Genomic DNA, 243,793 nt, shown 5'->3' with positions numbered 1-243,793 from the left:
TCAGCTCGAGTCACTGTTGGTGTGGAGTCTGCATGTTTCCTGCCAAGTCCGAAAGACATGCTGGTTAGGTACATTGGGATAGATTAGGTACGCAAACAAGTACCAGAATGTGGTAACTAGGGGACTTTCACAGTAACTTAATTATGATACTAATAAATAAACTTTAAAAGATAGTTATATTGTGTGCAGTAACGAGGGATTTGCCCTGAGAATGCTCAACTTTAACACTAGACTCCTTGAATTTTCATGGCATCAAGTCAAACATGGGAAAGGAAACCTCATTCTGATTAACACCTACCATAACCCTACAGCTAATAAATCAATACTTCACCATGTTAAACAAAGAACAATACAGCACAGGAACTGGTCCTTCAGCCCTCCAAGCCTGTGCCGCTCATGTGCCCAACTAGACCATTCGTTTGTATCCCTCTATTCCCGGTCTGTTCATGTGGCTAAGTCTTAAACAATCCCAGCATATCCGCCTCCACCACCCTGCTTGGCAGTGCATTCCAGGCCCCCACCACCCTGTGTAAAATACATCCCTCTGATATCTGAGGGAAACCTTGCCCCCCTCACCTTGAACCTGTGACCCCTTGTGTTTGTCACCTCCGACCTGGGAAAAAGTTCCCACTGTTCACCCTATCCATACCCCTCATAATTTTATACACCTCTATTAGGTCACCCCCCATTCTCCGTCTTTCCAGGGAGAACAACCCCAGTGTACCCAATCTCTCCTCATAGCTAAGACCCTCCATACCAGGCAACATCCTGGTAAACCTTCTCTGTACTCTCTCCAAAGCATCCACGTCCTCCTGTTAGCGTGGCAACCATAACTGGACGCAGTATTCCAAATGTGGCCTAACCAATGTTCTATGTAGCTGCAACAACATATGCCAACTTTTGTACTCCATGCCCCATTCAATAAAGGCAAGCATGCCATATGCCTTCTTCACCACCCTCTCCACCTGTGCTGCCACCTTTAAGGATCTGTGCACTTGCACCCCCAGGTCCCTCTGTGTGTCTATACTCCTGGATGGTTCTGCCATTTATTGTATAGCTCCCCCCTACATTAGATCTACTGAAATGCATCACTTCGCATTTATCTGGATTAAATTCCACCTGCCATTTCTCTGCCCAATTTTCCAGCCTATCTATATCCTGCTGTATTCTCTGACAATGTTCATCACCATCTGCAAGTCCAGCAATCTTTGTATCATTCGCAAACTTTCTGATCACACCAGCTACATCTTCTTCCAAATCATTTATATATATCACAAACAGCAGAGGTCCCAGTACAGAGCCCTGCGGAACACCACTAGTCACAGACCTCCAACCAGAAAAAGACCCTTCCACTGCTACCCTCTGCCTTCTATGGCCAAGCCCGTTCTCCACCCATCTATCTAGCTCCCCTTTCATCCCATGCAATTTAACCTTTTGCACCAGCCTGCCATGAGGGACCTTGTCAAACGCTTTTGTGAGGCATGACCTCCCTCGTACAAAACCATGCTGTCTATCGCGAATGAGTTTATTTTGTTCTAAATGCGCATATATCCTATCTCTAAGGATCTTCTCCAACAATTTCCCTACCATGGACGTCAAGCTCACCGCTCTATAATTACCCGGGTTATCCCTGCTACCCTTGTTAAATAACGGGACAACATTTGCTATCCTCCAATCCTCTGGGACCTCATCTGTGTCCAGTGAAGAGACAAGGTTTCTGTTAGAGGCCCGGCAATGTCATCTCTTGTCTCCCTGAGCAGTCTAAGATAGATACCATCAGGCGCTGGGGATTTGTCTGTCTTAATGTTTCCTAAAAAACCTAACATTTCCTCCCTTGTAATTGAGATTTTTTCTAATGGGTCAACACATCTCTCAGAGACTACCAGTCAACATGTCCCTCTCCTTTGTGAATACTGATGCAAAGTATTCATTTAGGATCTCACCTACTCCTTTGGGTTCTAAGCATAATTCCCCTCCTTTGTCCCTGAGAGGTCCGATCCTTTCTCTGACAACCCTCTTGATCCTAACTTGTGAATAAAATGCCTTAGGATTCTCCGTAATCCTGCCTGCCAAGGAGATTGTGACCCCTTTTTGCCCTAATTCCCTGTTTGAGATCTTTTCTACTTTCTTTGTATTCCTCCAGTACTCCATCTGTTTTTAGCTGCCTGGACCTTAGGTATGCCTCTTTTTTCCCCTCTCTGATTAGGCCCACAATTTCCCTGGTTATCCATGGATCTTAAATTTTGCCTTTCCTATCCTTCCTTCTTACAGGCACATGCCTGTCCTGCAGCCCCATCAACTGCTCCTTAAAAGACTCCCACATGCCAGATGTGGATTTACCTCGAACAGCCTCTCCCAATCAACAAGCACCAAATCCTGCCTTATCCGGCTATAGTTAGCCTTCTCCCAATTCAGCACTGTACCCATAGGACAACACTCATCTTTTCCCATTAGTATCCTAAAGTTTACAGAATTGTGGTTACTGTTTGCCACATTCCCCTACTGAAACTTTGATGACCTGACCGAGCTCATTCATAAGAACATAAGAAATAGGAGCAGGAGTAGGCCAACTAGCCCTTCGAGCCTGCCCCGCCATTCAATAAGATCATGGCTGATCTGTCGTGGCTCAGTTCCACATTCCCGCCCTCTCCCCATAACCCTTAATCCCCTCTCTTATCAAAAACCCATCAACCCGCGTCTTAAAAATATTTAGCGAGGCAGCCTCCACCACTTCAACGGGCAGAGAATTCCAGAGATTCACCACCCTTTGAGTGAAGAAGTTCCTCCTCAACTCTGTTCTAAACCGCCCCCCCCTTTATCTTGAGGCTGTGCCCCCTAGTCCTACTGTCCTTTCTGAGCGGGAAGAGCCTCTCCACCTCTATCCTATCCATCCCATTCATCATCTTATACGTCTCAATGAGATCTCCCCTCATTCTTCTAAACTCTAACGAGTACAAGCCTAATCTATTCAGCCTCTCCTCATAGCTCAACCTCCTCAACTCCGGAATCAGCCTAGTAAACCTCCCCAGTACTAGGTCTAGTATAACCCCGTCTCTAGTTGGGCTATCAACATATTGTTCCAAAGAACCTTCCTGTATGCATTTCATAAATTCCTCCCTGTCCAGACCCCCAGCCCCAAGCGATTTCCAGTCTATACCAGGAAAATTAAAGTCTCCCACTACAACTACCCTATTTTTTCTGCACCTATCCAGAATCTCCTTACATATCTGTTCAACTTCCTGTGGGCTGTTGGGAGGGCCAGTAGTATACCCCCAGCATAGAGACTGCACCCTTCCTGTTTCTGAGCTCCAACCACAGTGACTCGTTACATGACCCTTCTAAATTGTTCACCCTCTGCACCGCTGCAATAGGCTCCGTAACTAATATTGCTACACCCCCACCTCTTCTAGCCCCTCTCTGTCACGCCTAAAACACTTGTACCCTGAAATATTCAGCTGCCAGTCCTGTCCTCCTTTTAACCAAGTCTCCGTCACTGCAACCACATCCAAGTTCCGCACAAGCATTAAGGCTCTAAGTTTGTCTGTCTTGCCTGTTACGCTCCTTGTATTGAAGCAGGTGCACTTCAGACCTCCAGGCCTGCTGAGGTCTTCCTCCCCTGGAATGCTCTTCCTTTTAGATAACCTTGTCCTGGCCCCAAGCTCATCCCTAGCCTCTATGCTTATTGACCTATTGTTTTGATCCCCACCCCCCTACCACATTAGTTTAAACCCACCCGAACCACACTAGCAAAACTCCCAGCCAGGATATTCATACCCTTCCAGATTAGGTGTAACCCATCCTTCTTGTACAGGTGCCATCCTCTCTTGAAGACTTCCCAGTGATCCACGAATTTGAAACCCTCCCTCCGGCACCAGTCCTTTAGCCACGCATTCAATTGTACAATCTCCCTGTTCCAAGCCTCACTAGCACTAAACACTGGGAGCAATCTAGAGATTGCTACCCTAAAGGCCCTGCTTTTTAGCCAACTACCCAACTCCCTGAATTGCTCTCACAGGACCTACCTGCTCTTTCTGCCCACGTTATTTGCACCAATGTGAACAAGGACATCTGTCTAGTTATCCACCCCTTTTAATATGCTTCCTACCAGCTCAGAGACATCCAGGACCCCGGCACCAGGGAGGCAGACTACCATCCTGAAGTCTCATTCGCGCCCACAGAACCGCCCGTCTGTGCCTCTAACTATTGCATCCCCCACTACTATTGCTCTCCTAGTCCCCCTCTTTTCCTTCCAAGCCACAGAGCCAGACTCCATGTCAGCGACCTGGTCATCGTGGCTTACCCCTGGAGGGTCATCCCCTCCCACAGTATCCAAAATGGTATACTTATTTTGGAAGGGGACAACCACAAGGAATCCCTTCACTGACTGCTCTCTCCCTTCCCCACTCTTGTCCGTCACCTAGCCCTTACTGTTAAGGGGGATAGCCACCTCGGTACTCTCTGGTACGTGACCTTTACCCTTCCTAACCGTGACCCACGTGGCTTCCTCCTATGGCCTCAGTATGACTACCTGCCTGTAACTTCTCTCTATTAATTCCTCATTCTCCCTGACTAGACCAAGATCATCGAGCCGCAGCTCCAGTTCCCTAACGTGGTCCCTCAGAAGCTGCAGTTCGAAGCACCTGGTGCAGATATGGGCTTCTGGGAGGTTAGGCGACTCCACGAACTCCCACATCCGACACTGAAAGCAACAAACCGGCCTCTTACTCATACTTACCCCTTTCTTTAAATTTCCGGAAGAATGAAGAACAGAACCTACCCTGCTTCTGCTTGTTTATGCCGAAGCCCATTGAGCCAAGACCCTTCAGCCTTCAGTCTGCTCCCTCTCACTCCGCTGCCCACTGTATAGAGTGGCCTTCCTTTTATACCTTGCGCGCTAAAGAAACCCTTCCCAGCTCACCCCAGGGCCCACTTCCACTTCTCAAATTAAAGTAACTTGAGAAAAAAAACCTGCGAAAAACTAAAAAGATAGCAACTCGCTTACCTTCTCGCTCCAAACACAAATCGATCCTCCTCTCACCTTGCTCCGAGAACAATGAATGCCACTTAAAGGAAACACTGAGGGAAGCAAGGGCACAGAACATACTCTCGATAGGGCACTTCAATGACCATCCAACCAAGAATGGCTCTGTGGCACCACTACTGATTAGCTGGCTGAGTCCTGAAGGACATTGATGCTCGACTGAGTCTGTTACAGGTGATGACAGAACCAAGAAGAAAAAGGATAGGCAGCACAGTGGCAAGCATTGCTGCCTTATAGCACCAAAGACCCGCATTCAATTCCGGCCTCGGGTGATTATGTGTGGAATTTGCAGGTCCTCTGTGTGTCTGCTCCAGTTTCCTTCTGCACATTTTGGATTGTGAATTAGATGGATTGGCCATGGTAAATAGCCCCTTAGTGTCAGGGGCACTAGCAGAGTAAATACATGGGGCTACAGGGATGAGACCTGAGTGGGATTGTTGTCAGTGCAGGCAAAGGGTGAAATGACCTACTTCTGTAGGGATTCTATGAAAACCTACTTGATCTTGTCCCCACCAATCTACTGATGCATCTTTCCATGACAGTAAGAAATCTCACAACACCAGGTTAAAGTCCAATAGTTTATTTGGTGGCACAACCTTTTGGAGTCTCGCTCCTTCTTCAGGTGAGTGAGGAGTTGTGTTCATAAACAGGGCAAATATAGACAAACTCAATTTTGCAAGATAACAGTTGGAATGCGAGTCTTTACAGGTAATCAAGTCTTAAAGGTACAGACAATGTGAGTGGAGAGAGGTTAAACACAGATTAAAGAGGTGTGTATTGTCTGTGTATTGGTTCGAACAAGATCACTTCACTGCACAGGACCTTCAACTGACACTATACACTAGATACATCAATGACATTTTCTTCCTTTGGACTCATAGCGAACAATCACTGAAACAACTATATGATGACATCAATATGTTCCATCCCACCATCAGACTCACCATAGAGTATTCTCTGGAATCAGTGGCATTCTTGGACACACGCATCTCCATCAAGGATGGTCACCTCAGCACTTCACTGTATCGCAAACCCACGGCTAACCTCATAATGCTCCACTCCTCCAGCTTCCACCCCAAACACCTTAAAGCAGCCATCCCCTATGGGCAAGTCCTCTGTATACACAGGATCTGCTCAGATGAGGAGGATTGCAACAAAAGCCTCCAGATGCTGAAAGATGCCCTCATAAGAGCAGGATATGGCACTTGACTCATTGATCAACACGCCACAATGAAAAACTGCACTGACTTCCTCAGAACGCAAACACAGGACACAGCGGACAGAGTACCCTTCATTGTTCAGTATGTCCCCAGAGTGGAGAAGCTACAACATCTTTTCCGGAAACTTCAACATGTCAAAGACAAACATCTCACCAAGGCTATCCCCACTTCTTGCCTTCAAACAACCGCACAACCTCAAACAGACCATTTCCTGTAGCAAACTACCCAGCCTTCAGGAGAAGGGGGACCACGGCACCACACAACCCTACCACAGTAACCTCTGCAAGAGGTGCCGGATCATCGACATGGAAGCCATCATCTCACATGAGAACACCATCCACCAGGTACACGATACATATTCGTGACTCGGCCAACGTTGTCTACCTGATACGCTGCAAGAAAGGACGTCCCGAGGCATGGTACATTGGGGCGATCATGCAGACATTACAAAAATGAATGAATGAACACCGCTCAACAATCGCCAAACACGAATGTCCTCTTCCTGTTGGGAAATGCTTCAGCAGTCACGGGCATTCAACATCTGATCTTTGGGTTAACGTTCTCCAAAGAGGCCTTCACGACACACAACAAAATGCAGAATTACTGAGCAGAAACTGATAGCCAAGTTCCGCACACGATGACAGCCTCAACTGAGCTCTTGGATACATGTCACGCTATCTGTAACACCCATGACTTGGCTGGGCTTACAAAATCTTTAACTGTCCTGGCTGGAGACGATACACACCTCTTTAACCTGTGCTTAACCCTCTCTCCACTCACATTGTCTATACCTTTAAGACTTGATTACCTGTAAAGACTCGCATTCCAACCATTAACTTGTAAATTGAGTTTGTCTAAATATGCCCTGTTTGTGAACACAACTCCTCACTCACCTGAAAGAGTAACACTCTGAAAGCTTGTGCTACCAAATAAACCTGTTGGACTTTAACCTGGTGTTGAGACTGCTTACTGTGCTTACCCGAATTCAATGCTGGCATCTCCACTTCTTTCCATGACAACAGGAGTGACTCACCCACAGTCCTTGGTCAGTCTTGTATGGTGGTTATTCCAGCTGTCAAAGGTCATTAGGGTTCGGTCATCTATTTCAGACATTGCTGCAGGAGTTCCCTCAAGGTAGTGTGTCCCAGGTTCAACCAGCAGCTGTTTCATCAATGACCCCTCCTCCATCACAAGGTCAGAAGTGGGGATATTAACTGATGTACGCACAATGTTCATGACTCCTGAGACACTGAAGCATCTGTATGCATATGCAGCAAGACCAGGAAACATGCACACTTGGGCTGATATGTGGAAAACATCATGTGCCAGGCAACGACCATCTACAAGAAAGAATCTAACCATACAGCTTTGATATGCAATGGCATTATCATCGCTGAATTTGCATTAACACTCTGCGGGTAGGATTGCCATAGATCAGGAACTGAACTGGACTAGTCATGTAAATACTGTGGCTACAGAATAGTCATGATATGGCACTGCCAGCATTGGACTGGGGTAAACACAGCAAGAAGTCTTACAGCACCAGACTGAAGTCCAACAGGTTTGTTTGGTAGCACAAGCCACTAGCTTTCGGAGCACTGCTCTTCATCGAGTGGGATTTCATTTCTCAAGCAAGACATGTAAAGACACAAACTCAATTTACAAGATAATGGTTGGAATGCGGATCTTAACAGGTAGCCAAGTCTTAAAAGGTACAAACAATGTGAGTAGACAATGTACAGGCCAGAGGATGGGGATTCTGTGGTGCAATTCACCTAACTTTAAAAAGCCTGCCCAACATCTACAGGACACATGTTAGGAATGTGATGGCATACTCTCCACTTGTTGGATGAATGCAGCTTCAACAACACAATAAGTTCAACACCACCTAAGACAAAGCTGCCCATTTGATTCCACATCCACCACCAATGCACAGTAGCAACAGTGTGCACCATCTACTAGATGCACTGCAGGAATTCACCAAGATTCCTTAGGCAGTATCTTCCAACCCAGGACCATTACCAAGTAGGACAAGAACAGCAGACACCACCACCCGCAAGTTCTCCTTCATGCCACTCTCCACCTTGGCCTGGAAATATATCACCATTCCTTCATTATTGCTGGGTAAAAATCCTGGAGCTCCCTGCCTTAACGCCACATGGATGGCAGCAGCTCAAGGCAGCTCACCATCGCCATCTTAAGGACATTTAGGGATAGACAATATACACCAGCTCAGCCCTCAATGCCCACATGTAAATGAATAAAAAAAGCTTGTTTACTTATTAGTGTCACAAGTAGACTTGTGACACTTTTAAAACTGCAACGAAGTTACTGTGAAAATCCCCTAGTCGCCACATTCTGGCACCTGTTCAGATGCACTAAGGGGGAATTTGGCATTGCCAATGCACCTAACCAGCACATCTTTCAGACTTTGGGAGGAAACCCACGCAGATATGGGGAGAACTTGCAGACTCTACACAGACAACGACCCAAGCTAGGAATCAAACCCAAGTCCCTAGCACTAACTGCTTCACAGTGCTAACCACTGTACCACCATGTCATATGGTATAGAACAGACTTTGCTGCTGGTTCAAAAGGAATTGAGCTATAGTTTTAAGTGCTGAACACCCCAAGGTACAATGCGAATTGCAGGTTTTCTTTCCTTAACTTTTGGTCGAACTCCTATGCCTGAATCCCAAATTATGAGGAAAGAGGAGCTAGAGTTCAACGAAGGTAGCTGTAGGAGGGTAAGACAACAGTTAAATATCTAAAAAAAAGCAAAAGGTAATTACGCAAAATTTATGTCTGCCATTACAGAAAAGATGTGTAAAAAGAAACTGAGCACTTTTGTATTGTCTGAACTCTGACAATAAACCACAAAGAAAATAGATTTTCCATTGGAGTTGCATGGGAACAGAAATACCACTATCAGACACATCAGGCAGAAATTGTATGGGAACCACTTCCATACCGGTCATCTCCAGGTATTTCTGATTGTTCTTAAATGAAGGGGGAAGGCATGGTGAAGCAAAGAGCTGCCATATAACTTTCCCACACAGATATAAATATACATAACATATGAGGACAAATTTAGATTTGTACCACAGCAATACTTCCTTCCTAGGGTCCAAAGTTGCTACATTAAGGATCTGTAACAAAAACAATATATGCAGAGGATATTTTAAAAATGCTATAAAAGCCCATTTATTTGATGAGCAAATGCCTTGACTTAGATAAGTGACAAAAAAGTAAAATCGGTCTTTTTTCTCTGTCACCTAATTAGGAATTTGGAAATTAATGAATTAACACAAAAGTTGAAGTACTCATTAAAATTAATAGTTTTATTCAGGGGTCAGGGTACTAACTGGGAACACATTTCTTTTTCACTTTGTGGATGGGCATCATGTGCCTTGGGTGATCAATATAAGGAGCGTCTCCAACGTAAACTAAAGATTTCATGTAAATGGGAGACACTGCAGGGCCCAATCATATATTCCAGAAGTTAGCTACTGCCACAAGTAGGGAGGGGTCAAAGAGTAAGAAGACGTAGGAAGTACAGGATCTTTGTTGTATACACTATTCTGAAACAGTCAGAGTAGCAGTGACTGGAAATCCTGAAGGTGTGCATCTCAGACAATGGCAAGGGACTAGTGGGCAAGGGACTGTACAGGATGGAACAGCAAAGAGTAGAAAGATAGTACAACATTCCATTGTTGGGGGGACAGGCAATTCTGTAAGTTTGAATGTCCTACATGGTGTGCTGCCTCCCTGGTGCCAGTTTAAGGAGTGCAGCACATTCTGCAGAGTGGAGCAAGCCAGAAGTTGTGGTACACATTGGCACCAAAATAAAAAAGGCAGGCACTAAACATCCTTCAGTTCAGATTATCATGAACTAGGAAATTTAAAAAGAAACCTCAAAAGGTAACCTCAGCGCTAAGAGCTAAACCAGAATCAAGCTGGCGAAAATAGGGAGGATCACTACATAGCTGCCATATTTCAAGTTCTTGGGTCATTTGGACCAGTTCTTGGACAGAAGAGGCACCTACACAAAAGACATGGGTTGCAGTTCAGCAGCACTGGGACCAATGTCTTCATAGGGAGGTTCACTACTGTGGTTGGGGATGGTTTAAACAAACTGGCAGGGAATTGGACACAAGCAGAAAAGAATAAGATGCATTAAATTAATACATTGGACAGTACTAAAGAAAGCAGTGCCATAGCATCAGATGAAGGACTACAAGGAGATCACAAACATGCAACAACCAAGGAGTGGTGAGGGATTTTACTCAAATATTAAATTGTGATCATGTTAAAAGGATACGGACAGCTTCATTGACAAGTATGCTCTTAACCCAACTAGAAAGGTGGCACTGCTGGATCTGATCCTGGGAAATGAGGTGACACAAGTATCTGTGGAACGTTCGGGTTAGTGATCATCACATTAGAAGATTTAATAATGGAGCAGAGCACACCAAATACTGAACTTGGAATGATACCAATTTCAATGTGATGAGGATGGAGACTGACAAGAGAAACTAACAGAGCAGCATGGTGGCACAGTGGTTGGCATTGTTGCCGCACAGCGTCAGGAAGCCATGTTCAATTCTAGCCTTGGGTGACAGCGTGGAGTTTGTACTTTCACCGCATGTCTGCATGGGTTTCCTCCAGGTGCTCTGGTTTCCTCCTACAGTCCAAAGATATGCAGGTTAAGTAGATTGCCCATGATAAATTGCCTCTTTGTGTCAAGATGTATAGATTAGATAGTAAGTGTGTGGTGTTACGGGGATAGATGGCCTGGCTAAGGTACGTAGGAGTGCTGGAGCAGACTTGATATGCATGGAAGGGATTTTAGCATTGTATCATTAAACCTTTTGCCATCTATCTGGGTCCTCCAGCCTATCTCTGAATTTCTCTTGTTCTTTCTCTCCTCCCCTACAAACGCACTTTCACTTGTTCAAAATTTACTACCTTCTCAACTTTTCGCACTTCTGATCTGATGAAAGTCACAGACCTGAAACAATACTGCTGCACTCCCCACAAATGCTGTCAAATCTGCTAAGTGCTAACACTATTTTCCATCATTTTATTTCTCTTGGTTTTCTTCTTTTAAAATGCTGTTCATCTTTTCATATTAAGTTGGGATCGACAACAAACTTGACTTTCATTCTTTCTACACCCCTAGCCTGGAATGTTTCCAGCATTTACTGGTTGTATTTATAACCAAGATATTCATCACAAATGTGACACTTCACATAACAAAAGAGGAATGGGAACATATGCACTGTAAAATAAAGCTTTTGTTCTGCGAATATATTTCAAGAAAAGATCTGTTATTCTGGTCAAAGTCAATTACTCTTAAAGAATGCACAAAAATAAAATCACATTATGAAAATATTTTTATTTGCATATTACACAATTCAAGCTTTTTAATACAAATTTAAGTCTGCTTATTCTTGAGACATCTGCTGGTATAGATACATACAGGAAAACAAGCTATAATACATAACTAGGCAATTAGTGTTACATTAAGGTGCATTAGCATTTATTGGATACGGAGGATTAGATAATCACAACTTTTATGCAACAAGGTCAGCCTTACAGCATTATGGCTAGACAAAGCAAGTAGTGCAATACCATTTATTGCAACACATGATCAAAAGTATACAACCTTTTACAATTGCATCAGATGAGAAATAGAAATGGCAAGCACAAAAGGAAATTGTTCAACCCTTAATATGCTGAAAACATCGAGTGTAGAAATCCATATGTAGGTTATGCATTAATCATAAAACTTTTGAATACCTAAATTCATATGAGTTATAAAAATTCAGTCGACTTCAGGTTGATCAAATGCCAATATGGCCATACCAGTTCTTATAGCAAGAAATTAGAATGCTTTAAGAGATGTATCCATCCCAGTTATCACTAAGTTAAAAAAGCCAGTTACTGCAACCATTTTATGCAACCTGCGTGAAGATATCTAATACCTGTAACTCTTTGGATATGGACTCTTGTTTTGCTCAGAGGTTTCTTTTGCATCCATCTAGTGCTGTTAAATTAGCCAGAATGAAGAGTTGACAACAAGGTGCACCCCATCCCCACAAAATAAAGTTGCAACAGAAAGGATGGTATTTGAATCGGAATTATATCTGTAACAGGAAAATGATACAATAAAAGGTTTCCTGGATAAAGCTCATAATATGGCAGGCAAGATTTGCAGCTTTATTCACACTCTCCCCTTTAAGGGATATGCACCTTGACAATTGAAACTTGATCATATAGGCATACAAACATTCTGGTGAAAGGGTTTCACAAGTAATTACATTTTAAACTGCAAATAAAATGTAATTCTTGGAGTATTTTCATAATCGGACAATTGATGCCTACGTTACATCCACAGTAATTTTATCAGTATGTTTTGAAACATCACACCAAAATATCAATGAGTAACTAAAAAAGGACAGACTTTTAAAGTATAAACGCGTTAATTATGAACTTCCCATGGTCTAAAAATGAAAGCAGCTTAGTTTGGAAAAGAGCGTCTTCAACACCTTGCATGAGTAATGCTTATATGCTACACTACTCCTATTGAAACAATATTTAGTTAAATTAGATTTGGTGCATAGCATCATTAGTTGCTTTATGAACAAAGTATCCTGGATTAAAAAGCTGAGCAAGCATCAAGTTCCAGTTCTGAAAAATAATAAGGTCCATTCCATTTTATTTTCCTGAAAAAAATTTCTAACAAGCATGTGATGTTGCAGGTGTAAGACACCAAAGCAGACAGGAGAACTTGTTAGTATTTAATTTCCATCACTGTTTGAGTTATGAAGCAATGAATTCAGATGCTTTTTAATGAAAAGGCTCAAAATAATTAGCCTTTCATTTATTGATTGCTCTAAGCATAAGTTGTATCATTAAACTGTAGAAGACATTTCTTAATGAATTCATACATAGTCCTTTGAAAAAAGTATTTTCAAAACAAAATCTGTCTCCCAAAAATTGTGGAAAATATTAAAATAGGATATCCAAATGGTAGTAGAATCACGCAGACTGTTGCAGATCAGACTTCACAGGCAAGCAGATTGACTTAAGGTGCCATTCTGATCCTGTATTTCTATTCATAAACAATGTATTTGATTTCACCAAATCTTTCCTGTATTTATGGAGATTGAGAACTTCTATAGACATTTGAAAGTACAAAAATAGTTAGCTTATGCTATGGATTGCAATTTAAAACAAATGCTTCAAAATGCAGACTATTAAAAGGGACATTCCAAAGTATCTCCGAGCAACCATGCCCTTAGCTGCAAGGTCCATCAGAAGTCTATTAGCGCATATCTAATTGCACTAAATAATTGTAAATATTTCATCTAAATGAATAAAAGAAATTCAAGTCTGAATGCATTAAGCCTTATTTTGCAAAATAATTTCCAACATTATTATAAGCACGGATACAAGTCTACATTTAAGTACAGTTTGATTGCCTATGCCCTCCCACATATATATGCTAAGAATAACCATAGAAAATACTTTATTTTACACAAACAGATTAAATTCTATAACTAAACTGGAATGCTTATTTGCACCTCTGTGGTGCATCAATACAATCAGATCACCCAGAATTTAGTCCCTATAGATTATAAATGCAGCATCAAAAGTCCTGGGCCTTTCATGTAGGAATCCTACATGCAGCACTTGCAGATTTAGGACCAGCAGGTTATATAAGGCATTACTTCTGCTAAATTTCTAAATACTAGATCATTAATATTAATAATTGTGATAAGGAAGACTGACAAATATAAGCCATAATTGGTTTGCTTAAACAACCAATACCCCAGTTTTCAAAAAAAATGGAAGCAGGCAGCTACATTGAACACTTGGCCACAACTCTTTTTAAAGGGAAAAAACATTTGCATTTTTCAAAACTTAAATAGGAAGGATCTCTAGATTTTGATAAATTTGGATCATCGTCCAGATGGCAGATGGCTAGAAACAGCGTATGACCCATAAAATTGTACTTCTTTACGAATTTCTCGTAAATGTCAGAAAGTTAATCTCTGCACCAGTGGTCGTATTTTCTGTATCAGACATGAGCAAAAAAAAACTATGGTTGTAAATTGCTAAATGGGTTCTTCCACTTGTCCACTGCAATTTGGAAGAACCAAAGAAACCATGTCTTTTGTCAGGGTTACTACAGCTATTCCTCTGATTAAAGGTAGAAAGCCCATGCAAGTTCAACCCAATATGTTTCCCCTAACAGAGGGGAACATTATCTGCTGGTATGGCACTAGTTCTTGGAAGAATGTGAGCGGTTGCAATCCCACCCCATTCTATCTACCCAATTACATTTATATTATACACCCATCTCAAAGGATTGAGCTCCTATAAAGATACACTATTAGCGGTCTTTTTTGTGCTAATGGTGCTAAGGGAGAAATTTGGAAATAGAACAGCATCAAGTACATTTTTGTGGAAACTTTTAGATACAAGTAGCACTATTATCATCAGAAATTTTTATAGCAGACTGCCATTTCAGTTTTCTTTCGTGAAATCAGCAATTTTGATTAATATGTCAGTTATATTTCATTATAAAAATTGAGATATTCCTGTTCTTCATATGTTTTCCTTTCTCCGTGCTCCATAAACCCAAAATATATGTTTTAATTTGATTAAAACTGGATCAGTAAAACCCTTTGCCATGGAATTGTCAGGCAAGAGCTCAGGTAGTCACTGTACACATATGAAGTCATGCAAAACAAAATTAAAGCCATTTTAGGGTGAAAAAGCAAATCCAGTTAGGATAATGATCAATGGATGCCTCATTTTTAGTATATTTTACAAGGTGCTCAAATTATTTCAGTAGTCATTGGAAAACACTTAAATTATGGAGCCAATGCCTACATGAAAATTTAATTACATCTCCTTTACAGAATGAATACATTTGGAAATGTCAAAACAATGGGAAAGAGCAACCTTGTGTGTTGCAGGACCAACGTACATATAAGCTTCCAACAGGAGCAATTGCAATGTATGTGCAAAAAGTTTTGCAATTATAATGGTCTGGAGATGCAATGAACAATGAGTACAATGGGCGGCATGGTGGTTAGCACTGCTGCCTCACAGCACCAGGGACCCAGGTTCAATTACAGCCTGGGGCACTGTGTGGAGTTTGCACATTTGCCTCGTGTCTGTGTGGGTATCCTCGGGACGCTCCAGTTTCTTCCCACAGTCCAAAGATGTGCAGGTTAGGTTGACTGGCCATGCAAAATTGACCCTATTGTCAGGATGATTAGCAGGGTAAATAAGTGGGGTTACAGGAATATGGCTTGGGTGGGATTGCGGTGAATGCAGACTCAATAGGCCGAATAGCCTCCTTCTGCATTATGGGGCTTTTATACTTGAGTTGCACTTCAGTATTTTTAATTTATAACATCCATACTTTTATTTTAGTATGCCTTCAGTTTAGATGAAAGTCAAAAGTTCCACATTTGAGAGTTATCCTGTCTAGTTAAGTAAGACTTGACTTTTTCTCTATTTTTGGCACTTCCAATATTTGACAGAACATTTCAAATCATACAAACAACTGGGATACAACTATTACTAAACTTATTTGAGCCCAAGCCCTGGCTATTCCTACAAACTGGTTCACTGAGTTGGCAGTCATAAAATATATCCAGAAATGTGCAAATTTTAAGCCAAGTATCAAGCTAAAGTGACTTTAAAAAACATTTAAAAGTAGTTTGAAGGTCTGAACTCTACAACTTGCAAAAGAAAAATGTTAAAGCCCTCCTCTCTCAAAAAGTGAATCTATTCTAAGTCCATTTTATGATTATTTTGTCTGATCGGATTGCAAGATTGAAAGTCTTTGATAAGTGCCTTCTCTTTATTATCCAGCAATTCTATTTTACATTGCATTTAGCTCTGCAGAGTGTCAAGCACTAACGCAGATATATAAAATAGGAAACTAATGCAAGAACTATAACACTTCATTGGAAGCAGGATTTAATTAATGACATTCTTTTCTAGAAATATCACTGACTGCATAGATAATAGGTTCAGATATTTTACTGTGCTCTGAAAATAGCGACTTATGGAAGATAATAATCAATAAAAAAAAGACAATCGTGTCAATTTTCTTAAAACTACTGAGCACAATTCTGACCATGGTGTGCCCTAAACAGGTCTCAACTGCTCAATCACCACCTGTAATTAGACACATTTAGCATGACTGTGTGTCACGTTCTAGAAAAGGAGTCTTGCTCCTCCCTTCAAAATTGTCAAAACTACTACATTAAAACCCTGTCCTGGAAAAAAAATTGGAAATGTCTGTAATGCAAATTAACATATGCACAGTGATGTCACAATAAGTTCCACATTGCAACAATTTTTACGTTTGATAATATATTTAGTGTTCCAGTTTTGAGTTTTAATTTTTCTTAATGTTCTGTATTTTGTTTTTTCTTCTATTAAGATATACAATTCACAGCTACTCCTTTACCCTGCATTAATGGAGATGAATACTGCAATCATGATTTCTGGACACCATAGAGGTAGCAGAACAACACCCGATTCATGTTAAATTAAAGGCAAAATACTGTAAGAGTTGGAATCTGAAACAAAAGCAGAAAAGGCTGGAAGATCTCAGCAGGTCTGATTGCATCTGTGGACAGAGAATGGAACCAATGTTTCAAAACACTGGCTCTATTCTCTCTCCACAGATGCTGTCAGACCTACTGAGATTTTCCAGCCCTTTTCTGTTTTTGACCAGATTTATTTTGTCTGTTGAAAATTAATCAAAATTTTACTGATCTAACTTAATCAAAGACTCAAGGCAACAGAAGGTTAGTGAATATGGTTGTATAAGCTTCAATTATCTTTCTTTGGGCTACTTAAAATGGCTTCTGATCCTAAAGAACAGTTAAAACAAAAGGCATCAAAAATTTTGGCACCAATATTACATATTGTATTTAGTTGTTTTAGGAGTAGGGAAGTAGTATTTTCAAAAGATGTGGTCTAATATTTATTATGACTGATATCACTGAAGTATGGTGCCATTACCAGAGTGCTAGTATGACAGAATGAGACAGCATGAAGCTGTTTAACTAACAGAAGACTCTGAGGTTTTCAAAGCATATGTATTTTATTTTTCTCAGACTGCTGGACAGCCAATGACTGTTAGGGTGGTCAACAGCTGAACTATTGAAGACATTCTCAATAGATGCTGCACCTTGGTAAAAAGTGAAACAATTTTAGGAACAATAAAATGAACTGACTCTTCAATTAACTTGCCCAACAGAATCATACTTGTATGTATCATGTTATTGTCAATATTAGGTAGCCAAGAATCTACCCTCCAGTACCTATGCATACATAGGTTATAACTTAAAACACAACAGCATAAACAGGTTGTGTTACTGGGTAGTGATCTCAACATTATTTTCACGACTGTAAATGTACACGTTAGAACACAATGGTGTTTCATTTAAAAGATACTTCACAACTGACTCCACATCATTAATAATCTACAAGCACAGACCAAATAATTCACAAAGTATGGCAAAATCAAAATTTGTTCAGTTTGGTACTATGGTTCCAAATATTAATTAAGGGATAAATAAACAAGTGCGACCCCTTTAGATTTTTCACTGGCCAACAGTACAATGCTGAGGGCTTCAGTAGAATCTAACCACCCTGCCTACTGCATTACTCTGAATAATATTTGATCAGCATTATTGAGTTATAACAGTTCTGGTTAAAATTGCTACTGAATTGCTTTGGTTTTCCATGTACCTTGCTCTGAAGATGCAGATATTGTATAAACAGAACTAAATTAGAGACACCATAAGGGAAAGCATATTGACATGCAAACGTGTACCAATAAGAAGGTTAAAATGTTTCAACCCTTCTTAAAAAGATATAGGATCAACATTTCATGGCCTACTCAATGAGTGAGACAGTTACTTAAGTTCAATTTCCAATGTTTTGTAGTGGAAGTAGAGACTGAGGACCAAAATTAAATCAAAGTAACTGAATAGATTTGACTGGTGCAAGTCTAATGTCAGGTTACTAAAGTGGAATTGTAGATGTATTATTGCGTAGATAAACATTTAATGAGTTTATACATATGGAAATCTGATATGACACCAGGCCATAAGCCATCAGCATAACATAGAAATATTGCAACGAAGAGCTAACAAAGCCATTTTGATCTTGCATTGAAATTACAAGACGATATTTGAGAACCAATGTGTAGCAATCTTACCACACAATGACCACCAATGGAAGCAGGCTAAGCTTTTCTCTGCAATTTGGATTACATTTAAGTTGCCAATATGGTGCTTTACAGCCAAAGAAAATCTTTAGTTTCTATGCTAGCCAGGTGCCCTGGTTTGGCAACAAGGTATTTTGCGAAGCCACTGTTGTAATTCTGTAAACAAGTTAGTCTCACCATTCATTTTAGGTTACAATTCATTTTAGGTACAAGATATTACAACTAGCTCCATCCTGCACTACAGTTTTCATTTATTATTTAGAAATACTGTTAAAATTAATTGATACTTTGTGTAAACATAAGTGGATCTTACGCATTTTCAAAAGAAATTTGAATCATTGTGCAAAATACTCTAGTAAACGATAATTTGGTGTTAATCATGATCATAAACAAAAGGTCATGACTCTTTAACCTTGTTGCTACTTCGTGTCGCAATTCATGAGGACACCTTCTGAACAGCAGTCATGGTTCAATCCTTTTAGTTAGATTCTGTGCAAACTGATCAGATGCAAGTGCAAGATTTCGGCTTTGCTCCAGGCAGTCACTAGAACGGTTCATCTGACAAAACTTCACAAATCATCATCACCGATTCCCTCAAAGGCATAGTTACCATGGAAGTCATTAGCACTGATATCATTGGAGGAATTAGATGTGCCGATTCCTCGGATGCTAACGGAAGAGAGCTTACTCTGCAAGATGACAATAGATGGTAAGCATATGAACGCAGTGAATAAACTGATTTAGTTAACAAACATCAGTTAAAAATATTCAATACTATTAAAATATTTTATGCCTGCAGAAGCTAATATTGAAATGTTGGCAAATTGAATGAACCAAATGGTTAATTATTAGAGGAACGAGTGTGTAATGGATTCACACAGCATTTTGTCATCTTTGTAATAGAGAACTTGAATATTGCTGAAAGGAGAAGCATGTTGAAGTTATTCATCTTGCACTATTCAGGTCAGACTTAAGAATGCCAAATTTCAAACGATCACAACAATTTATACCATGAGGAAAGGGATACTGATTGGCTGAAGAGTGTTGCCATGAAGAAAGCAATGGGGAACTTTAGGCTCATACCCACGCTGGCTCTTTGAAAGACTATCCAATTTAATTACACGTCTCAGCTTTGTCCATAAATCCGCAAACTGATCCTTGGGTATTTGTACATGTTCAATTGCCTTTTTAAAGTTCCTAAGGAATTGGATTCTATGACTCTTTAAGATAGTACATTAAGGCTGATCTAACTTAATCTTAAAAATATTCAATAATCCTGCTTCACAGCTCTCTGGGAAGATAATTCTAAAGATTAACAACCCCCAGAGAAAACAAATTCTCATCTCCATTTTAAATAGAAGAGTCCTCATTTTTAAACTGTGTCCCCTAATTCTGAGTCTCTGTCCCATAACCCACCTTGTCAAATTCCCTCAGAAGGTTGCTTCTCATTCTTCTAAACTCCAATGGATACAGGCTCAACCTTTCCTCATAAGATAACCTCTTCATCCCATTGTTTCTAATGCAATTATATTCTTAAATAAAGAGACCAAAACTGTACACTTTGTACAGTTCTCACCTACATACTGTGCAAAACTTTCTTAATTTTATATCCCATTCCCCTTGCAATAAATGGCAACATTCCATTTGCCTTCCTCATCACTTGCAATAATTGCATAATGTTTTGTGATTCATATACCAGGACCATCCAGATCCCTCAACAACTGAGGTCTGCAATGTCTCTCCATTTAAGTAACATATTGCTTTTCTATTCTTCCTGCCAAATTGGACAAGTTCAAATTTTTTCCATATTATACACCATTTGCCAAATTTTACTCACTCACCTAAACTTACTTTCATGCACCGTAACAAGATTTTAACAAACCTTTGTGAAAAAAATCATATTTCTCTTTCATCAAATACATCAAATCTGTGACCTCCAGTAACCAACTCACTCACCAGATCGAACAGTTTCACCCTGCTTGTTCTATCAAAACTGCTGAATTTTGAATCTGTTAAGGTTCCATACCTTTCTTTATTCTGAGAAAAACCCTAGCTTCTTAAATCACTTCATCCCAGCAAATCATATCTGTATCCTTCTGTGGCTTGATATCCTTTCAGAACAATGGTGCCCAGAATTGTATATATTTTCTTCTTATATAGTTACTGAAGATCAAGGATGGGTTGCTTTCACTGCAGTTTAACGGGTTCAGAAGTGGCTGTTAAGTTCAATATATAATCTGCAGGCTGCCAAATGTGGAGCAACAGTACTTGAAGGGTTAAGTCGATGAGTTGTTTGGAGATTTGTGTGCTCCATCCAATACTTCAACTTCTCTGCATATTCACAAAGTCTCTCTATTTAATTAGTGCCTCCCCAAATAAGCCTCCTCCATTTTGGTCAGTCACAAACCAGGGTCTCAGAAGTTTTTGAACTCCTTCACAGACACTCAGGATATCCCTAAAGCATTTCTGCTGTTCTCCTGGGAGTCCCCTGCCACAACCAAGTCCAGAGTACAGCAGTTGCTTCAGGAGTCAGGTATTCATAAACAGCTGGTTTTAAAGTGATCAAACTTGTTTGGGAGAGGATGCTGCTGTTGCACTACTTCTCTTGCTACCAGATTTGGAGGATCTTCCACAAGCATGGCTGGTAGTATTTCCCCAGTGCTTTGGGATGCCTGCTGTAGGTCATCCAAGTCTCTGAAGTATCGAAGAGTTTTGGGGGATCACTGCTGCCTTGTAAACCATGACCTGTGTTTCAGTTGAGATTCTAGATTGTACATAATACTTCAGCTGAGGTTTAACTGGTGTTTTGTCAAGGTTTAGCATAACTCCTGTATTTAATATCCCTATTTACAAAGCCAAGCTACATATGCTTGCTTAACCAGTTTTCCTTATCACCTTGAAAGAGTTCCGTACTCCAAAAGGTCAAAATGACCCCGGATCCCACAAAATTGTACAGTTTAAATTATGCTGCCTTTCAGTGTTGTTCTTCCAAAAGTGAAGAACTTCACACATCCACATTAGATGGCATCTGCCAGTTACTATCTTGCCTACTATTTACTACATTGCCAAGTTTTGCATCACCCATAAACTTTGAAAGTATACTTTTAATTCCTCAGCCTAGGCTGATTATAAATATGAAAGCAATGGTCCTATTACTGACCCTATATGGGACCCCATTTCATATTTCCTCCAATCAGCAACATTCATTCCCCATTACATTCTGGTCCTATCACTTTGACAATTACACAGTAAGTAGTCTCGACATCAAGTTGAAGTCCAACAGGTTTATTTGGTAGCATGAGCTTTTGGAGCTTTGACCCTTTATCAGGTGAGTGATATATTTTAACAATTATGTATGCAAGTTAATTTAATTCACAAAGACAAAACATGATAATTAAATTGTTTTGCAAGTCTATAGACAACATTTATACAGTACCTCTGCTACTCTAAATAACAATCAGATCTGTCAGGCATGATTTGCCTTTAATAAATCCATTTTATCAGTTCCTTAACTTGTGCTTCTCCAAGCAAGAATACATTTTGCCCTTGACAATGGTCTCTAGTAGTTTTCCCAACACTGATGGGTATTAATGCGGAAAAATTATCCATTAACTTGCTTCTGATTTTTCACCTTCAGTGATATTCTCAATAGATGTAATGTGGAAGAGTACGGAATGATTCTGTTGAGAACCTACTCAACCAGGTGAGGAGGAAAATCTACAGTTTGAAACTTAACAGAAATAAATGTGGTCCATCACACCCGCACCTCAATAGATTTGCTCTTTTGATACTCACCACCTGCATTATAGTCAAGTTACATACAGAATAAATGCATGTTAATAATAATTCATAACAATCTATGCACTTTTCCAGAATGCAGCAACTACACAGGTGATTACTTAGATCTGAGAAAATTGTTTAGGTATCAGATCATGATTTAACCAAAACAACAAAAAAGTTAACAGTGTAAACTCCTAATTATAAATTAGTTTGAATAGTTTTACTCACTGACAGCTTTACAATAGGTTCTCTGTTTGAATCAGGAGAATCCTAGAGAAACATAAAATTGTTAAGGCCATGAGAATTTGAAGTATTGCATCTATTCATTTATTTTTGAACAAAGTGCAGCAATACTGAGTTCACAATTTACTTCATGGAAATAAGAAATGTCCAGGCAAAGTTATTTCTGACATACAATTACATCTTTATCAATTACACTCCACCCTCACCCTTACAGCACAAATTGTCCTTTTTTTTGTCTTCAGCTCTGATGAAGAGTCATCAAGACTCGAAACACGAGCGCCATACTCTCTCCACAAACGCTGCCAGACTTGCTGAGTTTTTTTTAGCATTTTCTGTTTTTAATTTACAATCTATATTCACTTGAATGTAGGGACTGAGTGTATTATAACTAAACTTGTGGACAATACAAGGATAGGTAGAAAAGCAAGCTGTGAGGAAGGTACAAAGTCTACAAATGGATATAGGAAATCAGTGAGTTGGCAAAAAATTGGCAAATGTGGGAAAACTAGTTCTCCACCTTGACATGAATTAAAAAAATCAGAATATCATTTATAGAGTCATAGAGGTTTACAGCATGGAAACAGGCCTTCAGCCCAACTTGTCCATGCCGCCCTTTTTTTTAAAAAAAACCCCTAAGCTAATTTCAATTGCTCGAATTTGGCCCATATCCCTCTATACCCATCATACCCATGTAACTATCCAAATGCTTTTCAAAAGATAAAATTGTACCTGCCTCTACCACTACCTCTGACAGCTTGTTCCAGACACTCACCAACCTGTGAAAAAAATGCCCCTCTGGACACTTTTGTATCTCTCCCCTCTCATTTTAAACTTATGCCCTCTAGACTCACCTACCTTTGGGAAAAGATACTGACTATCTACCTTGCTTATGCCCCTCATTATTTTATAGGCCTCTATAAGGTCACCCCCTCAGCCTCCTACACTCCAGAGAAAAAAGTCCCAGTCTATTCAGCCTCTCCTTATAACTCAATCCATCAAGTCGCGGTAGCATTCTAGTAAATTTTTTCTGCACTCTTTCTAGTTTAGTAATATCCTTTCTATAATAGGGTAACCAGAACTGTACACAGTATTCCAAGTGTGGCCTTACCAATGTCTTGTACAACCTCAACAAGATGTCCCAACTCCTGTATTCAAAGTTCTGACCAATAAAACCAAGCATGCCAAATGCCTTCTTCGCCACTATGTCCACCTGCGATTCCAGTTTCAAGGAACTATGAACATGTATCCCTAGATCTTTGTTCCGTAATTCTTGCCAACACCCTAACATTAATTAAGTCCTGCCTTGGTTCAATCTACCAAAATGCATCATCTCGCAATTGTCTAAATTAAATTCCACTGCCATTCATCAGCCCAATTGAGCAAGATCCCATTGCAATTGGAGATAACTTTCTTCACTATCCACTATGCCACCAATCTTGGTGTCATCTGCAAACTTACTAACAATGCCCCATATATTCTCATCCAAATCATTAATATAAATGACAAATAGCAGAGGGCCCAGCACTGATCCCTGAGACACACTGCTCGTCACAGGCCTCCCGTTTGAAAAACAACTCTCTACAACCACCCGCTAGTGTCTGTCAAGAAGCCAATTTTGTATCCATTTTGATACCTCACCCTGGATCCCGAGAGATTTAACTTTATGCAACAATCTACCATGCGGTACCTTGTCAGAAGTCTTGCTAAAGTCCATGTAGACAACATCAGCTGCACTGCCCACATCTATCTTCTTGGTTACCACATCAAAAAAACTCAAGTAAATTTGTCAGACGTGATTTTCCACTCTCAAAGCCATGGTGACTGTTCCTAATCAGTCCTTGCATCTCTAAATGCCTGTAGATCCTGTCTCTCAAAATACCTTCCAACAATTTACTCACCACAGATGTGAGGCTCACTGGCCTGTATTTCCCAGGCTTTTCTCTGCAGCTCTTTTTAAACAAAGGCACAACATTTGCCATTCTCCAATCTTCAGGCATCTCACTCGTGACAATCAATGATTCAAATATCTCAGCTAGGGGACCCGCAATATCCTCCCTAGCCTCCCACAATGTCCTGGGATATACTTCATCAGGTCCTGGGGATTTATCTACCTTGATGCACTTTAAGACTTCCAGCATCTCCTTCTCTGTAATATGTACACTCCTCAAGACATCACTATTTATTTCCCCAAGTTCCCTAACATTCATGCTTTTCTCAACAGTAAATACTGATGAGAACTATTCATTTAGGATCTCACCCACCTCTTGTGGATCTGCACACAGACCCATTTAAATGGAGAGAGACTGCAGAATGATGTGGTACAGTGAGATGTGAATGTCCTTGTATGCAAATCACAAAAAGTTAGCATGCAAGTCCAGCAAGTTATTAGGAATGTTGGGCATTATTGTAAGGGGGGGTGGAGTCTAAAAGTAGGGAAGTCATGTTACAGCTGCACAGGGGGCATTGATGAAACCCTGTCATTGAATATAACCAAGGTAGAGTTAGACAGACTCTTGATTCGCGAAAGAGTCAAAATGTTAAGGCAGGAAAGTGGAATTCAAGTCACAATCTTACCAAATGGTGGAACAAACTAGAGTGGCCAAATGACCTATATCTGCCCCTATTTCTTCTGCCCCTCAATGACATCAGCCAAAATCACAACACAATTTTCATATAGATGCTGACAATATCTTAATTCTTCCATACTAAATTAATAAACTGGTTATTTTTATATTCAATACTGTAGGAGCAGAAGCTTCTCTATGTAAGGAAGACAGAAGCTATTAGCTTTGGCCCCAGCTGCAAAATATATCCCTGAGTCATTGATACCTTCTTTCTCCCTAGCAATGGTTCATATATCGATTGCTCGCAAGCTCTATGTTGTCTTTGACCTCAAGATGTGCTTCTGGCTACATACTTGCCATCATTAAGGCTATCCATTTTTAGTTCTAATATTGGCTGTCCCATTTCAACTCAACTGCTGCCAAAATCCTCATTCATGCCTTCGTTACTTCTAGATTTGACTAAAGCCATCTCTTCATAAAGGATTTCTTAATGAAGCTTTGACAAAGGGTCATTGTCAGCTCTTTACACTCCTTACAGATGCTGCCACACCTGCTGGGATTTTCTAGTCGGGAAGGAGTTGCCCTGGGAGTCCTTAACATCGACCCCACAAAGTCAGGTTAAACATGGGCAAGGAAATCTCTTACTGGTTACCACGTCCTGTCCTCCTTTGGCTGTTGAACAACATTTGGACGAAGCACTGAGGTGGCAAGGGCGCAAAATGTACTCTGGGTGGAGGATTTCAATGTCCACCACCAAGAGTGGCTTGGCAGCAGCACTGATTGAGTTGGTTGGGTCCTAAAGGATATAACTGCTAGACTGGGTCTGCAGCAGGGGTGAAGGAACCAAGAGGAAATAACAAACTTGGCCTCATCCTTACCAATCTGCCGGCTGCAGACGCATCTGTCCATGCTAGTATCTGTAAGATGATCACCATATTGTCCTCACGGAGACGAAGTCCCATCTTCACATTGAGAATAACCTCCATCGTGTTACGCGGCATTATCACCGTGCTAAATGGGACAGACTTCGAACTGATTGAGCAACTCAAGACTGGACATCCATGAGGCACTATGGACCATCAACAGCAGTGGAATTGTACTCCAGCACAATCTGCAATCTCATGGCCTGGCATATCCCCCACTCAACCACTACCATCAAGCCTGGGGATCAACCCCGGTTCAATGGAGAGTGCAGGAGGGCATGCCAGAAGCAACATCAGGCATACCTAAAAATGTCAACCTGGTGAAAGTACTAAATAGGACTACTTGCATGCCAAATGGCAAAACAACAGCAAGTAATAGACAGAGCTAAGCGGTCTCACAACCGACGGATCAGATCTAAGCTCTGCAGTCCTTCCACATCCTGTCGTGAATGGTGGTGGTCAATTAAACTCATTGGATGAGGAGACTCCACAAATATCCCCATCTTAAATGAGGGAGGAGCCCAGCACATATGTGCAAAAGGTAAGGCGGAGGTATTTGCAACAATCTTCAGCCAGAAGTACCAAGTGGATGATCCATCTCAGCCTCCTCCAGTGGTCTCCAGCATCTCAGACGCCAGTCTCCAGCCAATGTGATATCAAGAAACGGTTGGAGGCACTGAATACTGCAAAGGCAATGGGCCCTGATAATATTCCTGTAATAGTACTGAAGGCTTGTGCTCCAGAACATGCCGTTCGCCTAGCTAAGCTCTTCCAGTATAATTACAACATTGGCATCTACCCAACAATGTGGGCAATTGCCCAGGTATGTCCTGTCCTTAAAAAAGGACAAATCCAACCTAGCCAATTACCGCCCAGACTACTTTTGATTGTCAATAAAGTAATGGAGGGGGGTCATCAACAATGCTATCAAGCAGCACCTGCTCAGCAACGCCCAGTTTGCGTTTTGCCAGGGTCACTCAGCTCCTGACCTCATTACAGCCTTGGTTCAAACATGGACAATAGAGTTGAATTCAAGAGGTGAGGTGAGTGTGACAGCCCTTGACATCAAGGCCACATTTGACCGAGTGTGGCATCGAGGAGCCCTAGCAAAACTGGAATCAATGAGTATCAGGGGACAAACTCTCCGCTGGTTGGAGTCATACCTGGTACATAGGAAGATGGTCGTGGAGGGGCAGTCATCTCAGCTCCAGGACAGGATAGTGTCCTAGACCCAACAATCTTCAGCTGCTTCATCAATGACCTTCCCTTCCCATAAGGTCAGAAGTGGGGATGTTCGCTGTTGATTGCGCAATGTTCAGCACCTTTCGTGACTCCTCAGATACTGAAGCAGTGTATTTTTAAATGCAACAAGATCTGGACAATATCCATGCTTGGGCTGACAAGTGGCAAGTAACATTCACACCACACAAATGCCAGGCAATGACCATCACCAATAAGAGACACTCTAACCACCTCCCCATGACATTCAATGGTGGAACCCATCGTGGAATCCCCCACTGTTAACATCCTTGGGATTAACATCAACCAGAAACTCAACTGAACTCACCACATAAACACAATGCTACAAGAGTAGGTCAGAGGCTAGGAATACTGCGGCAAAGCCTATCCACCATCTACAAGACACAAGTCAGGAATACTCCCCACTTGCCTGGATGGATGCAGTTCCAACATTATTCAAGAAGCTTGACATCATCCAGGACAAAGCAGCCTGCTTCATTGGCGCCACATCTATAAACATTCAATCCCTCCACCACCGACGCATAGTAGCAGCAGTGTGTACTACAAGATACACTGCAGCAATTCACCAAAAATCCTTAGACAGCATCTTCCAAACCCACGACCACTTCCACCTAGAAGGACAAGGGCAGCAGATAAATAGAAACATCACTACCTGCAAATCCCCTCCAAGCCATTCACCATCCTGACTTGGAAATATTCAATGTTCCTTCATAGTCACTGGATCAAAATCCTGGCATTCCCTCCCCAGCAGCATTGTGGGTCAACCCACAGAACGTGGACTGCAGCGATTCAATAAGTAAGAAGTCTCACAACACCAGATTAAAGTCCAACAGGTTTATTTGGAAGCAAAAGCCACTAGCTCTCAGAGCACTGCTCCAGCACCAGTCCAACGTTGACATCTCCACATCGCGATTCAATAAGGCAGCCTACCAGCACCTTCTCAAGGGCAATTAGGAATGGGCAATAAATGCTGGCCAGCCAGAACACCCATGTCCCACAAATGAAAAAAGAAATGTGGGACCTTGTCATATGCCTTGCTAAAACCCATGTAGACAATATCCACTGCATTGTTATCACTTCCTTGTCATTCCTCAAAGAATTCAATCAAACTTAAAAATTTATGCTGACCATCTCTGACTATTCCATTCAGTTGGTCCTCTCAGGATTGATTCTAATTTGCCCACCACTGAAGCAAGACTACCTAGCCAATAATTGTTCGTCATTTTCTTTTAAACAAATGGAACCCATGTTTGTAATTCTCTAGTTCTCTGGTATCACCTCTGTATCTAACAAGGATTGGAAAATCATCCTTACAGCATCTGCTATCCCCTCCCTAACCACCTTTAGCAATCTCAGAAACAATCCATCTGGCCCTGACAACTCATCAACTTTCAAGGATTCCAACCCTTTGAGTGCTTTCACTCTGATTTATCTGTCCAATATCTCACAATATTCCTCCTGGACTACATCTGCATCAGCATTCCTTTGTAAACATGAAGACAAAATATTTATTTAGAACCCTTCCCACATCCTCTGCATCTACACACGTTACCATCTTCATCTCTGACAGGTCCAACTTTTTCCTCAAGTAACTGTTTACCATTAATATATTGGTAAAATATCTTTGGGTTTTCTTTTAACTTACTTGCTAATCTTTTTTCCATGTCCTCTCATGCCGTCTGATTTTGTCATTTCCTTTTTTGTCTCCGCACTTCTTACATTTGTGTAGACTATTTGCAGTGTTTAGTTCTTTGTGCCTATTGTATGCTTTCTTTTTGTGTTTGATGTTCCTCTGAACAACCGGGGCAAGATAGGGGATAGATTTGGCAGTACCATTCTTATTGTTGAAGGGGACATGTCTACTTTGGAGATGTAGGATCTCACTTTTTAGTGCTTTCTGCTGATGTAATCTCTAGCAGTGCTGTCTAGTCCACCTCAGACAAGTCCCTTCTCATTCCTGCAAAATTTTCCTACTCCTAGTTCAGAATTTTTACTCCTGCTTTATATCTGTCCTTTTCATGATAATGCTAAATCAAACATTGTGATCACTATCCCTGATATGGCTGCCAACTATCACTTCACATGCTTACCCTCCTCCGTTCCCAAGACTAGGTGTAGAATTTCATCTCATTGGGATTGCCACTAATTGGTCGAAACAATATTTCCTGGACCTTTTGCATGAATTTTCTCCCTCAGCGGTCCTTATATTGGTTGAATCTCAGTTGATATTGAGATAGTTAACGTTTCCTATTGTTATTGCCCTCTTGTTCTTAAATGCAGAAATTTGTCGACGTATTTGTTTTTCTAACTCTCTTTCACTATTTGAGGGTGTGAGCATATTAATAGTTGTGAGACTGCCCCCTTTTTATTTCTAAGCTCAACCCACAAAGCCTCGTTTGTTGACTCATTTAGTAAATCATTGCTTTCTCACAGCTGGGATTGATTCTTCAATGGTTAGTGCCACTCCCTCCTTTTTTATTTCCAACTTGATCATGTGATAGACCAGGAATATTGAGCAAGCTGCCAGAAATCTCTCTTGTAAAGAAAAAGAACACTCTTAGCGCAACAGTGGTGGTCTGGCAGTAGCAGCTTGCTGGGATCTGATTGAAGTTTTTTTCAAGTTTGGAAATTGGGTTACATCTGCTGCAGGGCTCACACTGGCCTGAACAGCATTCCCGAGTACCTGCATCTAGTGTCTTCACTAGCTGCTGGATGTTGCCACCCATATCCACATAGGCCACCCCAAGAGCATGGCAGTGCACCTGGCTGAGGTTGAAGCCCTCCATGGGAGTGCGATGGAGATAACCTGGAGGCAGTGACTGGGTTGAGTGAGCAGAGGTTAACAGGAGGTCAGGTGCCTACTAGAGGGCTACAGAATAAAGTGTGATGATCATGTTGCTCAGCCAGCTTTTGAAGGACAAGGATATCATCAGCCTGGTGAATTGGTAGCTCACCATGCACTGTACAGTGTTTTACAAAAATTCAGGTAGTTGTGAAAGCATTGTAACTAAATTCTGGCTTGCTTGGTAATACATTCAAAGTAATAATTGAATTCAAAGAAATCACCTGGATTAAGTATAAAATCGAGGTCATGGCCAATAATACTATCCGGAAGATTTCCACATTTTAACAACTGCTCCAAGATGAAAACACGTTCTTACAACACGCTAAACAATGTTACCTTTCTTCTAACTCGCTCTTACATGGTCTCCTGCTTCTCCCCACTGTAATCTTGATGTCATTCAAAAATTCTGCTGCTGTGTCCTTACTCGTACAAAATCCTATTCATCACATCCACCCTCATCCTCTTTGATCTACATTGGCTCCCAGTTAAGCAAAGCCTCAACATTAAAATTCTCACCCGTGTTTTCAAACCCCTCTATGGATTCATCCTCTCCGTCTTCCAGCCTCCTTGATATTTGTCCTCCTCTAATTCAGACTTGAGCAACCTTGATTTTAATTGCTCCATCACTAGTGGCTGTGCCTTCAGCTGTCAAAGTCCTAAAGCTCTGTAATTCCTTTCCTAAACCTCCACCTCATTTCACTTCGTGATGCTGCTTAAAAACTACCTCCTTTATCAACCTTTTGGCCATTTGCCCTAATATCTCCTTATGCGGCTCAGTGTCAAACTTTGCTTCATAATGCTCCTGGGAAGCGCCTTGATCATTTTAGTACATTTGACACAATATGAAAATAGAGTTATTAATCACCTGGGATGTAAGATGATTTAAACACAAATATTTTATAGCATTAAGAACTATGATTTACAGATAACTGGTAAATCTTGATAGTTTCATAGTAACAGCTGGCAATGCTGCATTTCAGAACGTATTTGGGAGGATGGGAAAAAGATAAGGAGCACTTGAGATTTAAAACAAAAATATTAGCAATTGGGAAAAATGTTATATTTAATTTTCAAATTAAAGGTTGGACTTAACAGAGCTGTTTTTGATTAATACAACACAGGAAGAGGCGCTGTATGTACACAACATGGGACAAGAGTTACACTATCACAACACTATTACTTGTGCTATTGGCTTTTTGCATTGCAAGTCAATGTGCTCCAAAATTTGTAGGTCCCAGGACAAACCATGTACCATTTTATCCTTCAGTGGACGTGATAACCAAGCCACTGTTTTTACCCATCTTACTCAAGAAGAAACAAAGTGGCAAGGTAAAATGTTCTAACCAGAAGTGGAGGGGATTTCACAGCTTGCTGGCTGTCTGACCGACGTAATGCACCATTCATACGTTTCTTCAGCATCTACAGGTTAAAGAAGAATAATTAGAAATGCAATTGCATGTTCATCCTGATGGAACACTCTCCACTTGTCTTGATAGGTGGAGCCAAAGGCAGAGTAAACTCAACATTCAAGCAAGTCACTGATTTGACAGGCACCCCAAGGAAACAGAAAATAGTTTATGGATGTTTTTCAGGCTGGAGGAAGCTTTATAGCGGAGCTCCCCAGAGGCCAGGGTTAGATTCTCTGCTCTTCCTGATATAGATTAATGAGATGGACCTTGGTGCATAGCAGGTTTGTTCAACTTGCAGGCTGAGGGTATATGCAGAGTATAATTCTAAATGGGGTGTGGTAGCAGTGGGACTTGCGTGTATATGAAAGTGTTATGACAGGCTGAAAGAGCATTCTAGACTTTATTAATAATGGCAGAGCCCAAAAAAGGGCCATAAAGTACAAAAACTAGCATGGTATAGAATAATGATTCAACTCAACTGGAGCAGTGTGTCCAGTTCTAGGTGCTAGACTTTAGGAAGAATCGAGAGAAGGTTCATGAGAATGGTTCCAGAAATGAGGAACTTCAGTTACGTAAATACATTGGAGATGTTGGGACGTTTTCCTTGGAGACGAAAAGGTTGAGAGATTTGGCAGCTGTATTCAAAATCATGAGGGGATCTGGACAGAGTATAAGAAAAAATTGATTGTGTTAGTGGAAGAATTGAGGATGAGGACACAAATTTGAAGTGACTGGGAAAAGAAGCCACGGTGACATGAGAAAAACTTCTTCACACTATGTGCGGTTGAGGTAGTTTCAATCGAGGCATTCAAGACAAAGGCGGATTCCATATGAAAAAGAATGTACAGAGCCATGGGGAGAAACGCTAGGTGAACTGCTCCTTCGGAGAGTCAATACATACACTATGGGCCAAATAGCCTCCTTTTTGTGCTTATAACTATTCTGTGATCTACCATGTTAGAACATAACTAGGAACAGGAGTAGGCCATTTGGCCCTCGAGCCTGCTCCGCCATTCAACAAGATCATGGCTGATCTTTTTGTGGACTCCGGTCCACATACCCACCCGCACACCATAACCCTTCATTCCTTTACTGTTCAAAAATGTATCTATCCTCGCCTTAAAAACATTTTCAATTAGGTCTTTAAACCATCTACTCCCTCTACCACTGGTGTATCTACCTATAGGATGCACTAATTGACCTGTATGGTTTCTTTAGCACCACTTCCCAAACATGCAACCTCTATCATTGAAGAACAAGTGCTTCAGGTGCATGGAAATACCATTGTCTCCAAGTTGCATGTAATTCCTTCATCATTGCTGGGTCAAATCTAAAACTCTTAAGAGTACCTTTATCATACAAACTGTTGTGGCTCAAGAAGTACTGCCACCACTTTCTCAAGGGAAACCAGGGCTGTGTAATAAGTTTCCAATAATATCCATATCCCAAGAAGGAATCATGAACTTCATATACACACACTTCACTTGAACTTTGATGCATTGGCACTGTAACACCTGTTGTTTGAAGTATTATGCCATATGCTACTAGGATCAATTTTTTCTGACAATGCTCATGTCAAGTGCCTTGGGAAATCCTTGCTGAATTAAAAACACTAAATGCAAGTTGCTGGTGCCAGTGTAGATTAATATTCACAATATTCAAACTATTATGCAGACAAAAAATAAATGTTTGTTGTTTTCCATCAATGTGTGGATCATAATATCCTACAGCTGGAGTGTGAGATAAATTCTTGTTCTAAATTCACACAAGCCTCCGATCTAACAAATTTAAAAATAAAAATTAAATTCACCTTCTTTATGTTGCCACCTGATTTCTTCACCATGAGCTCATCCACCATTGCTTGCAGAGAAATACTCATCATTATTGCCTAATTTGGGAAAAAAGTGTCAGAATATATCTCAGCCTTTCAGCAACATATTAAATTTCCATCACAATGAAAACTTGGCATATTTTACATATGACATTTGTTGGTTAAGACAATCATACATTGGAGTATTAAGTGCTGTGCCATGAACTTCAATTTAATGGCCACCACTTTGGATTGCTGAGCTGAACCATAAACCTGATGATGTACAGTAGATTGCAGATAGTACCTGGCAGGGACTGAATGCAAGAAAATTCTAGTGAACAATTGGCTCTGAATGTTTCTGCACAAAGTGGCAGATCCAAGTCAGCATCAGTAGAGGCCTACATAAAGTTCATTTATCTTTAAAGGTGGTGCTGGACGTAAGAAAAATTGTCTTTTAAAAAAGCCATGTTCTGGGGAAACCCCCTCTCAAGTGCAAACAAGACATTAATATTAGGTTTTTCAGATAGTGAAAAAGGGAGTGCAATCCAAGGCAATTAACGTAGACATGGTCCACGGACTCCACAAAACCATAAAAAAAAACAGGTTTCTTGGGTGCTCGTGAACTGGTGCAATTTTTGGTCGCATGGGACTGCTGCACGTGCCACCCTCTGCCCCAGGTCTCCAGCGCAGTGGGAGATAATCCCTCCGTACAGGGATCTCCACCGCTGGATGGCAACAAGGCACGCCAATGCATGTCTGGGCAATAGGCAAGCACATGGTAGTGGAAGGTGTGCAGCGCAGAGCTATACTGGAAACCCTCCATGCAATAGCAAAGGGCACAGAGGGCATTTCCATGAGAGAGCTCACATTGTGGGGCTCCAGCCCCTGGGGAACAGGTCTGAACTAGGGGCCAATGTGAAATTCCATCCATACAGGGGTACACTCAAACTGGATTCCACTGCAGAGTTGCACCTCCGAGACGTGTGACATCGGGTCCCAGCACGACCATTCTGAGGTCACGGATGGCATTCGTTGGACACTGAATGCCCACCGCTGCACATTAAGCCAATTTGTGGGGTGTCAACGTAAAGGTATTGCTGCAGGGTCTGAAGGCAGAAGGTCGCCATCTGGGTACAAAGCCACAGCAATGCCTGACTGCTCTCCCCATGGGGGAGACTCAGAACCTCAACAGCAACCCAGAACAGTCTTTTGCCCCAGAAGAACAGCACAAGTGTTTTCTGGATGTTTGTGACAAAAATCGGGGGGGGGGGGGTGCGGTGGTGGTGGTGGTGTGTGTGTGCGTGTGTGTGTGTGTCAAAGTGACCAGCCAGTATCACAGCATGGAGACAATCAGCTGATTTATGACAAGAACTCGAATCCTTAATACAGCACTTGGAGGAGTCCTGTCCAGCGATTCAGGTCAGCGCGTGACTGTGGCTTCCAGTCACTGGCCAGAATTCCTCAGCCGAGCAATGATGAATAAAGCTGGGTAAAGAAAGAGGCTAGTCCTGCTCCAGGTGAAAGGGTTAAGCTCCTCTGGGAAGGGATCCATCAGCCATAGACCGACCAGGAGTCCAGAACAGTGATCCTGGCAGAGGATGTAGAGTACATGGTCTGGCACTTGCACATCCTCCACAGGTCAGCCGGGTCTGTAAACATGAGGACCATGTCATCGGCAGGACAATTCCAATGCCCTACCTGCACAGAGTCAATCCCGATAACCTCTGCAACAGGCGCAGGAACAGTCCTGCGCAAATAGAATACAGTTGTCCAAACAAGGAACAGCTCTGCCAAACTCCCCTCCCAAAGCGAATGGGTGTTGTCAGGGACCCACTAGCCTTAACAAGACACTCTGTGGCAGCATAGAGTAATTGGATCTGGGTGACAAAGTGCATCCTGAACCTGAATGCCTGCACAATTCTGAGCAGATACCTGTGATCAGCCTGTTGAATGCGATCTGCTGGTCAAGAGACAGGAAGATGCTCAACAGACCACCCCTCTGGGAATGGTGGATTTTGCCAGGTGAAAGGATTATTGCTAAAGGACTTAATGGCAAAACATTCCACCAGGGTTACTCAGCTCCTGACCTCTCTGGTTCAAACATGAACAAAACAGCTAACTGCACTTGGGAGCTTTTGATCAAGTATGACATCAAGGAGCTCTGGCATAAAAGGAAAGTGGTTGTGGTTGTAGGAAATTCCAGGACATCACTGCAGGAAGCCCCAACCAAGTTCAGTTGCTTCATTAATACCCTTCCTGCTATCATAAGATCAAAAGTGGGGATATTCGTTGAAGATTGCATAACATTCATTATCATCCAAGTGCCCTCAGATAGTGAAGCAGCCCATATCCAAATGCAGCAAGACTTGGATGACATACAATCTTTGCTGGCAAATGGCAAGTAACATTCATGCCAGGCAATGACCATCTCCAACAAGAGAAGAGCTAACCATCAGCCCTAACATTCAACGGGCTTACCATCGCTGAATCCCCATTATCAACATTTTAGGGATTACCACTGACCAGAAGCCTAACTGGATATCCATATGAAGACCCTAGCTGCAAGTACAGTCAGAAACCAGCAATCTTGCGGTAAGTAACTCACCTTCTGACTCCCCAAAGCCAGTCCATTATCTAAAGGGCACAAGTCAGAGGTGTGATAGAATACACTCCACTTGCCTGGATGAGTGCAGCTCCAATAACATTGAAGAAGCTTGACAATATCTAGGACAAAGCAGTCTGCGTGACGGGCACCCGATCCACCCTCCCTCAACTACTGACATAGCGACAACAGCGAGTAGTATCATGCACTGCAAACTCAACAAAGCTCCTTAGACACTACCTGCCAAACCCACATGCACTACCATCTCAAAGGATAACACATGGCAGCACCAACATCTGGAAGTTTCCCTCCAAGTCACTCATCATCCTGACTTGGAAAAATATTGCTGTTCCTGGGTCAAAATCCCAGGATTTCTTCTAAAAGCACTGTGGATGTAAGTACGACACGTGAACTGCAATAGTTCAGGAAAGAAGCTCACCACCACTTTCTCAGGGCAATTAGGGATGGGCAATAAATGCTGGCCTAGCCCATATCCCAAGAAGGATTTTTAAAAAAAATCAAAGTGACAAAGCACGCAGCACATTTATTTTTATTTCTAGGTAAACACAAGTAAAACATTCAAATTGTTCTGAATCAAATATGTGCCTCACCTGAGGGCTGGAAATGGTCACCCACTGGAGTCGGTCTTTGCTCATCAAATACTCAAAAGCCAATTCCAATTTAGTCTCCGTCTTTCCTGGGCTATTTGCTGTGCCATTCATTAGTGGAACTTGCTAGCATTTAAAAGTAAAAACAGTCTAAAACAGATCTTGTTTGGTTCAACATTTTAACATCTAAACATGCAGCAATTTGGTTCATGGTAATTGTAACATGGTTGCTTTTAACATAAGCAATTCTTCATGTCAGTGCTTGCTTTGTGAACTGAAAGTTGCTACACACTATCACAAATTCAGAATAATCAGTTCTTCTGACTAAATTTAGTGCATGGGTTTAAATAGTAGAAATATGGCCAATAACATTAAGGTTCATCAAAGTATCCAAAGAGAAGTCTGCATTAAAAGGAGATGGCTACTTATTCTGGGAGAAAAGACATGGGTGAATACTTTCAACCAACAGTGCAGTAAGTATCGACAAAATCAACTATAAAACTTTAAACTGTCACAGATGTTAAAGTTAGTAAGTTTACAGCAAAGTACAATGCCTTCAAACTCAATTGGAGGAATGAAGGGTAGCCTAAAAAGGACTTCCAAGGTAAATTTTAAGGGGGATTGATCATCAGGAAGAACTCACTGTCATTTATTATTCAATTATCCAAGAACCAGCAAAATATACCACAGTACCTAAAATGCATTGAAAGCAGGCTTCAGATGCATGGACTCTCTTAGCACAACATTTTTAAGCATGGGAATTATGCTTCAAGAAAGTGATAAGTGTCTCTAGAAACCTGGAAACAAACATTTTCAAATGTATTCACCATACAAGTACAATGGTTCCAATACAGCTGCTGAATGGAACAACATTTTACACCAATAGGATAATGCTGTGTATCTATTGTAAATGGAGGAATGCACTCAATTTTGGATTGTTTGGTTGTGCAGCTCACCATGCTCTTACTAAAGGAGGATCCTGCTGTCAGATGCCCAATAGAGAGACTAGAAACTTTAACGTATCAATAATTAATTAGTAACCATCTTTCTTGACAGTGGGGAAAGGAGGCGAAAACAAAAAAAATAGCAAAATGTATCTTGATGGTTAAGATGACATAGCTAAGATCAGAAACAAGTTTGTGGTAGATCTAGTAATCTGATGCAGGCTGGAAGTTCGGGGGATTGTTTTCATTATGTCTCACATAATGTCACCCCTAGTTGTGCAAAGTGAAGTGGTTGCTTCCTTAACATCGCAATTGTATAGATGAGTGGCTCGGTAGACAATTTCAGGACATTACTAAGAATCAACTATATAATGGAGTCAGAAAGGAAGGATATGAGTAGCAGCTTTCTTCCCTGAAGAACTTCAGTAAACCAGTTAAGCTTTTAATCCAGCAGTTTTGATGAAAACTTTTCCTACTGCTTGCAGATTACTAAATTTGTCATAGGATTTGAACTCCTCACTTATGGTACTGTACCATGACTCTTAGATTAGAATGTTGTGCAGAAATGTCACTGGAAGTTGGGATAATCAATATTATTGATTTTAATTGAGGGATAAATGTTGGCCAAGACTCCAAAAACATTCCCTGCACTTTTTTGAATTGTGCATTAGGACCTTTTAGTCCACCGGAGTAGGCTAATAAGAGTCCAAAAGTAACATTTCAGCTCAAGGGTTGCACTTCTAAAAATGCAAGACTACCCCGGTACTGTATCTAAATATTAGTCTTCCAGGAAATGTAGTCAAGGCTTCAGAGTTGGCCTTGAGTGCTCAATTTTCTGACAAGAGACAAGTGTACTACTATTGAGTCAAAGCTGTCACAAGATTATTTTAAGAATATCAGCAGCATTAACAAAACTACAGAACTTTTTGCAAGTTTTTCCATAACAATGGAATAGCAAAGTGTTTAAAAACCTTCCTGTAATACTTACTGATGAAGTAACGCGCCAGCATCTCATGCGTGTGACCTTGAAACTACCTTCTTTGATTTGGTCGTTGGGCAACTTGACATGAAAATTCAGTTCATTGTTACCAGCGCTGACAATTACATGACAACCTTTCTCTGGAAAATCAGTGATGCAAGGATCAAACTTGATGTATCCGTAATACTTCAGCGTTTGAGCCAGGCTGATAAACTGCATAGAAACACAACAATTTACTTCTTCATAGTTGGGTCTTTTAAAAAGGGTGACAACATCCTTTGTTAATACGGAAGAGAAAATTATGCACATTTAAAAAAAACATACAAACACATAAGTATCTTGCTTCCTTCAATCAGGAAAGCAGGATACATCAAAACATGGTGACACATTCATTTTTACATATTGAAAAAAAAAGAAATTTGCATGATGTCCTTCATGGCAGCAGGATTTCCCAAAGCATTCTACAGCAATGAAGTAGTTTTGAACTGTAGCTACTGTACTAATACAGGTAAAAAAGATCATTTGTGTACAACAAAGTCCCACAAACAGCAAAGAAATAAATGATCAGGTCATGTTTTAAAGTACTGATCGAGAGATGAAACCATTCAAAAAGGGGGACAAGTAAGAAAAGGCCAATGAAATGTTATTCCTCACCTCAAGGGGGTTTCAATACAATGATGGAAGTTATGCAATTGTCATATAAATCTCTGGTTACATTGCCTCTGGAGTATTGCATTCAATTCAAATCATTACACTCTGGAAGGATTTATTGGTCTTGGAGGGGATGCAGCACTAATTCACCAGGATGATACCGAGACTAAATGGATTAAATTTTGAAGACAGGTTGCAGAGAGTGGTCTATTAAGAACATAAGAAATAGGAGCAGGAGTAGGCCATCTGGCCCTTCGAGCCTGCTCCGCCATTCAATAAGATCATGGTTGATCTGTCGTGGCTCAGTTCCACATTCCCGCCCTCTCCCCATAACCCTTAATCCCCTCTCTTATCAAAAACCCATACCTTGAATACAGAAGGTTACAGAAAGGTCTAATAAAGATCGTCAAAATACTAAAACATTTGAAAGGTTAACTACAGAGCACATCTTTCCCCTGCTGAGAGTCCAGAGAAAGAGTGTAATCTTAAAGGTAGAGTAAGGGAATATTGTAGGAACATTGGATTTTGGAGCAAGAACAGGCCGTTTGACGCTTCAAACCTGCTTCACCATTCGACTATGGCTGATTTGATTGTGGTCTCAACTGCGCTTTACTATTTCCCCCCCTAACTCTCGACCTCCAAGTTTATCAAAAATCTAACCCATCCTTGACTAAGTTCAATAACCCAGCTTCCAAGAGGACTCCACAAACCAATAAACCCCAGAGAAACAAAATTCTCATCCTGTCTCTGTCTCTCCCACAAGAGGATCCACCTATTCTGGTATCCAACCTATCAAGTCCCTCTGCGTTTCAATATTCTATACATATAGGCCCTACATGTTCAACTTTTCTTCAATCATATTTTATTTCAAGTAAAGAGACCACAGCATTCCAGAATTGGTCTCACCAAGGCCCTGTATAGTTGCCATAAAAGTTCCCAACTTTATATCCCATCTTCCTTTAATGAACACCAATGTTCAATTGCTAATCGCTTCCTCTACTTGGAGCCTAACTTTGTAATTCATGTATCAGGACACCCAGAGCTCCTGTACCATGAAATTCTGTGTTTCTCTTCATTTAAATAGCATACAGCTTTATCTGGTCTTCCCATCCATGTGGACAATTCCACATTTTCCCATCTACACCATCTGCCAATTTTTTGCTCACTCAACTATATCCTTTGCAGGTTCTCTATCTCCTCGACAACATATTTTCCTATCTTTCTTCATGTCCAACCTATCTTGGTGTCATCAGCAAATTTAGCTATCATCATCTATGTAATTTAGAATGTAAACCACTGTGGTCCTAATCCCTGTAGCACTCCACTAATTGCTTTTTACTAACCTGAAAATAATCCATTTATTCCTATTTTCTGCTTCCTGTTAGCTAACCAATCCTTTGTCCAAGCCAATACGTTAACTGCTGTGCCATGTGCTTGTTTTAAAAAAAATTTCATGGGATATAGTCATTGCTAGCAAGTCCAGCATTTGTTGCCCATCCTCATTGCCCTTCAATGGAGGGCTTATCAGGTCATTTCAGAGAGCAGTTAAGAGTCAACCATGTTGCTATGGGACAGGAGTCAAATGTAGGCCAGGTCAGGTAAGGATGGTAGACTTTCCTGCCTAAAGGGCATTTGTGAACCAGGGTTTTTATGACAATCGACAATGATTTCATGATCAGCATTACTGAGATTAGCTTTTCCTTTCAGATTTATTAATTGAATTTAAATTCCACCAGCTGCCATGGTGGGATTTGAACCCATGCCCCTTGAACAATAACCTGGACTTCTGTATAGTAACTTCTGATATGGCATCTTACTAAATTTTTTTTTAGAAATCCCAAGTACACCACAATTACATGTTCTCCCTTTTCCACCTTGCCTGTTACTTCGTTGAAAAACTCTACAAAAACTCTCAAAGCTACGTTGACTCTGCCTGATCCCATAATGGTTTTTTTAAGTATCCTGCTATAACCTCCATTAATAAAGGATTTTAGCAAATTTTCTGTGATAGATGTTTGGCTATCTGGTCTAACTGCTTTCTATTTCTTCCCTTTCTTGATTAAGCGTTAAATTTATTTTCCAATCCACTAAAACACTTATTGAAGGAATTTTGGGAGATTGTAACCAAAATGTTTACTTTATCTGCAGCTGCTTCTTTTAAAGGCCCTTGGATGCAAGCAGTCTGGTACGTGGGGCGCATCAGTACTTAGGCTGAAATTTTCTAGCCCCACTGCAGCAGAATCTCCTGCGGTGGATGTGGCAAGCTGTTCAAAATTTCCACAGATGTTGGTGAGACTGGAAGTTCCCCCTGGCAGGAAGGACTGTAAAATTCCAGTCTTAGGTCAAATAATTTTCCTAGCAAAGTTTCTGTGGTAATAGTGACTGTTACAAGCTCCTCCAACCCTTTCACCTCTTCATTTTCAAGTCTCTTTAGGAAATTTTCTAAGTTTTCCAGTGAAAATGGACACAAAGCACCTGCTCAATATTTCCACCATGTCCTTGGCTTCCATTATCAATTCCCCAGATCAATTCTCTACGGAACATTAGCTTTAGTTACTTTTTTCCTATTTGATTTGACATTATGAGCTACTTTCTTTCATACTTTACTTTCGGCATAATCATTTATTTTAGCCATTCTTTGCTGTTTCTTAAAATTAGAAGAACTTTCTGCCCTATCACCAATCTTTGCAGATTTGTACAGTGTTCCTTTCAATTTGATACAGTTCTTAACTTCCTTATTTAGCCACAGATCACAAATGCTGCATCTTTCTCAAAAAATCTCTTTCTCGCTGGAATAAATCTTTGCTTAAGATTTCCTGTTTTCTTAAAAAGTCTGACACTGCATCTGCTGTCCCACCTTTTAACCTAATATCCCAGTTCACTTTGGTGAGCTCTGCTTTTATACCCTCTGGTTACCCTTTATTTGGATTTAAAACACTACTCTTAGACCATCATTCTTTCCTTCAAACTGAACGTGAAATTCAATGTTATAATAGTTGTCACTTAGATGCTCCTTTATCAGGAGGTTACTGATTAATCCCATCTTATTGCATATTATCAGATCTAGAATAGCCTGCTCCCGAGCTGATGCCAGAATGTAACAGCTTTAAAAAACATCCTGAATACACTTATTCAGAGTGACATATGAAAGTGTTCTACAGCCTATTTTCACTTATCTTTAAATCTGTACTATTACAATGAGCCCATTATTCTCTCACCATTATATCTCTATGATTGTATTTTCTATGAATTAAGGAGAGAATACGGTTACCTTATAACTTTGAGCTTCTAGCCTTTGTACTTCTAAAATACATGCATTTATGTACGAACATAAAACTAGGAGAGAAAAGGGAATAGTAAAGCATCTTACAGAGATCAATAAAAGAAAAATCAGGCCAAGGAAAGAGACACCAAGGGATACAAACACAATAAACTCGCAGGTAACGGCGGCAATATTAAGTACTTACTCTGTCTCATTATGTACAGGGGAGTATGTACATGGTGGACGTGACATTAGAAGAGATCAAAAGAGATAAAAAAATTAAGATAGAAAGGGGTGAGGTATTTGCAATAATCAAGCTTGAGAGGATAAAATGCTTGCTCCAGATGGATTGCATCTAGATATATTATAAGACATTGTGAAATGATAGCAGAGGCACTATAAATATATATTTATTCGAAATGGGGTTAGTACCAAGTAGATAACTAATATAAATCCTATATTTAAAAAAGATGGGGCAAATCAAGAGATCTATAAACCAATTAGTTCAACGTAATGGTAGGAAAGATCATGAAACTTTAAATCAAAGGCATAATAGAAACTAAATGCAATAAAAAACCCTGGAAACTAAAAATATATGTCAAAGACTCAAAAAAGGCAGTAATCAACCTTCTTGAATTCTCTGTATAAGTGAGAACAGTTGGAGAAGGGTAATGCAGTGGATATATTAGGTCTCGACTTCAAAGGCTTTTGATAAGGTACTGCATTAACAGACTCCCGAACAAGGTCAGAACATATGGAGAGGGGGAGCAAATACGGACAGGGAACAACAAGCAGGATGGTAACAAGCTGGCTATGAAACAGAAAATTGGAGATAAAGATAGTTATTCAGATTGGCAAAAGTGATGTTCCACATAAATCAGTGATTGGACCACTGCTATTCACTATTTGCATATAGAATCAAAAAAAATCGCTACAGTGCAGAAGAGGCCATACAGTCCAATGAATTAACTTCAATATTCAAGTGCAAGGTCATACGTTATAGTAGGAATAAATGATGCAATATACTTATTGGAAAATGGTATAAAATCGAGCCAAGGCACAGAGGCCTCCAAAGATAGTGATACACAAATCACTAAATGCAGTGACATATAATAAAGCTATATTAAAGAAAGCACGAGATTGAATTAAAATTCAGAGGTTGTGTTAACCTTGTAGAAAACATTGGCTAGATGACAGTGAATACTATGCAGTTCAAATTGCCACATGATATAAATGGCATTGGACAAGGTGTCACAGAAAATGACTAGAATTATGCAAAAACTGGAAAAGTTACACATCTCAACAAAGATTCAACAAGCCAAGTCTCTATGTAAAGAAAAGACTGAGGGGAGATATGATAGAGTGCTTTTGAAGATTACAAAATAATTTCATAGAGGTAGATTAAAAAAAACTCCACGGACAAGACTATAGCCCAGGGTCATGGGTGTAAAATAGTTGCAAATAAATTTTGCTTTTAAATAGTCTAGCTCATCAAGATTGTGACCCCATAATTATGGAATCACTGCAGAGGAAACAATCTTTCCATTTTATGAATCAGACAGGAATAACTATTAATTTTGGAAACTGAACTTTTAAAGAGGTCTGGGTGAAGGAAAGTAAACCGGGTTTGAGAAAATAACAAACAACTCTGTGATAATTACAATTCAAAGGATGGTCAATGTATACTTACGGGTGTGTTAGAGATATGAAAGGAACAAACAGCAAGTGGCCCTCTCTTAGCTTCATAATGCATCCACTGAATCTGGTAAGATTGCAATTGTCTCTATCATTAGAAAAATATTCATTTGGGTCCCAAATCAATGGATATTTTGATGGCAAAGTTAATTAGCTTAAATTTCTATGTGGATCATTCCAGATGTGCCAAGTTGCCATGGGGAAAATTACAGGGAGTTTCTTTTTGGTTCTTGGCACAGAAACATAGGGTATGATCTTACCAGCCTACTGCACTGAGCAACCGGCGTTAGCAGTGTGTGCAAAGCTGAAAATCCCACAAACTGTTTTGGCACTAAAACCCATACCTGGCCATGTTTTGTTGGCAGGATCCTCTTCGTGTTAGGAAAAGGCACAAAGCCGATCTGAGTTTTGTCACTTACGTAACATTAACAGGGCCAGCATGGTTGTTCCCAGCCTGCTAAAATCTTCCCCCTTCAAGGGAAGGATGGGGACCAGGCCATTTGGCCACACCAGCATTGCCCCCCCCACCCCGGGTGGTCAGGGCATGGCTAAGCAGTGCCCATCAGACCCACCTAGCAGTGCCAAGGGGTGGGCTTACACTGCCACTGGTGAATGGGTGGGATCAATATCAGTGGGGTAGAGGAATTGTTGGTGATCTTGCAGTGCACTGAGAGATCAGGGCACCTGCATAATGGTGCCCAGCACTCTGCAGCTAGCTTCCCTGGTGTGCATAAGCTCCACCCCTCCCCACAGTGCTAACCTCCCAACTGTCATAAAAATTGACTATGCAGAAACATTGTGCAGGATAGCCTGCCCAAACAAATCTGCCTGAAATACTCCCATTTTTCAGTCTTCTATGACACTTAAGAATTTTTTGGGGGAAGATTGTGCCCATAAAGTTAACTTCAGCGCAACTGAGGGAATCAGACAGAGAATTTATCACAAGTTGTAAAGCATTTGGAATTGGGAACAGAGGGCTGCCAGAAACTATGCGTGTTTTTCGGAGTTGGTCACTAAAGAAAAAGACAGTAAGGACCATGGTTGAGGAAGGGGGGCGGGAGTTAACAATCGTGAGGTGTTGGAAGGAGAGTTGGAGGGCTCCCTAGCTGAATGCTAGTGAAAGGACACCAAGAAATCTCATACCTCGGAGGGCAGTGGCAACACTGAGGAGAATCACAGTGAATTCCTGAGAACTGTGGCATGCTTTGGTTTGGTCCCACGAGGCGTGAAGGAACCCCAAGGTCCTGTAAAACGTAGGGGACACAGAGGTGGAAATAAAAGTAGAACAAGGAGTTCTGTTGAGATTTTTAGGTTTGAAAATGTGTTTTTGAAATAGTGTTAAATTAACAGCATTTGCTTTGTTCAATCCTTGTACATTCAAGCATTAGAACAAGCAGCAGGAGTAGGCCATTGAGCCCCTCAAGATTGCTCTGTCATTTAATATCATGGACGATGGGATATAAACTCAAATCTGCATCCTGCCAACTAGTAACCTATCAAGAATCTATCCATCTCTGCCATATATTCAAAGATTCGGCATCCACCACTCTTTCAGAAACAAAGTTGCAAAGACTCATGAGCCTCCAAGTAAGAATGTTATCTCATTTCTGTTTTAAATGGGCGACCCCCTTATTTTGAAGCAGCAAACTTTAGTTCCAAACTCTCAAGAGGAAACATTTTCTTCACATCTACCCTGTCAAGATCCGTCAGGCTCTGATGAAGACTTGAAAGGATGGCTCTATTCTCTCTCCACAGATGCGATCAGACCTGTTGAGACTTTCTAGCATTGTGTTTTTGCTTCCCTCACGATCTTGCATGTTTCAATCAAGTTGAGAGAGAAATCAGGACAGCAAAAAGGGGACACAAGATTGTTTTGGCAGATAAGGCAAAGGAGAATCCAATGAGCTTCTACAAATACATGAAGGGCAAAAGAGTAACAAGGGAAAGAGTAGGGCCTCTTAAGGATCAATAAGGTCATCAATGTGCAGATCCACAAAAGATGGGTGAGATCTTAAATGAATATTTCTCATCAGTATTTACTGTTGAGAAGAGCATGGATGTTAGGGAACTTGGGGAAATAAATAGTGATGTCTTAAGAAGTATACATATTAAAGAGGATGGTGGTGCTGGAAGTCTTAAAGCACATCAAGTAGATAATCTCAGGACCTGATGAAACCTCAAGACATTGTGGGAGGCTAAGGAGGAAATTGCGGGCTCGCTAGCCCAGATATTTGAATTGATTGTCACAGGTGAGGTGCCTGAAGATTGGAGTGTGGCAAATGTTGTGCTTTTGTTCAAAAAAGGCTGCAGGGAAAAGCCTGGGAACTACAGGCTAGTGAGCCTCACATCTGTGGTGGGTAAATTGTTGGAAGGTATTTTGACAGGATCTACAGGCATTTAGAGATGCAAGGACTGATTAGGGACAGTCAGCATGGCTTTGAGAGTGAAAAATCATGTCTCACAAATTTGATAGAGATTTTTGAAAGGGTAACCAAGAAAGTCAATGAGGGCAGTACAGTTGATGTTGTCTACGTGAACTTTAGCAAAGCCTTTGACAAGGTACTGTATGGTAGGTTGTTGCACAAGGTTAAATCTCATGGCGACCAGGGTGAGGTATCTAAGTGGATACAAAATTGGTTTCTTGACAGAAGCCAAAGGGTGGTTGTAGAGTGTTGATTTTCAAACTGGAGACCTATGACCAGCGGTGTGCCTCAGGGATCAGTGCTGAGTCCACTGTTACTTGTCATTTATATTAATGATTTGGATGAGAATATAAGCACGATTAGTAAGTTTGCAGATGACACTAAGTTTGGTGGCATTCTAGACAGTGAAGAAAGTTATCTCCAATTTCAGCGGGATCTTGATCAATTGGGCCAGTGGGCTGACAAATAGCAGACGGAGTTTAATTTAGACAAATGCAAGGTGATGCATTTTGGTAGATTGAACCAAGGCAGGACTTACTCAGTTAAGGGTGTTGAGGAGAGTTACAGAACAAAGAGATCTAGGGATATATGTTCATAGCTCTTTGAAAGTGGAGTCACAGGTGGACAGAGTGGCGAAGGCAGCATTCGGCACGTTTAGTATCATTGGTTAGAACATTGAATACAGGAGTTGGGACGTCTTGTTGAAGTTGTACAAGACATTGGTAAGGCCATACTTGGAATACTGTGTGCAATTCTGATCATCCTATTATAGAAAGGTTATTATTAAACTAGAAAGAGTGCTGAAAAGATTTACTAGGATGCTACTGGGACTTGATGGACTGAGTTATAAAGGAGAGGCTGGATTGACTGGGACTTTTTTCTCTGTTGCGTAGGAGGCTGAGGGGTGATCTTAGAGGTCTATAAATAATGAGGGACACAGATCAACTAGATAGTCAACATCTTCTCCCAAAGGTAGGGGAGTCTAAAACTAGAGGGCATAGGTTTAAGGCGAGAGAGGAGAGATGCAAAAGGGCAATTATTTCATACAGAGGGTGGAGAGTGTTTGGAACAAGCTGCCAGAGGTAGTAGTAGAGGTGGGTATAATTTTCTTTTAAGAAGCATTTAGGTAGTTATATGGGAATGAAGGGTATAGAGGGATATGGACGAAATGTGGACAATTGGGATTAGCTTAAGGGTTTTAAAAAAGAAAGGGTGGCATGGACAAGTTGGGCCGAAGGGTCTGTTTCCATGCTGTAAACCTCTGACTCTATAAGTTGCATCTTATTCTTCTGAATTCCAGTGGAAAAGTAAAGTGTTTTGTTTCAGTTAGTAATTGGGAATTTGAGGCTTTTTAAAAGTTATTGATCTCTGTGACTGTAATAGTACCTAATATATTGAATCAGTTTATGATTTTAACTTAAAGTCAGGTCACCTTTCAAGAGATTACAAAGCTTTGGAAATCTGCGTTCAAAATTTACCTCTAAACCAGTGGTTCCCAATCACTGCGTCGCAGCACACTGTTGTGCCATGGTGATCCCCAGTCACAAACACAGATTAAAAAGGATTAAAAATTAATGCAATTAAACTAAAACTAGTCTTCACCTTCAGATCTGTTTGGCATCTCCAAGACCCAACAAATCTTGGGCCTTGAGCACACACATAGCTGGCAAAGGATTGCACATGCATGGTTCAGATTTTTTAATGTTGGTCAGGCCCATGCATGTGACCAATGGGATTTATAGCTGAAGACAAAGGTCCCACGCAGCCACACAATAAGTGGAAACTGGAGGCAAAAACGCTGGAGCAGGAAAAAAAATAAAAATCCCAGGAAAGGAGGAAGACAAAATATAGATGATTTATTTCAGCATTGTATAGAGGTGGGCCATAACATTTAAAAGATTGGGAACCACTGTTCTAAACCCTAGTATCTTTGCAAACTTACGCTTATCTGCTCAAAGGTTAATATATATTTATCTTATAAGCTGGGGTGCGTAAAACAGAAGACAGTCTCTGGTCATAGCTCTGTCAAGTTGGAAGAATAGCTCCCTTTAATTCATTGAGATATAGATGATTCAGACAGGATACAGGGGGACATAAAGGGGGTCAGGGAGTTGCACTACTGTTTGAGAATATCATAGGACACCTCAGAGGGCTCATACAGCGAGGCAATATGGGTAGAGCTCAGGAATAGGAAAGGTGTAGTTACAATGTTGGGGGCTTACTATAGGCCATCCAACTGCCAGCGGGAGACATATGTAGGTAGATTTAGCAAGATAAAAGCAACAGGGTTGTTGTGGTGGGAAATTTTAACTTCCCCTATATTGACTGGGACTCACTTAGTGCTAGCGGCGTGGATGGTGCAGAGTTATCAACAGCATCCAGGAGGGTTTCTTGAAAAGTATGTAGATAGTCCAATTAGGAAAGGGGCCATACTGGACCTAGTATTGCCGAATGAGCCCAGCCAGGTGGTCGATGTTTCAGTAGGGGAGCAGTTTGGGAACAATGACCACAATTCAGTAAGCTTTAAAGGTACTGATGGATAAAGGTAAGTGTAGTCCTCAAGTTAAGGTGCTAAATTGGGGGAATGCTAATTATAACAATATTAGGCAGGAACTCAAAAATGTAGACTGGGGGGCAGATGTTTGAGGGCAAATCGACATCAGGCATGTGGGAGGCTTTCAAGTGTAAATTGATAGGGATTTAGGACTGGCACATTCCTGTAAAGATGAAGGATGAGTATGGCAAGTTTTGGGAACCTTGGATAACAAGAGATATTGTGAGTCTAGTCAAAGAGAAAAAGGAAGCATTTGTAAAGCTAGGAAAATGGGGAACACACAAATCAAGTGTGGTATACAAGGAAAGTAGAAAGAAACTTAAGCAAGGGGTAAGGAAGGCTAAAAGAGGTCACAGAAAAAGCACTGGCCAGCAAGATTAAGGAAAATCCCAAGACTTCTTATGCATATAAAAGAGCAAGAGGGTAGCCAGGGAGAGGGTTGGCCCACTCAAAGACAAGGGATGGAATCTATGTGTGGAGCCAGAGGAAATGGGCGAGGTATTAAATGAGTACTTTGCATCAGTATTCACCAAAGAGAAGGACTTGGTGGATGATGAGTCTGGGAAAGGATGTGTAGATAGTTTGAGTCACATTGAGATCAAAAAGGTGATGGTATTGGAGTTCTTGACAAACATTAAGGTAGACAAGTCCCCAGGGCCTGGTGGGATATACCACAGAATATTGAGAAAGGTAAGGGAGGAAATTGCTGGGGCTTTGAGAGAAATCTTTGCTCATTGGCTACAGGGGAGGTCCCAGAGGATTGGAGAATACCCAATATTGTTCCTTTGTTTAAGGAGAGTAGCAAGAATAATCCAGGTAATTACAGGCAGGTGAGCCTTACATCAGTGGTAGGGAATTATTGGAGAAAATTCTTCGAGACAGGATTTATTCTCACTTGGAAATAATTTGACATATTAGTGAGAGGCAACATGGTTTTGTGAAGGGGAAGTTGTGTCTCAAACTTGATCGCGTTTTTCGAGGAAGTAACAAAGATGATTGATAAGCGTAGGGCAGTGGATGTTGTCTACGTGGATTTCAGTAAGGCCTTTGACAAGTTCCCTCATGGTAGACTGGTACAGAAGGTGAAGTCGCATGGGGTCAGAGGTGAGCTGGCAAGGTGGATACAAAACTGGCTTGGTCAAAGATGACAGAGGATAGCAGTGGAAGGGCGCATTTCTGAATGGAGGGCTGTGACAAATGGCCAGAGATCAGCGCTAGGACTTTTATATAAATGATTTGAAGGAAAATGTAACTGGTTTGATTATTAAGTTTGCAGATGACACAGGTTGGTGGATTTGTGGATAGCGATGAGGATCATCAGAGGATACAGCATTATACAGATCAGTTGGGGACTTGGACGAAGGGGTGGCAGATGGAGTTTAATCTGGATAAATGTAAGTTAATGCATTTTGGAAGGTCTAATACAGATAGGAAATATACAGTAAATGGCAGAACCCTTAGGAATATCAATAGGCAAAGGGATCTAGGTTACAGGTACACAGGTCACTGAAAGTGGTAACGCAGGTGGAAAAAGTAGTCATGAAGACATACAGCATGCGTGTCTACACCAGCCGGGACACTGAGTTTAAAAATTGGTAAGTCATGTTGCAGCTTTATAGAAACTTAGTTAGACCGCACATGGAATGTAATGTTCAATTCTGGTCGCCACACTACCAGAAGGATGTTGAGGCTTGGAGAGAGTAGAGAAAAGGTTTACCAGGATGTTGCCTGGTATGGAGGGCATTAGCAATGAGGAGAGGTTGGAGAACTTGCTTTGTTCTCACTGCAACAACAGAGGTAGAGGGGCGACCTGAAAGAAGTCTACAAGATTGAGGGGCATGAACAGAGTGATTAGTTAGAAGCTTTTTCCAAGGGTGGAAGAATTACTAGGGGACGCAGGTTTAAGGTGCGAGGGACAAGGTTTAAATGAGGTAATACAAAACAGATTTTTTTTTTAAAGAGTAGTGGGTGCCTGGAACTCATTGTTGGGGGAGGTAGTGGGAGCAGATCTGGTACTGACTTTTAAGGGGCATCTTAACAAATACATGAATAGAATGGGAATAGAGGGATATGGTCCTCAGAAGGATAGGGGGTTTTAGTTAGGTTGGGCAGCATGGTCGGTGTAAACTTGGAGGGCTGAAGGGCCTGTTCCCGTGCTGTAATTTTTTTTGTTCTTGTAAGCATTCAAGGCAGGCCAGCATTTGCTACCTTCTCTCAATTACCCATAGAAAATGCTTGTAGGCCATTTTCTTAAACTGCTACAGGCATAGATACACCCACCCACCTGCAACAGTTTGATACCACTGAACAACATGCTAAGTGTTATGGTCAGTGGGAGAGAATTAAACAAACTCCCAATTATCTTCCTGTCTTTCTTTAATTAGTATTTTTTTTGGAGACCTGTTTTTAAGCCCCCTTCTGTGCGCTTTAAATTGATTAAAAGATCCAGCAGCAAACATTTGCAGGTTAAAATGAAGTTTATTTATTCACACACTTGCCCCCAAAAATCTAAATGCTACATCATTCACACACTACACCCTCAAGAATGATACCATTAAAGAAGCAGTATTAAAGAACAAGTATTAAACCAAAAAAAAGTTAATAGTTCACTTTGTTTAACTCATCATAGTAAAGACTTTGGCTCTGGTGACAAAAGAATCTTTTCTACGAGTTGACAGCTCAAGCCAAATATCCAGATTGTTACAAGATCCTGCTCTAAGAGTTGGCTGCTCAGCAGGTCAAGAAGTTAGGCATTTGTGCCTTTTGTGTCAAGAGATCCAGTCTCCTTACAGATGAACTCAAGAGTCTTGGAATCTGGCTGAGACCTAAAAACCTTTATAGACTCCTGGTTTTCAAAAGGAAAGGATGACATCACCTTTTCTACACCTTTTTTTTGCAGACCGTGCTGGCGCAAGTCTTTTAATAAAACCTCAAGCTAGTTTTGGGCATTTAACCAATGCAGTTGTCATCCAACCAGAATGGTTTGGAAGTCCAAAGCCACCACTTCACAATAGGAAAGAGATGGCCGTCTTTCACATTTAACTGATGGATAACTGTTGTCATCAGCTTTCTTCTGTTAAGTTGCAAAACTGGAGACAAGAGTAAGCTTTGAACAACGGCAGGTTAGATTTCCATAGAGAAGTGCTGTTTGGATATGTCCACTCCAGGGGAAGTGCACCCTGCTCCTTGTTAAGTCAATGAGAACTTGCCAGAAGATTGAAAAAGTCTGTTGAATAAGCAAAGATTACTTACCTCTTGACAGCTACCTTGTGAACGCTTATTTTGAAATATAAAAGATAGTTCCAGAAGTTTCAAAGCTGGTTCATGTTCCTGTGGATTTTGTGAATTGGGAATGCATTTTCTGGATATGACACAAGGCTATTTCAGAGCTCAGTTATGAGTCACTATGGATCTGGATTCATGTACAGGCCAGACCAAGTAAGGATGGTAAATCTCCTTCTCTGAAGAACATTAGTAAACCAGATATTTTTGTTTTTACAATCCAGTAGTTTCATGACCATTATTAGGCTGATACTGGAGTTGAGGGGGTTGAGCTATGAGGAGAGACTGAATAAACTAGGCTTGTACTCTACCGAGTACAGTTTAGAAGAATGAGGGGAGATCTCATTGAGACATACAAGATGAAGAATGGGATGGATAGGATAGAGGTGGAGAGACTAAAGGGGGGGGCGGTGTAGAATGGAGTTGAGGAGGAACTTCTTCACTCAAAGGGTGGTGAATCTCTGGAATTCTCTGCCCGTTGAAGTGGTGGAGGCTGCCTCGCTAAATATTTTTAAGACGCGGGTTGATGGGTTTTTGATAAGCGAGGGGATTAAGGGTTATGGGGAGAGGGCGGGAATGTGGAACTGAGCCACGACAGATCAGCCATGATCTTATTGAATGGCGGGGCAGGCTCGAAGGGCTAGATGGCCTACTCCTGCTCCTATTTCTTATGTTCTTATTTTAAAAAATGAATTTAAATTTTACAAGCTGCCATGATTGGATTTGAACTCAGGCTGCATTAAGTGCAGTCCTTCCTGGTGGGAAACATTGTGGCTGGGATCGCTTAATTATTGGAGAGGCCTTGTCTCATTCTTACAGCAGCAGCACAAACCTCCCCAAGATTTAAGATTAAGATACTGTGGGATACTGGAATCTAAAACAAAAACAGAAAGTTGGAGAAATTCAGCAGATTTGACAGCACGTGTGGAGAGAGAACAGAGCCAACACTGAACCCGGGTGATTCTTCTTCAGGGCCTTTGAAGGGTCATCCAGACTTGAAGCGTTGGCTCTATTCTGATAGAGATGCTGCCAGACGTTGAGATTTTCCAGCCTTTTTGATTTCTCTTACCTCCCCAGTTAAGTTAGAGGGCAGAGGGGCTGGTGTGGGATTCCTGGTTGCCAGCATTGTGGTATCAATTAGGCTCATTAATGAGTCAACTGACACCAACTATCCAAACATCAGAATTAGTGAGCTTATGGAAAAAAAATGGAGGCTGCAAGGGAGGGAGGGAAAAGAGAGAAGAGGCATCCACTGAAACTGTACCCTATATCCTTTGGTGGGTATATCACTGGTGGCATGAGATATTGCAGACTTCTGACTGGCCAACAGTACACAAGAACATACATAAGAACATAATTTCTTTATTTGTGGTTTCATGCTTCAATTATATAAGAATCTTTCTCAGAGGTTTCTTCAGTAGTCTTGGAAGGTCAAAATGGGAGTTCCACGGCTGGAAAGATTTGGGGAAACCCTGCACACAGCTTGAAAGTGTGTTGGAGGCAGATTCAATCATGGCTTTCAAAAATGGAAATTGATAATTATCTGAAACGATTTGCAGGGCTACAAAGAAAAGGCAGAGGGGGGTGGCAACAAGTGAGTTTCTCTTGCAAAGAGCTGGAATGGCCTCCTTCTGTGCTATAAACATTCTATAATTGTCTGTTGCCTACCTCCCATCAATTACCAATCATGGTTGCAACGTTACCCTTAACAGTTCCAGTTTTGCTAATCTCTTGTTCAAAAGATCAAAAAGGCTTTTCAAATCTCCATTCAGATAACATCCACAGACTATTAGCAATTTTTGTGACCTCATTAAAAAATTAAATTAGATAGACATATGACTTTCCTTCTATAAATCAGTGCCAACACTGACCAGTTTCAACTGCTCAGCCACGCATTCTATTATAGATTCCAGTAACTTCCCCACAATAGGAAATATTCTCTGATCTTAGTAAAAGGGGTTTAAAGGGATTTAGTCGGGGGGGCTACAGGACAAGAAAATTAACGAATAAATGGACTGAATTTGTAGTAAAGGTTTAGTGACACGATTTCAAGCAAAACGAGGCGCAGAAAGGCTTGAGAAGAGATTGGTTCAGTGGGGCTAAGGCAACTAAGAACCTTGCCCACTAATGCACTGAATTTAAAGTCATCATCAAATTGCTTCAAAGCAAAGTGCCAGTACAGATAAACAAGTACAGGCATTATTAGGCAGCTGCATCAGTGATTTAGGATGAAAGCTGCCCAATGTATAGCAATGATTGCCATCATGTACTTGACAAGCATAAAAGCTTTTTTGCAACAAACATCAGTATTTGTTTCAATATTACAGTACTTTACTCAACAGCAATGAGACCGTTTACAAGAGATGTCAAGACCAGTTCAACGTTAAACGAATGATTAAGCGCCATAATCACAAATTTTATCTTTGACCACCTCCCTCCACAACCTGTGCTCACCTATATAATGATGAAGCTCTGCATTCGAAAAGCAATTGTCACAATGGCATAGGGAGATACACATGCAACACTGAGACTGTGATCTTGAATTGAAGAGAGCTTGTATTTTTGGCATCAGGCTTTCCTATCATTGTCTCCAGATTATATGCCAGAATGTCTAACTCACCTCTTTTTTGGAACCTTTTTCTTGAAGTGATTTCAGCTGCCGGTGTTGCTCCTTATTTACAAGGATCCACCCGCGTTCAATATCTGTTACTGTCTGCGATAAAAGGGAGAACTGGTTTTTACAAGCTTTGTTTAAATGCACTATCAGGATAACAATTATATTGTGAGTGTGCCCCAAACACGAGTTTTCACTGATGGAAGAACAAGGCAGATAGTGGTTTTGAAATTTCTAGTGACATGTTTACTTGAGCCCATTTATTTCACTTCAACCTCACCCAGAAATAACAGGAATTCACATCTGTGCTTTGAACATGCCAATCTCTTAAAAGGAAAGATTAGCAACATACTCCACATATACTTAAGACATCTTTTCTAATGCAGTCATGGGTTGGGACCCCCAGTGGAGTTGTAATGGCAAAATTTTGGGACTTCAAGGTCAGATACAAAATGGAGGCCATGGAACCATCTAATGAAAATCCTACAAAGGGCCACTTTGATTGAACGCCGTAACCAAATGTCTGGCTGGTTATTGCATGAACTGCAGGAGCCAGCTTTCATTTTGGTGTTTAGAATTCCATAGATTCATAGATGTTTACAGGACAGAAGGAGGTTAATCAGTCCATCATGTCCATGCTGTTAAATCAAGATCTGAATACACTGATCCCATCTTCCAGTGCTGGCTCATAGCCTTGGGGATTATAACAAACCAACTGACTACCTAAATACTTAAAAGTTATACAAGTTTTGGACTCCCACCACTCTTGGGTGAAAAGTTCCTCCTCAACCCTCTTTGCCTTCTATCTCAAACCTTAAATCTATGTTTACCTGGTTATTGACCCTTCTACTAATTAAAGAAGTGCCTTCCTTTCATCCTGCCTCAATTGCACGCATCTGAAGTCCCCTCTCACCCTTCAGTGCTCCAAGGAAAACACAGTAAATAGTCTCACAACACCGGGTTAAAGTCCAGCAGGTTTATTTGGTAGCACAAACTTTCGGAGCGCTGCCCCTTCATCAGGTGAGTGCCTGTTGGACTTTACTGTGCCCACCCCAGTACAATGCCACCATATCCATGCCAAGGAAAACAGCCAATTTGCTCATAGCTCAGATCCTCTTGCACAGGCAGCAGTCTGGTAAATCTCATTGGCACTCTCTCCAGTGCAACCGTATAATATGGTAATCAGAACTTCATGCAGCACGCCAGCTGTGACCTAACCAGCATTTTATATATCTTAGCATGACCACCCTGCTCTTTTATTCTATGCCTTGGCTGATAAAGGCAAATCACCAATTTACCTACTTTGCAACTTTCGGGGATCTGTGGATATGTAGTTCAAGATTCCCATGATCTTTGTACTTCCCAGGGTGCTACCATTCATAGTATAATCTTTTGCCTTGTTAGCCCCTGCCAATGCATTACCTTACTTCTCTAGGTTGAATTCCATTTGCCAATGCTTCGTCCACCCGACCAGTCCACTGATAGCCTCCTGCAGTCTCTAACTTTCTTTCTCACTATTTATCACCCTACCAATTACTGTGTCGTACATAAACTTACTGACCACATCCCCTACATTTAAGTCCAAATCATTAATGTACACCACAAATAGTAAGGGCCACAGCTTGGAACCATATGGAACCGCACTGAAAACTAGCTTCCAGTTAGACAAACATTCCTCTACCATCACCCTTATTTTCTTGACTAGTCTGCCATGAGGGACCTTATCAAAAGCCTTGCTAAATTCCACATAGGCTCAAATGCATTACCCTCATCAACACTCCTGGTTACCCCATCAAAAAAAAAGATTAAATTTGTCAACACAACTTTCTTTCAACAAATCCATGCTGACCATCCCCAGTGTATCCAAGTGCAGATATATTCTCCGAATTCTTTCTACTAACTTGCTCGCTACTGAAGTTAGACTGACTGGCCTATAATGTCCTGGACTATCCCCATCTCCTTTTTAAAAAAAGGAACGTTAGCAATCCTTTAGTTCTTTGGCATCTTACTTATGGCCGGAGAGAATTTGAAAATTGCCAGTGCCCGGTATCTCCTTCCTTGCCTATCTCAAGAGCTTGGGATGTATCTCATTCAGATTTAGCCACTATTATGCCTGCTAAACCAGCTAACACTTCCTTACTCCCTATGTTAATTTCTTAATAATTCACAGTCCTCCACCCTGATGTCTACATCTGGGTTGTTCTTTTCCATTATGAAGATCAACACAAAGTATCAACTGAGGAATGTACCCATTTCTTCGTGTTCACACAAAATTACTTGTATGGTTCAAACTGGCCCTAGTTATTCTCTTGCTCATTATTAAAAATCTCCACCGGCCAAATGTTTTTCATGCACTCTCTTAGCTTTCCTAATTCCCCTTTTAAGACCACCCCGGGCACTTTTTGTATTCCTCTGTAAGGACTTTGTTGTATTGAGCCCCACTCAGGCCAAATTGTATCTTATCTGGGGAAAGGCTAATTTTGCTATGAACTTTTATTCCTGGTTCACCTTCTTTTCCGTAACTATCCTAAATTTAATTGAATTATGGACATTGTCTCCAAAATGCTCATCTCTGATACATCTTCCACCTGCCTGGGCTCATTTCTGAATATCAGGACCAGAATTCCCCTCTTTCTGGTTGCGCTTTCTGCATACTGGCTAAAAAAGGTTGTTTTGGATGCATTTTAAGAATTTTACTCCCTATCTTGCACACTAAAACTATCCCAGTTAATATCTGGGTAGTTAAATATCCTATTACTACTGCCTTATTATTCCTATACATTTCTGAAACTTGACATGTTTGATCCTCTATCACACCCTGTCTGGGGGCATGAGTACAGTGTGTTTGCCCCTTACGTTTATTACTTCTACCCATACAGCCTCATTTGATGATCCTTCCAGGATATCATCCCTTCATACTGCTATAAATTATTCCTTGATCAATATGGTGACCCCCCCCATCCCCTCTTCTCTATCTCGTCAGAATACCCTATAACCAGGAATGTTGAGCTGCTATCCTGCCTATCCTTCAGCCAAGTCTCAAATCATAGGTATGATATACCCTCACATGCCTGTGTCCTCAGCTCATCTGTCTTATTCCTCAGGGCCCTTGCATTAAAATATATTCTATTTAGCCTTGCTAGATTCACTCAAGCCTGTGTTTCCTCTCTTTCGGACTCACTGATATTTTAACTTCTAATTCCGTCTCAGCTTCTCTCCCCTCTTAACTACTTGTTAGAATCCTAGTTTGATCCAGTGCTATTCACTATGCTGCCTTCGGAAGGGATGTGGTGAATGGCAGGGTAAGGGAGCAGGAGACAGTTGGTGACGCTTCAAACTTTTAGCATAGCTTGCAGCATGAATTTTAATGCAGGTTAACTGGGCCATACTATTTAATTTATTGTGCACTTGAAGCAGGATAGCGCGTGTGTGCTCCTTTGCCAAAGACATCCACACCACGGTTCAATTAGTACACAGAACTTACTGTGCCACAGAAGTAGAAATGAGTTAACTGCTGCCTCTTTATATTAGTCTTTGTAAGTGGCAGGCAAATTGTGATTGTGTGAAGATGCAACATGATTGCAGCTAGGCTGCTGACTATTTTAAGGATAGAACAATTTGATCCAAGTTAGTACAATTAGGAGAGGCAGGAGCCGTGTAGCAGAGCATCTCATTCTTTACAGCAGCACACTACATCACAAGCTGCCTTTACAGGACTTGTGGCAAATCTCATACAATCAACTTAACAGCATGAAAGTTGCACATACCCCATAGCCTGCCCTCATGTCAATTTAAAAGCATTAAAATGTGATCACAGTAGGGGAAAAGGTTTGGAAAGCACTAATATAATGTAATTTGGGTCAAAACATGGTAGATTCTGAACAATAAAAACAACATTTACTATGTCAGGACATCCCAAGGCACTTCACAACTGATGAAGTACCTTTGAAATGTAGCCCCTACAGGATTGTAGGCAAACACAGCAGCCTATCTGGGCACAGCAAAATCCCAAACAGCGTGATAAATCAGGTAACAATTTTTGATGACTATATATTAAAAAAGGAAAGTGTTAGCTTTTCTGCCAATATTTTTTAAAGCTCTGATGCAAAGCAGCCATTTAAACCTTCCATGTCTTGAACTAGCAATGGAGTATTTTACAGTGGCCTGAGTCCTCACACATCATCTTCAAGATGGCTGGATAGAAACATTAATATTATTGCAATATTTTGTTTGCAGTAATTTAAAGAGGGAAAGCATATAATGCAAGATATGGGCTCATGCAACACTAGAGCACCTTGGGCTACTCTGCAGACCAGACTTTTACTAAATTTGAAAAATGAAATTTGCTTATAATTTGTCACCAGATAAATGGCCAGAGACAAACTCTATTCAAAAGTGTCTAGTTTAAGAAAATATATCATCTTTCTTTCTGCTAAAAAGGCAATAAAATACGGGATGTGGTTCAAATGTAGGATCAAATCAAAACCATCAACTTTAGCAGGAAGCCTTATAGGAAGAATAACAGCATATTGGAACATCAAGGGAAGGCTGGGGAAAGGGAAAAACACATTCTGCATCATTTAGGGTCATTTGTTTTGACATTCTGCTAATTGAAATTCAAAAGACAATGAAGGTCAGGTTACACTAAAAGGTTTTACCAAATTATAAATAAAAATAGAATATGCTGGATAAACTCAGCAGCTCTGGCAGCCATCTGTGGAGAGACAAAAAGTTAACGTTCGAGTCCATATGACTCTTCAACAACTACCTAATCATAGTCCTCGAGTTGCAAATATTTAGTAACCAAGATTCCTCTTACCTGGGCATACAATAGGTTCAATCCAACCCGATTTTCCATAACATCATTGTCATAAGCGGTGTCCCAGTAGCTGTAAACAAAAAACTTCATCAGGACAAGGTGGTTATCTGCAGAGGTGGGCATAAGCACAATGTGCTGAATGATTCTATAATAATCAGGCAATAATCTAAGTCATAAAATGCTAAATATTCTGGATGCTGTAATTCTGAATTAAAAATAGAAAATGCGGGAAAATTCTTGGGTCCGTCAGGAAAAGGAAACATTTCAAGTGACCTATCAGTAGCAGTTCTGATGAAAGATTACAAATCTGAAATGTTAACTCTGTTTCTTCCTCCAGATGTTGCCAAACTGCATATTTCCAGCCTTTTTTGTGAACATTTTAAAACCTTATGTATTAAAGTCACTATGTCCCAGGTGACCCTATGCTGCTCTCCCTTTTTGAGGGGGAGAGCTGACTGGTGATGATTTAACGTGAGGATCACCGCACCGCTGGCAAGAGGCACAGCTGCCAAGGAGCACCTTCAAGAATAACCTCAGCCGGTACAGGAATTAAACTCACACTGTTGGTGTCACTCTGCATCACTGATCAGCTGTCTAGCCAACGGAGCTAACCGACAAAATCATCCTACAGCCGAGGAAATGAACACACTTCCAATGAAAAAAAACTTCAAAGGTACTGAAATAGAAGGAAAGCCATGAAGAAGTTGACTTCCTCATGAACAAGTCCTCTTGCTGGAGGAAATAATTTTGTTGATTCCCATCACTAAAACTCTTCTTCCTTCCTTCCGGGTGTTAGCGATGGAAAGGTGGTAGGACTGGAGGGTCTTAATGACATTACTGTTACTAGAGAGGCGGTGCTCGACAGACTGGAGGGGCTGATTGTGGACAAGTCCCCAGGACCGGATGGAATGCATCCGAGGGTTCTGAAAGAAATGGCGGAGGTGATAGTGGATGCCTTGGTGGTTATTTTCCAGACGTCGCTGGATTCCGGGGAAGTGCCAGATGATTGGAAAAGGGCTAATGTTACGCCGTTGTTTAAGAAGGGTGCCAGGCAAAAGGCGGGGAATTATAGGCCGGTTAGTTTAACGTCTGTGGTAGGTAAAATGTTAGAATCTGTCATTAAGGAGGAAATTGCGAGGCATCTTGAAGGGAATTGCTTGATAGAGCAGACGCAGCACGGTTTCGTTAAAGGGAAGTCGTGTCTGACAAATTTACTGGAGTTCTATGAGGATGTGTCTAGGGCGGTGGATAGAGGAGAGCCGGTGGATGTGGTCTTTCTAGATTTTCAGAAGGCATTTGACAAAGTACCTCACAAGAGGTTATTGCAGAAGGTCAAGGGACATGGAATTGGGGGTAGGGTGTTAGCGTGGATAGAGGACTGGTTGTCAAATAGGAGGCAGAGAGTGGGGGTCAACGGATGCTATTCGGATTGGCGGATGGTGACTAGTGGAGTGCCCCAAGGGTCGGTGCTGGGGCCTCAGCTTTTTACCATTTATATAGATGATCTGGAGGAGGGAACCGAGTGTAAGGTGTCGAAACTTGCTGATGACACCAAGATTGGGGGAACGGCAAATTGTGCGGAGGGTGTGGAGAGTCTGCAGAAGGATCTAGATAGGCTGGGCGAATGGGCCAGGAAATGACAAATGGAATTTAACGTTGGCAAGTGTGAGGTGGTCCACTTTGGTAGGAAGAATGATAGGAAGGACTATTACTTACGGGGCGAAAAACTGCAGCAGGCGACGGTGCAGAGGGACCTCGGGGTCCTTGTGCATGAGTCGCAAAAACCCAGCTTGCAGGTGCAGCAGGTGGTCAGGAAGGCGAATGGGATGCTGGCCTTCATAGTGAGGGGGATTGAATATAAAAGTAGGGAGGTCTTGCTGCAGCTGTATAGGGCGTTGGTGAGGCCGCAGCTGGAGTACTGTGTGCAGTTTTGGGCGCCGCACCTGCGCAAAGATATTTTGGCCTTGGAGGGAGTGCAGAGGAGGTTTACTAGGCTGATACCGGAGTTGAGGGGATTGAGCTATGAGGAGAGGCTGAATAAACTGGGCTTGTACTTGTTAGAGTTTAGAAGAATGAGGGGAGATCTCATTGAGACGTATAAGATGATGAATGGGATGGATAGGATAGAGGTGGAGAGACTCTTCCCGCTCAAAAAAGACAGTAGGACTAGGGGGCACAGCCTCAAGATAAAAGGGGGGCGGTTTAGAACGGAGTTGAGGAGGAACTTCTTCACTCAAAGGGTGGTGAATCTCTGGAATTCTCTGCCCGTTGAAGTGGTGGAGGCTGCCTCGCTAAATATTTTTAAGACGCGGGTTGATGGGTTTTTGATAAGAGAGGGGATTAAGGGTTATGGGGAGAGGGCGGGAAAGTGGAACTGAGCAGCGACAGATCAGCTATGATCTTATTGAACGGCGGAGCAGGCTTGAAGGGCTAGACGGCCTACTCCTGCTCCTATTTCTTATGTTCTTATGTTCTAGTATGAACCTTTCAAGCTTCACTATGGCTCGGCATAGAAGCAATAAAGTAGCCCAGAACCTATCAATAAGGGTCATTGCAGTAAAAAAAAAGGCAGTCATTCAACTCCAAGTCCATGACAACTCCCTTTAGAGCAATCCAACCAGTCTGTATCCTTATTTCTCTCTAGTGCTTAACTAATTTCCTTTTGAAATCAGCAATTTTCCTCATTTACACTATCACAGGCAGCAAGTTCCAGGTTATTACCACTTGCTGCATAAATAAGGTCCTTCATATTTCCTGCAATGCTTGCCTAAAATCTTAAGTGTTCACTAGCAGATGTTATTTGCTGAGCGTGCCAGAGGAAAACCTGCTTTGCTGATCGTAATCCTTTCTTTTTTGGAGGAAAAGCACAACGCACAGAACTCCAGTAATTGTCAGTATTTTAAAAATTATGAGAAACACACAAGTTATATTGTTTATCAATTTTACAGCACATTATCCCCCTCCAAAAAAACCCCACTTGGTCAAAAATGCACAAGTAAACTATCTTGACAGCAACTCCCTTAAAGGTTTGTAAACTACAAAATCCAATATTAGCCAAAGCAAAGAACTGTTGTCACTTTAATAAAGTTATGTCAAATACTTACACTCAGATGTGTAAATCCAAAATAAGGTTCAGAAAAAAAACTGCTTTCTGAAAAACCAAAACTTTTCTGGCTAGAAGCTCAACTTTGTCCCCACACAGATCTGGTCTCAGGTCATTTCGCCGCACAACACAGCTAAAGACACTTCCTTAAATTTCATCCCTCCCGCCCCTTTCATCTCAAATATCATTGTCTTCAGACATCTCTTCTCAATTTCTCCAGCTATAAAATGGTTTGCACTTATTTTGTCTCTATACCTTCTTGTTTAATTACAAAGCCTCTATTGTAAAGGTTTGTTTTCACTTCTAAACACCCTTTGAAATTTAACAGCTGAAAAGCCAAGCAATTGGATATTTTATATCCAATCGGTTTACTTGTAAATGCACATAAAAAAATCCATCACCACAAGTCCTTTCACCATCAGGTAACGGGAATAGCTGGTCTTCATCTACCTTATCTAAACCCATCATAGTCTTGCACAACTCTAAATTGTCTTGAATTTGCTTTCTCCAAAAGTCTTTTCCAGCTTTTCTAACCTGATGCTGTAGCCAAAATCCCTCACTCGAACTATTCTGGTCAACCTCAATCCTCTCAAAGACATTCACATCTTTGCTGAAATGTGACCACCAGAAGTGGACACAATATTTCAGCTCAACCATCGCCCTTGAACTTCTCTTCCCCTTCCCATGCAATGGCAGAGAGTTCAACACCTGTCCCTTTACCTCTTCTTTCTGCACCTTCCAAGGCCCCAGATACTCCTTTTTAAATAGAGCACCATTTCCCTGACACCTCCTTCAAATTTTGCCTACAGTATTCATTGCTCCCAGTGCAGTGCAATCTGCTCTACAATGGGGAGACTAAACACGGACTGGATGACTGCTTTGAGGAACACCGTCAGTCCTCAAGCATGACACTGACCTCCATCACTTGCAATTACTTTTGCCCACATGTCCACCGTAGGCTTGCTACAACGTCCCAGTGAAGCCCAATGCTTACTGGAGGAAAGCACCTCATCTTCCAACTGGGCACATTACAGCCTTCTGAACTCACCAAGCTCAACAACTTCAGACTATGAACTCACTTCTCTATCGTGACCCTCTAAATTTTTAAAATATACTTTGTCTCTCCCCCTTCAGATTTTCAGCATCTGCAGTATTTTGCTTTTATTTCTAAAGGTTCCATGGCTATTGCACTCAATACGTCATTATGAAACCCAAAATGTCAAAGGTTTTTAACTCTCAACTACTGAGAAAATTAGCATCCTTTTGATCTGCATAGTTAATTTCCCAGCCCAGACTTTGAGCTCTGAATTGACCTCTTATTAGCAAACTGGGTATTCACTAATTAAACCAACAAACACAATAACTGCCTTTAAAAATTATATTTTGCTAGGTCGGTCAGCACTTATTGCCCATCCCTAGTTGCCCTTGAGAAGGTAGTGATGAGCTGCTTTCTTGAACCGCTGTGATCCCTAGGATGTACAGACAACCACAGTGCGATTAGGGAGAGAGGTCCAGGATTTTTTGACCCAATGAAAGTGAAGGAACAGCATAATATATTTATAAGTCAGGATGGTGAGTGACTTGTGCTAGGTTTAACTCCAACCAAAGACTTTTCTGCCTGGATTTCTATCGATTACAGTTTTCCAAAGGCCCCTTGCTGTCCCACATGGTCAAAAGTTTCCTTGACCTCAAGGGCAGTTATTCTTACCTCACCTCTGGAATTCAGCTCTTTTGTCTATGTTTGAATCAAGGCTGCAATTAGGCCAGGAGCTGAGTGACCCTGGCAGAACCCAAACTTGAGTGTCATTGAGCAGGTTATTGCTAAGCAAGTGCCGTTTGATTGCACTATCGATGACCCCGCTTGACTACGCTATGACCTCTTCCATCACTTTATTTCTGATCAATTGCAGACTGATGAGATGGTAACTGGCCAGGTTAGATTTGCCCTGCCTTTTCTGTACGAGACATACCTGGGTAACTTTCCACATTGCAGGGTCAATGCCAGTGTTGTAGCTGTACTGGAATTGGTTGGCGAGGACATGGCAAGTTCTGGAACACAAATCTTCAGAACTATCGCTGGAACGTTGCTAAGGCCCTTAGCCTTTGCAGTATCCAGTGCCTTCCGCCATTTCTTGAAATCAAATGGAATGACTTAGATTGGCTGACGACTGACGTGTGATGCCGGAGATCCAGGAGGTGGAGGTAGATCATCCACTCATCACTTCCGGAGGCCATGGGAATCCGGGGAAAAGTCTTTGCTGGTTGGAGTTATACCCAGCACAAATCCCTAGTTGCAAATGCTTCAGCCTCATCTTTTGTATAGATATGCTTGGCTCCCCCATCATCGAGGATAGGGATATTTATGGAACCTCCTCTATTCTTTAATTGCCTGCCATACACATGACTGGCTGTGGCAGGATTGCCGAGCTTAGCTCTATCACATGCTACTTCTGCTATCTAACATGCAAGTTGTCCTGAATTGTAACTTCACATCTCATTTTTAGGCATGCATCATGTTGCTCCTGGCATGCCTTCTTGCACTCTTCTTTGACCCCTCCAAGTTTGTAGTAATGATAGAGCAGAGGATATGCTGGGCTATGAGGTTACACATTGTGATGGAGTACAATTCTGCTATTGCTGATGGACCACAGTGCCGCATGGATGCTTTGCTAGAGCTGTTCTAAATCCATTCCATTTAGCATGGTGGCAGTAATACCATTCCTTAATTGTTGCTGTGTCAAAGTCCTGGAACTCCTTCCCTAACAGCGTTGTGGGTGTACCTACACCATATGGACTATAGTTCAGAGGAAGCTCATCAGTTTTTCAAGGACAATAATAAATGCTGGCCAAGTCAGCAATGCCCACATTCCATGAATAAATTTTCATAGACGCATCATTTTCATGAGTGATGGCTTATGATGCTATCAAAGAATCCAAAAGTATGAATTCACATTAAACGTCTCAAACACCTTTTCTAAAATGTAATATCAGCAACCTCATGTTGTATGTACTCAGTAAGCACCATACATCAACCAGGTAAGGGTTACACAGCATTCTTCACCTGATGTGGTATATTTTTACAGTCATTTTTTAAACAGGTAATTAAATGTACAGACAATCACTGCTCTCATGGTTTATCTAAATGAAAACCACTGCAATTATATTCCAAATTCAAAACAGAACAAAACACCTGCAACAGAAAGCAGTAATTTACCAAAGAATTTAAAATACTGAAATCTTCTTTTATTACCTCTTTCGCAGCACAATTCTGTATTCTGTGTTTTTCAAGCTTGTGACTGAAATATAGGGCAGCTCAAACTCCTGCAGCTTTCGTACAACTGAGGAATAACAAGACATTTCATAAAATAGACGTACTGCTCAGATTTCTATAAATAGAAAAATTAAATACTAACGGTGTTTCAGCTCTGTTCAGTTTCTAATTCATTTCTTTCATGTTGTATTCGACTACTACTTCCTATTGCCTCAAGCATCGCTTAATTTTGGCTCTATCATTAGGGACGAGCAACAACTGCTGGCACAGGCAGCAACATCCAGATCCCATGAACGAATATTTAAAAAAACAGCTAGATTGCCAAGAAGTGACTGAGAAAACATTAAAAGATGTGGGCAATGGTCGGTTGGAGGGGTATAGCGGACAGGATGGAAGGAGAGATGGGGGTCGGGGTGTGCACAGTGAGGAGGGAAACTGAAAATAAGGATTGTATTATTCAAGGTGCATTTGCAGTTCAACTTTACAAGCAAGTTATTTCTGTCCAGTGCTCATGCTGAATTAGATTCAGCCCATTCACCACCTGCAGCTTAAACATTCAGCTCACTTTGCAGCCTTCATGTTACACTTGATAATTTAGTCATAAAACATTTTTATACATCAAGTGTAAACACCACCAGCTGAACTCATTTCTATTATGCTTTATGCTGCAAGAATGGTTAGTGTGGAAAATTAGGTAGATGCTCTTAATTCAAATTACAGAAGTCATTTCAAATGTGAAGACAGACAAATAAAAATGCTTTTAAAAACAACTTGGGAAGGGTAATTGGATACTTCCTTGCCTTCAAAATACACTTCATAGCATGGGACACCATTTGTAATCTCTGTAACTGGAGGGAGCTTTGATCCACGTGAATTTAACAACATTCACCCATTACATTTGAGAATGTTTCCCTTTCCTGAAGGATTGTTGACACTCCCACATCTGAAAATTCATGGGTTATTTTATGCTGAGTGTCTGCGCTTAAAATAAATGACTTCTCAAAATCATTTCAGGGAGGACCTTTACAACTGGCAGGAAAAGGATACCTTCTGCAGTCTTAACTGGAATTGCATCCAAGAAGTGGTAACGCTTGTTACATTTAGTAGAACTGCTGCCTTTTGCGTCAGTACCAAAATAATTTTCCTGCCAGATGAATTTAAAAACAAAGCTTTCCTGTCTCTTTTTTCTGATTATGGTGGGTCTTTGTCCCTACTGTCAAGTGTTAATTTTCTGAACTCTCTTCTCGGGCCCTCGAGGCTGTTGCAACAAAAATCAAGAGAACATACAAACTTCCTCCTCAGCCTTCAAAATGCACCCACTAAATGCATAAGTAATCTGGGGTGGCAACACTTTCCAAGAATAAACTATCTTTTGCTTAGTAAATTCACAAGATGGATGATTATTAATAGCAAGAATGATTTTTACATTAAAATTACTAAGCGTTGGAAATACTCAGCTCTGGCAGAATCTATGGAGACAGAAAAAGGTTGAATCCAATGTGACTTTTCTTCTTTCCAAACACTGTTTTTAGTTCTGATCTGCTTGTATGACGACAGCACCAGGGAGAAGAGGAGATAGAAATTAAAAAAAAGTTAAGAAATTAGAGACAGGGGCTCATGACCCACACTAGTAGGTTGTTGCTCCAATTCACTTTCAACTTTGACCATTTCACTTGGTGAATCAGGACCAACTAAAGATTTTCAAAGTTTACGCTTATACCTTACTTTATTTCAAAACTTACTTGAAGAGAGCAATGTGTGAATACAAATGAGGCAGTAATTCATAGACTTACAAGAACAACTATCGTCACTTCCTTCTCGGATAAGAAAGAGGCTGAAATATCCAACCAGCTCATCAGGAAGGTCCAGTTTTGCCGCAACTGCCTTTAACAAAGAAGAAAATTGTCATTATTTCTAGAAACATTTCTAAAAGCAAGATTCAGAAATATCTTAGAGAACCGCCCCGTCAGCAGACGGAATCAAATCATTTTTGTACTTGTGAAAAGCTACAAGTTCAGCTTGTGAACAGGGACCAACGGGGAAGTTTGCAGAGAGGGAAAAGGAGGGAAGAAGGTGAATGTGTGTCAATCAGCACTTCTTAATTCAATATCGGTTAGTTGCTTCTTTGTTTCTATGCAGGAGTGTGATCGTCGGCACTCCAGTTTGGGACAGACAAATCAACAAATTTTAAAGGTATAGGCAGTGGAGGATAACCAATAAAATTTAAAGTTGGCAGAATAGGAGCTTGTTGATATGCCTTTTTACAGGCCACATTCTACCAGGACTGGCATGAATGTCTTGACTACATCGACTAATCTTAAATTTTCACAGTCATGCATCTTGCTTTTTGACTAATAAATATGCCCTACATTTCCTTAAATTTGCAACTGGTTTAATGTTAACATTTTTCTTTTAAAATGAGTTTGGTCTTCAGGCACGATTCCAAAGTTTGGTTCCTTACCTTTGCCTTTCGTGGCCCTATGGCCAAGTAAATTAAGCTGACAGCGCCACCTACAGATGGCATTGTGACTATGTCCTACTTTTACAATTACAATAACTAATACGTATAGATTATCTCTGTTCAGATGCAAAAGGAATCAGGGAAAAGGAGACAAAAAGGAGCATTAGGCAAGAAGCTGAATAACACTAGTTGCTTAAAATATGAAAAAGTAACCTCAAGGGAGCATTAAGGAAGATTAAGTGGATTGTTCAAAGCATTCAGGTAAATCTCTCTTTCCAATGTCTAATTTTCCTCATTCACCCTCCATTAAGGTGTGTTCAACGAAGCAAGTCACGAACTTTCTATTCCTTTAAGGCTTTCCATTTGTTCTTCTGACCCGAGATTCCAATCTGAAATCGTGCACATTTTGTGTCTCTTCAATCAGCAGAAAATTTTACAACCCCCCCACCCCCTCCCTAGTCCTCTGCCTTTTCTTGTTCCCCATAACAAGGAATGAAACCTACTAATTTGTGGGCTAGCAGCAGACGTGGGCTAGCAGCAGACAAAATGCTCTACCATGAAGTGCTCTGAAAAATCCATACTGCTTTCTGAATGTTATTCATTAAAGGGAATTGTACCACATGATTGACTCCACTAAAAATGGCTGGCTTCTAAAGTGGCCTGGTAACTTTATAATACGCAACTTAAATACAAGCACTGATCTAACAATGACATTAAATTAAAATTTAGTAATCCTAGATCTGATGATTCTGTAACATCATTCTCAGCAACATCTGGGACTGCTGCTCAAGGCAGAAGAACTGAACCACAGATAATAGAACAGATGGCCCTGTTACAGTGTGGCTGCGTAAAGTTATACTGATAGCACCATCTGTAACCTCTTTGGAATGTTGCAGTCTACCATAATTGCTCTCGTGGAATCTTATCTTTGATCCAGCATCCTCAATTTTTCCATTACTACCTGCCTGAATGGCACATTCCGTTGGACAGACTCGCCACTTTCTCAAGGGCAATTAGGGATGAATAAGAAATGATAGCTTAACCAGTGACACGCACATGCCAGGAATAAAAACATACCATACCATTGGGATGTTGTCCATATGATTTCAAAGTTTGTTAAATCTTATGACAAGTCAATCAGTACTAATCCATGTTGAACATTAGGCTAAAAACTTCAATTTGCACTCCAACAGTTGCTTGGCAGCCACTGATCAAGAAAGCCAAGAGATTGGCTGGCAAAGGTGATAAGGAAACCAACTTAATGTTACAATCTTGGCAGAGATCAGGAACACGTTTAATTTTTTTAAAATCAGAAAGCCAAAAAATTCACAAGAAGAATGAAACCACAAGATTCACTGTTTAAAACTAAAGAATTTTACTAAACAAAAATCAAAGAACATGAATATTAACAACTACACTCCATCTTAAGTTTTTTTTAATTGCCCTCGAGAAGGCTGCCTTCTTGAACTGCTGCAGTCCATATGGTGTAGTTAAATCCACAGTGCTGTTAGGAATGGAGTTCCAGGATTTTGACCCAGCAGCAGTGAAGGAACAGTAATATACTTCAAAGTCAATGACGTGTGACTCTGAAGGGAATGTCAGGGGCTGGCATTCCCAAGTATCTGCTGCCCATGTCCTTCTAGATGGTAAAAAGTCTGACAACACCAGGTTTTAGTCCAACCTATTTATTTGATAATATTCTCACAAGCTTTCGAGGGGTTACCCTCTTCGTCAGGTGAATGGAGACTGTGTTTACGCCAGTCCAACGCCGGCATACCCACTTCTAGATGGTAGCAGTTGTAAGTTTGAAAGATGCTGCCTCAAGAACCTCGGTGAGTTGTAGCTATATCTTGTAGATGGTTTAGTCGGTGGTGGAGAAAGTGAATGTTTGTGGATGGGATGCCAATTAAGCAGGCTGCTTTATCCTGGATAGAAGCTTCATGAATGCTGCACTCATCATTCATTGCAGGATTTCTAGCCTTTGATCTGCTCTTGTAGTCACAGTATTTCTATGGCTAGTCTTTTCACTTTCTGGTTAATGGTAACCCCCAGGAAATTGATATCCTAGGGCGGGGAGCAGGGGATTATGTTGCATCAGAGATACGAGTATAATGAATCCAGATATTTGTAGATTAAACTGATTTTCCGAACTCAACTTCTACACATTTGATTTATACCACCAATCAGTTCAAGTCAGGTACTTAACAGAAATTGAAACATTAACCAATTTGTCTGAGCACTCTTCCATAAATTTGTATACGGGCTGAGACTTCTTGGGCCTTTTGCTCACAAGATTGTCCGTTCAAATCTTCGTGAACTGTCCCACGAGTTGTAGACACACTCATCATTAGCATCTTAAAAATAGCCACCTTGGTCAGAAGTCTTCTCACCCTTGTATTCTTTAATTCTGGAGTGTTGCATCTTGCTCTTCAGGTTGACTATCCTGAAGTTCAATTCACTGAGGAGCTTTTCAGTTAACAAGAAGTTAAAAACTTTTGTATCAAGCGCATGGAATTTCGAATGAACACTGCTTTTCTAAACTAAAATTGTGCTGGAGGCCAGAGACATATCCACTATCTACTCACCCCTATAATTAACTTGTTGGCCCTTTGCTATTCTCTTGTTTATCTCTAGGGCAACTTGGTCATTATCAGTTATTGGAAGCCAGGTATTTTAAAAGATCTCCTAGAAAAACCTAGTTCTTAAAAAGGAACCTTCACCCCAACATAAAATATAGACCTTCCCCAACCAAAAGTACAAGGGCCATCACATTATTTAGCCTCGTGCTCACCAATACAATCATACTGGCACAGATTAAAGTTACAGATCATGGCCTCATCTGAAGACATCGCCATAAATAAAACTGTCAAACTGACCTAGTGCGCTTCATACACTAACAGCTCTAATAGACTATGATACCATTTTGACTCTGGTGCTGCACACCAGAATTAACTAGTCCCACAACCAAGATTTACTATGCAACTATCAAACTAGCACATGCTTAACAATGTGGTAAGTTGCTAGGGTATGTCCTATTCAGCAAAAACAGAATACATTCTGGCCAATTATAAGAACATAAGAACATAAGAAATAGGAGCAGCAGTAGGCCATCTAGCCCTTCGAGCCTGCCCCGCCATTCAATAAGATCATGGCTGATCTGTTGTGGCTCAGTTCCACTTTCCCGCCCTCTCCCCATAACCCTTAATCCCCTCTCTTATCAAGAACCCATCAACCCGCTTCTTAAAAATATTTAGCGAGGCAGCCTCCGCCACTTCAACGGGCAGAGAATTCCAGAGGTTCACCACCCTTTGAGTGAAGAAGTTCCTCCTCAACTCCGTTCTAAACCGCCTCCCCTTTATCTTGAGGCTGTGCCCCCTAGTCCTACTGTCTTTTTTGAGCGGGAAGAGTCTCTCCACCTCTATCCTATCCATCCCATTCATCATCTTATACGTCTCAATGAGATCTCCCCTCATTCTTCTAAACTCTAACGAGTACAAGCCTAGTTTATTCAGCCTCTCCTCATAGCTCAATCCCCTCAACTCCAGTATCAGCCTAGTAAACCTCCTCTGCACTCCCTCCAGGGCCAAAATATCCTTGCGCAGGTGCGGCGCCCAAAACTGCACACAGTACTCCAGCTGCGGCCTCACCAATGCCCTATACAGCTGCAGCAAGACCTCCCTACTTTTATATTCAATCCCCCTCGCTATGAAGGCCAGCATCCCATTCGCCTTCCTGACCACCTGCTGCACCTGCAAGCTGGGTTTTTGCGACTCATGCACAAGGACCCCAAGGTCCCTGCACCGTCGCCTGCTGCAGTTTTTCGCCACGTAAGTAATAGTCCTTCCTACCATTCTTCCTACCAAAGTGGACCACCTCACACTTGCCAACATTAAATTCCATTTGCCATTTCCTGGCCCATTCGCCCAGCCTATCTAGATCCTTCTGCAGACTCTCCACACCCTCCGCACAATTTGCCTTTCCCCCAATCTTGGTGTCATCAGCAAATTTCGACACCCTGCACTCAGTTCCCTCCTCCAGATTATCACCCTATCAATTGCCCCTTAATCATCAGCAAGTGATGGAAAAAGGCATCAATGGTACCATCACTCAAAAGATGAAGTAGGTAGTGGAGGTGAAAACTTAGCATTTAATCAGTTGAATAGTTGTACTTCTTTCAGGGTGATGCACAGTTGAAACAAGTCTGAATGAATGGACCATGATAGGGTCCATGGACTCCCTCCTTTTACATTTACCTTGTGTTCACAGCTTTTTACTACTCACTATAGAATTTTGGTGACCTGGCATGCACTTAGAAATTTCTAATAAAAAATTACAATGGGATATTTTATAAAGTACTTCCAATGATTTAGAACTCAATTTCCCTATGCTTGGTGTCTTACAGGTTTAGAAAACTCAACTTTATTCTCCTTCTATCATAAACTGCATTAAGGAGGGAGTCTGACAAGTAACGAAATCTGAAAATACTATTGGAACCAAAAGTACAAGTTCTATATTTGATCCTATTCATTATTATTAGAAGCAAATTTTGCACAACTAAGCACAGCTTGGTTTTCAAAGTTAATTTGCAGTTTAAAGATGCTCATTTTTCGCACAAGTGAAAGAACGATAGTATTTTAGTAATTCCGCTACCACATTAGCATTTTAATAAGTTAACACTTATCACAGCAAGATTATTCCAGTGTTGTAAATAAACTTGAATTATAACAGATTTTCAATATTCAGCTGTGTTGGAAGCCACAGAAATGCTTCACATCAGTTCCAAATTTGTAGAACTGAAGCACATAAATAACAAGCTACTTAAAACTGCCAATGTGCCCAGTGAGCACAACTGGATGTTTCTTTACCTGTGTAAAAATGTTCAGTCTCTTTGCTATCAATTTGGATATGTGACAAGATCCAAGTTTATTTGCTAAGATGACCTTTGCAATTTCATAATATCATTTGTAGTTTTTGTTTACCTCAAGTACGTCTTCGGTCTGGTCTGAGCTGAAAATATTGACTTTTACTTTCTGTCCATTGGACAAGTAGACATCAAGCTGCACCTCTTGTGTTGGAATCTGCTGTGTTTCCTAAAGTTTCCAAAATGTAATACAAACATAAAAACTGCTTTAATTCCTAAATATAAATTAAGTGGTGTTAGTATTAATGACCAAGTCAGCCATCTCTATACAAGACAAATTAGTAATGCAATCAAACCAGTGTACAGTTCATTATACATTCTTCCTACACTATTCCTAACCAAACATTTGTGGAACAATAAAGTTTTAAATTTTATATGCTGACTTCAGAGACCAATCCATTCTATAATGGATTATGCTTCATTTGGAGTGCCTGAAGACAAAAACATTTGTGTGGAAAATTTCTGATTTGGCCCTGGAGGGAGTGCAGAGGAGGTTTACTAGGCTGATACCGGAGTTGAGGGGGTTGAGCTATGAGGAGAGGCTGAATAAACTAGGCTTGTACTCGTTAGAGTTTAGAAGAATGAGGGGAGATCTCATTGAGACGTATAAGATGATGAATGGGATGGATAGGATAGAGGTGGAAAGACTCTTCCCGCTCAAAAAAGACAGTAGGACTAGGGGGCACAGCCTCAAGATAAAGGGGGGGCGGTTCAGAACGGAGTTGAGGAGGAACTTCTTCACTCAAAGGGTGGTGAATCTCTGGAATTCTCTGCCCGTTGAAGTGGTGGAGGCTGCCTCGCTAAATATTTTTAAGAAGCGGGTTGATGGGTTTTTGATAAGAGAGGGGATTAAGGGTTATGGGGAGAGGGCGGGAAAGTGGAACTGAGCCACGACAGATCAGCCATGATCTTATTGAATGGCGGGGCAGGCTCGAAGGGCCAGATGGCCTACTCCTGCTCCTATTTCTTATGTTCTTATGTTCTTATTGGTGAAAACAATGAGAGTTTTACGATTTTGCTTTTTGTAAGGCCACACATTCAATACAGGCAGTATTATTTTGCAAATTAGTAAATAGGTAGAATGCAAGTTTTAGAATAGTATCTGGAATTCCAGATAAAGAGGGACAAAATTTAAGAAACAATTGGATACTGCAATGGGGTGATTTGCCATTCTGACTGGCCTTTAATCTGTATTTATCTTCTGAAATACAGCAATTATTTTGTATGAAGGCCAACATGATTGACTAATTAAACTCTGTCGATATCCCCTGAGCACAGAATGTTTGTCAAAAAGGTAAAACTCTGCTCTGTTTAACGAACTGTAATAGCCTTAAAAGCCCTTTGCATAAGAATGTAGTTTAACACCTCCTCCCAGGCGTAACACCCTTTTGATACTAATTCCAGTTTCAAAAAAGCGTGTCTTGGGCTTCAAATGTTATCTCTGTTTCTCTCTCCATGGATGCTGCCAGATTTGAGTTTTCCAGCATTTTGTTTTCATTCCTTTAATACTTTAGTTGACTACTAGCCTTGATTACATTGTTACACCAAGAATTAAGTCTGAATTCACAGCTAGAGACAAGTGCTACCAATTCAGGTTAGGTCACATTAGTCAGAAAATGAAATGAAAATTACTTCAAGCATCACAATAATTAAGATCATCTCTTTATAGTACTGTGATGCTAGTTCAACTCATTAGATTCCCAACTAGTGAACATTAAATAAAGAGATGGGACTGCACACAATCTTTTGATAAATTCTTGGTGATTATGAATGTCAACATACCTGTTGCGCTTTTCTCAGAAAGCTGTTGAATGCCTCACTGCCGCCCAGCAAGCAATCTTGACGTACTATGATAAACACAAGAATTAGTTTTAGCAAAACAATTTTTCCTCAAGTGGAATACAGGAAAGTCAGTCCCAAATAATAGATCTACATGTACAGGTTCTCAAGTCTTGAAACTATATGACTAGTTTAGCTGGAGGCAAGCAAATAAGGAATAAAAATAAATGCCACAATCATTCAATAAGGAATGTGGAAGCTGCAAAAGGGAACATATCTGATGCAGCAAAACAAAATCATTGGTTAGAAACAAGGCTGAAAATAGAGGCATACTCAAACATAAAACAAAAGCCAAGACTCTCTAATGACAGATTGACCAGTGCAGGAATATGGCCATGATTCAAGTTGCAGCAGATTTTAATCGCACTCCAACAGGATATTCAATTTTAAATCTTCTCAAGCAATCTGCAGTGCTCTTGCTACTCTTGCGCATCTTTTTGTTGGAAGCCCAAGGGAAGCAAAAGCCATTGAAATATCAAAAGCCTTTCAGTTGAGGGAGAAAGGGGCTGAGAAAGAGGAAGGAATGAGCAAAGAACTGACAATTTATAGAATCTTTACGCAAAGCATAATGTTAAATGTTACTTTTAAACCTTGTTCAAACAACTGATCAATGATTGCCCTGGCAAAAGCAAATATCAAGTAGTCATTCCACTACTCCCGTTTCTAACTCATATTCACTAATATGGTATGGTTTAAAGTGACACAGATACTACGTTTCATCTGCCTTTACAGCTTACTCATGCATAATGATGTTTAGAAGACGTTCTGCAGAGCATCAGACTACAGGTATAAGTGAATGAGATTAAGCATCATGTTAAGAAAACAGCAACAGCAAATACATAAAATTTATTACCTACCAATTAAAATGGTACACTTTTTATTTAGGGGGTGGAAAATAAGAAGTCAAATAGGTCAAACAGGAACTTGTGTCAAAATACTATTTTCAAAACATAGGTCAAAAGGAGAGGAAGGAAAGGGACCTTCCCCATCGTGCTTTTCAGAGGAAGAAATATTAACTGTATCCCTAACCCAGAATGGAACTGAACTATTTTTCAGAATCCATCATAATTTACATTCCTTTAGAACTATGTTAATTACTCAAGCATCTGCAGTGCAGAAATCCAAATATCAGAGCACAGAGCTAATTTTGATTTGAATTTCAGAATAACAAGGAATTAACACGTTCTTACCACTCTGAATGTACTTCTCTAATTGTTCCCTACGTTGTTCTACCTCTGCAGCCGTTAAAGTGAAAATCTTTTTAGGAGGAAAATGCGGAAGTACATTGGTCCCATATTCCTTTCTTAACTGAAAGAGAATGCAGGATCATACATAAGATGCAGAACAGAAGTTTTTAGAAACATTTCTGCGCAGACTTGTATCTAGCTAATAACACTAAAACATACTGGTTCTGACCATCTCACCATCAGCAATGCCTTCTCATCACTGTCCCTTTTCCAATCTTTTACCAACACAGTCACGGATTAACAACTCATTCATATAGCATCTTTAATGTAATAAAAGATCGCAACAGATTTCACAAGTGCCTGGTGGTTAGCACTATTACCTCAGTGCCATGGACCGGGTTTAATTGTGACTTCTCCCCATGTCTGCTCCAGTTCTCTCCCCACTTTCTCCACCCACACCCAACTCCAAACATGTTTAGTCAGGTTGATTGGCCATGGTATATTGTCCCTTAGTGTCAGGGATTAGCCGACTAAATATATGGGGTTACGGGGATGAGATTGTCATCAGTGCAGGCCTGATGGGTCAATTGGCCTTCTGTGCCGTAGGGATTCTACGATATAACGAAATTAGATATGGAGTCACGCAGCAATATTTGAGCAAATGGAAAAGCCTTCATCACAAGGATAAGTTTTGAGTATCTTGAGGGAAGAACAAACAAAGTTACTGCACAGGAACAGGCCTTTCGACTCCCCAGGCTTGAACCAAAACCCCCTAACCTTCCGGGGATCACATTCCTCTTTTCCCATCCGATTCATGTATTTGTCAAGATGCCCCTTAGAAGTCACTATCGTATCAGCTTCCACTACCTCCTCCGGCAATGAGCTCCAGGCACCCAGTACTCCGTGAAAAAGAGGTAGCGAGTTCCACAGTTTAGGCCTGAAGCCAATCGTGCAGCTCTTACGCACAGGCATAAAAAGAACATGCAAAAGAAACAAATACTGGAAATACTCAAGTCAGGCAGCATCAAATATTCAAGTCAGGCTGTTTCCAGACAAAGGAATTTTAAACTGGTCTTTACCAGAAAAAAAAATTCCAATGTAATTGGAAGCTGATTATTACAGGTTACATACAGTAGAATGGAATGATTATTTACTGTCCACTAGGTTGGCTATTCTCACCAGGAAGTGATTTCATGGAAAATAGTACCTTCCATTTACTTAGATCATTATACCTTGCAGTTGCAAAAACTATTTACCTGCTCATGCAATCCATAGAGTTGACTGTATCGGACCCGACAGTGTAACACTCCATTCACATGAATATTGTAGGCCTGTAATAGTAAGAGTTAAGACCATAATTACAATGAGCAAGAATGATCTGCACTTAATTTCAAACAATATTGTTGCTTTCACATATTGCCAATATACCCCTTTCCTAAAACACTGGAATTATACCAGAGCATATGTTTTCACAAATAAGCTGTTATTAAATTATAACATTTTATGTCTAATATGCAGGAGCCCAATATAGTGTTATTTGGACATAAATTTGCATGTTCTTCTAACACTGCCACCACTTTGTTTCAAACTGCGACATGGTCATTGTGGTCAAAGCATATGGCAAGAACAGTAATCTTGCTTCCCCTCAGAATTCCATATTTTTAAAAGAAAGAAGAATGTTTACCACCAGAGGCAATGTCATTACCATTAATAAGTATACTCAATCTAACTCAGTTAATGTATATGGCAAGACTATAATATCTTGCCTCCTTTCTCTCCCTACTTAATCTTGTCAGCTTGGATCAGGAATGTTTCAACTTGTTGAGGCTCTGAATTTGACTTGATTGGATTGAATTGGAATAAAAACTAAACATTCACTCTTGCCCAGTCACAGCACCTAATTGTTTATAGTCTTTTGCAACAGCTTACAGCAGGGGTTGCTAAATGGGGTCTGCAGAATCCTGGTGCTCTGAGAGGGGAAGGTGCCTGAGGAAATTCTGGCAGTCACAAAACTAAAGGGCAGTAATTTTAGAAAAAAAACTGAACAAGAACCACACCTGTAAATTGAAGCAGCAATAATTTGAGGAAGAGCAATGGCTACAAATCAATATATTAAAAACAATCAAATCGAACACTGAGCCAACTCTTTGCACATTACCTTCTAATCATAGGATTCACGGGAGAGGTACTTTGGCAGAGGATTCACTTGGGGGGGGGGGGGGGTGGTGGTGGTGGTGGTGGTGGTGGTGGTACCTAAAGCAAAAATTGTTGACATAAGAATGTATGGAGGTTTCCAGATGCTCTTGGGAGATGATGAGATGTTCCATCGCTGGAAAAGTTTGGGAAACCCTATCTTACAGCACTGGTCTTTCAAATTTATACTTCAGCTTCCCAAGATCTCTCTGAAATAGAACATTCTAAAAGGTTGCACATAAAGGAATTATATTGAGACATCAATATGTGCATAATACATAAAACGCCATATGGTTTTTCAGCATATCACACATGATGTTACCAGAGGATTCTGAATGTTGTTATACCCTTCTACTAGCAAGAGTAAAGATCAGGAAAAGGAAAAACAGCCTCTCTCCTTGTTGGCCCAAGTGTTATGTTCAGCTAAGTTGCAGGTTGAGGGGAAATCAGCAGAGTGGAACGAAAAAAGATAGACTAACATTTTGTGATTCTGACCTTTATTGATTGCACACAATTTATTTAAACTCGTGTGATATACAGGTTCTGAAGGACTGACAAATGTACCATGAGACTAAACATGCAGAGCCCAGGAAGAAATATGATTAGGGATAGATGGTTAGCTGCTAATGCATTTTCTATAAAATTTATATAGTAAAAGGCCTATTTTGTTCTTAGACTGACATATCAGAAAGAGATAAAAGGGTAACAGCTAATTTGTTAACATTTAGCATCAATTAGATGACAAATACCATACAAAGATATTTACTATGGTGGAAGTACATTTTGTACTCGCTTTACCAAAAAATTCATCCCAAGCAGTACAATAGATTTTTGTTTACTGATAACAGGATGCATCAATAAAAACATTTCTGAAATATAAAAACCACAGTAAAAGTTAGCAGGTCAGATAGCATTTTACAATACCAGCTGATAGTACCATTATATTGCTACTAGGCAAGTCAGATCCCAGAGTGGAACCTGGTGTGATGGATCCAAACCGTGGTTTCACAGATCATGGTCACAGGAGAATGCGATTAGCACACATGCACAGCTATGTGCACCAAACGCCTGTAAAAAGGAGTCACTAACTTTCAGCTGCCTCCTCTGATCTTCTGACTTCCCTCAAGCCCACTCTGTTCCTTGCAGCTTTCTCTCGATAATTCAGAGTCAATTGCTTTGCTTCTTACAATTTAAGGAATTAGACTCTCTTTTTAGGGCCTCTTTGTCCCACTCCCTGGTTCAGGACTACCTTCTGTTTTGGGACCTGTTCCCTGTCCTGCTCACTGGGACAGTTTCTCCAGAACATCTGACCTTTTAAAGCTTTTCACTGTTTTACTTCTGCACACCATTTGCTGGCCTAAATTGCTGCACACCTCTCCTCCACTCTCAGCTAAGGTCCACAGGGAAAAATAGTTTTCAACCATTGTTTTAAAACATTTTTCTTTGTTTACTTGCTTCTCATCTCATTTCATAACTGCACATCATATTGTACAAAGATTTAACCAAAACAATGCCAATAAATTTAAGACTAGCAGAATTTGTACATCAAAGAATTCTCATAAGTGACCCCTTGCATTTTTTTTTCTCCCAGTATCAGTCTATAACTCAATATTTCATTTAAAAACACAGTTCAATCATCTTCCTCATTAGCTGTAGGCGTAATTCCATCTTCATGCTCATTTTCCAAACTCAAAACATAGTAAGTTCATTGAGAAAATATCAACATGGCATCTTTGTACATTATCAAATCATTTCTCCGGTAATCAAAACTGCTTAGCCATTTCACGGGCATTGAGATGTTTTTTCTAATATGTATATTTCCATGTTGTGTATATATTCTCTGTGTAAGGAAAGCTGCATTTGGGCATGTCCAGGTTAATCAAAGGAGAGGTTTTGAAGCCAAATTGTCTGTAGAATCTCAAGGGAAGAAAGAGTAAAGGTTATTACTTCTTTATATTTGTACTGAGGCCTTATGGTGGGTTTTAGTTAACAAGTAAACTGAGTGGATTTGAAATTTACATTTACAGTCAAGTACTGAAAGCATATGTAGCTATTACACTGGTTAAAAGATGACAAAGAATATTTGCATCTTACAGGAGGTCTGATTTATTGTCATATTAGTATAGTGAAAAGTATTGTTTCTTGCACACTATACAAAGCATACCATACATAGAGAAAGAAAGGAGCGCGTGACAAACGTAGTATTATAATCATAGCAAGGGTGTAGAGAAAGATCAATTTAATCTGAAAGAGGTCCGTTCAGAAGTCTGATGAGAGCAAGAAAGCAGCTGTTTTTGAGTCAATTGGTATGTGATCTCAGACTTTTTGTATCTTTTTCCCTATAAGAGAAGGTGGAAGAGAGTGAGTATGTGCAGGATGTGGGGCCCTTAATTATGCTGGCTGCTTTTCCAAGGCAGCAGGAAGTGTATAGAGTGTCAATGGGTGGGAGGCTGGTTTGCGTGGTCTTGGATAGAGCAAGAGCCATACCAAACTGTGATACTGCCAGAAAGAATGCTTTCTATGGTGCATCTGTAAAAGTTGGAGAGAGTTGTAGCAGACATGCCAAATTTCCTTGGTCTTGAGAACATAGGGATGTTGGTGGGCTTAACTATTGTGTAGGCATGAAGGGACCAGAATAAGTAAACAGGGCAGGTCTTTTAAATTTTATTGATCCAAAGTAAGGTAACATAGGAACGTGAAAAGGTTTTAATATTTGGAGAACCCAAGTTTAAAGGGAGTTGTGAAGACTATGGAGAACAAAGATTGGGGCGGGGGGTGGTGGTGGTGGTGGTGGTTGAACATCCATGGAACTGATTTCCAGCTGGAGGGAGATCTAATTGAAGGATAACTCCTTTGTTTTGGATGTGAAAGATTTTTAACAGAAGAAAGCAAATCAGAGATAGGCCAGGGTGCTGTGAAGCAGTTTGTTTACATCTGCTTCTAGAAAACCACATTCGTGTTTTGGCTTGGGAAGTTGTAAGCAGTTTCTCAAATTGTGGATTTTTTTGCAACAACTTTTAAAGAAGAATTTCATCATGTAATTTTACAAAAAGATTTTTGCAAGGGTCTTTACTATGCATCTTTTAGAACATAGAACACTACAGCACAAACAGGCCCTTCGGCCCACAAGTTGCGCCGATCACATCTATACCTACCACGCCATAGAACTATCTGTAACTCTCAATGCCATTAGATCCCATATACTCATCCAGAAGTCTTTTAAAAGACCCCAGCGAGTTCGCCTCCATCACCACCAACGGCAGCCGATTCCACTCACTCACCACCCTCTGAAAAACTTACCCCTCATCTCCTCTGTACTTGCTTCCCTGCACCTTAAACCTGTGTCGTCTCGTAGCGACCATTTCAGCCCTGGGAAATAGCTGAGAATCCACCCTATCTATTCCTCTCAACATCTTATAAACCTCTATCAGGTCGCCTCTCAACCTTCGTCTCTCCAGGGAGAAGAGACCTAGCTTCCTCAACCTATCTTCATAAGGCATGCCTCCCAATCCAGGCAACATCCTTGTAAATCTCCTCTGCACCCTCTCAATAGCTTCCACGTCCTTCCTGTAGTGAGGCGACCAGAACTGCACACAGTACTCCAAGTGGGGTCTGTCAAGGGTCTTATAAAGTTGCAACATTACCTCCTGACTCCTAAACTCAATCCCTCGATTAACAAAGGCCAGTACACCATACACCTTCTTGACCACATCCTCCACCTGCGAGGCCGAATTAAGAGTCCTATGGACCCGGACCCCAAGATCCTTCTGCTCTTCAACACAGCTAAGACTCCTACCCTTGATATTGTACTCCTGCATCCTGTTGGTCCTGCTAAAATGGACCACTACACATTTATCTGCGTTGAAGTCCATCTGCCACTTCTCCGCCCAGTCTTGCATCCTATCTATGTCATGCTGCAACTTCTGACATCCCTCCAGACTATCCACAACACCACCAAACTTTGTATCGTTGGCGAACTTACTAACCCACCCCTCCACTTCCTCATCCAGGTCATTTATGAAAAATGACAAACAGCAAGGGTCCTAGAACAGATCCCTGGGGCACTCCACTGGTGACCGACCTCCATGCAGAGAAAGACCCATCCACAACCACTCTCTGCCCTCTGCAGGCAAGCCAGTTCTGGATCCACAAGGCCAAAGCCCCTTGGATCCCATGCCCTCTCACCTTCTCAAGAAGTCTTGCATGGGGGACCTTATCAAACACCTTGCTGAAGTCCATGTAAACCATGTCCACCACTCTTCCTTTGTCAATGTGTTCAGTCACATTTTCAAAGAACTCAACTAGGCTCGTAAGGCACGACCTGCCCTTGACAAAGCCGTGCTGACTATTCCTGATCATTCTAAACTTCTCCAAATGCTCATAAATCTTGTCCCTCAGAATCCTCTCCATCAACTTTGAGGTCAGACTCACCGGTCGGTAATTTCCCGGCCTATCGCTGTTCCCTTTCTTGAAAATAGGAACCACATCCGCAATCCTCCAGCACCTCTCCCGTCTCCATCGACGATGCAAAGATCATCGCCAGGGGCTCGACAATCACTTCCCTCACCTCCCACAGTAACCTGGGGTACATCCCATCCGGTCCCGGCGACTTGTCTGTCTTGATAGAATTTAAAAGTTTCAACACATCCTCTTTCTTAATATCCACATACTCAATCTTTTCAGTCTGCCGCAAACCTGTAGTACAACCTTCCAGATCACTTTCCACTGTGAATACCGAGGCAAAGTACTCATTAAGCACCTCAGCCATTTCTTCCGGATCCACACAGACTTTTCCCCCTTCACCTTTTATAGGTCCTATCCCTTCTCTTCTCATCCTTTTACTCTTCACATATTTGTAGAACGCCTTGGGATTCTCCTTAATCTTACCCGCCAAGGCCATCTCATGTCCCCTTCTGGCTCTCCTAATTTCCTTTCTAAGCTCCTTTCTACAAGCCTTATACTCCTCTAGAACCTTAACATCTCTTAGCTCTCTCAACCTTTTATACGCCTTTCTTTTCTTCCTGAACAGGTTCACCACAACCTTCGTGCACCATGGCTCCCGCGACCTACCAAAACCTCCTCGTCCCATGGGAACGTTGTAGTGCAGAGCTCCAGTCAAACATTCCTTGAAAATCTGCCACCTTCCTTCAGTACTTTTCCCCAAGAAAACCTCCTTCCAGTTTACTCGTCCAATTGTCTGCCTGATGTCATCAGATTTCCCCTTACTCCAGACAAACATATTCCTAGCTTGCCTGATCCTATCTCTTTCCAATGCTATCGTGAAGGAGATAGAATTATGATCACCATCCCCAAGATGCTCTCCCACCGAGAGATCTGTCACCTGTCCTGGTTCATTAGCCAGCACCAGGTCAAGTACAGCCTCTCCTCTCGTCAGCTTAGCCACGTGCTGTGTCAGGAAACCCTCCTGAACACACCTAACAAACTCCTCCCCATCCAAACCCCTTACCCTAGGGATATTCCAGTCGACGTTTGGGAAATTAAAGTCTCCCGTCACGACAACTTTGTTATTACTACATCTCTCCAGGATCTGTTTCCCTATCTGCACCTCAACTTCCCTGTCACTATTGGGCGGCCTATAGAAAACACCCCGCAAAGTTATCGACCCTTTGCTGTTCCTAACTTCCGCCCACAGAGACTCCATAGACAGTCCCTCAATGGCATCCACCTTCTCTGCAGCCATGACACTGTCCCTGATCAACAGTGCCACTCCGCCACCTCTTTTGCCCCCCTCCCTGTCCTTCCTGAAGCATCTGAATCCCGGTACCTGAAGTACCCAGTCCCGTGTCCGAGACATCCAAGTCTCTGTAATGGCCACCACATCACATTCCCAAGCATCAATCCATGCCCTAAGCTAATCTACTTTGTTCACTACACTCCTGGCGTTAAAATAGACACACCTCAGACCCTCGGTCTGGGCACTTCCCTTCTCCATTACTCATCTAACTTCCCTCATACTGTCTACAGTCCTTCTCTACCTGGGAGTTAACGTCCTCACTCTCAGTCTCATCTCTATTCCCTCCCCCCAACCTTTCTAGTTTAAAGCCCCCCCAGTAACCCTAGCTAATCTTCCCGCCAAGATATTGGTCCCCCTGGGATTCAAGTGCCACCCGTCTTTACTGAACAGGTCACACCTGCCCCTAAAGAGGTCCCAATGATCCAGGAACCGGAATCCCTGCCCCCTGCTCCAGTCCCTCAGCAACCCTCCACCTCATTCTATTCCTGCTCTCACTCTCCCGCAGCGCAAGCAGCAACCCTGAGATTACTACCTTCGTGGTCCTCTTTCTCAGCTGTCTACCTAATTCCCTATAATCCCTTTTCACACCTTTTATATTGTATGAAGTTTTTTTTTCCACTAAACATTTTAATTCGCCAAAAGTTGCCACTGGATTTCTACGCATTTGAGTTCAGTAGCTATCCACCCTCGTTTCTACAATAATCAGTCCGAAATCTGGCTTGCTGAGCATCAACATCAGCTGCAGTCGTAACATTACATTCACAAGAAAGATACCACTGCTTGATTTGATCTTTGAAGTTGAACAAACTTAGTCTTGTCGTTTCTCCCAATTCCATTTCAAATAGGTATTTTTCAATTTGTTTCGAGCAACATCAATCACTTCATCCTTTGAATTTTATGGTCCATTCTAATCCTTCAACTACTCACGAATCATACCGTTCCTCTGATTTAAAACAGATTTTTGACAACTGTCCATTTGCCTGGATTCCAGCTCCTGCATCTTGCACGTAGCACCAGCAAGCACCATTAAATCAAAATTTAGTCATTCACCCTTTCAGATCATTTTGCAGTTTGTCCTTTTTGCTGATACTTAATTTCCAATTCAGTTGTTTCTATACTATCCATTATGGAGGTTGATGCATTAGTAATTTTACTTGGGTCAGTTCTTTGGTCAACTAGATCACAATTCAGCAAAGAGCTTTTATTCACAGGGCTATTTTGAAATGGTGACACTCCACACCACGCATATGCAGTTTAATTTTCTCCAGATTGCAACGAGTTTTAAGAACTTCATCGCTCTTTCACGAAGTTCTAAGAGTTCACTAGCTGGTTTTTAATTCTGCACTCGATTCCAATTCACCAGCAATTTCTTTTCTTATTCAAGGCATTTTTCATGATCCTTGGAGACTTCTCATGCTTCAAGTTCATCAAGTTTTAACATAAGATTGGCCTTTGTTAAATTTGCTTCTATCCTCAAGGCATTTCAAGCTCTCCACAAGTGTTCTACTTTTTGGTGACCGATGTTCAATTATTCTCACCAATTATAACTTTTCATTAGCAAATTCCTCATTCATGTGTAAAAATTTGTTCTCTGCATTGATCAATAGGCATTTAACTTTCAGTAATTTTTACAAGTTTAAGATCAGCATGATCAACTGCTGCTGCGACATCATATTACATTTTCCACTCACCAAATAATTCTCAGAACAAAATATACTCCTTCAATAGGTGATCCCACCATAATTACTTTGTTGGAAAAGGGAACATCTCCCCCAGACATAAAACATCCAGTACCTCCAGTGGCCTGACTCTCCTTAACAGTAGCCAAGGAATATTCTTCTGGACTACGAACCACACCCACCTCCAACATATAATCAACAATCTTTCGCCATATTTTTAGCTCCCCTATGACTTCTCCATGAGCTGTGAATCACACTAGGTCCAAACGGCAACCAGCCCACTCCTCCAGCAAACTGAAACCAGCAAATCTTCTTAAGCACTCAGCTCCATTACACCACAGCTTGTTTTGATCTATCCTCAAGCTGACTGCCAATCTAATTAACCCTCTTTTACAATTTCTCCAGCTAAGTTAGCCCACCTGCTGCATCTCCACTATTTCAGAATATTTAACAAATGTGGGTAACTTTCTGAAAATGTTATTTCCTTTATGGTTTTCTGGAAATCCCTGAAGTTTAACATTTTAATTTCCTTACTTTCACAACAACAATCTTTCCAGAGCTGAACATTACCTCATGAGCAACAGAGCCATCAAGCCAGTTCTATTATTCAGCGAGATCATTGCTGATCTGATTTTAGCATTAATTCCACTCTTCTAGCTCTCCCCATACCCTGACTCCCTTGTCAATCAAAAATCTGTCTAACTCAGCCTTGAATATATTCAATTGCTCAGCTGCCACTACTTTCTGGAAGAGTATTCAGAAGACTGAAGAATCGCAAAAGAAATTCCTCCGTCTCCATTTTCACCCATTTTAAAACCATACCCCCACCTTTCAGATTCTCTGCAAGAGGAAACATCTCCCAGCATTGGTCCAGCCAAGCCCCTTAAGAATCTTATATATTTCAATAAGATCATCTCTCATTCTTTTAACCTCCAATGGATAAAGGCCCTACTTTCCTCACAACACAACTCTTCATTCCTGCAATCAGCCTGTAAACCTTCTCTGAACATCTTCAATTAGGCAATTAGTGATGGACAATAAATGCTGGCCTACCTGTGAAGTATATCCCTCCCTTAAAACAAGAGAACGAAACACTACATAGTACTCCATATGAGGTCTCATCAGTACTTTGTCACAGCTGTAATAAGCCTTCCCAACCCTTACACTCCATCCTCCTTGCAATAAAAGGCAACATTTCACTTGTCAAATTACTTGCTATATATGCTAATATTTAATTCATGTACAAAGATAGATCCCTCTCTGCTGCCACATTCTGCATTTGCTCCATTTAAATATTCTGCTTTTCTATTTTTCCTGCCAAAGTGAACATCTCATTTTCTCACATTATATGCCATCTGCCAATTTTTAACCCACTTATTAACCTATATCCTTTTGCAAACTTTGTATCCTCTTCACAACTTGTTTTTCTACCAATGTATCATACAATTTGGCTACAATACAGTTATCCAAGTCATTAATGTAGATTGTAGATAGTCTAGGCCCCCACACTGATCTTTGTAGCACTCCACTAGCTTTAGGTTGCCAACCTGAAAATTACACATTTATCCTGACTTAGTTAATAGGAAATAAATCCTTTACCTCTGCTAATATTTCACCCCCAACACCATGAACTCTTGTCATCTTGCAGTGGCCTTTCATGAAGCGTCTTATGGAATGCATTTTTGAAATTCAAATTTTTTTTTATCCACCCTACTTGTTATACCTTGAAAGAACCCTCATACACATGCCTTAAGTGATTTCCCTTTCACAAAACCATGTTGACTCTGCCTGATCATATTTTGATTTTTCTCAATGTTCAGCTCTAATCGTCTATAGTGGATTCTAGCAATCTCCCAATTACAGATATTATTCTAACTGGCCTATCGGTTCCATCTTTCTATTTCTGTCCTTTCTTGAATGGAGATGCACTATTTGAGGTTTTCCAATCTACTTCGATGTTTTGAGAAGAGGAAATTAGGGAATATTACAGCCAATACATCCACTTCCCTTAAGACAGTAGGATACACGGCATCAGGTCCAGGGGGCTTGGTCATCCTTTAATTCCATTATTTTAGCCAATACTTAGTGATGGTTTTAAGTTCTTCCCTCCCTCGTCTCAATTTTTAAACATCTATTCTTAGCATTTTTTTGGTCTTTCACTATGGCGAGATACAAAATAGCTGTTCAAAGTTTCTACCATTTCCTCATTTAACTTCCCCAATCTGATCCTCTTTGTAGCAGTATACATCTTTTCTTTCAATTTGATTTGGTTAGTTATGGATGGTGCATCCTTTGCTTTCTTTCTCAATATAATATATCTTTGTTGATACTCTCAGGCTTTCCAGTATGCCCAAAGGAGATCATCAATACTAAGAAAAATGCATACTTGACACTAATAGCAGCTTTTATTAAATTGGTGATGGGAAGAAGTAGAAAAAAAACAGATGAGACAGATGGGGAGTTTCAATAACACTACTGTAATCTGCTTGTGGTAACCCTGAACTTGGGATGTCGGACTTGTACAACCTAGAAAAGGCCCTTCAACCTATCCCAGCAATTGCCCCCATATCCTTATGATATTTCAAGGGCTCAAATACATTTTAAAGGTTGCAAGGTTTCCAGCCTCCACTACCTTGCCAGACAGTGCATTCTAAATTCCCACTATCTTCTGAAACTTCTTTCCTCAAATTCCCTCTGAATTTCCTGACCCTCACTTGAAATCTATGCCCTCTCATGATTGACCCCTCAACGAAAGGGCATCAGCTGTTTCCTATTCACCCTGTCCAAACCCCTCAATCATGCCCCCCATTCAGCCTTTTCTGCTCTCAAAAAAATCCAAGCCTATCCAGTTTCTACTTTAACTCAAGTGTTCCAACCCAGGCAACATCCTGGTGCATTTCCTCTGTAACCCTACCAGTGCCATCACATCCTTCCGATAGTGAAGCTACCAGAACTGTACAGTATTCCAGCAGTGGCCTAACCAGCATTCTGTACAGCTCCAACGTAACGTCCCTGCTCTTATACTCTTGTCATTACTAATAAAAGCAAATGTTCCTTATGCTTTAACTACACTTTCCAGTTATTCTGCCACCTTCAGGGAGGTAAGTAAATACCCCAAGATCCATCTGTCCCTCTGAACTTTCTAGCATTCTGCATTCATTAAATACTCCCTTGTCTTGAAATGCATCACCTCACACTTACCAGGATTAAATACCATCTGCCACTGCCCATCTATCCCTTCCAGTAATCTCTGACCTTCTTCACCACTAACCACCCTATCAGTCTTGACGTTATCTGCAAACTTACCATTTCCCCCCAACAAACAATAATGAACCTAGCACGGAACCTTGTCATATACCATTGGACACCAGCCTCAAGTCACACAAACAACCCTCTATCACCAGCTTTTGTGTCCTGTTACTAAGCGAGTTTCAGATCCAGCTCGCCAAGTTTCCCTGAATTCCACGTGCTTCAATCCTCTCAGTCTTCCATGTGGGACCTTGTCAAAGGCTTTGCTAAAATGCATATAAATGACATCAACTGCACTTCCCTCATGCACACACTTCAATCACTTTTTCTAAAACTTCAATCAAATTTGTTAGGTATGACCTCCTTTTAACAAAAAAAACCACGCAGGCTGTCCCATTCCTTTCCAACGGTAGATTAATTCTTTCTTTCAGAATTTTCTCACTGACATGAGACTTGCCAGTCTGTAATTTCCTGGTTCATCTCTGCCACCTTTCTTGAAAAGTGGAATCATATTAGTTGTCCTCCTGTCCTCTGACACTTCTCCCGTGGCTAGAAGGATTAAAAATTTGTGTCAGAGCCCCAGCAATTTTTTGCCTCACCTCTGACAGCAGCCTGGGATGCAATTCATCCAGGGCAGGGGATCTGTCCATTCTTAAGCCCGTCAGAGCCTCCAATACAAACTCACTTCTTTATTTTCTCAGAAGGCTAAGGAAATTTGGCATGCCCACCATGACTCTCACCAATTTTTACACATGCACCATAGCAAACATCCATTCCAAATGTATCACACTTTGGTGTGGCTCCTGCTCTGACCAAGGCTACAAGAAACTACAGAGTTGTGAACATAGCCCAGTCCATCACACAAACCAACCTATCCATTGACTTGGTCTACACTTCCCACTGTCTTTGGAAAACAGCCAGCATAATCAAGAACCTCACACACACTCTTCCACCTTCGGAAAAAGATACAGAAGTCTGAAAACAGCTAACAACCAACTCAAGAACAGCTTCTTTCCTGCTGCTATCTGACTTTCGAACGGTCCCATCACGTATCAACCTGATCTTTCTCTTCACCCTACCTGTAAGTGTAACACTATATTCTGCACCCCATCCTTTCCTTCGCCCCTAGGTACTCCAAGAACAGTATACTTTGTCTGTACAGCACACAAGAAGCAATACTCTCACTGTATCCCAATACGTGACAACAATAAATCAAATCAAATGTCCCTTGCAGGTCCTGTGCTCTTTGCTGCCGGAAGGTGAGCAATGGCCTCGAACCTCATGCTCTCTTATTTGCTGCCCCAGTCAAATGTGTCCCTTGCAGGTCTGCTTTCCACTGCCCAAAGGTGTGACAGTTTCGATCCTCACGCCCTCACATCATTGTTTTTATCATGCTTACCAGGCCAATGTGCAAGGTGCCAGTGTTACGTGACCAAATGAAATATTTCTCCATTTACACTAATTCCTACTGTTGTCTGTGAAATACTCAATGCAGACAGTTTGACCAGTTTATCACTCAAAACACATTTACCCAGGTGTTCTTATTTTATCAGACATACAGGTTAAAGAATTTTTACAAGATAAATGAAGTTAAATTTCCCCAAATTAGGCTAATCGCCTGAGAAATATACTACCAGTTCTGATGAAATTGATTGGGCTGTTGAATTCAATTCACTGAGCTTGCATTGACAGATGAACTCAGGGTTTTCTTGATACAAAGGTGCATTTCTGTTGCCTCAGTCAGTCATGTCTTTGCTGGGCTATGTCTTAAGATGACTGTTTTCATCCCTGTCTTTGAGCCCTTCTGGAATACTCTCTGGGATTTCAACTAATGGGGTGACAGAGCAGGGGGTCACAGCACCCACTGAAGTCAGGCCAAGTCATCTCTTTTGTACGCATCTCCTTTCAGACATGGTTAATAATAGGGAGCCTGGCTGAAACTGGGGAACACAAAATCAATGTATTTTTCTATTCTTCTGGCTGAATATCGCAATGGGTTTTGGGCAATGACGACTCTTCCACTGTTAAGTTTGAGCATTTCTATTCAATATGAAAGAGGTCTGGATTCTGGTTTGGGTCATAATGACTCCCCCATTGTTAAGGTCAAGCACCTCTGTTTGATATGCAAGACAACTCTGGTGTGGTTCTCATTCGCTTTTGACCTGTAATAAGCTTGCCTGCATTCTATCAAGCTTTGCTTGCAGAAGCAGTTTAGCATTATGTGTGTCCAATTTTACATTGGGCCTAATTGCTCAGGCCGTTGTCCATTTGATCACAACACAAATTCAGTTCCTAAGCAACCCAGTATGCAATTCTTTGCCAATTTAAAATGAACGGCTGATATCTGGCAAGGTATATCCAAGCTTTAAAAGACTAAAGACGTGTAATGGAAAGAGGTTTAGCAAGTATGAATGAGCATTTGTTGATGGATTTTGAACAGTGCAACAAAAAATTCACTCCAGAAATTTTACACCCTTGTCCAGTCAAAATGAAAAACTTGTATAACAAACTGTCATACTGACTGATGCAGAGATATAACATTAACTTATGGTCAGATTAGGCTGTGCATTCATAGAATCATACAATCCCTATGATGCAGGAAGAGGACATTTGGCACATCAAGTCTGCATTAGTCTCTGACGTCGATAGTAGTCATGATGTGGGTATGCCGGCGTTGGACTGGCGTAAACACAGTAAAAAGTCTGACAACACCAGGTTTTAGTCCAACCTATTTATTTGATAATATTCTCACAAGCTTTCGAGGGGTTACCCTCTTCGTCAGGTGAATGGAGAGTTCTGGCCTCAGACAGAGCATATATGCTCTGTCTGAGGCCAGAACTCTCCATTCACCTGACGAAGAGGGTAACCCCTCGAAAGCTTGTGAGAATATTATCAAATAAATAGGTTGGACTAAAACCTGGTGTTGTCAGACTTTTTACTTAGTCTCTGACATCAGGTCCTTTCTCCCACTGTAGCCCTATGACCAGGGTGGTGAAAGGATATCCAATCATAACTTAAGAAAATTAGATAAATACTGAGGCAATTTTGACAATGTTATTAGGCAAACTTGATTGGACAGCTTTGTCAAAAGAGCTGGAACAAGCATGATAGACCAAACAGAAAAATAATGTATTATTCTATGATTTCAGCCTTGGGAGATTGTGTGGCATTTGCACATTCTCCTAGTGTCTGTGTGGGTTTCCTCTGGGTGTTCTAGTTTGCTCCCACAGTCCGAAGATATGCAGGTTGGATAGTTTGGCCATGCTAAATTGGGCCTTAGCATCCCAGGATGTGTGGGTTAGGGCCCAAGTAGGATGCTTTTCCGAGGAGCTGGCACAAATCCAATGGGCCAAATGGCCTCTTGCATGTAGGGATTCTGATTAAAAATGTTTTAAACTCACTGGGCCTGATTATAATAAAAGCTGCTTCCTGATTAAAGTATTTACACCATTAAGCAGCAACTTTCAGATCCAGGGAACTTAAGAAGTTCCACATAGCTGATTGCAAACAGCAGGAAAAAGAAACAGGAAGGTGAACAAGGCCAAGCTGTTAAAATAAAAGGATATAGAGGTGCAGAACTGATCAGAAGAGCTAAAAATATACTGAGTATACTTTTTATTATTGCTTACTATCAGACGGACGTGTCATGATGTCAAAAGAGTTATGTCTCACTACAGGAATAATGGACCTCAAAATTGCAATGAACTTTTAAACTTTGGAATACAAAATCCATGAGGGGGCCAGGAGATGTTCTTTTAAAGCATCACTGTGCATTTTAGCAATATGCTATCTAGCAATTATATCAAAACAATTCAATTGTGGCCCAAATTATTCAACAGTTAAGCACATCACTTGTGCTACTAGGCCATAAAGATCCAGAAGTTTCACAATGAATTCTGGTCTGTGCTAATTTCTCTCTCAGTCATGCCAGGAAATGTTCAAACCGGTCTTAGTGCTTAAATGATATTTCAACTTTTTAAAACTGTAAAATTAAAGTGAACCAAACTGTCATTTTTAAATATTATAATATAACAAATGGATAAACTAATACCTGAAAAACATTCAACATCTCACTTGCCTGGGCCGATTATGTTTAAATGCTGCATTTAGGTTTTGACTTACAAATTCTAACTAATGTTAAACAGATAAGACTGATTCTGTATCTACATCCAACTCTACTTTTTCAATGCATTCAAACTAATTTGGTCAAGTTGTTGCATTATTTCAATCAGTAAAACACAGCATCGTTTCATCCCCATGTGGGAATTCCACATCTTAGTAGAAGCCAAATTACCAGCATGTATGCCCTGTCCTGGAGTACTCAGCCCACCCACACTGCCTACATCTGTGATTTATATCTTATCTTGGCCTGAGGAAGTATAAACTGCAGCACTGACATGAATCTTTATGTGCATTGTACCACTTCTAAGCTTTGAGCTTACAATGCAAATATCCATAGTACTGCAGGTGAGTTGTAATCCAGTCTAATCAGCAAGTGTAGTGCCACATTTCTCCATCAGATTAGTGTGTAATTGATTCCAAGAAGAGTCCTAGCAGTGCTGTTACAAATATTTGGCTTGCATTTTAGATTTTAAATTGATGGAATAGAACTGATATTAAATATACTATTTCTCCTTGCCATTCCATTGAAAAATGCTTTCATAATTGTCCCTTTCTCAGCAAAAATAACATTTATCATCTTCTTTTAAGGAACTGCATTGCCAAAGATTCCTGTTTTATTACATCATTAAATCTGTTCATGCTACAAGAATTTTCCACATTAAGGCAAATATTGGATGGATAAGTGTTAAATCAGGTTCTTAGGGTTTTGTCAGCTTGATTCTTTAAGTAATAACACTGTTTTAGATAAGTGATTATTCTCGTTACAACTTTTTCTTAAAAAGGATTGAAATTGTGCCATTGTGCTGCCCTGTAGTTTGCGCTGCTGCCTCAGCTCCAGGAACTTGGGTTCAATTCCAGCCTTGGATGACTATGTGGAATCTACACATTTTCCTCATGTTTGTGTGGGTTTCCTTCGGGTGCTCTGGTTTCCTCCCACAGTCCAGAGATGTGCAGATCAAGTGGACTGTCCACGCTAAGTTGTCCCAAGATGTGTAGGTTAGACAGATTACAGGGGTTACAAGGAGAGGGCCCAACTAAGGTAGTCTGTAGGATACTCTTCTGCACTGCTGGGATTTTATGATCTGGTCCAGAAGCAGGCACTATTATAAAGAGTTCCACTACACACTCCTTAATAAAACATGTAAACTTTCATTTAATCAATACTTTGCTTTGTGTCATTCTTTGAACTAATAGTTCAATATTTTAAAATTACAAGAGAAAAACAATATTTCATTCTTCTACAAAAAGATCCTCCCTCTAACTATTCAAATGAAATGCAATTATTTAAGATACTCTTGGCCATCTTAGTGTAGTGACATTTCAAAATTTGCTGACGAAACTAACCATAGAATCCATACAGTGCAGAAGGAGGCCATTCAGTGCATTGAGTCTGCAATGACTCTCTGAAAGAGCATTTCATCCAGGCCCACGTATTTACCTTGGCTAACCCACCTAACCTGCGCATCTTTGGACACCATGGTAGCTAACAGAAAGTAAGAATCCACCAATAGCTTTAAAGTAAGGAAAACGGCAACCTCTAAATATTCTAAAATCTTTTAGGCTATTCTAATAGCCTAAAAGACATTGTTCCACAACAGCTAGTAGACTCTTAATACATTTGGTTGTGAATGAGTAATAAATGATGCCCTATCAGGATTCCATGTTCCAAGAACAAATAATGCCCAACTTCAAATTCAAAATAAAATGGTTAACTTGTCAACGTTTAGACAACACAAAATTGCAACTACTAATGCTGATTTTCACCTGCTTTGGGAAATATTTATGTTTGTGAATGAAGTCAATTCACACAAGTGTAATATAGTGAAATACGATTTGCACCAAAGTAGCAAGTATAGGACAGCTGGTAAGATTGTTTGCAAGATCATAGCCACATTTCAAGCCGTAGGATTTTTTTGAGCTGTAGTGTAATAAAAAAAAAGAATGATTATTACTTCCATCAACTACCACAGCCAGCAGTCAGAAATAATACTGGGCGGCGTGGTGGTATAGTGGTTAGCACTGCTGCCTCTCAGCGTCAGGGAACTAGATTCAATTCCAAGCTTGGGTCAATGTCTGTGTGGAGTTTGTACGTTTTCCCCATGTCTAAGTGGGTTTCCTCCTGGTACTCCAGTTTCCTCCCACAGACTGAAAAGCTGGTTAGATGCATTGGCCCAAAAGGCTGGAATGTGGCAACTAAGGGAATTTCACAGTAACTTCATTGTGGTGTTAAGCCTTACTTGTGGCTAATAAATAAACTTAACTTACTTAATAATTCATAACAGATCAATTTAGGGCATCACTCAAATAGTAGGGCACAAACCTTGGCCCAGTGATTGCAAGCTCACTTAATAAAGTCCCACTCCAAAGATTTGAGAAATATTCTAGATTAACACAGCAACAGTGAGAAGACAAGGAATAGGAACAGCAGACCATTCAGTCCCTTGGGCTACTCTGCCAATTTGATCACAGCAGATTTGCTGTCTTAAATCTACCTCGCTGTGTGCTCCATATAGGCATTTATACTTGAAACCTGAAAAATCTCAGCCATACATAGATTTACGTAGTGCCTTTAACATAACATGTCACAAAGTGTTTCACAGTCAAAATATTAAACAGAAAATAACAGTCACACAAGACAACAATGCAAATGACAAAAAGCATGGTTATGGAGTCGAGGAGCAAAACAAGGTAGAAAGACAGATGTGTTGGGAGGGAATTCCAGAGCTTAAGGCCAAGATAACTGAAGGCATAGCTACCAATGTTGAATAATTAAAATCAGAGATCCTCAAGAGGCCAGAGTTAGGTGAGCGCACATATTTTGGAGGGTTGTGGCGTTGGCAGGAATTAGAGATAAAGAGGGCCATTAAGAGAGTTGCAGACAAGGGTGATCATTTTAAAATTAAGACACTGCTTGACTTGGAGCCAACATAAGTCAGTGAATACAGGGGCAAATAGCTGAAAATGTCTTGGTACAAACAAGAACAGGGCAGAAAGATTTTGGTTGAACTCAATTTATAAGGGATAGAACGTGGGAGACTGTGAAAGTGTTTATGGAACATACTGAGATGGGGAATCCATAATTCTCTGGAGCAGACAATTCCAAAGATTCACAATCATCATCTCAGTCCTTAATGATAGATTGAGTCCATGCATAGATTTCCCAGGCAGGGAAAACAACCTCAGTTATTACACTGTCAAGTCCCTTCAGAATCTGAAAAACTGAAATGGGAGAACCTGTCAAAAGGAAGTCATGCAATGTTGGTCTGAGGAATCGGATGATCTCTTACAGGACTGCTTGGAGTCAGTAGATTGGTCAGTCTTTAAAAACTGTGAACAGCCTGAACAAATACGCCACTACAGTAACTGACTTCATTAGTAAGTCTGTAGAAAACTGTGTGCCGAAGAAGCAAATCTGTGTGTTTCCCAAACGGAACCTAGGGATGAACAGGAATATCCACTGCCTGTTGAATTCCAGGTCTGAGGCGTTCAAGTTAGACAACTCTAACCTACACAAGAAAGCCAGATATGATCTACGGAGATTCAAAGATGCCAAAACACAGTACTGGACTGTCCAGTACTGATCAGTTTGGCTTCCACAAAGGTTGTGGGACTGCTGACATGATTTTTGCTGCGCGCCAACTTCAGAAGTGTCAGGAGCAGAATCGCGAGCTCTACACAACCTCTGTTGACCTTGCGAAAGCCTTCGATATTGTAAGCCGACAAGGCCCATGGAGGATCATGTCAAAGTTCGGCTGCCCCCCCAAATTCATTCAGATGGTACGCCAGTTCCACGACGGCCAGAGTACTGGATGGTGGAGAATCCTCTGAGGCATTCCCAGTCACCAATGGCAAATAGTGGTGTGTGCTCGCACCCACACTGTTCAGCATGATGATTACTGCCACGCTGAAAGATGCCTTCCAGGACAGTGTTGCTGTAATCAGCCTCAAGTACAGAGTGGATGGGAAGCTTTTCAACCCGAGAAGACTTCAAGCTACTACCAAAGTGAAGGAGACTGTTATGAGAAATTTCCTCTTTGCTGATCTCTGCACGTATGATGGCTCAGAGCCAGAGATGCAAGTCAGTATGGACAAATTTTCCACGGGTTGTGACAAATTTGGACTCACCATCAACATTAAAAAGACCGAAGTCATGCACCAGCCTGCTCCTCATGCACCTACACAGAACCCATAATCACAATCAAAGGGCAGAAACTTCAGGCAGTGGACTAGTACACTTATCTTGGCAGCACCCTCTCCCAAGCAGTGACTACTGATGCAGAAGTTAACTGCAGAGTAGCAAAGGCAAGTTCTGCTTTTGGTAGACTGTGCTGCACTGTATGGGAATGTCGGAGAATCAGCCCAGCAACAAAACCGAAGGTCTACAAGCGCTGTGGTACTCACTACCCTCCTGTATGCCTATGAAACATGGACTGTGTATCAAAGGCATGCAAGACAACTCAATCATTTCCACCTGACTTGTCTTTGCAGAATATTACGCATCCGATGGCAAGACAAAGTGCCAGACGCTGAAGTTCTCTCTAGAGCAAGTCTACCATCAGTCCACACACTGCTGATGAGAGCGCAGACCTGACGGGCAGGTCATGTCATCCGTATAACAGACGAGCACATGTGCAAGCAGCTCCTTTTTGGGGAACACTCTGCTGGAAAATGCTCGCATGGAAGGCAGAAGAAATGTTTCAAAGACACACTCAAGGCCTCCCTGAAGTCGCTTGACATTGACATGACCACCTGAGAAACACTGGCACAAAACCGCACTACCAGGTACTGCCTCATCCACAAAGGCTGTCAAGCTCACGAAGCAAGGTGTATTACTGAAGCACAACTTAAGCGCGAGTTGCGCAAGTCCACAGCCACCAGCGCAACAACTAGCGTCTACACAAGTCTGTCCAATATGTGCCAGGACATTCCGTGCCCAAATTGGCTTGATCAGTCATCTTCGGACACACTGCAACCGGCCTCAAAATGACTAATGGTGTCGAGGTCCTCATCGACAATGATGGATGAACAACCAACCAAGCGAATCCCAGGCTAACCACACAGACCCCCATCGACTACCAAGGTCTGCAAGACATAACAGATTACAAGCCGAAGGCAGGTAAAATCACCAACTCCAATGCGCCTCTCCTTGATGAGCTCAATGCATTCTACGCCTGTTTTGAGCAAGAGGCTAATGAGAGCATGCCCTCCATCCCAGAAGCCTTGGGTGAACCTGTATCTAAGGTCACCATTGCCAGTATCAGAGCAGCCTTCTCAAAATCCAATCTATGAAGAGCAAATGGCCCTGTTAGTGTACCCGGATGAACACAGGTTGCGGAGATATTAGCAGACATCTTCAACCTCCCTTTACAGTGATCCGAGGTCCCTATCTGCTTCAAGAAGGCAACCATCATCCCTGTGCCAAAGAAAAGCCAGGCTGCATGCCTTAATGACTATCATCTGGTTGTTCTGACATTCATCATTATGAAATGCTTTGAAAGGTTTGTCATGGCACAAATCAATTCCTGCCTACCAGGTTGCCTGGATCCATGACAAGGGAATTAAGGGTTATGGAGAGAAAGCGGGAAAGTGGCACTGATCCACTTCAGATCAGCCATGATCTTATTGAATGGCGGGGCAGGCTTGAAGGGCTAGATGGCCTACTCCTGCTCCTATTTCTTATGCTCTTAGTTCACCTATTGCCGCAACAGGTCCACAGCAGATGCCATCTCCCTGGCCCTACATTCAGCCCTGTAACACCTGTATAACAAAGACACTTATGTGTCAGACACCAATTCATAGACTACAGCTCAGCCTTTAATACCATTATTCCTACAAGACTCATCTCCAAATTTTGTGGCCTGGGGCTCATATGTCAACCGACTCAAAAATAGCTTCTTCCTTGCTGCCATCAATGGACCTATCATGCATTAAGTTACTTTCTCTACACTCTAGCTCTGACTGTAACACTACATTCTGACCCTTTCCTTTCCTTCCCCATGTACAGTATGCTTTTTCTGTAATAGCATGCAAGAAACAATACTTTTTATTCTATACTAATATGCGACAACAATAAATCAAATTCTTTGCACTCAGATAAGATGTTAGATCAAGGTTCTGGCTCAGATGGGTACAACATCCAAATGAACTTGCCAATATTCATCCCTCAACCAACATCACCAGAACAGATATCAAAACAGAAAATGCTGGAAAAGCTCAACAGATACAGCAGCACATAAGAGTTAAGGTTTCAAGTCTGTATGACTCTTCTGCAGAGGTAATTACAAAACTGATTAGCTGGCTAGTACCTCTAACTGTTGGTGGGATTGGCTGCATGACTGACAACAATCGACAAGTTGACTTCATTGACTGCAAAGTGCTCTGGAATGTCCTGAGGCCATGAAAAGCACTTTATAAGTGCAAGTTATTTATTTTAATGATCAAATGGGGAGGCCTAGCAAAGTCCCTTCAAACTAGATTTGCTTCCATACAGCTTTGCAGTATTGAAGCCTCTAAAATATACTGCTAGTCCCACATCAGTCTATACCATGAGTATGAGGGTTAAATTGGATCAGAGTAAACCGTATTGAGAGGAGACAGATCAGCTTGGTTTTAAGCTTAGCTTCATCATGTTTGCGTCCTGCCTGCTTCCTTTGAAAGCTACGTGCTTACGATCACAGCATCCAACTGCACCTTTAACACAAGGGGTTGTAGGTGCTGATTCTTTGCTTAAAGCACTCTGAACATCAATTCCGAACTAGTACTTTGCAGCAGTCACAGATTAATCTGAAACTTTGCTTCCCAATTAACGTTGTACAGTCCTCTACATATCTTGCACACTTCTGACGATCCCCTCTTTTTAATAACTACTCGGATACACAAGATCAGCCTGTTGAGCTTTCTTACAACTGTTTCCTTCGGATTTCCAGCAACCGTCGCAAGCCAAAGCCCTCACTGACTAATGCAATGTCTAGATTGCCTCAAATGAATTTGACAGCATTTGCAACTTGCATTTTCTAAAGAACTTTCAACTTCGAGGTACACTGGGTCCAGTAAACACAGGAGCTGTTTAACAAAAAAACTTAGCCAAGAAAGGGGAGGGAGTTGGGCGAGTTAACCGCTGCTGTTTGCATTAGTTTTGTTATCTCTCCCGCCCCCGTCACCTCCCAATCTTCCGACGTGTTGGCAACTGTGAGCTTAAAGGAGGCATTTCGAACATTGCTCAATGGGAGATTATTCGGACACGATGTGCAAAACGTCTCGTTAAATTCACACTTGCTTGACACGGGGAGGGAAAGAGGAGGATATAGAGCGAAACTATTGCAATCGGCCACCGCCCCCCAACTGCCAGCCTGCGGTGGGAAGAAGGGATCCCGTTCTGGTGGGAAAAAAAACCTCCCCCACCCTCACGACCCCCTCCCCACAAACCACTGACTCTCAGGGCGAGAAAGTGACGGCGGCGTTCACTCACCACATAGGTGGATCCGTTGTCGGCACTCAGTACCTCAGTCTCGGGGATGGAGAAATGCATGGTGTTCGCCTCCCTCCGGCTCTTCTCTCTCTCTCCCGCTCCTCCTTCTCTGAACCCTGGAAACTTCCAGCAACGGCGGCGGTGCTCGAGCAGGACAATCACCAACTGCCGTCCGCCATCTTGTCCGCGCCAGCGAGCCGCTCTGGATGGAGGTGGGGGCGGGCGGGTGGGTGGGTGGGTGGGGGGCGGGGACAATCACTGACCCACCCTCGGGGGGGGGCGGGGGCGGGGACGGTCGCTAACCCCGCCTCCTCCCGCTGACACTACCATCGGCCCCGGCACCTTCACCGAACGACATGGAAGCTTAACAACAACAACGACACCCTTCTCACCCTCCCCCCCTGCTTCAGACAGTGATCCAGCCTACCTGAGTGCGATCAGACCAAGTTTGGGCCTTGTTAAGTCTGGGGTGGGGGGGGGGAAAGCTGGGTAAGGGGTGTGTTGGGACGGTGGACGGATCCTTCCCACCCTCCACTTTTCCCAGCTTTGGAAATGTACTTGTTTCGAAATTCGCCCTCTCAAGCCTAATAAACACCGGGCCCGAGTGAAGTGGCTTTGCCCAAGTTTGTTGGTTGTTTCACGGTTTCAGGGCCGGGACTGTGATGATGACCTCCACCGCGTGCTCCCCCCTCCCCCAGCGGCGACACCTGGATATTTGTCCTGAGTGAGACTCAGGCAGCACAGGGCAGACAGAGCCAGGCTGGGCCTTAAACAAACACACTGCCTGCCCCCAGGTGAGAGTCACTGCATATCGCAGAAATAATGTAGATATCCCTCACCACATACACACACATTGAATATACAGAAGGCTGAGAAAACTGAGACAGTTTTGAACTGTCAGATTTTATGGGGGATAGACAGGAAATTTGTGCGGTTTGGGGCCTCGACCAGATAAGCCATGGTTTTGTGTTGAATACAGTAAGAAGTATGATAACACCAGGTTTAAGTCCAACCGATTTATTTGATAGTAAACTCGCAAGCTTTCGGGGTTTGCCCCTTTGTCAGGCGAATGGAGAGTTCTGGCCTCAGACAGAACATAGAATAGCACAGACAGTTTACAGATTACTGATTAGAATGTGAGTCTTTACACCTGACCTGCTATTCAAGTCTTAAAGTGGGCAACAATGTGAGTGGAAGGACACATGAGGACGGTCTCAACAGGGATCTTGGGTTCATGTCGTACTATCTGTAACCCCCATGACTTGCCTGGGTTTGCTAAATCTCACTTACTGTATGTCTGGAGACGATACACATTTCTTTAACCTGGGGTTTAATGCTCCTTTCACTCACATTGTTGGCCACTTCCCCGAAAGCTTGCGAGTTTACCATCAAATAAATCGGTTGGACTTAAACCTGATGTTGTCAGACTTCTTACTGTATTTACCCCAATCCAACGCCGGCATCTCCACATTTGTGTTGAATGACAGTAGGTTCGAGGGGCCAAATTGCTTACTCGTTGTTGAATTTTTCGCTTTAAGGCTTGATACCAAACACGTTCTTGCTCACAATCTCCTCCTTCAACACATTCCTAAAGAAAACCCACTTCCCCAACAGACTGCAATGACACATTTAGAGACCACCCCCCCTCACACACACAGACGTGCAGAAATCCTAATCCACCCATTACATAGCCATTCATCCTCTTCCTCCATACCTCACATAAATACAGAGTCCCCTCTAATTCTCCCCAATTTCCCCTCCCCACAAAGACAGACTTTCCCTTGTCCTCACCACCTTACACAAACAGCACCTCTCTGGTGATTAGTGGTGGCTCTCAAGGATCCAAGCTGGGGGCTCAACAATTCACTTACTTTATAACAACTTAGCCGATGAAATAGAAAGCCATTTCCAAATTTGCTGATGACACAATAACAGGTGATACGGTAACGTAAACGGAAGTGTAATATTACAAAGAGATATCGCACTGTGTATCGTGCAAATTAAGGCTTTCACTAAGGAGGGGAAAGTGGGGGAGAATTAAAGGGGACTCTATGAGGGATAGAGGAAGAAGATGAATGGCTATGTAATGGGTGGATTAGGATTTCTGCACGTCTGTGTGTATGTGGGGGGCTTGGTCTCTAAATGTGTCATTGTGGTCTGTGTGGGGAAGTGGGTTTTCTGTAGGAATGTGTTGAAGGAGGGGAATGAGCAAGAATGTGTGTGGTATCAGGCCTTAAAGCAAAAAATTTGAGCACGAGTAAGCAATTTGGCCCCTCGAACCTACTGTCATTCAACACAAAACCATGGCTTATCTGGTTGAGGCCCCAAACCGCACAAATTTTTTGTCTACCTCTGATTACCTTAAAAATTACAGCAATGGGTGAAGTTAGCTGTTTCACGCTACTACTGAGCAGTAGCAAAACAAGTATTATTCGCCACTATTGGAATACTGCCTTCAAGCCAAAAGACATTTTGCCTATCACACAATTGTGTAACGTAGTATATGAATTTCAGTGTCAGTGCGATGCTACGTATATAGGCTGTATGTCGGAGAGACTGGCAAATCATATCAAATGGCATGGCTCTTCCACTGTTTGCAATGGACACGATACAGACTGTATCCAATCAGCTTGCAAAACTCAAAATACAGTGTCCAACATTAGATATGATTCTGCAGTTGGACACCATTTGCTAAATAATCCTCAGTGTGCTAAGAATTACAATGACAATCAATTAAAAACCTTCAGCTGGGCTTGCAGTGTGGCACATTTACGTGTACTGGAAGACAGAAAAAAGGTGCACACATGGCCCCTGTTTCAGCTAAACAAAATAAATGACAGCCATTCGCTGTCCCATTCCTCCAGGCAATGCCTTGACCAGAGTGAAGCCACCTTGTTTAAATTTCAGACAAAACTGGGCAGTTAACTGTCAATCACTATCAACTGGTGCATTCTTCAAAGCAGTGTCTCTACTAATCAGAGTCCACTTGTCAATCAATCAGCGCTCTTTTCTCGTACAGTATAAATTTGTTGTACTCCTGACAGTGATATTTTTGCAAATTGTCCTGATGAGTTCAAGATGAAAAGCTCTGGCAAAAGACAATCTTTCATCTTATTCCCTCCTTCCACATAGTCAATAATGAATTTCATCCTAAAAGATAAAAAAAAATGAAGTTCGTGCTTTATTCTGCTTAGTGCAGACATGGCTGACATTTATTTAGGCTAATTTCTCAGTGAGCTACAAACCATGCGAAGTCCAAACTACAAACCAGAGCCTTCCTAAGCTCCACCCATTTTCATGACAATATAACCTGTTCCAGGCGATGCTAAAATCGACCTTTAAGCTAATTATCTGTTATTTATAATTTCTCTCGCTAAATAAGCCCACCTACTGTTTTAGAGCTCTCTACTCTGACGTACTCTTATTAAACAAACATAGGTAGCCTTTGAACTACTCTCTATAAGAGTTCTGACCATCATTAAAGGCAGCAGTTTAATTATTTTTCCTTTACATCAACAACCTTCCTAGGATTAAAACGTGCTTCTTAAATATTAATATGAACTAGCTGTTCGCAACAATGTGTAGTCAGGTTGAGACAAACACCATTGCATTTTTTTTCAGAGAAAAGTAGTTAACTATTTCAAACAAAGATGCAGCGCTATGTTGAAGTACAGTGGGATTAGTTTGGAATTGGAAAACATCGGACTGAAATGACTTATTTCCTGTAAATGTATTTGATTCTACTGTCCTTCTTTGCATTTGGTTTCTCCTGAAATTCACTTGGTTTAGGATTGTGTCATTGTGAATTGCAAAACTCAACACAAATGAGAAAGGCAATCGTTTGCCAGTCATCAGCTCGCAGCGAATAAGCCACTTATCATTTTATTTTGCAACAGCAATACAAAACCGATAATACTGCAGGCGCTCGCAATTTAGGATAAAAACAGAACATGCTGGAAATACGGGGCAGGTCTGACAGCACTGTCAAGAGTTAACATTTCAGGTTGACGACCACTCATGCTGAAATGTTATTTTTTCCCCCTCAACACAAAAACTGTTAGACCAGCACTTCCAATATTTCCTGTTTTTACGCTTGGATTCTAAAACGCTCGCAACAAACACAGCTTGACCAGCACCAACAATGCATAAATAATGTTCTTTTATACATTTTGGGCTCAATCATTTTTTCTTAAGCTTTGCAGCTTTCTAGACTAAGTCCCCAAAAGTGAAGAATTACTGACGGAAAACAATGAGGCAGGTTCTGTGATACAGCAGTTTTTGTTTTGCCCTTGATGTAATCTGTAGATTGCTGAATGCTTTCCCACTAAGTCTGTTTAAGGACGCTGGGGTGCACATTGGTGCATGCGTCCATCTTCTCGTTACAATGAGATTGGGGGAGGGGTGGTTGTGCGCAGGCGTAGTCGCGGGCAGTGTGTGGAATGTCTGAAGGAGATGGAGCGAGTCCCGGACAGCCCGGGGTTCCGGGCGGCAGCACGAGCACTTCTTTTGCTCCGGGTAAGGTTCCAATCACACTCCCTCCGCTACTCCAACACCAAGGCAGCATTACAATTTGAGAACCGGCCTTACGTTTTCACCAAACAACAAGTCCTATTTGCGCGGCCTCATGTAATTGAATCACCGGAAGTTGATGCAATTCCCGCGACGGGGAGCATGGTGTTTCACCCATGTCTCATCCTGGTTTTTGCAAAATCAAGACTTCTCTTTCAGTGCAGGGAAAGAGCCGCTCATGGCATTTCCCAATATGTTATGCATGACTTGTTGTTCATCTTTGTAGTCTAATTTAATAGATTCCAGCATTAGAAACTGGGGTTTCTTGGGGCATGTAACTTTAATTTGTATTTTAAAAGCCACCAGTTTATTTTCCTTTATTGTCTTTGGTAAATAGGGCAAATAGTGTATCTTAATCCTTGAGGATTCATTTGAGGGGCATAATCAGAAGAAGACCTCAGCCTGTCAGATAACACGTGGGAAAAAACGTTAACATTTCAGATATGATCACCTGGGAAAACCGGGAGATATAACAGCTGAAAAAAAGTTCACACAAAAGTTAAATGCCCTATAAGGAGATTATAGGCAGAGGACAGAAACCGGTTAACTGACATAAGAACAGCTTCTTCCCTGTTGCCAAGAGATTTTTGAATGGAACTACCATATATTAAGTTGATCTTTCTCTACACTGTAGCTATGATTGTAACACTTTAATCTGCACCCTCTCCCCTATGTACTTTATGAATGGTATATTGTGTCTGTATAGTGTGCAAGAAACAATACTTTGATTTATTATTGTCACATAAAAGTACCCAGTGAAAAGTATTGTTTCTTGCATGCTATATAGACAAGGCATACTGTTCAAAGAGAAGGAATTGAGACTGTGCAGAATGCAGTGTCACAGTCATAGCTAGGGTGTAGAAAAAGATCAACTTAGTGTGAGGTAGGTCCATTCAGAAGTCTGATGGCAGCAGGGAAGAAGCTGTTCTTCAGTTGGTTGGTTGGTATGTGACCTCAGACTTTTGTATCTTTTTCCTGACAGAAGAACATGCAAGAGAGTATGTCTGGGATGCATGGTATCCTTAATTATGCTAGCTGCTTTTCCGAGGCAGCAGGAAGTGTAGGCAGAGTCAATGGATGGGAGGCTGCTCGGAGTGATGGACTGACAATCCTTCGTAGTTTCTTGTGGTCTTGGGCAGAGCAGGAGCTGTATCAAGCCATGATACAACCGGAAAGAATGCTTTCTATGGTGTACCTGTGAAAATTGGCGAGAGACGTAGTGGACATTTCAAATTTCCTTTAGTCTTCTGAGAAAGTAGAGATGGTGGTGGTATTTCTTAACTATGGTGTTCGCATGGGAGGACTGGAACAGGTTGTTGGTGATCTGGACATCTAAAAGCTTGAAGCTGTCAATGATTTCTACTTTGTTCCTACTACATTTGCTGAAGTCAATGACAATCTCCTTTGTTTTGTTGACATTGAGGGAGAGATTGTTATTGCATTAGTTCACCAGATTCTAGAACATAACATAGAACGCTACAGCACAAACAGGCCCTTCGGCCCACTAGTTGTGCCGATCACTTCTATACCTACCAAGCCATAGACCTATCTATAACCCCCAATGCCATTAGATCCCATATACTCATCCAGAAGTCTTTTAAAAGACCCCAGCGAGTTCGCCTCCACCACCACCGACGGCAGCCGATTCCATTCACTCACCACCCTGTGAGTGAAAAACTTACCCCTAACATCTCCTCTATACTTGCTTCCCTGCACCTTAAATCTGTGTCCTCTCGTAGCAACCATTTCAGCCCTGGGAAATAGCCTCTGAGAATCCACCCTATCTATTCCTGTCAACATCTTATAAACCTCTATCAGGTTGCCTCTCAACCTTCGTCTCTCCAGGGAGAAGAGTCCCAGCTCCCTCAACCTATCTTCATAAGGCATGCCTCCCAATCCCGGCAACATCCTTGTAAATCTCCTCTGCACCCTTTCAGTAGCTTCCACGTCCTTCCTATAGTGAGGCAGCCAGAACTGCGCACAGTACTCCAAGTGAGGTCTGACAAGGGTCCTATAAAGTTGCAGCATTACCTCCCGACTCCTAAACTCAATCCCTCGATTAATGAAGGCCAGTACACCATACGCCTTCTTGACCACATCCTCCACCTGCGAGGCCAATTTAAGAGTCCTATGGACCCGGACCCCAAGGTCCTTCTGCTCTTCAACGCAGATAAGACTCCTACCCTTGATATTGTATTCCGTCATCCCATTGGTCCTGCCAAAATGGACCACTACACATTTATCTGCGTTGAAGTCCATCTGCCACTTCTCCGCCCAGTCTTGCATCCTATCTATGTCCTGCTGCAACTTCTGACATCCCTCCAGACCAGCCACAACACCACCAACCTTCATATCGTCTGCGAACTTACTAACCCATCCCTCCACTTCCTCATCCAGGTCATTTATGAAAATGACAAACAGCAAGGGTCCTAGAACTGATCCCTGGGGCACTCCACTGGTGACCGACCTCCATGCAGAAAAAGACCCATCCACAACCACTCTCTGCCTTCTGCAGGCAAGCCAGTTCTGGATCCACAAGGCCAAAGCCCCCTGGATCCCATGCCCTCTCACCTCCTGAAGAAGTCTTGCATGGGGGACCTTATCTAATGCCTTGCTGAAGTCCATGTAAACCACATCTACCGCTCTTCCTTCGTCAATGTGTTCAGTCACATTCTCAAAGAACTCAACTAGGCTCGTAAGGCACGATCTGCCCTTGGCAAAACCATGTTGTCTATTTCTGATCATTCTAAACTTCTCCAAATGCTCATAAATCTTGTCCCTCAGAAGCCTCTCCATCAACTTACCAACCACTGAGGTCAGACTCACTGGTCGGTAATTTCCCGGGCTATCTCTGTTCCCTTTCTTGAAAATAGGAACCACTTCTTGAAAATAGGAACCACCTATTCTTCTCCATTTCATTCCTGTACCCCAGCACATCTAACAAACCAAAGTTATTATATCGTAAGAGAGAATTGAGACATGGTTAAGGCCCAGAGGATGATGAATCATTAAAACTCGTTGAAGAGAAATATGGAAAAACTGACAAAATACAGCAGCCTCTAATAGCAGTGATGGCTATTGAGGGAAAATGGCAGATCACCCTGCTTGTCGGATATACTTGGGGTGGGGGACTCCATTCCAGTACCATTTAATCCATCACTTTATTGTGGATGAATAAAATCCACATGCATGTGGATAGCATGTTATATCAATAAAGTAATTGTTAGAACTAAGTTTTATGTTAAAGGTCTTGAATTCTTGTTCATAGTTTTATTTCTTAACAGGAAATTTTCAGTCAGACCAGGTTTATTGTATTAATAAATGCGGCACAGTGGTTAGCACTGTTGCCTCACAGCACCAGGGACTTGGGTTCGATTCCTGGTTTGGGTTACTGTCTGTGTGGAGCTTGCATGTTCTCCCCGTGTCTCCATGGGTTTCCTCGGGGTGCTCTGGTTTCCTCCCACAGTCCAAAAGACATGCTGGTTAGGTACATTGGCCACTCTAAATTCTCCCTCCGTGCACCCAAATAGGCGCTGGAGTGTGGAGACTAGGGGATTTTCATAGTAACTTCTCTGCAGTTTTAATGTAAACCTACTTGTGATACTAATAAACTTTTTAAACATTGTAGAATATGTTTCAGCGTTTTCGTGACTTGTTGCTATCTTGTAATACCGGCATGGACCAGTTGGAATGACTGGTACTATATACCCTATGCAATCCTGCTTGCGTCGTTACAAACCTTCAGATTAAGTATTTTATCTACTTGGAATTAAAGATCCATGAAATGCATCTAACATTGGCTTTGGTTTCTCGTTGAATTTGTACACACTCACACTACAGTAAAAATGGCCTTTGTTATTATTTTGTATACAAAAAGTGTGTTTTGCTGCATAGTAATTAACCTTTTTGTTGCTTTGTGTTTATTTTAGATGGTGAGGGTCAGAAGATCATCCACCAAAAGGTAAGTGCTAACTTTGCTTTCACAGTTCACTTAATATTCACTTGTAGCAAGATTAAGACTAGCTGCATTTACTAGCTCTGCCAAAGAAGGGTCACCCTGACTCAAAACGTTGGCTATATTCTCTCTCCACAGATGCTGTCAGACCTGAGTTTCTCCAGCATTTTCTGTTTCTTTCTCAGATTCCAGCTTCCATAGTACTTTGCCTTTATCCATTTACAGAATCACAGAATGCTACGGTACAGAAGAGGCCCTTCGGCCCATCGAGTCTGCACTGATGCATGAATTGCCCTGACTTGCCCATCTAATAGCACTTGGCCATAGCCTTGAATGTTAAGGCGTGCCAAGTATTCATCCAGGTACTTTTTAAAGGATGTGAGGCATCCCACCTCCACCACTCTCCCAGGCAATGCATTCCGGATCGTCACCATTCTGTGAGTAAAAGGGTGGTAACAGTCCGACTTGCTTCTAAAGAAGGATGGAAAAAATCTCAATTTGGAGACTTTTTCTAACTTGACAGAAAAACACACAATTTGTGGCTATTACTGTGGAAAATATCATGGCAGGATACTTGCACCAACTATCGTTATGACAATATTGTTTAAAGATGAAAGTCAGTTTCAGTCCTGTAAGATATTGTTACAGGCCCTTAGCTTGCAGGTGAATTATTGGTTGTCTTGAGTGAAGGGTTGAAGAAGCCATCAGCTGCTATGGCTTTTCTGGTTGAATTTGTAGGTGTTTGCTTTTTCAGGTAGACTAAGCAGGTTTTTGGCAGAGGAAAGTATCTTATTTCTCTCCAGTTCTGCAGTTATCGCACTTACAGATTGTCTGGACCTTCTTAGTAGAATGGAAGTTGATTTCTAAATACCTTCCTCTCTGCCTTCCCTTGGCCAGGGTTTGATGTTGTCTTTGAGTTCTCCCTGGAGGTTTTGCATTCTGCCTTTCAGTATGGTTTCTTATAGCGCCATTCATACAGTTGGAAAACACAAACAATGCTGCTATGTTAATTTTTCAAGGAATTCTTGTTAAAGCAGGCAAAGAAGTTAATTGCATTGTGCTCCTTTGAAGTCCCTTTCTGCCACCTGTTCCCTCAGAAGTCAAAGGTTTTTCACATCTTTTAGAAGTTTTAGTGGACATCCGTGGAGGAGTCTTTGCATTTTAATGACTTTTCATAGCCAGCTCTAATGACATGAGCCTGACGAGGTTTGAACAGGGAAAGATGCCATGTTGCCTTCCATACTTCTGTTCTGAAAAAGACTTTTAAGCTCATTGTAAATGTTTGCAAATAGAAGTGTACCTTTAAAACAGTTGTCCTTAAAATCTATAGTATCGTAATTGTACATTCATGACAATAAAGTCACTGATTAAATACTACACATTCAAGATTGTACTTTCAGATTTTCTTTTTCCATCAGCACATAGAAAATTGTGACGCTGTTTCTTATCCTAAATAAGGAAAGATTATGACAGTTAAAGGAAATAATTCCCTTAATTGCTGTAAACTAGATATTTTTTCATTGCCCACTGTTTAATTATTTAAAATGATTGCAGATATTTTTTCAAGAATGATGATTGATTCGTGTTATACCTTGTGAACTCCATGTGATTGTTTGCTATTTTGAAAATCCTCCTTTTGAAGATAGATGTTAAAGTATTACAATTATGGGTCTGTTTCAGTCTCAAGTACTTTTGTGACTAGACTATGGTGGCAATGTATATACTGAACACATAAAGAGACAAAAGGGTAAATTGTTTAATCTGGTTTTTGGACTTAACAGGCTTTAGAGCGTGGAATAATTTACAAAGAAATTGGCTAATGTCAAGGGACTAGGTGTGGGTTTGGATGAGTAAGGTAAAGTAGGCCACCCAATCTGTTGGTATCATTAGATAAGCAGGAAGTCTTTAATTTGTGTTTGAGTGGTCATTTGATAGGTGACTTTCATAAATTTATACAGTAAGACAGGAAAATTGAAGGAAGTAGAGTCATAGAGCTGTACAGCACAGATACAAGCCCTTTGGCCCACGCTGTCTATGTCAGCCATCCATACTAATCCCATTGACCAACACTTAGCACAAAGCCTACTATGCCTCAGCAATTTAAGTGCTCATCCAGATGTTTCTTAAATGTTGCAAGAGTACCAGCCTCCACCACCCTCTCAGTCAGCGTGTTCCATATTTCCACCACTCTCTTGATGAAGTAACTTCATTAAAAAAAGTAACCGGGTCTTCTATTGGAACTGTTTTCCCAGTTTGAAATTTTCTAAAATAGCATTACAAAAATAGAAGTAATTTCATCTGGGGCTATATTACAGTATTACTAATTGCAATGATAAAAATACTTTTAATGCAAAACGGTTTTATCAGTCTTAAAAATATAACTGTTGCTTTTAGAAGAGTAATTTTAAAGTAATTGTTGTAGTGACCTGCCATGTTATGGTCAGAAAAAACCTGGTCACATTGTACCCAAGTTAGTCTCCAGCCTGCAGTTAATTGATAATGGGATGCTGGCCTTCATAGCGAGGGGGATTGAATATAAAAGTAGGGAGGTCTTGCTGCAGCTGTATAGGGCGTTGGTGAGGCCGCAGCTGGAGTACTGTGTGCAGTTTTGGGCGCCGCACCTGCGCAAGGATATTTTGGCCTTGGAGGGAGTGCAGAGGAGGTTTACTAGGCTGATACCGGAGTTGAGGGGGTTGAGCTATGAGGAGAGGCTGAATAAACTAGGCTTGTACTCGTTAGAGTTTAGAAGAATGAGGGGAGATCTCATTGAGACATATAAGATGATGAATGGGATGGATAGGATAGAGGTGGAGAGACTCTTCCCGCTCAGAAAGGACAGTAGGACTAGGGGGCACAGCCTCAAGATAAAGGGGGGGCGGTTTAGAACAGAGTTGAGGAGGAACTTCTTCACTCAAAGGGTGGTGAATCTCTGGAATTCTCTGCCTGTTGAAGTGGTGGAGGCTGCCTCGCTAAATATTTTTAAGACGCGGGTTGATGGGTTTTTGATAAGAGAGGGGATTAAGGGTTATGGGGAGAGGGCGGGAAAGTGGAACTGAGCCACGACAGATCAGCCATGATCTTATTGAATGGCGGGGCAGGCTCGAAGGGCTAGATGGCCTACTCCTGCTCCTATTTCTTATGTTCTTATGTTCTTATAACTGAATGTGATAATCAAATCCCAGTAATAAGTGCAAGGAGTTCTCAAATTATTTTGTAATTAGTAGTATCAAGATCATTTGATCAGTTGCCTCCGTTCCACTAGCCGCTTGAGCAAAACTCTCCTAAAATATTATAAGATATAGGAGCAGAATTAGGCCATTTGGCCCATTGAGTCTGCTCCCCCATTCAATCATGGTTGCTATGATTCCCATCCCTATTCTCCTGCCTTCTCCTTTGAGGGCCCCTTGATTCCTTATTGATCAAGAACCTATCTATCTCTGTCTTTAAAGACACTCAATGACCTGGCCCCCACAGCCCTCTGTGGCAATGAGTTCCACAGATTCAGCACCTTCTGGCTGAAGAAATTTCTCCTTATCTCAATCTTAAAGGAGCATCCCTCACTCTGAGGTTGTGTCCTTGAATTCTAGTCCTTCCCATCCCATTGTTCTAGCCTGAAACTTACATCTTCTTCAAATTTATTTACTGTCTCCTCTCATGCACCTCTGAGCACATCTAGTCCATTAGACTCACCTTTTTCTCTTGACCCTGTTGCCACTAAATAACTAACTACCCAACTTTCCTGCCGGGTCCCATATTAGCTGATCTTTCTAATGGCTCTCTCCCTTCAGATGTTGTTTCTCTCTTTTTATTCTTTTAAATCTTCCTCCTCAAAAAAATACCCTTGACCCCATTGTCCTTTTAAAAGCTAACACCCCATCTTGAACCTTACTTCCCTCTCCAGAATCTCTAAATGTGTTGTCACCCCCTGAATCCATCCCAATCTTTCCCAAACTTCATGTTTGAACCCCTCAGATCAGGTTTAAACTCCTGCCACAGTACCAAGATGACTCTTACCAAAGTTATAAATTACATCATATGAGACTATGACAAACCATCCTTCCTTTTTCATTGTTTGCAACTTTTGACATAGTTGACCAAATTGACCACTTGCAATGACTTGCCACTCCCACACCATTATCACCGTTGGCCCCCAAGGATCTATCCTTGACAAATTCCTGTTTCTCATTTACATGCTGCACTATGGCAGCATTCATTTGGAAGCACAGTGTTAGTTGTAACATATACACTGACTGTACCCAACTCTTTCTTATCACTGTCCCTTTTGATTCTATCAGTTTACTTGCTTTCTGATGAGTCAAAGCAAACTTCATTTTGTTAACCTACTATCAGTCTTCTTCCTGGAAAACTTAAAAACACAGACCTTGCCCCACTCATGGACTGTCATTTTCACAGTTAACTTACAAGATGATATCTCTCTATCATACTCAATCCTACACACTCTCAGCTTCTGGCTCTGCTCTTGTGTATCTCCACCTATCTTCAGTTGACAGTTTTGGAGCCATCAGCTGGCAACCTGACCATCTGGACCTAATTCCTAAACCTTCAAGCTCACTCTGTTTTTCATTACCCAATTTTTAGTTGCTGTTTCTAATTTTTGCCTCCCTGGCTAGGCATCCATTTTCTCTTATTTTCATAAAGCCTTCTTTGGCCAAATCCATGATCTCTACAAACTAATAACACAGAGGAAATTTGCCAGGATGTTGCCTGGGATGGAGCATTTGAGCTACAAGGAGAGACTGGATAGGCTTGGCTTGCTTTCTTTAAAGAGAGAAAGCTGAGAAGGAAAATGATGAGGTGCATAAGATTGAGGGGTATGGATAGGGTGAGTAAGGCAGCTGTTCCCCTTAGTTGAGGGGTCAATCATGAAGGGCATAGGTTTAGGGTAAGGGGCAGAAGATTCAGAGGGGATTTGAGAAAAAACATTTTCGCTCAGTGGGCGGTGGGAATCTGGGATGCACTGCCTGGAAAGGTAGTAGTGCCTGGAAACCTTAAAATATTTGGATGAACACTTGAAATATCATAACATTCAAGGATATGGGATTAGCCTTTAGTGGTAGTTATTGTCAGTGCAGATTTGATGGGCCTTTTCTGCACTGTTTGACTCTTGAGATAAGGGCAGAAGGCATATATATTTGCCATTACTCCAAGTCATACAGCATTTTGACATGGAAATATGTTGTCGTTTTGGTCAAAGACCTGGAACTCCCTGATCTAACAGGAGTGACCTCATATCATGAATTGGAGCAGGTAAAGAAGGCAGCTTAGCACTGCATTCTCAGGTCAATCAAGGTTGGACGACAAACGTTGGCCCTACCGTCAATACCCATATCCCTTGAACAAATAAAAAAAGTTAAAGCCGTCAGAGAGTTTTTATCAGGTTAAAAGCACAGTATAAATTCATGTACTTGTTAGCGATGGAAAATCCATTGCAGTGTTTGTGATATATTTATCCCTGGTTGAATGTCATATTCTTGGTGCTATTGACATATGTTCTGCTCGTATTGTCTGTAGTAGAGTTGGTTTTAAATGTCACAAATAGCAATTTCTCCTTTCAAAGTGGAAATACTGCATATGGGTAGATGAATGTTCTCTTTGTGGGAAGCATTATGGCAAAAGTACATTTCCCTTCTTCCTTCAAAACACTTGTGTTTAATCAGCTTCTTCTCAGTCGCTCTTTGTTCACTAATCAGCAATCTACTGTAAAGTGTTAGTACTGTGTGTTATGCAGTTTCTTGCATGATTTAACTAAATTAATATTATCCATATTAACATCTTTGAACTTGTTCCTGTACTTAGTAAAACATAGCAAGTCATGTAGAAGTTGAACGCTGCAACTTAGTAGGATTTTTACAGTGGGTTGGTAGAAGCAGTCAGGGGAGAATTTTTGGTCCTCTGCTGGGAGATTTGCAAGTGAGGGGGTCCATGTCCTGCTGCCCTCCCAACCACCCTCAACCTGTTCACAGTTTTATAGGTGAGGGTGGTTGGGAGGGCAGCAGGATATGCCCTCCTGCTGAGACCTAAGGCGGTCTGCCCGCTCTATTCCCAAATGAGGTGATTTAAATGCCATACAAATGCCAGGCAATGACCATCATCAACAATCAAAAAACGTAACCATCGTCTCCTTGATATTCAGTGATGTTCCCATTACTTAATCCCCTAACAGCAACATCCTTGGGGTTACCATTGACTAGACAACTGCACTGGACCAGCCATACACATATTGTGGCTACGCCAGCAGGCCAGAGGCTGTGAATGCTGCAGAGTAACTGACTCCCCAAAGCCAGTCCACCATCTACACGGCACAAGTTAGGAATGTGAGGGAATACTCTGCACTTGTCTGGATGAGTGCAGGTCCAAGAACACTTAAGCTCCCTTAAAAAGCAAACAAAAGGCAACACTTAAGTTCAACATCATCCAGGACAGAGCAGCCCTCTTGATCGGCACCCCATCCACCAACCTAAACGTCTACAAGATGCACCACAGAAACTCACCAAAGCTCCTTCAACAATACCTTCCAAACCTGTGACCTCTATTATCGAGCAGGACAAGGGCAGCAGATACATAGCAGCACCACTACCTGCAAGTTTCACTCCAAGCTACATGCCGTCCTGACTTGGAACTATATTAGCGTTCCTTCATGATCCTGGAATCAAAATCCTGTAAGGCTCTTCCTAATAGCACTGTGTACCTACGCCATGTCGATTACCACAGTTCAGGAAGATGCTTCAAGAAGGCAGCTCAGTACCATCTTAAGGATAATTAGGGATGGGCAAAAAATGCTGACCTTGCCAACAGTGTCCACTCCCCATGAAAGAATTAAAGAAAAAATTAGCCACTGAAGGGGCCGGAGCCCAGACGTTTGTCTGGCTTGGGGCTCAGTTGTGAAAGTGAAACCTCCATCACGATCCCATTCCATTTCAGGTGTCTTCTCCACCACTAGATTTTTATAATTGATTTGACATTCCACCAGCTGCTATGATGGGATTTGAAATTATTTATTTATTTATGTATTTTTAATGATTATTTTTAAATATTATTTATTTTTGCTGATGACACAAAGATGAGTGGGAAAGCGAATTGCGTGGAGGACGCGGAAAGTCTGCAGAGAGATTTGGATAGGCTGAGTGAGAGGGCGAGGATCTGGCAGATGGAGTATGACGTTGGCAAGTGTGACGTTATCCACTTTGGAAGGAATAATACTAAAGTGGACCATTATTAGATCTGGCTTGGCTGGTGGTGAGAAGGGCACTTCCTGTCAGATCCTTTATGCACGCTCGAGGTCTCAACATCACTGCACGCTGCCCTCGAAGCGGCTGTGGGGCGGATGAGACGGTCGCACACCTCCTTATGGAATGTGCCTTTGCAAGGAAGGTCTGGAGTGAGATGCAGTGGTATTTGTCGAGGTTCGTCCCCAACAGCTCGGTGACGCAGGACTCTGTGCTCTACGGGCTGTTTCCGGGGACGCATACCGAGACAAATATCAACTGCTGCTGGAAGGTCATCAACTCGGTGAAGGACGCACTTTGGTCCGCCCGAAACTTGCTGACCTTCCAGCTGAAAGAACTGTCCTCGACCGAGTGTTGCACACTGGTACATTCCAAGGTCCAGGACTAAGTGCTGAGGGACGCGCTGAAGCTTGGGGCAGCTGCCGCAAAGGCACAGTGGGGAAAGGCCACACTGTAAGGCCTTTTAACGGAGGCAGACCGAGGGCCCGGGAACTGCAGAATACCCTCGACCTGCGGAGCTGTGTGCCAATCTGAGCACTAACGGCACACAGTAATTTATTGAGGCATGTAGAAAGTTTTAAGTATTGAAATGCAATCATTGTAATCAGCACAAATGTGTAAATATTGAGACATGGATATAGTTTTTAAGTTTTGAAATGTAGTCATTGTAATTTGTACAGATCTGTAAAAATATTTTGATTCCACGTTGTTTTTGCTATTCAAAGCCCTGTATATTTGAAATAGATTAATCGAGTTTTTTTTTATGAATAAAGTATATTTTTGGTAAATAAAAAAAAATTATTTAAATGGTGATAAATTACAACATGCTACTGTGCAGAGGGACCTGGGGGTTCTTGTGCACGAATCGCAAAAAGTCAGTTTGCAGGTGATCAAGAAGGCAAGTGGAATGTTGGCCTTTATCGCAAGGGGGATGGAATATAAAAGCAGGGAGGTCTTGCTGCAATTGTACAAGGTACTGGTGAGGCCGCAACTGGAGTACTGTGTGCAATTTTGGTCCCCTTATTTGCGAAAGGATATATTGGCCTTAGAGGGGGTGCAGAGAAGGTTCTCCAGGTTGCTACTGGAGATGAGGGGGTTAGCTTATGAAGAACGATTGAGTAGATTGGGCCTGTACTCGTCGGAGTTTAGAAGGCTGAGGGGTGATCTTACAGAGACATATAAGATAGTGAAGGGGTTAGGTAGTATGGAGGCAGAGAGATTCTTTCCAATTAGAAAGGAAACAAGAACTAGAGCACACAGCTGCAAAATAAGGGGAAGTCAGTTTAGAACAGAGTTGAGGAGGAACTTCTCTCAGAGGGTAGTGAATCTCTGGAATTCTCTGCCCATTGAAGCGGTGGAGGCTACCTCGTTGAATATGTTTTGAGTCACAGTTAGATTTATGATCAATAAGGGAATTAAGGGTTATGGGGAGCAGGTGGATAAGTGGAACTGAACCACTACAAGATCAGCTATGATCTTATTGAATGGCGAGGCAGGCTCGAGGGGCTAGGTGGCCTACTCCTGCTCCTATTTCTTATGTTCTTATGTATCTTTATTGCTATGCAGTGCAAAGCACCTAGACACTATATTTAAAACAGCAACATCAAACTGTACATGCATAGAAAAGTTTTTGACAAGTTTTCAGTATTGACCACAAAATCAGGCAAAACATTCCAAGTATCAACAATTCTGTGAAAAACATTTGCAGATATCAAGATGTGAACTAAATTTCCATTGTTTATACTGATGACCAAGTACTGTAATTGTGAGTAAATATGTTTTCAGGTTGAGAAGTAGAAAGGCCATGTATCAAACTTTAACTAAATCAAAAATTGGTCTTCTGTAAAGATTCTATTCCAAGAATTTTTAAATGCACCTCATAAGGTATTCCCCTCATGCCTTCCATTTTCCTGATAACATGTCTTTGCACACAGTCTATAAATATGTATTTCTCTGAAAGTGTGGATTCTAAACTGTGCATGCGTACTCTCGATATGGGTGTAGCAGCTGCTTACAAAGTTTAAGATAAACGCTTATATCCAAACTCAAAAAAGATGTATTCAGCATTTGTAGAACACTTTCTGCCTGAGGCACATGATTCTGGCTTACTTAGAAACTAGAAGCAAGGGCAGGCCTTTTGAGCCTTTCTGCCATTCATTTTGATCGTGGCTGATCATCAAATTCAATATCCTGATTTCCCCCCTTTCCCTCACCCATATCCCTTGACCCCTTTAGCCCCAAGAGCTATATCTAATTTCTTCTTGAAATCACACAACGTTTTGGCCTCAACTATATTCTGCGGTAGTGAATTCCACACATTCACCACCCTGTGGGTGAATGTCCTTAAAGGTTTACTTGTTATCCTCAAACCACAACCCCTAGTTCTGGACTTCCTCACCATTGGGAACATTCTTTCTGAATCTACCCTGTGTAACCCTGTTAGAATTTTATAAGTTTCTATGAGATCCCCTCTCACTCTCTCAACTCCAATGAATATAATCCTAACTGACTTAGTTTGTCATTATATGACTCGCGCCGTTTGATCAGCACAGCAAGCTGGAAAGATAGCAAGTGAGGCTAAAAAAGAACGCCAATCGATTTCATATCCTTCTGGCTCTGTTTTCAGCAAGAACAGTTTTGTGAAGTCTATTAGCATAGGTATGACTGAATTTGATTAGCGAGTCTGGGATGGATACATCCGCCCTTCCTGGTGAGACAGCTCCTGGGTGGTCTGGTTTCGTCCACAGGTTCTCAAAATTCCCAGCTGAATTGTCAATCTGATCTTTCCCATATATCAGAGCAGAGAGATCCCTTGGCATTATTTCAAAGACAGGCAGTGGTTAGCACTGCTTCTTCACAGCTCCAGGGACCTGGGTTCGATTCCCGGCTTGGGTCACACTGTGTGAAGTTTGCACATTCTCCTCGTGTCTGCGTGGATTTCCTCCAGGTACTCCGGTATCCTCCCACAGTCCAAAGATGTGTGGGTTAGATTGATTGGTCATGCTAAATTAACCATAGATGCATAGGTTAGAGGATTAGAGGGTTAAAAGGTATGTACAGATATGGGGATAGGGCCTGGGTGGGATTGTGGTCGGTGCAGACTCAATGGGCCAAAGGTCTCTTTCTGTACTGTAGGGTTTCTATGATTTCTATGAAGCAGGGGGATTATTCCCAATGTCCTGGTCAAGACTTATCCCTCAGTCAACATCAGGGAAACAGATGATCAGGTCATTTAGCTTGCTGCTGTTTATAGGATCTTGTTGTGCGTAAAGTTCCTTCTGCCTTTTAATACATTAGAATAGTGATGTGGTACACCAGCACACTTTAGAGGAACTTAATTAACTATGAAGGTGCTTTAGGAAGGCTCAAATTCATAAGCACTTTGTAAATACAAGATTTTTCCATATTTATTTTCTCTCGAGTAGATGTTTCCAATAAACTGAAATTTTGCTAAAACTTGTAAGTCCGTAAGATATAGGAGCAGAATTCGACCATTCGGCCCATCAAGTCTGTTCCGCCATTCAATCATGGTTGATATGCTCCTCATCCCCATTTTCCTGTTTTCACCCCATAACCCTTGAACCCAGTATCAATTAAAAATTTAACTCCTCCTTAAATTTACTCACTGTCCCAGCATCCATTGCAATTTTGGGGTAGCGAAGTCCGCAGATTCAGCACTCTTTGGGAGAAGTAGTTTCTCCTCAACTCTGTTTTAAATTTACTATCCCTTATCCTAAGACTATGATCTTTCACCCTAGAATGCCCCACAAGAGGAAGCATGTGCTTCACGTCTATTTGTAACGTCACTCCCAAATTCTTTTGAATAGTGGAATGTGCTACAGGCTGGCCATCAGTATGATACTGTGAATTAGGATTATTGTGACTGAAATGGAGAACTGAGCACTTTTTCACATGAAAGTTAAGTTGCCACTCCTTGGACCATTGTAGAGAATTAATTTTGGGGAAGTGCATTCAAGAGCCCTGGATTATTTTTCTTAACTTCCCAATAAATGTTAATGTCATCTGCACGTATCAAAACTGTGCTATGTTGAATGTGGCTATCAATATCATTAATATAAACCACAAAAAGACACTTCCTTGAAGGACTGCAGAAATTATGTGTTGGATTTGATAATTGCTCATCAACATTGTCCACTTCCACGAGGTCCACCAAAAATAATTTTATCCACCGGTAAAGTTTTCCTCTAATCCCCAATACTTGCTCAAAAACCGCTCATGTGGCAATGAATTAAAGGCTTTTGAAAAACCCGATTGCATCACATAATTGACCTCTGTCACCTACAGCAGTCACATCCTCTAAAAACTTAATTCACTGTGAGGCACACGAACCCTAGGGTTGAAGCCAAACTGGTTGCCCACAATATGACTATGCTCCTTCCAAATAGCCTGTACAATACAAGATTCCATTAATTTTCTAATGTGGCAGGTCAAACTGACTGGCTCATAATTCTCGGCTTCCTTTCTGCTCCCTTTTTTAAAAATAGGTACAAAGAGCGGTTTTCCATTTTTTCTTAGGTGTCCATCTTTCAAACACATTTAAAGAGCAAACAAAATAGATGCAATAAAAAAAATCATGTCCCCAGAGCATTGGCTTTGCCCTCAGGATTACAAATTCAGTGACATTACAGGTTGAGTATCCTTTATCCCTAAATCTGAAAACACAACACATCCATAAAACCCACTTTTGAATCTCATTGACCATTTGCCCAGGAAGACTGTGATCTGAACCGACACTACTCAAGCTGACACAAACCTGACCTTTATTATTCAGTGGTACATCTTTTGTAGCTATTTTATTTATGAGAGACCTTAGCTAGCCTGGGATTAGGCCATTGTAATGTAAGTAGGTCTATATTTGGTATTTGAAAACCAAAATTATCTGAAATCTGAAACGCACTTGGTCCTAAGGGTTTTGGATGAAGGATACTCGCCCTGTACCATTATGTCACTGTCTCCTCCTGTCCACTGTTAGAGTACAATGAACAGTTCTAGTCTCTCTTTTCCATATTACTTGATTCCTGCCGAGAATTTTAATCTTCTTGCTCTGAAAAGTACCCTGGATGCACGGATAGTCAGTCCACATAATTTTCTCTGAACATTTGCAAAGCTTGCAGATTGGGGATGTAGCTGCTCACATAAATAGACCTCCCCTAGACCATGCTCAGCACTTTTGTTAAGCCAGTTTTGAGACAGCACTATTATCTGCACTACATCCTTTGCTAAATGCAAATGGTGTGAGGCTCAGACAGATTGTAGCATCGCTGTTGGTTAAGAGGAAATCTAAATAGACGTTGGATGCTGTTTGGCAAGGCAAAATGTTAAGAGATAGTGTTCAAACATTTCTTCATGCTTGAATGCGTTGCCAAACACTTGAGATTGAGGACAGTTTGCTAATTTGTTTATAAGGGATACTAAACCTAATGCAAGGTCGGGGAACATCAAACAGTACTGTCGAATTTTGATATAGTAAAATAATTGTTAAAAGGAGCTGCAGTGGAGTGGCCCTGTCCTGGATTATTTCTCCCATGTGGTCCTATGGTACCAATATTAAGGATAACCTGAACAATTTTCATTTCTCGCAGACATACTTCCATCGGTGCATTCTTAATATTTACTCCTTCAGATATTGCTTGTACTCCACTCATCTGCCACATCTGTCTCTGACCTTGGATAACTACATCGATGCTCCATGCCAATTCCAACCTGTCTGCCAACTTAACCCACCACAAGAGCTCTGACTTTAATTCTCCATCCTATTATCTCCAATTTCTTCTCCTTTTGCTACCAGATATATTTATTCTAATAATTGCTTTGTAGTCCAACCTATTTAAGTTGGGCTATCCAATATTTGCTTGTGGATGAGGTTTGACCACTACTCCATTTATTCCACGTTTTCTTCCACTACTTGTCTTTTTAAAATCTGTTTGTAGGGTGTGTCATGAAGTTAGTGAGCTGCCTTCTATCCTGAAGTCCATGTGGGAATTATATCTGAAGTGCTGTTTGGGAAGGAGTGCCAGCATTTTGATCCAGTGACAGTGAATGAGCAAACAAAGAAAATAACAGCACAGGAACAGGCCCTTCAGCCCTCCAAGCCTGAACTGAGCATACTGCCAGACTTAACTAAAACCTCCTACCCGCCTGGGGACCATATCCATCTATTCCCATCCTATTCATGTATTTGTCAAGACGCTTTTTAAAAGTCACTACCGTATCCGCTTCCAGTACCTCCCCGGCAATGAGTTCCAGGCACCCACTACTCTGTGTTTAAAAAAAAATCTGCCTCGTACATCTCCTTTAAACCTTGCCCCTCACACCTTAAACCTATGCCCCCTAGTATTTGACTCTTCCATCCTGGGATAAAGCTTCTCACTATCCACTCTGTCCATGCTTCTCATAATCTTGTAGACTTCTGTCAGGTCTCCCCTGAACCTCCGTCACTCCAGTGAGAACAAACCAAGTTTCTCTAACCTCTCCGTACCAGGTTGCCCTCCATACCAGGCAACATTCTGGTAAATCTTTTCTGTACCCTCTCCAAAGCCTCCACGTCCTTCTGGTAGTGTGGCGACCAGAATTAATCACTGTATTCTAAGTGTGCCCAAACTAAGATTCTATAAAGCTGCAAGATGACTTGCCAGTTTTTAAACTCAATGCCCTGGCCGATGAAAGCAAGCATGCCATATGCCTTTTTGACTACTTCCTCCACGTGTATTGCCACATCCAGTGACCTGTGTACCTGTACATCCAGATCCCTTTGCCTATCAATACCCCTAAGGGTTCTGCCATTTACTGTATATTTCCTATCTGTATTAGACCTTCCAAAATACATTACCTCACATTTGGCTGGATTGACCTCCATCTGTCATCTCTCCGCCCAAGTCTCCAACTGATCTATACCCTGCAGTATTCTCTGATGGTCCTCGTCACTATCTGCAAATCCACCAACCTTTGCGTCATCTGCAACCTTACTAATCAATCCAATTACATTTTCCTTCAAATCATTTATATACATATTACAAACAGCAAAGGTCCCAGCACTGATCCCTGAGGAACACCACTTGTCACAGCCTGCCATTTCTTCCACTGCTACCCTCTGTCTTCTTTGACCAAGCCAGTTTTGTATCCACCTAGCTAGCTCATCTCTGATCTCATGCGACTTCACCTTCTGCACCAGTCTGCCATGGGGGACCTTGTCAAAGACCTTACTGAAGTCCATGTAGACAACATCCACTGCCCTCCCCTCATCAATCATCTTCACCACTTCCTCGAAAAACTCAATCAAGTAGTGATATGTTTTTGCGTTAGGATGTTGCAGGTGATGTTTCTGTGTACTTGCTGCCCTTGCTGTAGGTGCTAGAGGTTGTGGATTTTGGAGATGCTGTCAGTACATTGTGTCACATTGCTGCCGTGCAACTTGTAGATGGTACACACTGCTGCCATGGTACTCAATATGTTGGAAGTGAATGTTTGAGGATGGGTAACTGCAGGGCAGTAGAGGAGGATTAAGTAGGTGGTGATGAAGTCCCCTGAGTATATCTTGTACTTGAATCTCTATTCAGTTTTGAATGGTGTGGGTAACAGTTTCTCAGGGGAGCATAGCCAGAGAAAAGTACATAGCATAGTGGGTCAACTCAGTCAAACCAAAGGGGAAGGCAATTAGTGAACCAGTTGGATTTTTACCACAATTGATGGGAGTTGCTATGGTCACCATTACTAAGTAACTTTATTTCCCAGATTTAGTAATTGCCATGGTGAGAATTGAACCTGTGTCCGGTCTCTGAATTACTACTCCAGTGACATTACCACTACAGCATCCTTTTCCTCCTGTGGTTCCTGCTCCTCAAAGAATAAAAGTGCCTTGCCCCACCTGAACCACAATCTTCCAATCTTTAGGTCCCTTCTTCTTTGATTTCACCCTTGCTTCACAGCTCCATACCTCCCCACTCCTCTCCTCTCTCTCTCTCTTCTTCCGCCCCCCACCACCACCACCACCACCACCTTATTTCAAAGACCGCCTCTAACCATGCTGCACTCAGCTGTGGTTTCCGAGTGTTTGGGTGACATGCTGGGCTGGGCGCACTGCAAAAGAAACTTAATTCAATGATTAATGAGGAACACTACAGACAGTTACCCGCACATCTGACCAAAGACCATGCCTGCCAACTCAACAGACTGATCAGGACCTTTGATCTGGACCTTCAGAGCACCCTCCGGACTCTCATCCTGCATGCTCCCCGCATTGGAGATCTCTACTGCCTCCTGAAAATACACAAAGCCAACACACCTGGTTGTCCTATCATATCAAGCAATGGGACTTTATGTGAGAATCTCTCAGGCTACATCGAGGGCACCCTGAAACCCATCATACAAGGAACCACCCAGCTTCTGTTGTGATACTATGGATTTTTTGCAGAAACTCTGCACCCATGAGGCAGTTGGACCAGGAACACTTCTTGTCACAATGATGTCTTGGTGCTGTACACCAGTATCCCCCACAACGATGGCATTGCTGCAACTGCCTCAGTACCCAACACTGACAACTGCCAATCTCCAGACGCAATTCTACAATTCATCTGCTTCATCTTGGACCACAACGTCTTCACCTTCAACAACCAGTTTTTCATCCAGACACATGGAACAGCCATGGGGACCAAATTTGCACCTCAATATGCCAACATCTTCATGCACAGGCTCGAACAGACCTCTTCACAGCACAGGACATTCAACTGATGCTGTACACTAGATATATTCATGACATTTTCTTCCTTTGGATTCATGGCGAACAATCACTGAAACAGCCATGTGATGATATTAACAAGTTCCATCCCACCTTCAGACTCACCACGGATACTGTCCGGAATTGGTTGCATTCTTGGACACATACATCTCCATCATAGATGGTCACCTCAGCACTTCACCACAAGCCCACAGATAACCTCACGATGCTCCACTCCTCCAGCTTCCACCCTAAACACATTAAAGAAGCCATCCAGTATGGAGAAACCCTCTCTATACACAGGATGTCTTCAGATGAGGAGGAATGCAATAGATGTCTACAGATGCTGAAAGACACCCTCATAAGAACAAGATATGGCGCTCGACTCATCGATCAAAACGTCCGACGCATCACAGCAAAAAATTGCACCAATCTCCTCAGAAGACAAACACGCGACATCGTCATTGTTCGGTACTTCCCTGGAGAAGCTACGACATCTTCTTCGGAGCCTTCAAAATGTCATTGTTGAAGACAAACATCTCGCCAAGGCTATCCCCACAGCATCACTTCTTGCCTTCAAACAACCACGCAGCCTCAAACAGACCATTGTTTGCTGCATACTACTCAGCCTTCAGGAGAACAGTGACCATGACACCTTACAACCCTGCTGCAGCAACCTCTGCAAGACGTGCTGGATCATCAGTACGGATGCCATTGTCTCACGAGAGAACACCATCCACCAGGTACATGGTATATGTTCTTGCAACTTGGCCAATGTTGCCTACCTGATACGCTGCAGGAAAGGATGTCCCAAGACATAGTATATCGGCGAGACCGTTGGACACCATGACAATGGGTGAATGGATGTCACTCGATTATCTTCAGGTAGGACTGTTCGTTTTCTGTTGGGGAACCCTCCAGCAATCAAGGACATTCAGCCTCTGATCTTCGGATAAACGTTTTCCAAGGCAGCGTTCACGACACAGTGCAGAATCGTCAAGCAGAAACTGGTAGCCAAGTTCCACACACATGAGGATGGCCTCAAACGGGATATTGGGTTAATGTCACACTATCTGCAACCCCAAGCCTGGGCTTGCAAAATCTTACAAACTATCCTGACTTGAGACAATTCACATTTCTTTAAACTGTACTTAACCCTCTCTTCACTTGCATTGTCTTTATCTGTAAACACTTGATTACCTCCTTAAGACTCGCATTCCAACTATTATCTTGTAATTGAGCCTGTGTCTATATATACCCTGTTTGTGAACCCAATTCTCCACTCATCTGATGAAGGTGCAATGTTCCGAAAGCTCATGCTACCAAATAAACCTGTTGGACTTTAACCTGGTGTTGTGAGAATTCTTGTTAATTCAATGATTGGTATATAAATAATCTACAATTATTGCTGTGGAGGTATTCGTCTTGTCTTGCCAAAGTATCAGTCATTTTTGAGTAGCTACTTTTGAGGAATGGGGTGTTCTACTTTCCAGATCTATACAATAGAGAAAGCCCATTAGCTTTGGGCTAGATTTTTGTAAGTAGGCTATCTCAAAAATACAGGGATATCTCTGACAATGCAGATGCTTTTTGATAAGGAAGTTTACATTGCACAATGGCCACCCCCATTCCCACACACACACCTTTGTTGTGCATCAGGTGTTTCCAGTTGCAAATGAACTTGTGATGGGAAGGCTGTCTGCATTTTGTAATTTGTGAGTGCCTGTGGTTTCAAAGGACAGTTTTTATCTAATGTAAGTCATTTGTGAGTGTCCATAAGCATTCATATTTTGCAGGTTGCCCATTTGTACAGATTTTGCTGTATGAATTTACAAGGTCCAGTAAATCTGATTCCAGCTACATCAATCTACTCTTAACTACATTGGCAGACATCAATCTAGGATAGCATGTTGCCTCCCCGCTGCCAAGCTTACAAATATCACTGAGCGACTGTAAAGCATTCAAAGCTTATTATCTATATCAATGCTAATGAGCCGGGTAGAAAGAGGTACGAGGTTGAGATTTTAAGGAGCTCAAAAGTAAATTCTAAAGTGGACTTTAAAAAGTGATATCTGGTTTACCTCTGCTGCAATGTGCTTGTAAGGACAAGAAAAGGACGGGAAGTGCAGCTTAATGCATGTCTGCAGAGCTGGGGAATGGCGGGGGGTTGGGGGGAATGGTTGGGGGTGGAGGGGGCTTTAGATTCCTGCAGCACTGGGGCTCGCTTTGGAGGAAATGTGACCTGTACAGATTTGGCGGGTTGCCCTCAACTGGGCCCAAACCAGTATTGTGGTGGGGAGAGTTGCTGGTATTGCTGGAAAGTTTAATTGAAACTTGGCAAAGTGATCGAGAACTTGAGTACAGGTTGAAGAGAGAAAGAGAAGCAAGGTGGAAATGGAAAACTGAATTCTAGTAAGTGAATACAGAGGAAAAAGATAACAAAGAAGTTGTTCAATGATATATAAGCAAGCAAGCATTCGAGTGAATAAGGCAGACATGCTGATGACATGGATTGACAGGCATAAGTGTGATGATATAGCTATTGCTGAAACTTCAGGGCAGAAATGGCAGCTTAACATTTTTGTAACCGGAACAATGTTTCTGGTGGACTTGTTGGGGCGCACTACTTGATCATCTTGGTTTACACCAATGATTTAGATGATTAAAAGTAGGAGCCACAAGTGAGATGTTTGCAGATGACATCAAAATTAGTCATTTGGTTCACTGTAGGGAAAAAATATCTATGTTGCAGAAAGCTGTCATTCAGCTGTTCAGAAGGGCAGGGAAGTGTCAAATGGAATTAAGTTTAAGATAATGCAATTAGTACACAGTGCAAGGGATTACAGGATAAATTGTAGGATGCCAAAAAGTGTGGAGGAAACAGAGGGACATTGGAGAACATGCTCTCAGATACATGAAATTACAGAGCAGGGAGGTAAGGTGGTTAAGAAGACATATGGAGTACTTTTACCTTATCCAAGAATAGAATGTATGAGCAAGGAGGTCATACCAGAACTGTGTAAAACATTAGTTAGGCCATGGCAAGGATACTGTATTTAATCCTGGTCGCCGTGGTGCAAAAAGGATGCATGAAAGAGGGCATAGAGAATGCATTGACCATGCTGCTAGCACTGGATTTAGCCGAGAAGAGAAATAGCATAGATAGGGTTGTTTTCTTTTGAACCGAGGAGGCTGCTGATGAAAATTTGAACTGAGGTGTTCAAAATTATCAGTGCCTAGTCAGAGTGGCAAAGAACAAAGAAAAGTGCAGCATAGGAACAGGCCCTTCATCCCTCCAAGCCTTTGCTGATCATGACGCCCTAACTAAACTAAAAAAAATCTTGTGCCCTTACTCGGTCCACATTCCCCTATTCCCTCCCTATTCATGTACCGTCCAGATGCCTCTTAAATTTTGCTAATGTGCCTGCTTCCACCATCACTTCTGGCAGCGCATTCCAGGTACCCACCATTCTCTGCATGAAAAACTTGCCCACTCTCAGCTTGAGTGTCCCCTTGGAAAAAGTATCGGACAATCCACCCTGCCTATGCCTCTCAAAAATTTGTAGTCCTCTATCAGGTCTTCCCTCGGCCTCCATCCTTCCAGTGAAAACAATCCTGGTTTATTCAACCTGTCCTCATAGCCAACAGTTTTCAGACATGTGAACATCCAAATGAATCTTCTTTGCAGTCTCACCAAAGCTTCCACGTCCTTCTGGTACTGTGGTGACCAGAACTCCACGCAATTCTCCAAATGTGGCCTAACCAATGTTTTATAGAGTTGCAACATGATTTCCCAACTCTCACCCAATGCCCTGGCTGACAAAGGCAAGCATGCCATATGATTTCTTAATCACCCTTGCTACCTGTGTTGCCACTTGTAGGGAATTGTGGACCTGCTTGCCCAGATCCCTCTGTATGTTAATGTTCCTAAGGCTTCTGCCATTTACAGTATAATTCATACCTAAATTTGATCCTCCAAAATCACTTCACATTTGTCCGGGTTAAACTCCATCTGCCATTTCTGTTCCCAAGTCTCCAATCTATCTATGTCCTGCTGTGTCCTCTGACAATCCCCAGTGCTAACAGCAACTCCACCATTCTTCGTGTCATCCGCAAACCTACTAGTCACACCACTCACATTTTCCTCTAGATCACTTGTGTATATATTACAAACAACAGAGGCCCCAGCACTGATCCCTGCAGAACACCACTAGCTACAGATCTCCATTTTGAAAAACACCTTCCACCATACTTTCTACTTTCAGTGACCAAGCCAGTTCTGTATCCATCTAGCCAGCTCACCCAAATCCCGTGTGATTTTAGTTTTTGTACCTGTCTGCCATCTGGAACCTTGTCAAAAGCCTCACTAAGCTATCTAAACTACATCCACAGCCCTTCCCTCATCAATTATTTTTGCCACCTCTTCAAAAAACTCAAGTTGGTGAGATGTGACCTTCCCCATACAAAACCATGCTGCCTGTCACAAACTGGTCCATTTCCTCCAAATGTGCATATTCCTGTCCCTCAGTATCTTCTCCAAAAGCTTCCCCACCACTGACGTCACCCTCAGCAGCCTATAATTTTCTGGGTTATCCCTGCTTTTCTTAAACAAGAGAACAACATTGGCTATTCTCCAATTCGCTGGAACCTCATTTGTGGTCAAAAAGGATGTGAAGATACTGTTGAAGCCCCAGATATGTCTCCCGCAGTAATTTGGGAGTAATCCCATCTGGTCCTGGGAACTTGTATTCCTTAATGCAACTTAGGATACTCAACACCTCCTCCTTTTGATATATTGACATTCTCTAGAGCATTCACATACCTATTGCTGACCTCAGTATCTCTCATGTCGTTCTACTTGGTGAATAGCGATACAAAGTACTGATTAAGGATCTCACCTACTTCCTGTGACTCCACCCATAACTTTCCTCTGTTGTCCTTGAGCAGGCGTACTCTTTCTCATGCTACCCTCTTGCTCCTAATATATACATAAAAAGCCTTGGGATTCTCTGTGAACCTGTTTGCTGAAGACATTTCATGACCATTTTAGCTTTCCTAATTCCATATTTAAGCTCCTTCCTACTTTCACTATATTCTTTAAGGCTTTGTCAATTTTTAGATGCCTAGACCTATCACATATTTCCTTTTTCTTTTTGAGTAAGCTTACAATTTACCTTGCCACCCATGATTCCTGAATCCTACCATTTCTATCCTTTGTTTTTGCAGAACATGCCTGTCCTGCACTTCAATCAACTGGCCTTTAAAAGTCTCCCACGTGCCAGATATGGATTTGCCCTCACGTTCCCCAATTCCTGCCTAATTTGGATGTAATTGGCCTTTGCCCAATTAAGCACCCTCACCCAAGGACCACTCTTGAGCTCATTCCATGACTAGGTGAAATCTTATGGCATTATGGTCACTAAACCTAAAATGCTCCCCCGCTGAAACGTTGATCTTCTAGCCCAGCTCATTCCTCAGTACCAAGTCTAGTATGGTCAAAGGAGGTCTTGTGATGCAGTGAACAGCATCCCTACCTCTGACCCAGAAGCTCTGCATCCAATTCCCACTACAGGACTTGATGGCTAAGGAAGGTATATAGGTTGAGTATCAATCTGCACATCTTTCCGATGCATGCCAATGGCAAGAAGTAAGATGGGGCGAGATGAAAATAACTCCTCTCTGCATTAAGAGTTAGAAGTGGGCTTAGGCTTTATAATTCTTTTGTGAATCTTTGGGCTGAGTGGCCTTTCCTATGTGTAGATTTTCAGTGTTTTTGTGACAATGTTTTAGCCAAGAATATTGTTTTGAGAAACTCTGTAGCGATGTCTTGAGTCTAAAATGATTGATGTCCAATAATCATTGGTCAGAACATTGAATACATGAGTTGGGACGTTTTGAAGTTGTACAAGATATTTGTAAGGCCACACTTGGAATATTATGTGCAATTCTGGCCACCCTATTATAGAAAGGATATTATTAAACTAGAAAGAGTGCAGAAAAGATTTACTAGGGTGCTACCAGGACTTGATGGATTGAGTTATAAGGAGAGGCTGGATAGACTGGGACTTTTTTCTTTGGAGCGTAGGAGGCTGAGAGGTGACCTTATAGAGATCTGTAAAATAAAATGACAAGGTAGATAGTCAATATCTTTTCCCAAAGGTAGGGGAGTCTAAGACTAGAGGGCATAGATTTAAGGTGAGAGGGGAGAGATACAAAAGTATTCAGAGGAACAGTTTTTTCACACAGGGTGGTGAGCCTCTGGAACAAGCTACCAGAGGTGGTAGTAGAGGTGGGTACATTTAGATAGTTACATGGGTATAGAGGGTTATGGGCCAAATGCAGACAATTGGGATTAACTTAGAGGTTTTAAAAAAAGGGCAGCATGGACAAGTTGGGCCGAAAGGCCTGTTTCCATGCTGTAAACCTCTATAACTCTTATCTGCCTTTATGCTAGGTATGATTCCAGTCAGTGGAGAGTTTTCCTCCCAATCTTCATTGACTTCTCAGATTAACACGTTCAATTCTGCCTGCTGTTAAAAGCAGACAGTGAATAGGTTATTGGTAAGCTGGTGCCATTTGCTTGCACCTTCCATCAACTTGATGTTAATTGCATGTAGACTGATGGAGTGGTATTTTGCCAAATCCGACTTGTCATGTTTTTTGTGAGCAGGACATGTCTGGGCAATTTTATGCTTTGTCACATAGATGCCAGTGCTGTAGCTGTACTGACTAGTTTGGCTAGAGGGACAGCTGGTTTTGAAATGCAAGTCTTCAACATTACAGCTGCAATGGCTTCTCGTGAAACCTTTGGTGTTTGCAGCACTCTGGGCACGCAATTCTTGCTTTAGTCTGTAATTGCCGCATAACCTTAATGAAATGATCAAAGCAAAACACTGTGGAGGTCAGACACTTTCATAGAGAGACGACTATTGAATCACTTACCCTGAATATGTTTATTTCACAACTAATATTAAAACACGGTGTAGTTGAAGCTGGTGAATATACTTTTTCGGAAGCTGACTGATATGGGGCAAGAATAGAAGGCGGAAATATAACCTAACAAGACAACTGACAAGTATATTGGGTTATATATCTCAGTGTTTGGTTCTGCAACCTTGGATGTAGCTTGACAATAGATTTGACATTGCAGTAAATACAATTAAATGACTAATATGTCGTGATTAGAAAGGGTTATATCTGAAAATAAAATCATAGTTTGATGCAAGCATTCTAAATAGATCATTCTTTTTCCTTTAACTAGATTAATGAAAATAATTGTATAATAAATAGCTACTGGCCAGAGTAAACTATGTGACATTGCTGACTAATTTCCTTGCTGTTAAATACATTTGCTGTAATGTGCTGCTGGTAACAAGATTACATTGTATTTTGATTCTTTATGTTGATACAGTAATTGGCACCAGCCCAATTTAATATCCTTTTTGAAAATCACAGTCTTAGTTTCAGGAAACCTATAACTAACCCTAGTTTTATGTTTATGTATGAGATGATGATGATGTGAACATAGACGATCTGGAGGAGGGGCTGAGTGTAGGGTAACAAAATTTGCTGATGACACGAAGATGAGTGGAAAAGCGAATTGCGTGGAGGGCGTGGAAAGTCTGCAGAGCGATCTGGATAGGCTGAGCGAGTGGGCGAGGACCTGGTAGATGGAGTATAACGTTAGCAAATGTGAGGTTATCCACTTTGGTAGAAATAATAGTAGAAGGGATTACTATTTAAAGGGTGAAAAGCTGCAGCATGCTACAGTGCAGAGGGACCTGGGGGTCCTTGTGCACGAATCGCAAAAACCCAGTCTGCAGGTGCAGCAGGTGATCAAGAAGGCGAATGGAATGTTGGCCTTTATAGCGAGGGGGATAGAATATAAAAGCAGGGAGGTCTTGCTGCAACTGTACAGGGCACTGGTGAGGCCGCAACTAGGGTACTGTGTGCAGTTTTGTTCCCCTTATTCATGAAAGGATATATTGGCCTTGGAGGGAGTACAGAGAAGGTTCACCAGGCTGATACCGGAGATGAGGGGGTTAGTTTATGAAGAGAGATTGAATAGACTGGGCCTGTACTCGTTAGAGTTTAGAAGGCTGAGGGAGGATCTTATAGAGACTTACAAGATAATGAAGGGGCTAGATAGGGTAGAGGTAGAGAGATTCTTCTCTCTTAGAAAGGAAAACAGAACTGGAGGGCACAGCCTCAAAATTAGTGGGGGGGGGGGGGCGCGGGACTGCAGTTTAGAACGGAGTTGAGGAGGAACTTCTTCACTCAAAGGGTGGTGAATCTGTGGAATTCTCTGTCCATTGAAGTGATGGAGTCTACCTCGTTGAATATATTTAAGTCACGGGTAGATAGATTTCTGATAGACAGGGGAATTAAGGGTTATGGGGAGAAAGTGGGAAAGTGGAGCTGATCCACTGCAGATCAGCCATAATCTTACTGAATGGCGGGGCAGGCTTGAAGGGCTAGATGGCCTACTCCTGCTCCTATTTCTTGTATTCTTATGTGAAACAGTAAGCTAGTTTATTTTAATTACCCATTTACAATTCCTGCTATCTTCTCCACCCCGAGTATCCTCAAGAAAGTGTGAAATGTGCTTTGTGAGCCATTTGCATGAACTTTTCATTGCTCAATGTGCTCTGGGCTGGGTCCCTTCAACTGCAAAGGGGCTAATCTATTTCCAATCTTCACAAAAATAAACCAAATAGATCTATAATTGGGAAAGATCTTTCACATTTGGGGTGAATATATGACTACTTAGCTGAAGAGAGACAAATTAGGATCCCCAAAGTGGCTTCAGAAAGAAGTTATGTCTCTCAAATTTGACTACATTTTTCTTAAAAAATAACCACCATAGTGGGTGAATGAAGCCCAATAGACATTAACTGTTTAGACTTCCAAAAAACTTTGGACAGGATACCACAAAACATTGAGTCTGTTGAAATTGCACTGTGTCTAGCACAAGCATAAATCATTTTCTCTTGCAGCCTGCCAAACAGTAATGTATTATGAACTTTGTAGAAAATTGTGATTGCTATAAGTGATAAGTAAAGATGAACTTTCTTGAGATTCTACTTTTTTTTATTAGAACTCCCAAACAACTAGAACGTTTGTTTATGCCAGGATAGTTAGTTGTCATTGCATAGCAGAGGAACTGAATGTTCATGATTAAAGATTAGATTTCAATCATTCCTAACAAATGATGGACTGATCTTCTTGGTATTTGAGATCGTGCGTCATCTGTCCCATTATTATTCAATTCCAAGTTGACTCATTGGGCCCTATTTTACCATTTTTGATTCTAAGTGCTCGGCGGATGTGAAACTGGGAGTGTTTCAGATCCACCTTTTAGATGTGTTCTCAGGTGCCCCTATAAGCACTCTGCTTGGAAAAATATCAGCAAGGCCCAGTCGTGCTGCAGAAGCCTAATCGATGCCTCCAGCTGCATATGCGCAGGAAAAATGGGTAGAATGCCACTCTCCTGCCACATCCCTCTCGGGTTGGATAATGCCTCCCCATGGCTCCCACAGACATTGCCCCTGCTTCCCAAACATTACTGACTCCCTTATGCTTCCCACCCCCTGTCACCCAGACTGATCGCGGGCCCCTCCCCACCCTTCTCACTGATCCCCGGCAGAGTGGCAGCAGACCCCCAACTTCCCCCTCAGTGATCTCGGGCAGAGCGGCAACATTGGCACCTACCTCCTCACTAACTGGAATGCCTGAATTGGACTTCTGTGGAGGATGTATGTTTTGCGCTGATTCTGGATGGGCAAGTGCGGTGGTAAAGGGGGAAGTGCCGGTAAGATTGACTTAATGGGCTGCACGGCCAATTTAAATGCATACAATTTAAATGACCGTCCCACCTGTTTCGTGGCCATTTTTGGGCCTTGGTAAAGGGGGAATTGGCACAGAGGTTGGTGTAGACCACACTACTTGCCTCAAGCCTGACTTTACCAAGTTTTTGCACCTGAAAACGGGCACAACTTGATGGTAAAGTCAGGCCCATTGTGATTTGGGTTTTTCAGGTAAGGAAATAACTATTTTTGTGGTGTGTGGTATCATCATTAAAAGTATGCTTTTTGCATGAATGTTTCATCCATCTTCATGAAGACGAGGGGCAAGATTTTCCGGTCCACCCACCCTGAGACCAGAAGTTCCTGCCAATGGACCTTTAAATGGTCCATCAAATTGTCAGCCCCACCTCTGATGATTCCTGCAGTGGGCAGGACAGAAACATTTACTCCAGGATATATAATTGGGTCACCAAAGCATCCCTGTATGTTAGGTAATATAGCATGTACATCTGTGTCCCATGGTAGGATTTTGTCTTATCTAGTTCCAGCAATATGACAAGGAAGCTTTTTAATGAATGAGTATCTCATGTGAAGACTCAGGTTCTTGAAGAACAAGTATTCTAACATGATCCTGTCCTTGAATGAATCTCCATGTGTGGACAATGAGATGAAAACCATTTCTAATTGCCTGAGTTGCTATGAAGAACTTTGCCAAGTATAATGATCGAGATACATAAGAACATAAGAACTTAAGAAATAGGAGCAGGAGTAGGCCATCTAGCCCTTCGAGCCTGCCCCGCCATTCAATAAGGTCATGGCTGATCTGAAGTAGATTAGCTCCACTTTCCCGCTTTCTCCCCATAACCCTTAATTCCCCTGTCTATCAGAAACCTATCTACCCGTGACTTAAATATATTCAGCGAGGTAGCCTCCACCACTTCAACGGGCAGAGAATTCCAGAGATTCACCATCCTTTGAGTGAAGAAGTTCCTCCTCAACTCTGATCTAAACTGCTCCCCCCCCCCCCCCGCCCCTTTATCTTGAGGCTGTGCCCTGTAGTCCTGCTATCCTTTCTAAGCGGGAAGAATCTCTCTACCTCTACCCTATCAAGCCCCTTCATTATCTTATACGTCTCTATAAGATCCCCCCTCAGCCTTCTAAACTCTAACAAGTACAGACCCAGTCTATTCAGTCTCTCTTCATAGGCTAGCCCCCTCATCTCTGGTATCAGCCTAGTGAACCTTCTCTGCACTCCCTCCAAGGCCAATATATCCTTCCGCCACCAAAACTGCACACAGTACCCCAGCTGCGGCCTCACCAGTACCCTGTACAGTTGCAGCAAGACCTCCCTGCTTTTATATTCTATCCCCCTCGCTATAAAGACCAACATTCCATTTGCCTTCTTGATCACCTGCTGCACCTGCAAACTGGGTTTTTGCGATTCGTGCACAAGGACCCCCAGGTCCCTCTGCACTGTAGCATGCTGCAGCTTTTCGCCTTTTAAATAATAATCCCTCCTACTATTATTTCTACCAAAGTGGATAACCTCTCACTTGCTAACATCATACTCCATCTGCCAGGTCCTCGCCCACTCGCTCAGCCTATCCAGTTCTCTCTGCAGACTTTCCACACCCTCCACGCAATTTGCATTTCCCCATATCTTTGTGTTATCAGCAAATTTCATCACACTACACTCAGCCCCCTCCTCCAGATCATCTATGTAAATGGTAAACAATTGAGGCCCCAGCACCGATCCCTGCGGCACTCCACTGGTCACCAACTGCCAACCAGAATAGCACCCATTGATTCCAATTCTCTGCTTCCTATTAGACAGCCAATCCTCTATCCACACTAACACCTTACCCCCAACTCCATGCACCCTAACCTTCTGCAGCAACCTTTTGTGAGGCACCTTATCCAACGCCTTTTGGAAATCTAAAAACACCACGTCCACCGGTTGCCCTCTGTCTACCGCACTAGTCACATCCTCATAGAAATCCAATAACTTCATTAAACACGATTTCCCCTTAACGAATCAGTGCTGCAACTGTTCGATCAAACCATTCTTTTCTAGGTGCCTCACAATTGAAACTGATACTGAAATAGTTCCACATTAATTTTTGTTGCTATTAGTTTTGAGAGAATTGACAGTAGGCAGAGGAATGTACCAGTTAATGCTGTTTAACTCTCCTTCCAGCCAAAATCAAGCATTGTGGTTTTATGGTAGGTATGGATAAGAGAGAACATTTTTGTAGATCCTTTACCTATTCATGTTTTGAATTAATGCTAGTTTAGAATTCATCTGAAATAGTCATACAGTACCTAAAATTGTTGCAGTTAATTTTTGGCAATGCAAGGTTGAGGTCTTGGTTTACATATGAAACACTGGACTGTTTAATGTTGGTGGAATCTGGCAAAGCTCACCCAAGCCAGCTTCGATAAGATCAGTCCTCTTTTTGGGAATAAATGATGGGAGTAGATCAGAACTTGTTGTCTTTTGATCTCTTGAGGCAAAGTTCTCCACATTTCCAAGGGTTCTAAATGTAATTTCGTTTTAAGTTCCTACCATTCCTCAGTGTCTTGACTGATTGCACAGAAGTGCCTACAGTTACTATTTTTATATAAATTTTGTTGCTGCTCTTAATTTGGGAGTTACATCCAGTGGAAACTATAAATAGGAAGGTAGATGTGCTCTTGTTTCTTTGATATAGCCCCCCTGCCAGTGCCTAGCTTTGTAAAATTTACCCCAATCTCAGCTGATCAACCAGATGGATATCCAGTTTGGGGAAAATGAAATTCAAAAGTTCAGTGCAGACCTTTCCTCGAGGGTAGAGCAGACAGAACTATTTTGTTATGTAATGTTGGCTTGAATGTTTGTTGCTGATGTAACTAAGCGTGGAAGAGTGCCCGAGTTCCCAGTACTGTGATACATACCTTCAGTAGAATTTCTCCCTAAAAATCTTTACTTTGCTGCTTGATTATAACTGCACTAATTATTTTTGGCAAGCTCTGCATTCCGTGATTTTGTTTTTAATCGATGCTGACTGCAGGAAAATAAATTTTTTTTGAGGAGTTGTAATTTTAAGCTTTTTAAAAAAGCTATCGTTCAATAAAGTTGACGGAAACATTGGACATTTGAGATAGAGTTAGGAAATTTAAATGTGCTATGAGCTGGAAGATCCTGTAGAAATTTTGCTGGCTGGAAAAAGAATTTTAAATTTTATAATAAGGTCCTGCTGTTTAAATTTGGCCTGACCTCAGCAGCTCTAGCCCTGGCTGTCTTTGCTTTCCTCGTAATTATCAAGGCTGTTAACTCTGTTTCTCTTCTAGCTTTTTCCATTTTTATTTCTGAGACTGAAAAGGCTATGCTAAATGACAACACTCAATTACGACAGTAAAATACATTTGTGCTCTTTGTCAGTGGGTTATGTGCTGGACTACTAGTCTAATGCACTAATGACTATGAAATAGTTAATAGCAGGTTTTAACTTTGTAATGTGTACTATTGTATGCTGCATATGCAGTGCATCAGTTTTGTTAATAACATTGCTATAGTTAATACATTACTATTGTTCTGCTTTTACGGATGTGATGTGTGCACATGTCCGCAGCTAATTTTTGGTAAGAAAACAACCTGCCTTTTTTGTTTCAAGTTAAGGAGGAAATTAGTTTATATTAATTCACCACCATAAGGTCCCTAGAGTTCAGTATCAATTTTAAACAATGTGGCCTATTTCTGTGCATATATGTATGAAACTCTTGAGTAAAACTGCATATTTTTAGTCTGATGTGATACCTTCCTCAGTCAGGATGTAAACTGTGAACTTTGTTAGAGGATGTACGTTCATACAATGTTTATAAATAGATCTTGGCTATACAATGATGTTGTAAAATGCTTCAGTAAATTATATAATAACACAAATGTGAGAATGTACAGCTATATGTATGATACATTCTAAGAACTTTATAAACACTTAACATTTTTTTAAAAATCCGCTTCTCTTAAGTGTTCATTGTAACATGTTTTGTAAATGTTTCAAAGACGTATTGCATGCATCGTACACACTTCTAATATTGCTGATATTTTGCAACAATTTGATGAGTGATGTGGTTATGGGCAGCCTTGCAATTTTTACTGTTATTTGTTTCAGAGAATGTTTTTCCCCACAAAATATTATATTAATAAAGAATTGTTCACATGTCCGACTGGAAATTTTGCAGTTTTCTCGTAGTTTGATATCGCATTCTGTCAAATGATTTTCCTATATTTTTATTCAAACTGAACTTGCCTTTTCTTCACAAAATTCACTACATAAAGGATGTTTTTATTTTAATTACTTTGACAGTTGGAAGGACAAGAGTTGTCCAAGGAAGAAAAGCAACGATTAAGGAAGGAGAAGAAACAGCAGAAGAAAAACAGGAGGCAAGATAAGACCACAGATGGTGGAAATTCTTTATCGACAGATGGCACAAATAAACAACAGCAGAAAAGTAAACTGCTCTCTTTTCCGCTCCCGTTGCTAATTTCTTTTTGCATGCAGTGTCAGGGTTGGGAAACTTTTCCATCTTTTGGAGCATTAATGGCATTAAATTCCCACAGGTCGACTGATGCTTAAAATACCGATATAATCTACCGTTACAAGTCTGTTTAGGTTTTCTAAACTCTGAAATGTTGTTAAATTAACAGGAAAAGCTGGGTTGTTCTTTATCAACACATTGTATTTGCTCGACTAAAAATAAAGCATCACTGTTTAAAAATATGAAGGGCAAATAATCTCGACCGGTTCAGGATTTGAACCCGTGCTGTTGACATTGCTCTGCGTCACCAACCAGCTGTCCAGCTGATCTAAACCGATACCCAAGCCTATTGATTTTGAGTTGTCGTTTGGATGTTTAAATTGAATACATTTAACTTGACCTTGGTAAATTAGTGGTCCACACTATCATGAGAAGGAATCATTAGATTGAGGTTTGACTTTGCTGTTCCTTTCCCTTCCCTCCCTCCTTTCTCACCTGAAAGAGGAGAAAGAGAAAATAAAAACAGGCAACATGCATATCCTTTCATTACTTGGCAGTGAAGAGAGGTATCGTTAAAGGTGGGGGATCGGTTTAGTTCAGTTGGCTGGACAGCTGATTAGCGATGCAGAACAACGCCAACAGCATGGGTTCAATTCCTAAACCAGTTGAGATTATTTGCCCTTCATATTTTTAAACAGTGATGCTTTATTTTTATTCGAGCAAATACAATGTGTTGATAAGAACAAATCAATGCCAACAACATGGGTTCAATTCCTGCACTAGCTGAGGTTATTCTTGAAGGACTGTCTTCTCAACCTTGTCCCTCGCCTGAAGTATGGTGATCCTCAGGTTAAATCATCACTACTATGGTACTCTGGGACTATGGCGACTTTACCATTTACCTGTTAAAGGCATGGGGATAGGACTGTTGACCATGTTGGTGTAGCAGTAGCATGTATAGCAATCTAAAAGAACAGGATCACCAATTTGAAGGAAGATGGTTGGAAGCTGCCACTCTGGTGTTGCAGATCAGAATCATATTGAAAATCATGAGGAGCCTGGACAGACTAGAGAGAGAGAGAGAGAGACTGTTGAGAACCAAAAGATGCTAATCTATGGTGAATGACAAGAGAACCAATGTCGATATGAGGAAAAAATGTTTATGCTGTGAGTTGGTAGCGTCAGGAATGCGCTGCCTGAGAGTGTGCTGGAGGCAGCTTTCAACAGGGTGTTGATTAACATGGTCATCTTAGCCATGAAGGATGACCAGAAAAAGAAAGATTGGATAGTTACCTGGAGAAAAAAAAATTCAAGACTACAGGGAAAGTGAGGGAGAGTGGGATTTGCTGAATTTGCCCTTGCAGGGAGTTGGCATGGGTACTGCAGACTGAAAGGCTTCCTATTGTGCTGTAATCTTTCTATTTATAGTTTAGTTTTAGTTTAACAAATATTCAAGAAGTAAAAGAAGAAAAATATATTTTCTTCCCCTTCAGACAATTTTGTCCACTAATGCGTATTTAGTTAGGATCTTGGGAGACCTGTCACTAGTATTTGTAACTACTATGGGAGGGATTGGGGAAGGGAAGTATAATGGTTAATGGGAAGGGAAGCAAAGCAGCAGGTTAGCATGTGGGGAGAGATTTCAACTACACGGAAAATTATGAGGGAAGTTAAAAGGAAGGAGAACTCAGGAGATGTTATTAATGGAGATGTTAGGATGCAAAAAAGGTGTAAAAACAAACATAATGGCACTTCACCGGAATGCTTGTAGCATTCAAAACTAGGTAAATGAGTGGATGGCACAAATCACCGTGCATGGGTACAATTTAGTGGCCATGAAAGGGACACGGTGGTGGGGTGGGTAGGGGGAAGGGGGGGCGCTGCTGCCAAAAACATGCTCATTGCTGAGTTTGCAGGAAAACTGGTGTAAATCATTGCTTTTTCGGTGAGAGTTTAGACTCGAATCTCCCACACTCTGTGCATTGTAGCGATCACGATCGTAAATATCATTAAAAGCTCAGGGAGACAGGGTCTATTCACGCCAGAGGCTGACAATTCCAGAACTCTGTGCATGCGCAGTGGCCCCAAACTGTCGGCTTGCAGTTTGCTGACCAGCTTGATCGCTGGGCAGCCTGAGACCCCTGCAGCACTGCCCCCTCTTCCCCCATGGCCTGATCGTAGTTCCCATAAGCATTCCCAGGCCAGACCCAACTGGATCTCAGTGCAGAGTGGCAGCGGGATGCCTCCCTTCCCACCCCCAATTCAGTCCTGGGCCCGATTAATCACATTCAAGTAATATTAAAAATAGATTAAAATTTCTTACCTCCTGTTGCTGCTGGTTTCCAGTGTGTTCCCAACCGCGCCGGATATCCATCACTAGGCGATGCGCACGCATTGGGAACACATGGCAAAACCTGTGTATCGACACACGCGCAAATCTCCTGATCTGTTCCACCAAAAAGAAATGGATTGGGATGGGAGAATCGCTGCCTTGGTTTCAAGGTGGTCATGTCTAGAATTGGATATTAGGGGTGTCAGACTATTCAGAAGGACAGACAGGAAGGTAAGGGAGGTGGTGTATCATCTAATATTTAAGGATGACATCAAGGTAAGGAGAGATGATATAGGTTCTGTTGAGAATCCATTTGGGTGGAAATTAGAAATTGTAAGAAGAATAAGTCACTGATAGGCATAGTCTATAGGCCACCAAATAATAACATCACAGTGAGGCGAGATGCATGTAAAAATGGAATGGCAATTATTATGGGGGATTTTAATCTACATGTTGATTGGTCAAACCAGGTTGGTCAAGGTAGCCTTGAGTTCGTAGAATGCATCCACGAACTGTATGTAATGGAACCTACAAGGGAACAAAATTTGACAACTACACTTGGTCCCCAACTCCAAATCATCTATGTAAATCGTAAACAATTGCAGTCCCAACACTGATCCCTGAGGCACACCACTAGTCACTGATCCCTAACCAGAAAAACACTCATTTACCCCCAGTCTTTGCTTTCTGTTAGTTAACCAATCCTTTATCCGTGCTAATACATTACCCGTAACACTATGCACCTTTATCTTATGTAGCAGTCTTTGGTGTGGCAGCTTGTGAAATGCCTTCTGGAAATCCAGATACACCGCAGCTGGCATTAAGATGAGTGATAGAGCGAAGTATGCAGAGGCTACTGGAAGTCTGCAAATATAGATAGTTTAAGTGAGCGGGCAAGGATCTGGCAGATGGAGTACAATGTTAGTAAATGTGAGGTCATCCATTTTGGTAGGAATAACAGCAAAATGGACTATTGTTTAAATGGTAAAAAATTGCAGCATGCTGCTGTGCAGAGGAACCTAGGTGTCCTTGCGCATGAATCACAAGAAGTTGGTTTGCAAGTGCAGTAGCTAATTAAGAAGGCAAATGGAATTTTGTCATTCATTGCTGGAGGGATGGAGTTTAAAAACAGGGAGATTATGTTACAGCTGTATAAGGTGCTGGTGGCGCCACACCTGGCATACTGTGTACAGTCCTGGTGTCCTTACTTGAGAAAGGATATACTGACACTGGAAGAGGTGCAGAAAAGACTCACTAGGTTGATTCTGGAGGTAAAGGGTTGGTTTAGGAGAGACTGAGTAGACTCATTGGAATTTAGAAGAATAAGAGGGATCTTACAGAAACATATAAAATTATGAAGGGAATAGATAAGATAAAAGCAGGGAGGTTTTTTCCACTGGCTGGTGAAACTTAAACTAGGGGACAGGGCCTCAATATAAGGGGAGCAGATTTAGGACTGAGCTGAGGAGGACTGTCTTGTTAATCTGTGAAATTCCTTGCCCAGTAAAACAGTTGAAGCTACCTCATTGGATGTTTTTAAGGCAAGGGTAGATAAATTTTTGAACTGTAAAACAATTAAGGGTTACAGTGAATGGACAGGTAGATGGAGCTGAGTCCACAGAAAGATCAACCATAAACTATTGAATGGTGGAGCAGGCTCAAGTGGCCAGAAGGCCCACTCCTCGTAGTTCTTATGTTCTACCGTACTAATGTGCTGCCTTAACTTTTTTTTAATTGTCTAGTTTGAAAAGCTGAAAAGAAACAAATTTTAGCAAATCTTATTAACTTTCTCCTTTTGCCTCTTTTGTTTTTTCTTCAAAAACAAATGCAACATCAGGCGACACACCTGTCAGCAGTGAAAAAGGTTCAGCTGGAAAAAGCAAAGCTGAACGGAAAGCAAAACAAGAAGACCGTGCAAAACAGTCCAAGAAACCTGACCAGAGCCAACCTGCTGCTTCAGTGAAGACAAAGTCTGCACCGAGTGAGCCTCAGCAAGGTAAAACAAAACCACAATAAGAGTTGGTGGTGAAATACAGTTTTCACGCTCTCACTATGATTTTGTGTACCAAAATGGGTAAATCAGGAGCTCCATTTAATTTTGCACTCTTGATTTCAAAAGATTGTTAAATAATCCTCACTGTTCTTAAAAATTACATTGATAACTAATTTAAGATTGTCAGTTGGTCTTGCAGTGTGGTGCACTAGTGCACATAGAGACTATGTATATTAATACACAGGGCTGTACTTTTTGCAGACATAGAATGTATACATATTGTATCTGTTTCGGCTAAACAACATCACTGATAGCCTCTCGCTGGTTCATTCCACAGAGCAGTACCTTGACTGGTTAAATTTCAAACAACTGTCAATCGCCATCAGCAGATTCATTCTCCATAGCAACACTTCTATCAATCATCATCCACCTGCCAATCAATCAGCATCCTCTTCTCATGCAGTATTAAGTTATTTCTCTTGACACTAGTATTCTTGTGTTTGTCCTGATGAATGCAAGACAAAAAGCTTCAACCAATTGTCATACAGGGTTTCTATTTATGTTTTTAATAGTACAGCATTAGATTCTTATTCCATTCATATTCACAGCCATTAAGCGGAGTATAATCTAATAAACATCTCATAATATTTGCCATGTATTTTTCTTAAAAAACATGACTTAGTTGCAATGAAAACACATTGTGCATGCAATGACACATGATAAAGGGTCTGATCAATTTGAACTGGATAGCTTAATTTCTGTTATGAATCCCTAGTAGAAGAAGGAACATACTGAGTAGTTTGAGTTTTTACCCCAAACCCAAGATTAAATCATCACTCTATCTACATCACTGCTGCTTTATATTGTTTTGTTAAAATGTAACCTATGCTGATTGTCACTGAATGTTATTTAATTTGCAGGAGAATACAATAAGGACTGTTTTGATGATTTAAGGAAAGAGTTTTATATGTTTTTATTTAATTGTATTATCACTCTCCTGAATAATGAGAAAATCTTCTGAACTCCTTTTTTGCAGTGGTAAAACGACTCCCAGATCACGTTCAGGCAGATGACCCTGCAGCTCTTAAAAAACTGGCCAAAAAACTGGAGCGGCAACAGGTACTGTTTAAACTGAAAATTGGTTCTGTTTTGATTATTTTAACATTCTGAATTTTCATTTTCTATTTTTAAATAGCATTTATCCAGTCAGGTTCCACATGTACAATTCCTCCGCTTTCTTGTTATTACCTGTCAGAAGAGAGTTGCAGAGATGATAAGGGTTAACCTACTCTGTGATGTTTAATCTAGAAATTTTCACCCTCACAACTGAATGTGGGAAAATGAAAAACATGACCCTTAGCAATGTGGCAAGTTAAAATACTGAGCTGCCATACAGTGACCTTCACTAAAAATCACCTTCATAATGCCTCAATTCTAGTAGAATTTTGTCAACATATTAAATTTTTTTTATCAATTCACTAATCTGAACATTGGTAAAGTCAGCATTTATTCTCTGTCCCTGGTTACTCTTGACACGATGGTGGTGAGTTCCTTTACTGCATCACCTGTGTTCAGGTGGTGAAGGTACTTCCACTGTGCTGTTGAAGGAGTGAGTTCGAAGATCTTGCCTCTATAAGTGAAGAAATGGCACTTCTATTTCCATGTCAGATGATGTGTGTGACTTGGAGGGGAGCTTGATATTCCCACATGCCTGCTGTCCTTGTCCTTCTAGGTGAGAGGTGTCATGGGTTTGGAGGTGCTGTCAGAGAAGCTTTGGTGACATGCTGCTGTGTATTTTGCAGATGGTTCACTCTGCAGCCACATTGCACCAGTGTTGGAGAGAGTGGATGCTCAAGGTGGATAGCATCAAATTGGCTATTTTGTCGTGGATGACGTAAGCTTCCTGAGTTGTGAAGCAGCAGCCAATACTGGCAAGCCATCCTGACTTGTGCCTTGTAGATGCGGAAATGTTTTGAGGTGTCTAGGGATGAGTCACTTTCCACTGAGTGCCAAGCTTCTGACCTCTGTCAGTATCTGCACAGTTTGCATTTTAACCGTCACACCTATTTCCTTGGCTCCTTTATTCACAGTGTTTGAGACAGTCTGTGGGCCCTTTGAATAGAAACTTAGGACACAATATATCATCCTTCAGCTCTGGTTTCATCACAGCGCCAGTGTACCTTGGCACACTTTTAAATGCAGTACAAATGCCACAAATTAATAGAAAGTTGCATTTGGGAAAAATAAATCTGAACTTGCTGTATGGATTTCATTGTGCCATGACCGACCCCTGAATCCATCAATTCCGTTCTTTTATGAATGAGCATTGGATACCTATTTTCTTTCTATTCTTCATCCATTAATGAATTATAGAAGATTGAGGTAGTTCAGGAGCTTGCTTTGCAGAGGAATGAGAAGTTACAAAACTAAGTTGTACTGCTCTGTGGTGCAATTACCCTGTTCATTTTGATGTGTTCAATCAATTTTAGAATCATGAGCCATGTCATGAAGTCCACCATTTATTTTGTAAGTCTTCAGTGACTATTAATATTTTGGATCTGAATAATGCAAGCATTTACATTCAACTTGATTTGAAGCTGAAACTAATCAAACCATGATTTGTATTGCTGGTACGGTATTAAGTATAGTTGTGAATATCTCTTGCAGGCTCATTCAACAGATTGTTTTATAAAGGGTCCCAAGTTAAAGGTTTGGAACTGTGTGCTAATTGTTTGTTTTCCTGCTTTGAGTGGGATTTTAATAGGTCATTTTGTAATTTGACAGCATAAATGCATGGTTCAGATGAGAATTGTTCAAACAGAGTTTGCATTACCTAAAAGTAAAACCTATATGTAAAACCAGTTTCCTGTAGTGTATATACACATCTTGCTGTGTATACATGTTGACGAAGTGTTTCATCCTGCACTCACTAGGACAGGTAGAAGAATGGCAAATCTCAAAGAGAGCAAGAATTTATACTGCATGAGAAAAAGTATGCTGATTTGTTGGCATGTTGACTCTGGTTGATGCATTACCAAATAGAATGCACCAACAACCCCTTGTCTCTCACACTTTTATTAAATGCAAAAAAGGCTCAATGCCTGGATATGTTTCTTTTACCTGGAGAAAACAAGTCCTTGTATGTAAATATCCATAACTTCTAACATGCCCGACTGATGATCAGTTAGTATAATTAGCACATTTGGGGTTGCTCAGCGAGTGCTGTCCAATCTCAGAACCACATGTAACTTTTGACATTATGTTCTGAGTTTTGCGAGCATGGGCTGGTTAAGTACAATTGGTAATCTGCCTATCGCAAATAGCTGAAAAAATGTGGTGTTTGGTAACATTAACCAGTCGTTGGGGAGTATGTCCTACATGGCTTGAGACACATCCTACAAGCTACATAAATTAATATGTAGGGATCTGTCTTCTGCAGGCAAAAGGAACATGTCAAGGAATTGCACCTTTTTTGAAGTAAACATAATTGTGGGACCAATAGTCCCCTGGTGCATTCTCCAAAGAAACATTGCAGCCAATTGGAGTTGACTTGCCAAACAGTCAGCACCCTTGTACAATGTAACTTGTTGGTCCGTTTGAAATTTAGTATTCTTGCATTTGTCCTGTTGAGTGCAAGACGGAAAGATTCAACAGCATCTCTCTTTAGCAATACTCAAATTCTGTACTGCAAAGCGATTATTAATATGCACATAACTAGCTCACCTAATTTGTTCGGCTCGTACTAAGGTTTTTAGCTGGCTACATTAATGTCACTTGCAGGTGAAGCAGTGGTATATTTACACTGCTTTTAATTTAAGGTACTGTATTTTTTATTCACAACATGGTCACTTCTACATTGAGGAGACCAAATGCGGATTAGGTGACCATTTTGCAAAACACCTTGCTCAGTCTGCAAGCGTGGCTCCAAGCTTTTTGTTACTTGCCATTTTAATTCTCCACCTTGCTCTCACACTTCCATCTCTGTCGTTGGCCTGCTGCAGTGTTCCAGTGAAGCTCCATACAATCTTGATGGACAGCACCTGATATTTAGATTACGCACTTTACAGTCTTCAGGACTCACAATGAGATTAACAGTTTCAGACCATGAACTTTGTTCTCCCAATTTACTTCTCTTGTGTTGCTATGTGCCAGTCTTAATCTTTTAATGTTTTTACTTCGTTATTCTACTATTCAAGCATACTCTAGGCAAAGGCTTTTTTTCTATAATCATTCTCACTTCCTTTTCCTTTTGTTCCATGAACCTTTACTCTCTCAGCCCTCTATCCCAAACCTTTCCTTTTGTTTTCTTCTTGTCTCATTCTTTCAACAGCAAGAAACTCATTATATCTGTATACTTGTTCAATTGTAAAAGAAGTCGTATTTGACTTGAAACATTAACTGTTTCTCCACAGGTGCTGGCAGACCTGCTGAGTATTTCCAATACTCTTTGTTTTTATTTCTAATTTCCAGCATCTGCAGTGTTTTTGCTTTAATTTTAATGTCTCTTGTTCCAGATTCACGATGTTCTTATTAATTATCTTGCATATTACTGGTGATATTGCATCGTTTTTGTACATTTATCTACTGAATGTTTTCTCACACTGTCTTGGTCATTTCTACTCATCTAAGCACTTATTTGTTTGCTTGGTAAGACAGCTCAGTCGGCTGGACCACTTATTCAGGATGCAGTGTGACACCAACAGTGTGGGTTCAATTCTTGTACCAGCTGAGATTATTCATGAAGGCTTTACCTTCTCAGCCTTGCCTGAGGTGTGGTGATTCTCACATTAAAGCACTTGCCCCCTTAAAGGGAAGGACCTATGGTCATCCGGAACTATGGTGACTTTACCTTTTTGTTTGTTTTTTTTAAAGTAACTTAAAATTTTCAGTCCTCCACACAAAAGCTAGATGTACCTAGTGCTTTTGTCAGGAATACTGTGTTCAGTTAATAATTCATTCAAAATGTTGTATCTCCATCATGTAAGTGCCATGTTAACTGGTGTAGACAACCAATGTCTTCCGAACCTTGTGATCAGAACATCACTATTCCTGGAGTTCAGATTGTTGGGCTCCTTTCTTCGCTAAAAGTCTCTTGCTCTTCTTCTCTTAATCTTTCCTGTGGTGATTAGCTATTCCAACTGTTCTGCATGATAACATGTTCAAAGAACTCCATTTGCTATCTTTTAAAATTATTTGAGTTCTCTTGTTCTTCTGGCCTTGTACAGTTTTTCTTAGGTCTTTTCTCCACCCACCATACTTTTAGGATCCTTCTGCAGTACCACATTCCTGTTTCTTAATGCTTCACATCCATAATTCATCATCGATCAGACATAACGGGACAATTCTCCCATCCAGTGCAGCAGTCCGGGAAACTCTAGCGGGGGACGTTTTGCTAGTGACGTTTTTCCATTTCCCACTGTCGGATTTCCAGCACCAACAGTGCTGGAAATTGGCACAGAGCTACATAATGCATGCAGTGCCTAATTTGAATATTATTTAAATGCTATTAGCAGCTCTGGGACTGTTAACGCGGTTAACAATAGCTCCCTACTTGCAGAGAGCTGTTGCTCAACTCCACTGGAATGAAGGTGGGGCAATTGAGGCCCCCCCAGAGGTGGTGGGGGGTGCTCTTGGGCATTACCACCTTGGCAGTGCCAACCTTGGCTCCCAAAGGACAAAGTGCCAGTGCGCAGGGGTCATCTTGCATTGCCCACAGGGCATGGGGCAGTGCCAAGGGGTAGGGGCCAAATAGGGCAGTCCCGCTGCCTCACTGCAGTCAGGATCAGTGGGGGAGGCAAGGAGGCTAGCGATCGGGGCTGGCCACCTGGGTGGGGCCAGCCTGCTGGGATGTCGCGACTGTGGGGGAGTGGGTTTGGGACTGCCAGTGGGGGGCATGAGGGAAAGATGGGAGGGTGGGGAGGGGAAGGAGGAGGTCAAGTCTGGCCAGCAATCGAACCGTGGGGGTGGGTTGCATGGGCAGTGTTGCAGGGGTTGCGAGGCTGGCCAACAATCGGGAGGCTGGCAGACAGGGGCCACTGCGTGCTCTGACAGATCAGTGCATACGTAGTGGGCCACTCAACGCTATACTGCTGGCGCCTCTCGTGGAAATAGCAATTTCCCTGTGTCTGTATCAATTAATTTGTGCAAGTCGCCTTCATTTGTTGCTCTAAGTATGTTGGCAGAGTGGATATTGTCGATGACTATCCCTCGCACCTTTTTAAGCATCTATCCCTTCAATTCCGGAGAATGTGTTCACTGTATCGGGAGAAACAGTTCAGTGAGAGCACGCAGCTTTGACTAACTGAGCTTTCAAATTCTTTCCAATCACTGAGCTCGTTCTCATCTCTGATAGTCACTGACTGATTAAGTAAATAATATAACATTTGCAGCACAAGTTGTCAGGTAAATAATAGTGTGAGGTAGCTATCTCTTTTATATGTTTGGAAGTTAAAAATTGCACCAGAGATTTTAATGACTATAGCTAAAAAGTGGGCTAGTTGCCGATAAAAAGAAGCTGACTGAAATGGAGGATTACATTCGAGGAAATAGCACTGCATTAGTCAGAAATTACCTGGAAATCTACTGAAGATAGTAGACTGGGGCTGTGTATTGAACTATTGGAGGTTTTATCAAAATTTATGTTGATACTAAAAGAAACTGTAGGGACTACTGAGCATTGACGGAGAGAGAGAAACTGTTAATGTTTCTGTTTGGTGACCTTTCATCAGCTTGAAGAAATTAGAGATTTAACATTTTAAGAGTGGTTAAAAAGTGAGAAAAGCTGGATGTTGGAGGAGGAGGAGGAGGGAAGGAAAGACCAGAACACAGGAGTGACCACTGCCTGGTCCTTGTGAAGAGGAAGTTCCATCTTAACAATGAAGATAGCCATCATCATGTTGTGTGGCACTGTCAGCATGCTAAATGGGATAGGTTTAGAACAGATCTAGTGAGCCAAGACTCAGCATCCATGAGAGGATGTAGTCATTAGCAGCAATAGCAGGAGAACTGCACTCGTCCACAATTTGTAAGCTCATGACCCAGCATATCTCCTACTCTACCATTATCGTTAAGCCAGGGGATCAATCCTGGTTCAGTGAGGAGTGTAGGATGGTATGCCAGGAGCAACACCAGGCATACCTAAAAATGAGGATTCAGCCAGGTGAAGCGGCAACTCGGGATTATTTGTGTAAGCAGCATGCAATAGACAGAGCTGAGCAGTCCCATAACCAGTCTCGCTAAATTCAGTTGTGAATGGTGATGGACACTTAACTCACTGGAGGAAAAGTCTCCATAAATATCCCCATCTGCAATGATGAGTGAGCCTATCAGTGCAAAAAGATAATGTTGAAGCCATTGCCACAATCTTCAGCCAGAAGTGGCGAGTAGATAATCCGTTTCTGCCACCTCCAGATGGCCACTAGTGTGACGTGTGCCCGTCTTCAGCCAATTTGATTCACTCAAAGTAATGTCATGAATGGCTGGATACTGCAAATGATATGGTTCCTGGCAATAATGATGAAGGCCTGTGTTCTGGAACTTGCTGTACCCCCACCAAGCTGTTCCAGCACAGTTACAACACAGACGTCTACCCAGCAGTGTGAAAAATTACCCAGATATGTCCTTTATACACAAAGCAGGACAATCCAACCTAGCAAGTTACTGTCCCATCAGTCTACTCTTAATCGTCAGTAAAATGATGGAAGAGGTCATCAAGACTTCTCTCAAGTGACACGTAGCAATAACCTGCTCACCAATGATCCGTTTGTGTTCCACTAGGGCCACTTAGCTCCTAACTGTGACAGCCTTGCATCTAACATGGACAAAAGAGTTGAGCTGCAGAGGTGAGGTGAAAAAAAAAGTAAAGAAGTAAAGTTTGTTTATTAGTCACAAGTAGGTTTACATTAACATGTAAACATTTCTGTGAAAATCCCCTAGTTGCTGCACTCCGGCGACTGAGGGAGAATTTAGCATGGTCAATCCATCCAACTAGCGTGTATTTCCGATTGTGGGAGGAAACCTACGCAGACACACAGAATGTGCAGACTTCCCACAGAGAGTGATCCAAGTCAGGAATCGAACCCGGGTCTGTGGCGTTTGTGAGGCAGCATTGCGAACTACTGTGCCACCCATAAAAACTCCAGTTTGGGGGAAGTCCTCCACTGGTTGGAGTCCCAGAAAGGGAAGATAATTGTCTTTAGGGGTCAATCATCTTGGTTCTGGGGCATCGCTGCAACAGTTTCTCAAGATAGTGCACAAGGCTCAGGCACCTTCAACTACTTCATCAGTGACCTTCCTTCCGTTATAAGGTCAGAAGTTGGGACGTTTGCTGATCATTGCACAATGTTCTCCATTCGCAACTCCTCAGATACTGTGGTAGTCCATGTCCACATGCAGCAAAACCTGGACAACATTCAGGCTTAGGCTAACAAGGGACAAGTAACATATATGCCACACAACTGCTATGCAGTGGCCATCTCTATGAAGAGAGAATCCAGCCATCTTCCCTTGACATTCAATGGCGTTACCATTACCATTGCTCAGTCCTTCACTAACAACATCCTGAGAGTTACCATTGACTGTAACCAGTCACTGCATTAGATATACTGCAGCTAAAAAAGCATGTCAGAGGCTGGGAATTCTGTGGTGAGTAACTTGCGTTTTGCCTCCTCAAAGGCTGTCCTACAAGGCACAAGTCAGGAAGGTGATAGAATACTCTGCAATGACTGGCTGTGTGCAGCTCCAGCAGCGCACGAGAGCTCCATACTGTCAGGACCAAGCAACCTACTTGATGGGCACACCATCCACAAATATTTACTCGCTCTACCACTGACGCACAGTGCCTGCAGTATGTGCCATATACAAGATGTAGTGCAAGAACGCACCAAAGCTCTTTAGGTAGCATCTTCCAAACAAGGACAGCAGTTGCATGGGAATGGCATCACCTGGAAGTTTCCCTCCAAACCATGCACCATCTGACTTGGAAACATATAATCATTGCTTCATTGTCACTGGGCCAAAATACTGGAACTCTTTCCCTAAGTGCACTTGAGTGTCCCTACATCACATGGACTGCATTCATGAAGGTAGCTCATCAGTGCCTTTTCAATGGCAATTAGAAGTAGACAATAGATGCTGGTCTAACGAGCAATGCTCACATTCCATGGATGCTTTTTTAATTAGGGTTTTTAGCTAGAAGGTTAGTTGGAAAAGCTGGGACTGTTTTCCTTTGAACAAAGGATATTGCGGAGTTATTTGATGGGAAACATACAAGATTGTGACTGGCTTAAATAAGATTGTCAAAGAAGAACTTTTATGTTTTTTCATGCAAGAATTAGGGGCACAGATTTAAGGTTTTGAAAAAGCGATGCCAGGGGCTTGAGAGAGACAGCTGTTTAACACAGCGAATGGTAATGACCTAGAATTCGATACCTATGAGGGTGGAAGCAGGGATTATTAATGATTTCAGAAAGAAATTAGTAGACATGTGAGGAAATAAACTTGTGAGGATGGAGTGTATTGCTTTGCATAGAGCTGGCGTGAACTCGATTCGTTTAATAGCTGACATGTGTGCCAAGGCTCTCCAATTCAGTGCTGAGTCCAGAGACTGTAAAGTGCCAGTTGAAAGATCCTTGACTTCTGCTGTGTTTCATTGGTGTAGTTCGGAGGCTGAGGCCAGGAAAGTAGAATTGTAAGGGGGCAAATAAAATGGCAAGTGACTGGAAGCTTGGGGTTCCTCCTTTAAACTGATAGAAATGTTCAGTTATGCATTGTTTGACCTTTCTAATGTAGAGGAGATTGCAGTAAATTGTTATATTGCCAGGCTTTTTAATAAGAATTGTGATAAACTCTTTGATTTTCTTGTGCAGTTGTTTCTGTTGTGCTCTGATCAACTAACACTATGGCCCTGATTTTACTAGCATGCCCGCCCTAAAAACAGGACAGGCGAGGCTTGAGAACAGCATTCTCTGTTGGCCTTGGGCCTGATCTTATGAGCCACGGGCAGGCTTGCATGCTGGTAAACTTCTGGCCTGTATTTATTATCCTGTTGATCTTGGTCCGATTCATGCCGTTTCTGGAGACCAGATGCTTTTGAAAGAACCAAAAAAGTCTCATTGTCATCTTTTTAAAAAAAAATGTTGATTTAAAATGTGCAGTTTGAAAGAATGAATCGAATCCAAAAATCTAATGCTAATCTCACCAATAAGAATTCCCATGCACAACTTACTTCGAATATTTGTTGGATTTTACTACCTTGCAGTGTTCTTGAAGTTGGCTAAAAGGAATATAATTGATTTCAATTTTGAAGTCAGTGATATTCTTGCTCAGTACAGCAATACTTGTGACCACTAGAGTATGAAAATGCAGGCATTGAATTACATCTGCATACCACAATACTCTTCCAAGTTATAATCATTATGAAAAACAATTGTTTGTACTTAAGGGACATGCAAAATTATGTTTCAGATAATACATTTGAATAATAGTATTTGGAAAGAAGGCCCAAGCTTCTACCTGAACATTGGCGTTCTTATTGGATGTGTTGATTTTGGTTTAATTTTAAGAGCAGTACATTTTACTTTACAGTATAAGCAGATACTTAAAATACCTTTGTTTATTATAGGTTCCACTTCGGCAAGATTATGGCAGCAAAGTCATTCTCTTTCTGCATTTACACCAGTACAGCCGGAAAATGCCATTGACTCAACAGCTGACGTAAGTAGATTTGTCTTCATATATTGTTTTATTGCTGTATGTTGTCCCAGAAACTATTATGGATGGGTTGAAGCTATGAAGAATCTACTTACATATGCACTGTCAACAAGATGGAGAGTGAGAATGGAGAAGTAGAAAAATGGAAGTGAAAATAAAGGATGATAAAAATGGGTGCATGAGATGAAAAGAAGAAATGAAATAAAATAAATGGAAATAGAATGAAGGTGGAGGGGAGAGTTTGTGCTCTGAAGTTGTTGAACTTCATGTTCAGTCTGGAAGAACATAGAACATAAAATACTACAGCACAAACAGGCCCTTCAGCCCACAAGTTGCACTGATCACATCTATACCTACAAGCCATAGAACTATCTGTAACTCCCAATGCCATTAGATCCCATATACTCATCCAGAAGTCTTTTAAAAGACCCCAGCGAGTTTGCCTCTACCACCACTGACGGCAGCCGATTCCACTCACTCACCACCCTCTGAGTGAAAAACCTACCCCTAACATCTCCTCTGTACTTGCTTCCCAGCACCTTAAACCTGTGTTCTCTCGTAGTGACCATTTCAGCCCTGGGAAATAGCCTCTGAGAATCCACCCTATCTATTCCTCTCCACATTTTATAAACCTCTATCAAGTCACCTCTCAACCTTCGTCTCTCCAGGGAGAAGAGACCTAGCTCCCTCAACCTATCTTCATAAGGTATGCCTCCCAATCCAGGCAACATCCTTGTAAATCTTCTCTGCACCCTCTCAATAGCTTCCACATCCTTCCTGTAGTGAGGCGACCAGAACTGTGCACAGTACTACAAGTGGGGTCTGACAAGAGTCTTATAAAGTTGCAGCATTACCTCCCGACTCCTAAACTCAATCCCTCAATTAATGAAGGCCAGTACACCATATGTCTTCTTGCCCACATCCTCCACCTGCGAGGCCGATTTAAGAGTCCTATGGACCCGGACCCCGAGATCCTTCTGCTCTTCAATACAGCTAAGACTCCTACCCTTGATATTGTACTCCTGCATCCCATTGGTCCTGCCAAAATGGACCACTACACATTTATCCGCGTTGAAGTCCATTTGCCACTTCTCCGCCCAGTCTTGCATCCTATCTATGTCCTGCTGCAACTTCTGACATCCCTCCAGACTATCCACAACACCACCAACCTTTGTATCGTCAGCGAACTTAATAACCCATTCCTCCACTTCCTCATCCAGGTCATTTATGAAAATGACAAAAGGAAGGCTATAAAATGTCCAGTCGGAAGATGAGTTCTAGATCCTTTAGATTACGTTGGGGTTAGAATATTGCAAAAGGCCAAGGACAGGCACATGGACAGGAGAGCAGGATGGTGTGTACAACTGGGAAGCGACAGGAAGGTCTGGGTTCTACTTGTGAATGGATCAAAGGTGTTCTGCAAAGTGGTCACCCAGTCTGCATTTGGTCTCTCCAGTGTAGAGTAGACCACACTGGGAGTAGCAAATACAATAAACCAGATTAAAAGAGGTGCATGTGAAGCGCTGCTTCATCTGAAAGGGGAGTTTGGGTCCTGGGATGGTGAATAGGAAGGAGGTCAAGGGACAGGTGTTGCACCTTCTATGATTGCATTGGAAGGTACCATAGGCAGGAGGTGAGGTGTTGAACGTGATGCAGGAGTGGACCAGGGTGTCTCTGAGAGAATGCTGACAGAGGGAGTGAAGGGAAGGTGTGTTGAGTAATGGCATCTTGCTGGAGTTGGCGGAAATGGCAGAGGAAGATCCTTTGAATGTGGAGACTGCTGAGGTGAAAAGTGAGGACAAGGTGGATCCAATCCTGGTTCTGGGTGGGAGGGGTGGGGATGAGAGCAGTAGCCCGGGTGTTGGGTCGGACATGGTTGAGAGCCCTGTCAACCTTAGTGGGTGGAAAACAACAATTGAGGAAGAAGGAAGACATATCGGCAGCGCTGGTTTGGAAAGTGGCATCATCAGGACAGACGCAACGGAAGCAAAGAAACTGAGAGAATGGGATGGAGTCCTTACAGGAAGTGGGGTGAGAAGGTAGTTGTGGAAGCTGGTGGGCTTATTGTGGAGTGTTGTTGGAGTTCGATTGCAATCACAAAGTTGCTTCAAACGTTCTTCTGCATTACAAAAGAGCCCTTCGGCACAGTTTGTTTATTTCCAGTTGAATCCCTGCGCCAGCATTTATTTGCGCGTTTATAGCCCGCCCCACCTCCAGGTCATTATTTGGGGGCCTATAGATGACACCCACCAGCGTCTTCCTCCCATTGCTGTTCCTAATCTCCACCCACAACGATTCATAGTCTATCCTTCCTTTCTTTATCAACTTCTTCGTCATTCTTTGATGATATTTAAACTTCTCCCAATCTTCTTCTCGCCCACTACTTTTAGCCACTCTAAACGCATCAGCTTTTAATTTAGTACTCTCCTTAATCTCCTTCGTTATCCACGGCTGATTATCTCTTTTCCTACGATCCTTCTTTACCATGGGAATAAATTTCTGCTGAGCACCAAGAAAGATCTCCTTAAAGATCCTCCACTGTTGCTCAGCAGACCTACCTCCCAATCTGCGCCCCCAATCTACATTCGCCAATTCCTCTCTCATCCTATCGTACTCCCCTCTGTTCAAACAAAGGACACAGGTCCGGGATCCTACTTTCTCCTCCTCCATCTGCATCAGAAACTCCACCATACAATGATCACTCTTCCCAAGAGGATCCTTCACAACAAGGTCCCTAATTCTACCTGCCTCATTACATAACACCAGATCTAAGATGGCTCGCTCCCTCGTCGGCTCCAACACACACTGTTCATGGAAACTATCCCAGCAGCATTCCAAGAACTCCTCCTCGAGGCCACCGCGTCCAACGTGGGTCAACCAATCAATATGTAGATTGAAATCCCCCATAATTATCGCCGTTCCATTCTTGCACGCAGCGTTTATTTGCGCGTTAACAGCCCACCCCACCTCCAGATCATTATTTGGGGGCCTGTGGACGACACCCACCAGCGTCTTCCTCCCCTTGCTGTTCCTAATCTCCACCCACAACGATTCCGCGTTCTGCTCTTTGGCGCCTATATCATCCCTTGCTACCACCCTGAAACTATCCTTAATCAGCAGAGCTACCCCCCACCCCCTTTTTCCTCCCATCTATCCTTCCTAAACACTTGATACCCCTGTACATTCAGCTTCCAATCCCTGTCACCTTGCAACCACGTCACTGTAATGGCCACCAAATCATATCCATTTGTGCTGATCTGCGCCACCAGCTCATTCACTTTGTTCCGAATGTTTCGTGCATTCAGATAAAGTGTCTTCATCCCAGCCTTTATCTGTACCCTATTTGAAGGAACGCTACCAACCTTACTCATGCCCCCTACTCCATTTATTATTGGGACATCCTTGGCCTCTTCCCGTACCTGTACCCTCTCCTTTACTTTAGACCCTGTAATTCCTCCTACCCTCACATCCTCCTCCTCCTCCTCTCTCCGCGCACGCACGCACGCACGCACGCACACACACACACAATTAGTTTAAAGCCCTTTCCACAGTCCTATTTATACAATTCGCCAGAACTCTGGTCCCAGCACGGTTCAGACCAACACCATCCCACCTGCCCCAATACTGGTGCCAATGCCCCATAAATTCAAAACCATTCCTCTCACACCAATCCCTGAGCCACCCATTCACCTCTTTAATCCTGTCTACCCTATGCCCATCTGCACGTGGTTCAGGTAGTAATCCAGAGATAACCACCTTGTTGGTTCTGCTTTTTAATTCCATTCCCAGCTTTTCATACTCCCTCTCCAGATCCTTAGTCCCCAATTTGCCTATGTCGTTGGCACCCACATGTACCACAACGACCGGATTCTCACCCTCCCACTCCAGGTTCCTCTGCAGCCCAGATGTGACATCCCGGACCCGAGCACCAGGCAGACAACACACCCTTCTGCGCTTTTTATCATTGTGACAAAAGGCAGTGTCAATACCCTTAACCACACTATCCCCAATTACCACTACATTCCTTTTTACCTTCTCTTTGTCTATGTCCTGTGTCTGCATCACTGTACCGTGGGCAGTTTGCTCATCAACCTCATCACCTTGCTAGTATAGCTGTGAAACTGATTACAAGGCAATGCGGGAAAGCCAAACCAGGGATAACCAGTCCTCAGCTCTTAGACTTCTCTCAGGCCATCCTTTACAGTGGCATAACCAAAATGATAAATTGGATGTTGAAAATGTGAATCCATTTTTTTTGCGGAGGTTGGATGTACTGCAACTTGGCGTCAGCAAGCTCAAGTTTTTATAAATATATAAAAAGGAAGAGGCTGGCTAGGGTGAACGTTGGCCCCTTAGAGGATGAGAAGGGGGACTTAGTGGTAGGGGATGGGGAAATGGCTGAGGTCCTGAATAACTTTTTTGTGTCTGTCTTCACGGAGGAGGACGTGAATAATTTGCTGGGTGTTAGCGATGGAAAGGTGGTAGGACTGGAGGGTCTTAATGACATTACTGTTACGAGAGAGGTGGTGCTCGACAGACTGGAGGGGCTGATTGTGGACAAGTCCCCAGGATCGGATGGAATGCATCCGAGGGTTCTGAAAGAAATGGCGGAGGTGATAGTGGATGCCTTGGTGGTTATTTTCCAGACGTCGCTGGATTCCGGGGAAGTGCTGGAAGATTGGAAAGCGGCTAATGTTACGCCGTTGTTTAAGAAGGGTGCCAGGCAAAAGGCAGGGAATTATAGGCCGGTTATGTTAGAATCCGTCATCAAGGAGGAAATAGCGAGGCACCTTGAGATGAATTGCTTGATAGAGCAGACGCAGCACGGTTTCGTTAAAGGGAAGTCGTGTCTGACAAATTTACTGGAGTTCTATGAGGATGTGTCTAGGGCGGTGGATAGAGGAGAGCCGGTGGATGTGGTCTGTCTTGATTTTCAGAAGGCGTTTGACAAGGTACCTCACAAGAGGTTATTGCAGAAGGTCATGGGACATGGAGTTGGGGGTAGGGTGTTAGCGTGGATAGAGGATTGGTTGTCAAATAGGAGGCAGAGAGTGGGGGTCAACGGGTGCTATTCGGATCGGCGGATGGTGACTAGTGGAGTGCCCCAGGGGTCGGTGCTGGGGCCTCAGCTATTTACCATTTATATAGATGATCTGGAGGAGGGAACCGACTGTAGGGTGTTGAAATTTGCTGATGACACCAAGATTGGTGGAACGGCAAATTGTGCGGAGGGTGTGGAGAGTCTACAGAAGGATCTAGATAGGCTGGGCGAATGGGCCAGGAAATGGCAAATGGAATTTAATGTTGGCAAGTGCGAGGTGGTCGACTTTGGTAGGAATAATGGTAGGAAGGATTATTACTTACGTGGCGAAAAACTGCAGCAAACGACGGTGCAGAGGGACCTTGGGGTCCTTGTGCATGAGTTGCAAAAACCCAGCTTGCAGGTGCAGCAGGTGGTCAGGAAGGCGAATGGGATGCTGGCCTTTATAGCGAGGGGGATTGAATATAAAAGTAGGGAGGTCTTGCTGTGGCTGTATAGGACATTGGTGAGGCCGCAGCTGGAGTACTGTGTGCAGTTTTGGGCGCCGTACTTACGCAAGGATATTTTGGCCTTGGAGGGAGTGCAGAGGAGGTTTACTAGGCTGATACCAGAGTTGAGGGGGTTGAGCTATGAGGAGAGGCTGAATAAACTAGGCTTGTACTCGTTAGAGTTTAGAAGAATGAGGGGAGATCTCATTGAGACGTATAAGATGATGAATGGGATGGATAGGATAGAGGTGGAGAGACTCTTTCCGCTCAGAAAGGACAGTAGGACTAGGGGGCACAGCCTCAAGATAAAGGGGGGGCGGTTTAGAACGAAGTTGAGGAGGAACTTCTTCACTCAAAGGGTGGTGAATCTCTGAAATTCTCTGCCCGTTGAAGTGGTGGAGGCTACCTCGCTAAATATTTTTAAGACGTGGGTTGATAGGTTTTTGATAAGAGAGGGGATTAAGGATTATGGGGAGAGGGCGGGAATGTGGAACTGATCCATGACAGATCAGCCATGATCTTATTGAATGGCGGGGCAGGCTCAAAGGGCTAGATGGCCTACTCCTGCTCCTATCTCTTATGTTCTTATACCCAAGAGTTGTAGAAGTTTAGTACCTGTAGGAAATTGTTAATCATTTGCTCCCTGTAGCAACATAATTTCACTAGAGGAATTTCACGGTAACTTCATTGCAGGTTAATGTAAGCCTTACTTGTGACTAATAGATGAATAAAAATTATGCCTACTGTCATTGAAATTTAACTCATTGGCTTATTTGCTAATTTTTAGCTGTCTAAATATTAAATCAGCCATTGTCAAAATTTTATTTTCCATCAATCAACAGAATACTAATTCTAACATGTTTTTTTAATCACACTTGTTGTGTGCAGCAATTAGCTTTACTGGTGTAGTAACATTTCAGATTATGTGCACACCTTCAATTTATTGCACAAGTCTAGCATTGTTCACCAAATCAATTGGCACTTGCATTCTTGTTTCTTTTTTGATCCTTTGCAGCATCCCCTCAACTGTGCTTCACCCTGCTATTGTACGTTTAGGATTGCAGTACTCTCAAGGAATTATCGTAGGATCCAATGCACGATGTATAGCATTACTACATGCTTTTAAACAGGTATGGAACTCAACAAATCTACCTCCTGCAGAGGAGACAACACCAAACATTTCCTTTCATGGATGGTTCTTTCACTCTGTCTCTATTGTTGCTTCCTGCGATGAGTTGGTATAGTTGTAAGCTATACCAAAATAGTGAGGCCTTCAAGTTTCTGAACTTGGAAATGAAGATATTTCTTCATGGCTTTGGTGTGTTTTGTCAATTGCCATAATTTTGTGCCGTCTGAATTAATTTGCATTATCCATTGGAAACAGTATCTCCATATTAACTCTTGTTAAAACCCTTCCTAAATTTAAACACCTCTACCAAAAGTTCTTTTCACCTTCTCTGTTCTATGGTGAACTCCCTGAGCTCCTTCAGTCCATCTATTGAACCCTGCAACCATTCTAGTAAATCCCTTCTATACCCTTTCCAAAGCCTTGACATCCTTCCTGAAGCATGGTTCCCAGAATTGGGCACAGTGTTTCAACTGAATCCATACTGGTGTTGTATTTTTGTTTGGTATAACTTCCTTTTGCACACTTTCTGTCAATTAATAAAGCCCGGGATTCTACATGCTTTAGTAACTGCTTTGTTAACCTGTCTTGCTAGTTTCAAAGATTGTACACAATCACCTCCATGTCAGTTTTCGCACCTCTTTAAAATTGTACCGTTTGGCTTTCTCTGGCCAGAAATCTCCAGCCATTCACTCCCCTCCACCGCAGCCAGCAAGAATGGAGAATTTGGCACTCAGCCAAATCTCCGTTCACTGCAGCAGGACCAGAGAATCCCACTGCTGTGCATAGCCAGAGAATCCCACCCGATATCACTTTTCATTCTTCTCACCATAATCTATCAGTTCACACTTCTCTGCATTGAATATCATGTTTCTACCCATTTCACCAGCCTGTGTACTTGAAGTCTATTACTATCCTCTTCACTGTATGTTGTGCTTTCAAATTTTGTATTATCTATAGATTATTGAATTGTACCCTGTTCTCGCAAATCCTAGTTATTAGTGTTGCGTCAAGAACCAATCCCTGGGGAACACTGCAGTATGTGTCCACTCCTGTCTGGGAAAATTGTCATTCATGACATTTCTGACTTTTAGCCAAATTTTATCCATGCTGTTTCAATTTTGCCCACATCAAAATGTGATACTTAATCAAATGCATATTGAAAGTCAATATCAGCAGCAACTATGCTGCCATCATCCATCTTCCCTGTTACTTCCTTAAATACCTCAATCAGGTTAGTCAGACAAATGCATGCTTGCTCTCCTTACTTGATCCAGACTTCATAGAATCATAGACACCCTACAATGCAGAAAGAGGCCATTGGGCCCATCGAGTCTGCACCAACCACAATCCCACCCTGGGCCTATCCCCATATATTTACCCGCTAATCGCTCTAATCTATGCATCTCAGGACACTAAGGGACAATTTTACCATGGCCAATCGACCTAACTTGCACATCTTTGGACTGTGGGAGGAAACCGGAGCACCCAGAGGAAACCCACGCAGACACAAGGAGAATGTGCATACTCCACACAGACAGTGACCCAAGTCAGTATTCGAACCCAGGTCCCTGAAGCTGTGACGCAGCAGTGCTAACCACTTTGCTACCACGTCACCCAGTGGATATTAATTTTTCCCCGGAATTTTGTTTCTGTAAGCTTCACGATCACCTAAGTACACTGGACTGTAGTTTCCAGGTTTATTTCTCCTTTTTGAATGTGGCTGTAAATTTTCCGATTCTCCAGTTCCCTGGAACCACCCCTGTATCTAAAGAAACTTGAAAGATTGTGGTGAACACCCCTTCAAATTCTATCTTTCTTTCCCTGTAGAATGCATTTCATCTGGACCAGCTGGCTTAGCCACTTAGTCCTACCAGCTTTTCTATACCTTCTCATCTATTTTAATCCCGCCCAGTGTCCCAATTAAGGAGATATGGAAGCGAAAATGGTTAATTTCAAGTGCAAATGATTGGCCGGTGCAATCATATAAATTAATATACTGTTACCAATGTTTTTATTACTGGTGCTCCCAAATAAAAGTCAGTGTAATCCAAAAACATTTAATCTTCATGATTTTTATTTATGCTGCATGTGTCCTTCGAGCTTTGGTTCAAGTCCAAATCAGACAACTGGGATGAAAGTCTCCGAAATGACCTACTGGGTAGAGACTGTTAGATGCAACAATGAGCAATATAAACAAAGTCCTAATTTCAAATCCTGGTCTGTGCTGAATTAGCTAAACTAGCCCAACAGTTGGGATGGTACTGCTCCTAAGCCAGGAAAAATAATCCAATCAGCAAAACTCTTGTTCTTGATTGTTATCTGTTGATTCCTGCTTTAAATGCAAATGGTTGGCTATCTACACTTGAAACTAAATACCTCAATATAGGAAGAAGACAGTGGCATAGTGGTACTTTCACTTGACTTGTAATCCAGGGGCCCAGGCTAATGCTGTTTGGGTGTGGATTCAAATTCATGGCAGCTGGTGGAATTTAGTTAAACTAATAAAATCTGAATGTGGATGTTTCATGGTCACCATGAATAATTATCATCGATTGTAATAAAAAAACTCAATTGGTTCACTAGTGTCCGCCATCCTTACCTGGGCGCATGGTGGCACAATGGTTAGCACTGCTGCCACACAGCGGTAGGGACCCAGGTTCGATTCCCACCTCGGGTCACTATCTGTGCGGAGTCTGCATGTTTTCCTTGGGTCTGCGTGGGTTTCCTCCCAGGTGTTCTGGTTTCCTCCCACCGTCCAAAAGGCTTCCTGGCCAGGTGCATTGGCCGCGCTAAATTCTCCCTCTGTGTACCTGAACAGGTGCCGGAGTGTGGCAACAAGGGGATTTTCACAGTAACTTCTTTGCAATGTTAATGTAAACCTACTTGTGACACTAATAAATAAACTTTAAAAAAAAAACCTCATATGGCCTACATGTGACTCCAGATCTGTAGCAATGTGATTTTCTCTGAAGCAAGCCACTTGGTTCATGGGTATTTAGGGATGGGTAACAAATGCTGGCCCAGCCAGTGACACTCCTTTCCCAAGAAAGAGTAAATTTAAAAAAAGTCAAAAAGAAGGGAAAGAGGCTTCATTACTGGTGAATAAGGGAGAGATAGACTAAGAAACATAACATTTTTAAGAGGTAGATGGCCATATTAATACAATTAGAAAAGAGGAGCGGGGGAAATAACAGACCCAGAGAAGAATCAAGAATAGAACCATTTCACGGTAAATAATGGACAGAAGCTTTAAGTCATTAAAGAAACTGAATAATTAAATAGTAGGGAATTATGAGCCACTGGAGGCCATTACAATAGGAATTGATCATTTTCTTTGTAGATAGCCATCCATTTGCATTTTAAGCAGGAATCAACAGATAACAATCAAGAACAAGAGTTTTGCTGATTGGATTATTTTTCCTGGCTTAGGAGCAGTACCATCCCACCTGTTGGGCTAGTTTAGCTAATTCAGCACAGACCAGGATTTGAAAATAGGACCTTATTTATATTGCTCATTGTTGCATCCAACAGTCTCTACCCAGTAGGTCATTTCGGAGACTTTCATCCCAGTTGTCTGATTTGGACTTGAACCAAAGCTCAAAGGACACATGCAGCATAAATAAAAATCATGAAGATTAAATGTTTTTGGATTACACTGACTTTTATTTGGGAGCACCAGTAGTAAAAATATTGGTAACAGTATATTAATTTATATGATTGCACTGGCCAATCATTTGCATTTGAGATTAGACCCACACCTGAAAAATCTATAAATATGTAATGTTGGAAAATGTGCAGCTCTTCTAAGCTGAGAAAGGAAAGTACTGCAATAGTAAATGGCTATCAAACTTGCACAGCTGCGAACATAATCAGGACTGTAGACTAATGTATAACAAAATAAACAGCATCATTCTATATCACTGCGTTTATTTAGGTACCATAATACATCACTCCTGGAAAAATGCCCTTATTGATTTTACATATTTTTATTTGGTTCATCACTTTATACCTTATGAAAGTAAGTATACCTTGAGGTAGTTTTTGCATATTTATAGATCTTCAAATGTGTGATGCCATCAGTCTCTTCAAACTCAAATTATAGCTGGTATTTCATGTCTTGCTTCAGGTTATCCGTGATTACACAACGCCTCCTCATGAAGAGTTATCAAGGGACTTGGTCAATAAACTGAAACCAGACATCAGGTATTTCTCTGTTTTAGTTATCAAGTGTATGTAGTGTCTGCTACTTAGAGCGACAACAAATGTTTTCTGCATCGTGTAAAATAGTTTCTGATGCCAGATGTTTTTTAGTTTGCAGTTGTTTAGTCAAAATCCAGTATTAATAATTATTAGACCTGATAAACGTGTCTAATTACCGGTGCCATTTTGAATTGATGCACAAGCCTTCGAAATAAGGGGCACTGTAAAACTGTGATGTAGATGCAATTTAAAAGGTTGCAGCCACTTGAAGGTAAGTCGCAATAATGTGCAAAGGTTCCTACAGCTCTAAAAACACTTTAAATGCGTTTTGATCCATTGGATGTCTCTACCAGGGGAGGAGAGAACAAAGGCTAGAATTTTCTCCTGTTTGAAAAATATTTACAGGCCCCTATCCCACTTGTGTCAAACGTGCACCTCTGATTGTCATCTTATGGGAGGTGGCCATTTGCCTTCATTATCGTTGTTCATTTGGAACTGCAGACAGTCATAGGGACGGCAATTGGATGGACCCAAGGGAAGGACAGTCTTGAGCATCTCTTGAGAAGGTGAGTACAGGGCATCACAAGATAGAGGCAGTCATCCAGAGGTGAACATGAAATTCTTTGAATAGTGGGCCAGAACTAGTGTGCAGGGATATGCCTGCAGATGTACTGCTTACAGCCTTTCTGCTGTCTTTGAATCTGAAAGAACGTAAGCTGTAGAAGGATCATTTAAATCTGGAAGGTTAACTCTGTTTCTCTCCACAGATAGTGCCAGATCTGCTGAGTTCATCCAGCATTTTGTATTTTTAGATCATGAGCTGGCATCTGATCTCCCACCTTGAGGTCGCCTCTGATCTGTTGCCAATCTCCTGATATAGCAGAAAATGGGGAGGCTGTACTGTGTGTAATCAGTAAAAGTTAATGCATTGCTTTTTAAAGTATATTAAGGGACTACCTGCCACTGTTGCTGGGAACCCACCTTTGAGAAAAACCCATGGAAGCAGTTACACGGTAGAGAGCCAACCTGACACTTCAAAATTTCTACATTTCTCCCCACCTCCAATGGGCTGGTAAAACTCTTGTCAAAAGTGCTCAGTAAAGATGAATTGTTAAAGGAAACCCAATGTAACACAATGTAGAGCTTGGAGTCAAACGATGGGAATAGCACAGTGGTTGGCCTCTTCAGGCAGAGCATTATCCTGAAATCAACTTATCCAAAAGCACAGGGAGATGGCCTTTATCACACAGACTTGAGAGGTTCAAGAGGGCAGCTCACCACCACCTTCTCGAGTAACTAGGAATGTCTAATTGGCCCAGCTCCCATGAGTATATATATTTTTAAAGGCATCTTTAGAATCCCTCCCCATAGTGCAACATGTGGGCAGTCACTTGGTGCATTAGTGACAAGAATTGAAATGAGAGAAACGTGCCTATGTTAGATCGCAGATTACAGCGAGTGACACTAGTCACACTGTGTCCCTGCTGAATCGATGCGTACTTACAAAAATTCCTTCAACAAACCAAAGCAAGTATGCCTTTGCCCACAGACCCTTTTGGTAATCTAATGGTTCTTTATAATAATGCACTTTCAGTGCCTTTCAGAATAAATGATTGGATAGTAATGTGTCTGTCCCATGGCAGCACCATTGCATTTATCTTGCAAAATGATCTTGGTTGGAAATAACTCTCAAGTTAATAGAGTTTGTGAATGTTCTGTTATATAAGGATTTATTTTTATTGATGTATTGTTTGTCTTTATAGTTTTCTGAATCAGTGTCGTTCACTCTCAGCAAGTATGGGCAATGCAATAAAGTTCATAAAGAAGGAAATCTCAAATATTGCTGGAAACGTGAGGGAGGATGAGGTAAGAGCACAGTTTTGTACTTGAATGTGATACTTTTTTCCTAAGGAATTTGGGTTCAGGAATAAACACGAGTTGTCTTGTATCTGAGACATAATTGTTTATTGCTGCAAAAAGAGACATGCTGTCATAGTCAAGAAAAAACACATTTCAAAGTAAACAACAATTTATACCGCAAGTGAAAAGGATGCTAAAGACAATATACTGTGGCTGATGGAATCTGAAATAAAATTAGAAAATACTGGAAAATCTCAGTACGTCTGACAGCATCTGTGGAGAGAGAGTGGAGCCACCATTTCCAGTCTGGATGACCATGCATCAGAGTTACAGGGGTCTGTTCTGAAAGAATACTGGAGCTACCAAAAGCCTTGACAGCATATTAATAGTTCCTGTACAGGGAAAAATATATTTTTATTTACTTGAAGAAAATTTAAACCCATTAATCATTGGCAGGCCTAGGGATCAAAACAGCTGAGTGGGAAGGCCATTCAGCCCATCAAGCTCATCAGTGACTTTATCAGTGTTTTTCTGCATGCACCCAGAAGATGCATTTTGGCCATCTGGCATCAGGCTAGTCTAAGGTGGCATGTGTTGGCAGATCATATATTCAGAATAAATGTATTCTCAGGCCAAGTCATGCAAAGTTGCCAAAAGGCTGACCACTTTTCCTGTAAAAATATTCCAACTATTATAACTGGTTCACCTAAGTTGAATGATTAATTATTTGTTGGAATATTCTTCAAGTGAGGAGAACCCTTGAGTTTGGAACGTTGCTTGTCACCATTTCCTGAGTCTACTCGTGTCGAAGGACACTACCCTCTCTTCCCGCTGAGCTGATTTGATGCCTTATTCCTTTTTGATATGCTGCCATGTAGCCTAACATTGTCAAGTCTACTTGGTGTTGCATTATCTTTGCATTACGTTCTGGATGGGCTGCACAAGTAGCACCTATTGCTGCAGTCTCAATTACTTGTGCAAGATCTCTGGTTTTCTGCTCTATCTTCAATATCTGAAAAAAAAACTATCTATAAAGTAATTTCTTGTATTACTTCTAGGCAAAGGAAATGCTATTAAACTGTATAGATAAATATGTAAATGAGAAGATTCACCTGGCTGCTGAAGCCATATCGAAATCTGCTTCGGAGAAAATTAATGATGGTGATGTAATTCTGGTGTATGGATGGTGAGTTATATTAGAAGTATTTAATTATTTCAATCATTGATTCCTCTTCAGTGGCCACCTAGTGCTATAGCACAGTAACCACAAGAGAAATTGTTGCCTGAAAAAATGCACACAACAGTTTCTGTTCATTTTAACTTGGGAGACTTTCATGTTTTTTAATATCTATATACTTTGTGTATTGTGCTCGATTAAATGTGTATCGTCCGTGTCACTGAGCGTTACTGTTTACTTGGGAACAGGTCAGCACTTTATTGGGAGATGGGCTACCATTGTTCGGGTGGAGAAATGACGTGTGATGTGAAATTTTACTCTGCAAATTAACAATATCGAACAAGATTGCTTTGTCTGAACTGAATTAATTAAACTTGCTTGAAAATAACCGGATAGAATTGTAGAATGGTGTAACACGAGATTGTTCAGCTTATGGCCCCCATGCATCACGTTCTCTATCTCTGAATTGTAAATGACAGTGTGATGCTTTAAACTGTGCTCTCAATTTGAGGAGATTTTGTTTTTTCCTTTCTCAGCTCTTCTTTAGTCAGCTCGATTCTATGTGATGCCCACAAGGCGAAAAAGTTCAAAGTTGTAGTGGTAGACAGCCGGCCCAAACTGGAAGGAAGGGAGACACTCCGGAGACTCGTACGGAATGGAATTCGCTGCACTTATGTTCTGATTAGTGCTGTGTCCTATATTCTGCCTGAGGTATGTTTGTAAATTCCCTTTGATACTTGCTTGCTTATCGCTTAAAAAGTGACTACTTCTTCAGCTTAGGATGTATTGCCTGTTTGGAAATCAAATAATTATTTTTCATGCTTCAGTAAGTAGGATCATAAGGAACTGTGTGATCGGAAAATACTACTTTTATCCAGCTTGATTCTTCAAATGCAAATTACATCGTTTGGGTATGAATTGGATGGATAACTGGGGCTAAGACTGAGACTGGCACTATCACTTGCTCTAATTCCTCATCAGTAACTGCTGAGAGTTTCTCTCAGAGCCCACAGTGTTGCTTTGCTTGTTGGGCTCTTCTGAAGGGAGTGTGAAGATTAGGCTGATACTGTAGGCTGTGACTTCATATCCTAAGGATGACACCTTCATTTATGCGGTGATCAGATGTTTGGAGCCTTATATTTAGTGCCGGATTTCTGTGGGCAGTTAAAAATGTACAGAAGGAAGCAATGAAAAAGACAAAGACAGGTTTAAGCTGTGAGACATATAGAGATAGAGGCGTAAAGAGAAATTATATTTAAATAGAAATGCAGAAACAAAATACTATAATTATTTGATATCTGACGTGAAATCAAAAAATGCTGGAAGCAATCAGCAGTATCTGCGGAGAGAAACAGTTAATTTTCAGGTCCTGACCTTTCATCATGAACATACTTTTGCTACATTTATGTAACATGCAAGAAAGAAACATACAAAGGTCCATAGCTTGTGGAAAAGGGGAGACAGAAATAAATTTGATGGATAGATAATAGGGAATGTAGCTGAAACCCATAAGCAGAGGAAAATAGGACATGTAGTAGAAGATCAGGAAAGAGTTACACAATTAGAGAGTGGGAGACCAGGAAGAGGATTTATTTTTCAAATTTAATTTCTAAGTAATGCCAGCACAGGTCAATTAGAGCTAATTTAAAAAGCAACAATATTGTAACAGCTGGGTTAACTTGCACAGTTTTCTACTATCGTCAAAATGTGGACGCACCTGAAATTACAGAAGATATGGTGTGATGATCCAAATTAGTTAGCAAAAACTGTGCATCTGAATAGTGTCCAAAAAGTTCTTGCTACAGCTTTTCTTCTGTTGCAGGTGGTTAATTAAGCTGCTCGTACATGTTTTACTTTTTGAAGTGGTATGTAGTCGACGCCTAGGCTTGCATTAAACTATTCAATCTAATGTTCTGCACAGGTTTCTAAGGTGTTCCTAGGAGCGCACGCTCTTCTGGCTAATGGCTATGTAATGTCACGTGTGGGAACATCGCAGATCGCACTTGTGGCAAAAGCATATAATGTACCAGTCCTGGTCTGCTGTGAAACATACAAGTTTTGTGAAAGAGTTCAGACAGATTCATTTGTATCGAATGAACTGGGTAGGTTTTATCTTTTAAACAGTTATAATTTTGAATAAAGGTGGAGAGCATTTATAAATTATAGGATTTATATTAAATGAGCGCACAATGATATGGCCTTATTTATAAGTGTTGGTGGGGGCAAAAACAAAAGACCCCTGCCTATTCTATTGATAAACGATAATTGACCTTTTTTTTCAAATGAAACTATTATGATTGAGTGCCATTTTAATCAGTGCCATCATTTGTGATCTTAGAGTCAAACTCCATGTCACCTTCTCCAGGTCACAGTAGTGAAAAAAGAGTTAATGCAGGAGGTTGCTGGGGACTGAGAACGAAAATAAAGATGTTTTAGTACTTGGCCATAAGAAGATGTAAAGTTTTTTATACTCTGATGAGGAGCAGAGTATAAAAGCCATAGCACGGTAAATTAAAGTAGATAATTTAGGAATCATTTATGAAAGAGAGTGATTTTCCTCGTCCTTTTCAATCATCTTCCCCTGCTATAAGACTTTAACTTTATTCTGTATCACTTTGCTTAAAAATTAAAATACTTATTTGTTTTCCTTTGCATACAAGTCCCATCGTCCCTTTTAGAGGTGAGAATAACAATGGAAAATTTGGCTCTTCACTGAAAAATTACCCCAGAGGTTTATTCCCCAGCCAGTTGAGGCTGAGCATATTGAAGTTTGGTCTTGTCATTATTGTCTTTTCCCAATCTGGAAGTTCTTGAGGGGAGAAATGGAAGACCTGCTATGGCAGAACAGGCAATTCTGTTCACAGTGCTAACGGACCAGTTGTACTCGAGGGAAAATAATTTGTAAATGATGTGACATGGATTAAGCGTGATATATGCAGATTTGGGGAGTCTAAACACCGACTAATATGCTCAATCCACAAGCATAATCCTGACCTTCCTGTCACTTGCTGTATCAATTCAACATCTTGTTCTCATGCCCACCTTTCTGTCCTTGGCTCACTACAATATTCCAGTGAAGCCCAATGCAAAATTAAGCAACAACATCTCATCTTCTAATTACAGTCTTCTGGACTCAACATTGAGTTCTATAGCTTCACATTATGAATTCTGCCCTCTAGTTTGATTTTTGCCACTTAGCCTGTAACTTGTTCTTATGTTTTGCCTCCAGAAAGTTCTGACTTTTGCTTGTTTTGATATTAATTTACGTTTTGCTATCAGACCTTTATGCTATTTGTACCTTCCTTAGTCTTTAACGCTATCGTACCACTCTGTATCATGTTTCCGTGATATCTTTGTCGTCTAATCTATTCTGAGCTCCTGCCTATCCCTGACCTTTTGTTTTGGTCCAATTACTCCATTCCTTTTTTTTAATAGCATAAAATCCATCACATTTCGATCTCTCATCAGCTGTGAAGAAGTCAAAAGGACCCAAAACATTAACTCTGTTTCTGTCTCCAGACCTGCTGAGTTTTTCCAGCAATTTGTGATTTTATTTCAGGTTTCCAGTATCTGCAGTACTTTGCTTTATTTTTAAATATACTGCTTTGTTTAGTGTGAAATTTACATTTTGCATGAATAGAGCACTGAGTCAATCTGTTCCTGTCTTACCATGTAGTGAAACACTTGCAATGTTATAGGAGCTTTTACTATGTCAGGAGGTCCCAATGCCCTTTGCATCCGAAGAAGTCCAATTGTAGGTGTAACTTAACAGTAACACAGTAAATAAATTTTCAAAATGTTTTATTGCAGATGACCCTGATGACCTTTTAGTGACTCGGAATGGAAGCACTCAGCTGAAGGATTGGCACTCTGATTCCAAACTGCACCTTCTTAACCTGGTATATGATGTCACACCACCTGACTTTGTTGATTTAGTAATCACAGACTTGGGAATGATTCCCTGTACCTCAGTACCAGTGGTACTACGCGTGAAGAACGTGGAGTAGTGGAAAGTTGCAAAACCATCTGATGAATTGCAATGGACCATGGTGACTGTGATTACGGTGTTATTCATGTTTCTATGGCATGTAATAATAAAAGGAGTGTTGTTCATTCTTTGTGTACATATGTGGAAAGAGCCTGAGAAAATTAAACAGTTAGTTGAATTGAAGAATTTATTTCAACATGATTGGACATGGGAGTTAAAATCACCGATTATGAGCCTCCAGTCTTTGGCTGAGGAAACCTGCAGGAGACGAGCTCCAACCCAGTTTAACCCTCTAACTGAGAGGATGTGAGAGCTATGCGAGGTAAGTGACTCATCCCATAATATATTACAACAAAAACATATGATCTTTAGTACATGCCAATAACAAGGGTTTTCACAAGGGCTTAATACACTGTGCTGAAGGAGGAGATATTAATAAAACTACAACCTTGGTTGAAGAGATTGCTTTTCCTTTAAGGAAGGAGGTGCCAGGAAAGGGGTTTAGGTAGGGTATTGCACAGCGTAGGGCTTAGTTGCTGAAAGCACTGCTAACAGTGGTGGGCTAAAGGAAAACCACAAGACACAATACATTGTAATGAATAACAAAGTTTGATTTTGACTGGTGTGTGGGTAGTTCAAAATTTGGAGGAGTGAAGACACATAAGCAAAAGGTTTTAATGATTTATTGCCCACTTCTCTCCAGAACAATATGGGTCAGCAAGAACAGGGCGATAGGTGATTGGGACCTGGTCCAGGATATGACACACATGATGGGACACCAGGAAACCATTGGAGTAGTTGAGTCTGGAGGTGAGAAAGGCATGGGTGAGGGTTACATGGCAGATAGACTAAGGTATCATGGAAGCAGATAATGTTATAGATGTAAATCAGCAGTCTTTGTGATGGAGAGGATATAAGGTTGAAATTTCAGCTAATTGACTTGCTTGCCATTGGCAAAGTTCCAGTTGCTGATGGTACACTTTTGAACGCGAGGTCGGGAAATCGGCACTCATGCAGCATCTGTACAAACTTCTGTCTTTTTGGAGGGAAGGGGCAGTGTCCCAGGGTGTATGTGATGCAGTGTTTGTGATGCTGTACAAGAACAAGGGCAACTGCAACAACTATCAAGGAATCTGCCAGCTAAGCATCATGGGAAAAGTATTTGTCCATGTTGCCCTTGTCAGACTGCAGACCTTAGCTGAAAGCTCCTATCCCAAATCCCAGCGTGGTTTCAGAACTAGAAGATCTACAATTGACATGATCTCAGTCTGGCAGCTGCAAGAGAAATGCTATGAGCAAAGGAGACAATTATATATTTGCTAATGTGAGCTGCTCACTAAAGCTGCTCAATGTGATCCCTTCCCATGACAACATAATGGGTAAGATCAGCTATCGCAGGGCAACATTGGTAACCTTTGAGATCTGCTCTATGGTGAAACAGAATTGTGTTCTGACCTGACACTTTGGTATTGTCTTTTCTTTGTTGTTATCATATGTCTTCAGGTAGTCTCAGAGGGTGCCTACCTATACCAGAAATGACAGAAAGCTGTTCATCTCGTTCAGTGAGATCCAAGACAAAGATGCATCAAGTCTTCAGAGAAATGCTCTCTGCTGACGATGCTGCGCTAACACTTCAAACTGAGGAACATGTACACTGGTAAATGGACAGGTTTTCTCAGGCCTATGAAGTGTTTGGTTTTGCCCATCTACATCAGGGAGACAAATGACAAGATCCAGTATGTTGCAATACTGCTATCTAACAGCATTGACAGTGTGATGCTGGAGGTGGTTGATAGCTTCACAAAACTGGTGATAGCACAATGAACTGGCAGCTGGGTCATGACCTAGGCATCACTTCTACTATAAGGGCACCAAGTGAGATAGGAAGATGGCAGATGTTTGATCTGGCTTATTATCATCATTGGTATATAGTGAAAAATATTGTTTCTTACAGTCAGTGTAGAGGAAGATCAACTTAGTGTAAGGTAGTGACACTGACAGCTGTGATCTTGGCAGTCAGACTGTTTGGTCGAGCACTGAAAGAGACAAGTAGAAACAAAATCTCAGCAGACCGAGAAGAGGGCCCAGAGAAATCAGAGGCCAGTGAATCGTGCTCCTCAGCCCACTGTCTTCCTCGGCAGCGAATGCAGAAGGGACTGCCATGCCAGAGTGGGGCTTCTGGTGAAGCATAATAGATCAATGATGGTTTGCAGAACGGTGGTCAGCTTATGAGATGGAAGGCTGCCATCAATGCTGGGGAATTAGATCTCTAAGATTATAAACAATTTGGTCCAGCCTGAGAGAGTAGGGAGAATTAAAAGTTGGTGGTGAAGATACTGATTTTATTGGTGGGTGAAATGCATCGTTTTCAATTAAGCGGAAGAAATAACAGTTCATCACAGACTGGTTATTAGACAAAGCTGTTTGACGACACAACTGACTGGCATCAGTATACATGTGACAGCTTATCTCACTTCTGTGCTAAAGTGGGCCAAAAAAGGCAGTGTTTAGATAAAGAGAAGGGTTCCAGATCCTTGGAGTATGATGGGCAGGGAGAGAAGACATTGCTGGAGGAATTGTGGTTATCATTGCTCACCCTTACCTATCCAATCTCATCAAGATGAACAACAGAGGAACAGGATAGTGCTGTGAAAATGTATCAAAAGTTCCAGAGGTTAGAGACAGAATTAGTTACGGAGTCCATTGTTTGCTAATTCAGTTGTGGTTATTTCCATGTTCTATCAGGGTGAATCATAAAGGATTCTGCTGTAGGTTTAAGAATGGAACAGTTTTCCAATACCATCATCATAGATCCCCAAGATAGTTGTTGATTGGCTGAAGCAGAGTGGAAGCTCCAATGTACCTTAACTCGCCATAGTAAATATTCACCCTTACTGCCAAAATGTAATATTTCCAGTTCCCATTTTAAGACATTTATCAGTGTAATCCCAATTCACACAGAATTAGACAGCTTCTTGCTTTGGATCTGTGTCACTAGAAACAGGCTTGCAATTACCCAGTCTTTGTTCATTTAGTCCCTCTGGGAGCCAGCCGTCTTAATTTTCCCCAATTGGCTTGTGTTCGGTGACATCAGAATCTAATGGTGACTCCTTTTGAATTGCTTAGGGATTCAAAATTAGGATTTCTAGGTGTCAAAAGTCTTCACCCACGACCATTCCAAATTTATTGAGAGTATCAAGTATGTGTAGGGTGAATCGCAATTGTGGGTTGGTTGATAATGGGAGAACATTAAGATCATCATTTAAAATAAAGGAAGACATGAGGAGAATCCTCATAAGATTTTTGGGCCCGGAAACCCCTAAAAGAAGCCATTTTGGGAACAGAATCAAAAATTGTCTTAGAAGGGAAGTAGATGCATATTTTAATGAAAAATCAAATTAATAAGTTATTGGGAAAGTGCAGAAGAGTGGAAATAAATGAATAGTTATTTAGAAAGTTGACCCTGATAGGTTGTTTAACTTGGGCTTTCAAGTTGCTGTAGACCACCATTGTTCTGACTTGTTAGAAGTTTATCTGAAACAGAAGCATTGTTAATATAGATGTTCCATTCCAATCACCTATCATGACTCCTGGTGAAATATTCTCTACATTGACTGGCATCTAAACTGAGAAACTTTAGTTGCTTTTTTAGATGCTTGTGATTAATTATTTGAATACCACATGTGGATACTATTTCTGTTCCCATTCTGTGGCATTAGTCACTGCTCACAATGACTCAATCTACAGCACTCGATACAAATTGCTGATCAGCAAAGGTGTGGCAATGGTGACATTTTAATCACAACTTGCATATACTTGCACTGTACAGGTACACAAAAGGTGAGGTTCTCTGGAGTGGGCAGCATGGTGGCACAGTGATTAGCTGCCTCAATGTTAAGAGCTTGAATTCAATTCCAGCCTCGGGTCACTGTCTGTGCAGAGTTTGTATATCCTCCCTGTGTCTGTATGAAAGACTGTCTTTCCACAGTCCAAAGGTGTGAAGGTTAGGTGGATAGGCAACACTAAGTGGCTCTTCGGTATCGGGGGATTGGCAGGGTAAAGACTTGGGGTTTCGGGGATAGGGCGTGGGTTGAATTGTTGTTGCTGCAGGCACATAGGCGGGGTGGCTGTCTGCTGCACTATAGGTATTCAATGATTCTTTGGAATAAAAAATGCTTGTCAGTATTTTCCCCCAACAAATACACCATACATAAATAGTCGGAATGACGATTGAGAACATTTCCCCAGCAACTGTGTCTTACTTTTTTTTTATTATTAAGTAGTTATCTAAGGGTAATGGCTAATTTAGTATACAGCACAGATCTGTAACTTAATATTATTACATTTATGCTGTTTGATTGAAGAGGAACATTACCACTTTTTAACTGAAGTAGATAATGCTTCCCGCGGAAGTGCTCCCTCCTGTGGGTTTAAAGATAAATGCCAGGAATTATTATTTGATATTTCTTAAACATTAGCTCTTCCTCATCCCCTTACCTGAACTTTCTCTTACAAAGCATAATTACCTGAGAGAGTGGAGTCAATCTATTCCTCCGCCACAGCCAGCACTGTCCACAAATAAAGTTGTTAGGAATGCCAATTCTGCCAATACTTACGACATTTTAAAACAAATTTACTATTAAAAGGGGCTAACATATATAAAATACAGCTTTTAAATGTCTGGGTTTTACGTTTACCAGCAGATGGCAGCAATGTTTCAAATGGTGGCAGAGATTTCCACAATCCCAATCAATCTCTGGCACAGAAAGAGAATAAACCAGTCTCATTGCTAAATATTTTAACTTTATAGAAATTCTAAAAATATATACTTAATTTTTTTTTCCTTTCTGGCTCAAGGTATGATTTTATTTTATAATGCTCCTGTGTGGAACTTTGCAATGTTTCAATACATTAAGTAGGACTCTGAAGAGTGCAGATGAAGAGTGATCTGGGAATACAGGTATAGAATTCCCTAAAAGTGACGTCACAGGTGGATAGGGTTATAAAGAGTGCTTTTGGTACATAGGCCTTTATAAATCGGAGTATTGAGTATAAAAGTTGGAGTGTTATGGTAAGGTTATATAAGGCGTTGGTGAGGCCGAATTTAGAGTATTGTGTACAGTTTTGGTCACCTAGTTACAGGAAGAAGGTAGAAAGAGTGCAGAGAAGGTTCACGAGGATGTTGCTGGGACTTGAAAAGCTGAGTTACAGAGAGAGATTGAATAGGTTAGGACTTTATTCCCTGGAGTGTAGAAGAATGAGGGTTGATTTGATAGAGGTGTATAAGATTTTGATGGGTATAGATAGAGTGAATGCAAGCAGGCTTTTTCCACTGAGGCTGGGGAGAAAAAAACCAGAGGGCATGGGTTAAGGGTGAAAGGAGAAAAGTTTAAAGGGAATATTAGGGGGGGCTTCTTCATGCAGAGAGTGGTGGCAGTTTGGAATGAGCTGCTGGATAATGTGGTAAATGCGGGATCACTTTTGACATTTAAGAAAAACTTGGACAGGTACATGGATGAGAGGGGTGTGGAGGGATATGGTTCAAGTGCAGGTCAGTGGGACTAGGCAAAAAATGGTTTGGCACAGACAAGAGGAGCTAAAAGGCCTGTTTCTGAGTTGTAAATTTTCTATGGTTCTATTAAAGGCACTATGTAAGGGAAGTTGTTGTCATTTATTGCTCTTATTTCTCCCTCTCTCTGAAATTGATGCCATACACTCCTCCATTACAAAAAGATGGTGCCGGAGCAAGGTGACTTCTTGCAGGCTGTGCCCAGCATACTTTAGAATTCTATCTTTTATTCTCGTTTTATGCTTCTAAAACTTCATTCTAATTCTTACATTCTCTAACAATGCTTTAATTCAATATTTTACCCCACAGCACCCAAACTTTCTCTATTCCATCTTTTTCCATTGGGAAAAAGATACAAAAGCCTGTGGTCACGTACCAACCGACTCAAGAACAGCTTCTTCTCTGCTGTCATAAGACTTTTGAATGGACCTACCTTGCATTAAGTAGATCTTTCTCTACCCCCTAGTTATGACTGTAACACTACATTTTGTACTGTATAATTTCCTTCTCTATGAATGGTATGCTTTGTATAGCGTGCAAGAAACAATACTTTTCACTGTATGCTAATATGTGACAATAATAAATCAAGTGACTACACTTTTTGTTAGCAGCAAAGCCCGCAAATGTCCCAGTGCCCTGACTGTGCCATTATCAGCAGCACAGTGTTTAGCATTACGCCTCACAGCATGAGGGACCCAGGTTCTGGTATCTGTGTGGAGCTTGCATGTTTTTCCCCATGCGTGGATTTTCTGAGTGCTCTGGTTTGCTTCCACAGTCCAAAGATGTATGGGGTAGGTTGATTGGTCTTGCTCAATTGCCCCTTAGTAACATGAAAAATAGGGTAAATTGGTGGGGTTATGGTGATTGGGACTGGATGGGGTTGTTGTTGGTGCAGCTTGATGGTCTGAATGGCCTGTTTCTGCTCTGTGGGGATTCTATGAAAAAAGGGCAGTAATACCCCAGGGACATCCCTCTGGGAAGTTCCCAGGTAAGGGTTTACCCAGCAATTGTCCAGAAATACCACCTTCCCCTGGACAATTGCGTTGCACTGTGAACCATCCAACAAAGCAATTTAAATTAACTATGGATGTTTCTGCCAGTGTTACACAAATAGTTGCTCTCAAAGAGTTAGAAGAAATAAAAATACCTCTGACTTCAGCATGACTATTTTAAACACCGAGACCGAGTGCTGCAGGGGACATCCCCCCCCCCAACACTCCGGAGCCGCCAGCCTGACTAATCACCCACCAAGGGTATTACCATGGAATTTCCTCCACCCAGACCCTAGGACAGAAAACAAAAAATATAAAAACAGCTCATACAAATACGTAAACAGTAATTATACATACACATATGTTGCAGCTGTGGAACGTATGAGTTTTTGGAGACCAAGGTGATCCATGACAAACATATCTGCAGAAAGCGTAAGCAGCTAGAGGATTTCCTGATCAGGATTGTTGATCCAGAAGCTGAACTGCGGACACTGCACAACATGAAGGGAGGGGGAGAAATACCTGGACACTTGTGTTCCAGAAAACTGTCACACCTCTTAGAATAGGGCCATCTGTTTTGGTCAACAATGAATGACAGGAGGATATAACTGTGAGTGAGGCAGATAAAGGGACCGAGCAGGCAGTGGAGTAGCTTCAAGCTTTGCAATTGTTGAACAGGGGTTGAGATCTGCGTGGATAAAAGCAAGGATGGTAGAATATCCATAGTATCACAGTACAGAAGCTGTTTGAGCAGGGGCAACAAACAGGAATGTAGTGGTGGTGAGTGGGAGTATAGTAAAGGGAACAGTCACTGTTCTCTGTAACAAAGATCAAGAGTCCAACTGACTGTGCTTGCCTGGTGCCAGGGTTTGCGATATCTGCTTAGGGCTGGAGAGGAACTTGGAATCGAAAGGTGGAGCCACTTGTGTTCCATGTAGGTACTAATGACATAAGCAAGAGAAGCAAAGGGGTTCTGCAAAATTAGGACGAGAGGCTAGGTATTAAATTAAGAAGCAGAACCTCAAAGATAATTTGTGGATTGCTACCTGAGCCACATGCAAAGATAATCTGTGGATTGCTACTTGAGTCACAGCGCAAATAACACTGAAAAGATGAATGCGAGGCTCAAAGACTGCTCTGTGGGTTTCTGGTTAATGATCACTGGCATCAGTGCTGGGGCAAGCTGGGGTTGTATTGTTGGGACAGTCTACACCTGAGCCATGCTGGGCTGAGTGTTTTTGTGAATTGCATAACTAGGGAAGTAGAGAGTGTTTTACAATAAACAAGGGGTGTTTGGAGGTGGGGTGAAAAAGGGGATAGATGTAGCAAATCAAAGGGTAGATTCAAGACAGGAGAGTATGATTATGTTATAGTGGAATTAAAAGTGATGGACACAAAATGGTCACCTGGGAAGGGACATTAACAGACACTGACTTTAGGCATAGACAGTTATACAAAAGGTTAAAACCTGCAGTATCTGAATTGTTGCAGAAAGCCGGTCAGAGCTTGAGGCACTCTAGATAAGAGCAGACCTAGAACAATGAGTCTGATAATAAGGTCAGCAACAGCTGGGGACATAAATGTACCAAGATCAGTCACTGAATGTACAGATCAAAACCAGTCATTGATGGAAGAATAACTGCATAAATGCCTCCATTCTATGAACAATGATATGTTAACTGTCCATGTCTGTACCTGTCTGCTTGTAACGATGTGTTAACTGTCGATGTCCGTATCTGTCTACTCGACTTGTAACAATGTGTTAATGGCCAATGTCTATATTGCCTATTGTCTATAAGGTATAAAAAATGATCGACTACCATTGTGTAGGTGGGAAGGTAGCTGCCAAGAAGGTAGTGTGGAGTACCAGTACTTTCGCCCAAAGCTTTGTCCAAAATAAAACTCTATTGTTGAAACCTCCAAGTCTGACTCCGCACTGGTAAATTTCCCACAACAATTATATATGGAATGAGGGTCGTAGAATAGCAGAAAGGGACAGAGATAAAACCTAAGAATACACCAATAGTCAAGACTCAATATTACAAAGATTAAAAAAAACAAATCTAAAAGCACTGTAACTGAATGCATGCAACATTCATAAACTAAACAAACTGATGGTGCATGTTGAAACAAAAAGTTCATAAATTCATAAGGTATTGGAGCAGAATTTGGCCATTTGGCCCATCAAGTCTGCTTGCCATTCAATCATGGTTGATATGCTCCTCATCCCCATTACCCTTCAACCCATTATCAATTAAAAATCTGTTTAACTCTTCCTTAAACTTACTCACTGCCCCAGCATCCACTGCACTTCAAAATATGATTTGATAGTCATTGTGGAGATATGGCTGCAGGATGACAAGGATGGAGCTGAATGAGTTCATTGGGTTTTGAAATCTCCAATGTATATAAATTCTTATTTGCCAAATTAGGAACAGGAGATGGTGAAATCTCTACCAATTAAGAAAACACACACAAAAAACACATTTCAATGTGATGACGTCACAATCTTTTAAGACTAAGACAAAGGAAAGAGCACATGGTTCCCTCCAAGTTTTAAATCCTTTCTCATCAAAATTTGAACCCAGGATTATCCAAAATTCAAATTGGTTATTTCAAACTCCAATTTATGTACTTTGGAAAGTAAATTGAAATTTTAAAAATCAAAGAAGTTCCATCCAAAGTAACTTCCCACATATATTATGTATGTATTTATACCCTATATCTTTTAAGCACAACCATGGCCATTGATTATACTCAAGAGGTTAAGGAATTTCAAAAATTTATCCTAATTCAATTTGATCAAATCCAATTTCCATTTGATTTTAAACTCTGCATCAAACCCACTATTTTAAAATCACAATTAGGGAAGAACACTAAAACATGAAAGCAAACAACATAACAAAAACATCCACACATATACTTTATTAAACACACACAGATAAACGTGGAAGCTTCCAGCATTCATTCCGCAGCATTTGCTCTCATTCAAACTTAACATCTTAAACTGGAATGAAAATAAAACAAAGAAAATAAAGAAAATGGATTAAGACAGTCACCTTCATTCTTTTTTCTTTCAAACTGTAATTGAACTCAAAAGCAGAAAAACATTCAAGAAAACTTAAACTTAAATTCAATAATTTTAACACTTTCCCAGCCCCTTTGAATTTAAGCCAAAGTGTAAAGCATTTCATTTATTGCCTGCAATAAATATTCTGCAAGAACAAAAATGGCTTTAACAACTCCTGTTCTCAATCTAATGTGACAACCACCTACATTTAACAAGCAACCAGACCACGCAAATACTGAAATACAAAAACTATTCAAATATCAGCTCAACTTCAAGTAGAAATGGTTGAGAGCTTCAAAGCTTTTAGAAGTCCAGATCACCATAACCTGTCCTGGTCTCCTCATGCCGACACTATAATTAAGAAAGCCCACCAATGTCTCTACTTTCTCAGAAGACTAAGGAAATTTGCCATGTCAGCTATGACTCCTACCAACTTTTACAGATGCACCATAGAAAGCATTCTTTCTGGTTGTATCACAGCTTGGTATGGCTCCTGCTCTGCCCAAGACTGCAAGAAACTACAAAAGGCCATGAATATAGCCCGATCCATCGTGCAAACCAACCTCCCGTCCTTTGGCTCTGTCTACATTTCCAGCTGTACACCTTTTTCAAAAAAAAACCACAAAGGACCCCTTGGCGTTCTTTGTGACGTTAGTGAGGGTTTAAGCTCCTTACCCCATGTGGTCTGTTTTAATGGAGTTCATGGGCATAGCATTTTCTAGTAACTCAAGACTATCCATTGGTGGAAGCGGTTAAGTCTGCATTCAGAACCACATATAGTGGTGGATTCTTTAAAACATTCATTCCTTCTCAATCAACATAGAACATAGAACATAGAACACTACAGCACAAACAGGCCCTTCGGCCCACGAGTTGCGCCGATCACATCAACACCTATCTATAACCCCCAATCCCATAAAACCCCATATACTCATCCAGAAGTCTTTTAAAAGACCCCAGCGAGTTCGCCTCCACCATCACTGACGGCAGCCGATTCCACTCACTCACCACCCTCTGAGTGAAAAACTTACCCCTAACATCACTTCTGTACTTTCCTCCCCGCACCTTAAATCTGTGTCCTCTCGTAGCGACCATTTCAACCCGGGGAAATAGCCTCTGAGAATCCACCCTATCCATTCCTCTCAACATTTTATAAACCTCTATCAGGTCGCCTCTCAACCTTCGTCTCTCCAGGGAAAAGAGACCCAGCTCCCTCAACCTAACTTCATAAGGCATGCCTCCCAGTCCAGGCAACATCCTTGTAAATCTCCTCTGTACCCTTTCAATAGCTTCTACGTCTTTCCTATAGTGAGGCGACCAGAACTGCGCACAGTACTCCAAATGAGGCCTGACAAGGGTCTTATAAAGTTGCAGCATTACCTCCCGACTCCTAAACTCAATCCCTCGATTAATGAAGGCCAGTACACCATATGCCTTCTTGACCACCTCTTCCACCTGCGAGGCTGATTTAAGAGTCCTATGGACCCGGACCCCAAGATCCTTCTGCTCTTAAGAACATAAGAACATAAGAAATAGGAGCAGGAGTAGGCCATCTAGCCCTTCGAGCCTGCCCCGCCATTCAATAAGATCATGGCTGATCTGTCGTGGCTCAGTTCCACTTTCCCGCCCTCTCCCCATAACCCTTAATCCCCTCTCTTATCAAGAACCCATCAACCCGCTTCTTAAAAATATTTAGCGAGGCAGCCTCCACCACTTCAACGGGCAGAGAATTCCAGAGATTCACCACCCTTTGAGTGAAGAAGTTCCTCCTCAACTCCGTTCTAAACCGCCTCCCCTTTATCTTGAGGCTGTGCCCCCTAGTCCTACTGTCTTTTTTGAGCGGGAAGAGTCTCTCCACCTCTATCCCATCCATCCCATTCATCATCTTATACGTCTCAATGAGATCTCCCCTCATTCTTCTAAACTCTAACGAGTACAAGCCTAGTTTATTCAGCCTCTCCTCATAGCTCAATCCCCTCAACTCTTCAACACTACTAAGACTTCTGCCCTTGATAGTGTACTCGTTCATCCCGTTGGTTCTGCCAAAATGGACGACTACGCATTTATCCGCGTTGAAGTCCATCTGCCACTTCTCCGCCCAGTCCTGCATCCTATTTATGTCCTGCTGCAACTTTTGATATCCTTCCAGACCATCCACAACACCACCGACCTTCGTGTCATCAGCGAACTTACTTACCCATCCCTCCACTTCCTCATCCAGGTCATTTATGAAAATGACAAACAGCAAGGGTCCTAGAACAGATCCCTGGGGCACTCCACTGGTGACTGACCTCCATTCAGAAAAAGACCCATCCACAACCACTCTCTGCCTTCTGCAGGCAAGCCAGTTCTGGATCCACAAGGCCAAAGGCCCTTGGATCCCATGCCCTCTCACCTTCTCAAGAAGTCTTGCATGGGGGACCTTATCAAACGCCTTGCTGAAGTCCATGTACACCACGTCCACGGCACTTCCTTCGTCAATGTGTTCAGTCACATTATCGAAGAACTCAACTAGGCTTGTAAGGCACGACCTGCCCTTGACAAATCCATGCTGACTATTCCTGATCATGTCAAACCTCTCCAAATGCTCGTAAATCTTGTCCCTCAGAAGCCTCTCCATCAGCTTACCAACCACTGAGGTCAGACTCACCGGTCAGTAATTTCCCGGGCTATCTCTGTTCCCTTTCTTGAAAATAGGGACTACATCCGCAATCCTCCAATCTTCCGGAACCTCTCCCGTCTCCATTGACGACGCAAAGATCATCGCCAGGGGCTCTGCAATCACTTCCCTCGCCTCCCACAGTATCCTGGGGTACATCCCATCTGGTCCCGGCGACTTATCTATCTTGATAGAATTCAAAAGTTCTAACACATCCTCCACCTTAATATCCACAAACTCAATCTTTTCCATCTGCTGCAAATCCGTAGCAAAATCTCCCAGATCAGCTTCCACCTTGAATACTGAGGCAAAGTACTCATTAAGCACCTCTGCCATTTCTTCTGGTTCCACACAGACCTTTCCCCCTTCACCTTTTACAGGTCCTATCCCTTCTCTTCTCATCCTTTTACCTTTCACATATTTATAGAAGGCCTTGGGATTCTCCTTAATCTTACCCGCCAAGGTCTTCTCATGACCCCTTCTGGCTCTCCTAATTTCCCTTTTAAGCTCCTTTCTACAGTCCTTATACTCCTCAAGATCCTTAACCTCTCCTAGTTCCCTGAACCTTTTGTACACCTTCCCTTTCCTCCTGACTAGGTTCAACACAGCCTTCGTGCACCACGGTTCCCGCGACCTACCAAAACCCCCTTGTCTCATCGGAACGTTGTCATGCGTAGCTCCAGACAAACTTTCCTTGAATATCCGCCATCTTCCTTCTGTACTTTTCCCTAAGAACGCCTCCTTCCAGTTTATTTGTCCAAGTAACTTCCTGACTTCTTCATATCTCCCCTTACTCCAGACAAAGACCTTCCTAGCCTGCCTGATCCTATCTCGTTCCAATGCAATTGTGAAGGAGATAGAATTATGGTCACCATTCCCAAGATGCTCTCCTACCGAGAGATCCGTCACCTGCCCTGGTTCATTCGCCAGTACCAGGTCAAGTACAGCCTCTCCCCTCGTAGGCTTATCCACGTACTGTGTCAGGAAACCTTCCTGAACACACCTAACAAACTCCTCCCCATCCAAACCCCTTACCCTAGGGATATTCCAGTCGATGTTTGGGAAATTGAAGTCTCCCATCACGACAACTCTGTTATTAATACATCTCTCCAGAATCTGTTTCCCTATCTGCACTTCAACTTCCCTGTCACTATTGGGCGGCCTATAGAATACACCCAGCAAAGTTTTCGACCCTTTGCTGTTCGTAACTTCCACCCACAGAGACTCTGTAGATAGTCCCTCCACGGCATCCTCTTTCTCTGCAGCCATGACACTGTCCCTGATCAACAGTGCCACTCCACCACCTCTTCTGCCACCCTCCCTATCCTTCCTGAAGCATCTGAAACCTGGCACCTGAAGTACCCAGTCCTGTCCCTGAGACATCCAAGTCTAATTCCTCCTGTAACTAAGGATTCGTCAGACCAGGGGCAAATTCTAAATTTACTAAGAGATTAGGTGCCTCTGAAAAAGAGGTGGGTTTCCCCAGTCAATGCCACATGCAAAACGGGCATTCTTTTTGAGATACAATCCATAATCACCGATCAACTTCCCAAATACAGACAACATCCGTATCTGCATTGGAAACTGAGATTTTAATTTATTAATCTCCTGCTGGAACTTGGAGTAATCAGAACATTGATTCACTTCTCTAACTTGAAATACTTTAAACTGACTCAGATAATATTTTTACCTCATTCTTTTCCCCCTAGCTACTCATTTTCTTCTCTTAACTTCTTAACTAACTCTCTCATAACTTCTAACTCATCTTTAACTTCATTTTCTTAGATTTCTCACTCTGTAACTCTTCCAAAACTAACAATCACAACAATTTTGCTCAATTTCAGCAAACATTTTCCTTTATCTCTGTTTCTCTCATTAAAACATCTGACTCATGGATCCTAGACCCAATAAAGTTACTGTGGTATTCTATCCATTTCTCTAGGCGTAGTCCCAGGGGAACAAGAAGTCACTAAATGGGTACAGTGCCTGCTAATTTACCAATCAGTCCTTCTAAGTCAGTTGGTATTGAGTGTGATGAACACCCCCTCTCTACTTCAGAATTAGGTTTGAGACTTGCCTCATAGTCGACAATAGAGTTCACCCTTCCCCTTGACTAACTGTACCTCAAAATCTCACTTCTAGATTAACTAAGGGAGGAAGACAGGTGCTTAGGCCAGGAACTAAAATATTAGTTCCTACTGCCCCATACCTGGCATATCAGGAATGTGAACCAATCCACCCCCCATAATACTACTGAGAGATAGGTCTTTAATCCCTTCTTACAGCCAGCTATAGGATTACCACCTCCCCTGTTTAAACTACTTCTATCATTGTTTTGCCACACCAAATTAAATGCCGAGAACACTTTTAATCACTTAACCAATAAAAACTTCGATCTTGGTATAATTGTAGCTACCTCTTATCAAGTACCGTCTGGGGTGCCATTTTGTTTAAACCTTTAATTTAAACACCTTCCAGGCATTCCAGTTTAATGAGACAAACAAGGACAATAATTCAATTATTTCTTTATTTAATACTTCAATTACCAACTTGAACATGAATAGTTGCAGATCATTAACTCTTTACTGAACTTTAACTCTAACTGCACATCAAGTTTTGACTGAACTTTTTGACTGAAGTTTTAACTTTAACTGAACATCAATTTTAACTAATCATCAACCTTAACTATTTAACTGAAAATAGATACTACTGAGTTTAGGAAAACCTTGGCCACCCTCAATGTAGAATCTATCTCCTCCTTCTCTGAAAATACTTCAGGGCACAAGACTTCTTACGATGGTTGGTCTCTTTGAATTATCACTGCCAAATAAAGAACTGCATATCTCCTTATCCTCAATTCTCCATTCGCTTCTGGAAGTTTCTCTGTCACCCAGCCAAATGTGTAACCAGAAACTGATCACATGGCTAGAACATCCAGTGAAATTACTTTTGAACAATGCCATTACACTTAGTTCATTTGACATACCCCATTCAGAGCAGCCATATAAATCAAAGTCATGTTGTCTCGGTTAATATAAACAACTTCCCTTATCTGGCAAACTTCAGACTACAGCTCCCAGACCTCTTTGTGACCTGCACCTGGTTTTAATCTATAAATTGACCAAAAATCCCAGCATGCTTTATTCTGTCAGAAATGCCATTTTAAAGCCACTATTGCCATTATTGTTGTTAAGTCATTGTTGGAGCCATTCTTTCTCTGTGGGTTGCTGTTGGTGCAAGCTTGATGGGCCAAATGGCCTCTTTCTGCATTGTGGGGATTCTATGATCATTAAATGTGAGTTTATGAACTTTGGTAGGACAAAGAGAAAAGTCACCTACACGATTGAAAAAGATCTGAGTTTAGAGATACTCTGAGGGTGTGGCATATTTCTCATTGCTTGCACCTTAGTCTTGGTTGGATGTAAACTATCTTTGTCTACTCTGTGACCTAATTACTCTCCAGAGTTTAGAAACATTTCTGTGCATTTGCCCAAACTCAGTCTATCATCATGGTCTGCCTGCCAACGTTGTCTACCTGATACGCTGCAGGAAAGGATGTCCCGAGGCTTGGTACATTGGAGAGACCATGCAGACGCTATGACAATGGATGAATGAACACTGCTTGACAATCACCAGGCAAGACTGTTCTCTTCCTGTTGGGGAACACTTCAGCTGTCATGAGCATCCAGCCTCTGATCTTCAGGTGGGCATTCTCCAAGGTGGCTTTCAGGACACACGACAGCACAGAGTTGCTGAGCACAGACTGATAGCCAAGTTCCGCACACATGAAAACGGCCTCAACTGGGATCTTGGGTTCATGTCACACTGTCTGTAACCCCCATAACTTGCCTGGACTTGCAAAATCTCACTAACTTTCCTGTCTGGAAACAATACACATCTCTTTAACCTGTGCTTAAAGCTCTTTCCACTCACATTGTCTGTACCTTTAAGAATTGATTAGCTGTAAAGACTCACATTCCAATTATTATGCATGTAAATTGAGTTTGTGTCTTTGTGTCCTTTTTACGATCAGAACTCCCAGACACCTGAAGAAGGGACAGGCTGTCCTGAAACCTTACAGCGTTTGCTACAAATAAACTTGTTTGGACTTTAAACTGGTGTTGTGGGATTTCTTTTTGTTTTACCCCAGTCCAATGCCGGCATCTGCCTGTTTGGAGCAGAGTTAAGTGTATCATTCAAATAACACACTACTCCTTGCACAATACCTTCAAAATCTGTCTCATCCTCCCTTGGAAAGTTCCGGTGGCCGAAGAAACACTAAATGGCAGGCAGCCTTTGAAACTGAAACGGACCCATGCGAGCATTAATAATCAAATATTACTTAAGTTGGAATTTTCCGCTACTGTCCGTGGCAGATATCATGGCGGGCATGTGTGCAAAATGTGCGGCAGTGCGGAAATCTGTTTTATGACATTGTAAAACCTATTTATGATAGTGCCATCAAGCCTCCAATGGTGGACCCCTTTTCCCATCATGCAACATCAGAATTGGTCTTTGTATACATTTTAGATTTTTTTAAAGATTATTTATTAGTGTCACAAATAGGCTTCCATTAACACTGCAATGAAGTTTCTGTGAGAATCCTCTAGTTGTCACACTGCGGCACCTGTTTGGGTACACTAAGGGACAATTTAGCATGGTCAATGCACCTAACCAGTACATCTTTCAGACTGTGGGAAGAATCCGGAGCACCTGGAGGAAACCTACACAAATACAGGGAGAATGTGCAGATTCTGCATAGACAGTGACCCAAGGCGGGAATTGAACCCAGGTCCTTAGCGCTGTGAGGCAGCAGTCCTAATCACTGTGCCAATGTGCCACCTCTGTCATGAATACTCATTATAAGGAACACTCACTGGAATCATCCTCCCATGCTGGATCAATTGGGCATATTGGCATGCAATTATGGTGATTTGATTTATATGCATATACATATATGCATACAATATACATACATAAAAAAGTTTGAACTAATACCAGGAATGGGTATGTTGTCTTATGAGGAAAGATTGAACAGGCTAGGCTTGTATCCGCTGATGTTTAGAAAAGTAAGTGGCAACTTGGTTGAAACATATAAGATCTCGAGGGATCGTGACAGGGTGAATGTGGAGAACATGTTTCCTCTTGTGGGAGAACCTAGAACCAGGGGTGCCCAATTGAGACTGAGATGAGAAGACACTTAATTCTTTCAGAGGGAACTTCCTCAAAAAGCAGTGAAAGCAGAGATTTGAATGTTTTCAAGCTACAGGTAGATGGATTCTTGATAAACAAAGGGGTGAAAGGTTATCAGAAGTGGGAGGTTACAGTCGGATCAACCATGATCTTATTAAATTGTGGAGCAGCCGTAAAAGCCATGTGGCCGACCCCTGCTCATAACTTATCTGCTGGTATATACAAATGGCCACAGGAGGGTGCTGTCAATGTATGTTTCTCCTCCCTCATTTCACTGAAGCATTTTCACTCCACCATGACCTCAGATGTTGTTGGAGTCATTAGATTTGCTGGTGAATGTGCGAATATTCAATTCCATGTTTTAATATTTTAATTGCAAATTTAACACCACGTGGATTAATAAAGAGATTCTTATTTAATTCGTGCACAGGAACATCTATGTTCTGTTGGATGGTGGATAAAATAAAATTCTTGTGTGTGGGTGAAGTCAAAATCAATATAAGTTTGGAGGAGAATTTATTTCCTTGACAGGAACCGAGGAATGTGGATTTTAGACAGGAACTCAGGAATTGGAAATGGCTATCTGAGGACAAATCCACATCTGGCATGTGGCAGCAGACTTTTAAAGGCCAGTTGATTGAAATGCAGGACAGGAATATCCCCACAAAAATGAAGGGTAGAAATGGCAGGATTCGGGAAAAATGGATGATGAGGGAAATTGAAAGCTTAGTCCAAAGGGAGAAGGAAGTCTAGGCATCAAAAAACTGACAAAACCTTGAGGAGAATAGTGAAAGTAGGAAGGGACTTAAACATGGAATTAAGAGGGCTAAAAGGGGCCATGAAATGTCTGTAGCAAACAGGGTCAAAGAGAATCCGAAGGCCTTTTATGCATATATTAGTAGCAAGAGGATGGCAAGAGAAAGAATAGTTCCACTCAAGGGCAATGGAGGGAAGTTATGCATGGAGTCACAAGAAGTGGGTGAGATCCTTAATGAGTACTTTGTATCAGTATTCACCAAGGAGAAGGATGTAGCTGATGTTGAGTTCAGGAATAGATGTGTCAGCGCTCTTGGGAATGTAAATATATCGAATTAGGAAGTGTTGAGTATCCTAAATTTCATTAAAGTAGCCAAGTCCCCAGGGCTGGATGGGATTTATCCCATGTTACCAGAGGAGGCAAGGGGAGAAATAGTCGGGGCCTTAACAGATATCTTCACATCCTCTTTGACCACAGGTGAGGTTCCAGAGGACTGGAGAATAGCCAATGTTGTTCCCTTGTTTAAGGAAGGAAGCAGAGATAATCCAGTAAATTATAAGCCTATGAGTCTGACGTCAGTGGTGGGGAAGGTTTTAATATTTCAAGTCAGAAGTGGAGAATGTAGGAAATATATAAGTTTTAAGCAAGTGCACAAAGACAGAGAAAGATTGTAAGGGGTAAAGAATAAAAGGGAAAGTCTGTGAAGTTTGGGCAGCAGCAATGATTAAATGACAGAGGGGACAATGGTGCAAGACAAAACTAAATTCTAATGAAAAATATGTTCTGATGAAAAGTTTAAATTTTAAATGGAGCCATTTCTTAGAATGTTTAGGACTTGAGATTTTCCTCCATACCTGTTGTCAGAGAGAGGTCCTCTGCAAAAGAACAGACACTAAGACTAAAATTTGGAGAGGCCAGGCTCCAGGAGGGACTGCTTCCTTCTAATTCACACAAGTCAGCTTGTCGAATTGGTACTGATATTTGCACTGAACATCCATGGCGCTATAGGTGGACATGTTTGCTGTTTTTGCTCTTCCACAGTTCTCTTGCATCTTGCCCCTGCACAGCAACCACCCAGCAGCCCCCCCCAGCCTTGTAAAAGTTATTGATCACTGGGCAGGATTTTCCGGTCCTGCCGCCCTGGATGGGGGGAGGGGGGTGGTAGATGAACAGTGCTAAAGTCAATAGAAGTTTTCAGGGGACTGGAGGATCCTGCCAGCGGCTAAAGAGTCACAGCATCCATTGTGGAAAAACTCACCACTGGGTGTGGAAAATCCCAGTCTCTGTTCCTCTTAAATTCATTCATGGGATGTGGGTGTCGCTGGCAGGGCCAGCATTTATTGTTCTTCCCTGAGGGCATTTAAGAGTCAACCACATTGCTGTGGGTCTGGAGTCACATGTAGGCCAGACCAGGGAAGGATGACAGATTCCTTTCCCTAAATGACATTAGTGAACCAGATGGGTTTTTAACCACAATAAATTCATGATCATCATTAAGGGAATTTCACAGTAACTTCATTGCAATGTTAATGTAAGCCTTACTTGTGACTAATAAATAAATAAACTTTACTTTATAAGCCAGAATTTGCTAGTCTTGCACACCCTGCTACTGCTGCCAGTGAGAATTTGACACTCAGCTAAATCTCATAGTAGTGGAACCAAATATTCCTAGTCTTGGGTAAGGTCAGAGGATTCCAGCCTGAATTCCAGATGTTTATTGCATTCAAATTTCACCAGCTGCCATGGTGGGATTTGAATCCAAGTCCCCAGAGCATTACCTTAGGCCTCTGGACTACTAGCCCAGTGACAATACTGCTCTGCCACTGCTCTCCACAGTTGCTACCTAATATATGAGTACTTCCAGCATTTTCTGTTTTCATTTCAGATGTTAACAGGACAAGCAAAGGATCAAAAAATAGGTCCAAAGGAGTTGCAAATGATGACAGCAGAATCATTATCAATAGTTGTGCTCCAAACAATAGGGAGCAGTGGGTTATAATCTGAAATTGTTGAACTTCATGTTGATTCGACAAAGTTGGAAAGTGATTAATTTTTAATCAAAATATTAGATATTCCTCGAAGATTCCAGCTTCATGAGAGCAGTATAGGAGGTTGAGAACAGAGATGTCAGACTGGCAAAGGGGCAGGGAATTAAATTGATAAACAACTGCAACCTTAGATCATGCATGTGGACTAATAGAAGTATTCCAAACTTCTTATCATTTTACATGAAACTTTTAACCAATGTTAAAATGAATATTGAAAGCTCAGTATTGTTGTGTATTGTTGTGGAACTTATTTCTATTAATTAATGCTCCCAAACATTTCAGACCAAAGATGCCATTGTCATAGTCCTGGCCCTGTGATTACTGAGGGATAGTTGTGGTTTGAGGGAATACCGCTCCTGTTCTGTAACAAAATGAGATTTTTAAAATGAGGCTATTGTGTAGTTTAGAAAAGAGGTCAACAATTCTGACTGCACTATTCTGAGAATATGCTTATTATGCTTGGGCAGCACGGTGGCACAGTCGTTAGCACTGCTGTCTCACAGTGCCAGGGAGCCGGGTTTGATTCTGGGCTTGGGTCACTGTCTGTGTGGAGTTTGCACATTCTCCCTGTGTCTGCGTGCATTTCCTCCAGGTGCTCCAGTTTCCTCCTGCACTCCAAAGATGTGCAGATTTGGTTGATTGGCCTGGCAGAATTGCCCCTTAGTGTCAGGAGGATTAGCAGAGTAAATATGTGCGGTTATATGGAAAAGGCCTGGGTAGGATTGTTGTTGGTACAGACTCAATGGACCAAATGGCCTCCTTCTGCACTGTAGGGATTCTATGATACTAAAATTGTGCTGAATAATGAATTTTCCTGACCTACACACTGCACTCTATTCAGAGTCAGGTCACAGGAGTGGAGACTATTGCCATCCCAACCTGCACTGTTTTATAAGTGGCGGCCTAATCATCCATCATATTTACAGGGCAATTCTGTATTTGTAACAAAGTTTAATCTGGTGTCTTTAACATTTCACTTGTTCTAACGTAAGACTTTAGCCATATTACTGATTCTGCAACTGACAGATGCTCTTAACAGGGTGGCTCTTTTTAATCAGGTCAGCCAAATTGTACACAACATCTTTTTTGCCGCAGGGCCCTGAGGAACACGCTGCGGGGCCATTGTTTGAGCCAAATAGCATCAGCGTGACAGCACACTGGAGTACGGAGTGAAGGAAATATAGTACTCCTCAACCATTTTGGAGCCTTTGACATTCTGTTTGTTAAATTTTTTACAAGGCTGAATGACAAATTATTACAATTTTTATACGTACAATTAATATGAGTGTTTGAATAATCAACACTTTAGTGTGGTTTTTTTGGGGGCACTATAAGTACAGTGAGTTATAACAGTGCCTTCATTATTCTTGGAAGCACTGTGTTGACTTTCACTTACTTCAATGAAAATCTCCTTCCTGCTTGAGATTTAAGAAACAATTCATTCATTCATTCAGGAGGTAGGCATCACCGGCCAAACCATCATTTGTTGCCTATCTATAATGGGACTGGACAGGGTGGTGCTGAACTGCCTCCTGAATACAACTGAGCGACTTGGAAAGCCATTTATGAAGGCAGTTTAAAAAGTCAACTGCATTGTTAAGTATAATATAGACCAGGTGAGGTAAGGACAGTAGATTTCCTTTTAAGGACATTTGTGAACTGTAAGGATTTTTCTGTCCATCCAGCTGTTACATGGTTATCATTACTGATAAAAGCTTTTTTATTCTAGATGTGTTTAATTCACTGAATTCAAATTTCCCACCTGTCTTGGTTGTAGTTGGTGTAAGTGGTTGTAGGGCCTGAATGTTGTAGGATTGTCTGATTAGCTTCCTTTAGGTTTCAGTGCTTGAAAATTAGACAGGTCATACAAGAGATGGATGATCACCTCCACTAGGTTACTGCCCTCCTGTGGTGAAGTTGAAAATCACTTGCAAAGTGTATGGACACAATCTTAACCGGCCATTCATGCCAGGCTCCCACTGCAGCAAAGTCAGAGAGTTTGGTACCCAGCCAAATCTCCGTTCACCGCAGGGGGATGGGAAAATCCTATCGGCATGAATGGTGGTAAGATTTCAGTCTGCAGTTTTGATTGCTTTTTGCCCTAATAAATATTCCACTGTGCCACCATGCCACCAATTGACAATTTTTCACTTTTTATTTGCCTGACAGAACCGATCTGCAAGTGTGAAAGAAATTTCAGAGGATGTGAATCTTGCAATGATTCTCAAACACTCCTTTTGCTCTACTTAAATTACCAGCTAATCTGATACATATTATAGGCAGTTTCCTTTTGGGCCAGTGTTTTATTTTCATTCAGGATGCAACTATGATTGCCAAATTTTGCCTATAGGTAGAATCTGATTACAGAGCACAGTAGTAAATAAAGGATCTTTAAAATCGAGGTAGCTAGGAATTTGGTCAAGTGCATAATTTATTTGATTTCCAGAACTGGAATGTATCCTTGACAATACTTTGAAGGCTAAAAATATGATGCATTCCATTCAAGCTCTTATTTTTGATCCAAGAATAAGAAAATTCCTTTCTAACTTGCCATTAGTTAATTAAAATAACTTGCAATATAACCAGACAAAAGGTTAAACAATCCAAAGCGAGACACATTGATTAATTTCACTTTTAATGACTGACAGTCAAGTACCCTGAGAGCAATTGAAAAGGTTCATTGCAACTGTGGATCTGGCCTCACTCAGTGAGCCATCTCTCTGGGAACTTGGCTGGATTTTCCTATTCATTTTACTTACAGCTCACATGGGCCAATGGTAACATTTTGCTGTGGGTAAAGAACATTTATTAGGGCAAAAAGCAAAGCACCACTCTATAATTGCTCTCATTTTTAACACAAGGTATAATCAGTACAGAAATAGTTTTACAATTACATTGCATACAATGAGCGTGATTTATAATGACATATTCTAACAGTAAAATAGTTTTACCAGGGCAGACACTTTCTGGTATGAACCTTGTTAAAGTGCGCCGGAAGTTACTTCACATTAAGACATCACAATTTAACTCAGTCCTCCCATGCCTTAATGACTACTGTTTGGTGGCTCTGACCTTTATCATTATGAAGTGCTTCAAGACGTTAGTCATAGCACAAATCAATTCCAGCCTCCCAGATTGCCTGGATCCACTACAGTTCGCCTAACGCCGTAACGAGTCCATAGCAGACACCATCTCCCTGGCTCTACACTCAACCATGAAGCACCTAGATAACAAAGACATCTACGTCAGACTCTTATTTACTGATTACAGCTCAGCCATCAACGCTATTATTCTTACAAGACTCATCTCCAAACTCCATAGCCTGGGGCTCAGCTTCTCCCTCTGTGACTGGAAAGCAGAACACAATCAGGAAGGATAGGCAACACTTCTATCATGATCATCCTCAGCTTCGATAACTAACAAGCATGCGTCCTCAGCCCCTTACTATACTCCTTATACACATATGACTGTGTGGCCAAATTCCCCTCCGATTCAATTTTCAAGTTTGCTGATGATACCACGATAGTGGATCAGATCTCAACCAATGATGAGACTGAGTACAGGAAAGAGATAGAGAATCTGGTGAACAGGTACAACAACAATAATCTCTCCCTCAATATCAGCAAACTGAAGGAGATTGTCATCGACTTCAGGAAGTATAAAGAATGACATGCTCTTGTCTACATCAATGGGGATGAAACGGAAATGGTCGAGACCTTCAAGTTTCTAGGTATCCAGATCACGAACAACCTGTCCTGGTCTCTCCACACTGATGCTGTAGTTAAAAGAGCTCAGCAATGCCTTTACTTTCTCAGGAGGCTAAGGAAATTTGGCATGTCCACCACGATTCATAGCATATTTTACAGGTGCACCATAGAAAGCACCCTTTCTGGTTGTATTACAGCTTGATAGGGCTGTTGCTCTGTCCAAGACAACAATAAACTACAAACAATCGTGAACGAAACCCAGTCCATCACACAAACCAGCTCCAATCCATTGACTCTGTCTACACTTCCCGCTGCCTCGGCAAAGCAGCCAGCATAATTACGGACCCCACACACCCCGGACATTCTCTATTCCACCTTCTTCTTTTGGGAAAAAGATACAGAAGTCTGAGGTCACGTACCAAATGACTCAGGGACAGCTTCTTCCCTGTTGCCATTGGACTTTTGAATGGACTTACCTTACATTAAGTAGGGCTTTCTCTGTATCCTAGCTGTGACTGTAACATTACATTTGGCACCATCTCCTTTCCTTTGCTATGTATGGTATGTTTTGTAAAGTGCGCAAGAAACAATGCCTTTCACTGTATACTAATACATGTGACAAAAATAAATCAAATCAAAATAAAAATAATTAATAATGCTCACGCCAGTACTTTCCAACTGAACTCATTGGACATGATGATGAATAAAAACCCAGTTAAGATGTTGCCCCTTTCTAGAGTAGGTGCAATGTGGACAATTGCACTTCACCCCGTCAGCCTGACTAATTTAGCACAGAACGAGGATTGAACCTGGAGTATATTGGACTTAACAGCTAAAGGCCAATATGCCTCATGTGTTCTGGACAAGAGGATTACTACCAAAATGCATGGGGCCAAAAGTAGTCTGTGCAGGTTCGATTGGCTTAGTCAATATCTAATTTATTGTTCCTTATAACCCAGTGCAAGTTCTTCGATTACATCAAGTAACTTACTACCTCCTGCTCAGTTGGTCTTCTGGCAACTGAGTAGGCCCATGACAGTAGGTAAGCAGCTTGCTGTTACTTCCTGGAATCTTCTTGATGTCTTCATGTAATTGGTTTCTTCTCCAAATGTTCTTCTTGTGGGGTGAGCAGCTTATGTAGGGTTTTTGTTGCATTCTCTCAATGGGCCACAACTTCTGAGCTCCAGGGCACCGTATTTGTTGGGGGGGTGGGGTGACTACATGAACGATGCATTGGAGAATCCCCTTTGCAAGTTCCCAGGTAAGGGTTTACAAGGCAATTGCTCATAAGTGCAGATTCCCCCCTGGGCAATTGCTCTGCACTGCAATTTAATGCAAATTAAATCTCAAACTTTGGATGGTTCCAATTGGGTTATATCAATAGTTACCCAGACAATGTTAGAAGGATTAAAACCATTTTTAACTTGTGGGTAACTTTTGTACAGACCACGGGAATTCCACTATACCCATGACTACTCCGCACAGACAGTGACCCAAGTCGGGAATCAAACCCGGGTCATTGACACTACAGGGCTAACCACCGTGCCACCATGCTACCACTGAGAATGGCAGTGAGATGTGAATAGCTGGAGAATTTTGCCCGTAATTTCCACAATGTGAAGATCATTTGTTTTAAAATGTTTTTGTCTCTATGTTGGTGCAAGCCTACTGGAGCATATCCACTGTAAGGTTTTGGAATTTTGTGATATAAATCCCTTTTAATTCAGATAGCCAGGTTCTGAATTCTTAATTTCTAACTGTGGTATCCTCAGTTCTACTTGACCCAAACAAGGTATGGACAACCCAGTATTTCTGAATCAAGAAGAATTTTTCTCTACTTAACAGAAGTAGTTTAGACAGTGTAGGAGTTTCTTGTTCTTCAGCACACATGATACCTGTTGAACCGTGTTCCAGAAGATTAATACTACAGATACAGTGGTAAACTCCAGAAGCTCTGGGTTCAAGTTCAACAAGTTGACAATGGACTTCCCTGCAGTGGTGCTGTATTCTACTGTGGTACTGAGGGAGGCTTGGTTGCTGCTGGTGGTGATGCCGAGTTTCTCAAGTTTCCTGTTCTTGGTGTGCATGTAGATAGCGTAGTTCCTTTGTCTCGTCTGCTTGGCAATGTTTCGCAGCTGGTCTGCCTCCTTAGTGCAAGTCGAGAATATGGAATTTATCTTGGTTTCCAGGATGCGGCGTTTGCTGTAGAGCTGATGCATGAGGTAGTTGAGAAGTGTGAGAGAGGTGCGAGGGCAAAGAATCTCAGCATAGTCTGTGTTATAGGTTGACCTGAGTGGGTTTGTGATCTGCAGTCCTTTCGGTATCTTGTCTGCTTTCTTGCATCTTTGTAGAAATTTGATGTCTGTGTTGATATGTGCCATCTTCTTGGAGATCCTCTCCACTTGGAGCCAGCAGTTTGCGTTGTTGATGGTAGCCATGATGTGGAGATGCCGATGGCCACAGAAGGCGTGTTCATAATGCAGTTCAATGGGCTGATAATCGCTTCGGGAATCCTTCCACCATTTCTCCTATATTCACCAAAGGGAAAAAAATTGCATGTGTGAAAAAAAAGGCAAACTGTGCCAATGAAGGGTTCCAAGTTTTCAATTTTGATCTCTAATCCTGACTGCCTCATTCCTATAAGTAAAAAGTCTGAATGACCTCTTTTCAATAACTTAGAATCACAGAATCCTGACAGAAGGAGGCTATTTGACCCATCGAGTCTGCACCGACCATAATCCCACCCAGGCCCTATTCCCATATCCTCTCATATTTACGCTGCTAATCCTCCTGACTCTAGGGTTAATTTAGCATGGCGAACCAACCTAACCCACAACTCTTTGGATTGTGGGAGGAAACCGGAGCACTCCGAGGAAACCCACGCAGACACGGGGAGAATGTGCAAACTCCACACAGACAGTGACCGAGCCTGGAATTGAATTTGGGTCCCTGGCGCTGTGAGGCGGCAATGCTAACCACTTTGTCATCGTGCCCCAAGAGATTGAGGTAAATGACCACCTCTTATTTCCTTTCAGCCTCAAGGGTACTTTCCTTTGTGAACAAGTGGCTTATTGGTACAGATTGCATTTGTACAAACAAGCGACATCTTATTAATACAAACTATTGTAAACAATTCATATAGACATAAGTTATTCCCATGAAATTAAGAATACATGTGTAATTCCTAACATAACGACAAAAAAGATGTATTTTTAAAATATAGGTGCTCAATACAGATATAGTTCATAGATTAATGCATTTAGTAAACCTAAGTCTGATTCAGATACATCATGATTCTTGTTTCAAGATAAGGAGCGGATTTTACATCCCTTCCCGGTGGCACCTTGCAATGGATTCACCGGCAGCAGGACGGACAAGTCATGCAGTAGACATTGGTGGTGACAGTGAGCCGTCCTCACCATTGAAAAACACAGCAGTAAGGTGTCATATTAAGTCCAAGCTGCAGAGTTCAAAACTATTATTTGTGCCTTTAAAGCTGACAAGGAGGCCTTCAATTGCACACAGTGCAATTATGACAAATGCAGCTGCTTGAACCCAGATGTTTTAGCACCCTTAAAGTCATTAAGTTCAACAAGAACAGTTTTGCTGCATTAACTGTGAATTGTCTCACTAGCAGAAATTCAAATTAACCCATTTAAAAGGCGGCCAAGACAAAAAATCATAAATATTATTCAATCAATACAGAACCCCTAAGAATTTAGTATTATCAAAATCTTGTAACATCCAACCCAAATAGTCAACCCCTTGATCTAAATTGCAACTTGTGCAATAATGACATTCTTTATAAGATTTTGCATGTAATATATAAAATCTGCTTTCCAAAAGCACTGATTTGCAAAGTAAGGAACGTAGGACCAAATGGTTTAGCCATACCTTCCTCAATTACAACCGGCTTGGTTTATGACTGCTGGAGGACATATCCATTATAGAAGCTGTTGAAATTCCAATTGAGAAACCATACATCAATAGGTCTGGCAGTCACATCCTACCCCTTGTTCCACCTTTGCCATATTCAATCTTGGTTTAATAGTTCCCTAGGGAAACATCTTGAACAATGCATGCTTTCTCTTAAGCAAATTGTATAAGATTTACAAAGGCAACATAGGAAAAACATGATTAATTTTTGCTATAATAGATATCCTCAACAGCACTTTTTTCTCACAGGCAGTGGTAATCTAATTTATTGTGTAAGATAATTTTCGATTTTCTTAAATGTGGTGGTTCAATTTAAATATGTTACATTATCAATATATTTCAGTAACCAATTAAGTTAATAACTGCTGAAACAGATTGAAGTACAAAGGGCCTGAAATTCAACCATGGCCTGTTGTCTACTAATGCTAAATATCGTTGTCTGAATTCCTCTTCTTGTCATATTAGTGGCAGCATTAACCCACATAAAATGTAGGACAGCATTAATTTGTATCTCATGAATGCATGTTACTACATGTTTCACACCAATGTCCTGTAAGGCCTTTCGATCTTGCACCACACCAGTGAGAAATGATGTCGATCTGATTGATGGAGAGTGGCATCCTCAGTTTGTAAGAAGCTTTGGTGTGTATGCAACAAAGCCTTTCTGCCATGGTGCTGCATAGCTCCTTATGAGCTATATAACACTCTGTTAGAGCAGACCAGTTGTCGTGTTTCATTTGCATGCTGAGTTTGTCGACATTTACCCATGCACCCCCTTCTGTCACTGGCTCACATCAGTATTGTGCCTGGTGTTGGGGACTGCAGCCGTCTTCTTCCCTCAAGTACCAAATACCAGTGTCTACTTGGACAGCATTGTGCTCATGAAGCCAATGCAACAAAGGTCTGAAGTGCGATTGAGGATGGAGTGAGAGGTGAGGCTGGAGGAGGTTCTGTCGCTTGATGAAGACAAGGGGGAAATGAGGAAAGAGGGCTGTATAAGGAAGGATGAAAGGGTAATGGCTCATAATCGCAGGCAAAGGGCAATGAGGCTGGTGAAGAAGATGAACAATGAAAGACAGATGGAAGACAAAGACCAAGGGGAGAGGAGCTGGATCCCGAGAAGGCTGATTGGAAAGCTCACAGTCAAGGGATCGAAGTGATACCACATCGTTTACTAAGGGGATTGATGAAGACTCCAGGGGTGGTGGATAGATGTCCAAGAGGGGCTTGGGTGCCTTGCAGGTGATGGGCTCAGGTGGAGGATGGCTAAATTGGTATCTTACACTCTTGCCTCCTGAACACACTCATCACCCCTAATTGTTGTTGAATGCAGAAGCAGCTTCTTAATTGGCACCATCTTAGAAAACTTTTCCTGTTAGCGCACATCTCACCTGAGCAGGAAGGGACCTGGGCCTGGTCCCAACACTCAATTAATTCCCATGTCTAGAATTGAGTTGGAGTAAGGCTATAGAAACAGGTATATTGAAGATAGAAACAGACTATTTGGCCCAAAAAGTCTCTGCTGAAATTTATGCTCAATTAATTCTCTTCCCAAGTCTTTTCATCTCACATTATCACTATCCCCTTCTTGACATTTCTCCTCATGTGCTTCAGTATCTAGCCTCCCTTCAATTGTATCAGTGCTATCTACTTTAACTATTCCCCGTGAAAACACATTCCACACGTCTAAGAGCCTTTAGATAAAAACACTACTCCTGTGTTCCCCATCGGATTTATTTGTGACAATCTTGTATTAATGGTTTCTAGTTCTGGATTTCTCACGAATAGAAACATTTTCTCTGCATCAATGCCATCAAAGCATTTCATTATCATATAGTAAAACATTCTTTCACATATGCTTAAAGGTGGCAATACCTGGTTGGGAACAGTTGTCCATTGTTGTGTTGGTCATAGCATTTATTATCCTTGTCTCTTGGAGCTCCTATTGAACGAGGTAAGATTTAACCCAGTTACCTGTACATTGTTTTCTCTGTGAAGTTCATATTGTTTTATTAATTTACAGGATGGGCGTCGCTGGCTAGATTAGCATTTATTGCCCATCCCTAGTTGCTCTCGAGTAGAAAATGGAGAGCTGTCTTCTTGAGCCGATGCAGTCTCTGAGGGGCAGGTACACCCACAGTGCTGTTAGGAAGGCAGCATCCAGGACTTTGACCCAGTGGAAGTGAAGGAACAATGATATAGTTCCAAGTCAGGATGGTGAGTGGCTTGGAGGACAATTTCAGGTGTTGGTGTTCCCAGGTATCTGCTACTCCTGTCCTTCTGGATGGTAGTGGCCATGGGTTTGGAAGCTGTTGTCTAAGGAATCTTGGTGAGTTCTTACAGTGCATCTTGTAGATAGTACATATGGCTGCAGCTGTTTGTCAATTGTGGAGGGATTGAATGTTTGTGGTGCTGCTTTGTCCTGGATAATGTCAAGTTTTTTGAGTGTTGCTGGAGCTGTACTCATCTAGGCAAGTGAAGAATATTTCATTAAACTGCTGACTTGTGCCTTGTAGATGGTGGTCAGGCTTTGGACAGTCAGGAGGCGAGTTACTCGCCACAGGATTCCTAGCCTCTGACCTGCTCTGGTAGCCACATTATTAATATGGCTAGTCCAGTTCAGTTTCTGGTCAATGGGAACCCTCAGGAAGTTGATATCATGGCCATTTCAACATGAAGGATGTTTAAGTTTCCTTCCACTTATAATTTGATGATATTTTAAAAGTATTTTGTTTAAGTTTTTATTGAATTGAATTTACCTTTTGTGTTTTTTATTTTGAGTGCCACTAGGAGGTGATATTTAGCTATCTATAAACGCAGCCTTTCAAATTATGTTAAAGTTACCCTCAGAATGGGAGGATTATGCTGATAGGAACATGAAGTACTGAGGACAATTTTGCTTCTTGCAAATTGTTTTATATGTACCTTTCAAAGAAAATCTGGGTTAAATGTGATTGGCAGGTGATTCTATCTAACACTTTTCTAAACAATTAATGGAAAGTGAATGAGATCACTGATTTGCTCTGTGAGTTTCTAAATTAGGTAGAGGAAGAGCCTTGTTTCCTATTGATTTCATAGCTGAGGCTAATGAAATCAAAAGAATAGGAGTTATATACCTAAGAACTGCAGATGTAAACTGTGGGCAGGATTTTCCAGCTGCATTTGTCCTGAAACTGGAAAATCCCGCTCTAGGTCAACAGATCTTTGCATGGTCCACCCTCACCCGCTTGATTCCAGTGGTGGGCAGGACAGAAATTCCACCCTTCGGGTGTTTACATCTGGGGAGGAGGTGTTTGATGACATATGAAGCATTGCAAATCAAGGGAATTTTAACCATTTAAAAATACATTTTCCCAGTTTTTTTAACCTCTAGTTACCCTAATATTATTCAGTGTTCAGGATACTGGCAGCAGTCCCACTCATGATTCTCAGAAGGGTGTGAATACCTCTCTTTCTCTCCACCATGGTTACACGAAGGGTTTGGACTATCTAGAATTATTTCATGCAGGCTTTCATTTGACCATTCATGGGTGGCACGTTAGCACAGTGGTTAACATTGCTGCTCCACAGCACCAGGGATCCAGGTTCAATTCCTGTCTTGGGTCACTGTCTGTGTGGAGTCTGCATGTTATCCCTGTGCCAGCTTGGGTTTCCTATGGGTGCTCCTGCTTCCTCTGACAGTCTGAAAGATGAGCTGGTTAGATGCATTGGCCATGCTGAATTCTCCCTCAGCATACTCAAGCAGGTGCCAGTATGTGGTGACTAGGGGATTTTGACAGTAACTTCTTTGCAGTGTTAATGTGACACTAATAAATAAAATTAAACTAAAAAGAAGAGAATGAAAAGATGTCATGTCCTGCTCCAGGCACCACTATTTTCTAATTATATTTCAACATTATATCAATATGAAAACTTTTCCAATGAAATAATTAAACTAATATTATGGCATGGACAACAATGATTCTTCTGAACTGTTTTGAGATCCAATGGGAAAATGGCAATAATACAGCTTAAATAATACTGGTACTGAATTTAGTTGCAATTTTAGCTACATTATGCATTGAGTGACCTAAATAGACATCTAAGTTGTAACAGAAAATAACGTTTCCAAAAATTTGCATCTAAGGATGGGCAACAAAAAAGCATCAGATCAGTAACAAACAGTGATTCATAGAATTGAATTTATTTCTGATCTTTTGCGATCATCAGAGAAGAGAACTGGTTTAACTTTTTACCTCTCTTTTCCCTCCCACCTCCTACGTGTGAAATACTATTTCCAGGCTGATGATTAGGCCAGAAGAATAACTCTGAGACTTTTTCCCCTGTCAGTCTGTAATCAGGTACCAGAACAGCCCAAGGCACCTTGGGTTAATGCCTTTTTCCTCCTACAGGGAACTGTCTGCTCTCCACTTGGTGCCATCCTCTGCTGGATTGCCTGTTATCAGGAGTCTGTGTGTGGTGAATTGATCCTACATCCTCTTACTCTGCGGTGCAGCATGTTATGACACCATTGTACTGCAACATTGGATCTTTTATTCTGTGCATAAAATGGCAACAAAAACTTCCACAAGGAGAGAAGATGGTATTTTATTTATTGGATGTAAATAGGGCTTTAAAAAGATTTAACCAACTCACTTTGTCAAATTTACAAATAAATAATGACGAATATTTAATAAGCATAGCTTTTAAATTGTATTAAATGCTCTCATTAGTCCTCACACTGAAATGGCTGTTATTTGTACATTGACTTAAATTGTATTTTGTTTGAAAGAAAGCTGCCACTATCCAGATTATACAAATGTTTTCAAAACGCATTACATCAAAAGAAATTACTTTCAGTGAAGTATAAAAATGGTTAGCAAAATGTTAAATGCATATTATTTATTCACAGAGCATTGTCAGAGTTTGTAGCACAGCAGACAATGCAGATTGTGAAACTGTCCTGACTATCTCACAGACTGGCTTTGGGAAGAGGTATGTTCCAAATATGCAAAAAGGAAAATTGAATCCACGGAGGATCCTCCTAAGATGATTGCTTTTATCTTCAATGAAACAGTATTTTTGGAAGGAGGGAGGGAATCATCTGTTGAGAACAGCTCTCTATAATTTACATAGAATAGAATTACAACTAAATTTACAGCACAGAACCAGGCCATTCCACCTGCTTAGCCTATGCCAGCGTTTAAGCCCCACATGAGCTTTCTCCCCCATTACTTAATATCACCCTATTAATATGTCATTCTCCGTCTTTATTCCTCAGGTACATATCCAGCTTTCCCTTAAAGTACAGATGCATGGTTAAAATACATAATTGATTAGCGAAGGATAGGGATAGATTAACACCCTCAAATAAAATGCTGGAAATACCATTTTTGTTTCTTTTCTTATTTCATATTTCCAGCATTTACAGTATTTTGCTTTTGTATTAACATCTGTGAGGAGGTGCGTTTGGAAATCAGAGTATGTGTGTTGTGTGAGGCATTCCCTTGGAATGAGGGAAATTGTAGAGGGTCAATGGAAGAAGCACTCTTGACGGTCTAAGTTGCCTTTTTTTCCCATGGGAATGTATTTTATGGCCCTCTACCAGGTGTATTTATGGTGGGAAGGGTCAAATATGAAGAGTGGCTAGCCCACTGCCATCCTGACCACTCAAACTAGCCCCCATAAAATGCTAAGCGGGTAGGTGCCAAAATTGGCAGCCTGCCTGCCATTTTTGAAAGATAACTAGTGGACAGTTGAGCTTGCTAACAAGCCAATTGACCCGAATATATTGCTGACCATGAGAGGATATAGATAGCATGGTCAGGTGGACGGGAGTGACTAGGCTGTCATGGCTGCCTTATGTGGGGGTTTAGTTGCAGTTCCAGTGGCAACCACTGTTCAGTTTTGGTGCTGCTGAGGCTACCAGAGCTGAGGGATTCTCACTCTGATCTACTGAAGGCTGCCTGTAGCATGCCTCTGTTGAGGGTGGCCTTATTTGATGTGGGCGAGCTGATGGCTCTTCTGGGTAGCGTGAGCTATCCCCATCCCTGTAAAATTCAGGCCATAGTTTCTCATATGCAAAGCAAAATAGAACTCCTGACTCTAAACTGTGTGAGCTGAAACTGAATTGAAGAGATAATTGTCCAGCTTCCCACATCATGTTGACTCAGAAATTTTAATTACCAGGCCTCTGCTGCATTGGCCCCATCAGTCTCCTGATCAGCAGCTGGCTGGCAGGAAGGAGCAGAATATCAGATTTTGTTGTTTGTTATCGCACAGATTGGTCATGAAAGAGTGCCGTGTTAACAGGGAGCTAAGGTTAGGAATTTGGTACAAATGAGTATTTGGTGTAGAGGGAGAAGGATTTGGTGTATAGAGAGTAGAGGGATCTGGGTGTCCTTGTGCATGATTACGGAGAGTGGGTATGCAGGTGCAGTATATAATAAGAAAAGCAAATGAAATCTTGGAGTTTATTGCAAAAGGACAGGATTTTAAAAGTAGAGAAGTGTTTTTACAATTACAAAAGTTGCTGGTGAGACCACGCTGGGAGCATTGTGTCCAGTTTTGGTCTCCTTATTTGAGGAAGGATGTGGTGGCATTGGAGGCAGTCCAGAGGAGGTTCATCAGATTGATTCCAGGGATGAAAGGGCTGTTGTGCGAGGAGTGGTTGAATAGCTTGGGCTTGTAGTCACTGGAGTTAGAAGAATGAGGGGGGGATCTGATTGAAAAGTCAATTGGTCTATTGTTGCACCTTTCTAACATGTTTATGATGTATTTGGATGCAAAATGAAAGATTAATCCATTCATTGGCTTTTTAAAAAAATATTTTATTTCAATTAGAAGCACACAGGGATTTTGAAGGAATTGTACATTATTTTTTACTAATTTATTTTTGATGTAGAGTATTTGAAATTTCTTTGCTAACATTTTCTTATTTTGCAAAAGAACCCTTTCCACTTACCCCATTTATGCTTACTGCCTGCAGTCGAAACACTTTCCCTTTAAGAAAGAGTCACTCGTTCATTTCACAAGCACTGTGCAGCTCCCAGTCCATAACTAGTTGGGTGATCGAGCCACCTTGAATCTGCACTGACCAGCCTCTGGAGGGAGACTAACAACCTTCAACAAACTATTCTCTATACAGAAGGATATTAAAAGCTGGGATAATCCATTAAGTATTAAATCTCAGCACAACTCAGGAGAGAAAAAAAGTAAAATTACAAACTCTGGAACAAAGTTCAAGTAAGTAGCTTGTTCAGTGAACTTCAATGAAATAAATTGAAACACCTCTATTGTCATTTCTCCAGAGACATATTTTCCAACTGAATTTATCATTGTGTTTGTATTTAGTGTTACAGCTAATGTGCAAAGTTTATCTTATGTAAAATTTCAGTACAGCCAAAACAGTTTTGTTTTATTGAGATGTTAAAAAATGTATTTTTTCAAAAAATAACCAGTCTGGCGGCTAAGTTATTAACTGTAACTAAATTAAATATCTATTATTTATTGGTCAGATGGAAACCAGTTTTATTAAATTCCACACGTTGTCAAGTTACGTATATTACTTCATGGACCTGCATTTGAGTGATAAAATGAACATCACAACATTTAGGAAGCATTAGATGAGTACTTGAAATGCCATAGCATACAAGTCTATGGACCAAGTGCTGGAAAATAAGTTTAGGATAGGTGCTTGATGGCCAGCACAGACACGATGGGTCAAAGGGCCTCTTTTTGTGTTGTAAAATTCTACGAGGGAGATTTTCAGCCTGCGTTCGCTGACAGAGAGAACAGCGACTGGGCTGAAAATCCGGAGACAATCGGGAAACGCCATCCTCCCCGGAGAGATTGCGTTCCACGATTTTCCCTGCACCTTGTCAGTGATGTGGTGAGGTTCGCATCCACAAAAAGTGGGAATTTCATTTAAATGTATTTTAATGTATTTGCATGTTATTAAACAGCTCCACCATATATTCCCCTTTGCCATATTTTCAAACCTTAGTGACATGACCTTATGTCAGCAAGTTTATGACAGGTTCACCCAGATATGAACCTGCCGTGTGGATTCCTCCCCTCCCCCCGAGGGCGTAAAGGTGAACATAGCCCCAGGGGATAGGGATATGACCAGACAGCGCCATCACCTTGCTCTCTGGCACAGGTTGATAGTGGGGGTGCAAGTGTGGGATAGACTTGTGCAGAGATGTTAGTTTAGGACCCGTTGTGGATATCAATATGTTCTGGCTTGAGATTTACAACATGTCCAATGGATTTTCAGATTGAAGAGACCGAGATCATGTGGCTTAAGAAGAAGCTAGAAGATTCATCTCAATTTGACTAAAAGGAGGGAGCTCCGAGGTAACCCACACAGTAAGAGGTAGTGCAAGAACAAAGAACAAAGAGGACAAAGAAAAGGACCGGCCCTCCCAGCCTATGCCCATCATGATGCCCTAACTCAACTAAAAAAACTCTTCTGACCTTACTCAGTCTGTATCTCTCTATTTCCTCCCTATTCATGTACCCATCCAGCTGCCTCTTAAAAGTTATGAATGCATCTGCTTCCACCACCTCCTGTGGCAGCGTGTTCCAGGCACCCTGTTGTTTTGCATGAAAAACTTTTGCCGCACACCTCTCTTAAACTTTCCCCCTCTCGCCTTGAACTTGTGCCTCCTTATAAATGACATTCCCAGCCTAGGAAGAAGCCTTTGACTATCCACCTTGTCTAAGCCTCTCATAATTTTGTAAACCTTTATCAGGTCTCCCCCTCAGCCTCTGCCTTTCCAGTGAAAACAATCCTAGTTTATTCAAGCTCTCCTCAGAGCCAACACCCTCAAGAGTGGCAATATCCTGGTGAACCTTCTTTGCACTGAGTATAGCAAATAAGATTGGGGAGTTACAGGTGCAGAATACCATGTGGAAATATAATGTTGTGGTGATAACAGAGACCTGGCTCAAGGAAGGGCAGGACTGAGTGCTAAGCATTCCTGGGTACAAGGCATTTACAAAAGATAGGAAAGGAAGAAAAGGGGGAGGGTGGCAGCATTGGTTAAAGGGATCACGGCAGTGCTGGAGAAAAAGGATGTCCCAGAGGTTTAAGTAAGTATTAATTTGACTAGAGCTAAGGAACAAAAAGGGTGCGATCATATTGCTCTGCAAGCCACCAACTAGTGGGAAGGAAGAAAAGATCAAATGTGCAGGGAACTTACAGAGAAGTGCAAACATTATAGAGTAGTTAGAATGCCAAATCTTAGTTACCCAAATTCCTGTCTTCTCTCCGCCTTCTATTGTTCGGTTTCTGCATCCACCTCCTTGTCCATCCCCCTGCCTTTGTGTTCCTTCACCCTACCCCCACATCCTTGCACAGCCCCCCTTCCACATTGCCACCCTGGTCTTCATCAGGACCCCCTGTAACCTACCATCCCTTCACCATCACCTCACACCCCAGTTGAATTTTGGACCTTTATTGTGGTGGCTGCATGAGTCCCACAGCACATTCCTGTCCAGGTAGACATCAGTGTGTGGCACCAGGGGGAGAGCACTCCCCAACCCCAAGCGATGTGCTGATCTGATGCAGTGACACAGGAGGGCCCATGGGTCCAGCAACGCGATATTGTCCCTGGAGAACAGCTCAGTATGGAGATGGAGACAGGAGCCAACATGTCCTGGCAGAGTGGTGTACACTGCATCAGGAGCAGTGCAGCATAAACTCCAAATTCTGTGGTGGACTGAGGGTTGCCACTTCTAAGCAGTTGGGTTTTACATTCAGGTAATTTCATGCTGGCATGATACAAGATTGGAAGGCCTGATGGGTTGCTGGTGAGCTGCTGTTTTCATGGGCATTCATGAAATGGAAATGAAGTGTTCATAACAGCAGCCAATGGGAAGACCAGTGCACCATTAACCTGCATTAATGTGATTTTACGCCGGTGGGTTTCTGACATTTTGACTCCCACTACATTCTCTGCTCCAGCCTGCCACCAAACCCACCATGGGCAGGATGGGAGAATTCCACCCCATGGGTCAATTCACTGTCAGCACAGACCCTCTAGTCACTGTTTCCAGGTATGAATACCTTGCACTTTCTTCCTAGTAAAACAGTATGGAACCTCCTTCAATCTTTAACAACTAAGCCACACAGCCTTCTGTCACCAGAATTCAGAACAGGTCACATGACCTCTTCACACTTCCATTTTACCCTAAATTAGATACACAGTCCAAAAACATAATGGTCAGGATTCTCCAAACCTGCCCACTGCTGGGATTTTTCAGTCCCTGTTGCTGTGAATGGAGATTTGGCTGTGCGCCAAATTCTTTGTTCCTGCTGGCAGAACAACCAATATTGGGAAATTCCGACCAATGATCTTATAAAGCCTCACATTCGTGACAAGTTGCCGTAAGTGATTCTACACTCATCCACAGGGTGCACTGTTTAATGGCCTGAATTTCACTACGTTGGAGTAAAAGTAGGTGCTGAGGCCACATTTGCCAGCTGTGATTTTCCTGGAGGCAGTCTCCCAGTTGGCTTCCGATGGGCTTGCTGTCTAGTTAGAGATGGCAGGCTGGCTCCAGACTCTGCTGGCCCACTCAGAGAGCTGGCAGCTTTGAAGCCTCAGCAGTGCCATAGGGAGAGATGGGAGTTGTTGAGGCAGCTAACAATCTTGGGGCATCTTCCTTAGTGATTTAATTTAAAGATTTAATTCAGGAGGCTGAGAGAAAAATCCATCTGAGGAGATTGTTGTGCTGTGGGGGTTGTTCCCTCCTGTTTGTGGTCCCCTTTTTTGGGCTATGAAAGATCTGGTTCCATTGTTCCCCCCCTCCACACCTTCCCATAGCCCTCTGTGGGGAGTAACCTTCATGAATCTGGCAACCTCCGCACTCATGGGCGTGGGGAGTGGGGAGTGGGGAACTCCCTGATGCTGGCAAAATGCCAATGATTTTGCTTAATGGCCCCTAATTGAAGTCTTAATTATGAAAATCAACATTCCACCCCATGAAGCACAATAATGACCTCTACCCCCGCCAGCCTCCTGTCTTCTCCTGGGAAATACCCACGGTGGTGGGCCAGCATCAGGGAGAAATTCTGACAGGGCCCCTTGCTTTTTTTTAATCTGACTGCTTCCATCACCTGTAGTGTCGTGTTGGATCATTCTGTGTTTGATTAGGTGAGTCTGAACATTATTGATGCTCACTGTGCTTGATTGGATAAGTCTGGGTGTTGAGCCAGGAAAAAATAACCAGAACTGCAGAAAGAGCTAGTAGTTTCTCGAAGCATGAAGTAAACTGTAAGTAAGACCTGTTACATCCAGAGATACTGGTATCATGGTGGTCAGCACTGCTGCCTCACAGCACCAGGGACCCAGTTCAATTCCGGCCTTGGGTCTATGTAGTGTTTGCACATTCTCCACGTGTCCATGTATAAAAAAGAAAACTTGGAAGATAAAGATTGCTGGAGTTGTGGATAGTGCTGAAAATTGTCAGAGAATACAGCAGGATATTGACTGGCTGAAAAATTGGGTGGAGAAATGGCAGATGGAATTTAATCCAAATGCAAGGTGATACATTTTGGTAGTCTAATTCAGGTGGGAGGTATCAAATAAATGGCACAACCATCAGGAGCATAGATACACAGAGAGATCTGGGCTTGCAGTTCCACAGATCTTTAAAAGTGGCAGCACAGGTGGCAAAGAAAGCATATGGCATGCTTCCCTTCACCAGATGGACCATCGAGTATAAAAGTTGACAAGTTATGTTACATAAAACATTGGTTAGACCATATTTGGAATACTGCGTCCAATTCTGGTCACCACACTTCCAGAAGGATTTGGAGGCTTTGGAGAGAGTACAGAAAAGGTTGTCCAGAATATTGCCTGGTATGGAAGGCATTAGCTATGAGGAGAGATTGAATAAACTGGGATTTCAATCTCCCCTCATAGCTAATGCCCTGGAAAGATGGAGACTGAGGGGTGACCTGATAGAAGTTTATAAAATGTTGAGGGGTACAGATAGGGTGAACAGTTGGAAGCCTTTTCCCAGGACAGAAATGGTAATTATAAGGCAGTACATGTTCAAGGTAATGGGGTGGGGGGGAAGGTTCAGTGGAGATGTGCAGGAGCAAGTTGTTTTTTTACACAGTGGGTGGTGGGGGCCTGGAATGCACTGCCAAGTGAGATGGTTGAGGCAGACACTTAGCGAGATTTAAGACTTACCTGGATAGACGTATGAACAGATGGGAAATAGAGGGATACAGGTGGTCTAGGTAGGACAATGTGATCAGCATAGGCTTGGAGGGCCAAAGGGCCTGTTCCTGTGCAGACTATTCTTTGTTCTTTGCCAGTGTGGGTTTCCTCCCACACAGTCCAAAGATGTGTAGGTTAGATGGATTGGCCATGCTAAATTGCCCCTTATTGTCCAAAGATGTGTAGTTTAGGGGGAATTACAGAGATAGAATGGGCCTAGGTAGAATACTCTGTCAGAGAATCAGTGCAGACTTGATGGGCCAAATGGCTTCCTTTTGCGCTGTTAGTATTCTACGATAGAGATCCAAGATATTATATGTGTAAAACACATGAGGCTGGTAAAAGTCTCCATTCTGAAATTAATTCTGAAACAAGGCATTGGCGTAAATTTGGGCCAACATGCTTCTTAAGAACTTCATTCACCAGAAAATTTAGGATTTAGTGTGAAGGGATGCAGGGAAACCCTTTTGGCATTTGCAAATGTTTAGGGAGGCTGCCACTGTAATGGAAGTGATGTCTGAAAGAGTGAATAGAAAGGTTGGGGGGAAATATCTTTAGGGCAGATATTAGTGCATGGGAAATCTTACCATGGGAAATAATAACAGACACACTGCATCTCTTAATTTGACTATATGAAGCCGATGTAATTATGGGGCATGTGTGGGGCAGTGAGATTACTTTGCAAAGAGCTGGCAAGGGTATGGTGATTCTCCGTATGATTTTCGTGCGATAAACCCATTTGCTTCTACACCGTCTCGTCCTATCAATAAATTAGCTTCATGTGAGCAGTCTAATGGAAATGATTTCCAGAATGAGCAAATAATTGGGAGCTCCTTATGTGCTGACAGTCTTTTAAAGTGTTATTGTGAAGCACATTACGGAAATATATGTATGGTACACGTTTCCCTTTGCTTTAAATACACTAATTCACGCTGAAGTAATCCGTGCAGGATAACACCGCTGTTTCGACTGGAGCTCACCACTGCGTGATGACAGAAAGAATGAGAGAAACAATGTCAATTCCCTCTGAATCCATGCTATTTCAGGGATAAAAGGCACAGACAGAAAAAAAAGGCTTCTAAAGGAGGTGATGTGGAACATTCGATACATCATGGGGAGAAAGCGAAACAAACTTGTGCCAGAACTGTGGACTGCTGCACAAGATGTGTAGCGACTGAGAGGTATGGATCCATATCATGTGGAGGTTGGTTCCTCCCTGGAATTCTGTATTTCCAGCAACCGTCACCTTGAGGCACTTTAATTCTTCTCGAGCAGCAGGAGTGAAATGGGCAAGAGCTGCTATTTTTAATGAGTTGTTTCTAGTCCAACATACTTAAAGGGGCACCATCTCTGTTACAGCGTAAGCTTTCATTTTTCCCTCTGTGTTTGTAAGAGAGGCTCATTTTATGACATTCTTGATTCTGAATTGGAAAGCTGGGACTCGAGTTCGTAATCTACAACCATGGACCAGCCATAAGCACCCCAAAATTAGCCGCATCCAGTCTTGTTCTGCCGTCGGGACCAAAGGTGGCATTTTATAGCAATCGATTAAGGGCAGCACGGTGGCACAATGGTTAGCACTGCTGTCTCCCAGCGTCAGGGTCCTGGGTTCAATTCCAGCCTCAAGTGACTGACTGTGTGGTGTTTGTGTGTTCTCCCTGTGTCTGCATGGGTTTTCTGAGTGTTCTGGTTTTCCCTCGATGTGCTGGTTAGATTGATTTGTCATGCTAAATTGCCTCTTATTATCTGGAGGATTAGCAAGGTAAATATGTGGGGTTACAGGGATAGGGACTGGGTGACATTGATGTCAGTGCAGGCTCGATGGGTTGAATGGTTTCCTTCTGCACTGTAAGATTCTAAAATTCTAAGAGGTTGATGCTGGGATCGCTGTCTAGTTGGGGATAGTGTGCTGCCAGCGCTGGGAAGTCAGCCAGTCAGAGCCAGCGTGCTCAAGGATGGCCACTACTGAAGCTTCAGGGAAAAGGAGAGGGCTCACCATGCAGGCCCAATGATTGAGGGTGCACCTTTTATCGACACAGTGGCTGTGACCAATGCAGTCAGGGGTTCTGTCCATGGACCATGGACTAGCCATAATTGCCATAATGTGGCAATGCCCAGGGCCACCTTGGCACTGCTCACCAGACATTACAATAAATGGCTTGCTTGGAGTCACGTGCAAGCCAGACCAGACCAGGTAGAGACACCAGATTTCCTTCCCTAAAGAGACATTAGTGAATCCAATGGGTTCTTGCAACAGTCATTTCACAGTCATCATTAGACCTTTAATTCCAGGTTTCTGTTGAATTCAAATTTCACCATTTGCCGTGGTGGGATTCGAACCTAGGTCCCAGAGCATCATCCTGGGTCTCTGGATTACTAGTCCAGTGACTATGCCATCACCTCCATCTCTAATCCTCCCAACTTTGGCTGATTTGGCTGCATTACTGAGATTTCTACTACTGGTAATATCCTGTGGCAAGGGGAAGATGTGGTTTCCTCTCCCGGTGTTTTCTGCTGCCATTTTTTCCAGCCCTCCTGCCTGGCTGCCCCTCTCGAGAGGGCTGATAAAATCCAAGACAAGATTTTAGTTCTGTGGCCTTACAGGGAAAGAGTATAGATTCTGATTAATTAGATTTTTGCCTTGAGCTGTTGACCTAAGTATTGGTATTTGTATTTATGATCTATTCATCAATGAGGTGACAGTACGAATAACAGGCTTTCTAAAATATCAGATCACAGAATTCAACCACAATAAATATGAATATGCAAACAGGACTTGGTAGCCAAGCTTCAAAGATTGGGGGGAGTGGGGTGAGTGCGATTTTCCCAGCCCAGCACAATGGCCTGAGAGCAGAGGCCATTTCGCATGCTGCCTATTGGGTGCCACAGCTTCTGTCAATTTCTGGGTGCCGGATTTCCAACACCATCAGCTTCACACCAGAGTTGTATAATTTATGCTAATAGGATTGACATCCAATTAATGGGCCTGGCACTGAAATCTCCAGGCCTGCTAGCATCTCTCCCTCCGCCAGGAGTGTTTTACTCCAGCGGGCATTACAATAGCTCCCCACTAATGGGGAGCTGGCAGCCCAACCCCATTGGAATGAAGAGGGCCACTGAGGCTCCCCCCTCCCAGGGGATTGGGAGCATTTCCAGACTGGCAGTGCCAGCCTGACTGTGTAAGCCTGACACCCTGGCACTGCCCAAGGGGCAACATAGCAATGCCCATCAGGCATTGCACTGAATGGCTTGCTTGGAGTCACATGCAGGCCAGACCAGACCAGGTAAATATGCCAAATTTCCTTCCCTAAAGGGACATTAGTGAATCCGATGGGTTCTTACAACAATCATTTCATGGTCATCATTAGACCTTTATTTCCATGTTTCTATTGAATTCAAATTTCACCATTTGCCGTGGTGGGATTCGAACCCAGGTCCCAGAGCATTATCCCGGGTCTCTGGATTTCTAATCCAGTGACTATGCCATCATCTCGCTCTCTAATCCTTCCACCTTTGGCTGATTTGACCTCTACACTGAATGTACTGTATAAATGCAAGTTGTTGTTGCTTTTCAGTGATTCATATTAATGTGCTTCACTGAGAGAACCTTACTTTACAGCGTGCCAATAATATTCCCACTGTACTATCAGCATCAGTGAATAAATAACAGAACACTATTTATACAGAACACTGTCAGTTTATAATGCATCAAAATGAATTTTGAAGCCAACTCCATTTACCAATGTTCCACATACTGGATTTAGAAATGTAAGCAACAAGGATAGGTTATGGACAACGTCTTGTTCTTTATACCTGATGGTATTTAATTTTTTGCACTTCAGCTTCAGAGGTCAAACAATAAATCTCTGACCCCTGCCATGCAGGATTCATTTGATCATACTCTTTTCTGCTTTTAGCTAATCATTCATAAAATCCTGTTAATTATTGCACAAGTTAACTATATTAGAGAACTTTGTATAATGCAGTTGATAATGATATGTGTTCTTTTTAGATATTCTGATCATAAGCATGAGGAAGTAATAATTTTCTTTTACTGTACTGCGCAGATGAGCATATTAAATAAAGTTTGACATATATACTTAGCATCCAAGTTTTTCTTTACCCTCTCTCTCTCTTTGAAGGGACTTGGAACATTTTTCTACGTTAAATATGCTATTTAAATACAAGTTGTCAGAAAGGGCTAATCTCTAGTTACAATTATTTGGATTTTTGGAAGTCATTTGTTGTTTTGTATTGGAGATTTGCAGAGAATAATGAAGCAAATGGAAACTTCGTAGAACCATAGGAAGAGGCCATTTGGCCCATCGAACCTGCATTGACAACAATCCCACCTGGGCTCTATCCCTGCACCCCACATATTTACCCTGCTAGTTCTGCTGACACTAGGGGGAAATTTAGCATGGCCAAACAACCTAACCTGCACATCTTTGAAGTGTGGGAGGAAACCAGAGCACCCAGAGGAAACCCATGCAGATACAGGGAGAATGTGCAAACACCACATAGACAGTCACCTGAGGTCAGAATTGAACTCGGGTCTCTGGTGCTGTGAGGCAGCAGCACTAACCACTGTGCCACCTTGTCCCCCATAACACTGTGTCACTGTGCCATCCATTTGTCAAACTTGGATTTGTTAACTGGATTAAAAATGACCTGAATAAATCAAAAAAAAAGTGATGCCAGTGATGAACTATGGGAAAGATATTAGGGGAGTCTTTAACTTTGAGGAAGAAAGTAGAAAGAAGAAGGAAATTCTGCCTCAGAGTTACTGTGGAACGTTTGGGCAATTTTACCACGAGGCTTCATTAACTTTTCACTGGACTGAATGTAAAGAGGCTGCTGGCTGGCTGCAGTACCAATAAGACTGCGAGGTCCAGAGGCTGTCTGCTGCCAGTCAACTTAAATCACAGAAGGTGTGTTTCACGAGTGAGACAGTTCTTGCGGGACTCAGAGAATCATCCCTAATTTAGCATGTTATAAACCACAGATGCATGATGGTCTTCTACAGCTTAAGTGAATGATTATTCTGATCACATAGCATAATTAATGTACTGATAGCTGCATGTCTATGTGCATAAGGGAAAAGAGGTTCAAGATTTATTTTTCACAAATATATATTTTTTAAACTCATAATAATTTTCTATAAGTAGTCAAAATCTAAATATTTCCAGTATTATTTATGCTTACATTTGAGAAAATGCAGAGGGTCAGTCACAGTGGTAATATTGTTCACAGCATATTAGTTATAGCTTTAATCCATAAACACATATCCCTGCCACAGTAATATTTCCCACTCATAATTTCTTTATCAATTACAGGGGAAATGAAAATGCAATGAGTTGGAATTACAGTTTAAAATTCATTGACATCTCTTCCAAAATATGGCACAGTGAGTGTGAGAGATAAGAAAACTTCATCAGGCCCTGTTCCTCCTAAGTATTGAGCTGCTTTGTAAACCAGTAAGGCTGTATTTAGATAGAGAATTTAATAACTATCCAAATGTGACACTAGAAATTGATTAAGAGCTCAGTTTTGTATTACACATCTTTTTAATTACTCAAGTTGGATGGTCTGTTCTGAAATTGCACCATTGTTGCTTTGAAATCATCAATCAATCCAAGTTATTCTTTCTGTAGGAAATATTTAATTGAAACGGCACCTTAAACAAATTGATTATCAAAATTCCCCTAATCATTTTTTGTTACATGACATAGATTAATTCTGAGGTAATTTATTATAATGAATATTTTAATGGAGAACTTTTCTATTTTATTACCCAGTGACGGTTTCAAACATATCCAAATCAGGTAGAGCATAAACTCTCCATTCTGTCCCAGTAGCATGCCTTACTGTGGCCCTGCCAATCGGACTCCAGTTTCAGAGGAGCGCTCCATGCTAAACTGCTGTGGTTTTGTTTCTTGCGCAAGCCAGATTTGTGACTTCTCAGAATTAGATTGCCAATTTACTATTAATTAGGTCCAAGCCCAGTAAAGTTCCGTGCTATTAATCAGTGTCATTAGAAGTTGGGTTGAGACTCGCCAAACCCATTTCATATGGGAACCTTAATGCAGTGAGAGGATCGTTTTATCCCATTAGTCAGAGTTGGATTTAAATACAGGCTCCAGTGGTGAAAGCAGAGTGTTATAACCAATTCATCATCCATTTCCCCTTTGACAATCAGCTTTGTTGAGATATAAAAGATAAAAATAGCAGGAAATCAGTCTTTCTTACTGTACAGGATGAACCAATGGTTGAGAAGGAAGTCCAGACATATTAGAATCAGGAGGGAACAGTCTTAAGGGACAACCGACCCTTTTTTCTTGCTCTAAACATCCTTAGGCTTTCATATGCTGAAATTAGATTTTACATAGGAGCATTTTAGGAATCATTTAATAACTTGTGATATCTGTACTGAGCTATGCTTGAGTAAACTAGATTTTTGACTATTGAAAATATATTACAAAGTAACTTGAGTTTAATTTTTTTTTGGAGTGCATTCATTCACTATCGGATCTTTATAATGATAATTTGCTAAATTCTTAATTCCTGTAGACCATGCTCAGGAAGGACCAAAGTGCCCTAAACTTGGAGCAGTCAACATGTATGTAAAGCCTAGGCATAGTAAAACACTTCCTTAAATGTAGATAAAGTAAATGGGTCCACTAAATACTAAGAATTAATGAAGTGAGCTGTCTATTAATATTGAAAACAATTCTAATTTTCTATTTCCACTTAGCCCTGGTGACACGTAAACTATTCCAGATGATCAAAAATATTTTTTGACTTTGTAAAGCATTTCCACTTTCTATTACTTGGTTGTGCCTTGCACTATGGTTGCTGTTGTGAAATTGAGTGTCAGTCCAGGAGAAAGCAGCATTGTTGGAAGAACATGGAGCACACTGATTGGAAGGTAAAATATTCCAGTCGATGATTGTCAGTGCTCCTAACAATGAACACAGTTTGAATGTTACTTGTTTCATTGAACTTCCTAACATCAGGTTGAAACTTTGATATTTAAGCTTGAAAATAGAAATTAGTTTTCCATTTGTGACTTTGGAGAGGAGTGTGACCATGATGGAAGCTAGCACATCCTTTGGGTAGACAAAAGTTTATGGGCATTGTGTTTGATGTCTGGCATTATGGAGGTGGGAGGAATTAACTAGTGAAATTACATCAAATAAGACCAGGGCATTTAGTCCAAAGCACATTGTGACTGGGATAGTGAGGATTTGGCTGGCAGATTGGATTTGTTACATCCCCTGATTAAATTGGTGCTCACTCACTTCCTGGATAAACTCACTTAACTCATGGGGAGAGGAACACTCACTACTAATCCAATTGATTGGAAGAATGGGTTCATGTTCACAGATTCTTATATCACTTAACAGAAATAAATGCCAATGTTTTTTTTAGTTTCCGGTCTGGTTATGATGAATGTTCCAGTGTACATTTAGTTAACAAACAACTTGACAAATCTAATCATCATTATTTTCTAATCCAATTTTCTGCCACTTCTGCTGAGGCTGTCTCTTATTCATGAGGTCAGTTCTTTGAATGGTCTCAGCTCTCTGCTTTGTTCTATACTTAACCAGTGAGTGGCAGCAAACTATTTGATCTCTCGGGGCATGAGAGTAAAACGTGGTCTTATTCACACACTAAAAAAAATGAGTACCTGCTGAATAGTTATGGGAAGTCGTAACTCTTGCAGCATTTTCCCTCTTTCCTTGGGACATAATGCTTCTGCTGCTGATTTGTGCAGGTGAGGAACTGAAAATGGGACTTTCTCTGACATATTCATTGTTAATGGTAGATAGTTTAAAGCAAGCACAAGTCAATGGTGGCTGTTTACAAGCTCACAGTGTACTCTTATTGTCAATGACTTTATAGGAATGTAAACTTTTGCTCTGCATTAATATGCCACTCAGATCTCTCCTTTACAATAATAGCTATTGGAAATTGTTCCTAATAATGGTAAAAACTTTACCAGTATTGTGTGAGGACTTGACTTGTCTTCAGTCCAAGGTTACATTTTTATTTGTTTCTGTTGATTTTGTTGCCACCTTACAGGTTTGGATTCCATTCAGTCAGTAGATGCCAATACCTTTCAATGGGATCGCTACCTGGTAAAACCTCCGGCTCCCAAGTTTGGATGTGAAATCTTCCCAGTTTATTCAAGTTATTTGTTGTAAAATGTAGGACATAGTGCTATGCTCATATAATTCTTTTTATTGCAAAATACATTCCTGGCTGTAAGTGCATAACTTAGACCATTCAGTTGACCAGCCTATAGTGCTTTGTAAGGCTGGCAAGATGATTAAAAATGTGACTGACTGCATTGACAGTGGCAACAAAAAAGCTCTGTGCAAATGTCCAAATGTACCGAGCTCCAATTCCCAGGGAGTCAAATCTTAATATTGGGAGAGGGTAAATAAGAAGGTTGACTTTGCATACAACATTGGCATGGATTTTGTGGGACTAATGATGGTAAAATTGTCAGCATTGATCATCATTACTCCTGAGATTACTGACAGTTTTGGAGGAGTCTGCACATGCAGGCTAAATGCAGAAGTCTGGAAGTCTATACTTCTCTAGAGGCTGCGCTGTTGCAGTCCCTCCAGAAAACAATCAATTAGAAATCATCAAACTGACAAGAATTTCCACACTTATGCAGCTCATCATCACCTTCTTGAGGACAATTCAGATGGACAACAAATGTTGGCCTTGCTAGTGTGCTTGTATTCCATGAAATAATCAAGAAATGCTCTTAGCCTTTAGAAAAGCTACATTTTAAAGAAAGAGGTGTTACTGAATTTTAAACAATGTACTAAGTTTATAATTTATTGCTAAACAGCCTCACTGGCTTTGAAAAAGTAATTTTATAGTTGAAAATTACTGGCAAAAAAAGACATGCTGTGCTAACTTTTCCTCTTGCTCTCAACAAATAGATTCGTAAGAATACCAAATCTCAAAAGACAACAACAATTTATACAGCTTGAAAATAGGGTGCTTATTATTTGACAAGTGAATTTGGTTTTTTTAGTGGTGTCGCCATGAAGAATGCATCAGGGAACAATTAACTGCCAAGTTTTTGTTTAAATTTAAACTGGGCAAGCTGATTCTGATTGGTCAAAACATTGACATGAGCTATTTTGCTATCTGATGGGTGTAAAAATAAAACTAAAGGGATTCAGTGATTTTTACTTCCTGAATTTCTGCCTGTGAGAGTACTTCAATAAAATTAACTGTTTACCCTCCTGGCTGACATTGCAGCTTGTGGATGCCTTGAAATCTCCTTGACTTGATGCCAAATTCAAACTGATATTAGAAAAGGGGAAATGGCACCACAGAGAACACTAGATTTTTGAGGACAGTTTTCTTTCAGGTCAGCAGCTAGCACTGTTGATGACAATACTCAGTCTGTTTGAAAACAATTGATACAATCTTTAAGCATCTGATGTAAGACCTTGGGCATGTTTAAAATGGGAGTAGTGAAGGAGGTGTTTTGTGAATGGATGAAATTTTACTGTTCGGGAGCTGAAACCAAAATAGTGTCAAAGTACTTGCAAAAGATCATTTGCATATTTGGGAGACAGATGATAAACTTCCTGAAAATATTTCGTAGAATGCCTACAGTACAGATGGAGGCCATTTGGCCCATTGACTCTGCACCGATTACAATCCCACCCAGGCCCTATCCATGTAACCCAATGTATTTATCCTCCAAGTCCTGCTGACACTAAGGGGCAGTTTTTTTTTAGCATGGCCAATTCATCTAACTTGCACATCTTTGGAGTATGGGAGGAAACTGAAGCGCCCGGAGGAAACCCACACAGACATGGGGAGAACATGCAAACTCTACACAGACAGTGACCCGAGGCCTGAATTGAACGAATGTCTTTGGTGCTGTGAGGCAGTAGTAGTAACCATGTGGTATATACAGTTTGTCACTGTATACTAAAAACTGCTTTGTATAATGTCAAAGGTGGTGGCTGACAATATTGTGTCAGTTAATAGCACTGATAATGATAAAAGTTCAATCTTTTTGCTGTGATACTATTTGGAGCTATAGCATGACAAAATCAATCAGACTGCAAACTGCTTTTGTTAAACTTGTCCTTGTTTTCAGTAATATTAATTTTATTATGAAGATATTTACAAACTAATTTTATAAATTCCATATTTTAATTTGTATTCTGAAAACTGTCCATGCTTTGCTTAAAGATTTTTATAAATGTGATATCCATGCCTAGCTATGGCTAAGGTGAGTATTTCTTTCAAAATATTCTGCTTTCTCTTTTGTGCTGTTGAGTTCTTTTTGATAATATTTTGAACTGATGAACTATGAAGTAAATTGGAGAGTGGGGTAATTTCCATCTTTTACACAATTGTCAAGCAAGGTGAAGGCACTTGAGTTGCAACCTCAGAACAGAACCTCCGACCGCCCCTGTTTAACATACACTCACCTAGCTGTCTTTGAGCAGAATTGTCCATTTGTGTCAATTAATGGACAGTTCTATGCTATGTGTTTTTGACAACTATAAGGTAAATTAAGACTGTGTAAATCAATTTTATCTATGGCCTTACAGTCATAAGATGAGGAAATATTCATCCTATGAGTTTGATTAATGTTTATGATGCAGAGGGCCAAATTTGGTGTGCTAATTTACTGCAGAATTCCAATTGAGTGACCGGGTGGCACAATGGTGCCTTGCAGCACCGGGGACTCAGGTTCGATTCCCAGCTTGGGTCTGTACAGAGTCTGCACATTCTACCCATGCCTACATGGGTTTCCTCCAGGTGTTCCAGTTTCCTCCCACTGTCTGAAAGACATTCTGGCTAGGTGCATTGGCCTTGCTAAATTCTCCTTCAGTGTACCCGAACAGGCGCCAGAGTGTGGTGACTAGGGAATTTTCACAGTAACTTCATTGCAGTGAATAAATAAACTTAAACTTTAATAAACCTGCACAAAGTCACACATATCAGCCTGAGTTGGACATATCTTACTACTTTCTTGTTGTGTCAAATCATGAAATTCTATACATCAAACCATTGTAGGAGCTTCAGTACCAAGAGAAATTACGCAGTTCAAGTAGAAGGCACACCACCATGACCCCCTCAGGGCAACAAAGAATGGACAATATCTGTGGTCACATCACCTGAGAACAAATATTTGACTAAAGTGCTACCTATCATTATTTTTCATCAGCGAGTCCTTGGTTTCCGTGTCCCTTCAGTAATGTAACCAAATATTCAGTGCAACTATTCTTATTTGAATTGTCTCATGTTGCAGGTCACTCCATTATCAGCATTTGTGTAATTTCTGAGAACAGCAGCTTTTAATTTTATTGCAAGCCTTGTTGGCAGGAAGGGCTGTACAGCATGGAACTAATTGCTGGTGGACAGGTGGTTAGCTACACAGGAGGAACAAATGCACATTTCAGGTACAAATTCGAGAAGTTCTCTTGCTCTTTATTAGGCACATAATCTATGTGTCATTATCCTTTTCGTATGAAGTATTCTCTTGTTGCAATGATCATTAGAATGCAAGTGCTTACACCCTGTGTAACATAATGGAATTAGGAAAATTGAAATTGCTGGATGAGTTAAAAGAAGACGAGGTTTATTCAGTTCAATCTCTACCATCTTGCGTATCATTGATCAACTATATGTGGTGAAGCAGGCATCCGGTGGGGGGCTGAATACCTACTCCGATCCGAATATTCCTATGAGAGAACTGTTGAAAGATCAGAGGAATCAATGTCCATCAATTAATCTACAATAGACTGAAATACAAGGTAAGGAAAACCCTAATGGAAACACTGGTCCAAAGTCACCTATTCCTCTCAAGTATGCGACATTTACCATATTTAACCTCATAAATAGTATTTTTTGAAAAAATAGTTACTAAAGGTTGAATCCTGCCTAGCAGCCAAATGCTTTTGCTGTTTAACAGGTTAAATAAAGAAGAAACGCCTACGCTACCTTGAGAAACGAGTACTCTATAATCTTTGTTTTGTTTTTCTTATCAATGGTCAAGATTTTCTGCTTCAGTTTTGAAAGCCTGAGATTTCTTTTCTGCTGAAGTGAACAGTGAGGAAATCATGGGGCAGTGAGTGCAGATGCAGTGAACTACTGCTGATATCTGTGTGACTGATGTTTCCTTATGATTAATGACCTGGCCTTTTTCCAGACTTTATCCAGAAATATTTCCATGTTTACTCTCTTCTCTCCAGGAGGTCAATAGCAATAGCAATAACTAATAACTACCGTTTCTCCTTTTGTTATCCTTGATCTCAACCCCTTTGTTGCATTAACCAAGGCACTTGAGTTACTCCTGTTTGGTTCTTGTTCCCACCTTGCTTCTTTATTTCTAATCTTCTTTTTAATTGGCTATCTTTTGGACTGGAACACCGACTCTAAAATAGTCACAATGCTGAGTAGAGGTAATGAGCTGGCTGCATCTAAATATAATGGGGGAGTCTATGTTCAAGCAGCTGAAATCCTTGCTTGGAAGGATGGAGAAGAGGAGAACCATTTCTTTTGGTGCTGGTATGGGCATACATCTGCTAACTGCCCACTCCATTCTGTTCTTTCTCCCTGAACATTTTTATCATCTGATTTCTGGCTACAGAATGATGAATATATAATCAAGTCCTAATGAATTACCACAATATTGGCAGGGAGGTTAACTGAGCACTGAATGGGATTCTTGATCAGGCAGAGATTTGACGTGGTCGTGTGCACCTTTTTTGTGACTAGAACATTGTCTGAAATTCAGCCTGGTGACAGGCTTGATTCCTAGTTGAGTGGGGAATGCTGCAGAGGGGGCCATGGGTGCAGGTCAGGTACCTGTTGCTGAGTTTGTGGGGGTGAAGGGTGGGGAGGTCCCATCGTAGACATGGATTCATGGTAGAGCATCTGATTCCCAATCCTAGGAATGGGGTGGGACCTCATCCCTGACTCTGGGGTGGTGGGATCTTTGTTCTTTGGATGGTGGAGTGATCTGAAGGTGAGGGGAGTCTGATGGAGGAGAAGCAGCTAAGTTTATGGAACTATGGGGAAGCAGTCCTGCCCGTCCTAGGCCACAAACAGTGCTGTAAAGGAACAACCCCTTTCCCTGAAGCTGTCCTTGTCTCCCTTCAACTGCTGGGTCTCCTGAAGCCTAAGAAACCTGTCAACCAGGGTTAAACCAATAAGACATAATAACCAATAAGGTAATAAAAATTATCCTTCCATTCCTTCATAATATGAGACCTGAGTTCGATTCCGGGCTTGGGTGACTGTCTACGTGCAGTTTGCACATTTTCTCCATATCAGCATGTGGTTCCTCCATGTGCTCCAGTTTTCTCCCACAGTGCAAATATGTACAGGTTACGTGGATTGGCCATGCTGAATACCCCCTTAGTATCCCAAGATGTGTAAGTCAGATGTATTAGATGGATCATATGGAAATATGTGAGATTACAGGGGTAGAGTCAGGGGTCGGGGGTGGAGGTAGGACCTGGGTAAGGTACTGTATCAAAGAGTTGGTGCAGACTAAATGTGCCAAATGGCCTCCTTCTGCACTGTAGGAATTCTATGATTCTATATTTAAATTGCCAATCTGTCTCGTGGGAATGGATTAATTGGCTGTCCCCTGTTGAGTCTCCATTAAACCCTGAATAGGCATCTTGGATACATGCTGGCCTCAGGGTTGAGATTTTTAAAGGCATTAAGTTTCTCTTCAGCCCAGGCCACGCAGGTTTTGAAGATTTTAGGTTACCTTTGATGTCCTGGTTTTAACCAAATCTGTGTTTTTCTTATTACATTGAAGTTTTATTTGAACCAACTCATTATTTTGTCAACCTATTTAAGTGATCCTGTCATTTGTATGAAAGGAAACTTAACTTTTCCTTTTCTATATTATTATTTCTTCATTTTCATTTTCCCTCCTTTATGAATTCTTTCTCTCTTACAACATTTACTTGTAAATATTTTATTTTTATAGTCTAGGTACTGAGGCTACAAAGTTCTCCTCGAGACAGCAAGGAGAAACCAAAATAAATTCCTGAAAACGGTACCAAACCTTGGTTTGTTCCCAGAGAAAGGGAATGAACTCTCAAGATTCTGTAATCGTATGGTTGTATATAATGTATAATGGTGTGCTATAATGGTACCATAATGTAATGGTTTGAATTGAACCCGGGTCCTACATTATGAAAGATTGAAAGGATAACTTTTAACCTGTCTAATTGGTTTAATCCTGGTTTTGTCGGGCTTCAGGAGACCCAGCTGTTGAAGGAAACAAGGACAGCTTCAGGGAAAGGGACTGTTCCTTTACAGACTGTTTGTGGGCTAGGATGAGCAGGAGTGCTTCTGTAACATATTGGGGAAAACTTGAATGGAAGTAAAAGGTAGAACACAGTTTAAAATTTAATTACAGAATATAGTGTTAATTTAAAGTGCTACCTTGGTTAATTTTAGCACAATAAAGTTATTTTAATTTAATACCTGAAATCTTGTGGCGTGGTTTTTCTAGCTTATAATTGGGTATATGAATTTCTTTTTAAAAAGTTATCCTAACTTTTTTTTATTTGTTATATTGAATTTTGTGGACTTGGGAGTGTTGGAAAAGATTATAATTCATGCTGTTGCGTCACTGGTTAATAAGTAGACCAAGATCTGTTGGTATCAGTAACTTGAGGTAGATGCAGATTAGTCGATTTAAGCTTTGAATGTGGCCCTCGGGCTCTAAAATGCAGCCCACAAGGACAGAAAGCTGGAACAAACTTGACTTCTAAATGCCCTTGTCATAGTTTTCTGTGACTTGGTTTGGTAATTCTTTGTCTGGAAGCTTCAGTTTTACCTGGGTTGGGTGGTGGGGGGAGGAGGGGGTAGTGAAAGGTTTGAACTGTTCACCTGCACACAATGGAGCCACCAAAAGGCTAACTACCCACACAAGTGAAAATTGCTGGATTTGTATGTGTCGGGGTGGCGGGGGGGTGGGGGGGTGGGGGGGTGGCGGAGGGGGGTGCAGTAGGCAGGAGTCCCAAAATTAAACCCCACTTATCATCTTTAAAGGGATTCTGAATCAATGCATTGACCATCTGGGCATCTTGTGAATGGTCAAATTTCCAGGACAAAAACTGAAAAACACATCAGCTTTGGTGTTTTGAAATAAGTTAACAAATCTATTAAACCTGATAGAAAGAGAAAATAAATAATCCTCAATGCCTTGAAAACACACACGTTTCATTAAAGCCCCCTTGTATTAGAACAAAGGAAATACATGTTTGGGCTGTGTATAAAATAGACACATTTGTTTAACGTTCACTGATATTTCTTTTCAGTTTAGGTTTACTTGTTGTAGAGTGTTGGGATACCATTTGCCAGATTTTAATGAAGTTTTTGTGTCTTAAGTTAACTGTATGTATTTATTAACTGAATGAACTGTACACATATCACAGTAAAGGGCTCAAGCTAGCAGTTGTCTCCATGCTTGCTCTGTCCAATACTAGACCGACCCTTCGTGTGAGTGGTCCTGTCGTCAACACTGTGTGCTGGACCCTTTATTTTTATTCATTTATAGGGTTGTGGGTGTTGCTGGCTAGAGCAGCATTTATTGCCCCTCTTTAATTGCCCTTGAGAAGGTGGTGGGTGAGCATCCATGTGGTGTAGGTACTCCCACAGTGATGTTGGGGGTAGAGGGGGGAGGTAGTTCCAAGATTTTGACCCAGCAAAAGTGAAGGAACTACAATACATTTCCAAGTTGGGATGGTGAATGGCTTGCAGCAGAACTCAGCTGCTGCCCTCGTCCTTCGAGAGGTAATGGTTGTAGATTTGGAAGGAGCTATCTAAGTCTTGGTGAGTTTCTGCGCTGGATCTGTAGATGACACAGACTGCTGTTACTGGTCAGCAGCTGATGGTGGAGGGAAGGAATATTTGTGGATGTGGCGCCAATCAAGTGGGCTGCTTTGACCTGGATAGTGTCAAGCTTCTTGAGTGTTGCTGGAGCTACACTCCTCCAGGCAAGGCAAGAGTATCCCATAACAGTCCCAACTTGTGCCTTGTAGATTGTGGATAGGCTTTGGGGGAGTCAATAGGTGAGATACTTACCACAGGATTCCTAACCTCTGAACCGATCCTGTTGCCAGAGTATTTATATGGCTAGTCCAGTTGAGTTTCTGGTCAATGGTAATCCCCAGGACGTTGATAGTAGAGGATTCAGTGATGATAATGCCATTGAATGTCAAGGGAGATTCTCTCTTCTTGGAGATAGTCAAAGTCTGTAAACATGAATGCTACTTGCCATTCGTCAGCCCAAGCATAGATATTGACCAGGTCTTGCTGCATTTGGACCTGGACTGCATCAGTGTCAGACAGGTGAATGGTGTTAAACATTCTTAACACCCTTATATTACACCTAACCCCTCCCCCCAACAAGTCTTTATTCAATGCATTTCAAGTTATTCTAATTTACCCCATATATTTACATTGTTTACACTATCCCATCACTACCTTCCAGTCTCTTAATTAATAGAACCAAGTGTCTGAAGCCCTTGTAACTCCACAATTTCTCATTCACACTTAAATTGGAGGGGTGGTAGACTCTCATCCCGTTATGAGGATCCATTTCTGTTGGACTTGTTTCGACAAGGTTGCCATTTAAACATTTCAAGTCCTCTTTCTGCTGTTTCTGATTTGTGTGAGCATTATTCCAGTATTTTTATCAGTGCTCAATTTTCCTTATCAGCAATATCTGTTGTACCTGAAAGTTGATTTGTAGTGCTATTGCTCAAGCTCACATTTCATAATTGTGCTTCTGCTAATTGCTTTTGAAATACCTAACATTCTTTTATGAGAACTTCTACTTTGTCTTGCCATTCTAGGTTTTTGATTTTCACCTTTTCATTTATCTCTTGGAAATGTAATGAATTTCCAAGTTTTCTTCAAAATGTCCATCTATTTTCTTTAGCTCTGCAGTCTCTTTTATAAATCTTTGCCACACCTCAAAATTTTGGTTGTTCAGATTTTTAAAGTTTTGACATTGATGCATTTGGGTTTCATTCATTTCTAAGGGTATATGCTCAGTTTGAACATTGAGTCTCAAATCTTCCAATTCAGTTCTGATTTTGCAACCTTATGTCATTTTCCTTTCACAAGAATTGTTTATTTTGGGTTTCATCAGATAGCTTTCCTTCATTCACGGCCAGCTACCTGCTCCACAAAGTCACCTGTTCAGATAATGTGCCGGGATTCTCATAAACATGTTTTTTGAGGATTCTAAGACCTTCTCTGGCACTCGCATGTGGTTTACTCGAGTATTGTCTTTTGTCCTTTCAGTGCATTACTGGGGTAATATGTGTCTTTTTGAACTCTGTGTGTGGCACAGCTTCAAGATTAAAATATTCATCAAAGGCTTTTAATATTTCATTGAGGCTAATTGAGGATTCACCAGTGCACTGCATGAGGACTAATTCATCAACAAGTTCACCAAACCAAAATAAATCTGGACTTTTTCTGACTTTCTACGTAGGTCTGATATGCTTCGGTAGTTTAAAAATTTGCTTCTCCAGGATGTCCAATTTTTTGTTTGGTTTGGCCCTTGGATGTGTCCCAACTCATCCTGTAAGTTGGACTTTAGATCCATTGTTAAAAATGTTTAAGTGTAGGTTCAACTTTAAGAAGCTGCTGATTTCAAAATGGCCCCACCATTTGTTTACAGGCAAAGGGTTTACCCACAGCTTTCAATTTTGGCAGATTTCTGCTGCATTCGCACTTATGCGTAGACTTGAAACAATTTTAGACATTGGCTGCTTGGCTCAATTGGCCGCAGACCTCTTTGTTTCAGCACTAGGGTCACATAATATTAATTCCTGGCCTTTGTTGGTCTTTATAGCTGATACTTTAGCCAAGATTCATCTGAAAGTGCATGCTTGGTCATCATGTGGAGTTTGCACTTTTCCCCCCGTGTCTGTATGAGTTTCTTCCAGGCACTCGAGTTTCCTATCACAGCCTAAAGATGTGCGGGTTAGGTTGATTGGCCATGCTAAATTGACCCTAGTGTCTGGGGGTTAGCAGGGTAAATGTGCAGAATTACGGGTTTTAGGGCCTGAGTAGGATTGTGGTCACTACAGAATTGATTTATCTCTGCAAGATTTTGGGGTTTTCCATTTGCTGCTATCATGTTGTTGAGTGGTGGATATCCTGTAGTAGGTCTTAAGGAATTATAGAATCCCTGTAGTGTAGAAGGAGGCTATTGGGCCCATTGATTCTGCACCGAGTCTATGACTGAGCATTTTATGCAGGCTCCTCACCCCATTTCTGTAACTCTGCACGTTTACTGCAGAAATGATAGAATCATAGAATTCCTACAATGCAAAAGAGGCAATTTGGCCCATTCAGTCTGCACCGACAACAAGCCCTATTCTCGTAACCACACATATTTAACTTACTAATCCCCTGACCCTAAGGAGAAATTTAGCACGGCCAATCTACTCAACCCACACATCCCCAGAATGTAGGAGAAAACTGGAGCACTCGGAGGAAACCCATGCACATGTGAGGAGAATGTGCAAACTCCACACAGACAGCAACCTGAAGCAGGAATTGAATCTGGGTCCCTGGCGTTGTGAGGCAGTAGCATTAACCACTGCTTCACCCAATACACTTACCTTTCAGATAGTGGGACATTAACAGGCAATTTAGCATGCTAATCCACGTAACCTGCACGGGCGACATGGTGATACAGTGGTTAGCATTGCTGCTTCACAGCGGCAAGGACCTGGGTTCAATTCCCGGCTTGGGTCACTGTCTGTGCCGAGTCTGCAATGGTTTCCTCCCACAGTCTGAAAGATGTGCTGGTTAGGTGCATTGGCCATGCTAAATTCTCCCTCAGTGTAACCGAACAGGTGCTGGAGTGTGGTGACTATAGGATTTTCGCAGTAACTTCATTGCAGTGTAAGTAAACCTACTTGTGACATTAATAAATAAACTTAAAACTTAAACTTAATCTTGGGAATATGGGAGGAAACTTACGTAGACATGGAGAGAACATGCAAACTTCATACAGACACAGTCATCCAAGCTGGGGATTGAATCTGAGTCCCTGGTGCTGTGAGGCAGCGGTGCTAACCATTGTGCCGCCCATGTGAGATGTGAAGGAGGTTAAATGCATGTTTTTATTAAGAACTATAAGAACTATGTACTACATACAGTAATAACAAAGAACAAAGAACAACCCAGCGCGGGAAACAGGCCCTTCGGCCCAACGAGCCCGCACCGCTGCATCCTCCTACACCTACCCTGCCCTGCGTGTTTACGAATGGAACCCCTGACTTAGCCAGATTCAGGGGAGAATAGTGTCAATTTGGTAAAACCAATCAGCCTAAGAGCACATCTTTGGGGTGTGGGAGGAAACCGGAGCACCCGGAGGAAACCCACGCAACCACAGGGAGAATGCACAAACTCCCACAGACACAGGCCCAAATCCATGTATCTGTACAGCTAGCAGTGCTAGTCACCGAGCTGTTGCGGCGCCCGTCTACCGGTCCAGGATCGGTCAAGCTCGGAGCTGTTCCATGCTTTCTTGTGCGCACAACTTTATCCACTACTAGAATGACACAAAGACGTGGGACATACATTCTCTTACATCACCGTCTGCGTGGTACTGTTTTCCATCCCACTTTAACCCTATATATGCCAGATTCTTCTATGACACAGGCTGTTATTTGCTAAATGAACTCTCCTTCTCGATTACAAGATGTAGTAAAATAAAATCAAGACTAGTGCAAAATATGAATGGAACATGGCTTTAATGAGTGTTTAACTTTAATCACATTGCTGAGCAGATATAGATGAAACATTTGAACCTGCACTCCATTGTGAAGGTTTAATATAACATTTTTGACAGCGCCTTTGCCATTTTACCATAGTGTCAGTTATTAAACTAAAGAACATTTCTAACACTAATATGAATTGTAATATGGGACTAAAGGAGAATTTTGTTCACTTGATTGCTGGGTGTGCAAGGCACTAGTTATTTATACCTAACGCAATCCCTTGTTGGGCATTCTTGACAACAGTAATCACAGTTAAGCATTATTTTACACAGGAACAATGCTCCACCTGTATGGCTGGACTTAAACAAGAAGGTTTAAGTCCTGAGTTCAATGTAGAGCAGTTTGATGAGTAATTTGATTTTACTTCCATTCCATTTCCCTTTGGTGTTACAGAATTCTAACACCAGTTCCCTGCTCTCTGCCTAAAATGATGCATACTAATTGCAGGGCAGAATAATCAACATCATGTTTCCTTCCATCAAAGTTAGCTGAAACCTGACAAAATTTATTTCAAATGGTGGACCCGTCATCGTATTTTGAGGTTGGCCTTCAATCAAAATGGTAGCTTGAATCACTTCTAATATATTCATTTTCCCATAGCAAATTCCACCGTTGCATGAATTCTCAATAATGCATAGAGCTTCCGTGAGAATTTGCTATTCCATGGGGAAACCAGCAGAAGGACTTTGAGCTGTTATCTTGATTATCCCTGTTACCCTGAACCACTCTTCCAGATCTAGCACTCAGATTAAGAATGCCCGAGGCCTGATGATTTCCAGCCCTCTTTGACTGATTGATGTATTGTGGTGTTACCCACCATCACAGGACACCACAATTGCAGTACACTGTTTAGCTGGCTATGCTTGAAAGAAAAAAAAACAAACTGTTTCAAATAACCTTTTAGGGCCATAATCCTGAAATTGCAGTACAATGGACTAAAATCTGTCTGCTCATTTAGAATTAGAAGAAGCATTGTATAAATAACTCATACGTTCGCTACAGAAAGTATGACTGACACATTTCCTTCTGATCTACTGTGGTTTTTCAACCTACATCTCTTCCCGGTTACATTTTTCTCTAACTGAACATGTTAACTGCAAGCAGGTGTTACATACTGTAAAACAGACAGAAATTTATACCATATGTACTTACCACAGAGATAAAGATGGGGAAGTACATTTTCCCACGGTGTCTTGCATTAGTGATAAATCTATTGCAAGCATAAAATGTGTTTTCATCAAAATATACTTGCAAGTGTAAAAACAGAACGATCTGCCTCATTTATTAGTTTGTCGTACCTCCTTAGTTGGAAAACAAATATTGAAAATAATACCGTATGGAAGAGTTTATGGCTGATGTTGATAGCACTGCATACAAAATGCAAGCAAAATATTGGGTAATGTCTCATGGCCACTATGGTCTTCTAAAACGTCTTGATTGTCACTTCTTTCTTATATTCGTATATATACTAAGGTCAAATTTATGATAAAGGACATATAGAAACTGGGCAGGAATTATTCAGTCTGCTAAAAGTGCAACCAGATTATTTTGTGTTTTGTATCATTTCCAGTACATTGACTATAAATATTTCTCCAGTGCACAGGCACATCATATAACGGGGGTGTAATTTTGCCTGAAGTGGGAGTACTTTGAATTAGCTCCACTTTGTTGATTGTACAAAGAAAGGAATGACCAACCAAGAGATAGTTGCTCAGTGGAACAGAATTTGAGTATTGCTGACAAAAGAGACATGTTGTTGAAGCTTCTTGTCTCGCACTCATCAAGACAGATGCAAAAACACTAAACTTCAAAGGGAGCACCAATTTATACTACGTGAGAAAAGGGCGCCAATAGGTTGGCAAGTCAACTCTGCCAAGGATAATGCATTGAGGAACTATTGTTCTCCCCAACCTTCCCCCAACACCTCCACACTGACATAACTAATATCCTTGATCTCTGTCAGTATTCTGAGATATATGCCATCTATCTAGTGATTTAAAAATTTTTAGCCTGCTAATATATTTTGTTTGGGATATCTTTGTTTAGCAAGAGCATGGGCTAGATTTTCAACAGCAGTAGATAGAGGGCTTAGGTGTAGGTGGTCATTGAAACTCATTTCCTGCATTGAAGTGTCAATGGCTGATGAGAGGCAGAAGATGAAACCCACCCGACATTGCTAATTAGACACTTAGATTGTAAGCAACTCATGCAGGGGATAGAGTGCAATCTCGGATCAGGGATGCGGTTTGACATGCTGCCAGAAAACTGTCTTGAAAAATGAAATGGTGTCATTGTGGGGAGGACTCATTGGTGTTGGGATAGAGGCAGCTTGCAGCAACCAGGGTGGAAGACAGCGATTGTCTGCATAGTGCTGTCACCTGAAAGGATGCAAAGTTGGCAGCAACAGCAAATTGCAGAGGAGGATTGGAGAGGATGGATACAGTGCTGACTCAGATAAAGATTGAAAGTCATGGTCCAATGCAGGAAATTCTGAAGCTTCCAGCCCTGCCCATTGCTGGGATTGTCTGGTCCCGCTGAAAGTTGATGGATTTTGGTTGGCTTGTGGCATCCCCAGTGATGAGCTTGGAAAATCCCAGCCATTGTCCAACACTTTGTTTTATTATAGGAAACCGAGATCTTCTATTTGAGATGTGGGGCAATGCGGAGCTTGGTGGACATCTGACTGAAGCAATGCTTGGCTATATTTGGTAGATTATGTCTAATGCCAGCAGCCCACACAGCATGTTCTGATGGAAATAGTGAGGCCTCTTCCAGCCAATCTGTTTGGCTAGTAACTCCATTAGTCCCAGCTGCGCCAGGAAGTTTTCACTGGCAAGACTGCTGGTGAAGAGAAAGACCCCCTAGGCCTTGGATCCCTAGAGCAGGTGAGTCCAGAGTCCTGGCTCGGGAGGGTTTGGGTAGGTTAGGGAGAGTGCCAGAAGGGGGTGGGGGGGGGGGGTAGGTTTAAGGGAAGGAATGCGTTGGAAAGAAAAGGGGGTTTGAATTAAGGAGGTGGGGTCCTGTCCCACAATCAGCAAAGGGTAGCAACCAAAGACTCACCCCTCCACCTTCATCCTGTCCTTTAACAACTTAACGTGAAAAATTGAGCTTCACGCTCCCAGCTTGCTGCCCATGCCAAATGTTTTATGGAGTGGGCAGAGAATTATTACGGTCTAATTGAACCTTGATTTTTCATTTAAATGAGCTGGTGATTTAAATGCCTGCCTGCCTCCATGCTCTTCTCCCCACTGTACCCTATATACTGAGAGTGAGCTGGTGGGGTGGGCACTAACATGGTTGAATGGGCACCTATGGCATCTTGCATGTCTGTGCACCCTCTCACCCTGGCATGATTCATATCTGTTGGGGACAAGTAATATTCAGCCCGATTCCCTCCTAACTCACAAAAAGGCTGCACAAAAATAGCATGACTCGGGAAGGCAATTGGAATTTGCTGCCAAAATTCCTAAATGTTTAGTTTTCCTGACCCAATTCCCTCCTCAGTTGATTGACGAAAATCTGACCCTAGGTTTTTGTCACTTGGCATTTATCATTATCATAGTTCTAAAACCATCGAGACAAAAAATATATAATTCATTCTTTGTCAGAATTCGGACTAAGTGGCCGTCTGAATTTCAATAAAACAAAGTCCAATTATTCAGCTTCATTTGTCGGATGCCAAAATTTTATTCACTTTGTGCACTTTTAAATAAATATCTTTTGCTTCAAATTCTGCGCACAAAACAATTTTTTTAATGTTGTCTCTATGTTGTCGCTTTATTTTCTAGATGCAGTTGTAGTAATGAGTGGCGATAATGGGCTGCATCAGAATGGAAAATGAGTGATAGTGCTCACAGAATTGTCCAATTAGATCCCCTTTTCATTATTCTACAAGGGATTGAAAGCCCAACAACAAGATATATTTTTCTAGGATTCTTATCAACTTTCAGAGGGGAAAAACACACATGTCAAACTAAACCAAAGCAGCCAAAGCCAAGCAGTACCTTCAAAAAGACAATGCAGCATCAAAACTGTCAACAGCTCAAAAACAACCCTGAAAATAGGCTTGCATCTTAAGGTAGTTATCCAGAGGGTTCAATGGGACACATCCAATTCATAACCTGAGCTGCAGGTATATTCCACATCCAACTGTTATGTCACATGAAAACAATACATATAATCTGTTTACTGATAACGGTGAGACTAAAAATACCTGGAGAGGAATGTGAATAGTGAAAGTGGGGGACGTTACTTTCTGGTGGCGAAGAAGGGTACTTGTTGCCGTGCCCTATTAGAAAATTTTCATTTTGACACATGGAGGTCTATATTTAACATGGTGATGATCAATTTAGCAGAGCAGGGGCCCCACAGTCAATCTGCTAAATTAAAAGGGGCCCTTTTCAAAGTGAACCAAACGGCTGCCTGGAACGGAGGCCAGGACTAATATCAATATTAAGAACAAGTCATCAACACTCATTTTAGACCTGAATTTGTAAATTTATTTGCCCCAGATGGAGTGTGCACATTGCAAGGCCTGCCCAACATTTCTCCATCTTGAGTAGTCTAACCAATAGGTCTTAAAGGGATACTGGAGCCCAGTTAAAACTGTCCCAAATGTCTGAAAATTCTTATACAGAGGGAAGAACCAGATTGTGTGTTCTCCTGGGTCCACAAAACAACTACAACCCACCTTTGCCCTCACACTTGCCCTAGTTGCCACCATAACATTTCCCTCCAATCCTCTGGGGATGGAGTTGGGGAAAGGGGGATGATACTTGGAAAGGCCAAATGATCAGCTGCCTCAGAACATGTGATCAGCACCTACAACTTGCCTAGTTTATTCTACTGACACTCGGGATTGAATATAGTGACGTTGAGTTTCATCGGACTTATGAAATGATGACCAATTTTCTAGCATTTTGCAGTCTACTATCTTTTTAGTGAAAATTTAACTTTTAAATATGAAAATTAAAATAGTTATGAAATGCTTTTGTCATAGGGGAATGAAAGAGCATAATCTGTAACAAAAAAACTGTAAAAGGAACATATTCAATGTTTCACAGGGGTAAATCTTTCTGTTCACCTCTTTACCCAGAGGGTGGTGAGGGATTGGAATGCCCTGCCTGCTGCAGTTGTAAATGCGCCTAGTTTGGGGGCGTTTAAGAGGTCTGTGGACAGGTTTATGGACGAAAAGGGATTGGTTTAGGTTAGTGGGTCATTGTTTTTTTTTTAACTGGTCGGCACAACATCGTGGGCCGAAGGGCCTGTTCTGCGCTGTAATGTTCTATGTTTTTACATTATACATTATCCAAAGAATCATAGAGTGCAGGAGTGGCCCTTCAGCCCATCGAGTCTGCACCGATGCCAGAGAAACATTTGACCTCCCATCTAATCCCATCGATCAGCACTTGGCCCATGGCCTTGATTGTTATGTTGCACCAAGTTCTCATCCAGGTACTTTTTAAAGGATGTGAGTTGCCTCACCTCTCCCCCCCCCTCCCAAGCAGCACATTCCAGACTGTCACCACCCTCTGGATAAAAAAGTTTTTCCTCACATCCCCTTCCCATTTTTGATGGTCTTACATAAGCCAAACATGCAATTGCAAAGCAGCAGTGTAATGATCAGTCTGTCTGCATTACTAATGCAAACGGAGTTCACCTTTCTCACCTCATGTTCTCCCTAGCTTCTACCTTGTCTTATGGTCCCGCAGTGCAGGAAGAATGGGAGTAAGAGAGGTTATAACCTATTACATAGATTCAAATATCTTAAAATACTATAGTTTGAATATTAAACTCTCTCATAAAACACCATGCCTCTGCATTATTAATATATCTAATGCAGAAAGCAAAGCAAATTAAATGAATAGAAATGAACAATAAACCAAAAACCAGTATTATGTTTTGATTTTATTTCCAAAACTTTGAAAAAGGATCTTTAGATCAATGATTTGAAAACATATTGATCTCACAACTTTGATGCAGCATGGTGCTTTTCTTTGAGGGTGAAGATTGCCTCCGTTGCTGGTGCCATCTCAGAATGGGCAGATAAATGGGAACATGACTGGGATGAAGAGTGGCAGCGGAAACCTGAGAAAATGCAACTGAGCGGAGGAAGGAAGTAATACATGTTAGCAATATATTGGGGGAAGACCCAGAGAAATGAAAGTTGGCACAGAGCTGCATAATACCTGGTTAAATCCAAAGGTTGTAAGCATGTACCTCAGGGAGAGACAGGAGATCCGAGTCAGAGTGGACTGGCTTCCAGAAATACAGGTAAATTGATATGTATTTCATGATACTGTATTTGACAGTCTCGGCAATAGCTTCTATTTTGATTGCATCCACAGGGATAGACAGCAAGTGAAAGGTCGGTCAATGTATTCATCCATGTATTCTTTAAGTACCTCTTCTGAGAGTTGAAGCAAGATAATATTGTCCTAAAATTTACATAAGTGGCAGAAATGGTATTGTACACCTCAAGGCAAAATATGAGCATGTACAGCTTGAAAATAATATTCAGTAAGTAGATGACAAATTAGGCAAATGCAAAGCAGTTACTCCATGGCAATAGAGTTTCTGCCTCCTAGCATTGTTACGTGTAACTGCTTATGCAGAAATGTCAATGTAAGCACAGTTATGATAGTTGAGGATTTTACAATATGAATCAGAATTAAGTTTGCAAAGATTTGGATTTAACTTGGGCTGATCAAACTGCTTTATGTCTTTGTCAGGCTGTAACATCATACCAATTTAAAATTCCAAAAGAATAATAAATTCTTTTAATTAAAATAGCAGAAACTGAACAGCTGAATGAAATCTTAGATCTGGTTCTGCACTGAAGTCTAAAAGTGACCCAAGTCATTTTTCCAGATTCATCATTATTCCTTTGAAAGGTGAAGGTTTAAAACAAAATTTGCTAATGTTACAATCCCAGCTGATACTACTGGACAAATCATTTCCCAGAGTGGAACTTGGCTCGATAGACCATAACTTTTATTTTTTTTAGAAACTGTGGAGGGCACTTAATAAACACATTCACAGGAGTCTGCCAGTATACTTTTAACAAAATAATAAAACATTTATTAACAAGAGAACTGAACTATGTTACACCAGACAAAAAGTTGGAAAAAATTCAATACAAACATCAGTAAATGAGTCAAATTACACTACTCCTTCTCCACAACCAAACCTTTATAGATACATTGAAATTCATAAAGATAACACAATTTACAATATCTATCTTTTTTTCTAATATTCATGGTAAGTATTATCGATACATGAAAACTAATAGGCAAACTGTGGAGAAGCACACCACCCTCTAAAATCAAATAATGGATCTCATCAAAACAGAGTCTATGATTTTCTCATCAAGTCTTCCAAATGTTTGCTATACACTGAAACTCTAGCTTTCTCATGAGGGTTTCCAATCTCCACATTTGATGAGCTTGCCTTGCTTTCACTCAGAGGACCTCGTCAAGGATCCACAAGGATCCGGGGTTTCAATCTTTCCTTCAATGCTTCTTTCCCCTGGGTCTATATGTGCATTTCACACATGCTCTCACCTATTCCATGCCAAACAGTACACCACTGCTCCAATGGCCTGTCATGAGGAGTCACTACCCTTCAGCAGCCTCCTTAGATCTTCTGGCTTCTCTCAAGCCCACTTTGCTCAAAGTCTGATCTCTACTGCTCTGTATATTTACTCAGGGTCCTTTTTCTGTGCTCCTTTCTTTTAGCTTAACAGATCCTGATTCAGATTCCTGTCCTTGTCTTTTGACTAGACTGCCTTCTTGGGACCTCCTTTTTGTTCCTCTCCTTGGGATGCATTCACCATCTTTTCTTCATTGCCCCTAAAAATCTTGGCCTATGTTTACCTTTCATTTTAGAGTATGGAATTCTTTTGAGTATTAATGTGAGAAAAAGTGATGTGGCACAGTCTACCTCCTTCGGGTACCAAGCCCTAAGAGGAGATTAGGGACATGAACTTTCATTGGATTGGTCCATGATTATGCTTTGCAAAGTAGTGAAGTGGTCTTCCAATGCCTTCTACAAAATGGCTGATTAGAAGACTATCCCGCACTTTACAATAGGAACATAGGAATTAAAATTAGGTGTAGTAGCCCCCTTTCACATCTAGATCATTAAAGAACACTATGAGCAGCAAGGGACCCAGCACTGATCCCTGTGGTACACTACTTGTCACAGGCTCCCAGTCACAAAGACACCATTCCAACATTAATTAAACTCTGCCTCCCGCCATTAAGTCAATTTGCAAATTTCCCTGGATCCAACGGGCCCTTACCTTCTTGATCAGTCTCCCATGTGGGACGCTGTCAAAAGCCTTACTGAAGTCCATATAGACAACAGGATGACATGGTGGCACAATGATTAGCACTGCTGCCTCACAGTACCAGGGACCTGGGTTCATTTCTGGCCTCTGGTCACTCTCTGTGTGGAGTTTGCGCATTCTCCCTGCGCCTGCATGGATTTCCTCTGGGGAGTCCAGTTTCCTCCCGCTCAAAGATGTGCAGATTGGATTGATTGACCATGCTGAATTGACAATGAATGTCAGGAAAATTAGCAGGATAAATATATCGGATTATGGGGGTAGGGTGGGATTGATGTTGGTGCGGGATTGATGTTGGTGCAGGCTTGATGGGCTAAATGGCCTCCTTCTACAATGTAGGTATTGTGAGCATCAACTGTACTGCCCTCATTTTCACACCTGGTCTCCCCATCAAAAAAACTGTTAGAAATGTTTTCCAACAAAGCCATGCTGGCTGTCTTTGATTAATCCTTGCCTCGCCAAGTGATGGTTAATTCTGTCCCTCAAAATTTTTACCAATAATTTCCCTGCCACTGATGTTACCCTCACTGACCTGTAGTTATCTGTTTATTTTTCATTTCTTGCCTTGTTGAATGATGGTACCACACTAGCTGTCCTCCAGTCCTCTGGCAACTCACCTGTGGCCAGAGAGGAATTGAAAGTTAACTTCAGAGCACCTGCAATCCTCTCTTCCTACACACAGCACCTTAGGATACGTTAATTAGATTATTTATTTAAATTCAAGTTGGCCACAGTACTTGCAATCTGGAAGTGAATTCTAGCCTTGATGATGTTAGTATTGCACTCACAAACTTTTACCAGTTCTTCACTGTAGATAGTAATATCTGCCACTAAAAATTGGTGAAAATCTACAACAAAAATAGAAATGGCTGGAAATATCAGCATTTTAAAAGATAGGTCAACACCTAAAAGGTTATCCTTTATAAAGGCTGCTTCAACTTATCTCATCTGGGTTTAGGGATTTAGGCTCACTAGAACCAGTAATAGCTCCACCCTCTCAACATAAATGTGTTCAATGATATCACAATCCTCCTCCCTGCTTTCTATACCTACAGTCTTTCTCCATAGTGAACACAGATGCAGAATGCTCACTTAATAGGGCCTAGTCTCCAGAGAGCAGCTGGAAGTGGGGAGCAGAGCGGCACGGTGAGTATGAAAACTAACTTTCCTCAGGGATCCACAACCTAGTCTCAGTGTGCAGTCGGAGGGCAGAGCAGAGCAGCACAGTGGGTATAAACACTAACTTACTTCAGGAATCCACGGCCTAGTCTCCAGGGAGTAGTTGGAGAGCAGAGCAACACAGTGAGTGTAATAACTAATTTACCCCAGGGATCCGCTGCCTAGTCTGTAGGGAGTAGTCAGAGGGTGGAGCACAGCAGCACAGTGAATATAAAACAAACTTACCTCAGGGATCCATGGCCTAGTTTGCAGGGAGCAGTTGGAGGGCAGAGCAGAGTGGGTATAAAAACTAACTTACCTTGGGGATTGAGGCCTACTCTGCAGGGAGCAGGTAGGGCAGAGCTGCACTGTAAGTATAAAACTAATTTACCTCTATGATTGAGGCCTAGTTTGCAGGGAGCAGACAGAGCAGAGCTGCACAGTGAGTATAAAACTAACTTACCTCGGGGATTGAGGCCTAGTCTACAGGGAGCAGAGCTGCTCAGTAAGTATAAAACTAAATTACCTCGGGGATTGAGGCCTAGTCCTCAGGGAGCAGTTGCAGAGTAGAGCAGCACAGTGAATATAAAAATGAATTTACCTTGGGGATTGAGGCCTAGTCTGCAGGGAGCAGGCCGAGCAGAGCAGCACGGTCAGTATAAAACTAGCTTACCTCAGGGATTGAGGCCTAGTCTGCAGGGAGCAGGCCGAGCAGAGCAGCATGGTAAGTATAAAACTAGCTTCCCTCAGGGATTGAGGCCTAGTCTGCAGGGAGCAGGCCGAGCAGAGCAGCACGGTAAATATAAAACTAACTTCTTACAAAAACCTGAAAAATTATGTCACAGGAAGGCTGTGACCTGATTGGCTGGTAGGAAATCTGAAAAAGAACACTGCAAAACTGATTAATAAATTAATTAACTAAGTAGAGATGGCTGGACAGATGATGTGCAGTAGCTGTATGATATGGAAGCTGGCAAATCCCATTGCGAGCTGCTGTGACCACATCTGCAGCAAGTGTTGTTGCTCGAAGAACTTCGGCTCAGATTAATAAGTTGGAGTCTATGCTTCAGACACTGCAGTGCACCCAAGAGGGGGAGAGATGGACATTTTGTTTTAGGGGCCACACCCCTAGATTAAGTAACTCAAATTTGGTCTGTAGTCTGGGAGAGCAGGGTGCGACTGCAAGTGAGGCAGGCAGAGCGATCTTAAATTCCGGAACAGAGGAGCCTCATCTTTTGACGTTTTCCTGCAGGTATGAGATATTTGCTCCCTGTGTGGATGAGGAATAGGGCTGTAGGGAGGATGAGATAGCTGACCACTGCACTGATGTATAGAGGCCATTCAAGAGGGGGGAGCAAAAAGACAAGTTGTAGGTGACTCTATAAATAGGGGAATTGATATCATCCTTTGTAAGACAGATTGTGAGTCCCACATGGTCTGTTGCCTGCCCTGTACCAGGTTGAGGGACATCTCTGACCAGTTTGAAAGGATATTGGGGTGGGAGGGA

The 243,793-nt window shown here is 41.6% G+C and overlaps 2 protein-coding genes across 4 annotated transcripts; one reads left to right on the top strand and one right to left on the bottom strand.

Moving 5' to 3' along the window:
• Positions 1-11,639: 11,639 nt before the first annotated feature.
• Positions 11,640-101,245, bottom strand: snx17 (sorting nexin 17). The gene is made up of 15 exons (XM_080192691.1): positions 101,051-101,245; positions 77,841-77,915; positions 76,588-76,705; positions 75,341-75,405; positions 73,617-73,727; positions 67,970-68,060; positions 66,156-66,243; positions 59,803-59,872; positions 54,990-55,082; positions 38,512-38,715; positions 36,583-36,705; positions 33,370-33,447; positions 31,495-31,569; positions 22,544-22,585; positions 11,640-19,224 (listed from the first exon to the last, which is right to left on the bottom strand). The coding sequence occupies exons 1-15, from the start codon at positions 101,108-101,110 to the stop codon at positions 19,105-19,107; spliced, it is 1,413 nt and encodes a 470-aa protein (XP_080048817.1). The 5' UTR covers positions 101,111-101,245; the 3' UTR covers positions 11,640-19,104.
• A 4,221-nt stretch (positions 101,246-105,466) lies between these two features.
• On the top strand, positions 105,467-172,920 carry eif2b4 (eukaryotic translation initiation factor 2B, subunit 4 delta). 3 transcript variants are annotated; one of them, XM_080193353.1, is made up of 14 exons: positions 105,467-105,565; positions 109,549-109,580; positions 139,708-139,852; positions 144,049-144,207; positions 145,241-145,323; positions 146,872-146,913; positions 154,826-154,917; positions 161,459-161,573; positions 165,699-165,775; positions 167,536-167,638; positions 168,691-168,818; positions 169,346-169,520; positions 170,731-170,911; positions 172,620-172,920. In XM_080193353.1, the coding sequence occupies exons 1-14, from the start codon at positions 105,490-105,492 to the stop codon at positions 172,814-172,816; spliced, it is 1,605 nt and encodes a 534-aa protein (XP_080049479.1). In that variant the 5' UTR covers positions 105,467-105,489; the 3' UTR covers positions 172,817-172,920. The 3 variants fall into 3 exon arrangements, with proteins under 3 accessions (XP_080049479.1, XP_080049480.1, XP_080049481.1); XM_080193354.1 differs by lacking the exon at positions 146,872-146,913; XM_080193355.1 differs by lacking the exons at positions 105,467-105,565; positions 109,549-109,580; positions 139,708-139,852; ... (1 more) ...; positions 145,241-145,323; positions 146,872-146,913 and adding an exon at positions 151,921-152,045.
• The last annotated feature ends 70,873 nt before the right edge of the window (positions 172,921-243,793 follow it).

Source organism: Carcharhinus amblyrhynchos, chromosome 7 (genome assembly GCF_965287045.1).
Source record: "Carcharhinus amblyrhynchos chromosome 7, sCarAmb.v2.hapA, whole genome shotgun sequence".
NCBI lineage: Eukaryota > Metazoa > Chordata > Chondrichthyes > Carcharhiniformes > Carcharhinidae > Carcharhinus > Carcharhinus amblyrhynchos.
This window is presented reverse-complemented; position numbering and strand designations above follow the sequence as displayed.

What these genes read in the sequence shown, in the direction of transcription:
- snx17 (XM_080192691.1), bottom strand. Translation starts at nt 101,110, where the DNA reads ATGCATTTCTCCATCCCCGAGACTGAGGTACTGAGTGCCGACAACGGA. An exon ending in AAGTGACGATAGTTGTTCTT is followed by an intron (nt 66,244 to 67,969) that starts GTAAGTCTATGA and finishes GTTATTCCTCAG; the next exon opens with TTGTACGAAAGCTGCAGGAG. An exon ending in AGAATTGTGCTGCGAAAGAG is followed by an intron (nt 59,873 to 66,155) that starts GTAATAAAAGAA and finishes TTTTGTTTACAG; the next exon opens with CTACTGGGACACCGCTTATG.
- eif2b4 (XM_080193353.1), top strand. Translation starts at nt 105,490, where the DNA reads ATGTCTGAAGGAGATGGAGCGAGTCCCGGACAGCCCGGGGTTCCGGGC. An exon ending in ACCGAGTGAGCCTCAGCAAG is followed by an intron (nt 144,208 to 145,240) that starts GTAAAACAAAAC and finishes CCTTTTTTGCAG; the next exon opens with TGGTAAAACGACTCCCAGAT. An exon ending in GAAACGTGAGGGAGGATGAG is followed by an intron (nt 167,639 to 168,690) that starts GTAAGAGCACAG and finishes TATTACTTCTAG; the next exon opens with GCAAAGGAAATGCTATTAAA.